At 42.3% G+C, this 274,516-nt stretch overlaps 5 pseudogenes; 2 read left to right on the forward strand and 3 right to left on the reverse strand.

Annotated features, from left to right (window-relative positions):
• The first annotated feature begins 16,285 nt into the window (after nt 1-16,285).
• Nucleotides 16,286-32,464, forward strand: LOC139701354 (ruvB-like 1; annotated as a pseudogene).
• A 5,232-nt stretch (nt 32,465-37,696) lies between these two features.
• LOC139703564 (protein transport protein Sec61 subunit alpha-like) lies at nt 37,697-40,807 on the reverse strand (annotated as a pseudogene).
• An 18,241-nt stretch (nt 40,808-59,048) lies between these two features.
• LOC139703565 (sorting nexin-21 pseudogene) lies at nt 59,049-59,776 on the reverse strand (annotated as a pseudogene).
• An 18,357-nt stretch (nt 59,777-78,133) lies between these two features.
• On the forward strand, nt 78,134-78,638 carry LOC139703517 (succinate dehydrogenase [ubiquinone] cytochrome b small subunit, mitochondrial-like; annotated as a pseudogene).
• Nucleotides 78,639-80,792: 2,154 nt separating this feature from the next.
• Nucleotides 80,793-225,948, reverse strand: LOC139703566 (E3 ubiquitin-protein ligase RNF213-like; annotated as a pseudogene).
• Nucleotides 225,949-274,516: the final 48,568 nt, after the last annotated feature.

Here is a 274,516-nt window from a genome sequence, read left to right on the forward strand (position 1 = left end):
AGAAGAAAAAAAAATGTTAATTGTATGTTATATGATTTACACCTCAATAAAAGAAAACAACATATTTCTAACAAGAACTGAAGATTTTACTTAATGGTCATGTCTTTCAACCTTCTTTTATATAAAACAACCTCTCCTCATGCCCACCACTTTATTTTCTTGACATTGACTTTTCTTAATTAATTTTTAAAAATATAGTGGCCAGGGTTGTGGCTCAATGGTAGAACACTTGCCTAGCATGCCCAAGGCACTGGGTTCAATTCTCGGACACCACATAACAATAAAATAAATAGATAGGTAGATAGATAGATAGATAGATAGATAAATAAATAAATAAATAAATGTATCATTAAATAAATAAATAGATAGATAAATAAATAAATAAGTAAATAAATAAATAACAATGGAATGCAATACAATTCTTGTTACACGTATCCAGCACAATTTTTCATATCACTGGTTGTGTATAAAATATGTTGACACCAATTTATGTCTTTATACATATACTATGGATAATGATATCTATCACATTCCACCATTTCTACTTGTTCCATACCCCACCTCTTTCCCTCCCACTTCTCGTGACATTGACTTTTGATGAGAGACTGGACCAGTTTTTCTTTAAAAATTGTGCTTTGTTTTCTTGTCTTATTTAACTCCCTCCCTCATCCTCTGACCTTGTCATCTAGTTAGGTTAACCATTTTTGATAAGGACATTTTGGGGCCATGTGGGGCACTCCATGCAGCATCTCATTAGGAAGCATCTTATGTGGGCACCCTATGACTTTTGATGCAAAGTTGATCACTAGATAATGACAAGGGAAGCCAGATCACTTCACAGGCAATATAATTGTTTCTCTTTGGCACAGGCCAGCAATTGGGGGTGGAACTCAAAGCATGTGAACACCCAGTTTCCCAGAAGAATTCTAAATCTCTTCAAAAGCCCTACCATGTAAATTAATATATCCAACTGATGAGTAAGGTTTCAGCTCCCTGAAATCTTACTCAATAATTTGCCCAGCAGGTATGGTGGCACACACCTGTAATCCTAGTGGCTCAGAGGCTGAGGCAGGAGGATTGCAAGTTCAAAACCAGCCTCAGCAACAAAGCAAGGCCCTAAGCAACTCAGTGAGACTGTGTCTCTAAACAAATTAAAAAAAAAATGGCTGAGGGTGTGGCTCAGTGTTTCAGGGCCCTGGGTTTTATTCTTGGTACCCCAAAAATAAAACCTAAAATTAAAAAAATAATAATAATTTGCCCAAAGCACAGAGAATTGAGAATTTGAGATTCTCACTTGTATTGTTTTTCTTCTGTTTAATTTTCTTTTCTGTAGGCTCCATATATTTACCTCACGGGGCAGACACAGTGATCCTTTCTGAATGCAGGCAGGCCTGGTGGACCCTGCCCAAAGCATAGTCCTCTGAAGGCTCCAGACACAGCCTGAGACCCTGAGGGGATGACAGTGGCTGGGGAGAATGGACTCCCTCAATGGGAATGATGGGAAAATCCCCCTTTCTCCCCCATCCTTCTCTTCTAGCCTTGTGAATCCAGCAAGAAGAGTTGACCAATTCCCTCTAATATGGGGAATATAAGGAAAAAAGTTCTCATATCTGATGAGAATTAACCTCTGAACTATTTAACCAAACATTGGCTTATCCTTTCTTTGGATAAGGTGTATCTAGCAAAGTTATGAGAAAATTGGGAGGCTATTCTTTTAAATTACATCAAGAGGGGGCTTGTTTCTGCTGCAGAGCTCAGAGGGTTCTGTTTGAGAAAACATTACCATCAGCACACTCAAAGACAGAATTGAGTGCTTTCTTCTGACTGGAAGTTTAGGAATTCACAGGGATAGACAGATATATATATATATATATATATATATATATATATATATATATATATATATATATATGTAGTTGATATATAGGTATATAGATATATGCATATATAGATAGGTAGATAGATATAGATATAGATATAGATAAAGCAAGAGGTATTTTAAAATAAAGTGCATGCATGACAGGCTGTCTGACATGAGCCAGGGCTATAGCAAGGATGATTATGGAAGAAGAAATAGTTTGTGTCACCATCACACAGAAGTTTCTAATGATTCTTCTGCAGGGACATCACCTCTTATTTTTCTAGAGGCCCTGTGTGAAGACTTCCAGAGCTTTTGAGGTCCTCCAAGGACATCCTGCCTGCCCCAGCCCCCACTTTAAGTGTAGAATTTCTTCTTTCTTGGCAGGATGGGCCAGGAAGAATTCTAGAAAGATAGGGCTGGTCAGCCAGCTTCCACTGGCAGATCTGAGTCGTTGCAAGGCCACCAGGCCTTGGACAGAAAAGTTGAGGTCCAGGCTTTGGATGCTGTCAATGGACCCACCTTCTATCCTGTTCCTCTTCTGACCACCAAAAGATAGAAGCAGGTTCTATCTCCCTTTCCATGACACAGGTAGGCCCTCTTCCAGTCCCACCCAGGCTTCATGGGAGGTGTCATGAACACTAGACAGAGTTGGAAGTGTTCCACAAATGCCTTCTGTGACCCCAATATTAACCTCTTCTCTTTGTGCCTCAATTTCCACATGGGTCAATGGAGCTGGATAAGATGATCTTCAAGGCCCTATCAACTCTGCACAAAATAATGTTTGTTCCTAAGATTCCCTGGATTTTATTCTTGACATAGGTTTTTTTCAAGAAGCAACTTTCCCTTCTTCTCCCAGGAAAATCTTAGCCACATGTTTCTGAACTTTTCCACACCACCTTCTCTGGACTCGTCTCACTGAATCTTTGCTTTTTTTCTCAGGTCCCTGGTGGACAGAGCTGGTAAGGTCTTGCCTGCCTGCTCCCCAGGACACACTGATCTTATATTCCCATGGAACTTCTTCCCTAGTGGGAAAAAACAAACAAACAAACAAACAAACAAAAAAACAAAGGTGCCCCCTCTCTTTGAGCATTGGCTCAGTCCTGGGCCCCAGCCTGGGCTCTGTTATTTGGGTTTGTTAATTCATTAAATTTTCAAAGCCTCTCAGAGACACAGAGGAGTCAGTTCAGATGAGGAAACTGAGGCTCAGAAACCATGGCTTGTGCAATCTTCCAGATTAAGAAAAGGTGAAGCTGGGAATCCAACTGCATTTGTTTGGCCCTAAAGCCAGATTTTATCTTTTGCATAATGTAACCACCTGACTTCTTGGAGAAAATTATTTGGTCAAGGACAGGGGTGGCCAAATAGCAGAGAAGGCAGAGCACAGAATGTTGCTCTGAAGACACAAACATGTCTCACGTAAACAGGAAAGGGGAAAAGGAGACACTCAAGTCTCAGAAACTGGCAATAATCCACTTGAAGCCAAGGCTCCTGGCAGGTGACATCACACCCAGAATGCTCCCCACCCAGCTTTGTCAATCTGACTCTTTAGAGAGAACTTTGTACCAAATCCTACAAGAGCCAAAATGGCAGAGTGCACTGTGCCATCATTTCCATCACAGAGGAGCTGTGAGAATTTGAATAAGTTCCTCCCATGCTCAGAAAACTTGATTTATTTTCATGAGTAATGAGTTTGAGACTCTGCACCTATCTCAATAGATTATGGTGAGCAGTAAAACTGAACAGACTTCTCTGACTCAGATGTAAAAACATAGTATCCTCTTTCACTCACAGCACCTTCACATCTCAAGCATCACCTGTAGCAATACCTGGCAGACATTTTTTAATCTCTACCTGTCACCAACTTTGAACAGTCCTTTAAAGCTTCATGGGTATTTCCATACTTTCTAGACTGTAATTCTCCCCACAGACCTCTCAATATGCAGTGATGCTCCTGTTTTTGGCTGTAGTTCACAGATTTGGAAACTAAGAACCCACCATTTATGGTTCCCAGCTTGTTGAAGTGTTGACATGGAGTTGGAGCCCTCTGTCAACATTTATCCATCTTGTTGTCATTTGCAGAGAGCAGGCTAGTAAGGACATCTGTACAGCCATCTGTGGTCCAGATGTGCCCAAGATCCTCCTCGGCCCCATGTCCCTCCACACCGGCCACATGCCTGAGTTCAAAGCCAGCCTTGGGACTGAGAATGGAGGCTAGCCCACAGGTCAACCCTCCTGAGGTCACCCACGTCCTGACGGCTGCTGGTCTTCTTTCCTGTTTTCTTTTCTTTTTTTTTTCTTTTTTATGTGTACTGAGGACTTAACCCAGGGATGCTTCACCCCTAAGCCCCATCCCCAGCCCTATTTTTTTTAATTTTATTTAGAGACAGAGTCTTGCTGTGTTGCTCAGGGCCTCATTAAGTTGATGAGGCTGGCCTCCAACTTTTGAACCTCCTGCCTCAGCCTTCCAAGCTGCTGGGATGACAGAATGCACCACCATACCCAGCTCTGAGGATGCATGGACAACAGTAAATGTATCAACCTCAACTTGAGTAGGAATCACCCCCAGAGCACTAGCCTATATAGGCATCTTCTCCACAGCACACTCCCCATGTCCCCTTCAGTCCCACCAGCTTGGCACAGTCCCTGGGGACACGAAGGCTGGAAAACTGCATGCAGAACTGGATGATTTGGAATTTGTTCTTCATGGTCATAGGATGCTGGCTTATTTCTGTGTCTTCAATACCATTTTGAAATTGAGGTGGTTCAGAGTTCTTTACAAACAGCCAGTAATGAATTCAACTTCATTAAGACCAATTAATTGTGGATTCATTATAAATTTGCCCAGAGGAAGTTATTATACTTTCCCCTTTGATTGGAATTTGGGCTTTAAAGATGCTTTCAGGAGTGAAATGAAAATCTCTTTTCTCAGAGGGGATCTACCTTGCAAGCAATTGCCATTAACCCCTTGTGTTCCTCAGTGGGTCATATACCAACCTCAGAGCAGACTGTCAGGTCTCCAGCTGAGCTCCCTTTTACTGCCAGAACTGAACAGATATGCTAATACCGCACTGAATCAGAGGAGGAGGAAGTCTGATACAGCAGCAGAATCTCATTCCTGCATGGCACAGTGCTGCTCATCTGTCATCCAGGTGGCTCAGGAGGCTGAGGCAGGAGGATGGCAAGCAAGTTGGAGGCCAGCCTTCACACCTTAGTAGGACATTGACTCAAAATAAAAACACCAAAAAGAGGGAGGGATACAGTACAATGGTAGAGCATCCCTGGGTTCCCTTCCTAGGACTGCAATCAATGAGAAAACCTGACACTGAATTTGGTTTACTAACACCAGATTTTTGTGAGAAATTTTGTATCTATGTTTTTGGGGATATTGACCTGGGTTTTTGCTTTTATTTTATTTTATTTCTTCCTTGTTGAATCTTTACCTGATGCTGTTACCTGGATGATGCTGGCTTCATGGGAACATATTAGAAAACATTTCTTCCTATTTATTTATTTATTTGGTAAGAGTTTGAGATGCATTTGGTTTTATTCTTTGTTGGCACCGGGGGTTTGAACCCAGGGGTGCTATCCATGGAGCCCCATCCCCAGCCCTTTTTTATATTTTATTGAGAGACAAGGCCTCACTGATTTGCTTAGGCCCTCACTTTTGCTGAGGCTGGCCTCGAATTTGTAATCCTCTTGCCTCAGCCTCCCCAGCTGCTGGAATGACAGGAGTGCACCACTTTGCTTGACTGGTGTTCATTCTTTAAATATATCATAGAATTCACAATCAAGTCAAGCCATTCAGTCTTGGGATTTGCTTTTCTTTCTTGGAGATCCCTTGCAGCTAGTCATAACTTTTTTTTTTTTTTTTTTTTTTTTTTGGTACTGGGTCTTGAACCCAGGGATGCTTAACTACTGATCCACATCTCCAGCCCTTTTAAAGTTTTATTTTGAGACTAGGTCTCATTAAGTTACTGAGGCTGGCCTCCAACTGGAGATCCTCCTGCCTCAGCCACCTGAGCCCTGTGATTACAAGCATGTACCAATGTGCCCAATTGAGAAAAATAAATAACTTCTATTTTGCTTTATCCACCATTGTTTTGAGTCTCTCTGTTAATGCAGTCATACTAATATTCTAACTAATACAACATTAAATCATCACTTGCACAGCTGTAGTGTTCAGCTGAGGTCAGAGGCTATGATGAAACAAGGGCTCCTGGGGAACCCTGGGTGACTTTCCCCTCCTGAGCAGCAGTACAGAAGGAAAGGCAGGCTTGACCCCAGGCTTGGGGATTCAAAGGTCAGATGGGATAGAGGTCAAGGCAGGTAGGGAGCAGAAGAGTTGGGAACCAAGTGACTGAGGGCCTCAGTCTTGGGCTGGAGAGAAGAGAGGTGGAAGGACTTAAGGTGAAAGTTGGTGGGAGTGAGAAACTGAGAGAAGGCATAGGTGGGTTGTCCAGTGCATGGCTCTGGAAGTTATTTCTCCATAGGATTACTTGTGTATGTTTGGTCTGGCTTTTTAGTACATATTAGTGGATAAAAACATAATTGAAGCCTGGCACAGTGTCATATGCCTATCATCCTGGTGACTTGGAAGGCTGAGGCAGGAGGATCACAAGCTGGAGGCCAGCCTCGGCAACTTATTGAGTCCCTAAGAAACTCAGTGAGACCTTGTCTGTAAATAAAATATAAAAACTGGTGGGAATGGGGCTTAGTGGTAAAGTGTCTCTGGGTTCAATCCATATTATAAAAATAAAAAGCAACAGTGTGTGTACGTGTGCAGGAGGGTGTTTTCTAGAACCTTCTTTGAATTCATAAGAAGTCTTATCTAGAAGCTGGTTTGAAGATTGTGTACCATGTTCCAAAATTAAAATTAAAATGGGAAATATGTGTTCTCCACCTTCATAATGTAAAGCAGTAGAGGGAAAGAGGCAAACATCAACTCAATAATGATGTCAATGATCAGAATAAAATAATTAGATTTAAAAGTCAGACTAGAGAGCACAAAGAAATCACATGGGCATCAGCAACCCCTGCAGCTGGACTGGATCTCAGGCATGTCCTAACCCTCCTGTGAGTGCGCTTATCTGTGGAAGTTCTGTTTTCCTCTGGATGGGTTTTCTTAATCTGCAAAATGGTACAATGCCATTTGCTCTGACAAAGTCTCACTCATTTATTAAGATTCTGAGTAGGTGCCAGGCATGGTGGTGCACACCTATAATACCAGTGGCTTTGGAGGCTCAGGCTGGAGTATTGCATGTTGGAGGCCAGCCTCAGCAACTTAGCAAGGCCCTAAGATACTTAGTGAGACCCTGTCTCTAAATAAAATACAAAAATGGGCTGGGGCTGGGGCTCAGTGATTTAGAGCCCCTGATTTCAATCTGGGGTACCAAACAAACACCCAGAAAAACGCTCCTCGCCGCCAACCACACCCTGGGCTCAGCTCCTCAGTCAGGGAGCAAAACCCTGGGTTTCGTCCTTCTTCGCTCACATCCCCAGAGCAAGCAGGAAGTACTGTTGCCAGAGAAGCCAACCCAGAGACACAGCGGGAAGTGTGTGGTCGGAGCTCTACCAGCAGCTGTGATGAGCGCATGCATAAGCCAATGGAGAGTGGCGGTGTTCCAATATCCTCCAATGGGGCTCCAACGGAGGCGGGCTCTTGTGAGCCGCCCTAGTAATGGCTGCTTGGTAACCCCCGGTGGGCTCAGGGTAGTTCCTCCTGCATGGGTTGGGCTCTGTCTGGCACTTTAAAGATGAGGAGGTGGAGAGCACCACAGATATGCAGCGCATCACCTTTCACAGCCACGGGAAGGGGCTGGGGCTCCACGAGAGCGCCTTGGCAAAGCAGGTGGCCTCGGGGCCCATTGGCCAGGAGAACGTGCAAGAGAGGCGGCGGGCGGGGCCTGGGGGTTGGTGAGAGAGGGGTGGAGAGGGGGGGCAGGAACCTTCCCGGCATTCGTCTGGACTCAGTGTCACTTGGGTGCGCGGAGTTGACCCAGGGAGGCTGCCCGTGGAGCCACAGTGCGGCCTGTGTTGTGTTTATTACAGAAAGGGTCTGGCTGAGCTGCTAAGGCTGGCCTCCACCTTGCAGTCCTCCTGCCTCAGCCTCCAGGTGCCCTAGGATGACAGGCCTGCACACCATGTCCTGAACAAGCATCCTTTTTCCAGTCAGGTCTACTTTCGTTAAGTGGCAACTGTACCAAGTCCCAGCACTTACGATATTATTATTATTATTATTATTATTATTATTATTATTATTATTATTTGCAGAAAAAAAATGGCCCATCCATTGACCACCCAGTTTAGTAATGACAGCAGGGGGTTTGCACTCCACCGCCTGTAAGCTGCTGGACCCTAGAGTCATGGCCCATGGTCTCCCTGAAGGCTGAGCAGCTACAGAAACCTGCAATTTATATGAGCTTGTGACTGTGGCCTCGGAGCCTCCTATTAACAGAAAGGGAAAAGAAAAGCCTCTGGTTTCTTGTCTATGTCTCTTTTTGGGGGGTGGGGAGTGCCAGAGATTGAACTGGAGGAGCCCTCGACCCCTGAGCTCCTCCCCAGCCCTATTTTTGCATTTGATTTAGAGATAGAGTCTCTCTGAGTTGCTCAGGGCCTCACTTTGGCTGAAGCTGGTTTTGAACTGAGATCCTCCTGCCTCACCTCCTGAGACCCTGGGACCACAGGTGTGGGCCACTATGCCCAGCAGATTTTTCTCTCTCACCTCCACTGATGGGGCATCCAGAGCAGTGCATGGAGGGTGTGGCGCTCAGGGTTGGTTGGACGAGTCTGTCAATCGTTTGGACCAGAGACTGCATTTTTGCCCCACTGAAACACAGTAATAGTGACCATTTCTCCCCTCTGTGCTGCAGGCATGTGGCGACATAGTAGAGTTCATTAAAAGCAAGAAGATGGCAAGAAGAGCTGTGCTGTGGGTGGGACCTCTGGGAACTGGAAAGGTCTTTGTGTTCTCATTGATTGCTGCTGCCCAAGAGGAGGATCCTCATGTCAAAGCCAAATGGAATTTACATCTTAATTAGTCTTTGTTTAGCCACATGGGTCTCATGTGTTTTTAAGAAAGGAATCTGATCTCAAACTCCTAGAATGAAAATCATCCTGGCCAGAGAGAGGGAAAAGTCCTTCAAGGGGTCTGGTCGCTGGGATGGTCCTTGAACCCTTTCATGTCTCCTTTGTTTGGGAAATACATCTCTTTTTCTTTTCTTTTTTTTTTTTTTTTCCTTTAACCAGTGATTGAACTTGGGGGCACTTAGCCACTGCCATATCCCTTTTTTTGTATTTTTTTTAGAGCCAGGGTCTCACTAACGTTGCTGAGAGCCTTGCTAAGTTGCTGAGGCTGGCCTCCACTCGTGATCCTCCTGCTTCAGCCTCCTGAGCTGTAGGATTATATGTGTGCACCACCGCGCCCAGCTGAAAATCCATTTCTGTTGGTCCAGGGCCTCATAAAAATTTGTGATGGGCTGTGGCTGTGGCTGTGGCTCAGTGGTAGAATGCTCACCTCACATGTGCGAGACCCTGGGTTAGATCCTCAGCACCACATAAAAATATAAGTGAAATAAAGGTATTGTGTCCAACTACAACTAAAAAATAAATATTAAAATAATTAAAACAAAGATATTATGTCCATGCACAATTAAAAAGAATATTAAAAAATCTTCTGTGGCACATTATTGGAGGGGCAAAAATGAGTCAGCCAGTATTTTTTCAAATATGAACTGTGCCCATCACTATTTTGGCTATGCATGATTGACAAATAACAAAAACACACTTTTGATCTTTAAGGGACTTCTAGTGTTTTCCAGGCAGAGAAACAGGAAGTTTCCTGATGGCACAAAAAGACTCAGTTGAGTGCTGAGCTTCAAACTGCTGACTGATTTTAAATGCTGGAATTTGGCAGAGGGTTTGATAATTCCCCTTCAGAGTCGGGCCTTCCAGGGGACAAAAGAGGACACACAGTGGAGCTTGTTGGGATCTGCAAGGGGATTCACCAGATCCTCAGGCTTCCCAGAACTCCTGGTCTGGGCATGGCTTGTTTTCTGGAAGGGCCTCTTGGCATAGGAGGGTAGGAGCCTGTGCTCTTGTATGTAAAGAAGTGGGCTCTTACCAGGGGTGGTGGCCCCTGTCTGTCATCTCAGTGACTCTGGAGGCTGAGACAGGAGGATCACATGTTGGAGGCCAGCCTCAGCAGTTTCTCCAGGTTCTAAGTGACTTAATGCGACCCTGTTCAGAAATAAACAACATAAAGTTCTGGGCTTCGTCTTGGTGGGTATTGATTGATCAGTTTTGAGGCCTGCTGCAGGCTCCTGACCTTTCAGAAGCAGAAACACAATCAGCTGTGAAATAAAAGCTTGAATTCTAATTTTGATGTTGTACATATGGAATTGCCAGGGTGTGTTGTGTTGGTGACTGATGGTGGATGAAGAAGTCGTGTGTCTGGGGGAAGTTTTTTGAGGCTGGAATGCCATACAGTGTGGACTTACAGAAACAAAGTCTTCCATTTTTTTGGGGGGGGGGGAGTTACCAAGATTGAACCCTGAGAATTTAACCCAGGAGCTCTCGACTCCTGAGCCCCATCCTCAGCCCTTTTTGCATTTTATTTAGAGACAGCATCTCACTTAGTTGCTTAGGGCTTTGCTTTTGCTGAGGCTGGCCTCCAACTTGTGATCCTCCTGCCTCAGCTTCCCAAGCCGCTGAGATGACAGGCCTGCACCACAGCACCAGCATGATAGCTGTTTCTTTCAGTGCTGTTTCAGTGTTATTTGGTACCTTTTGTCTTCCAGTGTTGCTCTTAAGAAGTCTGATTTTTAGGGTTGGAACCTTTCTTTCTGGATGTTTTGGAGGTACATTTGGATAGGGCGCCCTCCCCTGATTTCCCTTTCTTGATGTCCACAGGGCTTTCTGAGTCTCACTGTTTGGTGTTGTTGGTGTGTTGTTCAGTCGCCAGCTCTGAACCCCTGAGCTGTGGGCTGTTCCTGTTCTTTGTGTGCCCTTTCTCAAAGTCCAACTAGGTGAGATTAGCTCTGTAGTGATTTTCAACCTGGGCCAGTTTTGCCCCCCCCCCCCCAGGAGATATTTGCCAGTACCTGGAGAGTCATCTCTTGTGGTTTCAAAATGTGGTGGGGGGCATCTAGTGTTAGAGGCCAATGGAGCTGTCAAGCAACCTGCCCTGCAAGGCTGTCCCCAAAAAACAGAGGAAAGACTGAGAAATCCTTTTTTTTTTTTTTTTTTGGCTATCAGGGATCAAACCCAAGGGCGCTTAACACTGGAGCCCCATCCTCAGCCCTTTTTAATTTTATTTAGAGACAGGGTCTTGTTTAGTTGCTCAGGGCCTTGCTAAGTTGCTGAGGTTGGCCTCCAACTAGCCATTCTCCCACCTCAGCCTCCCAAGCTGCTGGGATGACAGGCGTGCACCCCCACACCCAGCTCTCAGTTTCTTAATCCATAAAATACAAGTTAATGGGCTGGGATTGTGGCTCAGCGGTAGAGCACTCACCTAGCATGGGTGGGACCCGGTTCAGTCCTCAGAACCACATAAAGATAAAGGCATTGTGTTGTGTCCATCTACACCTAAATCAGTTATATCAGTTCAGTCACCTATATCAGTTCAATATTTATTGCTAAGGGGAGGGTTGTTAAACATTATAATGGCTTGATTTTTGAGCATTTTTTAAGATTTAAGTTTTTCCCCTAATTTAGAGCTGGAACAAAATTAAACTTGTTTCAAAAATAAACAACATAAAGGTCTGGGCTGCGTCTTGGTGGGTATTGATTGATCAGCTGGGAGGCCTTATAATATTAAAATATTAAAAGAATTACAAGTTAGACTTTCAAGATGACAGGCTATGGAAAGATCAGTGAGATCTATAGAGCTCCATAGGAAAGGGTATGTATATGTAGCTTTCTTAGATGAGTTTTTTTAATAATATCATAATTTTTTTAGTTGTAGTTGGACACAATACCTTTGTTTTATTTATTTATTATTATGTGGCACTGAGGATGAAACCCAGGATCCCGCACATGCTAGGTGAGTGCTCCAACACTAAGCCCCAGCCCTAGCCCAGCCCCTTCCATGAGCTTTTAATTGGAGAAAGCTGGACAGACATGGAGCCATTAAAATATTGATCCTATTTGAATGGAAGGGTAATGGTCACCCCTTCAGTATTTGGTGGAGGGAGGCAGGGATGCTGTTCAGTAGGATGTGGTCACTGTTTTGACACTGGAAACTGAGAATGGGGAGTTGGAGGCTGTGAAGGAAAAGGAAAGAGACATTCTGGGTAAAAGGTGGACATGAAAACCAGGCACAGTGGCTCACAGCTCTAAACCCAGCACTTGGGAGGCTGAGACAGAAGTATCTCAAGTTAGAGGCCAGCCTCAGCAGCTCAGTGAGACACTGTCTCTAAATAAAAAAAAAATTCTGGGCCTGGGGCTCAGTGGTGAAGCAGCTGCCTGGCACATACAAAGCTCTGGGTTCCATTCCCAGAACCAACAAAATAAAACAGGTGAGCAGAGCCACCTGTTGCCTCCCCTGGGCCTCGTGGTGTTGGAATCGCATCCCTCTGTGTTTTGTTCTAGACATCAGGTGCCTAAGCATTCAGGCAGTGAGGTAAGCAAAGTGACTGGCTCAAGTGCAAGGACGTGGTGCCCTTTCACTAAAAGAGGGCTACTGTTCCCAGACATGGTTTCTCAAAAGAAGCCAAATAGCTGGATTTCTGCACAAAAGTTCCTAAGGTTAAAAAAACTGGCAAGAGCCAGGCACAGTGGCACATGCCTTTAATCCCAGTGGCTGGCTCAGGAGGATGAGACAGGAGGATAGCAAGTTTGAGGCCAGCCTCAGCAAAAGGGAGGCCCTCAGCAACTCAGGGAGACACTGTCTCTGAAGAAAATACCCAATAGGGCTGGGGATGGAGCTCAGGGATTGATTGCCCCTTGGTTCAATCCCCCCACAGAAAAGACAAGTTTAAAGGCACATCTAAGACTACATGGTCCCAACCAAACCATCCTGTGGGCAGCTCATTGACTCCTTGTAATCTAAACAGTGTTTTAGTTCACCAGATGAGGCCATCCAGCATTAGCACTACTGTGTGCTCAAGACCACACTGGAAAACAGGGAGAAGATCAGAACTAGAACCAGCCTCTGCCCCATGAGCTAGCGGATTTTACCCTACAGTGTTCACTGATCGTCCCCCAGGTCGGCTGCTCAGAGGTGTCATCAAAAGGTCATTGAAAAGAAAATCTAAGAGGAGACTTCCCTGGGCCATATTTGAAGCAGCAGCTCCAGCTGGCCTTGTCCCAGCAGCTTGGGAGGCTGGGGCAGGAGGATCACAAGTTGGAGGCCAGCCTCAGCAATTCAGTGGGACCCTGTCTCTAAATAAAATATAAAAAGGGCTGGGGACAGGTTGAGAGCCCCTGGGTTTTATCTCTGGTACCCAAATAATAAATAAATAAAGTACAAAGAAGTCTACTAGATTTGATTTAATGCTAAAGGAAAGAAAATGCAGTGGGAGGGTGCAGAGTTTGGAAGTGGGGAGAAATCATGGGACCCTGTTACACCCCCCACAGACACCTGGTACCCCAGTGGCTGGCACTCTGTCTTCCTGCGGTGCCTCTCTGGGGGACTGGCTCTGCCTCTTGATCTTCCTCAGCAGGCCTTGTAAGCACTATGGGGCTCTCTCTCTCTCTCACTCTCTCTCGGGACCATGGCCACTGAGCCACCCTCAGCCCCTGTGTGACACTAATGCTGAACTGAAGAGTTCTAATTCTGAACTTGTGTCCGGAAGCTAAGCTTTGTGTCATATTGAACTTAGGGTTTTTATTTTTATTTTTTGGTACCAGGGATTGAACCCAGGAACACTTCAGCCTTGAGCCCTGTTCCCAGCCCTTTTTATATTTTATTTAGAGACAGGGTCTCACTGAGTTGCCAAGGCTGGCCTCCAACTTTTGATCCTCCTGCATCAGCCTCCTGAGCTGTTGCGATTATACGTGTGTACAACCACTCCTGGGTTTTATGTTTAAAATTTTTCTCTCTATTGTTTTTTTCTTTATTTCTCCTTTTCTTTTTTTCTTTTCATTTCCTATTTTTCAGCATCTCACTAAGTTTCCCAGGCAGTCCTGGAACTGCTGGGTTCAAACCATCCTCTTGCCTCACTATGCTGAGTAAGTATGGCTACAGATGTGTGCTGTGGTGCCTGGCTTACTTTTCCTTATGTAAACATGTGCCACTGATTTTATTTAACTCATTAATTAAATGTATGAAACATATTCCAACAGCTCAGGAGGGTGAGGCAGGAGGATAGCAAGTTGGAGGCCAGCCTCAGCAACTTAGCCAGACCCTGAGCAACTCAGTGAGTCCTTGTCTCTAAATAAAATATAAAAGGGGCTGGGGATGGGGATCAGGGTTTGAGGCCCCTGAATTCCATTTCTGGTACCAAAAAGAACAAAAAAAAATGTGACCAGTAAGATATTACAACCTTTCAAATACCTGAATATTAATATTTTTTAAGAATGTAAATTAAAAAAAAATACTATTCTTCTGGGCTGGGGCAGGGGCTCAGTGGTAGAGCACCCACCTAGCATATGTGGGGCCCTGGGTTCAATCCTCAGCACCACATAAAAATAAAAATCAAAAATAAAGAAATTGTGTCCATCTACAACTTAAAAAAATAAAAAAAAACAAACATTTTTGTGAGACAAAAACCTGTAAAACTGGCTTTCACACAGTTGCTTGTGTTTCAATGGTCAGTGGGAATTGAAATGCTTTAAAATTTGAAAAAAGTACAGGTCACCAGGCACATTTGATGGGAGTGGCCCCTGGGGTGAGGTGGTGGGGGACACGGAGGGGCTTTTGATGGCAGCAGGTGAGGAGAAACTTCTAGATCCTGCCACAGAATGAAAGGGCAAGCTGTGGCATCCCCTCAGACAGGAGCCTTCTGTTCCTGCACCTTTGACTTCCTGTGAAACTGCAGAGGGAGGGAGAGAGGGTCATCTGTCCCCATCTGTGCCACTCATTTGACATGATAAAGGTCCTTGTCAGAGACTTAGAAACCCAAGCCAGCAGATGAAACCCGTGTCCTTTGTGCTTTCATGGCCAGAGAAAGTGCCCACAGCCCCTCTCCTGGCCACTAGCTGGGCCCATGGTCCTCTGGGCCTTCCCCTGTCTACTTGTCACCACTGAGAAACTTCTAGACAAATATGAGTGACTGAGAGACGGGGATGCCTTTCTTCCTCTCCTGGAGGAATTTCATGTCACTGAGCCCTGACAGTGAGTATGGGCAGGCATTCCATTTGGAGGAATTTCATCTTTGCAGAACAGAAAAGGTTCTATTAAAAAAAATCAAAGTAGGCTTAAAAGCCCAGAATTTTCCAAGCTTGACAGAGTTTTCTGATACCTTCCTGTTGTCTAGAAAATTTCTTTTTTCTTTTTTCTTTTTTGTTCCAGGGATTGAACCCAGGGGCCCTTGACCCCTGGGCCCTCTCCCCAACCCTGTTTTGCATTTTATTTAGAGACAGAGTCTCCCTGAGTTGCTCAGGGCCTCAGTATTGTGGAGGCTGGCCTCTAACTGATTATCCTCCAGCCTCAGCCTCCAGAACTGCTGGGACTTGAGGTGTGCGCAGCTGCTCTGGGCTTTGTTTGGGAAGTTTGTTTTGGGGTTTAGGAGCTGGGAATTTGGTTAATCAAACACAGAATGTGGCTTCTCTTTTGGTGTTTTCCAAAAGCTCCATTTATAGGTTCTCAGGTGGATCCCAGGCAATGGAGACCTGGCCCTTAGCTTCCTGTCTTGAGTGTCCTTGTCCTGGTTGGGTTTCTGGAGAAGAGAAGGCAAGGGACAGCATGATAAAATAACGCCCCCCTTGAATAGTGGGAATTGGCCTGAGTGTCTGATCCTGTGGCCATGTGTCTCTGCCTTTGGAACATTTCCATATCAGCTCACAGGGAGCCCAAAGGCTGCCTGCCAGCAGAAGTCCTCTGTGGCCTCCCTATTTGTCAGGAGAGCAGTGACCTTCATCTCTTCTTCTTCTTCTTTTTTTTTTTTTGAGGAGGAGGGGCACCAGGGATTGAACCCAGGGCACCTAACCATGGAGGGACCTCCCAGCCCTGTTTTGAATTTATTTGGAGTCAGGGTCTCACTGAGTTGATCAGGGCCTCACTGGGTTGCTGAGTCTGGCCTCCAGCTTGCTGTCCTCCTACCTTGGCCTCCCGAGCTGGGATGACAGTTGTGGGCCACCACTCCCTGTTGTGTTGCTCTCCACCTGTGATGGTGTCTCCGGGTTGTACTGTAAGGTGACTTGTCAGTTCTTGTGCTGTGGCAGTTTGAGGTAAGAAGGTTGTTGGTGGAGAGGAGATGGATGTGAAGAGAAGGATGGTACCGCTTCTCACCATGTCCCCATCAGCCATCCAACCCAGGGCTGCGGATGAAGGAGGCCAAGGAGGTCTATGAGGGGGAGGTGACCAAACTGACGCCATGTGAGACCAAGGACCCCTTGGACGGCTACGGCAAGACCATCAGCCATGTGCTCATAGGGCTCAAGACAGCCAAGTGCACCATAAGCTCAAGGGGTGTCCATCCTGAGCCCTGTCCTCAACACTATGGCACCAGGCAGCTGGTGTGACCTCTGTGTCCCTCTTTCCTTGGCCTCTGTACTGTTGATGCCATATGGGACACTCAGAATAAAACCGTGTAGTATAAAGGGACACCTCGTAGAGGGCTTGGACATAGGTCCCTTAATGAGGTAGCTCTTTCTTTTCTCATTGCTCCTGGGAGTTGTGTGGTTAAGTCAAGAAATTGCTTCTGCCATCTCATCCCCCACATAATGACCATTGACCAGCCAGGCACAGTGGAACACACCTGTCATCCCAGGTGCTTAGGAGGCTGAGGCAGGAGGATCACAAGGTGGAGGCCAGCCTCATCAACTTAGCCAAGGCCCTGAGCAGCTCAGGGAGAGCCTGTCTCTAAATAAAATAAAAAATGGGGCTGGGGATGTGGCTCAGGTGTAAGTCACCCCTGGGTTCAATTCCCAATACTGTCCCCTCACCTCCCCAAAAATTCAAAGTGAACATAATTTTATTTTCTTTTTTCTTTGTTTTTCATAATGTTTTTACTCACCCACTGCTGTTATGATTGACTCACACTAGCTCTGTGCCTGTCCCCTGCTGCCTACCCAGGTCCCCTGCTGCAGGCTTGGGGAGGTATTTTACCTGTGGCTCCTCACAGCTGTGTGCCTGTGTGCGCAGGTCCCGTGAATCTCATTTCCCCTGTTTTCCAGATCAAGGCCTCAGGCTCAGAAAGAGGCTCCACAGTCATCCTGTGTCCAGTGCTGGCTGAGGGGCAGGTGACTGCGAGTCCTCTGGTGCTGGGTGACCCCTGTGAATCCTCTGAGCTCTCTGGGACTCAGTGTCTCATCTCTAGGCCACTCTCCATCCACCATAGAATCTCTCCATCTTTCCCCCTTTTATAATTTGATGGTTCTTTGATTCTCTGAGGTGGTTTCTTGGTCACTGCTTTATGGAGTTCCTGAAAATGTCACTTGTTCCAAGGGCCATTTTTCTGTTTCCTAATGGGGTCTTCATCTCAGGAGCTTGGCTCTGCAAACCTCTCTCTCTCTCTCTCTCTCTCTCTCTCTCTCTCTCTCTCTCTCTCTCTTTAATCCCTCATCACATCCTGTCCACCCTGGATTAATGAGGTTCTGAGACGGTGGCCCCTTCTCAGGAATGACACCTTGAGCCAGTTCATCTGGAAAATCTACTGGATAAAAGTGCCTGAGATGAAAAGAGAAAAATTGTCCTCTTCAATGTAGGAGAGAGGACACAGGAACACAGTGGAAATTTGAGCCATCCATCTGTCTGCTTTGTCCAGCTTCTCAAAGAAAAGAGCCTAACAGGGAAGAGGAAAATTGTCTTCAAAAACAAAGATGGTACCCACCTCTGACCCCAGCAGCTCAGGAGGCTGAGGCAGGAGGATTGCGAGTTCAAAGCCAGCCTCAGCCAAAGCAAGGGCCTAAGCAACTCACTGAGACCCTGAATCTAAATAAAATGACAAACAGGGCTGGGGATGGTGCTTGGTGGTGGAGGGCCCCTGAGTTCAATCCCTGATACCCGAAGCCCCCCCAATACCCAAGACCTTCCGGGCAGTTTTTCCCACATGGATGAGATATTGGGACAGAAAGACCCCAGGTGCATTGTGTGGAGTTGTGAAGTGTCTGAGTTTGAAGGAGGCTTATGAATCTTGGCCTGGGGACTCCCCAGCCCTGGTCCTATTTGCACAGTGCCCCAAGGTGGCCAGAGAGGCTGGGCCCTGGTGAGCTCCTGGCAGCTCTGTTGGGGTGCAGTTGTGAACACAATCCACCCATTTTAAGTGTGTGTGGCCCACAGGATTTTGAAGCACGACGACATAGTTTAAACTCTCCATCTTAATTCTAGAACATTGTCATGACCTTTCAAGGGACCTCATTCCCATTGAATGGCCACCTGCAGTCCGTCCCCCTGGCCTTTGGCCACCACATACCGACTTTGTTTGTGGATCGGCCTTTTAGGGGCCCTCTCCTGCTGAGGGAGCCCTGCAGTGGGTGTTAGTCTGTGTCATGTCCCCCGCCACCCCCCTTTGACTCTGGACTCTGTCTGGGACAGAGCTCAGGTGTGATTCCACAGCATGGCCATCTGTAGCAGCTGCTCTGGAAGCTCAGCTTCAGGACCTGTCTGCCAGCTGGGACCTGCAGAGGCTGCTATCCTTGCCCAGTGCACATCCCTGGGGAAGAGCAAGGCCCTGTAGAGCACCATCACCCGAGATGTGTGAGCACAGCCTCGGGGGCCAGAGGGTGCTAGAATTTGCTTTTTTGTGGTCCTAGTGTTCAAACCCAGGGCCCTGGCCATAGTGAACTAGTACCATGTCACTGAGCTGTGCCCCAGCCCCAGGGCCTAGCTGTGTGGTCTAGACTGGCCTCCACCTTGGTGATCCTCCTTCTACAGCCTCCTGACCCAGACAGCTGGGGGGATTCCAACTTATGTTTCCACTTCTGAGCTGGACTCCTCTGAGGGTGCTTCTGGGTGCTGTCACATAGAGGAGGAGACCGAGGCCCAGAGAGTCAGAATCACGGGCCACGTCAAATGCAGCCTCAGGTGGCTAAGCAGGAAGCTCTGGTGTCCCTAACACAAGGACTGGAGCTGTAGTGGTGATCCTGGGGTGTGCCATGGGGCATGGCCATGGACACATGTCCCCTCTAAGGGTAGCCAGGTCCCTGTGAGAATGCTCCTGCCACTTTGCAACCCCTGAAGGCAAGGCAAGGAAGAGTAATGGTGATGTTCTCTTGTCTGCAGGCAGACACGGTCACCCTCAGGTTCACCTCCTGGTGTGCTAAGCCCCCAGTCCAGGTTCTTGTGCCCTGCCACATACCCTCATACCCACCCACTTCTAGTGTCACTGGCTACCTTGAGTGTATGTCTATCTCTCTCTCATGTTTAGTCCTGTGAACCGAACCCGTAGTGCTTAAGCAGGGAGCCAGAAGCCTGCCCTTTTTATTTTGGTTTGTATTGTTTTGAGAGTGAGTCTCCCCTTGCTAAGTTGCTGAGGCTGGCCTCCAAATTGGTGATCCTCCTGTCTCAGCCTCCCAAATTACCAGGATTTTTAAAGACATGTGCCACCATGCACGACTCTGCTTGATTCTTGCAGGTCAGGGGAAACCTTGAGGGGATCCCTCTGAGTTCACGAGCCCCTCATCCTTCCCAGGGGAGCTGTGCTGGGCCTGTCCACCTCAGGCTTCCAAGTTGAGTGACAGGGACCCACAGGAGGCAGGAGCATGAGCCTTGGTAGCAGCCTTAGAAAGTCCTCTCTCCTACAGGGGGACAAGACGTCCTGTCCATGATGGGCCAGATGATGAAGCCAAAGAAGACAGAGATCACAGGGATGATGTGTGGTGAGGCCTGAGCCTGGAGCCAAGTTGAGGCCCTGCCTCTGACGTGCTCCCAGCTCTGAGTGCCACGCACTGCGTGGCTCTGAGTCTTCACTCCCTTTAGAAGCCATGGCCACACTGTGTGCTCTTGCCCCACTGAGGTCAGCATCTGCTTCCTTTGAGGTCCTAGAAAGGTGCTGACTTTGACACCAGGCAGTGGGTCTCCCTTGCTCCTTTGTGGACTTATTTTTTTTTTTTTATTGATGCCAGTGATTGAACTCAGCAGCCCTTGACCACTGAGCCCTGTCCCAGTACTTATATATATATATTTTTTTATTTAGAGACAGGGCCTGGCTGAGTTGCTTAGGCCCTTGCTAGGTTGCTGAGGATGGCCTACAACTCGAGATTCTCCTGCCTCAGCCTCCCCAGCTGCTGGGATGACAGGTGTGTGCCACTGCACCTGGCTCTTCTCCATTTTTATGTCCTTCTCAGGCCCATTACATCTTTACTCCCTGAAAACATAAGTTCAACAAGAATCCACTGTTGCCTTGAGGCCTCGCAGTAGCCAAAGCTCCTCCATGAGTGGCCAAGAGCAGATCCATCTCTGAACTCCATTTTGACAGCCCCTAATCATGGCTCTGGGGGAGGACAGGCCTCAGATCCCAGTTCTTTGGGAAAGACTCCATCCTGATGACAGAGGGCGCTTGTTTGGAAGGTGAAGGCTGGGACCTGAGGCAGGTCTGCCATTCTGCAGGGGCTGGTGGTTTAGGGGCCAAGGCCAGGCCTGCTCTGAGGCTTCTTGCTCATGTTTCCTGGGGAGAGGATGCTAATTGCACTTGATGGAAAATTCATTAACCTGAGCATTGTCACACAGGGCCCCAAAAAGGGCTCCTTGACTGAATGCAGCAGAGGAGAATCTGCATATGAAAATGCAACTCTCTGGGTCTCCCAAGTGGGGATGATGCCTGTTTTCTTTTTCTTTTCTTTTTTTTTTTTTTTTTTTAGATGAGGGTACAGGGATTCAACTCAGGGGCTCTTGACACATGAGCCCCATCCCCAGCCCTATTCTGTATTTTATTCAGAGACAGGGTCTCAACTGAATTGCTCAGGGCCTTACTAAGTTGCTGAGGCTGGCCTCCAATTTGTGATCCTCCTGCCTCAACCTCCCAGGCTGCTGGGGTTATAGGCATGTGCCACCACAGCTGACATGATTCTTGTTTTCAAATGATGACACCAAACCTGGAATGGGTCCAGTATCCAGCCTGGGGTCAGAGAGAACCAGGCTGCAGGGTTGGGTCTGAAGGGGATTGATGTGGGGAGAAGAGAGCAGGTGACATTTCCCGAACTGGCTGGGACCCTGTCCAAGGCAAGATCAACAAGGTGGTGAAAAGTACATCAACCAGGGCATGTCCTAGCTGGTCCCCAGCATGCTATTTGTGGACTAAGTGTACATGCTGGACACCGAGGGCTTCACCTCCCTGCACCTAGCTCTTGAATTTTCCATCGCCCCCATCGTGATTTTTGCCTCCAACCAAGGCCACTGTGTTATCAAGTAGGTGCTGCCAGATGTCCCTGCTCCCCGGGTCTGTCTGCACCCATTATGTAACAAGTCAGGATGGGACGAAGGGAGTGCATTTTGCCCTTGGGAGGAGACAGCAGGGGGACTGAAGGTTGCAGCTGCCCTGTCCCTGATGGGCAGGGTCTCTGCGGGCCTCTGAGGCTGAATATTCCTGTAGGGAGCAAAGGCCTGAGGAGGTGTGGCTGCTCTGGTGACCTGAGTGTCAGCTCCCTCACACTGACTCCCAGAGGCCAGCAGAGGCTGCTTCATCTTTAATGAGGACACCGAATGACATCGCACCTTTTCCCTTGTCATAGGTGGGAACACAGGTTTGTCTCTGAATTTGTTCTTCTTAGCTCCCCATTACAGTAGCCTGCATCCTGCCATATCACCTACATGGGGTTTGATTTTCATTTCTGTGGCTGGTCCTGCTGTGGGGTGTCCCTGGTTGTGTTCCTGTGTGAACATGGGAAAGTGATGTTCATTCATTTCCCTGTCTCTCGCAGTCGTGCCCCTCCCTTCCCTTTGTCTCATCCAATGAAATTCTCTTCTCTTCTCCCCTATTGTGAGTCAGCATCTGCATGTCAGAGAGGACACTCAGCCTTTGGTTTTTGGAATTGGCTTACTTACTCAGCACGATCCTCTCCAGCTCCATCTATTTACCTGCAAATGCCATCATTTCATTCTTCTTTACAGCTGAGTAATATTCCACTGTGTATAGGGACCATAGTTTCTTTATCCATCCATCTGTTGAGGGGCATCTATGCTGGTTCTATAGCTTGGCTACTGTGAGTTGAACTGCTCTAAACAGTGACAGGAATGCAGGTATCTCCAGGAACAAAGCCAGTAAGACAGTAAGACCTTCCTGGAGACACAGTGGGGCCTCTGGCCCCTACCTGGCCTCAGCCTGCATTTGAGTATAGCTGCTCCAGGCCGTGGGGACAGGGGGTCTTGTGCAGAATGGCTTGGACACATCTTTAGCACAGTGGCCCTGTTATCTGAACCATAGCTGGGGGACATTCCCTCTGGGCCCCTGCACTGGAGGCCTCCCTGCCTCCCCTCAGACCCAGTGGCTGCAGTGAGCAGGTCGCGCCATCGGGGTTTTCTGTCTTCCCGGTTCAACAGGAACTGGTCCTGGTCCTGCTCAGCGCAGGTGGCAGGAGGGCCTCTTCCACCCCAGCAGCCAAGGGTCATGGGGACGAGTCCCCAAGAATGTATGCTGGGGTAAGAATTAGAAAAAGACCCTGTGGTCCAAGTGTCTCAGGATTTCTAGTGCCAGAAGTAACCCCCCCCCACCCATTTGCCCAGACTGGTTGCTGAGTGACAGACAGTGGGAAAATCAGTGGATGTTGATGGAGAAGCCCCATCTCAGGAACTAGGGAACCACAGCACCAGGCCACCTGCAGGTCCCTGCCCCTGGCTGCCCCCTTGCCCTTGGGATCTGAGCGAATGACCCAGGCTCATGGGCAGCATTGTGTGGTCCCCCCAAGTCCCCTGAAGTGACTAAGCAAGATCAGTTAAAAGTGCCTCCCACAGCCTTGGGGGCAGCTGGTGTCAGCCTGGCCAGCTGCTGGGGGGGCTCAGGGCACCCGGAGTGACATTGGGGGCCGGGGGCCCTGTATCTACCACCTGATACTGTAGGAGTCTTCTCACTGGGACCCCTTACTGGATCCCATCACTGGGTCCCCATCACTGGGTCCCCTCACTAGGTCTCCTATCTGGTTCCCACCTGGCTGGCCGAGGGCTCCACATGGATACATGGCACCCCTGCTGTGGAGCACTGCTCATAGCCCCCCCCCCCAGGGTCCCTGGCCTGGCCAGCAGGTGTCTTCAGAGGGTGCTGCTCTGTCCACCCTGAGCCCAGAGAAAGCTTCACGGGAAGGTGGCTCTTACCTGAGAACCTGCCTGTGGGGATGGAGGCACGTGGTCTCCAGAAGAGGACTCTGGTGCCTAGTCCTGGGGTCGTGGTTGAGCAGCACTGAGGGACTTGGCTGCTGCCTCTCAAGACCAGGAGCAGGGGCTGTGACCTGGTGTCCAGGGAGCATGCAGCCCAGAGGCAGGCTGGGCTGTGACCAATGCTGGACTGGGCCAGGAGCCAGGGCTCTGGGCCAGATGAGATTGGGGTGGGGTCTGAAGAGTATCTGGGACATGGGCACACTGTGGGTGGCTCCTGACCTGCTGCCCAAAGGCTGCTCCCAAGGGGACCTTCCAGCTCCCTGTCCTGCAAACCCTCATCTGATCCCCCGGAGCTCATGAGGGACAGGGGGAGAAGGGACAGTGATGGCTAAGGGCTTCTTCTCCTGGCTTTCCACGTTGGGGCAGTGGGATATCTTGATGTGCTGAGAGCCCATGGTGCTGTCTTGACTCGGGGACCTGCCCAGGCCAGAGCCAGAAAGTGTCCACCCCAGCAGCACCTGGCTTAAAGGTCCACCCATCACCCAATGCATTTAGAGACAGAGTCTCGCTGAGCTGCTTATTTAGCACCTTGCTTTTGCTGAGGCTGGCCTCCAGCTATGATCCTTCTGCCTCAGCCTCCCAAGCTGCTGAGATGACAGGTGTGGGCCTCTGTAGCATCCAGTCTTTTTAAAAAGTCTTAGGTGGTGAGTCTGGATGGTGGCCTTGTTCTGTGTGGGGTTAAGGAGGGAGCCCAGCGCCTCCCGTGCCAGGCCAGCTCCAGGTCATAGGTGTCAGGCTGCAGGCAGTGGTGTGGCCTGGTCCCAGTGGGAGCCTGTGGCCCGGTCCCAGGTGGGGCTTCGAACAGCCCTCTGGAGATGCAGCTCCTACACCCTGGAAAACTCCAGTAGCATTTAGTGTGTCCACACAATCACAAAACTGCCACCACAGTCAGTTTTAGAACGCTGTCACCCCGTCCCCATCAGCCATCCACAGCCACTCTGCTGCTGCATCTCGTCTATCACCCCAGCCTCAAGCAGCGGAAGGCTGCTTTCTGTCCCTTAGCCTTCTGTGGCTGTGTGGGGGGTGTGACTGACAGGCTTCACCCCTGTCCTCCAGGCCCTTGAATCCTCCATGGCCAAGTTGCACCCACTGGGTGGGCCCTTCACCAGCTCATGGATCTGTGCACTCATCAGCCCGAGCCCATTGGGGGGTTTGGCTGTGGGAGTTACGCTGCCACACATGTGTGGGGATTGCAGTTTCTTTCTTTTGGATCTGTGTGGAGGGGTGGAGCTGCTGTGTCACATGGCACCTCTGACCTTTCAAGGAACTGCCAGTAGGATGGCTTTATTTCCATACTCCTACCAGGAATGTCTGAGGGTCTTGGTTTTTCCACATACCACTTGACATCTGTTACTTTTCACCGTAGATATCCTGGTGGGTGTGCAGTGGCCTCTCATTTGATTTGCATTTGCCAAGGTCCAGCGAGACTGCATTTTTTGGGTTTTACTTGCTATTTGTAAATCTTTGTAGAAATATCTGTATCCTTGGCCCTTTTTTATTATGTTATCTTTTTATTATTGAATTATAAGAGCTCTTTATATATTGTGGATACTAGACCTTTTCCACGTGCTTGATTCATGAATATTTTTTATTCTTTGAGTAGTCTTTTCAGTGTTTGAACAGGGTCATTGACATAAATGAGTTTTGAATTCTAATTTAAAGCTCCAGTTGATTGTGCTGGAGGTGTATGTGGCTCAGCGGTAGAGTGCTTGCCCAGCATGCCCAAGGCCCTGGGTTACACATCCAGCATCACATACACATACAAAAAAACAATGAATTGCAATTTATCTGCTTTTCCTTTTGTGTTTTTGGCCTCATATTTAAGATATCATTGTCCAGCCAGGAGCAGTGGCACGCACCTGTAATTCCAGAGGCTGAGGAGGCTGAGGAGGCTGAGGCAGGAGGATCACGAGTTGGAGGCCAGCCTCAGCAAGGCCCTAAGCACCTCAGCGAGATGCTGTCTCTAAACAAAAATTAAAAAGGACTGTATCTGGGGCTCCATGGTGGAGCCTCCCAGCAACAAACAAAATCAATAAAATAGGGGTTCTCTGGGGCCACCTGAGGGTCAGTTTATTACCTGTCCCTGGATCTGCTTTCCTTGGTCACCACCTAGCTCTTTGTTGCTTTCAGTGTCCCCTTCCCACTTCCCAGTGTCCAGCGTCTTGTCTCAGAAAAGCGTAGGTGACGGGACTCCTCTTGGCCTTCCCAGGGGCACTGAGGACATCCCCTTTCCCCACGGGATCCCCCTGGACCTGCTGGACTGCGGGATGATCCTCTGCACCATGCTCTACTTCCCCACAGGAGATGAAGCAGGTGCAGCCCTGCCGCCATCCCCTCCCGCCTTCACTTCCAGCCCCTGACCACCCTGGGCAGCTCCTGTTACACAGAGGCTCTGTCCCCTCATCTGCAGGGTGAGTTGGTTATGGGGACATTGTCCAGTGTCCCAGAGCCTCCGTTCCCCTGGTTCTTGCCTGTTCACACTTTTAACCCCCTTTGATTAAGTTTGAGGGAGAGAATAAAAAACAGGGACCTGACAACAACCAGGGACTGAACTAGGGCTTTTGACTCAGAACCTGTCCCCAGCCCTGTTCTGCCTTTGATTCAGAGACAGGGTCTCACTGAGTTACTCAGGGCCTCACTTTTGCTGAGGCTGGCTTTGAACTCGTGATCCTCCTGCCCGGGCTTCCCAAGTGCTGGGATGACAAGCCTGTTCTCTGAGCCCAGCTGAAGGGCTTTGCTGGAGCACTTTGCAGCAGTGGTGGCCTGCATAGGGGGTCGCTTCCTGGAGTGCATGCTGGCTTAGTCACATGGACCCCACCCTGCTGTCCTTGCAGGGCCTCTTCTGTGTGCAAGCCCCAGCATGCCTGTCCTCCCTGGATCCCTGGCTCTGTCCCTCGGGACAGCTGGTGGGAGGACTTGGACATGGCTGTCCCAGCACCTTTGCAAAAGCTGCAGGGAGGAATGGGTGTCCCTGATCCCTGTGCCTCCACCCCTGGAGTGTTTTGATGGCTTTAATTGAAGCCAGGGATCTTTCAGACTTTGTTCACGAAGCTGCCAGAGTGAACAATCCCCATAATGGGTGAGGAGCCAGGTCCAGGTGATCTGGGCCACACCACACTCCACCTCATCCCCCTGCCCTTATCACCCAGCACCTATGGGACCAGCGACAGGTGTCACCATGACAGATGACATGGCCCTGCTGATGCTGTGCAGGGTGCCAGATTCTGGGGACACCTTCTGATTTATTGGACTGTCACGTTCACCTCGCAAATAAAAATGTGTCCTCTCAGTCCAGGCTGGAGCCTCAGGGGCTGGGGTGCAGGGACAGAGGGGGACACTAGGTACTCTTTAGTCAGTGAGCAGAACACTGGCTGTGCAGCTGGCCCAGGTCCCCTGGAGGGTGCAGCCAGCCTCCTGCTCCCTAGTCCAGCAGCATGAGATGCTGTACAATGTCATTTTAAAGCACTGTATAAAGGGGACATTTGGGCCCTGTCACTTTTTTCTGTACCAGGGATTGAACCCAGGGTCACTTAACTCCTGAGCCCCCTCCCCAGCTGTTTTTCTATTTCATTTAGAGACAGATTCTCCCTGAGTTACTCAGGGCCTCGCTAAGTTGCAGAGGCTGGCCTCCACCTTGCGATCGTCCTGCCTCAGCCTCCTGAGCTGAGATTACAAGCATGTGCCACTGTGCCTGGGGCCCAGTCACTGTGGATCATGTTTTTTCTTCTCTGAATGATCATTAAGTTTCAAGCCCAGATGGAAGGGATCCACATCAGTGAGGAGGCACTCAACCACCTGGGGGAGATCAGACAAGACCACTCTGAGATGAGGTGGTGGCCTTCTGGGCCCAGGTGGAGGCTACCCAGGGCTCAGGCTGTCTCTGGGCTTCCAGGTGTGACAAGTCCCGGAACACAGTGGCTTAGACTGCTGAGCATCTGAGGTGGATTGTGAAAGTTAGATTGATGATAGAGGTCCCCCTTGTCCTGCAGCTGACACTCCCTCTGCAGAAGGTCACTAACTCTGCCACCATCCTCTGGGACAGCAGATGGACAGAACCAGAGCCTGGGGTCCATGGGGACCTTGCCAGCACAGCCCCTCCCCTGGCCCCTGGCTCCTTTCCAGATGCACGAGGACAGTGGACTCTCCAGACCAGGAAAGTGTCCCCGACAGTCTGGGAGGCCTTGGGACCCATTTCCTCGCCCCCCACATGTCCCTGGGGTCCAGCTAAGCCTACAGCTGAAGCCACCTTGGCTGGGTGGTGGCTTCACTGACTTTTAACCTCTCTGAGCTGGAGATGCATGGGGCCTTAATTTTGTTCATTCACTGTGACATGGGGCTGAGGAGCAAATCCAGGGCCTCACATGTGCTAGGCAGGCGCTCTACCACTGAGCCCGTCCCCAGCCCTCTTTTGCACTTTATTTAGAGATAGGATCTCGACGAGTTGCTCAGGACCTTGCTAAGTTTCTGATGCTGCCCTCCAACTTGCCATCCTCCTGCCTCAGCCTCCGGAGCCCTTGGGAAGCCACTGTGCCTGGCTTGGGGAATTTCTAGACTAGGGTGAAGATGTGAGGATAAGCACTTATGTCACACTGGTGGCCTCCCTGATGGGGCTGTGACTGTGATGTTCCCAGTCATGGAAGCTCAGTCCTTTCCTGGCTCCACAACAACCAGCCAGAGCCTGGAGGGGGCCCAGCTGGCAGAGTCCTTCTGCCTGTGGACCTGGGGGGGACTCCCTCTGGGCCTGGCTAGTCTTGTGGCTAAACTCTCCCCTGCAGGTCCTTGGTGCAGCTGCTGACTCCAGCCAACCTGCTGGCCAAGATCAATGGGAAGGACAGCATTGAGCAAGAGCCCATGGAGAAGACCAGCAAGCTGTTCACGACCCCAAATCCTCGCCCAAGATCCTGGATGACCAGCAGGCCAAGTCCATGAAGGGACCTGGGCAGCACTCCATGGAGACTGCGTCCACACGAAGGCAGCGTGCACCGCCTGGGCCAGGCCTCCCCTCTCCCTTGAGCTCTGCTATGTGGTTAGTTCTGTCTGAAGAGCTTTTTTTGTTTTAAATTATAACTTTTGGGATTGCTTTGATGGAATCCTCCCTCCCCTGAGGTGTTTTTAAATAAAATCTTAAATATTATCTGGATGACACCACCCCTCCTGCTCTATCTCCCTCCTCCTTCTCCCCTCCCACTCCCCCTCCATCTCCCTCCCTCCCTCCCTCTCTGTCCCTCTTTTAAACTTTTTTTTTCAGCAAGGAATAACTGGGATTAAACCCAAAGACATTTTTATTCAGAGACAGGGTCTCACTGAGTTGCTCAGGGCCTTGCTGAGTTGCAGAGGCTAGCCTCCAAACTGCGATCCTCCTGTCTAAGCCTCCCAAGCCACTGGGATGACAGGTGTGTGCCATCATACCCAGCTGGCCATATCTTAATTATCTACTATTATTATATATATTTTTTCCAACATGGCCTGGCTTGAGGCCAAAGTGGGTTCTGGGCAGTGTTTCCAGAAAGGGTGCCTCCATGTCCCCCACTGTGCACTGTTGGGATTTCTCTCAGGTCGGGTCCTGGGACAACCTCAGTTGTCACAGGTAACAGTGGGGGCCAGGGTGAATCCTGAACTTTACCTCCACCTCAGCCCACAATCTCCTCATCCACTCTGTCCCATGTCACCACACCCTGGCTGCTGAGCTCGTGACCATGTGCGGGATGCCTCTGTGTGCTCATGCACACTGTGCTTGGCCTATTGGGAAGGAAGTTTCCAGAATGGCCAGCTGTCAGGGGCTGCCCCCTCACACTCACTCAGTGGCCCTCTAACCCTGAGGTGGTCAGTGATGGGGATAGGCTAAAAGGACCAGGAGCCAACAGAAGGCTCTCAATGGCCCAGCTGGACCAACCTGAGCAACCAGAGAGAGTCGTTCTGGTTTGTCACCCAGTGAGTAGTGACGTGAGTCACACTGAGATCAGAGGAACTTGGCCAACACAGGGGGCTGATCTCAGCCACCTGTGGGTTCCAAGTCAATGAGGTAAATGCTCAGACCATGACACCAAGCCCATGACTCCGCCATCCAGAGGTGGTCAGGAGAGGAGGGACTATGTGGGTCTGAAGTGTCCCCTCAACCCAGCCAGGAGGTGGTGGTCAATGCCAACTGGACACATCCACAGCAAGTGCTTCGGCAGACACAAGGGTATGGTGGACTCCCCAAATCCAGGGTCCCGGTCAGGCCATGAGCTCAGCTGAGGGACATGAGCAGAGCACCTGACCAGTCCTCCCCAAAACTGTTAAAATCACCACGAACAAGGGCCATTGAAGAAAAGGTCACAGCCCAGAGAAGCCTCTAGAGATGGGACAGCAAGGTCCCTGGCTGGGATTTTAGGACAGAAAAAGGGGCGTCAGCTAAAACGGAAGGTGGTGGGTGCAAGTGGTGACTGGGTTCCAACTACAAAGGATGATGGGTGACACACAGGAACACACTGCCACTGTCACACTGCTCTGCAAATATAAAACTGGTCTAAAATTCTAAGTCCCCTCCCTTGTGGCAATGGGCATTGAACCCAGGGCAACACATGGTCGTCAAAAGTTCCAAAAGGCGTGTGCAGTGGGGCCCGCCTGTCATCCCAGCAGCTCCAGAGGCTGAGGCAGGAGGATTGCAATTGGAGGCCAGCCTCAACAATTTAGCCAGGGCCTAAGAAACTCATCCAGACCTTGTCTCTAAATATAATATAAAATAGGACTGGGGATGGGGCTCAGGGTTGAGTGACCCTGGGTTCCATCCCTGATATGCCCCCCAAAAAAATGGAAGCCAACTGGCTGTTAGAGCCCAGAGAGCCCTGGGCCACACCCCTTCCCTTGGTGCGTGGAACTGGCCTCACTTGAGTCCTACGTATTTGGAGGTCGCTGTGCGTCTTCAGATCTGACCTCTAAGAGCAGGTTTTGCCCTGGCCCCTCCTCTGACCCAGGCCCCAACATTTCCCAGGAGCAGATCAGAGGCCGCAGTGACAGCAGGCCTCAGCTGTGGGTTGGGACAGAGGTGCCCTGGTTACCAGAAGGGTGTGTGGTCTTCTCATTCCTGCTCCTCAGGTTCAGGGAGGTGGCCAGCTGGCCCTGGGTGGAGATTGCCCTGGGTGGGCAGGTTGGGTGGCCTGGTTCTCCTCTGACTCCCTGGTTTCTGGGCCTGATGGTCAAATTCATCTCCCAGAGGCAGTTTTTCTCAACCGACCCCTCACCCACGGGGGGAAGTGTCTCCCTCCATTATGAGTGGGACACAGCCTGGGCGGGAGCTGGGGATTTGTCACATCTTATCCTGCTGACACGCCACCTAGCAGCCATGACAGAACCCCCATTTTTTGCGCCATTTCAGCTGGAGCCTGAAAAATTGTTGTGATGTTTAGGTGAAGTGGGGGGCTGGTCTCCTGAAGTGTTTGAATTGGTCCTAGCTGGGCCCAGGCTCTGTGATGCCTTCCAGTGCAGGATTGGGTGGCCCATCAATCCCAGCTTCCTGCTGGCTCCCAGGGGCCCCTGTGGGAGTGAGAACCCAGGAGAGGAAGGGCTTCTTTTTTGGCACCACAGACTGAACCCAGGGTCCCTTACACACTGACCCCTGACCCCAACCCTTTATATATTTTATTTAGAGCCAGGGTCTCAGTGAGTTGCTCAGGACCTCTCTAGGTTGCTGAGGCTGGCTTCCAACTTTCAATCCTCCTCCCTCAGCCTCCCAAAATGCTGGGATGACAGGTATTTGCCACCCAGCCAGACTCCTTTCTGTTCTTGAGCCTCAGTTTCCCCATCTGTAAGATGGGCCTTCGTCTCCTATCACTGGAGGTGTGTGGCCATATCCCATGGACCTGGGGAGGTGATGTGTGATCAGCCACTCAAGCAGCCTGGAATGAGAGGAGCCCCCCATCCGGGTCCCTCCAAGAAGATGACTTGGCAGTCTGTCAGCAAGGAGACCCCCCTGGCCGGTTCCACCCTCCCCTCCCAGACGCGGGGCTTAGAAGAAAAATCTCCATTTGGGGGATAACAAAACAAGGCATGTGGAGGGCCTCAGAGCCAAGAGGATCAGACCAGGCAAAGTCACTGGCTCCACCCAGTGTCCTCACTGGGAGAAAGACCCAGGGCTGCTGCCCGAGGGCTGCACTGAGGGGAGGGAGCAGTGGCCTCCCTTGGTCCCAGGTCTCGGGAAGCAGAGCCAGGGACGGAGAACAGTGGCCACCCCTCTCCCTGCTCACCCAACAGTCAGCACTGTGCCTTGTCCCCTCTCCAGGGGGATTCACCAAACTACCACCTTCCACTTGCAGGACGGCAGGCAGGCAGCCAGGTGCATGGGCCTCTGTTGCTCTCATCACCATGGTTGGTTGTGATCAATAGGTGGCCATAAGATGGACCAATGGTCACAAACCAATTGTCTGCTCAGCCACCTGCTGTCACTGTCACCGTCATACTGCCTGCACCCAGGTCTGCGCGATCAGCCTCATGTGAATAATGGGGACACCCGCTGCAGTGGGGCGGGACGTTGTGGGACACCGTGCCTGCCGAACACAGGAGATGCAGGGCAGATGTGGGCCTGGCTAAGTGCAGGGGGACCTCTAGGCCTCTGCTCCTGCAACAGGCTAACCCAAGGACCAGAGGGACTTCAGCAGGGGTGGGGGCGGGAACGCAGTGACAACCAGGCAGGCTTCCCCACCCCACCCCTGCCTGCAACAGACTCAGCCTCTAGGGCCACCATCAGTGTCCTTTGTGGACCCCTTTCCCATTGTCCCAGCCATTGGAGAACCCTGGGGTCCAACTGCTCTGCTCCCCAGGCTGGAGGCTGAGGCCAGAGGAGGGCAAATTTGAGGCCAGCCTCTGAACTTAGCAAGACCCTGTCTTAAAAGTCAAAAAGGGCTGCGACTTGGAGCAGTGGCCAGCGCCTGGGTTCAATTTGGTCCCAACCCCAGGGGCGAATTTCACACCCACTGCACCTGCCCTCAGCAGCCTAGGGGCAGCTCTGGCCGCCGCCTGCACTCTTCACCTAAACGGGAACTTGTCACAGGATGCGGTGGCGGTGGCAACAAGCTGCCAGTGTCCCGGGGCTCCCACGCATCCCACCCGACTCCGACGCATTCCTCCAGGCAACCCGGGAGATCCCTGAAGTGACCTGTCCCCTGGGCAGCGTCCCTGCAAACCAGCGGCTCCCCGGTCGCCCCAGCCCAGCTTGACCGCTGGGGGCCACAGAGGTCGGGGGCGACCCGCAGCCGCAGGGCAGGCCACCAGCGGGAGACAGCCGCGCCCTCCCTTGAGGAGGCAAGCTGCGAATGCTGACGAAGTGTGGACCTTGGCCGGATCCTCTGGGCCTCAGGAGGCCCTCAGCGAAGATGCGCTGTCGCCTCCTTGGGGTTCCTGGGGGTCTTCTCCCACGCCCAGCCCAAGCCCCTCCCCAGAGGCATAGCCACGCTCCCTAGGCCCCCCACACTCCTGCCCCGCCCATGCCCCACCCACACCTCGCCCCTGGCGCCTAGCCACGCCCTCCATTCCTGTACCGCCCACTCCCCGCCCCTGGGTCGTGGCCACTTCCCCCTACCACTCCTGCGCAGCCCACTCCCCGCTCCTGGGGCATAGCCACACTTGCCCAGCTCCTTTTCCACCTGCTCCGCATCAGGAGAGGAGCAGAGCTTGGGGAGGCCACGTCAGAGGTAGGTGTTGGCTGGTATAGGGGAGGGGGACGTCTTGGAACGGAGCTTGGTGCTGTGGGGTGTGTCTGTCATTCAAGTGCCTGGGGAGGCTGAGGCAGAAGGCTCACCAGGTGGAGACCAGCCTCAGCAACTCAGAGAGGCCCTGTCTCTAAAGGCTGGAACGGTCGGCGGGTAGGCAAGCCTGGGTTCAGTCCCTGGGACCACAACACAGGAAGGCACATAAGGGGTTCTCATTGGAAGTTGCCCGGCTGTGCCCACCCTTGGCCTCTGGTCCCTGACCACAAGCTCCCCAGGCCTCCTCTCTGGAGACCCCCAAACCAGATCAAGGCGTCTGTCTGACATTGACTTTGAGACTTACCAAGTGCAAGGCTGAAGAATTGCAATTGAGCCCAAGACCCGCCATAAGGAGCTCCCTGTCATCCCATCAACCTCTGCGCTGTCCATGCCACTTACAGTGTCCTGCGTTTTGGAATTGCACACGCAGTACCTTGGTCCCTAAAGACTTCAGGATACATGCCATCACCCAGTGTTCAGCATATTCTTTTTAAACTGTAGGGACTGGAGATTAACCAGGGGTGGCCGATCACAGAGCCACATCCCAGCCCTATTTTTTGAGACAGGGTTTTGCTAGGTTGCTGAGGCTGGCCTTGAACTTGTGATCCTCCTTCCTCAGCCTCCCAAGTCACTGGGATTAAAGGTGTGCACCACAGGGGCTGGGGTTATGAAGGCTCTTGTCCAAGTCCTTGTAGGCACAATTCTTCTCAGAATTGAGGGGAGAGGGCATGTGTCAGGGTCTGTACCCCCCCCCCCCCCCCCATTTTCTCCTGACCTGTGGGAGAAATTGGGAAAGCACACCCTGACTAGGATGAGCTAAGAGAGGCAAAGGTCAACTGGCTGCCCACACCCAGCCCTCCCTCGCTGGAGGACAATCAGATGTGCCAGGGAGACCAGTCAAAGCAGGATCTCATTTATTGAGGAAGTACACACAACTAATATACTGCACAGGAGCCAATCAGGACAAAGGTCAGAGGAGTGGAGTGAGTTCATGTGTACACCCATCCCATGGTCTGTAAGAGAAGGCACGAGATGTCCATGAGGGTGAAAGAGTCTTGGACCTTCCTGGAGGTGGTCTGTTTTTTCCGTCACCACACATAGCACTGCCTCCTGGCTGATTGCCAGGTGCCATCCCAGTCACGTGTGCAGCCCCAAGATGGGAAGTGGGCAGCAAGTCATGCCCTATAGGCATGCACATGTTCTGGGCTCATGGAAACTGCTAGACCTTTGCTTATTCTGGTCTATTCGCTTCTCATCCAGGCTTTAATGCTTCTAGAATGGACAGATGGGTGATGTGGCCCCAGTTTTGGGGCAAGGAGTGAGGTGGGTGCTGATGTAGTTAGAGTACCCCTGGGAGCCTCCAAGGAGATGCATTGGTGGGTGTGATGGGTGCTGAAGCTCGGGCCGGTGTTTGATGACCCTCAGACAACAGCACTCGGACAGTGCTACATGCTCAGGCACCGGCTCTCATCAGGAAGCTTTGCGCTTCCCTTAGCCACCCACCCAGAGGCTGGGACTGGAGGCTCATGGGTATTGTGCTCCTGAGGACCAGGCCAGGCCAGAGTACAGGGGGAGTCAGCAGTGGAGGGAGCAGTGGGAAGGAAACCCAGGGGTTAAGAGCCAGGGGTGGCAGCTGACACCACCAGGACCCCTCATTTCCAACCTCAACCAGGTCACTGCACACAGGAGCCTGGGGTAGGCAGAACCTGGAGCTTGGCCTCCCAGCTGCCTCCTGGCCTCCTACTGCTCTGGGCCTTACTTTCATCACCTGTAAAATGGGGATCAGCTTCTTCCTTGGGGGCTCCATGGTTGAGCAGGGACCTCATGGAGGAAGTGGTGAGCAGAGTCTGCCCCAGGGGGGAAGAGCCACCTGGCCACCGAAGTCAGTGGCAGACACTGGGGGGGAGGGGTTGAAGGAGGGCCCTGAGCCCCAGTCCACCCCCCACCCCCACGCACACGCTACCTTACCCTGGGCTCTGAGGCAGATTTGCAATAGCCCCAGGAACAGCCCCAAGTCCCCAGGGCAGAGAGAAAAGGCCCAGCACTTCCTGGGGCAGGAGTTTCCCTACTTGGGGTTTTTGTTTTTCCCTGTATCAGGGACTAAACCCCAGGGCTACTGGACTATGGATGCCCACCCTGGCCCTTTTTATATTTAGACACAAGGTCTCATGCTGGCCTCCAACTCAGGATCCTGTTGCCTCACCATCCCAAGTCATTGGGATGCAGGCATGTGCACAAGGGGACGCTCCCAGCAGGAGGAAGGCCAGGCTGCAGGCAAGCAAGTCTCTGGGGATGAACCTGAGCAGAAATGAGACCGTGAACCAGCAGTTTGTAAAAAGTTGCCTTTATTTATCATTTATCCATTGTATCTGTTATGACATTTTGGCGCACAGTGACAGTTTCCTGGAAGCTGGGTAAGCCCCTGCCCACCCACCCGCTGTGGTCACTGACCATGGGCTGGAAGCCCAGGACACATGGGGCCAGCAGGACGGCAAGTTCCTCTGAAGTCTGGCACTCTCCAGCCACAGCCTGGGAGCCAGGGACTGGGCCTGCCTGCCAGAGGCCATGGAGTCCCCAGCGCTGGTCTGGTAGGCCCTGCCCTCTAACAGGAGCAGGAGAGGGATGGTGGAGGCCCCTGTGGACTGGGAGGTGGCTGGTGGTGGGGCTGCCCTACTGGGGACTGGGTCTAGACAAGGCCACATAGGAAAAGGTGCTGGGCCCTGGGCAGGGCCAGGGCTCCTCTGATTCTTGTCCCAGATCTCTGGGACAGTGTGCCACCTCTACTGAGCCATTATAGGGCCTGTGCAAAATTGGGACACCCTCCCGAGGGAGCCTGCAACTGAGTCTGAGAGGGGCCTCTGAGAATTCAGGAAAGGTCCCCAGCTTTATGGTCTACGTCACTTGTCACCACAGATGTCATTGTATTTCTGTCTCAGACACCAGAGCATCTTCCCAGGGACCCTGAGCCCCTGACCCTGAACTCAGGCCCTGAGCCTGAACCTTCCCTCCCGGCCTCCAAGTGTGGTGGAGGCTGAATGTGGTGGATGCTGAGAGAGCTGGTGGCATCTCACTGTCCCCATATTTGCATTTGGTCCCTAAGTGCAGTCAGAACATTCTAGAAACACAGAGAGAGGCAGAAGATGTCCCTTCCCAGGGGCATGGGGGCAGCTGCGCAGTGAGGACACACCATGGCTGACTGGAGTCTGGACAAGTGGATGTGGCAGGGTGATCCCCTGAGGGTACTGAGCTTGGCCAGGGGAGGGTGGAGGTGGCAACCCCAGGCCTCCCCCAGACAAGGACAAAGCTGCCTGGCCACAAGGTGGCCACAAGGTGGCAGGGATGGCACTCCTGCCTCTGCCCCAGCACCAGGCCCATCTGGACACTTGGTGGGAGAGTAGCCGCCCACAGCCGGGCAGGGAGCCATGTCATCCTGAGCCCAGGTTCCCAACAACCACCAAGGGAACAGTCTGCACCCAGAGAGTGCCACCACTGGTGACAATGAGGACATGCTGGTGACACTGTTCATGTCCCCAGAGGAGGTGCGACCCGACACTCGACCACCCTAAGGCCACACACAGAGATTTTGTGCTTCCAACCAGAGTCAAAAAGCCACCTTTGTGGGGACCAGGGACGCCATGGTGGCTGCACACATCACTGAAGGGGGGGAGGGGAGGCCAAAACCAAAGTCAGACAGAAAATGGGGACAGCACTCCCCTCCCTTTCACAGCTGCAGCTGCCAAAGCCAGAAGGAGGAGAGGAGCCCCGCTGAGGGTGGCCGCCCCATGGTGAGGAGGAGGGGCAGAAGTCAGCCAGACGACGATGTACCCACACACCACAGCACCGCTGCCCCTGGCCACCACTGCCTTCCGAGGAACTGCCCGGCATCCTCCCTGGTCCTTGACAGTCGTGGCTCTTAGAAGAGCAGGGGCCCATGCTGCCCACCTTGCTAGGCTCCTTGACAAAAATCTCAAAGGACTGGGAGATGTTGGTGACTGCCAACAGGATCCCCATCCCCAAGACAATGGCACCCAGGAAGGCAGCCAGGACCAAGAGGCCCCAAGACACAAGCCCCCAGAGGCTGCCGCCATGGGGGCGTACCTGGGGGAGGGCAGTCAGTCAGCCCTGGGCCACCACAGAACCCCCAAGCTGGCCACCAGGCTTGCCCATGACTGAGGCCAGAACCTCAGGAGGCCCCACCACCTCCCTGAAGCATCATGTGCTAACACCCCTGTGCACCCTACTAATACCACAGGACCTAGTCTCTGCTAGGGGAATAGCACTTAAAGGGCTCTTTCTGCAGCTCTATGTATTTACATGGACTTTAAAAATGCCCTAAGGGCCGAGGGTACTCCCTTGTCATTCCAGCAGCTTTGGAGTCTGAGGCAGGAGGATCGCAAGTTGGAGTCCAGCCTCAGCCACTTAGCAAGGCCCTGAGTAGCTCAGTAAGACCCTGTCTCCAGATGAAATCTAACAAGGGCTTGGAGGTGGCTCAGGAGTTAAGTGTCCCTGGACCAACAAGGTGTCATAAGGAGAAGACCAGACAAGGTGTGATTTTCCACTGTGACTTCAGGTTCTCAGACCTGCTGCTGATGGCTGAGCTCTGTCAGTCTGTCCTTAATGCTCTGAACTGTCTCACCAAGGTGGGTGGCCCATCTGCATGTAAAAAACCACCCCTGTGACAAAGCAACAAGCCGAGTAGACAATTTAAGAATGTCTGTTCATACTTATGTCCTTGGCAGAGGAGCTCGAGACCTCAAAACAGGTCTCAGAGAAGAATGTGCAGGAGCCCAGCATGAACATGAGGTACACTACTGCATGGACAGGGTCCTCCAACATGGAGCCAAAGGACTCTGTCGGAAACAGGTGGTAACACAGGCCAACAACTGGGTAGGCATGGGCGGGGCCTCCAGAAGGCATATCCTGGGAAGAAGAAAGAAGGACTGGGATGCTGCACCTACTGAACCTGAGCTTTGAGATGAACCCAGAGCAGATCAAAGACTGTGATTGCAGCCAGGCACAATGACACACACCTGTCTCCCCACAACTCAGGAGGCTGAGGCAGGAGGATGGCAAGTTGGAGGCCAGCCTCGGCAACTTAGAAAGGCCCTAAGCAGCTCAGTGAGACCCCGGCTATAAACTGGGCTGGAACAGGGCTCAGGGATCAAGGGCCCTTGGGTTTAGTCCCTGTTACAAAAAACGTCCTGCACAGAATTTGGGAAAATACACAGAGGAGGAGATCTGTGGGTGAGACACTTGGTCAGGAGCAAGACACACAGATGCTGAGAAGCACCACATGCTCTGTGGCCAGGAGAGCCTCCTTGGGAACATCTGACTGACAGACCAGGTGCCCAATAGGCTGACAAGCAGGTGCCCTCTGAAGCGGGCCATCAGCATCTGGGAGATGATGTAGAGGTGGGGACCAGGGTGGGCTGAAGGACGATCAGGACGTTGGAAGTGAAGAAGAGCTCGATGGAGTAGGTGTGGAACTGGCCCTGGTAGCACCCATTCTTGATGGGCAGGTCTACTGGAAGCCCTGAGGACACAGAAAAGGGCTCTTCACTGCCTCGCTGCCCCCTATGGTCCAGAGACACAAGAGGTGGCACCAGCTCTGGTGACCTGGCTTCTGACAGTGCTGGAAAGCACCTTCCCCCTTCCCTCACTCCCACTGTGCTTAGGGCACACACAGAAAAAAAATAAAATAAAACATAAAAACTGGTTTCAAAATGTACTAAAGTCCACTCTACGGGCATTCATATCTAAACAGAAAAACAAAAAGAAGAAAAAAAACAATTATACTGAAGCCAGAGACAGTGGTCCAGGCCTGTCATCATCAGCAGCTCTGGTGGCTGAGGCAAGAGGTCTGCAAATTGGAGGCCAGCCTCAGCAACTCAGTGAGACTCTGTCTCTAAATAAAATATAAAAAAGGCTGGGGACAGGGCTCAGGGATTAAGTGCCCCAGCGTTCCATCCCTGGTACCAAAAAATAAAGAAAAAGAAATGCAGACTTTCTCACGCTGGACACACCTGGAAATGGATGACCATAGTAAAGATAAAGATGGTGGCGATGAGGTTCATGAGGTCAGGGATATTCAGGCAGTAGAAAGCCTCTTTAAGTGCTCAGACTTATCTGTGTGCATGGCCCAGAGATGGAACAGTGCAACAATGGCGCCCTCCAATTCCATGCCTGTTGGCAGAGGAGGACACAAACATGAAGGGAAGGACAAGGGGCTGGACTCCGCTGGGTCTTAAGCCTCCTCCTGGCCAAAGCAGAGGCAGGAGAACAGAATCAGCCAGGAGATTCAGCCAGGAGACTCACGGAACCCACAGTCAGGGGTCATGTTCCAGATTATTTTGTCACCAGGGATGGAACCTCGGCCACTGAAACCCACCCTCAGCGTATTTGTATTTCATTCATAGACAGAACCTTGCTGAGTTGCTGAGGCCTTGCTGTGGCTGAGGCTGGCCTCCAAGTTGAGATCCTCCTGCCTCAGCCTCAGCAATAGGCAGAAAGAGGCCTGGCCTGAGCAACAGGCAACAGACTGACCATGGACACTGAAGCACAGGGTGCCAAGGTCCAAACACTTCAGAAATGGTGTGAGACTGACTTTAGGACAAAAGCACAGTGGGAAACACTGTCACCATGGCCCCTGCTGCCAGGAGGGTGCTTCCCTAGATGTGACATCTGTGGGAAGAATGGCTAATGGCTGGGGACTTTGACATCCCAGTCTCTCCCTGGGACAGCATTTTCCTGTCACCCCAGAGTTGGGACAGCCAGACTCGCATCACCTTCTGGACAGCCACTCAAATGGGCAATCTATCCTGTAGACCACATGGATGGGATGTCTGTGACAGAAATGCTGTCCTAGCTTTCCCTGGCTCCCTGGCATCCCCCTGGTGATCTTCTGACAGCCCCTCTTCCTGCTGCCTCTGGCTGTGTGGGACAACAGCTGATATCCCTGTGGTCAAGAATCTGGAGACACGAAAGCTTGAGCATTCTGTAAAGGAGGAAGTTCAGCAATCCCAGGGGGAGAGAGTAGGGACTTGTTCTGGCTCCTCTTGCCACCAATGACCTCTCTGAACTCCCCTCACTTGCTCCACTGAGCCACATACTGACCCTTAACCACACCACCTCATCTCTGCCCCAGGGCCTTTGCACCTACCAGGTTCTCTAGATGGACCCGTAACACTCTTCCCCAGTTGCCCCATCTTCCTTCTCTGCTCTACTCTAACCCGGGGCCCTAGGATGACACTGATTCTCACATGTCTCACGTTATATCCCTTTGTATTGTTAGTACCCACAGAAGCGCCTGGTGCTTAACAGCACCTGCCGGACAAGTGTCTGGAATGAAAGGTGGGTTACAGCAATGGCAGGGTGAGGGCCTTAGGAGCTTTCTGAATGTTTAACATGGTCATTTCTTGCAAGTCACTACCCACTGATCTCTGGGAACTGGGTTGTTTCATGCAATAGTGTCACCTGGGGGGAAGAGCCCTGTGACATCTGTACTGTCCACCTCCCTCCCAGCGTGGACTGTTCCCCCACCTAAGGGAAGAAGGACCAACTGCACTGTCCACCCTAGGGGCCCTTCCACACCCCACTTTCCAGGTTGCACGCTGAACCGTGGTGGAACTTCTGGTAACAGGTGGTCCTTCCAGCTGCAAGCTTCCTGTGTCTGCTCCACCCTCTTCTTGCCTATCCTGGGGGGGTGTCCCTGTTGCTCCACCATTTTGGCTCCTTACAGCACCACTCAAAGCCCCCCGGGTAGCCCCTCTGCCCCAGGCAGGTCCCAGAAGTGGCCAAGGGCAGCCACCACCACATCTCGGTTCTCTGTGGCCTTAATCTCTTGCTAAGTTCTAAGGCCCTCACTCTGATGACACACAGGCTGGCTCAGGCTGGAACTGCAGATGGGTCCCTGCAGGGTGCCTGAGGGATCCCATGGGAAAGACTGGACTTTGGGAAGGAAGGTGGGGAAAACTTACAGAAGATTAGGCAAAGTCACACCAGACTCTTCTTAGAATTTCAGAAAATCTAAGATGAATTGAGGATCTGGGGGTGCAAAGCAGCTGGGCCCCAACCGTGGATGTGGGGGTGAAAGTTGGGTAGGAGTCCAGGTGTCTGCCAAGACCTCCTGGCTTTGGGGGGGGCCTGCCTTTGAAAGGAGCGGGAACGGTGGTGGCCACAGGGGGCCAGTCAGCGAAGGCTTGGGCCCTGGCAGCCAGCCAGAGGATCACTTTGCTCTGGAGCAGGATGGTGACTGAGGGGACAGTTTTGAAAGTAATGATTTAATCCAAGTTTTGCAGTTCCTCCATGTGTAATCCACCATTATTATACAGCTTATTATTATTATATAACTTATTCATGTTGTATGGGAAGAGAAGATGCATCTGCAATCTTTTGAGTCTCAGTATTTTAATAGCCCTGAGCCTCTGAGCTGTGCCACTCACTGATACTTCTTAGCTTTACTGTCTTTCTTAGGTGAGACAGTATGGATATGGAGGGCCAGAGTTAGGTAATTTCCTTTTCCCAAGTTGAATAAGTCTTTGGTGAAGTCGTTCACCTTCTAGGATAGTCCTTTTCTGTGTAGAATGTTCTTGACTTATTTCAAAATGTTACTTTTCCCATCCCTCTGTTGAAAACATGATTTTCACTTTTAAGAAAAGGCCTTCAAGAGGTAAATGCCATAAAATCTTAGGGTCCTCCTCTGACTGAGCCCCCAGGAGTTAATAATTCTCAAGTCAGTCAACACTCAGCTTAATAAACAATTTTAAGGGAAGAATGCAAGTAAAATCTGTTAACATAGAACATGTTTAAAGTGGAATATGTTTGAAATAAAAAAACAAGAATAAGAAATGTAAAATTTCATAAAAATGAAATTTTGACATGAGATTACCTCCAGCCTCGGAGCTGACTATGTCCTGTCAACAGGAATCAATCTTTATTCTAGGGACTTATCATCCCAAAGGTAAATCTGGAAAACAATGAAAACTTGTCCAGGGGGGTTTGCTCCTCTGGAAAGCAGCTATCCTCTCAAGGAAATGGCCTATGCACCTGGCAAATGGCTCACTCATCAACAACTTTTTTCAAGACTGGTTTTAAGGGTTTTGATTTACTGTGCATTAAATCAAAACTACTTCAATAGGTTTTTATAGCATAAAATAATTGGTTTCAATGTGAAATTTCCATAAATGCATTCAACAACATGCTTGATGTATCTAGTCCCCGCCTGCTTACCTCCCACTTTTCTCTTTCCTCTTCCCCAATAGTCTCCCTACTGCTTTTGTATTCTTCTTTTCTTCCTCTAGTCTACATGTAGAAAGAAAACATGCAATATTTGTCTTTCTGAGTCTGGCCTATTTTACTTGACATGATAATCTCCAGTTCCATCCATTTTCCTACAAATGACATAATTTTATTCTTAATCATGACTGAGTAAAACTCCATTGTGTATATATACCACATTTTCTTTATCTAGTCATCTGTTTATGGTTCCTAGGCTGACTCCATAACTTCACTGTTTTTAATTGTGCTGAAATAAATATGGGCATGCATGTATATCTCAAGTATGCTAACTTTAATTCTGTGGATAAATTCTGAGTAGTGGTATACCTGGATAATATGGTAGCTCTTAGTTTTCTGAGGACCCTCTATATTGATTTTCATAAAGGTTGTAGTAATTTATATTCCCACTAGCAGTATATAAGAACTCTTTTTCCATACATCCTAATCACACTTACTGTTGTTCTAGATGATTGTGTTCTAGATGATTGCCAATCCTAATTTGAAGTAGATAAAATCTCGATGTAGTTTTGATTTGCATTCTCCTGATGGCTAAAGATGATATATATATATATATATATATATATATATTTTTTTTTTTTTTTTTTTTTTCTTTCTGTAATTATTGGCCATCTGTATTTCTTTCAAGAAGTGTCTGTTCTGTTCATTTGCCATTTCCTGAATGGGTTATTTGGTTGGTTGTGTGGGGGACAGGGATTGAGATTTTTGAGTTCTTTATATAATTTACATGTTAATACTATGTTGGAAGAGTAGCTGGCAAAGATTGTCTCCCATTATATAGAATCTCTTCATTCCATTGTTTCCTTTGTTGTGCATAAGCTTTTAAATTGTGTCATTCCATTTATCAATTTCTTGGTATTTCTTTCCGAGTTTTAGGAGTCTTATTGAAGAAGTCACTGCCTGCACCTAAATATTAGAGTGCTATTCATATGTTTTCTTCCAGTAATTTGCAAAGTTTCTGGTATAATTTTTAGGTCTTTGTTCCATTTTGAGTTGACTTTTGTATAGGGTGAGAGATAGAAATCTAGTTTTATTCTTTTATATATGACTTCATAGTTTCCCCAGCACCTTTTACTAAAGGGCCTATCATTTCTCAAGTGTATGTTTTTTGGCATATTTTTAAAGAATCAGATAACTGTAATTGTGTTTTATATTATATTCCATTGGTTTATGTGTCTGTTTTTATGCTGTACCATGGTTCTGTGGTATAAATTGAAACTGGGTTTTCTGATGCCTCCAGCTTTAGCTATTCTAATGGTTATTTTTTATTTTTATTTATTTTTTTTTTTTGTACCAGGGATTGAACTCAGGGGCACTAGACCACTTAGCCACATCTCCAGCCCTATTTGTATTTTATTTAGAGACAGGGTCTCACTGAGTTTTTCAGTGCCTTGCTTTTGCTCAGGCTTTGAACTCATGATCCTCCTACCTCAGCCTCCAGAGCCGCTGGGATTAAGGCATGCACCACTGTGCCCAGCTCCTATCTAGCTTCTTTGAGTTGTGAAAAGAAGAATTTGTATGCAGGGTTATTTACCACATATTGTTAGGCAGTGCCTCTTCATGTGTTTTGATTTCTAGCATTGATTTATCCACACTTCTGGTAGAAATCATAATTTGTTATCATCCCCACACAGTAAATCATTAGGAGCCAAGTTGTAGAGTTCTGGAAACTGAATGCACTGTCAGTCATGACACATTAAGCCTTTCTTTTTTTGGTTCTTTATAATCTGAAAATTAATTGAACACACAAATTGTCTTCTCTGTACCTGTTACTTGAAGACTATGGTCTGAAAACTTGAGTTGCTGTGTGAACTTTATATTTTCTTTGCCAGCTGCCTCACATTAGATGAGTAGGATGACTTTGCTCCTCAGACCTGTCTGCTATAATCCAGCCTCCAAGTGGAGTCAACCCATGCCTCCAGACATGTGTTGATTACTCTATGAATGTAATCCTAACTTCTAGCTGAGTGCTTACTTCCAGTTACCAATTGGAACATTACAAAGCTGGATTTTTGACTCCAGATTTTCTTCTTCCTAGTCAGAGAATGTCCTTATTCTCCCAGAACTATAGTTATCCACATTAAAGTTGACCAATAACTTCCTTAATCAACTTGAAAGCACTTCTGGTACCAAACAAAGGACTGAAGATTGGAAGATTTTTTTGATAGGTGCATTTAACTCCTTGAATCTTTCATGATATGATGTGCTTCATTGTCTTAAGAAATGACTATTTGCCTTTGAAAATTTGCTTTTTCAAATATATATTTAAAATATACATATAAATATATCTTGAAAATAAAATTGCATATGTACTGAACATGTAGATATTTTTTGTGATATTATTTCCTGAATAGTACAATATAACAACTATTTACATAGCCTTTATATTGTACTAAGTATTATAAGCAATCTAGAAATTATTTAAAGCCTACTGGATGATGTTTAGGTTACATGCAAATACTATGGCATTTTCCATAACAGACTTGAGTAGACTTGGGTTTTAGTATATCTCATATAAATGTACTCATTCAATATTTTATTTTTTCAATCCCCAGCACCACAAAAAATATATTTTGGTTTTCTGTTTGTGTCTATTTAACTTACTATTTTCAATATTCATCCATGTGGTGATGTCAGAATTATCTTCTTTTCTAAGACTGAATAATATTGCATTATATGGACCTACTTCCTCCTTTGTACATGGCATCATTGTTAGTGCCCGCATATGGGAAAACCAACCAGGGAACTCATTGGAATCTCTTTAATAAAGACACTAATCTCATTCATGAGGATAGCATGAATATGTCAAGCTCATCTTGGGAAGGCCCCACCTCATAACTCAAGCACATTTATATACAACTTTATTTCAAAGACCTAGAATGTGCATTGGGGGAAAACACAAACATGCAGCCTATGATAATATTCATCTATTAACTTCAAAGGAGAAAAAAAAAACACATCAACTCTTTTCTCCCAGTTTTTTTTTTTTTGAAGAAAAAAAAAAACTTTAATTGGTAATTAGACCCTATCACATATTTATATGTTTGGTTAGTGTGAATAATGTAGTATCTCCAGGTAGATGGAATCTAAACTCAATTCTCTAGGGATTTTTTTTAAATATCCCTTGTGCCAGATATGGTGGCATATGCCTGTAATCCCAGCAGATCAGGAGGCTGAGGCAGGCGGATCCTGAGTTCTAAGCCAGCCTCAGCAACCGTGGGCAGTGAGCAACTCAGTGAGACCATCTCTAAATAAAATTCAAAATAGGGCTGGGAATGTGGTTCAGTGGTCGAGTGCCCCTGAATTCGATCCCCTGTAGCCCCCTCCACACACACCCTGTCCCAGTGTAAATATATACTGATTTTCCACTATATTTTCTGAACTTGTTTGAGGTCAACAAGAATTTAAGTATATACATTTGCAGATGAGTTTCTTAGCTTTTTGCCATTTGCCCTAACAATTTCAATACCTAAACTCATAAAATTTTAAATTCTCTTTCAGTTTCTTCTCAAACTGGTGCACTGTGTAGATTGGCATTCTGTTTTTATACTAATTGCTCCATTTAGTAAATGAGATCTTCAACCTAAACTTATTGGTGTTATTCTTTTTTAAAGTTTCTATATTGAAAGATGTGCAGTTTAGATTATTCATTTATAAAATTATATTTAGAAACTTTGCCTCTTGATGACTCAATGTTCTTTATACATCAAGATTAGATTTTTAATTTCATTTTTAATAAAAAATACTTTCAAGTATAAACTCCACTCTGTTTTCATTTTTCTACTCCCAAAGGACTAAAAAAAAATTAGAGTCACCTTTTATGTCTTTCATACCATAGAATCTTTCCCCTGGAATCCACTATGGTTGTATCAGTGAATGACAGTCTTTGTGCTATGATTGAAGAAGGTTCTGTCTCCCTCCTTTCCTGGTGAACCTGCCTGAGTGCTCAAGAAATTTCATTGGCTCTCAGAGGTGGACACCATCAAGGACCACACTTAGGGCATGGTAGTGTTTGAATGGAATGTTGGCCTGCTAACTCTGATATCCATTTTAATCCTAAGCATCTGTAATTCTATTCCTGCAGAGCACCAGCAACATGTCTGTGAGTCTGTCTCCACATAGTTAGACAAAATGTTCCTGTAAGCACTTTTCAAAATATCCATGCATTATTGTTTGTATACTTGAAGTTCTGAGACACCAGTGTTAGCTACAGAAGGTCCTCCTAGGCTTGGCAGGCTGGATTTGATACAAAGTTTCAAATACCTTGAATGTGCATTGGGGGTAAACACAAACATGAACCCTATGATAATATTCTTCTTAAATTGAGATTTATGTAATCTTGATGCATCATGTGTTGGTTGTTAAAGCCACAGCTTCCAAGAACTAATTATAGAGAACACAGCTTATCAGAGAGAACCCAAATAGATGCCGAGCTGTGTAGTTTATATCACAAAGATGACATTTATTCTCTCTGAAGTCTATTGGTTCTCTAGGATTTGTTTGAGGGATTATGGGAAAAAATATTTTTCATAGAAATAATTCTATATTAGGATTTAATAGCAAATTGGCTACCAGTATGAAAGTTAAATTAAATACATTCTCACATTTAAATAAGACATGTAGAAATAAGAATTTATAGGAAGAAAATAGCTAATCAAGAAAGGAAATGAGTGGAGCCGTGTTTAACCTGTGAAGAACCTTGAGACAGGGCTTCACAGCAGCTGGCCAACATGATCCTTCTTCCTCTCATGGGCAGGTCCTCAAGCTTCCCAGTGCCCTGGGCTTACCCAGCTGTGTGAAGAGGACTGAAGGCATTGGTCAAGAAATGCCACTTGTTCAGTTTCATTTAGGCAGACTGTATCTACAGTTCTCCTTATTAGTGACAGTTGGTTCTGCATATCAGCTGTTGGTTTCTTCTCTTATTGGAGGATCATGACAATTTCAAGTTCTTTCCCCTATTTGGTGCACATACACAAACTAACAGAATGCTTGGTTTATAGGTTTTATTTTGTTGTTGTTTTTAATTTTGGACCTTTAACATAAATCATTAATTTATGTTTGCTTTAAGATTAGAAATAAAAGATTCAGATCCCAGGACATGCAGCAGGCACCAGAAAAGCATCTGATGAATGAATGAAGATCATTCTACCTCCTGTAGCATTTTTATAATTACCAAATGCAACCTCCCAGCAAGCTACTTGTCAGTGTTTTCCTCATCACTGCTGATTGCCTGATGGTGAGCTTTCCTGATTCCCTGAAGCCCTAAGAAGGAGTGAAGATATATGAAAAGTTAGTCAGAAGTTACATGTTTCAACTAAAATGCTAGTACTTCTAGTGTTAACTCTGGTCTTAGCAAACTATGAAAATTATCTATTCCTGTTTTATCACTATTGTTATTATTTTAATAATTATTTAATTAATTATTTAATTGCAAAAGTTCCTCACCCAAGGAGGGCCGGCCCAGAGCCGACTGGAACGCGGGGATCCGCTGGTGTCCAGGCGAGGAGCGCTGGGTGGCTGGTGAGTGGGTTCGGCTGTAGGTTGTATCTACACTCTGGGTCCAAGATGAAAGGAGAGGAGAGTGCGCGCCAGACTTCTGCACCTAGCAAAATGTGGGTGTGGTTGGGAGCGCCCCTAAGAATGTGGACATGGAGCCTATGGCGGGAGCCTTTCTCTGGATACTCGCTCTTTTGTCCCTGCAGACTTGCAGCACACAGTACAGGATCTTTAAAACCTTATATTGAAAACTTAGAAATTGTGTTGTTACTGTTAATATTTACAAATATAATCGTTGGTTTGTTTCTGAAAATGAGGCATTAAAAATATCTCTAAGCCCCTACTGCTAATAGGATAGTTTTTAAACTTTATTTATTTATTTTAATTAGATATATATGACAGCAGAACGCATTTTGATTCGTTATATGCAATTGCAGTTTTACAATAGTTTTTCCTCTTGTCATATCTAACATGTATAAGTCATACTTTTGACTTCTATGAGCCCAAACTTAAGAGCCTGGTTTGCATATTCTTTGAGAAAGTTACAGTTCTACTAAAACCTAAAATTAGCATAAGAATACTGAGAGATAAGGTGAGTGAACTTCTAGAAATAGTGAGAAGAGCATCCCACTGTGGTCAATTAATACCATTTTATTATAAATGCACTTCATAAGAACTATATGAGAAAAAGAAACAACAGATCTAGCTCTCTACTTCATAGCCTAGATGCATGCAGTTGGTTCTCTGCACAAAGGGGCGGACCAGAAAACAGAGAATTCAGGTACTAATCTGGATCTTTCTGGCATATTCGGAGACGTATCCACCCCTCCCCAGGAAATGGCTTTTGCTTAAAGGAAAAACAGCCTTCCATTAAGATTCATTTATTTTTATGGTATTTACTAGTGCATTATAATTACACATAACAGTGGTATTAATTGTGGCTTATTCATACAAACATAATATAATTCGATCAACCTCATTCCCCAATACCTGCTCTTTCCCTCCTGTTCTTCCTCCCCCTGGCTCCCTTCCTCTCCCCTACTGCTTTCCCTTCCATTTTTTTTTTTTTAAATCAGTGCAGTATAATTATATGTAAAAACTTGCCTTGTATTTTCATATATGGATGTAGCATTATTTCGTTTAAAAGTTCATCTGGTTGAGTTTTGTGATTTGTTCTACTTACAAATTTTGTGGGTTCAGTTCAGCCACATAAATTTCTCAGTTCTGGGTTAAACTGAATCAGCAGACTTTAAGATACTTCCATCTGACAATTATTAACAAAAAATTTTAAAGTTTCATTCAGATCAAAATCTCTGTAACAGGGCTTTCCTTGAGGTTTTTCTTCAGAAAGTCCCCTCTGTCTCTCTTCCTTTCCTGTGTGGACAGGAAGACAAACTAGTAATCCTTTCAAGAAAGTACTGTTAGGCAGGTTAGAAAACTAACCTTGCTGCTGGTTTTCCAGATTTACCTTTGGGGTCAGGAGTCCAGCCCAAACATCATCAGGAAAGTTAATCTGAAGGAATAGTATTATAAATTTATCCTTTCCACCCACATTTATTCATGCCCCATAGATTAATAATTTAGTATTCACTCATTTAAGGCAGTAATGTGTGTGCAGTCACTGCACATGATAATTGGTGATTCCAATACAATATTAACTTAGCATTAAGTGACCACCTCCAGGAATAAATTAAAATAGATCATTTACATAAAACCTAATTCTCAGGTACTGAAATAAAGCACTTGTCATTTTTCTAAGAAATTAAAAAATTGCTTGTAGAAAAGAATTTAAACTACAGTTTAAAAAGTAAGTCACTGTAGGTCACTATTGCTTGGAGAAAATGTGGCTTCAGAGACCTTTGCCATGAGAGGAGCAGAGGGCTTTGATATTGATGTTGTTAGCAGTTTTACTCTTTGTTTTTCATTTGTATTGCTGTCCCTGGAACCCAAGAGGGTGCCCCTCTGACTCTGAGCATTCTTTCTAAGGAGTTACATGTGCAGGTGGTCTATGGGGAGGGGCAGTACACCTGCCTGCAGTGAATGTGTTTCTAAGCTCAGCTCCCTGTGGCTCTCTGGCTGACTCTGTAAATATCAACACTAGCTTTCTTGTATTGCCTTCTTTTTATTTAGATATATTTAAATACTCAAACTAAATGTTAAAAAATAAATTTACATTGTCACAACCATTTTAGATAATGAGGCCAATCCCCACAGAGAAGAGATGGCTATTGGTGGTTCTTCAAATGTCAAGATTATATTTAAATGGCTTATGGCTTTAAAAGTTCACAGAGACAAGAAAAAATACATTTGATAATTTCTTAGGGTTCCCTTTCTGATAGTCTGACTTGTGCAAATAGAAATAATGGTGAGTAAATGTTATTATTCTCATTAGATAAGCTAATTAGATAAGCTAATATTTGTTTCCTGTTTGGTAAGTATTTGTATATGTGTGTGTGTGTATGTACAAGTAAAGCACTTTAAACTTGTATTTGAAATTGGTTATTAGCAAGTCATGGTAGAAAGGTATACTAGTTTCTGTCCCATTATGAAAGATATTTTATTTATTTATTTTACTGAACTGGGGATTGAACCCTAGGGCACTTTATCACTGAGCCAACCCTTCTTAATTTTTGAGACAGAGTCTTCCTAAGTTTTTTAGTGTCTTGCTAATTTGCAGAGGCTGGCTGCAAACTTGCAATCCTCCTGCCTCAGCCTCCTGGGTGTGAGAAAATTTAAAGAAGAGTTTTCAGACAGGGTAGGATTTTAGGTTTCAGTAAGAAGCTATGGACCTCAATGTTACACAACCCTTTTGATAGCTAACCTTTGTTTTCCTAAGAAATGCTTTTAAAACTCTGTGTCTGAGATTTTAGGCATCTTTGCAGTGTTGTTTTGGTTCATGGATGTTCTGATAAGAACAACTTGTAAACTTTGACATTTTAGAACATATTTTTATGCTGTAAGATGTACAGTGGTGAGTAGGAGGCCTAAAATTTGGGGATAGTAGGTGACACATTGACTAGAGTTTTAGGTTTATTTAAGAAATTTTAAGAGAACTAACCCCAAATTATTATTTCCTATCTTCAAATATAAAGTAAAATATGAAAAAAAAATAAGAGAACTAACCCTGAATTATTATTTCCTTTCTTAAAATATAAAGGAAAATAAATCAGCTATAGAACACAATACAGTTAACAGATCTCAGAGTCAAACACCTTTTGGATAAAGTGAAATGATCTTTATTGAACTGTAGTATAAGGCTTGATTTTCTGTATAATAAGGATACACTTATGGTCACAGTAATTTATTATCTTTTTTTTCATGGTGAATTGCAGATTTGTAAATCTGAAAATCCAATCTTTGAGAGATTGATGTCACTATTGATAATTTATTTCATTGATTTTCTTCTAAGTTCCTTGAGTTTTCTTGTGACCATAACCATGGGTGAATCAGGAAGAAGTGAGAAAGCTGTCAGATAGCATGCATCTCAACATGAAACACGCACGCGCACGCGCGCACACACACACACACACACACACACACCAATAACCAGAATCCCATTCTCTAGGGAATAATTTAAACAGACTTCCCCTGCCTCAGAGATACTATAGGAGCCTTCATGGGCATCCTCCTCCACCATGTTCTCAGAGGGAGGATGACTGGATGTGACACCATGGATTATCTGGCTGAACTATACGGATATGAGTAGCCAAAGTAGTGCCCTTCCTCTCACTGCTTTTCTTAAGATCTGCTCCCTTTGAGGTTTTCCTCTGTGATCCCATTTACAATTTTGATGGATCTGGAGTTGTAAGATGGTGACTTCTTCATCTTAAACTTTTCAAAACTTAATGGGTATATAGAGATTAGCAAAAAATATAGATATTAAAAGTAGGGATACGGATAGTGTTTTAGTCCTTCTCTTACTGTGACAGAATACTCAACACAAAGTAATTGATAAAGAATGAAGTCCATTAACTCACAGTTCTAGGGCCTTAAAGTCCAAAATTGGGTGGCCACATCTGGTGAGGGCCTTGTGCTGTATCATAACTTTGCAGAAAAGTAGAAGGACAAGTGTATTCCTGGAGAAGAGACCAAATATGAGGTCAGATTTGCTTCTTAATAATCTCTTGTGGAGAAAACCCACTTCTGAGGAGAAGACAGTCCCCAATCTTAACAACTTAATAGCTTCTTCAAGGCCCTGCTTCCAACACAGTGGCAATCAGATTTCAACATGGATTTTCCAGAGGTTGACTCACTCAAAGTGCAGCACCAAGCAAGTACCTATCAGTTACAAATTGTACACTAACCACAGTAGCAAGCATTTTCCCAGTTATAAGAGATAGAAAACCCAACCAGATGGACTTAAGTAACAAGAGAAATCTTTGACTCAAATTGTTTTACGAATCACAACACTTTATTTCAAATTTGGGTGCAAGTGACGAAATTTTGCCATCATGGCCAACCTCTTTTTTGCTCTGTCTTTGCTACTTTGACTTGACCTCAGGCAAAATACTGTTTGGCATCCCCAAGATCAAGGTCAAACTGCCCAACCACACTGACTGAGAAATGCCTTATTTTAGACTTTGGCCCTTATTGTCATTTGAAACACAATGCACTTATTTGTTTATTCCCTCATACCAAGTCCCAAGAAATCAGACTTAATGTTTGTTTTAGTTGTCCTCAGATAATAGAGGAGGCTCTGGGGGATAGTGAGTTTTCAATATGTATTTGCAAGGTAAAATCCCCAAATATCATTTTCATTGTTTCACACATGTTGCAAAACTGGTCTTACCTAATGATCTTGACAGACCTAACAATCTTTTATATATATATGATGTTCAGTATTTTTTTAGTTGTAGATGGATATTAAACCTTTATTTTATTTATTTTTTATTTATTTTTTTTAATGTGGTGCTGAATATAGAACCCAGTGCTTCACACATGCTTCTACCACTGAGCCACAAACCCAGCCAGGCCTAACAATCTTGACAGGAGGTAATGTCCTTCCAATTGACTAGTGGTAGAACCAGGAACTGATTGTGACCTGGTCCTTGATCAGGTGCTTCATCTACATCACCTTGATAATAAATCACAGTGCACCAACTCATTAAATAGTTTAATATGTTATGAAAAGCATTTATTTTCAGATTATCTGCTTCATGTGAAAGATATTTGGTTATGTGTCTTCTCAGATTCTAAAATTTCTGAAACAGAACAACATGTCTTTGTCTCAGTGGTGGCCCACTAATGGTACTCAGTAAGTAATTACCCAATACCTGAAGAAACTAATATATTCATTCACTCCATAATGACATTTCCATCAATGACAGCTGCATATATGAGAGTATTCCAAAAGATTATGATGGAACTAAAAAATTATTATGGTCTTGCATTTTTATCATGCCTTTTTTATGTTGAAATATACAGGTACAATTGTGCTTCAACTGCCTACAGTATTCAGTACAGTAACATGCTGTACAGCTTTGTGTCCAAGGCTCAGTGGCCTGTACCATATGGCCTATGACTATGGTAGCCTATTATACCATCTAGATTTGTGTAAATACACTTTTAATATTGTTGACACAATGATAAAAAATCACCTAAGGATGCATCTCCTAGAATGTGTGCCCATCATAGAGCAACATATGACTACATATTTATTTATTTATTTTTGTTGAGAGAGAGAGAGAGAGAGAGAATTTTAATATTTATTTTTTAGTTTTTCGGTGGACACAACATCTTTGTTTTGTATGTGGTGCTGAGGATTGAACCCGGGCCGCACGTATGCCAGGCAAGCACGCTACTGCTTGAGCCACCTCCCCAGCCCATGACTATATATTTAAATATGCTATTTTGAAAATGTGTGAGAAATGCAGAATTCCCATGTGAATTTCATAAATATTTTTTAGTTGAAATATTTTGTAGTTGAACTTTCAACTGTTGACCCATTGGTCAGATGGCTGATTTTGAGTAATTCATTTCCTTTTAGTAGTGAAATGTGTTGCATAATTTCTAGTCTAAACCATTCGTAAGAATCATGGCACATGTTACTAAAGGTGAAGGAGCACCTGAGTTGGAGCTGAGAAAGAACAGTGTAAAGAAAACCACCCCAACACCAAAGAGCAGAAAGAGAAGGACTTAGGATCCTATTAGGCAAAACTATTGTATCCAAGGACCTGAGATTCCAAATTGGATCTAAGCCAGGCTAGATTCTACTCAGTTTGGCAAGGGTGCCTAGAAGCAGTGTGTAACCATAGTTTTCCAGAAGCCTGGTTTGCAGTGTCTAATTGGTACTCAAAGCAGCATCTAATACAAGATATACAAGCCTGAGAAAAACCGGGGTGGGGCTGGGGACCAGAATGGAAAATTCAGGGCAGGGGATGTGCAGGTGGATGAGGGTTATTACATTTCAGCATGGTCACTGTATCCATTTCACTCTTTGATACCCAGGAGGCCAAATTTACTTGGGCTATGATTGCCTCTTGGGTTGGAAACCACATTAACCAGTCAGAGCAAAAGAATTTCCCATTATGCTTGTAGACTCCACACTGCTGGTCTGTGCTGGGGGATTGAGTCTGTACCTGGCTGGTCATTTTCAACAAAAACATTACTGACACTATAACATGCTGATGATAATGCTTAGAGAGTATTTCTATTTTGAAATGAAAATGCTTTCTAATTTAATTTTTCAGAATTTTATATATGGGGTATAATGGAGCATATAGAGATGATTTCAGCAGCAATTTAATGATGTGCTAACATGATGAATCACACTTTCTGATAGGAGTGGTGTGGGTATAAACAGATGCCTGGTTCTACAGGTTCACATCAAGGTAACTTACTTTTCCTCTCTGAAAATATAGTGAATACAAGTAACCTACCTAATAAAATTAGTATGAAGGAGATATATACCTCCTTTATATTAATATATATGTATATCGTGCCTGGAACCCAGAAGTAAGTTCTCAATGAATTTAGCTCCTATTGATTTAAAGAATAAAATCAGAAACATAGTCTTGGTCCATGACCTTGTGTAGAGTAATAAACAATATCTTAGGGCAAAGTATTTACACTAGATATTTACATTGCAGAAAATATTTTCACTAGTAATGTGCTATTATGAAATATTACAAAATAGGGATGTAAAAAACATTTGTTCAAGGTCAGAAAGTCTTACTATGGCATATTGCTCTATTTTTATTTTCTAGAATACCATATCTCTGTAAATAATAAAATCCCTCAGATCTTAGCTGTTTGAATCAACTTGTCATAAGCAGCTTAAATCTTTTTTCAAATTCACATATTTTCTATGAGATGAAAGGAACTCTCCAGGACATTGTCCAGGTGTCTGTGTCAGGATAATAAACCCTGGGTACACGTGCTGCTTGTTAGCAGAATGTATTTTTTTAAGTCTTCTACAACATATGATGTCTGGCCACCAACATGGATCCTGCAACATTCCTGATAGGTTAGTGAGTATTAGCCTCTAGGTGAATGTATATCTGTTACAGGAATGCCATCTTCACTTGAATGTACAAGAAGACATTGGTGTGGATCCCTAGAGAGAACAACACTGTCTGACACTGAAGGATGAGGTAGAGTTCCATCTTCTGAATTTGCTCTGGTTTTCTTCAATCATCTTGTCACAGGCTTGTTCAATCTCTCCATATTTCTGGTACTTGCACTGTTGTCTTCATTGTTTCCCTGTCTCCAACTCATCTATTAATCTTTTTGCTGTCCTGTTGCTACAGTAATCTTGCTAAAGTTTACTTACATGATGACCTTATTTTCCTGGGCAGAACTCATATGTTCATTCACATCATATGAAACATGCTCACATTCCTTGAAAGGCCCCTTCTCTTTACCACTGTTCTCAGCCTGGCCTCAACCACAACCACCCAGCCATGGTGGCGTCTCTTCACAAGACTGTACCCACGCGACCCCCAGTAGACTCTTGGAACATCTTGTGTTCCTATGGTTTGGTGTGTGTTCCTTCTGAGTGGGATCTCTATTCCTTTCTCTATGGTTCTGATCAGCTGTTCCACATGTAAGAGCATGTCTCCTCTTATAGCTCATGCACCTCTGACAAGCCCAGTTTCTGCCACCATCCACATTCATTTTATCTCTCCCCACCACCTGGGGTCATGTCATATGACAGTGTAAACTCCTTCATAATTCATGAGCACCTGCACACACAAATGCACACAGGTATGGATAAAAATTCAGATAGTTCTTCCCTTTCTACATACTCTGTGGTACAATTAATTGACCTGTGGGATTACTATTTGGCAAATTAAGTTTCCATTAAAAACATTAGCAAATTAAGTGGCTCTCAATATTACCATTGCAATTCATTTATTTTTTTTTTTTCACGAGTTTGGACAAAAAATGAGTAAGTCAGAGCTGCGGTTGTGGCTTAGTGGTAGAGTGCTTGTACAGCACATGTGAGGCACTGGGTTTGATTGTCAGCACTACATAAAAGTAAATAAGTAAAATAAAAGTATTGTGTCCAACTGCAACTAAAAAAAAAAAAAAAAAAAAAAAAAACTGGAAAAGTCACAAATTATTTGGATGTTTTTCAAATATTTACTCCCAGGCACTTGCCATTTCATTTTTAGCAGTACCTTTGAAAAAATACATTTTGTTGGAGTAAACTGGTTCTTCCAAATCTCTATCAATAAATTTATGATTTGGGCTTATTTTGGCAAGGCAAATAGATAGTTGAGATGCTTACATAGAAAGAGCAAAGAAGCCCGCAATAAAAAATTAAAAAAAAAAAAAAAGAAAGAGCAAAGAAGAAAAATAAGTGTAATATCTACTATTGAGCAACAATATTAGTATATCCAATTAATAATATAAGGTAGACAATTAATAACAAAAATATTAGGTCTTTGTCTTCTTACACTAAAGTGAAAATAACTAGGTTTATCCAAATAATAATTCCCACCTGCATATTGACTTATTAGAATATAGCAAATGTTCTCCAATTTTTAAAAACTTGTTGACTGAGTAAATTAACATGTGGAATATGCAGAAGGCTGAAAATATAATGGTGACAGGAAGAAAAACTACAGCTCCTAAAATACAAATAAGAAAGTGAGTACAAAAGATAGATGTGGTCCAATTCTCCAACCTCAGCCTCCTGAGCTCCTTGGATTACAAGCATGTGTACACCTGTCTAAAGGAAGTGATTGTTTCATGGAAATTTTTTAGGCAGACACTCAAGTTTTTTATTACTATTGAAATAATTTCAGGTAAACATTGCATTAAATAGGGGAGCTATAATGAGAGTCTGATGTCTGGAGGGGTATTACATACCAGGAGCAGAAACATTCTAGGAAAAATCAGAGACAAAGTATCCTGTGGCTGATTGGTGAAATACCCTGAATCCTCCCACTCTGTCTGTTTGCCAGATAGTAGAAGAGTCTGTCCTCAGATTTATGAAAGGACAGACAAGTACCTGGGGTGTAAAGAAGAATCACAGAACTAAGGTTGCTTTTACAACCACCCAGTGTATGAAACTAGAAATAATTTCCCATAAATTAGTTACATTAAAAATTACAGTATCATATGAATCCAAATTCTGAAAATAAAGTAATATTCTTCCTTTTTTTCTTTATGTAATTTTTGTGCATTTCTTGAATACATCAAATAAATTACTATCCATTTTGGTTGAAAAAGAAATGATATTTTATAATGGATTCATTTATAAATATTCTTGCTAGGAATGGTTTGATTGCACTTCCTCTCAGCAGCTGACATAAAACCATATTATAGCCCCCAAATCCAGTTTTTACTTCCACGAAGAGATTGTGACCACAAAGACACAGCACTGAGGAAAATCATATGCTTCATTAGAAACAAGAGCCGTCCCAGATGGAGCTCCTCAGACAGAACATCCATGGACATGCCCACATTTAGCAGGGAACTATTCCTGGTTTTCTCAAAATGGAAGAAAGGAGGCAGGAAGCAACAGACAGAAGTACATCTATAACACAAAACAATGCAAGAAAATTTATATGGGCAGTTTTAGAATGTTCTAGTTGATTATTTGAAACACCAAATACCTATATGTTGGCAATGGCATTTTTTAATTTTTCTATTTTATTATAAAGTAGGGAGTCTCTAGCTTAATAGGAGAGACCTGAGGTGACTCCCAAAAATGCATGTGTGAGGCAATGCAAGGATTTTCACAGGTGAAATGATTACAGTATGAGTATTGTAACCTAATAAGTGGATTAATCCACTGATATGGATTAATTGGGTGGTAAATGCAGGAAGCAGTTAGGGTGTGGCTGAAGGAAGTAAGTTACTGGGGCCATGACTTTGGGGTTTATATTTTATCCCTGGAAAGAGAAATATGCTTTCTCTTCCTCTCCTACCTGCTGTCAAGTCTTGAGCTGCTTTCCTCTGCTATTCCTTCCACCACCATGATGCTCTGCCTAACCTTGGGCCCAGAGCTCTGGAGTTGGCTAATGATGGACTGAACCTCTAAAACTATGAGCCAAAGTAAATATTTACTTCTCTAAGTAGTTGTTGTCAGGTACTTTGGTCACAGTGACCAAAAAAAAAAAGAAAGAAAAACTAAAATAAAATTATTTTTAATTGACAAATAATAATTGTATATATTTACAAGGTACAATATCTATAATGTAGAATGATTAAGTCAACATGATTATAATCATATAATTAACAGTTAATTTAGCATTTACTAGATACACACACATATATATGTATATACATATATACACATACACACACACACACACACACACACAAATATACAAATGCACCTTTGAAATGTGTTTGGGTTTCTACTGTAGCATAATTAACAGAATTCTTTTATTTATTTTATTTTTTTCCTGGAGTGGCTGGTCTTTAATTTCCTTGGGCCAGAACTACAGCCCTTCCTCTGGCTCTCAACTGCAAGACTTCAGTCATGCTGACTTGCTGACTTAGAGGCCCATGGAAAAGGACACATTCATCCTGACCTGTGCCACGGCACCTGGCTGTGAATATGCTAGAGAGGCTGTGTCACACTTCCTCCTTGTACCATTCCTTGGGAACAAACCCCCAGCCAAAGCTTGTCCTCGGCCCAAGTCAACAACAAAATTTCTTCTGTCCACTGCAAATTCTCTGTGGAACTTCTGGGGACTCTCAGTACCCCTGCAGGCTTCTACCTGCTTTCCATGTCTTCCTCTTCAGTCCCCTGCTCCCCAAATCCTGGGGCAGCACTTCTCCCCACAGTGGTTTTAAGACTAGGTGAGGGTTAGCCTAGTACCTTCTTGATGAGCAATACTTTGAGGCTGGGGGTGGCATAGTGGTAAGGCCTGCTTCCTGCAGCACCTGAAGCAGGGACTCTGAGTGGCATTTTTCCAGACTTAGGTGCCAGGGGAGCCAGACATGGGCCTCTAGGAAGCGTGACAGGAAAGAATGGGGGCTCTTTTCTCCCAACAGCTGCAGGGCCTTCTCACAGCAGGCCCAGGCTTCCACAGGGTCCTCCAGCTCCTGGTTGCACACAGCCAGCCCAGCTAGGGTCAGCAGAGGACAGTCTCGGCCCAAGTGGGGCATTCAGCTGGGTCTGAAGCTGTCAGGCATTGGCCCAGAGTGCCAGGGCCTCACGATAGAATCTGGTACAGGTGAGGCTTTGTGCCCGCTACAGCTCTGGCAGCACAGAGAAGTCCTGCAGGTCTGGGGCATGGCATAGCTCAGGCATGGCTTGCAGGTGGCCCCCAAAAAATGTCCAAAGGCTCTGCTAAGGCCGGGAATCATCTCTGTGGTAAAATTCTGGTGCAGGCCCTTACAGGGGAAGGAGCTGGCAGCCATTGGGCCCCAGAACATCTGCTGCAGGTTTCCATGCAGGTGGGGGACTCTGCTCTGTCTTCTCGCGTTGTCTGTCCCAGGAAGACGAGTTGGGTCTTGCCTCCTTGTTGTGCTCAGCGCTGGTGAAGCTGAGGGTGCCGCTGAGACAGTTGGACAGGTCCTGGGCAGTGGCATCCTCCAGCTCGGAAGTCTCTGAGAACTGCTAGGACTCTGAGCCCTCTACCGCCTCACCTTTGCTGGCCAAGGTGTGCCGTAGCTGGTGCAGGAGCTGAGGCCATGGCACCCTGGGGCGAGCGGACAACACTAGGTCCAGGGCGGGGAAGGGAGGAGGACTCCTGCCAACAGAATTTTTGACAGTTACAAACTTTTGATAATTCATGTGAATAAGTTTGTGAACAAAAGCTTTTTTCAATTTCATGCTTGATTGCTTTTTAACAATTCGAATATGGAATTTGAGAATTTTATAGAATCCAGTAACTTTTGCATTTAGACTAACAGATAGTGCCCTTTGAAACTGGTATATCAAATTTATGCAATCAAGATAATTCTCCAGCCAGTGAGTTACAGATTGTTAAAATCTTTAAAACTGAGTATTAAAGGCAAAATCAATACTAATAAAAGTCAACAGCCAATCGTCCCAGTTGTGACTCCCAAGCACTCCTTTGATTGGGATTTGGGGTTTTGCATTGTGACTTCTCACTGTCCCAATCTGTCCGGTAGTAGTGCCAACCTCAACCACAGAGCACACTGTAGACACCAAGACTAACCTTGTGCAAACTGCAATGTCATATGTCACAGGGAGCTGTTCCCCTGCATAGTCCAGAAGTCTATCACTGCAGAGATGTGGGGGTTGACGGCCCAAATCTGTGCATTTCCTTCTTTGGAGTTCATGGTCTGACTTCCTTGAGTACTTTAGTACAAAAATACCCTCCACTGTATCCTAAGTGCTCTGGTTTGGTGGGGCTCAGAGTAAGCTTCAGTTAGGAAGTCAAAATTTCAGTTGAGGAGGTGAGGAATTGTTAGTTTTTAAAATGTTCCAGGTGACTTATATTCATTTCCAAGTTTGAGGAAATTGCTTTACCTTCAGGGTTCCCAGGTTCCTGCTGGGATCCTGGGGTTGGCTAACCAGGTAGTCTCACTATCCTTCAGCCCTTTAGCCAGAAGGTCTCTTGAATTCTGACTCCTATTTGGGCAAGTTTTTCAGTATGTAGAAAATACTTTCCTGGCTGTGTGCATCAGATAAACCATTGTGGTGCCTGTTTCTTTGAATTTTACTGCATGGAATTGTACAATTTTGACAAATCTACAGACATTATTTTCTTCTAATGCAGATATGTCGTCAACTTCTAATTTGTGGATTCCTTCTGAGACATTTCTAAATGTGGTAGCTTGTTGAATTTTACTAGCATGCTTATTTAAGCAGAGATAGGAGTGTCTTCAGAAATGAGTTCTACAAGGGGGAGCCTCCCCTGTTAGTCAGAGATAAACCCTTTTCTCAGTCTGTTTTTCTGCCTCCTCTTATCACTTATCCTCACACACTCACCTGGAAAATTAAGACCCCTTTGTTCTCTTCTTACAATGAATTCAGTTCTTTAAATGCTTTGAATTCATTATATGTCACAGTTGACATAATTTAGATATGGATATTTTAAAATTTGTATAAAAAACTCTCCAACTAAAGTCCTTATCAGTTTAATGCAGAAAGAATTTATTAAATACCTACTGTTTGCCAAGAAATATGATAAAAGCCAAGGAAATAAAGTTACATTCTAGTTCTTTACAAAAAATATGCTGATCCTATAAAATGTACCTGGCAATTCATTTAAGGGATATTGGTTATAATTTTAGAACTATACTGCTCATTTGGAATCTTCCTTCTGGCAGCCTAACCCATGAACCTTGCCTGAATGTTGGCTGGCTGGATTGATCTACTTGCCTGCATAACAAATAGGCCAAAAAAGATGAAAAAAAGAAAACTGAATTTTATGCAGTTTGATCAAACTGGGGAGAATCCAAAACAGTGGAGCCTAGATTCTCCCTCTTAGTGGTAGTAGTTCCACATGATAACACTTTTGCTGAAAAGAAATTTTCAGTGGCCAGATGAGAATAAGAATTTGGATGATTAAAATTTGCCTTTCAAGCAGGCTGAAAACCTTTTCTTCATAAGGTGCTGAACAGGACAGTCAGTGAGAAGACAGCAACAATTCTTCCTCCAGAATTTTGATTCTCTAGAGGTTGTGTGGAATCACATGATTTTGATTATTTTAAAACCAGGAAGCAATATACTTGAGTCTTTCTGTTGTCAGGCAAAATAGGCTCTTAGACATGTAACTGGAAAAAGAAATTAAAACAAACAAACAAAAAAAAAACAACAAAACTTCAGTTGGTTACAATTTTTAGTTCTTCCCCAGTACATTCTTTTAAATAATAGTCTTTTTCCTTTGCTTGTTCTTATCTCTTTTTTTTCCTTTTTTTATTGTGCATGGTACTGGAAATGGAACTCAGGGCCTTGGACATGCTAGGCAAGTGCCCTATCACTGAGCTATATCCACAGTGTTTTTTGTTTTTTTTTTTTTAATACTTATTTATTTTTAATTGTGGTTGGATACAATACCTTTATTTATTTATTTTTATTTGGTGCTGAGGATTGAACCTAGAGCCTTGCATGTGCTAGGCAAGTGCTCTAGCGCTGAGCCACAAGCCCAGCCCCAGTGCATTAATTTTATTTCTAACTGAATTCACAGGATTTGGAATAAAATCTTAAATAAATCTTTAAAAGCAGATTTTGTGTGTGTCCCAGATTTTTCTGGAAGTTTAAACCCAGATATTTCAGAGGAAGTTTTTTTTTTTTTTTTTTTTAATAAACAAGTATGTATTCAGCTAAATGTTTTCAGTCATTTGGACTTCATATACTATTTTTTTTCTCAAAAATATGTAAGGCGGTTCACAAATGCTGTGATCTTAAAAAGGAAACACTACTGTGTGAATCTACTCCATTGAAGGGAACTTGAGACATCATTAATTATAAAATCAATTATTGTTTCAAATTCATACCAAATGCAATTTATTAAGAGTTTCAATTGATGGGCACTAATTTGCTATGTTGCAACCCTTAAATGAAAACTGTTCTTTTAGTGTTACCACATTATTTATAATTAAAAGTGAATTCTTAAGCATTGAGAAATAATTTTACAGGCAACATTAGAATTCAGATAAATGCATGACATATCGGAGTTAAGGCAATGGTCAGAAGCTGGAGGTATAAAGTTATTCTTGAATACAATGTTAAAATAGGAAAGGAGCTCTAGATGTGAAAACAAAAGTGCTTTCATTTAAACTTGGCTTATGGCTGGCATAACTCCCTTACATATATGAAATAAATATACTAGCCTAGAACTAGGAGTAATGTGCCCCTTTGGACCTTGTTATGGCAAGATATAATTCCTATCCATGGTGAATTGAAACATATAAGATCTCAGAAATCACCCTTGCTCTCCTCCTTCATTGTATATTGGACTGGGGTTTGAGAGTCATTGAATTAAACAGTTGAATCTGGCAAAGTGGTTTAAGCTTTAGTCATGCTAAATGGTGAAAAGCCTACCCACATAGGATGGCTGCACTCAGGGACAATGTGGGACTCTTCCACAGCATGTACTTTTTGAGGCAAGTAAGGGCTCAGGTGGACAGGAATGCAGTGGGGCTGGATTCTGCATAACATGAATTCTGTGTGCCAAGCTTATGAATTTGGAATGTGCTATAATAGGGATTCCCACATCCTCTTTACTGTGAATGTTAGAACACTGGAAGTATGCCAGTGCTTTAGTTCCCTTGGTTCAGAGCTGTAGTCCAAAGTAGCAATGACACTGGGAATCTGCTTGATTATGGATGGAAAGCCAGTTACGTGGGGTGAGCACAACCATGGGAAGTGTGATCTTGGGTGTTCACAAGTTCTCAGAGACATCCATATGCCACCAGCCATTAGGAATGACAGATATTGGAATTACAGATTAGTCCCAAAACTCCTTCCTACTGATACAGAAATGATCTTTAAGTATGCAAAATTCCTCCTGAATCCAGATATTCTTCCTGGTCCACACACTGAGAGAGCCACTCTATGAGAGGGCCTTGAGAATAGCCACCTGGTGGCATTCAAACTTTCATTTTGAAAGGAGCAAGAAAAGTCAAAGTTCATGGGGCGGGGAGAGTTTATAAACATTCTCTTTTTCAGTCCAGAGGATACGTTCCATTTTGATGTGTTGAGAAATGAAATACATGCATATTCTGAACAACTTTTAAATCTAGTTCAGAAAATAATGCATGCAGAAAAGATATTATTTATATGCAATTTTGTATGCACAGAATTTTAAAGTACTGATGAAAGTAAGAACAAATATATTACTGAGGGGCTGTAGTCAACCAAGGAATTCTGTCCAGAATTGTTTTTCATTTGAGGGGATAGGCAGATTAAGTAATTCTAAAAGGGGTCAAGGGCCTGAAAAACTCTCTTACTGTCTTACTTAGATCAGGAGGAACAAGCCAATTATATTTCCTCAGCTGCAGGAAGTTCCAAATTTCTAAGATTTAACCTGGGAAAAATAAATATATATAGGTAGGTAGGCAGATCGGTAGATAGGTAGATAAAAACTTTTTTCTAAAAATCAGAAGCTTAATATTGTAAAACTGTTTTTTGTCAGAATAAGCAACAGGATATTGATGAAAATGGCTTTACAATATATGCAAATACTGAGACAAAGGATTAAGGGTTTCATAAAAATGAATTTCATGCATAAAAATGCCTGCAAGAATATTCCTAACAGTCTGATCTGAAATCAGTTTAAATGATGAAAAATCATTATGCTTTTATTTCCTCTATAAATCACATTTCAGCTAATCGAGTTTTTCCTTCAGAAAACATGTTAATGTTTCAAAAACCTAACCTTGAGTACATTTTCACCTGTGCACACAAAAGCTGAGATTTATTTTTTCATAGAATCACTTTATAAGTGGTTATTATGCTGAGAAATGAAAATGACTTTAGCCTAACTGTGCTTCTGATATTCAAATATTCTTATACGCTTATTTGCACGAATCTTGGTTTTTTTCTTCCCTAAGTGATAAATGGATGGAATTTACAATTATTGTTCTCTCACTTGTTAAAAACAAATACCTGTAAATAATTCATGTAGTTTGGAAGCATTTAGGGTTCATAAAGATTTTTTTTATAGAAGTATTGTTTATCTGGGGCTGGATTTGTGGCTCAGTGATAGAGCACTCGCTTAGCACAGGCAAGGCCCTGGGTTCAATTCTCAGGATAAATAAATAAATAAATAAATAAATAAATAATAAAAAGTATAAAAAAGAAGTATAGTTTGTCAAATTATTGAAGATAATTATTTAAAGAATACTGAATATTTTACAATGATGCCACAGGGAAAATATTACACCTGGTCCTACTGATTTTGCTTCAGCAATCTTAATATACAACAGTAATATTTCACATTGGGGACAGCAGTGATTGGAGATCTCCAAGGGCATCTGACTCTTCATCTCATAAGGGCTAGTAGTGTGGGAACAGCACTGTCCCCACAGAGATGCTCCTGTCCCAGGGCCTTACAGTGGATAGGCACCTTGTTTTGAATCCAAGCATTTTCAGCTGAGGGAGTCAAATCAAAATAGCAGATTCTAATGGCTCAAAATTAGGGTTTAGATAAAATGGTCATTTTGAAAATGTATCAATTATTTGAGTTGTCTGTATAAGCTTCTACTTCAAAGGTTTCCAGGTCCTGCATAAATCACATAGGCTAACAGCCCTAAAATCACACAAGCTGACAGTCCCATAGTCCCATCCTGGTAAGGATCTTTGCTTTTGTTGGCTTTTGTCTTTGCTTTTTCCCAGGTACCTATAAAAGAAGCAAAAGCCAGAAGACAGGCAGAGGTACTGGCATCAGGGAGCTAGGCCTTGGAAGGCCATGGAGGCTCCATCAGGTTGTCTTCCCACCAGCATGATCTCTGGGGAGCCTCCTGTTAAGCTCTGATATCTGGGAGACCCCACTGTGGAATCCCACACCTCTATCAAATTCCCAAAACCTAATCAAGGCCAATCTCTCCTGAGCTAAAAGACAGAGAAGGGTTCAGGGGCAGGTGGACAGTTGATTAATGACATCTAGAGAACAGGCCTTGAAAAGCAGGAGTGCTCAGTGTATGCCACAGTGAATACAGGATGACAGGCTCTCCAGGAAAACAGAGGTACTCTCTAATGCCAACTGATGTCCATGTCATGTTGGGGGCATACTGAATTCCTTGCCCACAACCCTAGCTGCTCCACATGGCATATGCCTTCTTGAACTAGGCTGGCCCTGGTTGGGAGGACCAGTGTTGGGGCCAGACTCAGTCAGCTCACCTCTCCAGAGCCCAAACAATCAGCAAAGCAACACTTCAGTGGAACCTTCTGTAGAAATTCTAGAAGTAAAACCCATAGCAAGCAGCATCAGCTGAGCAAGCACTTACATTATGTGTGTGTGTGTGTGTGTGTGCATGCATGTAAGTTCACTGTGTTTTAAGTGTGTCCCCCAGAAGTTCAAGCACTAAAAATTTCATCCCCAAAGTCATATACTGATGGCATTTGGAAGCAGAGCCTTTGGTAGGATTAGATGTGGTCTTGCGGGTGTGGTCCCCAGGAGAGTGTTGGTGGTTTTCCAAGAAGAAGAAAAAAGACCTGAGCTGGCACTCTTGCTCTGTCCCAGCAGGTGATGTGTGTGCTGTTATGATGCAACACGAAGGCTCTCATCAGATGCTGGCACCACGTTCTTGGACTTTCCAATCCCCAGAAACATGAGCCAAATGATCCTTTATCCTCTCTTATAGGTGGGGAACAGATACAGGGGATGGAACCAAGGGCCTTACACATTCCAGGTATCAGCTCTCCCACTGAGCCAAAGTATTGATATAGCATCAGAAAAGGGCTACCAAAGCTGCCATAACAAGTACCATGGACCAGTAACCTACTGCCTCTCAGTTCTGGAGACTGCAAGTCTCAGATCAAGGAATTAACAGGGTTGCCTCCTTGAGAGGGCACTTAGAGAGACAGTGTCAGGCCACACTCTTGTTGACTTAGACAGCCCTGTCCCCTTGTGTCATCTTCAGTACCTTCTACCATATCACCTCCCTCCTCATGAGTGTGTCTGTGTCCACTTCTCCTTTTACAAGACACAGTTCTATTGGATCAGGGTCCACCCTAATGACCTCATCTTAATTTATTACATTTGTAAAAACTCTTTATCCAAATAAGATCACAATCTAAAGTACTGGGAGTTGGCACTTCAACATATCTCCCCACCCCCACCTAAGGAGGACCTCATTTCAACACATAACACTCTAATATTCTCTTTATGAAAAAGTCAAAATGTGACTCCATCTTAATATCCATAAAAACTGGATACTGCATTTCAAAAGACATCTTTAATCCTGTTTCCACATCCACATTCTTTTAGATTTTCTGTATTTTGCTTTAGTGTCAGAATATCAACATGATTCAGATTTTTGTGACTACTTATACAAGGTAAAAGTATTTCAAATTGGTGTAGTAAACTCTGAGGTCCTGGAACTATACAAAGATGACTACTTCAGTCTACATCAAAACAAGCTATATCCAGAGATGCCCATGGACTCAGTATTGTTCTGGCTAAAAATGAACTTGAATGGAGGTTTTCCAGATATCTTTAAGTATGTCTAAAATGGAGTGTGCACCAATTATTTTGCAAAACCCAGATTCCCTTATGGGGAGTCTGAAAACCTACAGTGCTTAGAGCCATAGCCAAGTCCGAATGATGCATGGCATTTTTTGCCAGAACAGAGTGGTTAAGAGGTGATGCCAGCAAGCCATTGAGATGATAATGGTTATTTTAAGCTGTGTATGTTAGACTCCTGCTGTCCACCTTGGCCTGCTACTTTGGAATTCTCGTGCTAATTTGGAGTTCTTGCAGGGATGCCTGCAGAGTTCCCCTTGGTTGGGGAAGTGCCGAAGGAGGGATTTCGGGGTGGTGGTTCCTAAAGGAGCCGTGTGGGGGCATACGGGAGAGTTCCTGGGGAGCATGTGTGGAGTGTGCTGGTGGATTTCAGAAATAAAGTTTGTTCCTACTTCTGTGGCTCTTGATTTGTGCCCAGCCAGACTGCGGCATTTGGCGGCCCATGCAGGGAACACCTAAAGTTCAGAGGTAAGTGAAATTGCTCACCTCTAAGGGAAGGAGAGAGATTGGGTGACCATTTAAAGAAAAAAAAAATGTGTTCTTGTTTTGATTTGTTTTGTTTTTGTTTTTTTTCAAGCTGCCTCTCCCTAGAACTTTCTCAGGCAAACTAGGAAAAATGGTTGGCTCAAGGTTTGAGGTTGTTCACCCCTGAGGAAGCGATAGAAATAGACCACAAATGTACATGTCAAGAAAATAGGAAAATTGATACAATGATTTTTTTGTTCCATTTTTGTTTCATTCTGTTTTGGTTTTGTTTTATGTTATAGTAGATCAGAAATTAGCAAACATCAAACTGAAAAAGTGTTAAGTAAATTGATAGAGGTCAAGAACATGGAGAAATACATTTTAGATCAAGTAAAAGAGAAGGTCTCTTGAGCTAGTCAGACAGAGGAAGAAAATTTAAAGGAAAAGGGGCTATTAGGTAAAAAGCTACAACAGGAGGCTGCTACTAACACCATTCTATCACCAGAGGGTGTAAATCAACCAACAGCTCCACCTATGGAGAGAGCTGAGTGGCCCTCAACCCCTGTAGTTGCTAGATGGGATCCTGAGACAGGACCTCAAAGATTAGCATGCCCTGTACTTGAGCAGGCAGGAAGTCAGCAAATTCACCATGCTTTATATTTCAAAACAGTGAAGCAGTTAAAGGAGGCTGTAACAACCTCTTGTCCCCAAGCACCCTTCACTGTAAGCATGGTCAAATCCAATACTAACTTGGACATGATGCCAGCAGATTGGGCTAGTATGTGTAAAGCTGTGCTAAATGGAGGGCAATATTTGTTACGGAAGGTTGCCAATGAGGAATTTTGCACGGAGATGGCTAGGCAATATGCAGCAGCCAGTTATCCTAAGAGAAATCTAGATATGTTGTTAGGAAAAGGACCTTATGAGGATCAGAAGCAACAAATTAGATATGATCCTGCTATATATTCACAAATTGCTGCAGGAGCAGTTAGGGCATGGAAGACTTTACAAGAACATGGAGATTTACAAGGTCAATTATCTAAGATAATACAGGGAGCTAATGAACCTTATGCTGAATTTGTAGATAGGCTTATTCAAAGAGCTACCAGAGTTTTGGGGGATACAGAGCAAGCAATAGCATTAATTATACAGCTAGCCTATGACCAAGCAAACAAAGGGTGCAGGGAGGTCATTAGACCATGGAAACATGAAGATTTAGACACATATATTAAATTATATAGAGATATTAATGACAAAGGGCAAGTCTTGGCAACTGCAGTACAACAGGCTTTAGATGCCAGGCCAAAAACATGCTACAATTGTGAAAAAACAGAACATTTTAAAAGGAATTGCCCATAGGAGGAGGGTTTAACAAAGCTAGGTATCAAAGAAATAGAATACCAGGTATTTGCCCACAATGCCATAGAGGGAGACATTGGGCTAATGAATGCAGTTCTCAAACCACCATAGAGGGTACTCTGTTATCAAAAAATGGACAAGGACCAGGTGTTTACCCATGGTATGGTGGAGAAAGGCATCGGGTTCCATTGCCAAAAAATGGACAGTGGGGCCCAATTCTCCGTGGCCCATGACCACAAATATATGGGGCACTGGAGGAACCCAGCAACACCATCAGGGTAGTGCCCAGGACACATTATCCATCAGATCTCTCATCAGACAAACCAGAGGGAGCACAGGGTTGGACATCTGCACCTCCACCAGAGCAGTACTAACTCCAGAGAAGAGAGTTCAAATCATTCCCACAGGCGTAAATGGATCTCTTCCCCAAGGAAGTAGGCTTATTATTGGGATGCAGTTCTTCCACTCTAAAAGGACTTATGATAAGTCCTGGGGTAATTGATCCTGATTATGAAGATGAAATAAAAATTATTGCTAGTACTCCAAGAGGTATATCAGTAATTTCTCCAGGAGATAGAATAGCACAGTTATTAATAATACCCAGCCTACATGATAAATTTCCCATTCGTACTGTAGAAAGAGGTTCCAGGGGATTAGGCTCCACAGGTGTAGATTGGGCTATGCTGTCTTTAAATTTAGATTCTCACCCAATGCTGAAATTAAATATTCAAGGACATGAATTTAATGGGCTACTGGATACAGGTGCAGAACTTAGCATCATATCTCGTCAAGAATGGCCAAAACATTGGACATTGCAACAGTCTACTCAAATGTTTCGAGGCCTAGGAGTGGCAACTAATTCCCATAGAAGTGCAATGGTATTAGACTGGAAGGATCCTGAAGGATGGGAAGGAACTATACAGCCATATATATTGGATCATCTAACTATAAATTTATGGGGACTAGATGTCCTAGATCAATTAGGTTTTACAATAACAAATAACATCAATCCAAATGTGCCCACTATTAGGGCTACACAAAGTTTTAGGACAGAAAAAAGATTAGGAGAACAAGAACAATGTATAGCAGCACCAATACAAATAGAACAAGAAATAAATAGACATGGATTGGGTTTTCAGGAGGAGTTATTGACACAATAAAAATTTCTTGGAAATCAAAAGACTAGTATGGGTTCCTCAGTGGCCCCTGACTAAAGAAAAGATACAAGCAGCAATGACATGGTTAAACAACAAGTAGCAGAGGGACATATACAACCTTCTGTATCTCCCCATAATACTTCCATTTTTGTCATCAAAAAGAAATCTGGTAAATGGAGATTATTGCAAGATTTAAGAGCCATTAATAAAGAGAGGTTTATTATGGGACCTGCTCAATTGGGGATTCACCAATTGTCTGCTGTGCTAAAAACCTGGTATGTTTTAGCTATAGATATTAAAGATTGTTTTTTTTTTTTTTTTTTTTTTTCCAATTCCAATTCATCCTGAGGATAGTCCACGTTTTGCATTTACTATCCCTGCACTAAATCATCAAGGTCCTGATCAGAGATATGAATGGAACTTACTCCCTCAAGGGATGGATAAGAGCCCAACTATGTGTCAAATTTATGTTAACAAAGCAATCCAGCCACTTAGAAATCAAAATCCTGAACTACAAATATTTCACTATATGGATGATGTATAATTAGCACAGAAAGATAAAAACACATTACTAGAATGCTATGCCACACTTACAAATTTATTAAAAAAATTATAATCTAGAGATAGCAATAAATAAATTACAATTAAAATTTCCAATTAATTATTTAGGAGTTTTATTATCCTCAACCATGGTCCGTCCACCAAAAATTCAAATACGAGTAAGCAACTCAAATCACTTAACGACTTTCAAAAGTTATTGGGAGACATAAATTCGATAAGGCCTTATCTAGGTATACCAACAGGAGATTTGGGACCTTTATTTAATATGCTAAAAGGTCCATCAGATCCAAATTCACCCCGCATGTTAACGCCTGAAACAAGAAAGACATTAAAAATTATTGAAACATATATGAAAAATATGCATTTGGATAGAATTGATTTAAGTTTGCCTTTATTATTTATTCTAATACCAACAAAAAATATTCCTACAGGAGTATTTTGGCAAGAAGATCCATTATTGTGGATACATTTATCTTATTCTCCTAACACTGTTCTTACTAGGTATCCTGAGGCTGTAGGACAATTGATACTCAAAGGAATAAAAGCAGGAAAGGGAGTGTTTGAAAATTTTCCAATAAAATTATTATTCCATATACTATGGATCAAATTGATGAGTTAGCTAATGAGTTAAATACTTGGGCAATAATCATGTGTAAATCTAATGTTTCATTTGATAATCACTTACCATCTAATCCCTTTCTGTCTTTTTGGTTATTGCATCCTGTAGTTTTTCCAAAAATGACAAGAAAAACACCTATCATGAATGCTCCAAATATATTCACTGATGTGTCAAATAATGGTACAGCAGCAGTAGTTACCCCTAAGCAAACTTTTACATTTTTAGTACCCAAACAATCAGCTCAAAAGGTAGAGCTTAATGCAGTATTACAAGCTTTTGTGATGTATAAATATTCTGTATTTAATTTATTTTCTGATTGTCAGTATATAGTTAATGCTATAGTATCCCTTGAAGATGCTGTTAGGATTTCTCCTTCCTCTACTGTTTTCTCTTTGTTTTCCACTATACAAAGTCTAATATGGGACAGAAAATATCCATTCTTTATAGGACATATCAGAGCACATACAGGATTGTCTGGAGCCCTTAGTTTGGGCAATGATTTAGCAGATAAAACTACACATGACATACATATTTTCTCTACAATAGAAGAAGCTACAAATTTTTATAAAAGTTTCCATGTCAATGCTAATACTATACAAAAGCATTTTAAAATAACTAAGGAACAAGCTAGACAAATAACAAAACGATGTAAAGATTGTGTGACTTTTACCACAAGTTAATCTTGGAGTCAATCCTAGAGGACTTGTTCCTAACCATATTTGGTAGATGGACGTCACACATTTGCCAGAATTTAGAAAATTCAAATATTTGCATTTTACAGTTGATACTTCTTCTGGATTTTTGATGGGCTCCCTTCATGCCAGAGAAAAAACTAAAGATATTACAGATCATTGCTTACAAAATTTTGCCACTGTGGGCATTCCAAAACAGTTTAAAACAGATAATGCCCCTAGCTATACCTCTACTTCTTTTAAACAATTTTGTTCATCATTTGGCATTACTCACATAACAGGACAAGGCATAGTTGAAAGAGCTCATCAAACTATTAAAATGTACTTATTAAAGCAAAAAGAGAGAATTGGAAAATGGTATATATCCCCCATAGATAAACTTAAAATAACCTTTTTACTCTAAACTTTTTAAATTTGGATTCATCAGGGCTTAGTACTGTGGAAAGGCATATGTGTCCAAAAAATGTACATAAGCCTAAGGTACTTTGGAAGGATATTCTAACAGGACAATGAAAAATATTGACCCAGTGATTGTCTGGAGTCAGAGTTCTGTTTGTGTGTTTCCACAGGGAGAATAGCAGCCGATTTGGATACCAGAGAGACTAACCAAAGTGATTTCTACAGACCAAAAAGAAGATGATTTGACTCAAATCCATAACAGCTGATATCCAGAGCTCCAGCTTGGCTTTTCTTACATCTGTGACAGTGATTCTCCCACACCTGGAGGCTAATGAATAATGAACACTATTAAAGCCTATTTCAAATGTAAAAAACCTTGAGGCTTGCTTGTGGGAATACCTTCAGAACCATATGCAAGTTACAGAAGAAAGGATGGGATATCCAAATAAGATTCAAACCCAGGTGGTAACCAGGATGCTTTTTTCTATATCTATTTTATTATTGCCTTTTCCCACATCATAAAGTACTATTTTATTTTTTTGAGCTCATACAGACCTAGGGTAATGTTTTTCTCATCAGTTCTATCTTTTGACTCTTAAGTTTTTAAACATTGCAATGGAGATTTCACCTGTGTAAATCTACAAGGCCTTTACTATTGTTTATATGTTGTATTTATGCACACTTGTGTTTTGTGTTGTATGTCTGTATGTGCGTATGTCCATATATCATATATGAGGAGTGCTCATGAAAAAATGGATCCAAATTTTTTTTTATTCACATGATTTAAATATTTTAATTTAAATTTGGTAAACAGCTGTTGATGATTGCTTTAATATGTGAACAAAAAGGAGGTTAACAGATCTATTTTTGTTTTTACTTTCATCTTTCCTTTTCATTATATTTAATAATTCTGTTCAGGATAATATAAATTGTTCAGAAAATTGTTTTCTTAGTACCTGAAGGAATGTTACATAAATTTTTTTAGCCATCATTGCCAAAATTCCTATCTTCATCCCAGTGCTGGTTAAGACAAAGATAAAACCAAACTACAGCTTCTTCAATAGCTATCACAGTAAACTGTATAAACTGATATATCAATGAATAATAACTCAACAAGTAATGCTCAGTCAAGGAGTCGATTTACTTTGGGAGGAAATGGACATATTGATGGATTCCTCTGCTTTGAACTGCTTGCAGAATTTGCCTGTATTATGTATCACTTGTATGCATTCTGAACTATCTGTTGGTGCCGTGAATTGTGGTAGTGCTGGTTTATCTTTGCAGATGGTGTCATTGGTGGTACAATTTTTCCAAAAAGAGCTGTCATTTGGCTTGGTGTCATGGCATTTTGCATCCTCCTTCCTTCTGCTAGTGATGGTCTAAAATTTGGGGGCCAAAAGAGGTGAGGCAAAGAACCTCACCCCTCCCCACTGGCACCAAGGCCAAACTTGAGGGCCAACAGAGATGAGGCAAAGAACTTCACACCCCCCCCCACTGGCACTAAGGCCAAATTTGGGGGCCAACAGCATGAGGCAAATAACCTCAACCCCCACTGGTGCAAAGGCCAAATTTGGGGGCCAACAGAGGTGAGGCAAAGAACCTCACCCCCCCCACACACACTGGTGCAATGGCCTATCCACAAGTATGGCTGTATGCTGGACCGGTAGTCAGTGACGGGTAAGATCCAATTTCAGTGATACCAACCTAAGACAGGAAGATGACACCTTGAGGTCAGCTCATCCGATGACAGGTAAGAACCATATGTAGTATTGGAAAGCCTAATAGGCACAGTCCCTAAGCCACATGCTTGGTGTTTAATTAAACAGAAGGGGGGAGATGCTGAGAGCCATAGCCCTGTCCGAATGATTCATGGCATTTTTGCCAGAACAGAGTGGTTGAGAGGTGATGCCAGCAAGCCATTGAGATGATAATGGTTATGTTAAGCTGTGTATATTAGACCCCTGCTGTCTCCCTTGGCCTGCTACTTTGGAGTTCTCACCACTTTGGAGTTCTTGCAGGGATTCCTGGAGAGTTCCCATTGGTTGGGGAAGTGCTGGAGGAGGGATTTCCAGTTGATGGTTCCTGGAGGAGCTGTGTGGGGGCATTCAGGAGAGTTCCCGGGGACCATGTGTGGAATGTGCTGGTGGAGTTCAGAAATAAAATTTGTTCCTGCTTCAGTGGCTCTTGATTTGTGCCCAGCCAGACTGCAGCACTACAGAACTAGCCAAGCTAAATTTCTTTTAATTCCAATCTTCCATTTTCCTGATTATTCATAAGAGGTCCCAAAGATCTAAATGTGCCCCTAATGAGTTTATAAACTGCCAGCATGTACTAAACAAACTGATCCCATCTTTTTCTCACCTTCCCCTCAGGTCAAAACCACACAAAGACATTTTATGAAGCAAGGCAGAAGACAATGAGGGAAAGGCACTTACCATGTCAGCAACTCGCTACTCATTTAGTCATCCCCCAGTATCCACAGGGGATTGGTTCCAGGACCCCTGAGATACCCAAAACCATGGATGTTCAAGTCCCTTACAAAAAATGGTGAAACTATATGTAACCTACATACATACTTCTGTACAAGTTAAATCATCTCCAGATTGCTTATGTATCATCTTATTCATATGGATTCCACATACTATTCAATGTATGGCAAATTCAACTTTTGTTTTTTAGAACTTCCTGGAAGTTTTACTTTGTTTTATTTATTTATTTTTTTAAATATGCAGTTGGTTGAATCTGCAGATGTGAAGGGCCCACTGAATTTTAACTTATAGAGATAAATGCTTTTCCTAGGAGCTTAAAAGAAGGATACAATATGGTGATCACTAGGCATAGGAGGTACAAATGGTACAAAAAAATGCTAAACTTTCTGTTCTCCTATGAATGTGGCCTCCTCATTAAAATAAATAAGTAAATAGATAACTGGAGCTAAGAGTCATCTCCCCAGGTGACCCCTCCCCATCACTGAAGTGCCCCTCCTAAGAGTACTGGGGATTAAGCCCCAGGTCACATGCACTGAGCTACATCCTCAGCAGCCCCCTCCCTCGTTTTTGTTTAAATTTTGTGACAGGATCATGCTGACCTCAAACTAACAATCTCCTGCCTTAGCCTCCAGGGTAGCTGGCATTACAAGCATTTTAACATATTATTCTTGAGGTGGCTATCAATGGAGAAATGGTGGAGAAAAGTGAGAGTTATTAGATCATTATATGCAGTGTACATCTGTCCTTCTATAAATTTGATCTTCCATCCAGAAAAGTACCTCTTTGAAATATCCCTCATTAGCACACACTGGTTTCAGTATTCATGTTAACCACTACATATTAACCCACAGTTGAGAAGGCACATGTTTTATTTAGCTCCCACTACGACTGGGAGATGTTTCCAAGGTTGCACCATTACAGTGGCATGCACAAGGAACAGCTCACATACTGTTTAACAGACCAGAGATGTGTGTGATTTTAAATGCTAATAAGCATTGTCAAATTGCCCTAAAAGGGGAAATTTACACACCACAATGCCACACTCCCCACTCTGAGGTTTATACACTCTTACTCACTTTTAACATCAGCCAATTAGAGGAGTCAGAAGAGCATAGGGTTATTGTTTTCCAACCAATGCTATCTTGATAATATAACCAAAATTTTCCTATAAGTCAGTGGCCTTTTGTATGTGTTATTCTGCAATCTACCTTACTACTATACCTCTGTCCCATTTCTTCCCCATTCTTGTGGTGCTGGAGATATTACCCAGGGCCTGGCACCTGCTAAGCAAGCACTACCACTGAGCTACACCCCCAGTCCTTCTTAAGGAGTTATTTGCATGTCATGGATGTTCATCTCTTCATGTGCTCTTATTGTTGTAAACACTTTCTACACCCACAGCCTGAATTTAAAGTGAAATATCAAAACTTTCAAACCCAAAAGCACAAAACTAAGTATTTTGTTGTTGTTTGTAAAAGTGGGGGAGGTATACCCCCCAAAGCTAAAATGCCTTCCTCTCTTCTTTCTCATTTCCCCACCCTAATGTCCAGTTTATTCTAATAAACCAAGGGTTCTAAGAATGGTGGAAAATGGCCCATTCCATGGTATGATTCAGTATGCTTCTCCTGGATGTAGTACCAGGAGCACACACCAAAAAATGGTTCTGGGGAGCAAGAAAACTGGGAAGCCTACAGTAACCAAGGCTGAGCAGAATTTGTTCCCTCTGGGGATGCAGCCACAAGGTGCTATGAGTTTAACTTTCCTATATCTATGTGCAATATGACCCCAAGGGGAGTCAGAAACACTCCAAGCCTCCAAGAAAGGAGCCCCAATTTGTGTGGCCAGGATGCAGGGTGTCCACACAAATGCAGAAAAAAACAAACAAACAAACAAACAAACAAAAAAAAAAAAAAAAAAAAAAAAACACAGTACTTCCAGGAATTCAGAGCACAAGGGAATACTAGGGTGTGGCTAAAGAACAGTTTGAATCAGGGGCAGGGAGAAGAGGCAAACACTTAGAAAACCAAGGTAAATAGGATACCCTATGAGTGAAGGGCCCTTTCCAGATGGCTGGAAAACTGAGGAAGACCTGATATCACATAAAAAGAAAGACTGGTACTTGATGTTGTTGTCTGTAACAACAGTACTGTGATTATGTGTGTGTGGGGGGGAGTTCTTTCCAAACTTAATTCATACACACTTAAAGGGGGGAAAAGTTGGCTGTCTAGGACCCATGAAGCAGGCCAGGGGAGATGAAAATAAATAACTGTATATGGTCACTATTGAAACCAGGTGAAAAATATATGGGTGTTCTGGTTTAGTCTATTGTTGCTGCTATGAGAAAATATCACAGACTGGGCAATTTCTAAACAACAGTATATTTCTTAGAGTTCTGGGGCATGGAAATTCCATGGTCAAGGTGCTAGTAGGTTTGGTATCTGGTAAGAGCTGTTCTCTGCTTCTGAAATAGCATCTTGTGGCTGCATCCCCAGAGGGGACAAATTCTGTGTCCTCACGAAGGAAGGCAGAGGGCAAAAAGGCCTAAGATGCTCCCTTTAACCTCATTCCTAAGAACAAAAATCCCATTCAAAAGTTGGAGTCCTTAGGACTTTCCAAAAGGTACCATCTACTGACATTAGGACACTGGGTAGCAGGTTTCAACATATGATTTTTGGTGGGACACAAACATTCAGATCACAACAGGGTCACTGTAATACTCTAATTTTAAATATATAGGAGTTTCTGAAATAAAAATTTAAAGGGGAAAAAGTTAAAGTTCTGGCAATCCAGACAATATACTAAGACTGAGATTTTCAGACCCTTAAATGAAATATTATCTGGCCTCAAAGACACCTGGATACCGCCCCTCCCTGAATTCTTGTGAGATCACTTCTGATAAAAATCTAACAATCTGCATCTTCTAAAAGAATGTGCCATGATTTATTTCATTGCACTTGTTATAGCTGTACATTTGTATCACTTACCAGTTTTTCTAAAAAAAAAATTTAAGGGGTTGATGGATGACCTTGAACCCTCAAAAGGGAGATGGCAGTTCTCTTGAGGCTGGGTGTCCTCTGTGGTGCTCAGGGAGGCTGAGCTCTATTCCTCTGAACCCCATTGGTCAGACCTGCTCAGGTCTCAGCATTTCTCCAGGACCGACCTACCCCAGGATGGACTAGAACATAGTACATTCACCTGTCACCAAACCGACATTCTGGTTCCAAGGCTGCATCTCTTCACTGGACTAGTGAGAGGGTTGTTAGTGTTTTGTTCCTGGGCCTGCTTCCAACTGCATATTTGAATCCTTGCTCTGCAATGGACTACTCTTTGGCTTCAGTCCTCATTCTTCATAGTAACTGGGACCTTGGAAATGTTGTCCCTGATTATGTTCATTTGGATGCATCGCAGAAAGCTGCCAAGGCAGGCAGGCCTTTTGTCACTCTCAGCTTTAACATTTGCTGGGCTGATATTATTTCAACTATCATGATGTGGGCATCTGCAAAGCTGTTGCCATGCTGTGGAAATTTTGACCTTTTTGACTTGAGAATTGATTGTATGCCTCTACCTCTGCTCTGTCATTCAACTCACAATAAGGAGGAAATAACTTAAAGTTCATTGGTGGGCAAATCTTCTTCTAATCACGTGGTTATTTTAGAATTTAATTATTGAGGAAGAGGTTTGAGAGGAAATGTATTCAAGAAATTATGAGACCTAGTTCTGCATTCTAGTGAGTTAATGGGGTTGTCTTCAAGTTTATGAGACTCACAGTATGATTAAACTTTACATATGAGTTTTTGCTTTTGTCAGTATCTTAAAGAGAATTTAGCTTTATTAGTATCAGTATATGATCATTTCTGCATTTGTCTTGGAAATAATAGAAAAAGAGAAAGACTGTTAATTCATGACTTTGCAAAAAATTAGATAGTATTTACTTTTGCAAATTTCCCTGTCTGTTCAGTTGATACCAGCTACTGATTGTTTTATGTCCTAGGGAAACTTTTAAATTAGGAGATGCTAAAATCTCAAATTGCAGATTTCTATATCCTAGGAAGGAAAGATTGGAGAGCTTCTAAATTTAAAGATGCTCAAGTTAGAGAAGTCTTCCTAGTAGACATACCAGAATATTACAAATTCCAAACAGATATAATTCTCCAATGTGTTTTACTTATCCTAAAATACTCTGTTCACAAATATCAAACTAAAAATAATGATAAATTATTTTCCCACTGTGGGAATTGGTAAAAAGAAAATGAATTGCATGAAAAGAAAATTAAAAAAATATAGTTTTATATAATAAAAATGTATTCTACTCTTTTACAAAGCAGTTTTAAAACATTTTTTAACCTTTATTTTATTTATTTTTTATGTGGTGCTGAGGGTCAAGCCCAGTGAATTGTAATGCATTCCACTTTAATATATAAATAAATAAAGAAATACAGAGGGGAAAAAAAGATGTTTACTTATTTCATAGTACACTCCAGATGGTTTATGCTTTAATGAACAGCATTTAAATGTAATTCTCCTTCCAGATCAAGTAATTCAAGAATGTTGATGTAATCAGTATCTGCTTAAACCCAAACACTGGCCCCACCAAGAAAGGACCCTCAACATGCTGCCTCTGGTCCATTGGGCCAGCCAGAGCGGCAGAGCGGGCTTTTAGCATCAGGACATGGGAAGAGCTAAGCGCCCCTTGCCTGTAACTGTCCCCCAATTCTCACCTGTCTGCAGGAATACAGAAACCGCTTTAAGCGTGTAGAGCATCTCGCACTTTTTTTTTTTTTTTCCTTTAAGGTTTTAAAGCGAACCTTCTTGGCCTCCAGTCCTTCAGCGCACCGCTCATTGTCCCCCAAACCTGCAGGTTGCCCGGAATCTGGCCAAGGGCACTCAGACCATAGGTACCCTTGCCTGCACCGCGAGGACTAAACCGCTTTTTAGTGGCACCCCAGGCAGGTCTCCAGCGCTGCCTTCTGGATCCACAGTCTAGTCTACACAAGGCCCCTAGGTGGCAGGGTTTCCCCAAGAGAAAATGACACTCTGGGGCCGGAGCCCCGTTGCTCCAAGTGGTCACCTCCTCCGGGACTTGGGGTTGGGGATGTCGCTGGAGCCCCCAATCCTAAGCACAAGAAACACCACTTCAACTATACCAGACGGTAAGGGAGAAGAAGACTTAAAAGGGAAGCCACACACTTCAATCAAGAGGCTAGAGAAAGCCTGAATTCTGGATTCAAGAGCTTCTGGCTCCCACAGCTCCCCTGTGGCGAAAGTGTGTTCCCTGGACTTCCTTCAACCAGAGCGCTCAGCAGGGCACCAGCCCACTCTGGCGTTAGGGGACTCAGGAACACGGGGTTCCTGTGCCTTGCATGGGTAACTTCGGGGAGGAAGGACCCAGACGGGTTCTGAGATCCACCTGGCACTTCCCAAGACGCAGGTCTGGGGCTCCGGCAAGCACTAGTGCTCTGTCCCACATTCGCTGGCTCACCACTCCCAGCCCCGCTAAGCCCCGCCCCCAGCTTCTGAAAATACTCAGCCGTTCCTAGAGGCTAGAACCAGCCCCAGGCATCCTCGGTAGGGGCCACAGCGCAGGGTCCACGCTGGCCCCCTGCTTGGCACAGATAGCCCTGGCTCCAGAGGACTGGAGCTAACCAGGAAGTGAGGGCCAAAGCCGCAGAGGAAGGTGTGAGCCGCGAGCCTACCGCCTGAGCCATCAGCGAATGGGCGAGGTCTTACCTGAGGTGCCTGGTACCAAGAGCAGGACAGCGGCAGCTGCCCAGATGGCGCAGTGACTCGTGTGGCAATGACAAGCCCTAGGCCATGCTGCCGGCGGTAAAAGCCCAGTAGCCCTCTGCCTGCCGCGCTCGGTCTTCAGGCTTCGGGCCTGGCGCCACCACACCTTTTTGCAGCGCGCCTGTTCCTCTTTCTCCCCGCATTTCACTATCAGGTCCTCAGGTCCTGGTCGTCCTCCTCTCTCGGCTTGGGTGAAGCTCAGCTGCCGCTGTTGCTGGGCTGGCTGCTGAGGCTCCGAAGCGCAGGCTAGGGTGTTCCGCCGAGCTCAGGGGGACAGACTCAGGAGGCAAAGTCTCTTGCTTGCCCACCCCAAGGGTAGAACGAGGCCTGCGCCGGGTGTCCACTGCCTGCCAAGGGCAGCTGACCGGGCGGGCAGGAAGCCGAGGACAGCTGCTGTATCCCGGCAGTTGGCTTCCGCCCCCGCCCTCGGTTTTGCACCTCAGAATGCGTGGACACAAAGGTGATGCCTTGGGGGCGTCCAATCGGACTTCGCGGTAGCTCCCTACACTGCAAAGATCCCAGAGCAGTTGCCACCAACCTTCAGTGGTTAGAAAACCCGGTGAAACTTCAGCCAGCTTCCCTCTTCTGGGGCAAATCATGGAGCCAGGGTGCCAGAAACTCAAGACCTGAGAGGGCATCGGTTGCCACAGGCCCTTAGAAACAACCAAGTCCCTCGAAATGCTCAGAAACAGCTGGGAATGGAGCTGGGTGGATAGAGCTCTGGAGGACAATGCTCTCTGAAGCCACCAAGGCTTTTGGTTTATTGTTAAAAGCAAAAGGTGTCATTTTACCCACTAAACGCAGAAGACTGTTGGGCTCTATGTAGAACTGCAAAATTAATTTGCTTCACTTGTAAAAGACATTTTGAACGCAATTCCAATAGCATATTTTCTTGTTTATACTTCATTTTGGAAGGCCTGATTCTCTTGTTTGTAACTCAGGATTTGTTGTTGTTGTTTGTTTTTTTGTTTTTCTCTCTTGAAGAATAGATTTGGATTGTCCTGCCATTCTGTTGTTTGTTTTCTGACATTTCTTTTAACTGATTACCAAGCAGTTTAGTGTTTTTGCTGGATCACTATTCCCTGTTAATTCGTGTGAATTAGAGAGATACCTGCCCCCCCACCCCCACCCCAGGTCCCAGGTGCCAGGCCAGAGGAGGCTGGTGAGTTTGCCTGCCTGCAGTTGCTCCCCACAGATTCAGACATGGCAGAAAATAAAAGTTCTTTAACTATGGCCAGCTGACAAAATGGCTAGACCAGCCCAGGCCTCACCCTGTTCAAAATAGTCCTCAAGCTGTCTCTACCAAATTTATCTGAAGGAACATCTCACATAGTTCTTATTACTGTTAGAGATTAGGAGGACTGATTGCAGTTGGCCAGATCTCCACTGGAAATCCACCGGGATAATGGGAGAAGATGCCAGCTCTTGGCTGGGTGGTAAAATCATTATCAAACTTTCTGGACCCCAAACTCCTTCTTCTGCCCACACTGGTGCCTCTGAACTGGGGGCTGCTCTCCAGGGTGTTGTTTGAGGTCTGCCAGGTTTTTATCTTTGGGGTTTTCCACATTGTATCTTTCCTGGGGGCTCTTACAGATGCTTTTAAAGTAAGTAGAGTTTTAAGAGTTGGTCTTGAAACATTGAGTTATAACCCCCCCCCCCCCTTCCATATTGGATGGAGTGAAAACTAGATAGAGGCTGCAAAGAAAGGTCCTCTAAGCCCTGCTCTAAAAAAAAAAAAAAAAAAAAAAAAAAAAAAAAAAGTCACTCAGCAAGACTGGCATTTCTCTGGGACTATGTACCTTGGAGAAGGAGATGCTTGCACCTTTAGGCATTTCCCATGGTTTTCCTATCAATAACTACATCCTGCTTTCCCTACCTCTCACTCTCTTCTTCTTCCTCTACCTGTTGGATCAGAACTAAAAAATGAATACAATAAATAAACTTGAAGAGATCAAAGCACAAGTAAAAAAAATGGCTTAGATCCAATGCCAAATTGAAGCTACATATTCCTTTTCACCTATATTAGTTATCAGTTTCTTCTTACCAAAATGTTCCAAAATATAGCAGCTTCAAACTGTAAATATTCATCATGTCACATAATTTTAGTGGGTCAAGAATTCAGGAGAGGCTTAGATAGGTTGTATGTTTTGGAGTCCCCCAGGAAGTTGCAGTCAGATGTCAACAAAGGTTGGAGTCACCTGATGCTTTATGGGTTGGAGGATTCTCACAAAGTCATCTAGATTACTCATGTTGGGCAGGTGAGTGCTGAATGTTAGGTATTTAGTCCAATGAACCTCTCTATGGGGACTCTTGAGCATGGTCACTTCATGGCAGCTTGCTTACCTCAAAGGAGAGACACACAAAAGGTACAGTGTCTTTAAGAACCTAGCCTTAGAACATAACATCATTTCTACAATGCTCTATTTTCATGTGACTGGGTCCTCTTCAACATAGAAGAGATCTAGACAGGAATATGTACACCAGGAGTTAGAAATCATTGGAATCCCACATCATCTTTCTGGGAGGCAACCACATGGATCCTTATGATAGGCAGCAAGCAAGAGGGAGAGAAAAGGTGCATACTTTGTACTAGAAAAAGTAAAAAAAGAGTTATTTTATAACTTCTGGATACCAGCTCATTTCAGACCCATCTCTTACTTACCTTTTCATTTTAAAAGTAATATAACTTTCAAAAGTAGCAGTTTCTCATTCTGGTGAAGTCCAGTTTGTCCATTTTTTCTTTCATGGGCAGTGCATTTAGAGTCTCAATACATGTTAAAAAGATCAAAAAGGAAAAAAAAAATCAGTACGATTCCAGAGGATTTGGGCATACCAAAATACAGTGCACTGATATGGAAAGTAAATGACTTTAGTGTGGGTTTTTTCTTTTTAAATTTTTTAGTTGTAGTTGTAAACAATACCTTTATTTATTATTATAATTTTTAAATGTGGTGCTGAGGCTCAAACAAGAGCCCTGCACTTACTAGGCAAGCATGCTACTGCTAAGCCCCAGCCCTAGTGTGGTTCTTTTGGGGAAATGAATGTAAACTAGTGTACTGGGATTTTTACTCATTCATTAGTTTTCAGTCAAGAAAATCCTCTTATGCTCTCCTGGAAGTAAACTCTACAAAGAAGATAAACAGTCAAACTTACCAGAATACAAGCCTCCATTTCCTCACTCTATGCTTCTTGTCAGTCTGACCCCCTGAACTTACTTAAACAGCTTGGCATAGTCAATCGAGATCCAAGATTACTAAACCCAAGGACTATTTTTGTTTTCTCCTTCAGCCTTCTGCAGCACTCTATTCTGGACTATTCCCTCCTCAGGTTTTATGATGTCAAGTACTGTTGGTGTACCCCAACAGTATTTGAGATATGCAGCAGCATGTTTGTACATACAATGAAGAGAGGAAGGAAGCAAGGCTGCTGCTTCTCTCTCTAATGTGCAAGACTATAAAATAACACTGGCATTTTCCATATTTCCTGCTTACAGGACTACATGAACCTACTCATAAACTCATCCTGAAATTACATATTAACCCCAAAGCACAGTGTTTTTGTAAAGTATATTTTATCTCAACGATATATTTCTACACACAACTATTTAAACTTTCCTGTCTCCAAAAAAACCCAGATTCAGAAACAATAAGTCAAGGATTCCAGTTTTCACCAATAGCTATAAAAGTTAGAAATTCACAAAGCTTGAGTGTAGTAATCATTATAATGATGAAACCATCTGAACGTCTAATCTTTTTGTCACAATATGGGGGCTGCAGGAGTAAACTGACAAAAAATAGTTTTTCCCTTTGCAGTTCATCATTTGAATGAAGATGATGCCCCCCTGGCAGGTGATGATTTTGGGAAAGCCCAAGCTCTAATATTAATCTAATATTAATCTCCTTAGTCACTGAGGAAAGTAAACCTCTCATTGTTTATTTTCCTCCCTTGACACCAAATATGTGCTGTATTAGCCAACACCAAATATCTGACTGAAAATCAACTAGATAGCCCACAACTTAATTCCATTCTGACACTAATCACCCAGAGTTAGCCTCAAACTTCACAGATTTAAGGGATCAGAACCCCAAGACTGTACTGACTTTAGTACACCAACTTTATGTACTGATTCCTGGGTTCTTAACTGGGATTTCTGTCTGACTTGCTACAAATGCAAGGGTTTCCACAAACCCCTCCTCTAAAACAACTTGCAGAACTCTGGAGAACATTTTCACTTACTATTACAGGTTAATCATAAAGTGTGCAACTCAGGGATCAGCCAATGGGAGAGATATATAGAGTGAGGTATGGGGTTGAGGGGAATGAAGATTTCATGTACTCTCCAGGCACATCCATCCCCCAGAATCTGGACATGTTCACCAATTGGAATCTCTCTGAACTCTGTCATCTAAGGATCACATGGAATTTTCATTAAGAGGTCCTGAGTGATTGCATCTTTCCCATTGATGATGTCAGGAAGTAAGGATAGGACTGAAAGCTCCAACTCTAATCAAAGCTTGGTCTTTCTGGTGACCAGCCCCTATCCTGAAGCTATCTAGGGGCTACAGCTACCAACTACCTCATGAGCAAAAATTCAGATAAAGTCTAACAATTTGCTATAAATGACAACTGATACGCATCACAGGATATTCTGTTTTAGGAGCTCTGTGCCAAGATCTGGTGACAAAGACCAAATATGTATTTCCTATTATACACACAAATGGTCAGAATGTTTTCCTGATGGGTCAATTAAAAATATTAATTCACATTTTTTGGGGAAAAATCAATAAAACCAGGAGGTATTTTTAACACCATTTGTTACTACTTCATGATTGTTGTGTTAAAATACTAATGTCACTAAGTTTTTTGTTCAATGATGCTTCATGCCTATATTATTTTTCAAAATCCCTTTTTAAGATAATTTATTTCACAGTCTTAAATGCAATATAGCCTGGTATGGTTCCAGCCCCAGGATCAGTGCTTTAAGTTCCCTAAAGATACGATCTACAATGCATAACACACCCACTGTTTTGAAATTTATCACAAGGGGACACTCACAAATATGAACAGATGGTGTACGCAAACTACCTATTGACTCATTTTTTTTTTTTAATTTTTTTAGTTGTTGATGGACCTTTAAGTTATTTATTTGTATATGGTGCTGAGGATTGAATGCAAATGCTAGGCAAGTCCTCTATCACTGAGCCACAACCCCAGTCCCCCATCCCATTTTCTCATTCTTTACAATCATGATCCAACTTATGTAAATAGATGAGCACATGACACATCACAACACCTACATTTTATAAAATACTGGAATATGCAGGCCTTTTCTATTAAAAGAATAAAGTAAATATACTTATTGATAAACAAGCTTTAAGAAACATTTGGTGAAGCACAGAAAAAAGTGTACTACTGTTGGGAGCTGCCACATAGGAAATGAGCACCCCTTAGGCCTCTTCTGGGGTGTCCAAATTTGGCTCTCTTTGGGATGGAGGGACTATTGTACCCTTAGGATGTGTAGGGAGAGGAAGTCTGCCATGAACCCTGATTTATTGTTGCATTTTTTGTTGGATTTCCCAGAAACACAAGACTCTGGCTGCAGCTTACCCAGGCCAGGTATATTTGAAACAATAGTCCTGAGAAGTGAGGTGCTGTTGCCTCTCAGATGAAGGGCAGGCCTGCTGCTGCTGTCCTTCCTGTGGCTCAGCATTCCTCTGCTGTGCAGCACCCTGCTGTGTGCACCAGCACACATGCTGCACTCTGGGTCATTACTTAGGGAGGTCCAGGGAACCCACGTGATCTTCACTGAGCCTAGTCTCCTCTGTTGTGGGATGGTTTCTAAAATCCTGCCACTGTCTAGAGAGTTTCCTGGATTGGCACAACTACAGCTTTCTGCCTAAGCTCTCCTTTACACATCTAAAGCACTTGCAGTTATTTTCTTTTCTCTAGGTCTTCCACGTTGATCTCTTCCTTCAAATTACACCTTTGATATAAATTTTGTCATATATAACATGTATATGATAATGGATAGAAGACATTATTTCTACTCTTTTTGCAAAATTTAATAAATTAAAATTAAATTAAGCTGATACATTTAAAAAACTCATTGCCTTCTGAAATTATTTGCTAAGTGATGATTAATCTTGAGTTTCCTTCATATCAATGCAATCTAAATCATTTATCTCTACTGCAAATATATTCCTAATACAAGCTCTTTGATAAAAAATAAAAATAAATACCATCGCATTTTTTTTAAATCTACCACTGAGTCCCATCTCAGCACTATTTTGTATTTTATTTAGAGACAGGGTCTCCCAGAGTTGCTTAGCACCTCACTTTTGCTGAGACTGGCTTTGAATTCAGGATCCTCCTGCCTCAGCCTCCTGATCTGCTGGAATTACAGGTGTGTGCCACTGTACCCAGCTACCATTTTTTAAATTAAATTATTACATTATCATTATAAATAATATTGGGGTTCATTTTGACATAATTATACAAGCATGAGTATAATTTTCTCAAATTCAGGCCCCAGTACTTATCCTTTTCCTCCCCTCCTCACTTGTGTTTCTTTTTCTCTGCTGGTTTTCTTCTACTTATTTATATTTTTGTTAAAAATAGTCTTAACAGATATAAATATAATATATTTCTGCTTGAAAGATAAAAGGACAAGTCCTCTAGGAAAGTGTCTAGCTATTATGTCTGAAATGGTGTCTTTGTAAATAACTATAAGGACAGCTCCAGGACAGCAGCATGCAGCTCACCTTCTGTTCATATCCTAGGTACTCTCTGCTCCCTGATTTATAATTGGCAAGACTTCCTTTCACTTTGTCCTTAAGAAAGAACACAGGTATTCCCTCTCTAAGAATTGAGGGAGAGCACAGTTTTGAAAAAAATATTAAAAGATTAGGGCACTTTTCTAAAAGTAGCTGCAAACAAAGAAGAAGGGAAGGCTGAAGAAATTCCAGACTTGTCCTCAAAATATGTCTGTAACACACTGAGAAATTCTCAAAATAAATCACATTTCCTGTGCATCAGGCAAATGCAAGTTTTTTGGGTTTGAGCTCCTGTCTTCTATTTTATATTTGTTTGTTTTTTTAAAAGTTTGAATTTTAAGAATTCTATACAATTCTGTATTGCAAAAAAGGTTGAGAGCTATCAAAAAAGATTCTAAGAAGTGAATGCATGTGCCGGAGTTATGGCTTAGCAGTAGTATGTTCACCTAGCATGAGTGAGGCCCTGGGTTTGATCCTTAGCACAACATAAAATTAAATTAAAAAAATAAAGGTATTGTGTACAAGTAAAAAAAATAAATACTTTATAAAAATAAGTGAATACAGAATTGCTATGGTACTATTTTTTAATCTGTACATCCCTAAGTACTGAAGGAAAGGGTTAATTAATTATATCTCCTTGAAGTAGATCAATAAGTGTATACAATCAATTAGGTTCCAGCAATATCCAGGATTTATTGATACACCTGTCTGTCAGTCAGAGCAATGAGTCTGAAAGCTGAAAAGAGTTTAAGGAAAGAGTTCTGTCTCAGTTTCCTAGGGGTCCTGTACCAAAGTACCAGAAACTGGTTGGTGTGAAATGACAAAAAATTATTATCTCATGGTTCTGGAGGTTATATGTCCAAAGGCAATGTGAAAGCAGGGATGTGTTCCTCTGGAGGTTCTAGGGGAATATCTGTTCTCAGTTTCTGATGCTGTCAGCAATTATTGGTGTTCCTTGGTTTGCAGATGCATCACTCCAATCTGTCATCACGTGGCACTCTATTTCTGTTACATCATTGTTTTAGTCAACTGTGCTTCACTGTGACCAAACTACCTGAAAAAAACAACAACAACAAAAAAAAAAACAACAACAATAAAAAAAAAAAAAAACTTAAAGAAGGAACAGTTCATTTTGGCTCACGGATTTATAAGCTCAGTTCATCGTCAGATAACTCCATAGCTCTGGACTGGAGGTGAGTTGAAAAACATGGTACAAAGGTGTGGCAGAGGAAGTCAACTCAGGACATGGAAATAAGGAAGAAGAGGGAGAAATCTAGTCACCAGGGGGGGAAAAATATGAACTCCAAAGGCACATCCCCCAGTGACCTACTTCTTCCAGCCACATCCTGCTGTGCCTACAGTTATCAGTCATTTAATCCATACCAATGGATCAAACCACTGATTAAGTTAAAGCTCTCACAATCTAATCATTTTACATCTGAATATTCTTGTATTGTCTCACAAATGAGCTTTATATTTCATGTATAAATCATAACATTTAGCCCAAACCCCTAAAAACTCATGTCTAATTCACAGTGCAAAATAGACTTAGTTTATTTTCAAGAGTCCCCATAGTCTTAACAATTTTAGCATTATCCAAAAGTCTAAGTCCAAACTCTCATCTGAGATTAAAAGCAAACTCATGAATGTTTTTCCCTGTGAAGATCAAAAGTAAGTCACATATATCCTGTTTGCATAGAGTAAACATTTTCTTTCCATAAGAGAGTAATAGGGACATAGATAGAATGGATGGAACCAAAGCAAGAACAAAATCCACCTGAGCAAACAAGGTCTGAAGCTCCATGTCCAATATCTGGAGCACATGGCACCACAATTGTTTACAAAGGGCTTATATAACTTCACCTCTGGACTTGCTGTTTGTAGCCCACATCACCTTGTTCTTTACTTCTGTATGATCTGTTCCTACACTTTTCCTCAGCAGATGCTCCATGTAACCAACACCCATTAGGGTCTCCAGTGCAGCTTTGGCTTCCTTCTCACATATTCCTATATAATCCTCTCAGGGTGAGCGCACTAATTCCAAACCTACTTCACTTTGCCTGGTCTCCAAGGTATTCCTTAGAAATTCCAGTGGAAGCCTCCATGACCCCTTAACTCCATCATCCTAAATTCCTTCCAAAAAAAAGCACCATATTCTTGAAGCCAAGATCTGCCATCATCTTGAGCAGTACCCAAGCCTCTTACACAATTGGCTACAGCAGCCTCTGAGTGCCTAGGCAATTGAGCATGTTGAAACAACTTCTTAGACCCCCCACTCTGTGCAAGCAGGATCCCCATGTGGCTTCTTCATGGAATTTTTGTTTTACACCCTTGAATCTGAAATGAGTTTGGTCTTTTCAATTTCCAAGATGCCCTCAGTCTATCTTATTGTTTTTTTTTTCTATTCCAATTACTTAGCATCTCTTTAGTGACTATAAACTCCTTAACAGTCACAACTACCTTAGTACCAGTTTTATTCACACCTTTCTGGCCAAAGTCTAATATTTTCAAATCTGTGTGCTTTGCTTTCTGTTTCTGATTATCACAATAAAATTAGCTAAACTCCACCAGCAATATCCATGCCACCAACTGAATGCTGTACTGCCTTGAGATTTACTCCACCAGATTTTTTTAATCATATTTAAGTTAAGTATCACAGAAAGTCTCAAGGCATGGGCAAAATATAGCCAACTTATTTGCCAAACTATAACACTAATGGCCCCTAGTCAAATTTCCAACAAAATCCTCCTCTATCAAAACTTCATGAGCCCAGTCTTTACTTATCACAGTTCTATCAGCATTCTGGTGTTTTAAACTCCCAGAAGAATCTCCAATTAAACTTGGTTTACAAAATTCTAAAGCTTTTCCAGCTTGTGTCTCTAAACTTTTCATAATACTCCCCCAGAAAACCAGCTTTGTAAACCACAGGTTCACAACAATGCCCCACTCTCATTACTAATTTCTCTTTTAGTCAGCTTTGTTTCATTCTGATCAAAAGATCTGACAAGAACTACTTAGAGGAGGAAAAGCTAATTTTGACTCATGGATTCAGAGATTCAGTCCATCATTGGACAACTCCATAGCTCTGGGCAACAGTGAGTTCTTGCTCTCATGATATTGGATTAGTCAGTGAGGCAGAGGTGAGGCCAGAGGTGACGCAGAACATTATGGTGGACAGGCATGGGAGAGGAAATCAACTCATATCATGATGACAGGGAAAGGGAGGGATAGAGGGGGGTGGGTATTTCTATTTTTTCCCAAGGGACAAAATATAAATCCCAAAGGCACACCCCCAGTGTTTCCTTCAGCCATGTACTACCTGTCTACAGCTACCATTTAGTTAATTTCTATCAGTGGATTAATTAACTGATTGAGTTAAGGCTTTCATAATCTAATTATTTCCCCTCTGAACTTTCTTTATTGTCTCACACATGAGCTTTCGGGGGAAACCTCATACATAAAACATAAGAATTCTTTTCTGTCAATTTTTGTTTCTCCTCTTCTTATAAGTGTCCTTGTTATACTGTATTAGAGCTCCCCAAAGCCACCTCATCTTGATTATATCTGCAAAGACAATTTTTTCTTTCAAATAAAGTGGCATTTAAAGATTCCTGGAGTTGCTAGGGTTTGAACATATTTTGTCCTCACCAAAACTCTTGTTGAGACTTAATCCTCATTGTGGTGGCTTAAGGCCTAAAAGGTGATTAAATCCTTACAAGTAATTAATGCTTGTTTTGCAACAGTAAGTTCTTGCTCTCATGAGATTGGATTAATCAGTGAGAGAGGGTTTATTCTAAAGTAAGTTTATGCCAAGTATTTTACCTCTCTGTATGTACCCACTCATCCCTCTCCTAAGTGATGCGATCCTGCATGTTTTAATGTAGCATAAATTTATTTTGTACTTTCTAACCTTCAGAATTATGAGTCATAATTAATCTCTTTTCTCTATGTATTATGTGGTATTTGACATTTTGTCATAGCAATAAAATGAATAGATTAAGATAAATTCTTAACAACATGACAATATTTCAGCATGAGAGTGGTCACTGTAATCATCAATATTATGTGTTAAGTTGACTAGGCTAAGGAATGCCCACATAGTTGTCAAAATATCATTTAAGTATGTCTTGGAGGTTGTTTTTGAAAGAGATTAGCACTTGAATTGGTAGACTGAATAAAGAGGATTGCCCTCAAACTTATCCAATCCATTTAGGGCCTGACCAGGATAAAAAGTTGTAGGAACAGCAAGTTTCCTTCCTGTTTGAGCTGAGATACTGGTATCCTCCTGCCCTTGGACATTGAAGCCTGGTTTTGAGGTTTTTCAGATTCAGGCTTGGATTTAAACCTTTGGCTTCCTGCTTCTTAGACCTTCAGGCTTAGATCTTGCACACAGCAGAGTGTGAGACCTCTTGGCTTCCTAATGATGTATGCCATTTACTAGAATAAGCCTCCATATATCTTCATCTGTCTTATCTGTTTTATGTATCTGTCATCTGTCTGCTTCTCCTGTTGATTCTTTTTCTGTTGAGTCTTGGCAAATGTAGCCAGGAAAGACGCAGGTGGCATAAGTGATAGTTTTTTAGACAAGAGGTATTTTCTCATTTTGTTTGATTGTTTTTTGTTTTTTAGAAAGGAGGAAGAACTAAGATCTGGGGGTTAATAAGAAATTTATTACAAAATGCTTTTGGATTCTTCATCAAATAAAATGTGTGTGCATGAGAGAACAGCACCTCTGAGGGCTATGTGGCATTAGATCCAGAAAGGAAGCCCAAGTTTGTGTCAAGATGAAGAACAGTGGCATTTAGTATTCTGTGTACCAGGCTTTGTTTTAATCATTTCAATAGTGCCCAAGCATTAGGACAGTACCCAGAGGAGTCCTGGGGCATTGCTCATGTGAGGATGCTGAATGATGTCATTTTGCTTTGCTCCTGTTCATAGATGCCTGTCACCTTTTTTCAAGTGTTCACATAGAAGCAAAGATCCCAAACTGTGTGGTGCCTGTATGGATTATGTCTTCCTACTAAGGGTAAGACAGAGAACAAGCATGGTTCCCCAAGTTCATAAGGCAGCATTGAGGAGGCATTCAGTATTGGGCAAAATGCTTTCTTTGTGATGCAGGCCAAGAATCAACCAGGCAAAGGGAGAAAGAATGAATTGAGGATACAGGTGAGAAGTTGGAGGGCTATAACCCACATGCAGAAGAGGAGGGAGTCCACCTGATTGCTGCAGCCTTATTTCACTTGCCCTCCCAGCTGGTGGTCAAAGAATATGCCTAGATTTATTCTTATCTATTTATAATTCATTATATAATTCTCAAATTCCATTCCAAATTTATTTTCTCATGTAAGCTTAATTTGCAGTTGAGCTTGCTTTGTTTTTGCTTTCTGCTTTGTTGTTTTTTCTCCTGATTTTAGCTGTATTATTCCAAGTTATTCCTTTACTCAGGTACCATTTTCCTTATTAACACCATTTTATTCTGCATACCAGAGGCTGACTTTGTAGTCTTCATATCTGTTTCATCTATTTGGCAGCCCCATTTTGTTCCCAAGGAATCCAGTCTAAAGGGCATTAACCTGGGAAATTCTCCTCTCAGTGTTCTATTAACTGGCTGATTTCAGTTACAGGTTCTTTCAATCAAAACCAAATGACTGTAGCTGGTTGTTGTAAGCATCCAAATCATAAGCTAGGAGGTTCTGGATCCTTACATTTCCTCTCAGTGGAATCCTGAGTGTGAAGCTTTCTGGGTTTTGTTTGTTTGTTTGTTTTGTTGTTGCTTTGTTTTTTGGTACCAGGGTAATTTTACCACTGAGTTACATCCTTATCTTTTTTTAATATATTTTATTTTGAGACAGGGCCTTACTAAGGCTGGCTTTGAACTTGTGATCCTCCAACCTCAGTTTCCTGAGCCACTGAGATTACAGGGGTGCTTGTAATGTACCCAGTGCTTTCTGTCTTTTAGTATTCATTAGTTTAAGATGGAAACGTATTAGTAATGGCAATATGTAGATGAAATAGTGGAACTCTTACTGTGTGAAGTTTTGGTTGGTAGAGAAACTCTTTGTACACATTGCCTGGTGGGTAAGTAGGATGAGGACCTGTGTCCCACCACTGGGTGGCTCTATGTGAAGTGCAATGGAAAGTATCTTAATTTCCTGCAAATGGGGATGAGGACAGATTGCAAAGGCCCAGAGTGCACAGGAAGTCTATACTTGTGTGACCAGGTGGATGGGGTCCTATCACCACAGGAAGTTTATATGCCAAAATCTCTAAACTTCTTTCTGTATCACTAATCATTGTGGGCTTCATTGGCAATCTTCACATTAATTAAGATATTCTTTTGTTTGTTTAATTTTTTATGGTGGTCAAATATAGATAATTGACCATTTAAAACCAATTTTAAGTGAATAGTTCATTGGTATTAAATACATTCTCATTGCTGTGTCACCATCATCATTATCTATCTTTAGAACTATTTGTTTTCCCAAAGGGAAAACTCATGGCCTTTCAACACTGACCTTTCTTTTCTGAGCTCCTGTGAGTACCATCATTCTTTCTGTCTGCATGAATTTGGCTACTCTTGATATTGCATAGAAGTAGCATCATATGGTATATGTCATGTCATGATTGGCTTATTTCACTCAGCATAATATCTCTCATTTTTAGAGAGACAGAGAGAGAAAATATATTTTATATATTCACTTTATTTTAATTGAATAAAATTAAATATTTTATTTTTTGTCAGCTCTTGGTTTAATTTGTTCTTTTTCTAGGCACTTTTGGCATACAATTTTGGCATAATATTTTCTTATTTTCATCAATCTTGTTATATTTCTTTTGCAATTTCTTTTTTTTTCTCGTAGGTTGTTTATTTCAAGGTATGTTGTTTGATTTCCACATATTTGTACATTTTTAGTTTTCTTTCAATCACTAATTTGTTTTCTTTCCATTGTGATAAAAAGATACTTTGTATGATATAGATACTTTGAATTTTTCAAAATTTATTAATTATTGTCTTATGATTTATGGTGCTAGAAAATGCTGCATGTGCATTTGAGAAAAATGTATATGCTTATTTTTAGGCCAAGTGTTTTCTATATCTTGTTAGGTCTAATTGGTTGATGATATTGGCTAAGTCTTTTAATTCATTTTGATCTTATTATATTCTGTCCACTATTGAAAGTGTGCTACTGAAGTCTTCGACCATTATTTTGGATATGTCTAATTTAAGTTCAATTTTTGTTCTGTTCATATTTTCAATTTCTGTTCAGTGTCAATGTTTTCTATTTAATTTGAATGGGTTTGATGTTTGCTACATATATATTTATTATGATTTTTTACATCATTTTGGTCAATGGATCATGTCATTATGTTATTTGCTTCTTGAAACAATTTTTGGCCTTGTCTGTTTTTGTCTGCTATTACTAATAACCATGCCTGGTTCTCCTCCAAATTTCATAAATTATCTCTTTCTATCCTTTCACATTCAACCTGTACTTTTATACTTGAGTCTTAAGCAAGTTCCTTGTAGGGCATTTAGTTCATTCGTTTTTTTTTTTAAACATTACAATAACATGTATCTTTGGATAGGATAATTTAACCCTATATTTTATTTAAAGTAGTGAATTCTACTGATAGCCTTACAATTGGAATTTTTTTTTGTGTGTGTGGGGGTACCAGGGATTGAACTCATGGACACTCAACCACTGAGGCACATCCTGAATCCTATTTTATATTTTATTTAGAGATGGGGTCTCATTGAATTGCTCAATGCCTCAGTTGCCACTTGGTAATTTGGTTTCTTCATTTTACATTTGTTTTGTTTAGTGGCTTTCTTTGTGTTTAATTGAGTTTTTGTTGTACAGAGTTTTTTAGACCCTTCTATTTTATTTTATGTGTAAATTTTATAATTTTTTATAATTATCATAGATTTTACATGTAAAATTCAAAAGGTAAAACAATCTGCTTTAAATTTATATCAGCTTAATATCATCACATATAAAACTCTTTAGTACTGTCTCCTTCATTTTTTATTATTGGTATTACAAATTACATCTTTATGTATCTTTACCAATCAACATAGATCTATAACTATTTTATGGCTTTGGCTTTCAGATCTTATAAAAAATAAACTGTAGCTATAAACCAAAATTCCAGTAATAACTGTCTTAAATTTATCCATGTCCAATTTATCTATAGCCTAAGTGTGCCAGGGTACTGAGGTGGGTTACAGACAGAACAAAGAAAGTGACTGAATACTGTATGGGAAACATGTGGTTTGCTGGAGAAAGCTTGTGAGAGATCAGTGACTGCTCCAAGAAGAGTTCAGTGCTGACAGGCTGACAGCACTTCTGCCCCTCACAGTACTTTGCTAGCTAATGGCTCTTCTCTCTCAGTGTTTTGTTCACTGGTGGCTGGCTGGACAAGTAATATATATCCTTTCCACAAAGCTCTCTGTTCCATGTCTGGCCCCACTTAGAAAAGTTTGTTTTGTTTTGTTTTGTTGTTGCTTTATGTTAAGCTGCAGAAGCAGTGATGTCATCAGCATTAGCAGGCTTAGCCTGATTACATCCTGAGGAGCAACTGGCCTGACGTATATGCAATAAAGTAGTTTTCTACAGATAGCACTGGTGTGCTGCAGTTTCCAATGTGCAAAAGAGAAAGCCAGTGTCCTTTGAGATAGTATGCATCCAGACTTTCCAGTTCAGTCTTACTTTCATTATTCCCTTAACTTGGTGAGGTATTTTGGGAACAGAGAGGGGATATTAAGGGACATAATGTATCATTGAACCTTTTTGCTTTGGGGACAATGCACCATGTACTTACATTTACTGGAGAACTTGATACTCTTATATGACTTTGAATTACTTTTTAGTATCCTTTTTTCACCTTGAAGAACTCTGCTTAGCATTTTTTGTAGGCAGATATAATTAAAATGGACTGTTTCAGCTGCTGTTTATGTGAGAATGATTCAGGAGAATTGCAAGTTCAAGTCTATCCTGGCCAACTTAGTGATGACATCTGACTCAAAATAAATTCCAAAAGGACTGAGCATGTTAGAATACTGGCCTAGCATGAATAACAACCTGTGTCCCATCTTTAGTACAGCAAAAAAGAAAATAAAACAACTTTTTTCTAGTAAGTCCAAAACCTATGATTTCAGGAGCTTTATTTTGTTCTTTTGAGTAGACCAAGTTTTATTGTTTCTTTATTTGTTGAAAATTGAGCATTAAAGAAAACAGCCACCACACTAGTTCTGTTCATGAGGAGCCCTCATTAATCAGCTTTCTTGAAGGCTAGTGCCTTCTGAGAATTCTTATGCAATAGCTTCCCTACCTGTTTGTCTCTCTTGCTCCTTAGCAAGCCTGTGTGTGCTTCCACCCTGTTTGAATTTCCCTGTGAGTCTACTCCATCTTTTTCTAAGGAATCTTAGCTATTCTATAATATTACTCAGTCAGTGGTCTCCTGCCTTAGGCATCTGTAGTTTCTATAAGAATGTTTTTCATGAATTGTACATAGTGCTTCCAATGGTTTCTCCTATTCTGAGCCATTTCTGGCTCTTTTAACTCTTAAGTTTGGTGCTTCAGGGACCAATTGCTCATGCAGAGTTGCAAATCATTCTCATTTGTCTCTCGGTTGTGGAAGTAAATGAGGAGCCAGCTGCTATACCCCCTAAACTGCAAAAAAGGGCAGGGGCAAGTAAAAATATATATTAAAAAATTCTTACCATTTTTAAAATTTCCATTGCTCTCCTATAAAGTTATTTTAGTGTTTCTAGTTGTTCAATATTTCTGTGAGAGATAAGGGCCTGGAGTTTACTTTTCCACCTTCTCATTGCCATTATTCTTCTTTATTTTTGAAATCATAGTTTTAGTAGCAAATCTGTTGCAAAAAGTGCACTGTGTATATTTTAGTAATCTATATTTTTATTTGCCTTTTTTCATGTTTTTCAACTGGAAACAAAAATATAGATTCCAGTCACTGCTGAATGAAAAGCATCTTTTCTTTGCCCAACTATCATGTACAAATGTCGCGACCCCTCGCCGGAAAGGGAACACACGACACAGGATTCTTCTTTCAGCAGTTTATTCAGGCCTTGATTCAAGTATCATCTTCTAGCGACCCCCCCGCCAAGCGCCCAAGCATAGCCTAATAAAGCCTCCCGCATACCAATCTTAAGCCGCCATGTGGATCTTTCTCATAGGGTGATAAGGGATTACGTGCCAACTCTCCATAAAAGGAGTTGTTTATCACAGGCCACAGTGGAAGCCGGCGCCATCTTCTAATGGCGGCCACGATCTATAATAATGGCTTACCACATACAAAGAAGGCTTTTGGGGCTGCATGTGGTTAATATCACTTTTACAGAGAACTAGTAGGCTGTGCTTAACTGAACATGCTTCCTCCAGGCAGCTCTGCTCCTCATTGAGAGACCACTCAATTACTCCATATTCTTCTGGAGACAGAACATGATGCCATTAAGACTTCAAGGGCACTGAAGATGCTCAGTTACCCAGCCCTGAAACCCTTCTCTTTCCCATCTGTGGTCATTTTCATGTCTTAAAATTACATTTTGTGTCTGACATTCCCTGAGGGGTTTATGGTTGTGAACTTCACTCAGGGCTAAGTGAGGCCACTTCAAGGACTAACTAAATAATCTGTATTTTTTTTTTAATTTTCCTTTTATTATTTATTTATTTTTAATTCCAGTATTGATGGTGGAAGTAACTGAGGGTCCAGCTGTAGTACTAGGACTCTAGTGCTTCACCACTGAGCTACATACCCAGCCCTTTTTTATTTTAAGAGAGTCTTGTTAAATTGCCCAGACTGACTGTAAACTTGTAATCCTTCTGCCACAGCTACATGATCACTTCTGCTGGGTAATGTTGTCAAACCTCAGTGCCACTAACAAGCTTCAGGTTGAGGCTTCTGGCAACTGTAGTTAGGATTGAGGGACCCTGTTTGTGGTGGCTTCTCAGGTCCTGGTCCACATGTCTTCCCAGCAGTGACATGGAGTGGGAAAGGCAGGATCTCCTGAGCAGGAGAGCCCAGCTCACCCCTCTTATAGGTTATGGAAGGACCAGGGTCTCAAGGACCAAGACAGGCTCTGCAGGGCCCAGGTGATGAGCCCAGTTTACACAGGAGGCAGAAAGCAGGCTGGTCTGCATCCTCCCTCAGGAGGAATAGTGGTTAACATCACTTCAATATAATTTTTAGCTATTTAGGAAATAAGATAACACAAAAACACAAAAATGCAGTTGTGCTCCAGGAACTAACCCAACTTGGAACTGCAGAAGCTTCACAGAATTCTATTCCAAATGAAAGGGTCTCTGTTGCTACCCATTCTTGATTGTTCATTATCTCATCTTCTGATAGTATATTTTAAAACAGTGTCCTATTTTTTTATAAACCACCCCCTCACTCTGCCTTACTCCCTGCAAGCCCTTCCTTCAGTCTCAACCTCTGCAGGACTCCTCCATGAGGACCAATTCTACTTTTGTCCATAAAGCCTGAAAGACTCCCATAGCTCTGCCTTGCTGTGGGATATGGACTCTCTTTCTTTTTTTGGTATTCAAGAGTTGTCATAGTGTGACCCTAATCCACCTCCCTGGACTCAACTTTCTCTTCTCTCACTTTCCTAAATGACAGTGAAAATCCATGTTTAATTCACAAAAAGACTGAAAAGTGGAGATTAGGTAAGCATATGATTAAATTTGTAGCTCCTAAGAGTATTGTGGATAACTTATATCCTTTTTGAGCAGGTTTGCATTTAAGCTGCACTGATAGTTTCTACATTGCAGGACAATCACACCCTGCAAAAGATGTTTCTGGCAGCGAAGGACCATGTATATTATCATGGTTCTAAAGATTATAAGGGAGCTGAAAAATTTCTATTCACCTAACAATGTGGTAGCTGGAGTACTGCAATGCATTATTCACATGCCAGTGGTTTTGCTGGTGTAAACAAAGCTACTGCTCTGACAGTCTATAAAATGTGGCACATACAAGTATACAGAAAGCATAATGATAAACAATAATAATCACTGTGTTACTGGAATATAGAATTACTATACTATACTTTTTATTATTATTTTAGTGTGTGCTCCTTTTGCTTGTATTTCAAAAAGTTTACTGGATGCCCTTTAAGTCGGCAGCAGCCTCATAGAGCTCCTGCTCACCATATCTCTTAATTGCATCAAGTGGTCACATCAAACAGTTGTCTTATATCATCCATTTGTATAAATGCATTCTGTGATATCTGCACAATTATGGAATACTCTGTGACACATTTCTCAGAACATGTCGCCATCATGTGCTGATGCAGGGCTGTGTTATGATATACCATAGTATTGTAGTTAATCTAATTTAGTAAATTGAGACTTAAAAATCATAAACAAGTGTGTGTTGAGCAAAGATAAACCTAATCTCTTCATAGTAATAGAAAAGTGATAGTAGGAAGTCTTATTGTCTTTTTAATAAAACATACCAAAATTATATAAATGAAATTACATTTGTTTAGGAAAAGAAAGTCTTTTAGTAAATTGTAAACATCAAAGGACATAAGGGAGGCATGTACACAGTTTCAGTTTCATATTCACTTGTGTATGACTGAATATCTTCAACACCTCTTTTAAAACATGTTATTAAAATTATTATTTTGTATTTAAAAAAAGGTAGCAGAAAGATTTGTTCTGCTTAAATTACTTGATGTGTCAATTCCTCATTTAGTACTTTTTTTTTTACACAGTAAGATTTTAGTATCCATAAACTGTAGCTGATGATCATGAGCATCAAGGCAAATGTGGGATTGTAAGTAAAGGTGGCAGAAAGAACCTGAGCCATGGGTAGCCAGTGCCCAGGAGACTGGCTTTCTGATTGATACCTTACTTGATATCTGGGAATCAAAAAAAATCTTCTAGAAAGACTATCTAAGAAAACATCTAGCCTTCCCAAACTGCATTTATTTGGTACTAATATACTCATTTCCTGCCAATATTAGCTTTTTATTTTTATTTTTTTAGTCTCCACCTTATTTTTCTTGCAGAGACCAAGAGGTATTAAACCTTACTTCCATATTATTCAGCACAGTTCCAAAACATACCTACCTTACTTTCTTGTAAATTAGGGAGGTCAACTATTTTCTGTTAGCTGATGGTGAACCCAGCACTCTACTGAGGTCCCTAGGTGTCCACCACCAGCATGTGGAAATTCAGGCCCTGAATACCCAGCTTCTGGTGTTTTAAAAACTCATGTGTATTTATTACTGTTACAGAAGATGACACTTCTCTTTATGTGTTGTTTCTTCTTTCACAATGTTCTTCATTTGCCTAATTCCATAAGTCCTGGTCCATGGTAGTCATGTGTAAAACACTATCTCATCTTCCCTAGGAGTGGTTGCAGGAGATGGGTGTCAAAGAAATCACAGTTATCTCTATTTCACCCAGGAAGGAGATTAAGAGATTAACACTCAGAGTCACAACAGGTCGGAAACACTTAGATCTTCTGGTTTCAAATATATATATATATATATATATATATATATATATATATATATATATATATATATATAGAGAGAGAGAGAGAGAGAGAGAGAGAGAGAGAGAGAGAGAGATAGGTAGAATATATATATATTTTCCCCCTACAAAAAAATCCATCACTGTTTCCCTAAGTTTATACAGACTTCAAATATAGCAGAAAGCTCTGAGGAACTTAATATTTGAGCATCTATTGCTGCCTCCTCAGAATCAGGGCACTTCCCAGGGCTGGGAATTTGGGGGCAGCAGAGCAATCTCACCAACCTCAGTTCTTCTACTCTTCTGTCATGATCACAGGACCCTGAGGGTTTTTTTTTTTTTTTTTGTATCCAGGTTTCTCCAATGTGTCCATCTTATAAACCAGAAATCTGTATACAGACCCCTCAGGGCTTGTGACCCAAGGCACGTGGGGCCTGAGGAAAGTTCAATGACATGAGAGGCAGAGCAACTAAAGACAGAGGATACTAATTGGCTGAAGTAAACCTCTGAGCAGTGGACAGTGAAAATGCCAACATTGCACTGGAACATCTACCACTCTTATGCCAGGTTCAGAAGATATCACACTCAAAATTATAAACTAGAAAGCTTCTTCAAGGCAAGAGAAAAAGAGAGTATTTCTTCCATTGTTTCTATAATACTTGAAGGATTCAAAATACCAAATAATCATGAAAATAGGGAAATCAGTAAAATAGAGCAAGGGGATCAAGGGGAGGGAAGAGGAGATGAAAGGGGATATGCTGAGAAATGAAACTGATCAAATTATGTGCATGAATGAATATGTGGACAACGAAGCCTATCATATTATGTAATTTAATATACCAATAAAAATTAAAATAAGTAAATGAAAATAAAAGATAGCAGTCAAAGTTTTTCCTTAAAGTCACCTCTTACAAGCCACTATAGAAATGCTTAAGAAAATTAGCTCAGGACAGAAATACAATGGAGGTTGCTCACATTCAGGAATTTATCTGATTTCTAACAAGCCCGACATGTGAAGTGTGAAGCAGCTTTTATGTTAGAAAGTATAATTATAAATTGTTAAAATAACCACTTGATCACATGTCAGTAAATTTTTTATGGATTTAGCTGAATGCTTGCTTAAGAATTTTCTCTGAAATGTAATAAGAAATGAGACAGTTGTACAATAAATGTGAAAAATGGTAAGACCATAACACAATCTTAGAAAAACTTGGTGTAGAAGAACATACCCCAACCCAGCCTTTCTGCATGGTTTACATTCTGTCCACAGAACTAGCCTGAGGCAAAATAGGACAAGGGTCATAAGAAGACCTTTGTCATCTCATTTCCTCAGAGATGAGTGCTTTTTTCTGATGCATCAAATCAATTGGTCTCAGGTAGGAGTAAAGGATGCTGAAATGTTAGCTCCTCTAGGAAAGCAGCCCCACCTGCTCTGCTTGCCCTGGCTCTGCAGCCCAGTCAGCACCTGTCCAGGCTGGTCACTATGTTAATATCTGTGGGAGGGCACATGGATGTGAGACCCTAATATGTGAGATGCCCCACCCATTTCAGCTAAAGACTTCTAAAGATTCAATAGCTATTAAGACTTGGGTAAATAAAATTTTAACATCAGACACTATAGGTAAGATTGAAAGGGACATTTAGAGACATAATGGCCATTTACCTGTGCCACCGTCTGGCTGGGCACAATTCATGAGCCACTTGTCAAGCAGGAATGAACTTTATTTTTAGAATGCATGCTGAACCGCGCAAGCTATCCAGGAATTCCCTCAGAGCCCAACTGCCACCACCAGCTCTTCCGGGGAGCCTCTCAACAGGCACTCTTCCTGACCTTGAGGCTGATTGGCTGGGTCATGTGGGTGGAGTCAAAAGAGTCCCCCAATGAGAAGCTCAGTGGTCTGAAAGGGCAGAAAAATAGCCCAATGAGTGTCACCAGAGAGGAGCCAATCAGCTGGAAGTTTGCTGGTGCTGCTTCAGCTGTGGCTCTCAACATCTTCCCCTCTCTATTTATTTAAACAACAAGCATGTGGCTTAGGGACTGTGCCTGTCTTAGGTTGTCCAATACTACATATGGTCCTTACCAGTCATCAGATGAGCTGACCTTAAGGAGTCCATCTCATGTGTTAAGTTGGTACCATTGCAATAGGATCTTACCTGTCATTGACTACTCGTCCAGCATACAGCCACACTTGAAGATAGGCCTTTGTACCAGTGTGTATGGGGGGATTCTTTGCCTTACCTCTCCTGGCCCTCAAATTTTAGCTGAAAGACCATCACAAGCAGAAGGGAGGAGGAAACAGCAAACCAATTGATGGCTCCTTTTAGAAAAATTGTACCACTGATGACACCAGCAGCAAAAATACCCCAGCACTACCACAAGTCACTGAACCAACAGATAGTTCACAATGCATACAAGTGATACATAGTTCAGGCAAGTTCTGCAAGCAGTTCAGTGATAGATATTGCAGAAACTGTAGTTTGGTTTTATCTTTGTCTTCACTGGCACTGGGTTGAAGATAGGAATTCTGACAATATGGCTAAAGAAAACATTATGTAACATTCCAGCAGGCACTAAAAGAAAACAATTTTCTGAAAAATTTACATTATCCTGAAGAGAATTATTAAATATAATGGAAAGGAAAGGTGAAAGTAAAAAAAAAAAAACAAAAAACAAAAAACAAACAAACAAACAAAAAAAACAGATCTTTTAAAATCCTTTTTTTGTTCACATATTAAAAGAATCCTCAATCTGTTTACCCAATTTAAATTAAACCATTTAAATCACGTGAATAAGAAAAAAAATTGGATCCATTTTTTCATGAGTGCTGGTCATTTACGATATTTGTACATAAGCACATACAAACATATAACACAAAACACAAGTGTGAACACATAACATAATACATACAACACATAACATAATAGTAAAGGCTTTGTAACATTTTACAGGTGAAATCTCCATTGCAATGTTTAAAACTCCATAGTCAAAACATAGAACTGATAAGCAAAACATTAACCTAGGTCTGTATGAGCTCAAAAAACAAAATAGAACTTTGTGATCTGGTAAAGGGCAATAATAAAATAAATATTAAAAAAAAAATCCTGGTTTCATTAGCCTCCAAGTGTGGGAGAACCACTGTCAAAGATGTAAGGATGGCCAAATTGGAGTTTTGGATATCAGCTGTTATGGATTTGAGCCAAAGAATATTCTTTTTGGTCTGTAGAAATCGCTTTAGTTAGTCTCTCTGGAATCCAAATCGGCTGCTGTTCTCCCTGTGGAAACACACAAACAGACCCCTGACTCCAGACAATCACTGGGTCATGACCATTCCATTGCCCTGTTAGAATATCCTTCCAAGTACCTTGGGCTTATGTACATTTTTTTGGACACATGTCTTTCCTCAGCAATAAGCCCTGATGAATCCAAATTTAAAAAGTTTAGAGTAAAAAGGGTTATTTTAAGTTTATTTTTTGGGGATATATACCTCTTTCCAATTCCCTCTTTTTGCTTTAATAAGTACATTTTAATAGTTTGATGAGCTCTTTCAACTATGCCTTGTCTCTGTGGATGTATGGGATTCCTGTTATATGAGTAATGGCAAATGATGAGCAAAATTGTTTAAAAGAGGTAGAAGTATAGCGAGGGGGATTATCTGTTTTTAACTGTTTTGGAATGCCCACAGTGGCAAAATTTTATAAGCAATGAGCTATAATATGTTTAGTTTTTTTCTCTGGCATGAAGTGAGCCCATCAAAAATCTGGAAGAAGTATCAACTGCAACATGCAAATATTTTAATTTTCCAAATTCTGGCAAGTATGTTACATCCATCTGCCAAATATGGTTAGGTATCAGTCCTCTAGATTGACTCCAAGATTAATTTGTGGTAAAAACGTCACACAATTTTGACATTGTTTTATTATTTGTCTACCTTTTTCCTTAGATATTTTTAAGTGCTTTTGTAAAGTATTAGCATTGACATGGAACCTTTTATAAAAAAAAATTGTAGCTTCTTCTATTGTAGAGAAAATCTATATGTTATGTGTAGTTTTATCTGCTAAATCATTGCCCAAACTAAGGGCTCCAGACAACCCTATATGTGCTCTGATATGTCCTATAAATAATGGATATTTTCTGTCCCATATTAGACTTTGTATAGTGGAAAGCAAAGAGAAAACAGTAGAGGAAGGGGAAATCCTACCAGCATCTTTAAGGGATACTATAGCATTAACTATATACTGACTATCAGAAAATAAATTAAATATAGAATTTTTAAACATCACAAAAGCTTGTAATACTGCATTAAGCTCTACCTTTTGAGCTGATTGTTTGGGTATTAAAAATGCAAAGGTTTGTTCAGGGGTAACTACTGCTGCTGTACCATTATTTGACATATTAATGAATATATTTGGAGCATTCATGATAGGTGTTTTTCTTGTCATTTTTGGAAAAAGTACAGGATGCAAAGACCAAAAAGACAACAAATGCTTAAATGGTAGTTATCAAATGAAACATTAGATTTACACATGGTTATTGCCCAAGAATTTAACTCATTAGCTAACTCATCAATTTGATCCATAGTATATGGAGTAACAATTTTATTGGGAGAAATTCCAAACATTCCCTTTGCTGCTTTTATTCCTCTGAGTATCAATTGTCCTACAGCCTAAGGATACCTAGTAAGAATACTGTTAGGAGAATAAGATAAATGTATCCATAATAATGGACCTTCTTTCCAAAATACTCCTGTAGGAATATTTTTTGTTGGTATTACAATAAATAATAAAGGCAAACTTATATCAATTCTATCCGAATGCATATTTTCCATATATGTGTCAATAATTTTTAATGTATTTTTTGCTTCAGGCATTAACATGCAGGGTGAATTTGGATCTGATGGACCTTTTAGGATATCAAATAAAGGTCCCAATTGTCCTGTTTGTTGCCGCAGTCTGGCTGGGCACAATCAGGAGCCACTTGTCAAAAGAAACTAACTTTATTTTTAGAACCACACACCAAACAAACCAGCCTCTCGGGAAAAATCCTCAGAGCCTCAACTGCCACCACCGGCTTTTTACAAGCCTCCCTCTCCCCCCACAAGCTTCTCCCCACCTCCCACAATCCTCCTGCTCTTGAGGCCGATTGGCTGGGTCACGTGGGCAGAGCCAAAAAGTCCCCCAATGAGCAGCTCCGTGGTCTGAAAGGGCAGGGAAACAGTCCAATGAGCATCACCGCAGAGGAGCCAATCAGCTAGATGTTGCTGGGGCCGAGGAGCCAATCAGCTAGATGTTGCTGGGGCCGCTGTGAGCCAATCATCAGCCGGCAGCTGGATTGCTGGCAGCTGGAAGTTTGCTGGGGCCCCTTTGGCTGTGGCTCTCAACAGTTTGTATACATAGATAAGGCCTTATTCAATTTATGTCTCCTAATAACATTTGAAAATCGTTAAGTGATTTGAGTTGATCTACTTGTATTTGAAATTTTGGTGGACAGACCATGGTTGAGGATAATAGAACTCCTAAATAATTAATAATTAATTGGAAATTTTAATTGTACTTTATCTATTACTCTCTCTAGATTATAATTTTTAATAAGTTTGTAAATGTGGCATAACATTCTAGCAATGTGTTTTTATCTTTGCGTGCTAATAATACATCATCCATATAGTGAAATATTTGTAGTCCAGATTTTGATTTAAATGTGGCTGGATTGCTTTGTTAACATAAATTTGACACATAGTTGGGCTGTTATCCATCCCTTGAGGGAGTACTTTCCATTCATATCTCTGATCAGGACCTTCATGATTCAGTGCAGGGATAGTAAATGCAAAATATGGACTATCCTCAGGATGAATTGGAATTGAAAAAAAAAAAAAACAATCTTTAATATCTATAGCTAAAACATACCAGGTTTTTGGCAAAGCAGACAATTGGGGAAATCCCCAATTGAGCAGGTCCCATAATAACCATCTCATTATTAATGGCTCTTAAATCTTGCAATAATCTCCATTTACCAGATTTCTTTATGATGACAAAAATGGGAGTATTATGAGGAGATATGGAACATTGTATAGGTTCCTCCACTAATTGTTGTTTGACCAGGTCATGGGCTACTTGTATCTTTTCTTAAGTCAGAGGCCACTGAGGAACCCATACTGGTCTTTCTGATTCCAAAGTAATTTTTATTATCTCAGTGACCCCTCCTGAAAACCCAATCCATGTCTATCTATTTCTTTATCTATTTGTATTTGTTGCACTATACTTTGTCCTTTTTCTTCCAATCCTTTTTCTTTCCTAAAACCTTGTCTAGCCATAACAGCAGGTGCTTTTGAATTGATGTTATTTGTTAATGTTAGTCCTAATTGTACTAGGACATCTTGTCCTCATAAATTTATAGGAAGATGATCCAATACTTATGGCTGTATAGTTCCCTTACATCCTTCAGGATCCTTCCAATCTAATACCATCATACTTCTATGGGGATTAATTGCCACTCCTAGGCCTAGAAGCATTTGAGTGACTTGTTGTAATGGCCAATGTTTTGGCCATTCTTGACAAGAGGCTAATGTCTTCACCTGTATTCAGTAGTCCATCAAATTCATGTCCTTGAATATTTAATTTTAACATTGGGTGAGAATATAAATTTAAAGAGAGCATAGCCCAGTCTATACTTGTGGAGCCTAATCCCCTGGAACCTCTTTCTACAGTATGACTGGAAAATCTATCACATAGGCTGAGTATTATTAATAACTGTGCTATTGTATCTCCTGATGAAATTACTGATATACCCTTTTGAGAACTGGCTATAATTTTTATTTCACCTTCATAATCAGGATTAATTACCCCAGGACTTATCATAAGTCCTTTTACGTCCCAATAATAAGCCTACTTTTCCTTTGGGAAGAGGCCCTTTTACCCTTGTGGGAATGATTTGGACTCCCAACTCTGAAGGTAGTACTGCTCTAGTGGAGGCACAGATGTCCAATCCTGCACTTCCTCTGGTTTGTCTAGTGAGGGATCTAATGGATAATGTGTCCTGGGCACTACCTAGATGGTGTTACTGGGTTCCTCCTGTGCCCTGTATATTTGTGGTCATAGGCCCCGGAGCATTGGCCCCCCTATCCATTTTTTGGCAATGGTGCCAAATGCCTTTCTCCACCATACCATGGGTAAACACCTGGTCCTTGTCCATTTTTTGATAACAGAGTACCCTCTATGATGGTTTGAGAATGTCATTCATTAGCCCAATATCTTTCTCTATGACATCATGGGCAAATACCCAGTATTCTACCCCTTTGATACCTAGTTTTGTTAAACCCTCCTCCTATGGGGGAATTCCTTTTAAAATGTCATGTTTGTTCATAATTGTAGCATGTTTTTGGCCTGGCATCTAAAGCCTGTTTTACTGCAGCTGCCAAGACTTGCCCTTGTTCATTAATGTGTCTACATAATTTAATATATGTGTTTAAATCTCCATGTTTCCAAGTTCTAATGTCCTCCTTGCACCATCTGTTTGCTTTTTCATAAGCTAGCTATTTAATTAATGGCATTGCTTGTTCTATATCCTCAAAAACTCTTGTGGTTGTTTGAATAAGCCTATCTACAAATTCAGCATAAGGTTCATTAGCTCCTTGTATTATCTTAGATAATTGACCTTGTAAATCTCCATGTCCTTGTAAAGTCTTCCATTCCCTAACTGCATCTACAGCAATTTGTGAGTTATGGCAGGATCATATGCAATTTGTTGCTGCTGACCCTAATAAGGTCCCTTTCCTAACAACATATCTAGATTTCTCTGAGGTTAACCAGCATTTCACCTAGCTGTCTCCGTGCAAAATTCCTCATTGGCAACCTTCTATACATGTATTGTCTTTCATTTAGCACAGCTTTACACATACTAGTCCAATCTGCTGCTGTCATGTTCAAATTGGTAATGGATTTGACCATGCTTAGAGTGAATTGTCCTTGAGGACTGTGGGTTGTTACAGCTTCTTTTAGTGGCTTCACTGTTTTGAAATCTAAATCATAGTGAATTTGCTGCTTTCCTGCCTGCTCAAATACAGGTCATGCTAATCTTTGAGGTGCTGTCTCAGGATCCCATCTATCAACTACGGGGGTTGGGGGCCTCCCGGCATATGGAGGTGGAGCTGTTGGTTGAACACTTATGCCCTCTGGTGATAGAAAGTTGTTAGTAGCAGCCTCCTTTTGTAACTTCTCCCCTGATGTCATTTTCTGCTTCAAACTTTCTTGTCCTTTCTGACTATCTTGAGAGGCCTCCTCTTTTACTTGATCTATAATGTCTTCTCCTTGACTAAGTAAACTAGATTGTACCCACATCCATAATAGCAATGTGCCAACTGGCAGAGTTCCTGGGCTTTCCTTTTCTATCCTTTTTAAATCTTCAAAGTATGCCCTAATTGTTCTTGATATTACTGGGTGCCTCCTTCCTCTAACAATTTACTTAACATTTTTTCAGTTTGTTTTTTACTAATTTTTAATTCCATATTTTTGTGACGAAGATACCACTCACTAAGATAATGTAAAACAAAACCCAGACAAAATGAAACAAAAATGGAACAAAAATTTATTATATCAGCCTTTCTATCCTCCTGAAATGTCCATCCGTCCTTTCTCCCTATCTGTTCCTCAGATGCAAATAGTTTTTCCTCAGATGTGAGCAGTTTTTCTTCCTTCTCACCCATCTCCAGGGACAGGCAACTTAAAACAAAAGCAAAACAAAACAAAAAAAAAGAATCTTAAAATAGCTACTCAACCTGTTGTCCTGCCCTCAGGGGCGGGCAGTTTACCTTATTACTTACATTCAATAATTCCCTGTATAGGCAACCAAAATGCTGCGGTCTGCCTGGGCACAGTTCATGAGCCACTTGTCATGAAGGAATGAACTTTATTTTTAGAATGCATGCCGCACCATGTGAACTCTCCAGGAATTCCTTCAGAGCCCAACTGCCACCACCAGCTTTTCCGGTGAGCCTCTCAACCGGCACTCTTCCTGCCCTTGAGGCCGATTGGCTGCATCATGTGGGTGCGAGCCAAAAGAGTCCCCCAATGAGCAGCTCTGTGTTCTGGAAGGGTGGGAAACAGCCCAATGAGCATCACCACAGAGGAGCCAATCAGCTGTAAATTTGCTGGGGCCATGGTGAGCCAATCAGCTGAAAGTTTGCTGGGGCCACATCGGCTGTGTCTCTCAACATGTCTGTGTGCTATAAATCATAATTGTGATTTGCTCAGGAATTATAAAGTGGATTTTGTTAAGCTATATAATCTTCCTTCCTTTTTTTCTTTCTTCTTTCCTCCCTGCCTTCTTCCCTCTTTTTCTTCTTTTTTCCTTTCTTTCTGTTTCTTGAAGTGACATAATGGCTTTTTTGAAATAAATTTTATTTTATTTTTATTGACGTGATAATTGTACATACTTGTGAGATAGAGTGTGATATTTTCACACATATACACTGTAAAGATAAAAACAAGGTAATTGATGGGTGCGGTAGCACACAGCTGCAATCCCAGTGGCTTGGAATGATGAGGCAGAAAGACAGCAAATTCAATGCCAGCCTCAGCAACATAGTGAGGCCCTAAGCAACTTAGCAAGACTTGGTGACATCCACCCTCTTCTTTTGTAATCCTGTCTCAAAGTAAAATAAATAAGTAAATAAGTAAATAAATAAATAAATAAATAAAATTGATTTAAAGGGCTGGGGATGTGGCTCCGTCGTTAAGTGCCCCTGGTTTAAATTCCCTGTACCAATACATAAGTAAATACATAGAGAGATAAATAAATAAATTAAACCAAGGATATTGACATATTCATCATTTCCAACATTTATCATTTCTTTGTTGTAAAACATTCAAAATCCTCTCTTCTAGCTATCTTGAAATCTACATTATTTTTCACCATAGTCACTGTATCCTTCAATAGAACACCAGAGCTTATTTTTTCCATCTAAATTTAACTACATTTGACTTTGTATCCATTGAACAACCTTTCTCACATTCAGCCCTACACTCCCTTGCTCTGGTAATCATTATTCTCCTCTCATTTTCTAAGAGATCAACTTTTTAAAATTTCACCTATGAGTGAGATTATGTTTGTCTCTTGTGCCTTTTTTATTTGTATTAAGGACCTCAGACTCTTATTTTGTAATCATTTGTTTATCTTTTAAGCCTATAGTCAACCAGATGACAACTCAAATTTAAAATTATAAGAAAAAAATCTCTATTTTATCACTAAAACTATAATATTAGCTTTAGATACAGAATTAGAAAAACAGTAATTTCATCTTGACATATTTTTTAATGTTTGGCTAAATATTTTTCAATGAACACCTTTTTTTGAATGCAGAGTTGGGACCAACACCCTGAAATGACTATTTTTTTTAAATAAATGCTAACAAACTTGGTGATTGTCAGTACATTCCCCTTAAAAGCACAGTATAAGATAAATGTAAGAATTAGTCCTACCATACATTGCCTCCACTAATCTACCAAAGTTTCACAGTTAGTAAAAATATCAATGCATTCATTTATTTGTATACTTTATAGTAAGCACAATAGGTCATTCTGAGGATCAGTGAAATAGCCAAACGAACAACATGTTGAGAAAGACATAGAAGTGCCTTAGTTATCTGGAGGTACAAGCATTCCAAGAACCTTCCTCTGCCCTGTGATTGTTACTCACAGTGTGAAAATGCAGGGAAAGAATCCTCTTAGGATAGGGTAGTGATTTTAATACAGCATCACCACAATCATATTTCAGGTTGCAATAGACAAGGCTCATGAGACAGAGAACAGTAACATCTAGGCCTGCTTACAAGAAATCCAGTACTTTTTTTGTCTGTTAAAAAAATGAGATGTGAAAAGTTTGTTTTAGCTAGATAATATGTTAATAACTACCAGTGCTTTGGAACCAAAAGCTGTCTCTTTTTAATACATATACTTTATATGCTATTAAAAAAAAAAAAAAAAAAAAAAAAAAAAAACTCAGGATAAATGAGGAAAGGTTGCCAACTGCTAGCATTTAGGATACCTTTTGATTGTCTCTTGTAGATATAGATATTTTCATAACAGCAAACAATAACAGTAACAAAAACATCTTATAAATATTACTTGGCAGACATTAAGTGCCTAACTTTGTGTCTGAAATATTTTGTATATATATTCAATAAATAAATAATTAAAATATAACCTGCATTTCAAATTGGCACATTAAAGATAAGTTCAAATGCATGTAAGACACACCAACCAGAAAAGAAACTATTGCTACTTGAGTGAATCATTGCTTTTGATAATAATAAACTTGGCTTCGATTTTCCTTCAAATGCATATTTATATTGTCATTTGATGGTTTATAATAAAGAATACTATACTTGGGGGAAAAAAGGAAAGAAAGCCCCATCTGTGTATAAGGTGAAAGGAAGGCTGGTGATACAGAGCTAGCTGTGTATGGTTCTCACTGAAGTAGAAGTTATACTAGGCTTTTTGAATTCAGAGTCTTTGCCTCTGAAATTTTCACTTAAAATAGGTCTTGTTTCAGGAGTTTTCAAGACCACCTCTGGGGTCAGTGATTCACCAAGAGACTCACAGAACTCAGTACATGAGTTTTATAACTGTAGGATACACAGCCTGATCAAGGGCAAGATGTGGAGGAAACTAGATGCTAGCTTCCCAGATTCCTATCCCAGTGGAGCTGCTCAGATCCTGCAACCTGTGTGGACAAACACAAAATGTTGACAATCAAGGTATTATCCCAAGCCTGGGAGACCACAGCTTTATGAAGGGGCCAACATGTAATATCCTCTGTGTAGCAAATATCAAACTTCACATCCCTAGAAGGTGTTCATCAAAATACAAATTGTTTTAAAAGCTTAGGCAAAAGAGTGCTGGGCAATGGCAATGAGCCCAGCTCAGTCATTCATGCATCTCATGGGGAACCAATAGATACTTTGTCTTCAGTGTCTTGGAGCAGTGTCGTTGAATGCCTCTCATTTGTCAGAATCAAACTAGTCATGGATGGATTTTAAATCTCCTGGGAAATAAGGCACACATAATTGATGGTGATGAGTTCATGTCTTGCATGGCACCAACAGCACATTTTGCTTTGTGAGGTTCTGAGGATATGAGTATAATGAATTAGGGCTCTGAGAAGGACCTTACTTATCAAAGGAACTCTCCAAATCTACCCCAGATTGAACCAGATGGTAAGTGAAATAAATTTCCTACCTTTTGGAGCATTTTAATGCTGAACTAAATGCAAAATCATATTATTTACAGTAAATGACATTTCACAATGAGAAAGTTTCCTAAATTTTGCCCAAATATTCTATTTTATATGTTAACTATATTCAATATATAGAGGAAGCTAATGGGAAAATGCTATTATCTGAATTTTTAAAATGTCCTCAAAACTGTATGGACCTATATAGTTCAATGCTTTATTTAGTTCCATCAAGTTGCCCATAAGATGGACATACTAAACACTTATTTAAGGCATTATATTTTATAATGCTAAATACTATGTATTTTATTCTTTTGCATAATTTGTCAAATATGGGGACCTAATTCATTTTTCAGAAAATAGATTTATGGCCATACATTAAGCTACATGCACTTTTATTTGCAATTTTCTAGTATTGTTTTTAATATGCATATATTATTTTAAACATATGGTCTTAAAGCCACTGAAAATATTTTTTTTTTTTTTGCTTTTCTTAATTTACAACCTCTTTGCAAGCAGATATAAGATTTCCAAATGTCTTATTAAATGTGTTCCTTCTGATTGGGAATAAGGCAGTACTGGTAACCTGAGCTCTTCACTTTCTGCTGAGTAAGAAAAAACAGTCTTCTTTCTTGATTTGCTGTTTTTAGCAGGAGGTAAAACTAAGCAGTAAAAACCTCCAACTTAAAATTGCATTGTAGAAGTGCTTTATTTCAGCAATATTCTAATGATGCAGTTCTTTAGACAAAATAGATGATAAGAACAGGTTAATCCCAGAGCATTTAGTACCATGTTTTCCATATCCCCATTGGCTCTGGGCTTTTATTATTCCAGAGTCAGGGAATGTGGATTCCTGTGTTTCTGTTGCTATACTTGAAGATTAGTGAAAGGGACTAGGGGATGAACTATTTTCTAAAAATAAGCAATTAAGAGTAGCATGTGTATGGCTGTTTTAATGGTGCTGATGAAATTTAAACCATCCTGGAAATAAGGGACCTTGGCCCGTGGTTACTAATTCAAGGACTAGGGAGAGGGGGTCACATCTGCTTAAACACTAGCACCTTTTACATATTAACAAGGTGAACAAGGCATTTCTCATTGATGAGGAAAAAGCATTTCACAGATATTTCCCAGTGCTTTCCAGGAAGACAAACTCAGACACCTTGGTGCTCTACAGACTCCAGCCTCCCTTGGAAGCCAGGTTCCTGCATTTCCTGCCTTTAGCTGGGAACCCCAAAGGCATAATTGGGATGTAGATTAAAGCATATGGATGTGCATAGAGTAAGTGTCTTTCTCCCTGCCTCAATCTCAGAGTGACATATTTTAAGAGCCACACTGAAAGTGGATGCAACATTTATCCTTCACATTTCTGTTGGAGTATTTTTTTTTAACAGAAAGCCTTCGTAATGTACTTTGTGATACAGTTAACTTCAAAGGAGTACTTGAATGGAGCTTTATTTACCTTTAGATTTTTAGAGGTTAGTCAACTAACTGCTTCAGAGTCAGCAGTTAAAAAACTAATGATGTGGGGCTGGGATTGTGGCTCAGCGTTAGAGTGCTCACTTAGCATGGGCCGGACCTGGGTTCGATCCTCAGCACCACATAAAAATAAAGGCATTTTGTTGTGTCCATCTACACCAACACACACACACACACACACACACACACAAAAATGATTTTCAGGTCAACAACAGTAATATACTGGGATTGATGGTGCTGTTTCTGATGCTGACATGGCCTTCGGTGTGAAACACACTACACTGTGACTGCTGGGTGCAGATGTCCTGTTTTCCCATACCCTATGATAACTTGGTTCTCCTCCACTTTTCTCTGCTTCCCTGTGGAACATTCTATTGTACAAAGCCCTGTAACTTATTAATTTACTCTTAACTTGGAAATGTCATTTGGATATTATATTTTCCCTCTTTTCTCACCTGATGATAAAAGTAGTGACATTTGCAGCCAAGGTGAGCATAAAGTCCAGACTAAAGCATTCAGGAAAATATAGGTGCAAGTCAATTATGTAGTTGCCATTTTGGTGTTTCTTAAGTTAACACAAAAGAAAAAAATTATTAATAAAATACTTGTCTAGAAAACTGGGGACTAGTCCATTGGTTTGCTATTCAATCATGTCATTCTTCTACCCCTATGCCCAAGCTATTACATATTGATCTAGTGTTTAAGAACAGTTCTGCATTTTCCTCAAATTAGATTCTCATTACTACTGTACTATTCATGTAATCATTTCTTTATTCCCTCATTTATCATATAAAAATTTGTTTGACACTGACTGCTTTAGGAAACTATGTCTGGTATAGGGTGTGAGGGATGATTTTAAAATTCTTTATTTGATTTATTAAAGTTTTATGAGAAGTTCTAAAATTATACAAAACAAGCAAAGGACATGAATAGTGAGAGAAGAGCTAGGGAGAGTATTAGTCAAATTTTCATTACTGACAAAAGATCTGAAATAATCAGCCTGTAAAGAAGAAAAGCTTATTTTAGCCCACATGTTCAAAAGTTACACTCCATGGTCACTTGACCCTATTGCTTTGGGATTGTGGCAGAACACTGCATAATGGCAGGGAGTGGTGGCACAAAGCTATTTACCTCATAGTGGCTGGGAAGCAAAGAGAAAAAGGAAATTCCTGGGGTTGCAATATCTCCTTCAAGCCAACATCCCAAATAGTCTAACTTCTTCTCACTAAACTGTATCTCTCAAAGGTTCAATGACTTCCTAACAGTGCCAGCTGAGGACAAAGCCTCTTAACATGTAGGCCTTGGGACAACATTCCAGATGCAAACTATAGCCAGTGCTCATGGCAACACAAAATATGAGAGCAGAAATTGAGAGGTTCCTTAGTGTGGGGATAGAGGGTATGGCATTGTGGGACACAGTGAGTTGTTCCCTTTTTGGGAACCTCACACACAATGAGTGGTTTCAGAACATGAGGCTTACCCAAAGGGCTCCATCCCAGGGTAAATCCCTGTGTTAGCTTGGCTGCATTTCCTCTTCCTGGTGACCTCTCATACATATCCCTGTTTTCATTTGGTTTTATAACTCTGCCACTGCTTTCCATATTTTCAGGAAGCATTTAACAGATGTTACTATCAAGATCTTTTCCTTCTTGACATTATTATTTTATTCCTTCCTTCCTTGTGTCTCTTGGACTTACCACGGTGTTCCCTGCTGAAGTGTCTGAGATACCTGATATTTAGAGTTTATCTTGCTCCCATTAAATTAGCCTCTTCTTTTTCCCATTAGTTTGGAAATGGATTCAGGTTCACTGGTTTCAAAGTAGAATATGGTCTTTGATGGAGACTTTCCATTAGCTTGATGATCTTCAAGAGGATATATTATTCTAGCTCCTTGGGTTAAATATTAGTTCCAGAAAGACTAAGTTGTGAGCCTTATCCCTGGAAGGACTGCAGCTGACATGATATCTATGTGCACCCTTAAGTTCAGCATGCAGGAGCTGTTGGCCACAACATAATATAAAATATTATTATTTTGTAACAAATAAATAACTGCATTTATTTATTATAAATAAATGCAATTATAACAATCAGCACTATTTGTAAAACAGTCACAGTGAATCCTTTAATAGTAGTGGTTCTGCCTTGTCTTGTTTTTATTAGTAGTAAAAATAATGATTCAAACACAGAATTTTGTATTTTTATTTTGACAGTAATTTAATACAATGTGGTTTATAACCAAAAGTGATAGTTATTTTCTTCTCAATTTGTATTTCCACTGCTGTTTGTATTGCAAATAATATCCAAATTACTTTTTTTTGGCAGATAAAGACTCTCAGATGCAAATTCCCTTTTCAGTTATATTTCTTTAAATTCCACTACCAATGCTATTCATTATTCCTTTTAACATTGTATATTTTCAGGGTCTCCTGGCTTGACATGTGCTTCTCCTACCTCTAAGGCCCTTCTACCAGTTCAAAACCAGGATAAAGCCGTGAGCATGGAAGTGCTGCTTAATTTCACTCTGGCAGCCTCTCAGGAAGCTCTATGTGTCTAATTTCAGCACTCCCTGCAGACTTGTCCCCAGCCTTGTATTTCATTCTAAAATCTTCTTGATTTCATTTGTCATCCACTTTCGTAAGGTTTTAATAGCATTAATGTATTGTCTGAGAACTTCAAATTCACATTCTCTGTGGTGCTGGTCTTTGAAGACCCGCCCTTTCAAGCCTGCCCATCATTCCTTTAGCTAGTTTGATCATCTTTTTCATCTCTTCTGCCCCTTCTTTTCTGACTTCTCCTTTGACATTCAGGGTTCTTGTGCAGTGTCATTCTCTATTAATCCTACAGCAACACATTCTTTTCCCATCAGTTGTATTGAACTGGCTCCATTATTTTACTGTAGCTTTATGTTTATTAATGTGCTCATTCTTTGAATAAGACCAGGAAGGAAGGAATCAGCATTGAGTGAATTGCTGGGAATGTGGGATTTGTAGATGCAGAGGTGGTGAGTACCCAGTTGTTTGTGATTCCATCATTCTTATAATTGGCACATCCTTTGTGTTTCAAGCCAGGTGTTAAGAACAAAATGAATGCCTATAATCCCAGTGGCTCAGGAGTAAGGCAGGAGGGTTATGAATTTACAGCTGCCTCAGGAACTTGGCACAGCCCTCTCTGAAAACAAAATATAAAGAGGGCTGGGGATGTGGCTCACTTGTTAAATACACCTAGGTAAATCCCTAGTACAAAAGAAAAAAAGAAGAAGAGAAAAGAATAAAATAAATGAGTGAATTGTGTAATTGACTGCTTTTAAATTTTAAGTTATTGACTGTTACAGGGAAAAAATGGGTATTATATAATAGTGTCCTTATATGATAATATTTGTAAGCCAGTTGCTGTTATTCCATAAAAATAAGGAATGTGTATTTAAAAAGTTTGGTTTTCAGGTTGGGTTCTTTGTCTCATTCTTTGTGTTAAAGTATTGCTGCAACTTGAGCATAGTTAAGTTATGTATGGAACAAGGTGAACAATATCCTAGCTGGACTGGGGGTACCTCAGCAGCAGAGAATATGTTTCACCAATTTGAAGGGTTGCATTCAATACCCAGCAACTACAGAAAAGGGGAAATAAACAACAGCAATAATAAGATGTACAATTTGTAACATTCAAATAAATACCAGGTGTCAATTTTGAAATCTACAATACTAATAATCACAAAATGAGAAGTGATGGTGTCATAAATTAAAATATCAACAACAACAACAAAAAAACAAACAAACAGTGAATTAGATTTAACATTGAAGTAAACACTAATGTCAGGTGCAACACCCACAGTACTAATAACTGCAAAAACATGAATGGTGGTAGCAAAAATTACATTAATCTAAACAGTTTTAAAATATGATAAAAATAAAGTTCATTGAGAAGGAAGAAAATAGGAAAGGAAGGCAAAAGAAAGGTTAGAATATTCCAAAAGTGAAACAGATAAAGTAGAAAAAAGGGTAAAAAGTGAAGGCCATAATGAAGTATTTGTGGTGGTGGTGGCAGGGAAACAAAAGTTTTAAACTGAAACAAAATACACTAACAGATTGATAGAGAACAAGAGAATTTAATTATTAGAGGGAGAAGCTAAGAAAAATAACCAAATAAAACCAAAATAAAACAAACAAAACCCCCCAGAAAAACCCAGTAACCTAAAAAAACAAAACAACAACAAAAAATAGTAAAAGGACAACAAAAAGAGAAAAATGATAAGAAAGGCAAAAATCTCTTTACATATGCATAGTATGAATCAATCAACATATACAACAAAAACAAAAAAAAATAATAAAAAATGAAAGAACTGTTTCTATTGACATGGCTAAAACTGTGGACCAGGACTGATGTCTACTACTTATGCCTCACTGTGCTTCTTTCCATTTTTGTCTTGAGCTCTGTATGCTTTAGAGAGAGCAAGGGCTGGGGGTGATTCAACCCTTACTCTTGTGTTGCTCAAGAGACTGCTAGCTTGAGTAACATAGGTTCCAATCTGGTTTAAATGGCTCTTAGCTTCTCTATTCACCTGGAGTGGAAAGGATTGTCTGCTAGTGTTTGATTGGCATGGACAAGTGCCTTTTTTTATTAACATCTCCTATTGTGATGTTGGTTAAATGGAAAGCATTTGAAAGTTCTCAGACCATCAATGCAGATATATACATATGACATTCACTACTCTGCACTATTTAGCTCTTTTCTGAATGTCACCCCTCAGCAGCATCTTGTGTTCATGCCATTTTGCATCAACCTGGCTCCCTGGATCTCTGGCAATTGTTCACCTTCATCCAATGGGAGACACATCTGGGTAGAGGAGGGCTGGAGGGGAAAGAGGCCAGGGTGCTCATTCCCTGACCTCTGTGGTCTTCCTTGGAGACAGCCCAGCAGAGACTGAGTTCTGAGCCCATGGCTGAAGTGGCAGCAGTTTTTCCATGACAGCCTGAGGCCAAGGTCCAGGAACATGTCTCTTTCTGTCATTTACACTTGGACATGTGGCCTCCTTCAGGTGTTCCTGGTCATCAATGTACTCTTCATCTTTATCCACACCTCTGTGAGATGTCCCTGCTCCCAAAGCCCTTCATCAACCCCTCTGTGAGTGGCATCCCTTCCCAAGGCAAAGGGATTCTGACTTAAAATTTGAATACAGACTTCTTTCTTTTTATATGAACCTCATCAGGACAACAAAGAGTCTCTGAGAAAGCACTCACCATTCATGGGCCAGTTATGGAAATGGCCCATGAAAGACTATTTCCATTCACAAAATTGTTCTTCATGGGTCATTCTACATTTTTTAGAATGTTCAAGTTACATGGAGATATAAATGTTTTCTATAGTTTAGTTAGAGAATCAGCATTTATTGATCACCCTGGAAGACAAAATACTGAGCCCTACTATAAGAATGTAAGGAATATATTATATGAGCTTAGCCTCAAGGATGCCTTATTTATACTGGGGCCAGACATTTATTCATACATAAACATCACCTGCATCACAGGGCAATGGAGTGTCTGATTCCACCTATACTAATAGGCTGGCATTCCATGGCTTAAACCAGTGTGGTTGTATGGATCATTAGAGTATTGAATTACTTTGATACTGATTGGTGAAGAGTCCTGAATGGCCCCCTGCTGCCAGCCTTTCCTTTGACATTATCTACACCTCCCTGTTCTGTTGGGAGCTGAAGTTCTTTGGGTCAACTGGAGCCCTACCAACATGGGGCCCATTCTTATAGCAGTCTGTGCTATTTTTGTGGTTAAGTTTTTTGTTTTTGTTTTTAGTTTTTTAGTTTGTTTGTTTGTTTGTTTTGTTTGGTACCAGGGATTGAACTCTGGGGGACTTAACCCCTGCACCCCAGCCCCAGCCCCATTTTTTTTTTTTTGTGTGTGTGTGTGTGTGTGTGTGTGTGTGTGTTTTATTTAGATATAAGGCCTCACTGACTTTCTTAGCACTTTGCTTTTGCTGAGTCTGACTTTGAACTTAGGATCCTCCTGCCTCACCCTCTTGAGTGGCTGGGGTTACAGGCATGAGCCACCATGCCTAGCTCTGGTTAAGATTTTGAATATCATCCAGTGCATCCAGCTCTGATTTAGGTTTTTGACATTTTGGAGTTCATCATAGAGTTTTTGCATAAATTTGAATTTTGGAAAATTGTGCATTCATTATCTTGTCTATTACATTTTGGCATCCCTTACGTTTTCCATTCCATTTTCATTTTCTTCAATCTGGAACTGCCCCACCCCATCTGTACCCATTCTGTCATTCAGTTTTCAAATTGTTAGAGCTGTTATGTCATCAAAAACATTAAAATAATGAGAATGATGTCAAGTGCTGCTGGACTGTGATGGACTCATGTGAGGGCCCCATATTACAGGGACATAAGGCCAAGTGTTGCCATGGGAGAAGGCAGAGTCCACCTTCTCTTCCTCTCTGTAGAAAGGGGTGTGTAATAGCTTGGGCTGCCATAAAAACATGCCATGACAGAGTTGATTAAACAATAGAAATTATTGACTCAAATTTCTGGTGATTATAAGGCTGAGATCCAGATGTTGTTAGGGTGTTTTCTTCTCAGAATTCTCTCATGGAGTTTTATATGCCATCTTCTCTCTATGTCCTCACCTGGTTTCCTTATCATGTGTCTTTGTCCTAATCTCCTCTTTTTCATATGTACATATATTAATATATTTATTTATTATTATCTCATACTAGCTGTATATATTAATGTGTTTCATTGTGTCATTTTCATACATTCACGTATCATGCATTGATCTTCTTTCTACCCTTGCTCATTCTCCCCTTTCCCTGCTACCAGCTTCATGGTCCCAAATGATCCTTCTTTCTAAATATCTTTTTTGGTTTTTGATTTCCACATATGAGAGAAAACATGCAATAGTTGACTTACTGTATCTGAATTATTTCATTGAACAAGATCCACTTCTATCTGTTTTCCTACAAATGATAGAATTTCATTTTTCTTTGACTGAATAATACTTTATCATGTATACTTACTATATTTGCTTTATTCATGCATCTGTTGATGGGCACCTTGGCTGAGTCCATGTCTTACCCATTGTGAATAGCGTCACTATAAATATGATTATTCAGATGTCTTTTTATCATTTGCTGATTTCATTTCCTTTGAATAAATACCCAGCAGTGCTATAGATGGGTCATATGGTAGTTTTATTTTAATTTTCTAAAGAACATCCATACTGTTTTCTATAGATGTTGTAATAATTTACATTCTTATCAACATTGTATATGGTTCTGTTTACTCCACATCCTTACCTTCTAGCGTTTTTTTCAATCTCTTTCTTCATTACAGTTTTTTTTTTTTTTAATAATAACTATTCCAACTGGAATAACCATCTTACACAACTGGTTTGGTAGGTTTGATTTGCATTTCTATAATGGCTAAAGATGTTTAGCTTTTCACATATATTTATTGACAATTTGCATTTCTTCTTTTAAGAAGTGTAGCAAAGATTGCCTCTCATCCTCTCCATTGTCTTTCACTGTGCTGATTATAGTCTTAGCTGTGCAGAAGTTTTTTTGTTTTTTGTTTTTTAATTCTATGCAATATTGTTTGTTCATTCTTATTCTGATTTCCTGTGCTTTTAGAGTCATAACTTGGAAATCTTTGCTTTTGCCATGATCTTGAAGTGTTTCTTCCATGTTCTTTCTAATAGTTTTGAAGGAATCATCTTACATTAAGGTCTTTAATCCTGAGTTGATTTTTTTTTACAGGGTGAGAGAGGGAGATCTTATTTCAATGTTCTACATGTGAAAAGCCAGTTTTCCCAGCATAATTTGTTGAAGAAGTCTCTTCTTTCTTGAATGTTTTGGCACATTTGTTGATAATCTGTTGCAATGTGTATTTATTTCTTAGTTCTCTGTCCTGTTCCTTTACTCTACCTGCCTCTATTTTTATGCCAATACTATTCTGTTTTGTTACTATGGCTCTTAGGTATAATTTGAATTCAGGTATTGTGGTGCATCTAATATTGCTCTTTTTGCCCAAAATTGCTATAGCTATTCTGGGTCTTTATTGCTTAAATACGAATTTTAGATTTTTTTTTGTTTCTATTTCTATGAAGAATGTCATTGGTATTTTGCTGGGGATTGCAGTGAATTGTAGATTGCTTTGGGTAGTATGGACATTTTAACAATACTCATTCTCCCAATAATGAATATAATAGGTGTTTTCAACTTCTAGTGTGTTCTTCAGTCTCTTTCTTCAGTATTTTTTAAATTTGCATTGTAGAAACTTTTCTTTTTTTAAAGAGAGAGAGAGAGAGAGAGAGAGAGAGAGAGAGAGAGAGAGAGAGAGAGAGAATGTTTTAATATTTATTTTTTTAGTTTTCGGCAGACACAAAATCTTTATTTGTATGTGGTTGTAAGGGTCGAACCCATCGCCTTGTGCATGCCAGGTGAGTGTGCTACTGCTTGAGCCACATCCCCAGCCCCAGAAACTATTCACATTCTTAGATTTATTCCTCAGTATTTCTTCTGCTTTTTCTTTTCCTTCTCCTTCTCCTTCTCTTCCTCTTCCCTTTTTTCCTCCTCCTTAATGTTTTTGAATGAGATTGTTTTCCTGATTTCTTTCTCAGACAATCCATTATTGGTACATACAAAAATGACTGATTTTTAAATGCATATAAATATTGAATCTTACTTCATTGAATTTATCAGTTTTACTTTTGATGGTTTCCCCCCATGTTTCTAGGTATTCAATCATATCATTCACAAACAGTGCTAATTTGATTTGCTACTTTCTCTTATTCCTGATCTTATAGGAAGCACTTTAGGCTTTTCTCAGTTTAGCATAATATACATCCTTCACTGTATTGAGACATGATCCCAGTAAGTTTAATTTATTCAGGGTTTTCATCATAAAGAGATGCTAAATTTTATCAGAGGATTTTTTGCATCAATTGAGATAATTATGTGATTTTTATCCTTGTTTATTACATTTATTGATTTGTGTTTGTTGAACCATTTCTGCATCATCGGAATGAAACAAACTTGGTCATGGCATACTATCTTTTTAATGCACTATTAAATTATATCTGAAAGTACTTTATCCAAGATTTTTGTATCTACATTTTTCAGAGATATTGGTCTGTAGCTGTATTGTTCTCTTGTGTCATTTACAGGTTTTGTTAGTAAGATAAAACTGGCTTCAAAGAATGAGTTTGAAAGCTTTCTTTCCCTGTTTTATGAATTAGTTTGTGTAGCATTGGTGTTAGTTCTTTTAAAATTTGGTAAAATTTAGCAATGATTGCATCTGGTTCTGTGATCATTTTTTTTCTTCTTCTTTTTTTAAACAAAATATTTTATTACTGCTTCAATCTTAATACCTGTCATTAATTTATTTCGGTGTTTTATATTCTCTTGGTTTCATTTTGGCACGTCATATGTATCCAGAAATTTTTCCATTTCTTCTAGATTTTCTGATTTATTTCGAATAGTCCCTCCCCCCCACCCCACCCCACCCCACCCCACACCCCCCCAAAAAAAACCTTTCATACTGATCTTTTGAATTTCACTCTACCTGTTGTTAAGATTAGTTTTTTTTTTTGGGGGGGGGGTGGGGTCCAATTTTGTTTATTTTGGCCATCTTTCTTTTTGTCAGTTTAGCTAAGGGTTTGTCAATATTATCATTTCAGCAAACCAACTGTTTCATTGATGCTTTTTATTATTCTTTAGTCTCTAATTCATTTATTACTTTTCTGATCTTTACAGATTTTTTTTCTTCCATGGATTTCGGATTTGGTTTGTTCTTGTTTTTAAAATATTTTGTAATATTATGATGAATGATGATGTTATTTTTTTATTTTTTTATATAGGCATTAATTCCTATAAACATGCCTGTTAATACTATTTTTTCCTGTTCTGGTAGTTGTGGTTCCATATCTTTAGATACAAGGGATTTAAAAATTTCCCTTCTGATTTCTTCTATGACCTACTTTCACTTAGTAGTGAGTTGCTCAATATCCATGTTTTTGTGTAATTTTTACAGTTATTTCTAGTTCCGTTTCATTGTGATCAGATAAAATTAAAAAAAAAATCATTCAAAAAAATTTGGTACAATTTGCTCCATGGCCTAATATATGGTCTATTTGGGAAAACATTTGTGTGTGTGTGTGTGTGTGTGTGTATGCTGAAGAAAATAATATATATTTTGCAATTGTTGCATGGAGGATTTCTATAGTACAATGTAAATCTGATGTTTCTTAAAAATTTCTGGATGATGTATTTATTGTGGCCTATGTTTCTATTTCTCTCTAATTATGTTGTTTTTAAAAATTGGTTGTTCCAAGACATTGCTTATGTATTTATAAAAATTATGCCTTTTTTATGAATTGTTCCTTTGATCAATAAATAGTGATCTTGATTCTCTTCTAATTTTGTTTTGAAGTCTCTTTTGTCAATGATAAATGTAGCTACTCCCTTTTTTCTTCTGGGTTTTCTTTGTTAGGAACATCGTTTCCATTCTTTTACTCTTGGTGTGTGTATATCTTTGTACATGAGGTAAGTTTCTTATACACAGAATATTATTAGATCTTATTTTTAATTTTTTTATTATTTTTTATTCTTTTTTAAATTTTTTATTGTTGGTTGTTCAAAACATTACATAGTTCTTGATATATCATATTTCACACTTTGATTCAAGTGGGTTATGAGCTCCCATTTTTACCCCATATACAGATTGCAGAATCACATCAGTTACACATCCATTGATTTACATATTGCCAAACTAGTGTCTGTTGTGTTCTGCTGCCTTTCCTATCCTCTGCTATCCCCCCTCCCCTCCCCTCCCCTCCCCTCTTCTCTCTCTACCCCCTCTACTGTCATACATTTCTCCCCCTTGTATTATTTTTTCCCTTTCCCCTCACTTCCTCTTGTATGTACTTTTGTATAACCATGAGGGTATCCTTCCATTCCCATGCAATTTCCCTTCTCTCTCCCTTTCCCTCCCACCTCTCATCCCTGTTTAATGTTAATCTTCTTCTCATGCTCTTCATCCCTACTCTGTTCTTAGTTACTCTCCTTATATCAAATAAGACATTTGGCATTTGTTTTTTAGGGATTGGCTAGCTTCACTTAGCATAATCTGCTCTAATGCCATCCATTTCCCTGCAAATTCTATGATTTTGTCATTTTTTAATGCAGAGTAATACTCCATTGTGTATAAATGCCACATTTTTTATCCATTCTTCTATTGAAGGGCATCTAGGTTGGTTCCACAGTCTTGCTATTGTGAATTATGCTGCTATGAACATCGATGTAGCAGTGTCCCTGTAGCATGCTCTTTTTAGGTTTTTAGGGAATAGACCGAGAAGGGGAATAGCTGGGTCAAATGGTGGCTCCATTCCCAGCTTTCCAAGAAATCTCCGTACTGCTTTCCAAATTGGCTGTACCAATTTGCAGTCCCACCAGCAATGTACAAGTGTACCCTTTTCCCCACATCCTCACCAGCACTTGTTGTTGTTAGACTTCATAATGGCTGCCAATCTAACTGGAGTGTGATGGTATCTTAGGGTGGTTTTGATTTGCATTTCTCTGACTGCTAGAGATGGTGAGCATTTTTTCATGTACTTGTTGATTGATTGTATGTCCTCCTCTGAGAAGTGTCAGTTCAGGTCCTTGGCCCATTTGTTGATTGGGTTGTTTGTTCTCTTATTGTCTAATTTTTTGAGTTCTTTGTATACTCTGGATATTAGGGCTCTATCTGAAGTGTGAGGAATAAAGATTTGTTCCCAGGATGTAGGCTCTCTATTTACCTCTCTTATTGTTTCTTTCGCTGAGAAAAAAACTTTTTAGTTTGAGTAAGTCCCATTTGTTGATTCTAGTTATTAACTTTTGTGCTATGGGTGTCCTATTGAGGAATTTGGAGCCCGACCCCACAGTATGTAGATCGTAGCCAACTTTTTCTTCTATCAGAAGGCATGTCTCTGATTTGATATCAAGCTCCTTGATCCATTTTGAATTAACTTTTGTGCATGGCGAGAGAAAGGGATTCAGTTTCATTTTGTTGCATATGGATTTCCAGTTTTCCCAGCACCATTTGTTGAAGATGCTATCCTTCCTCCATTGCATGCTTTTAGCCCCTTTATCAAATATAAGATAGTTGTAGTTTTGTGGATTGGTTTCTGTGTCCTCTATTCTGTACCATTGGTCCACCCGTCTGTTTTGGTACCAGTACCATGCTGTTTTTGTTACTATTGCTCTGTAGTATAGTTTGAAGTCTGGTATCGCTATACCGCCTGATTCACACTTCCTGCTTAGCATTGTTTTTGCTATTCTGGGTCGTTTATTTTTCCATATGAATTTCATGATTGCTTTCTCTATTTCTATAAGAAATGCCGTTGGGATTTTGATTGGCATTGCATTAAACCTATAGAGAACTTTTGGTAATATCGCCATTTTGATGATGTTAGTTCTGCCTATCCATGAATAGGGTATATTTTTCCATCTTCTAAGATCTTCTTCTATTTCTCTCTTTAGGGTTCTGTAGTTTTCATTGTATAAGTCTTTCACCTCTTTTGTTAGGTTGATTCCCAAGTATTTTATTTTTTTGAAGATATTGTGAATGGAGTGGTTGTCCTCATTTCCATTTCAGAGGATTTGTCGCTGATATACAGGAATGCCTTTGATTTATGCGTATTGATTTTATAGCCTTCCACTTTGCTGAATTCATTTATTAGCTCTAATAGTTTCTTTGTAGACCCTTTTGGGTCTGCTAGGAATAGAATCATGTCATCTGCAAATAGTGATAGTTTAAGTTCTTCTTTTCCTATTTTTATGCCTTTAATTTCTTTTTTCTGTCTAATTGCTCTGGCCAGTGTTTCGAGAACTATGTTGAACAGAAGTGGTGAGATAGGGCATCCCTGTCTTGTTCCAGATTTTAGAGGGAATGCCTTCAATTTTTCTCCACTCAGAATGATGCTAGCCTGAGGCTTAGCATAGATTGCTTTTACAATATTGAGGTATGTTCCTGTTATCCCTAGTTTTTCTAGCGTTTTGAACATAAAGGGATGCTGTACTTTGTCGAATGCTTTTTCCGCATCTATCGAGATGATCATATGGTTCTTATTTTTAAGTCTATTGATGTGGTGAATAACATTTATTGATTTCTGTATATTGAACCAGCCTTGCATCCCAGGGATGAATCCTACTTGATCATGGTGCACAATTTTTTTGATATGTTTTTGTATCCAATTTGCCAGAATTTTATTGAGGATTTTTGCATCTAGGTTCATTAGAGATATTGGTCTGTAATTTTCTTTCTTTGAAGTGTCTTTGTCTGGTTTAGGAATCAGGGTGATGTTGGCCTCGTAGAATGAATTTGGAAGTTCTCCCTCTTTTTCTATTTCCTGAAGTAGCTTGAAAAGTATTGGTATTAGTTCCTCTTTAAAGGTTTTGTAAAACTCTGCTGTATACCCATCCGGTCCTGTGTTTTTCTTAGTTGGTAGTCTTTTGATGGTTTCTTCTATTTCCTCAATTGATATTGGTCTGTTTAGGTTGTCTATATCCTCCTGACTCAATCTGGGCAGATCATATGACTTAAGAAATTTATCTATGCCTTCACTATCTTCTAATTTATTGGAGTATAAGGATTCAAAATAGTTTTTGATTATCTTCTGTATTTCTGAAGTGTCTATTGTGATAATGTCTTTTTCATCCCGTATGCTAGTAATTTGAGTTCTCTCTCTTCTTCTCTTCGCTAGCATGGCTAAGGGTCTGTCGATTTTGTTTATTTTTTCAAACAACCAACTTTTAGTTCTGTCAATATTTTCAATTGTTTCTTTTGTTTCAATTTCATTAATTTCAGCTCTGATTTTAATTATTCCTTGCCTTCTACTTCTTTGGCTGTTGTTTTGCTCTTCTTTTTCTAGGATTTTGAGATGAAGTATGAGATCACTTATTTGTTGTTTTTTTTTTTTTCTTTTTTAAAGGAATGAACTCCAAGCAATGAATTTTCCTCCTAGAACTGCTTTCAATGTGTCCCATAGATTCTGATATGTTGTGTCTGTGTTTTCATTTATGTTTAAGAATTTTTTAATTTCCTCCTTGATGTCTTCTATAAACCATTCAGTAACCTATTGTTCATTCTCCAAGTGATGTATGCTTTTTCCTTCCTTCCTTCTTTTATCGTTGATTTTCAGTTTCATCCCATTATGATCAGATAAGATGCATGGTATTATCTCTACTCCTTTATATTGTCTAAGAGTTGCCCTGTGACATAATATATGATCTATTTTTGAGAAGGATCCATGTGCTGCTGAGAAAAAAGTGTAACTTCTTGATGTTGGGTGGTATATTCTATGTATGTCAATTAAGTCTAGGTTATTAATTGTGTTATTGAGTTCTATAGTTTCCTTATTCAACTTTTGTTTGGAAGATCTGTCTAGTGGCGAGAGAGGTGTGTTGAAGTCTCCCATGATTATTGCATGGGGGTCTATTAGACTCTTGAACTTGAGAAGAGTTTGTTTGATGAATATAGCTGCACCATTGTTAGGGGCATATATATTTATGATTGTTATGTCTTGTTGGTGTATGGTTCCCTTAAGCAGTATGTAGTGTCCCTCTTTATCCCTTTTGATTAACTTTGGCTTGAAATCTATTTTATTTGATATGAGTATGGACACTCCTGCTTGTTTCCGAAGTCCATATGAGTGATATGATTTTTCCCAACATTCCACCTTCAGCCTCTGTATGTCTTTTCCTATCAAATGCGTCTCCTGTAGGCAGCATATCCTTGGCTCTTGTTTTGTGATCCATTCTACTAGCCTGTGTCTCTTAATTGGTGACTTTAAGCCATTAACATTTAGGGTTATTATTGAGATATGGGTTGTTCTTCCAGCCATATTTGTTTATTTCTGTTACTAAACATGGTTTGTTTTCCTCTTTGATTATTTTCCCCCCATTTACTGTCCTACCTCCCACTGTTAGTTTTCATTGTTATTTTCCATTTCCTCTTCCTGTAGTGTTTTGCCAAGGATGTTTTGAAGAGATGATTTTCTAGCTGCAAATTCTTTTAACTTTTGTTTATCATGGAAGGCTTTAATTTCATCTTCCATCCTGAAGCCAAATTTTGCTGGATACACAATTCTTGGTTGGAAACCATTTTCTTTCAGTGTTTGAAATATGTTATTCCAGGATCTTGTAGCTTTCAGAGTCTGTGTTGAAAGATCAGCTGTTATCCTGATTGGTTTACCCCTCAATGTAATCTGCTTCCTTTCTCTTGTAGCTTTTAAAATTCTCTCCTTATTCTGTAAGTTGGGCATCTTCATTATAATGTGTCTAGGTGTGGATCTCTTATGATTTTGCACATTTGGCATCCTGTAGGCTTCTAGGATTTGGGATTCTGTCTCGTTCTTCAAGTCTGGGAAGTTTTCTCCTATTATTTCATTAAATAGATTGCTCATTCCTTTGGTTTGGACCTCTATACCTTACTGTATCCCAATGACTCTTAAGTTTGGTCTCTTTATGTTATACCATATTTCTTGGATGTTCTGCTCATGGTTTCTTAACAGTCTTGCTGAGCTGTCTATGTTCTTTTCAAGTTGAAATACTTTGTCTTCATTGTCTGATGTTCTATCTTCTAAGTGTTCTACTCTGCTGGTAGTATTCTCCATTGAGTTTTTAAGTTGGTTTATTTCTTCCTGCATTTCTAGGATTTCTGTTTGTTTGTTTTTTATAACCTCTATCTCCCTGTATAGTTGATCCTTTGCTTCCTGGATTTGTTTGTGTAATTCATTGTCGATGTGATCTTTCATTGTCTGAATTTGCTGTCTAATGTCTTCCTTGATACTCCAGATCATCTGAAGCATGTATATCCTGAATTCTTTATCTGACATTCCATCTGCTGCAGCTGTTACCTCTTCTAAAGTTGAGTTGACCTGTATTGCTTGTGGTCCTTTCTTTCCTTGTCTTTTCATACTGTTTGTGTTTCTTTCTGCTTGGTGAAACTATTGTGTTTTTGAAAAAATTCCCCCCCTATATATTTATATTGCTCTTGTATAGTTGAAACGTCTCCCTTGCAGGGTCGGGCGGTGGTCTGCCTACCTTGCAGGCGTGGGCGGCGGCTCTGCTCTGCCCCTCCTCCAATTGGTGTGAGGTGTCTACCATGCCGGCGGGTCGCTGGGCTTATTCCGGGCGTGGGAGGCCTCTCTGCTCTTCCCCTACTCCAATTGGGGTGACATGTGTATCATGCCGGCAGGCCACCGGGCCTGATCCGCCAGTCGATCGCAGGTCTGCCTACCGTGCAGGCACGGGCAGCAGCTCTACTCTGCCCCCCCTCCAATTGGTGTGACTTGTCTACCACACCCGCGGACCTCTGGGCCTGTTCCTGGTGCAGGCAAAGGCTCTGCTCTGCTCCTACTCCTAATGGGGTGACGTGTCTGTCGCACCGGCAGGCCACTGGGCCTGTCCCGCTGGTCAGTCACAGGTCTGCCCACCTTTCCGGCACGGGTGGCGGCTCTGCTCTGCCCCTACTCCAATTGGGGTGTCGTGACTACCACGCCGATAGGTCGCTGGGCCTGTTCCTTGTGCGGGTGGCGGCTCTGCTCTGCCCCTACTCCAATTGGGGTGACGTGTGTACCACGCTGGCAGGCTGCTGGGCCTGATCCGCCCATCTGTCGCAGGTCTGCCTACCTTGCAGGCGCGGGTGGCGGCTCTGCCCTGCCCCTCCTACCACGCCCGCGGACCGCTGGGCCTGATCTGCAGGTTGGTCGCAGGTATGCCCACCTTGCGGGCGTGGGTGGCGGCTCTGCTCCACCCCCTCTCCAATTGGGGTCACGCGACCACCACGCCGGCGAGCCGCTGGGCCTGCTCCGGGTGCAGGCGGCAGCCCCGCTCCTCCCCTCTGGCTGGAAGACAAAGCGAGAGAGACTCATGTGTCTGTGACTCACCCTACCTACCAGGAGACCAACTGTTTCTGTCGCCGCTGGTATTGATGAAGTTCTCTCCTCCACTGCTTTCTGATGACATCAGATCTCTGCCATGTTGGTATCCTATGCAAATGGCAGCATTTCATTCCCTTTACCAGGTGACCAAAGCAACGGGTGAGTCCTGATCGGCCCTCACAGGCCCCATCTCAGTCCTGTTGCCACTGCCCACAAAGGCTCCATTGGTATTTACCTCCACAGTACTCAGCAGGACCTGGACCGAGAAGCAGTTTGTGCGGGCTCCTTAGCCCTGGGCCAGAGCAGTTCCGGGAGCCGGAACTCGGCCGCTCCATGCTCGGTGTATGCTCTGATAAGAGCAGGCTCCAAGAAGCAGTTTTTCGCGGGTTATTTAGCACTGAGCCTGAGTAATTTGTCTGCAAGCCGCAGGCGAATGGCAGCCTGAAATTACCTGTTCTATGGCTGAATGAGCTGCGATCAGTCAAAAACAGGGATGGTGACCTCAGCTCTCCAAGATGGTGGCCGCTGGCCTCCTCTGTGGTCTGACCGGTGTGGAGAACTGAATTGGACCACTTCCTTCCCCCATCTCAAACCCGGTATTCAGCACTTAGTACGGTAATTGCACAGCTGGCAGAAGCCCATGGAAAGTGCAGCTCTGTATCCCTGTGTCGCTATCTCCTCGTTTCCCAGGGCGCGCTGCAGATTCTAGCCGTGGGGCTATTTGCTGAATAAGCAGTGTGACCCTCCGTGCAGACAAATCTCTCATGTTTGAGTCCCCGTAGCAGATCCTCGTGTGATGGAAATCCTTCCTCCAGGTTCCGGAGCACCCCACTATTGCTGGAAATTCCTAACAAGATAGCCTTTAGCCGTCCTGACTTGTCATTCTCCCACACAGTGACACGGCACACGGGGGCAATGCACTCCCCTTGCCACCATCTTCCCCTTTAGATCTTATTTTTTAATACATTTGGCCAATCTGTATCTTTTATATGGAAAATTAAAAACATTTACATTCAGGATGATTATGAAAAAGTATATATTTTTTTTCCTGTCACTTTGTTCTTTTTTCTTCTGGTGGTTTTTAATATTCTTTGTTTTTTCCTCCTAGAAGTTTGATTGTCTGTTATATTGATAATATAAGTTACTTTACTATTTATCATTTGCATGTCAACTCTTCTTGTTGGATTTAATTTTTTTACATTTACTGATGATTTTATCTTCCTCTTCTGAGTATATTATTCCCTTTTGTATTATCTTAGTTTTTCAGTACTTTGACAAAATATCTGGGAAAATCTCTTATTTTGCTTCTTAGTTACAGAGGTATTATTCTGTGGTTGGCCAGCTCCCTTCCTTTGTGCCTAAGGTAGAGGCAGAACATCATAGCAGAAATGCTTGGCAGAAGAAATCTGCTCACCTCTTGATAGCCGGGAAACAGAGAGAGTGATAGTAAGGGGCTTGTGACAAGATATAATCCTCAAGGTCCCACCCCCAAAGACCCACTCCCTTTAACTAGATCCCTCTTCTTACAGTTTCTACCACCTCCCAGTAATTCATTCATATTATTAATCCATTAATGGATTAATCCACTTAGGAAGTCAAAGTCCTCTTGATTCAATTATTTTCTAATGGTGGTACCTCTAAATACTTCTACATTGGAGATCAAGACATCAGAGTATGCACTTTTTAGGAGACATTCTGGATCCAAACCATAATGAGTGTCTTCAATGATGCTGGTCTTGTGGTCATGCTTTTATTTATTCTTAATCCAAGGTCCTTATCTTTTCTTTTTGTCTTGAAGACTAACACTACTAGTCATATCAGTCTTTTTTAACATTACACCCCTAACCCAGACTACGATTTTCTTTGCAAAGATCACCAGTCAGAATGGATTATACTAAATCATCAAAAGGACTTTATTACCTTAATTACTTATTTAACAGACCTATTGGAAAATCAAGTCACATTCTGCAGTATTGGTGTTTGAGACCACATAAGAATTTGGGGGTACATAACTCAAGTATAATAGGCAGGAATGGAGAGTTTGGTTGTCTGTGGTGAGCATCAGGGACCTCAGCATCAACACAGTGTTTGTAGCAGGGATACTCATAGGAGCTGTGGATGAAGGTGGGGTGGCATGGCTGGAGAGGCTCTGCCTTTGTTTCCCCAGCAAGGGACAATATGTGACTTCATGCATGAGTCAGTAAACAGCCAAAGGACAACCAAGGCCTCCGAGACTTGTCAAGTGGTTGGTTGATTGTCAAAAATGAATGACATTATTAGTAGTCAGACATAATTTGGATTTAAATCCAAAGTGGATGTTCAGAATAGTATTAATTTTGAGTCCATGTGACATAACCTAGAAGACAAAACTAGTGTGATGTCACTCATTGGAAGTAAAATACTGACTGAATTCATCCTTGAGTCTAATCTGATGTTTACAGTGATATTTTTTTAAAATTTATTTTTATGTGGTGCTGAGGATCAATCCAATTGCCTCACATGTGTGAGGCAAGCACTCTACCACTGAGCTATTGCACCAGCCACAGCCCTTTTAACCTTCTTTATCTGCAGTCCTCATAAATGGATTCAACTAACCTCAAATCAAAAATATTGACAAAGAAAAATGTGTCTGTATTGAACACATACAGACTTTTTTCTCCTTGCTATTTTTTCTGTAAACAATACTAATAACAATTTACTTGTGCTCCAAGCCCATGAGAGACATGAAGGGGCAGGGCACAAGGCCTCCCAGAACACACTGGGAACCCTCCTTCTGTGCACTGTTTCTGCAGTCTGGCTGGGCACAAATCACAAGCCACTCAAGCAGGAACAAACTTTATTTCTGAACTCCCATGAATGCCACATATGCAGCCTTCTCCTGGGACACACCACACACTAACCGGAAATCCCTCCTCTGGCACTTCCCCAACCAACGGGAACTCCCCAGGAATCCCCATGAGAACTCCAAAGTAGCAGGTAGAGGTGGACAGCAGGGGTCTAATATACAATTGAGCTTAACATAACCATCATCATCTCAATAGCTTGCTGGTGTCATCTGTTCTGTTCTGGCAAAAATGCCATGCCTCATCCCAACTCAGCTGTGGCCCTCAACATCTCCCCCTTTCTGTTTAATTAAACAACAAGCAATGTGGCTTAGGGACTGTGCCTTTTAGGTTGTCCAGTACTACATGTGGTCCTTACCCATCATTGGATGAGTTGACCTCAAGGCGTCAGCCTCCTGTCGTAGGCTGGTACCATTGCAATTGGATCTTACCTGTCACTGACTACTGGTAAAGCATTCAGCTATACTTGTGGATAGGTCTTTACACCAGTGGGGGGGTGAGGTTCTTTGCCTCACCTCTGTTGGCCCCCAAATTTGGCCTTGGTGCCAGTGGGGGATGAGGTTCTTTTCCTCACCTCTCTTGGCCCCCAAATTTTAGCAGAATGACCATCAAAGCAGAAGTGAGGAGGATACAGAAATGCCATGACACCAAGCCAACTGATGGCTCCTTTAGAAAAATTGTACCACCGGTGACACCATCAGCAAAGATACTCCATCATTACCACAATTTGCTGCACCAACAGATAGTTCAGAATGCATACAAGTGATCCATAGTCCAGGCAAGTTCTCCAAGCAGTTCAAAGCAGAGGAATTTATTAATATGTTCATTTTCTCCCAAAGAAAATCAACTCCTTGATTGAGCATCACTTGTTGAGTTACAATATTTATTGATGCATCAGTTTATACAGTTTGTTGTGATAGATATCGCAGAAGCTATAGTTTGGTTTTATCTTTGTCTTCAGCAGCACTGGGATGAAGATAGGAATTCTGGCAATGATGGCTAAAAAATAATTATGTAACACTCCAGCAGGAACTAAAAGAAAGCAATTTTCTAAACAATTTACTATCCTGAATAGAATTAGATATAATGAAAAGGAAAGGTGAAAGTAAACAAACAGATCTGTTAACCTCCTTACTTCTTAACATAGTAAAACAATCCTCAACAGCTGTTTACCAAATTTAAATTAAAACATTTAAATCACGTGAATAATAAAAATATTGGATCCATTTTTTCATGAGTGCTCCTGATATATGATATATGGACATATGCACATACAGACATACAACACAAAACACAAGTGTGCACACATAACATACAACACATAAGACAATAGTAATGGCCTTGTAGCTTTACACAGGTGAAATCTCCATTGCAATCTTTAAAAACTCCACAGTCAAAAAATAAAACTGATCTGAAAGACATTAACTTAACCTAGGTCTGTATGAGCTCAAAAACTAAAATAGAATTTAATAATGTGAGAAAGGGCAATAATAAAATAGATATTGAAAAAGACATCCTGGTTAGCACCTGGGTTTGACTCTTTTTTGGATATCCCATCATTTTTCCTGTAACATGCATAATGGGTTTGACGGTATTCCCACAAGCAAGCCTCAAGGTTTTTTACATTTGAAATAGGCTTTAATGGTGTTCTTTATTCACTAGCCTCCAGGTGTGGGAGAACCACTGTTGCAGATGTAAGAATAGCCAAGCTGGAGCTCTGGATATCAGCTGTTATGGATTTGAGTCAAATCATCTTCTTTTTGGTCTCTAGAAATCGTTTTGGTTAGTCTCTCTGGAATCCAAATCGGCTGCTCTTCTCCCTGTGGAAACACACAAACAGAACCCCGATTGCAGACAATCACTGGGTCAGGACCTTTCCATTGTCCTGTTGAAATATCCTTCCAAAGTACCTTAGGCTTATGTACATTTTTTGGACACATATCCATTTCCACAACACTAAGCCCTGATGAATCCAAACTTACAAAGTTTAGAGTCAAAAGGGTTATTTTAAGTTTATCTTTGGGGGATATATACCCCTTTCCAATTCACTGTTTTTTTCTTTAATAAGTATATTAATAGTTTGATGAGCTTTGTCAACTATGCCTTGTCCCTGTGGATTTTATGGGATTCCTGTTATATGAGTAATGCCAAAGGTTGAGCATAATTTTTTAAAAGAGGTAGAAGTATAACCAGGACCATTATCTGTTTTGGAACGCCCACAATGGCAAAATTTTGTAAGCAAAGAGCTATAATATCTTTAGTTTTTTCTCTGGCATGAAAGGAGCCCATCAAAAATCCAGAAGATGTATCAACAGTAACATGCAAGTATTTTAATTTTCCAAATTCTGGCAAGTGTGTGACGTCCATCTACCAAATATGGTTAGGTATCAGTCCTCTAGGATTGACTCCAAGATTAATTTGTGGTAAAAATGTCACACAATTTTGACATTGTTTTATTATTTGTCCAGCTTGTTCCTTAGTTATTTTAAAATGCTTTTGTAATATATTAGCATTGACATAGAATCTTTTATGAAAATTTATAGCTTCTTCTATTGTAGAGAAAATATGTATGTCATGTGTAGTTTTATCTGCTAAATCATTGCCCAAACTAAGGGCTCCAGACAACCCTGTATGTGCTCTGATATGTCCTATAAAGAATGGATCTGTCCCAGGTTACACTTTGTATAGTGGAAACAAAGAGAAAACAATAGAGGAAGGAGAAATCCTACCAGCATCTACAAGGGATACTATAGCATTAACTATATACTGACTATCAGAAAATAAATTAAATACAGAATATTTATACATCACAAAAGCTTGTAATACTGCATTAAGCTCTACCTTTTGAGCTGATTGTTCGGGTACTAAAAATGTAAAAGTTTGCTTAGGGGTAACTACTGCTGCTGTACCATTATTTGACACATCAGTGAACATATTTGGAGCATTCATGGTAGGTTTTTTTTTTTTTTTTTCATTTTTGGAGAAACTACAGGATGCGAAGACCAAAAAGACAACAAAGGATTAGATGGTAAATGATTATCAAATGAAACATTAGATTTACACATGATTATTGTCCAGGTATTTAACTCATTAGCTAACTCATCAATTTGATCCATAGTATATGGAATAATTATTTTATTGTAAGAAATTCCAGACACTCCCTTTGCTCCTTTTATTCCTTTGAGTATTAATTGTCCTACAGCCTCAGGATAACTAGTAAGAACAGTGTTAGGAGAATAAGATAAATGTATCCACAATAATGGACCTCCTTGCCAAAATACTCCTATAGGAATATTTTTTGTTGGTATTACAATAAATAATAAAGGCAAACTTAAATCAATTCTATCTAAATGCATATTCTCCATATATGTTTCAATAATTTTTAATGCCTTTTTTGCTTCAGGTGTTAACATGCAGGGTGAATTTGGATCTGATGGGCATTTTAGGATATCAAATAAAAGTCCCAACTCTCCTTTTGGTATGCCTAGATAAGGCCTTATCCAATTTATGTCTCTTAATATTTTTTGAAAGTTGTTAAGTGATTTGAGTTGAACTATTCATATTTGAATTTTTGGTGGATGGACCATGGTTGAAAATAATAGAACTTCTAAAAAATTAATTGGAAAATTTAATTGTCCTTTATCTATTGCTATCTCTAGATTATATTTTTTTAATAAATTTGTAAGTGTGGCATAACATTCTAACAATGTGTTTTTATCTTTGCATGCTAATAATACATCATCCATATAGTGAAATATTTGTAGTGCAGGATTTTGATTTCTAAGTGACTGGATTTCTTTGTTAACATAAATTTGACACATAGTTGGGCTGTTATCCATCCCTTGAGGGAGTACTTTCCATTCATATCACTGATCAGGACCTTCATGATTCAGTGCAGGGATAGTAAATGAAAATATGGACTATCCTCAGGATGAATTGGAATTGAAAAAAAAAATCTTTAATATGTATAGCTAAACATACCAGGTTTTTGGCAAAGAAGACAATTGGGGAATCCCCAATTGAGCAGGTCCCATAATAACCATCTCATTATTAATGGCTCTCAAATCTTGCAATAATCTCCATTTACCAGATTTCTTTATGATGACAAAATTGGGAGTATTATGAGGAAATATGGAACGTTGTATATGTCCCTCCACTAATTGTTTTTTGAGCAGGTCATGGGCTATGTATATCTTTTCTTTAGTCAGGTGCCACTGAGGAACCCATACTGATCTTTCTGATTTCCAAGTAATTTTTATTGTCTCAGTGACCCCTCCTGAAAACCCAATCCATGTCTACCTATATCTTGATCTATTTGTATTGGCACTGCTATACCTTGGTCTTGTTCTCCTAATCTTTTCTCTTTCCTAAAACATTGTCTAGCCCTAATAGTGGGCACATTTGGATTGATGTTATTTGTTAATGTCAATCCTAATTGATCTAGGACATCTCGTCCTCATAAATTTATAAGAAGATGATCCAATACATATAGCTGTATAGTTCCCTTACATCCTTCAGGATCCTTCCAATCTAATACAATTGCAATTCTATGGGGATTAGTCACCACTCCTAGGCCTCAAAATGTTTGAGTGGCTCGTGGTAACAGCAAATATATTGGCCATTCTTGACGAGATATTATACTAAGTTCTGCACCTGTATCTAGTAGCACATTAAATTCATGTCCTTGAATGTTTAGTTTTAACATTGGGTGAGAATCTAAATTTAAAGACAGCATAGCCCAGTCTAAACCTGTGGAGCCTTATCCCCTGTTACCTCTTTCTATACTACTAATGGAAAATTTATCATGCAGGCTGGGTATTATTAATAACTCTGCTATTCTATCTCCTGGTGAAATTACTGACATACCTCTTGGAGAACTAGCTATAATTTTTATTTTACCTTTATAATTGGGATAAATTACCCCAGGACTTATCATAAATCCTTTTAGTGTAGAAGAATTGCATCCCAATAATAAGCCTACTGTTAGTTGGGGAAGAGGTCATTTTACTCCAGTGGGAATGATTTGAACTCCTATCTCTGTAGTACTATTCTGGCGGAGGCACAGATATCCAACCCTGCACTCTCTCTGGTTTGTCTGATGAGTGATCTAATGGATAATGTGTCCTGGGCACTACCCTGATGGTTTTGCTGTGTTCCTCCATTGTCTCATATATTTCTGGTTGTGGGCCCCGGAGCATTGTGCCATCCTGTCCTTTTTTTGGAAATGGAGCCTGATGCTTTTCTCCACAATATTGTGGGTAAACACCTGGTCTTTGTCCATTTTTTGATAAGGAGTACCCTCTATGGTTGTTTGAGAACAGCATTCAGTAGCCCAATGTCTCTTTTTATGGCATTGGGGGCAAATACCCAGTATTCTACTCCTTTGATATCTGTCTTTGTTAAACCCTCCTCCTATGGGGCAACTCCTTTTAAAATGTCCTCTTTGTTCACAATTGTAGCATGTTTTTGGCCTGGCATCTAAAGCCTGTTGTACTGCAACTACCAGGACTTGCCCTTGTTCATTAATGTCTCTACATACTTTAATATATGTGTTTTAATCTCCATGTTTCCATGGTCTAATGGCCTCCTTGCACCATCTGTTTGCTTGCTCAAAGATTAGCTGTTTATTTAATGGCATCAGTTGTTCTGTATCCCCAAAAACTCTGGTAGTTGTTTGAATAAGCCTAACTACAAATTCAGTGTAAGGTTCATTAGCTTCTTGTATTACCTTAGATAATTGACCTTGTAAACCTCCATGTCACTGTAAAGTCTTCCATGCCCTAACTGCATCTGCAGCAATTTGTGAGTATATAGCAGGATCATATGCAAATTTGTTGCAGCTGACCCTAATAAGGTCCTTTTCCTAACAACATATCTAGATTTCTCTGAGGATAATCAGCTGCTGCATTTCACCTAACCATCTCCATGCAAAATTCTTCATTGGCAACCTTCCATAATGGGTATTTTCCTCCCTTTAGCACAGCTTTACACATACTAGCCCAACCTGCTGGCATCATGTTCAAGTTGGTAATGGATTCGACCAAGCTTATAGTGAAGTGTGCTTGAGGACCATAAGTTCTTACGGCCTCTTTTAACTGCTTCACTGTTTTGAAATCTAAAACATAGTGAATTCCCTTCCCTCCTACCTGTTCAAATACAGGGCATGCTAATCTTTGAGGTCCTGTCTCAGGATCCCATCTATCAACTACAGGGATTGTTGGGCCCCATAGGCGGAGCTGTTGGTTTGACACTTATGCCCTTGGTGATAAAAAGGTGTTAGTAGCAGCCTCCTGTTGTAACTTTTCCCCTGATGGCTTTTTCTGCTCCAAACTTTCTTCCCCTTTCTGACTATCTCAAGAGGCCTCCTCTTTTTCCTGATCTAATATGTCTTCTACCATAATCTGAACTGAAATCTTTGGACAAGGCAAACAAAATCATATCATCATCCACAATGGCAATGTTCCAACTGGCAGAATTCCTGGGTTTTTCTTTCCCCTGTCCTTTAAGTCCTCACCATGATGGTCCCATTGTGATATATTCAACAACTCCTCCTTAAAAAGCCATGGGCTACATTTTTGTATTGTATCAACATATTCCCTGACTGTTTTTGGTTTTACTGGGGTGCCTCCTTCCTCTAACAATTTACTTAACATTCTTTTGGTTTGTTCTTTGCTTATTTCTGACCCCATATTTCTGCTACAAGGATAACACAACTCAAAGATATAACTCAAAACAAAACTGAAGCAAAATGAAACAAAAATGGAACAAAAAATCATTGTATTAATTTTCCTATTTTTTTGAAATGTATATTCATGGTCTATCTCTATCTCTTCCTCAGGACCAAACAACTTAAACCTTGAGCCAACCATTTTTTCCCAGTTTGCCTGAGAAAGTTTTAGGGATAGGCAGCTTGAAACAAAAACAAAAGACATCAAAACAAGAACACATTGTTTTTTGAAATGATCACCCATTCTCTCGCCTTTCCTCAGGGGTGAGCAATTTCACTTACCTCCGAGCTTCAGGCGTTTCCTGCATGGGCCACCAAATGCTCCAGTCTGGCTGGGCACAAATCACGAGCCACTCAAACAGGAACAAACTTTATTTCCAAACTCTGTGAAAGCCACACACGCGGCCTTCTCCCGGGACACACCACACACCAACCAGAAATCCCTCCTCCAGAAATCCCTCCTCCAGTACTTTCCCAACCAATGGGAACTCCCCTGGAATTCCTGCGAGAACTCCAAAGTAGCACAAGAACTACAAATTAGCAGGCCGAGGTGGACAGCAGGGGTCTAATATACAATTGAATACACAGCTTAACATAACCATCATCATCTTAATGGCTTGCTGGCATCACTTCTCATCCATTCCATTCTGGCAAAAATGCCATGCATCATCCCGACTTGGCTGTGGCCCTCAACATACTGTGACTATGACACTTTGGCTGTAGAACATCCTGATTTGGGGTTACTTGAGGCAGTGATTGAGACTAAATTCTGACCTGTGGAGGTGCCCTCTTTCTCAGGTGGGGTGCTCAAGGTGCACTGGAAAATACCTGGGAGAGGGGGCCTGTCAGTGATTCACTGATAGTGATCCAGGGGCTGAGGTGACAATGATGGCCCACTGGTATCACTAACCAGACACAATTTTCATCATTTTTCATGAATTAAGTAAATTACCATGTCCTTAGAATTTAGATGTGGAAATAAAAGGCTTGCCCTGAATCACACAATGGGTGTCAGGGAGGTGCTCAAACCTGCCAGGATGGCCTCTTCTCCAGAATCACTATGGATTTATGGACACTTTGGGAGTGTGGCCAGGACTCCTGATCTTACAAATATGCTCAGGGGGCCCTTGGCAGGGTCTACCATTTCCTCCTTATTATAAATGCAAAAAACACTTATGCCCCTCTGCTCACCCAAGGAGCAGCCTCTGGGTCAGGTAGTTGTTATTTGTTCTCCACCTTCCATGAGATAACACAGAATTCCCTGTGGGAAGGACAAGCCTCCTGGTTATGGAGGCTCATACACTCTAAAGTTGAGAGATGCCTGATTTTCTAATTAGCAAAGCATAAGAAATCTCTAGTTGTCCTTGTGAACAAAGTATTAATGAACAAAGAGAAGTAGACATTTCCAGAGCACTTTTGATCATTTTAACATCTTAACATGAAAAGCCCCTCATGCAAAGGGGGACTCTGAGAGGACTTACTCTTGTCCTTGGGTAATGTTGAGTGTGTCATACACACCCAGGGAGGTACCAGTACTGCAGGTATCCTGAGTGCATCTGATGGCAGAGGACAGAAGGAAGAAACTGATGTTTAACTGGTCTGTGGGATTGAACTATCCTTTCTTGTAAAGGAAAAATAAATATTTTTCAATAAACCTGAAATCTATGGCATCACTAAAAGAGGAGGGAGAGTGCAGGGCAGATAATTTTTTTAGCAAGAAAATATGCCTTACACCTGCATAATTTGGATTATGAATATTTTTAGTTAGAGAACTTAAGCACATAATGCATTATTGGAAGAAAATTCTAAGAAAATCATCTTCATTACATATAAAAGTGTAGTAATGAGTTACTAATATTGTTTCAGTGAATATTTTGTTGAAATATTTAATAAAATGAAATCAAGAGTTGAATCCCATTGGCATTATTAAGTAAACATTAATAAAGTGGGATGGGATATATTTACAACGATTGCATTTTCCCATTATAATTTTATTCATATTTTAGTAAGATTAACAAAATAAAGACATCAGAACGTTCACCTTGCTCACACTCATGGTCACTACCACAACTCAGTCAGTCATGGAAATTTAATATTATTTTGATTAATGACCATAACAACTTTATTTAGGTTACAGTGGGCCACGAGATAGTGATGGGCTTGGAGAAAGCAGTGGGACAGGAAATGGCAGTGGGACAGGAGATGGCATTGGTACAGGAGAAGGCAATCAATCTTAATAATATTTAGTTTTTATGTCCATATTATTATAAAATAACTTCCCATTCATTTAGATCTTTTTTGATTTATTCCATCACAATTTTAAAGTTTTCCTCATACAGATCCCTACTCTTCCACCAGTGGGTGCCTGTCCCTACTGCCCCACACTTCCTGCAGGAAGGGGTTCCTTTGGCATGCCTTTCCCTGCACACACTTAGCTCACTGGAAGCCATCTGCCCCAAGTCAAATGGGGAAATGCTGCACTTGCAATTGCCAGCTTCTTTGAATCCCCCAGAAGTGTCATATGTCAGTGTCATGAAAAGACATGAGGCTGGTGGTGTTGGCAAGTGGCAGCTACCAGTCACTTTCTGAGTAGACCAGGGTGGGGGCATCTACTGCACCAGAGGGCATGCTGGGGCTCTACCATGAGCAAAGCCATAAGTAGGGCATGTGAGGGTATATTCACTGGTCCTCATCTGGGGGATACATCCTAGGCACCCAGAGTATATGGGAGTTACTGGCCCAAGAAGCCAGGGCTGGGCCTGGCATTTGGCCTCTGCCGACCAAGTGCCAGCTGACCAGCCCACATTACTTCCTCCAGGATGCTACCCAGGAATGAACCCTGATTCTTGGTTCTGACCTGAGAATGTTCCATTGGGCTTCACCAGGGTGGGACCCAAGCCACACCTGTGGGAGCTGTAGAGGGAACCAAGTTCAGTAAGTGCCTGCTGGGGGACACTGTTCATGTTCACAGCACTCCTGGGAACTCAGTTTAGCATCCCCATCCTAAGAGGAGAAAATAAGGCTCTTAAAGGTTTTCAAAGACTGCTTCAATCTTTTAGCTCTCCAGCAGTAGGGGACAAATCTTGCTCTTGTCTGCCAGTATGTGACATCTGGTTCAGGCCCAGTGCAGCCTGTCTCTGAGCCATGCCAGGGCTGCTCTTCACCTCGTGGCCTACCCACTCCTATGCCACCCTTGTCCCTGGGCCCATCCCCTCTTTCCCTCCTGCTCTGTTACGTACTCCTGCCCTGCCATCCTCCTTGCCCTGAAGATGCTGTCTCTCTTGATTCCCACACAGCTGCCTGCAAAGCTGTCTTTTTCCTAGTGCTGCCCTGTCCCCTGTCATTCCCCTCTCTTGAACACCACTCATTTTGGCAGGTGACTGGGGAATGAATCAAGGGACTGAGGCAGCAGAAGCCAGAGTGTGTGCCCAGATATTATGGCAGTGGTAGAGGGAGGAGTGAGTCCCAGCCCCACTGGACCCAGCAGGTCCTTCCCTCTTCCCCTTCCCTGCTAGAGGCTGAATCCAGATCCAATTGATTCTTCAGGTTGATTGGCTCTTTCTCCCTTCCAGCAGGAAGGATACTGCATGATATTTACCCATATACTTAATTGATACCCAAGTAATTTGTCATGGAGATCTCATTATATGACAAGTGGATCCCCTAAGCCATTTATGTCTGTGCCTCAGAAACAAGATCAGCAAGTTAATAATGGGCTCTTAGTCACACTGTTCCCTGCTGGCATTGAAAGAGAATTTCTGGGAGATGTGACAGGGCACTATTGAGGAGAGATGGTATCTTCCTAAGGCCTTGGGGTGAATGAAACTTTATGAGTCCCTGGAGCTTCTATACTTCTACAGAAGGCCCCAGCCTCAGTTTTCCCACCTGGTGTTTTCCCTCTGATAACAGTGCCTTGACTTTCCACTGAGAAACCCCATTTCTATATGTTGGTGGAGGCTGACTTTGCACGTGGATCTAGCCACCCTGAGCCACAGACATGCTCAGAGAAAGACCTGTGAAAGGCTGGGCCAGAGAAGGTGCACTGCCTGGGGTTTCACCTGGAGCCACTTAGCAAGAACACCTCATGCATGGGGTCACTAGATACAGAAGTGAGGAAATTTGGGGCTGCTTCTGAGCCCCCACATGGCAGGGCTCATATAGAGCCAGGAGGCAGCCAGGCCATACAGTGTTGGCTTACCTTGGACCCAGTTTTGCTTCAGGTGGTTTCTTTGACACATGACCTGTAAGTTCTGATTACACACAAGGCAACATTGCTAGTACACCTGCATGCTCTTGTCCCAGGATTTGTCCACTTGAGAGACTGTGAGGAGTCCCCAGGGAAGATTACAGCCTAGTCAAAGTTCAGGCCTAGAGCAGGGTATGCTTGAGGATGGTTACACTCCTCCCTCAGGGGTCTGCTAACCATGCTGGGGCCATGGGCAGGAGAAACTAACAGAAGGTGATAAGTAGTGAAGCTGGAGGAGGGTCCCCAGCACCTCGAAGCCCAGGCAGACATCCCAGTCTAGTGGTGCCATTGTTTGGACCTTGAGTGTCCCTGAGAGGCCCATGTGTTAGGCTTGGTCCCCAGCCCATGGCCCTATCCAGAGGTGATGGAACCTGTAGAAGGTGGGTCTAGTGGGCCATCCTAGGTTGCTAGGGATGTGCTCTCCTGGCATCTTTCTGTTTTCTTTTTGGCTGCCATGAAGGAAGCAGCTTCATTCCTGTCATGATGTGCTGCACTGCCACAGGTCCAAAAGTAATGGGAACAGGTGACCATGGACTGAAACCTCTGGAAACATGAATGTTCCCTCTTTTTAAAGTGATTTTCTTAAGTATTTTATCACAATAACAGAAAGCTGCCTAACACAGTGGGCTCAATCCACATAAAACTGTGGGCCCAGAGGAGAATCCAGCAGGCCCTCAAAGCAGATGGGCTTCAACATGATGACATCCATCAGGGCAGTTCATATCTAGACTGTTGACAGACATCTGAAGTCTTATGCAAGTTAACAACAACAACAACAACAACAACAAAAGCTTCAGTCTTAGGTTTCCAGCTAGAAGATCAGGACTGGGGTTCTGGCTCTGAGGCAGGGGCAGATTGGGCTGGTATTTTTGCCTCTCAGTATTAAACCAGGGAATTGTCCAAAACATAGGGCTCTGTGGGATGTGGGAAGGAGGGGATGCCAACCAGAAGCAGACGGAAGAACTTCCCAGGCTGGAGTGAAGGGAAGTCCCTGATGGTAAATTGTGTGCAGGTGTGAAGATGACCATGACAGATGCATACCTGAGGAAGAATGGCTCCATGTTGCTTATCTTTTGCTGTGTAACAAGTTATCCCAGAACATATATTTACTATCACACAGTTTCTGGGGGACAGGCATCTGGAAGCAGAATGGTGGAGGACTCTGACTGTAGGTATCATGAATTTGCTTGAAGCCAAGAGGACAGCCAGGGCACCATCCTCCCACGTCTGGGGGCTTGCACTCCGAGCCAAGTGGACCCATTCACAGAGTGGATTATGATGGGGCAGGGTACCTCCCTCAAAGCAAATGCCAAAAGGAGAAAGCAGAGAGGAAGAGAAAGAGGGGGATAGACAGAGAGAAATGGAGAGGTAGAGAAAGACAGGAAGGAGGAAAGAGAAAGAGGGAGAGAAAAACAGGAAGAAAAAGAAATGGAGAGTGAAAGAGCAAAGCAGAGAGGAAGAGAAAAGGTGGGGAGAGAGGGAGAGAGAAAGGGGGATAAAGAGAAACAGGGAGAGAGTGGAAGGGAGAGCAGGGGGAGGGGAGACGACATCCAAGACAAGAGCCACAGTGTTTTCTCTAACCTAAAGAGGAGCCAGGGAGAGAGCTATGCCTTCTTCCATCCTCTGTTTGTCATACATACCCACCCTGTGCAATGCAGCACTACAAGAACACCAGTTCCAGGAGGGCAGATCACTGGGCCATCTTGGAGGTCATCTGCCACAGGCTCTAGAAAAAATTAAGCACATAGATGGACTGATGTTTTCAGTACAAAAAAGAGATTCATATTCCATTTCATTCCATGGTAGGGTTTGGGGATAAGTAATGGGCACATAGAAAATACCCTTCCCCCAAATGAGGCAATTATTAAATCCAGGAAAAACTAGAGTTTGTACAGAGATATAATTACAACACATTATTCAGTGGTAACCAGTGTATGCAAAGAATCATCTTGTACTCACTGAACCCTTAATAATGGGAATGGGAGGAAACAGGATGAGTGTGCTGTGTGTGTACACATGTGTGCATGTATGCATCTGGGATCCGTGAGAGAACTTTGCCTCCCCACAGTGGGATGTCAATGGATAATTTATAAGTCTGAAAAGGAAAGGAAAAAGCAGCCATAACATTGCTATTCAGAGGTAAATACAGAAAGAACTGGAGTAAATATCAGGAGGATGGGGAAAGCAGGAGACCATGCAAGAGGTGCTGGGTTCCATCCCAAGCCCCACAGAACTATCTGATCATCCAGACTGTGCACATTTATGGCTCTGTTTAAAGAAACACACACACACACACACACACACACACACACACACACAATTTAAATCACCAAAATCAAAACCCAAAGCACCCAAGCTGTCTCTTCCTGGGTCTGGGACCCCAAATGTCCTCCTCCTCCTCCTCCTCCTCCTCCTCCTCCTCCTCCTCCTCCTCCTCCTCCTCCTCCTCCATAGGTGTGCTAGGTCTTTCCACTCTTTTCTGGATCTCATCTTGCACATCTGGCCTGCTACCACCTCCGGTTGCCCTCTGCAGGGCCTCACAACCTTCCTGCACTGGCCTCTGGTGTCAGAGGCTGAGGGTCTTGGTTGCCTGGCTGGGGTGGGGCAGAGCAGGCTGTGCTCCTTGCCCACCACTTGCCTGCTACTCACTGGCATGACAGTGCAGCCACCTCTGCTGTCATTAGTAATTGGCAAAACTGTATAAGTGGCTTGGCCAGGGGAGTGCAAGGGGGGCCACTGGGCAGCTTGGGTTGCTGATGGGGCAGGAGGGACAGGCCCATGAGCTCCCACCCCACACAGGCCCCTAGTGGTACCCCAAGTTCCTCACCTCTCTGAGGGACCAGAGACTGGGCTGCCTTGGGCAATAGAGGGATGTTTGAAGCTGGGGAACTGTGCCTGAAGGGAAGGGTGCAGACACTCCCTCTTTTCCCCCAAATACACAGCTTATTCTGGAGACACTGGAGTAGCTCTGCTGGAAAAAAGGCCTTGGGCCTTATATATCTGGAGTTCCCACCAAGCCAGGAGTACATCTCACTCTCCTCTCCTTTTGGGACCTCTCCTATGTTTCCTGCCAGTTATGAGCCACAATACTGCGGCAGGATGAGCCTGGACCTCTGAAAGCAGCCACCTGTGGGCAGCTTAAGTCTCTCCTGGTGCTCACCTCTCCTGCCCTGGTACACATGACTTGGGGTGTCCCAGGGTCCTGCAAATGTTCTTGAGAGCAGGTGTCAGACTAGAGGAGACAGAACTTGGGAATGTGCTGGCTGATTCTGAGCCAGACGCTGGACACACCCTACCTACCCAACAGCTTGGGAATGCCCTCCCACCTCCCACAGAAAGTCCTACTCAGGCCCAGACTTCAGATATCAGGTATGGGTGACACAAATGCCAAGAACTTCAGTGGTGACATCCTGATATGAGGACAAGTGTCCTAGAATCCTCCCCAAATGAGTAACTCTGTCCGGCTTTACTGGAGACATTAAACTCTCTTTTGAGGCCTCCCAGCAGAGCTAGTCTGTCCTTCCAACTAGTGTTGTCTGTGCCTCCTGCCATCTCTAGAAAATTCAGCAATGTTACCTTCTACCAGAGTGAAAGAGGGCTTGTGGATTGCAGGTGAATATTGGGACAGACCCAGGAGTGACTCAGTACCAAGTGTGACTCTCGCCTCAAGAAGCCTCCCCGATCCTGGTTCAGATGGGTTTAGCTTACCTCTGGGGCCTCATGACTCATGGGCAGGAGCAGTTAATACCCAGATGGCTCCTGCTTCAGTTAGTGGGGAAGTAGGTGAATGGGTGGTGGGTTTCTGGCAGGCAGCAGCCCAGTGTGGCAGGAGCACTTGCACCTGGAACTGTCATTGCAGCAGCATCTATGACCAGCGGCCAACGAGAGCAGCAGGAGGGAGACCCAACACCAAGACCATCTCTCACACTATCTAGGGTTTTCCTGAGGAGCTGTGTGGTGCGCTGTGTGTGTTCTAAAAATAAAGTTCGTTTCTTTTGACAAGTGGCTCCTGAATTGTTCCCAGCCAGACTGCGGCATTCTCCAACTCCAGGCACATACGTGATCTTGCCTATTTTTGGTGGTCAGAGTACTTTTTATGTGGCTGACTCCTCACCTGCAAGAATGGGGAGCCACTCTCTGGTAAGTTGAGAAGAGTACAGAGGCCTTCCCAGCAGGTCTGGGATAGCACAACCCAGAGTTCTCTCAGGCTGAGGGCCTCAGAAAATTTCCTGTATTTTTTTCTCATTATGCCATTGGGAAAAAACGGAAGAGGAAAGGCCTCCTAGGCCTGAAGACACACTCAGATTTGACCACCCATGTGCTTAAAACTCCAGCAATACCCTGGATGGGGAGAGAGCAAGGCTTTTGCTGGTGGATGCTCACAAGCCAACTCATCCACCCACATCTGCCCCAGAAGCCTGGTCCTGGTGGTATGTAGGCTGCTGCTGCCACCTGGAGGGCATTCTGCATGCCAGCAACCAGGCCAAGGCAGGACAGAGGCCCACTCTTTTAACAGTGTGTGTAGCCAGTCTCCTAGATGGCTTCAAGTAAACTTTATCACAAGTTACCAGCATACAGGAAGCAGTAGACTGGAGGGAGGCTTCTTGGCCATCTCTCCCAATCCTCAGCAGTCTCCAGGGCTGGGCTGTGGAAGGCAGGGTCTCAGGTGCAGACCATGCCCCCATCTCCTCCCAAAGGCCCAAGGGCCTAGTAGCACACAGGGATCTGCTTCCTGAAGAAGACAGATCTGAAAGCCCTGCACTCTGGCTGCTGAGTCCCTACAGAGAGGTCTGCAATCTGAAAACTTTAGACACAAACTGGCTCCTGGTTGCTTTACACCCCCCTCCTGCTCTGGTTTAGCTGCCTGAGCATATCAAACTTCTCCCTGCCCTGAGGCTTTTGCAAATACTGTTCCTGAACCAGGTTTTCTCTCTTCTTGAGGATGGCTTCTCTTGGATTTTCATCTTATATCTTCTGTGGAACACATACTAGTATGTGACTGGTGTCCTCTCATCATGATTGTGAAGGTGAGCCATGAGCATCATGTACTCAGGTGCAGGATGAGTTCCTTCTCAGCTGAACCAAGTGGCTCATCAGACTGCTGATTCCCTGATCCTTGAGCACCAATTTAGGTGCTGGGTATGTGGCATAGCCACACCCTGCAGTTCCTGATGCCAGCATAAGTTTTCCTCAGCACTCACTCCCAGTGTTCCTGTAAGGGCCTCTGGCTGAGGGCTGCTCCTTCTGGGCTCCTGACTGGGGACTTGTGGAGTACTTTACCATTAGAGCTGACATCAAATTATCCTCCAGACAACCTGGTATCCAGGTGCAGGAGGTTTGAGTGAGGGAGAAGCTGAGTGTTGGGCTCAGTGGCTTCTGAACAATAGACAGGAAATCTCAGGTAGAATTTCTGGAACCTCTGCATCCTCCTGTTTACCCTCCTGCCTCCAGGGCCCACTATGTCCACACCAGATTTCCCAGCAAGGGGCTCATGGACTTGCCCTCATCCCAGGGCCATATTTTCCTCAAACCACTGCTGTGTGACCTCAGCAGTCCTGAAAAGTGGTGATAATTAGAGGAGCATGTGCTGAACCCCACCTGGCTTAAGAGTTCTTGGATCCAGAACCTGTAGCAGCATTGGATCAGACACATGGCTGCCTCCAGTCTCATCTTGTGGTCCATGGAGATGTAGAGAGGCTTCTTTCTGTGGCTATGGCTCTTTAGGGCCTACAGCATGGAAAGGAGGTGAGATGCAGGAACACATGCTTCTAGGTCCCAGCCAGCCACAGGGAATAGAGGCTTTGCTGAGATCCTTGGTGGTAGCAGGGAGTTCTTGGACTCCTAGTCCTCAGGCTCCTATCTGATGCCTGTCTTCAGGCAGGGTGGGTGAGTGCTGGCATCTTTCTAGTCACCTTTCTAGTGCATGCTGCAGGGCCACAAGAGAGAGATGCAGGGGTGAGAAAGAGTGTGGATGCAGTCACAGGCAGGAGCAGCGGTCCAGAGCCCAGGCACCTGGGATGGCATGGGGTGACTGAAGGAATAACCTACAGCAACGTATTCCAGTGTGGCAGCAGCACAGAGATAGAGATGGAAGAGAGAAGAGACAATCACAGCATGGGAAGGAGTCCAGTGGCCACACAGTTTGCAAGCCACAGGATAGGATGCACCACCCAGGGCCACATGGAGGGAAGCACCCAGAGAATACCAGGTGTGCTTTACTCCATCCCAGGATCCAGGGATACAGAGGTGTCCAGGAGGTAGATTACACATCCTTACCATCCCCAGGACTATTCCAGTCACCTACTGGCTGAGCCCAGGCTGTCCACACTTCCCTGCCTTCTCCTTGTGCAGGGTACTGTTCTCCAACCCATATACCTGCAAGATATTTTTGGCTACTCCATCGCAGGGCAGCTTTGTGAGGACACTAAAGTAGTGGGCTACTCCAAAGCTTGGCAGTGGGCAGAGGTGGGTGAACTAGGGAAGTGGGGTGGGTAGCATTAAGCCATGTAGCCAGGAGGTGGGCACAGGATGAGGGATGAACAGAATCTCACCATTTGCAGAGCAGCAGAGCACTCAGAGCCCAGATTCCAAGACCCTCTCTGCCCAGACTTTATGGGTGAGGTTTAGGCAGGCCCAGTAGCCTAATTAGCATGGTCATAACACTTCACCCTGTTCTTTTTTTTAATTTTCTGGCAACTTCCTTCTTCCCCTCCACTTTGCTGCTGCCCTCGAGCCTCTGCATATGTTCCCATGGACTGGGTGCCCATGCCTAGGAACAGCCTGCCTAGCATTCAGGTCAGCATAAATTTACCCTTTGGCTTTGGGTCCATGGGGTCAAAAGGCAGTGGCCAGGATGACCATCAACATCAGCCCCCTCCTGGGTCAAGGTCTCTGTATCTGCAGAAAATGGCTCTCCTGTCTGATTATGGACAGAGGACAAACTGGGATGTGGGGTAAGGGTGGCTTGCACTTCTCTGGCCAAGCCACCATCAGGGATGGTGGTAAGGGTGGAGATCTCTGTGATCAGGCCCTGTGACTTTTCACAGTGGCCAGGTTGGCACTGGACTGTGGTCCTGGAGATGGGCCAGTGTAGTTGCTGTGGGAAAGAGAAAGGAAAGTAGTGAAGATGGCATGAAGGGGGGCCGTCGCTCTTCTCTGGGTGGGGGATCTGTCCTGTGGTCTCACTGCTGATGGTGAAAACAAGTTCAGAAAGGAGCCATTAAAGCCCAGCTGGCAGCAGATGCTCTTGCAGTAGGGTCAGACATGCCCTGTTCTGGGTGCCCACTCTGACCTTCTCTTTTGGGTGCAAGATTACCTTAGAGATAAAACATCTCATTTTTATCCATAAACAGGACCTACAAAGCCACAGAGAATCACAGTTAGTTAAGCTGACCCTCATTCCTCAGGTTGGGCTGTTCATGGGGCAGCACAAAGGGAAACTGCCTCAGGAGTCTAGCTTTTTAGAAAATCCTCTTCTTTTCTGGCTATGGGTAGTAGTGGCTTGCAGAGGGCCTTCCCTCCCCCAGGCAGAAACAGAGGGTCCACTTTCCTGTTCCTGGGATGGAGTACCTTTGTGGGGCATGAGGTCTGGATCCTTCTCCTGTAGCAACTATACCAAATCCACCAGAAAGGGCAACTCTTGGAAGGCCATAATGCCTGTCACATAGGGGGCCATCTGGCTACCCATTCAGCTCTCTTCATACACCACCTGCCACCAGGCATGCAGGTCAGCAGAAGCCTGAGGCCACCTGCTTCCTGCCTCCATTTTCTCTGCACTATTGCTCAGTTCATGGCCAACAACAAACTTCTCTCTCTGCCCCACCCATGGCTCCCTTCTCTGCCTCACCCATGGGTGGGTGCAAGATAACCTTCCCTGCAAATGGTGGTAGGGATTGAGTGCAATGTCATTTTGTAACAGGGGTTCACTTGATGCTTTGACTATATCCCTTGGTTCTTTTAAACTTTTATATTTTTTTTTTCTTTTCCCTAAACTTCTTTTCCTCAACATTTATTCTCCTTGATCTCTCCTCCCTAATCTAATTTTTCTCTGAATCACCTCTTTAAAAACCCACTGTTCCCCATGATGGGCAGAATCACTGGCTCTGGGATAGGATTCTCCTGTGTTTCTCATTTGCAAGCAAATCAATAAAACATTTTCCTTTTCCTCAAGACCTTATCTTTATTATTGGATTGACATTGAGGATGAGGACTGAGCTTCCAGTTACAATTTCAAATACCTGGGACCTGGTGTATATGAGGATGCCCAACCACCCTTCCCTGGAGCTCTTCTAATGGTGGTGGCTAGCCTCACCCCTGCTTTTCCCTTGCCCTTATGGGCCTCCTTGTAAGTCAACCCTGACTCCTCCACCACCTGCATGGGCTGCTGAAGGCTCAAAGGCAAGGCCCAGGAAGGCACAAGCATGAAGGCAGCATCCTGTGGACTCCATGAGGGATGGGGAAAGCCAGGTGTCCTGGAGGCTGTAACAATTAGGTGTCAATACTGGCTTTATTAAAAGACCTCTAATTATATGGAAAGGTGGGTGTGCTGTAAGAGAGAGGATATCAGAGAAAATAGGGGTTTCCAGGAACAGGAGAACTTGGAGACCCTGAGGAGGAGGGTAGTGCACACTGGTGTGGAGCTGTGGGGACAGCAGATGAACTGACTGAAGGCCCTTGACATGCTACCAGGAGTTGTGAAGGACAGAGGGCCCAGATGGCCCAGGCTTTCTGGAATGGCTGGCAAATACCAAGAGAGCTTGTAAAGTTCAGCTCCCTTTCTTAGGGCTTCTCTGGAAAAGAGACTGTTTTCAAATCCAAAAGACCCTACCCCAAAGAGGAAGAGGGTGGCTGGCTATAACCAATAGAGCATATAGGTCAATCTCTGCCTAGAGCACATGAGGATGGGGCTTTTAACTCTCTTTTCATTAGTCTTACTGGCCTGAGCTACTTTGCAACCTGATCTGTTTCATTCCCTACCGGGGGCCACAGTAACATCTGTAATAGGCTCCTCTTATGTCCTGGGCATGGGAAATGAGAAGGAGGCTTTCCTTTCTTGCTCACTGGTGTTTGGAGCTTGCATGGAGAGAGTCTAATTAATAGATATCATCATCCTATGGGGGCACAGGATGCCCCTTGTGTCCCTGTGGAAAGTCATCTGTAGGCTTCAGCAATCCAGCCTGCTTGGGTTCACTAAGAATTAGTTTCACTTGTCTACCATTAGAGTAGACCCTCCTCACTTTGGGTTATTTGCAGGTAATTTTTTTAACATGTTACTGATAAAATGTCCAAGAGATAAATTCCAACCCTCTAGGCTAACACAGAAGAGTCAGTTCTCTTACTTGTGTTCAGTTGCTAATCCAGTCTCAAAAGAGAAGTAGAAATTGTGATTTAGGAGTGATCACCAAGAGATCCAGAGGATTCAATACCAAAAATGGGGGTGGAGGTAGAGGGTTGTAGAGAATGTATGTGTAGTAGGACCCTTGGACTTCCAGACTCCAGAACTGAGAGCATTAAATCTCTGTTGTTTACAAGGCATCTGATTTGAGGCATAGCAGGCCAAATGGACTAATACAAGTGTGCAGAGGGCCACTCCTGGGCTTGTGGGGTGAGATGGCTTACTAGTAAAAGCAAGTCTAAACTGCATCCTAAGAGAAAAGTGGGAGCTGGCCAGGCATAGCATGGTATATGAGGGAGTCAAAGCTGAACTGAGTGGGCTGTGGATGTGGGGAGTAGAATATGGAAAAGATGGCAGTGGTGGGAGTGCAGCCTATAGGGTCATACTAAGCAGAGAACAGATCACAAAGGGCCTTCAAGCTACCCTCAATAAGTGTGAACTTGAATTGTCTTTAGGGCGGCACAAAAAGGTTACTGAAGTCCTATTAAGAGGACTTATGGTGACATGATCTCATTTTTTAAGGCAATCACTCTCCTAGCCTTGGGCATCAAGAAGAAGACTTGGGGTGGAGAGCCCATTCGGCTTAGTAACCTACAAAAGCACAGATTGAGACACAAACAGGAAAGGGGCGGAAGAGAGGCAGACAAGAGGGCAGATTCCAGCAAGATTTAGGAAGCTGAAAATATGGAGCTGACATTAGATAAGATGTGAGGGGAAGGGGAGAATGCAGGAAGTGACAAGAGAGTTCCAGCTTGGGCAGGTCTGGATGTGTGCCACTGAAGCTGACAACCAGATTTGGAGGTAAACATCAGACTTGGCTCTTAGCAGTCATAGAATTCCTTAGTTTACTTATTTTAATTTTCCCCCTTCAAACACTTTTCACCTGTTAATGAAATTCTAAGAAAGATAGCTGGGGGTGTGGTTTACTAGTAGAGTGCTTACTTGGCACTCTGCCAGGTACTGGGTTCCAACCGAGCACCACAAAGAGAAAAGGAAAAAAACAAAAAAGGAAATTCTACAACTTTGCTCCGGTCTTCAGTCTTCAGCCCCTGCCCGTCCCTCGGGTTACTTGCGCTCTGGGAGCCATCAAGGAAGCACAGATGTTGACACTGTCCCCTTTCACAAAGGACACCTCAATGTTCCCGACCCTCTGCAGATCTGAGAAGATGGGGTTCTGGTGCGACACCTGAGTGTCACGGTCCACCAGGAAGGCCTTCAGCCGGGCTTGCTCCCTGGGAGAACAGAGGCATCAGCCCCGTCCAGAACCTGCGGGGACTCCGCCTCCAACTGCGCCCTCCCTCGCCAGAACCAGACCTGCGCTCTGTGGTCCCCCTGCTGCGGACTGGGCAGGACCGCTGCCAGTCTTGGAAGGGGTGGTAGCCCCGCCCCTTCCCCCTGGGCTGCAGCCTAAGTTGGCTTGGGTCGCGCTCCTAAGCCTTGCAGCAAGGCATTGCTGTATCTCCTTTCCCAGCACAGAGTCTTGCAGGCTGCAGGGCCTCACCCAGCGAGGGAGAATGTGTGTGGAGTAGGAGTCTTGCACATCCAGATCAGTGTTGCCTCTTACCCCATGCTCCTCAAAGTAATGGACATTACTTCGTGCTCTCTGTGCCTGCTAGATGCTGGGGTTGCAGCTTCCTAGTGCTGCTTCACCTGGGGCAGAGATGGGTGAATAGATAGTGTAGCTGCAATTGTGCTGGGTGAAAATAATACCTCTGGGAGCTGGCTTTCATCTGGTGGTTGGGAAGGGCCTCCCACGGAGGTGATATTTAGAGGCGACCTGCAGGGTGAATTTGAGAGCATGTCAGGCAGAGGGAACAGCGGGTGCAATGGTTCTGAGATAGGAAAGAGGCGGATGTATTTGAGTCACTGAAAGGCAGCCAGTGAGGCTGAAGTATAACAATTTAACCCATAGCAATTTAACTTATATTCTGAGAAATAAGAAAAGTATATTTATAAGTCATGTAGTCTGAATATAGATTTCAAGAGGATGAAACAGAACACTGCTTTAGATTGGACTAATTAGTTTTGAGTTTGGGAAAGACTTCCTATAGCACCAACAACCAACAATCCCTAGAAAGCAGGGCAAGTTCTCAGCTTAGGGAAAAGGCATGTCCCATTTCTTGAGCACCTACCCCATGCCAGGCACTGGGCTGATGTTTATCTACTCTAATTTCTCACCACATAACTGGGAGGCATTTAGCACGTGAGAAAATGGAGACTAAAAAGGATCAAGTGTCTTTCCAAGGTCACTGAGCAGGCAAACAGGAGAGTCAAGACCTATCTATGCTTAGGTCCATCTGGGCTGTGGTGTGTCCCCTGGTTGTGTTAGAGTTAGGGTTCTGAGGAAGTAGCTGTCCTCTGGGCTGAGGTTGCATTGTGTCTTGGGGTACAGGTAGTGATTGGGAAGGAATCACTTGGGAATCAATTGAGAAGGAAAGACTTTGGTGGGTCCATGTGAAGGGAAAGGCAGCCCATGGCAGATTGTGGAGCCCCCAAGAAAAAGTAGCCTCAAGAGTGGAGAGGGCTGCTGCATGTGCAGGGCCCTCAGTTGGTTCTCTGAAATGCTCCATCAGCTGAGAAGCAAACAGGCTCAGTGTCCCTAACAGGGAAGGTCTAAGTTTTGCTAGCATTTTCTCTTAGGAAAAATCATTTAGGCTTGTTTTTCTAACTGGACCTGTGATTCTGAAAGCTTGAGCATATGCTTAGTGAACTTAAAGGGGTCAGAACATTGCAGAATATGATGTGAGTGCCAATTGCTGCTTGAACCACTGGTACTCAATTCCAGGCCTCAGGGCTTCTGTCCCATCAAGCACTCTGCAGGCACTTTGACATGGCAGCCTCACCTGTTGCTTCTGGCATCATATCAGAGATACTTTATATTTGCACACTGGTGCTCCTGGGCATGCCAGAACTTGGGTAAGTTTGGCTGGTCCTTTTGACTGATATTTTGCTTGCAGTGATTATCAGTGGAAGTTTGTTTTTAAGTTGGAACTGCCTTAACATTTAGGAACAGCTGAAAGATCTCATGACTGTCTCAACATGTGGAAAAATCTTGTAAGCATTTAGGATGGAAAGGACTTGAGGGCAATGACTTGAAGTTCTATTTCTTTCACTGCCATTATTTTCTGTCACCAGGAAGTCTTCTGCAACCTACAGCTTCACTCTCTGAGTTAGTTAGTTTTCATTCTTACTCCTTGGTAGCTGAAGCTGTGCTGTTTCAGTGGTGTCCCTTTAAGCAGAAGACACCACCTCCGTAGCTGTGGACTGTGGACAAGCTGTTCTGCTGTTGTTCTGTCCAGTGAAAGTTTAACATCTCATATTCTTGAGTGTGCTCTTCACTCCTGAACTGTTCACTTCACGAATATTTCTGCAAGGACATTTCTACAAAAACCCATAACAATTCCCAAAGCCTAGCTGAAGTCTACATGCCTTTCACAGTAGTATGGCCCCCCAAAGAGAGGGATCCTTTAGCAGCAGAACTCAAGCTTATCTAAACAGCATTTCAAGTGTAATGAAATTTACCTGTGCTAGCCTAGTGTATTTTAGTATAAATCATGCTAGATACAACATTAAGGTTTTGAAAGCAAAGCATACAAAATAAAAATTCTGAATTAAAAACAACTCATATCAGTGAGGAAAAAAATGCCCAGGCCAAAGGGAGCAAAAATGTCTTCACATCAAATGTCTTCACCTGATTCCACCTATGAAGGTATGGCAGTGAGGAACAGATTGGGTCTGAGTGCCACTGCTGGTCCTGAGTAGCTTCACCCCCATTCTCAGGCATGTAAGGGCAAGGTACTCAGCTCTGCATAGTCTGGAAAGTTCACCACAACTCACTAAATGCAAGCACATGTTCTGTGAAAGAAGCTACCACCTGAGGTCTGTCACTGCACTTCTTTCCTCAGACACTGTGAGAACCATTCATGGAAATGGAGTGCAGTGTTCCTTTTGCACCTGCCTTTGCAGGTGTGCACATGGCCTGTGCCAGGCTACTTTTTTTTTTTTTTTTTGCAATGCTGTGGAATGAACCTTGTGAGGCAAGCACTATACTACTGAGCTGTGCCTTTTGCCACAGTTGTGTGGCAAAATTACACAGGCCTGATTGGTTCCCTAACTTATCTGGAATGTACATGACAGACAGGACCTCCAATGTATGGATGGCTATTGTCCTGATCTCACTGCAAATGGGGCCTGAGCTCTGGGGAACAGAAATTTATCCAGAGGTTTGGGACATCAAAGTGGGGTTCAAAAAGAGACAAAACTTACAATGAAAAATGCAGAACAAGACTGAAGAAAGTTATTTTTTTTTTCCTTTTTCAGAAATAGCACTGGTTTTAGCTTCACTCTGAGGCTCAGGACCAGGAATGCACATATCCAGGAAGCTAAGATCACAGCAAAACTGCATGTTTATGTAGTGCAATGCTTGACAACCAATAACTCCCCATGGCTTTGCCAAGAACCTGCCTCTGATCCATGCTAACACTGACAAACTTTCATTTAGAATCTCAAGATATGAGAAATGGAAAGTGCTTTGGCTGTCAGTCCACTTCATTTTATTCATGGGGACACAAGAACCCTGAGTCCCATGCTCTTCATAGAGTTGTTGGCTCTGACACTTTGGAATCTGGCAGTGACTTACCATGGGGCCTGGGTTCACTTTTGTTCTTGTGGCCTTAAGGAATGTGCAGACAACCTGGCTTTATTCATGTAGTGAGAAGAAAAAAAGAATGTGGTGCTTTTTTCACATGTTGGAACTCAAGAAATATGAGCACAGTACTCAGAATTTAAGGTACTGGGAGAGAGAAGAAAACCAGATTCTCTTCTGTGTGTGAACAATAGAATAGGGACAAAAAAAAAAAAAAAAAAAAAAAAAAAAAAAGAAAAGAAAAACATCCCTGCATTCTGCCTCTGTGTGGCAGTGTGAGGAAGCATGAGGAAGAGGCTACAGGCCCAACACAGGTCACTGCTGAGTGTGACCCCTATTACAACTTTTTAATTTCTGTTGTTCCTAGAATGCATAGGATAGTGGTTGAGTTCCAGTTTTATGTTACTGCTATTCTCACCACTTAATATTCATAATATAACATGAAAGTTCAGAAATCTGCATGTGTTCCAGAAAAAGCTTGGCTCTCAAGAAAGCTGTCAGGTGGCACGTTGAATTCTGGTCTTGAATTCAGTGCTGTGCCAACACTTTTGTTCCAAATTCCCCAGAGGCACAGTGGAGGGGAGTGGAGCTGTGTCTGCAGCACATCAAGAAGCAGAATGGAGAATTCTATTTTGCTTGGCCATTTTGTTTCCCTTTAGTTGTCACTTTCCACACAAAGACACTGCTGGATAGCAGTATCTCTTCTGGAAACTGGGATTCCACTTCTGGAATAACTTTGCTCTCTTTAGTTTCCATGTAACTCACCAGAATGTCCCTCAGGCTGCAAAATCAGGTAAAAGAGAGAGTGTTTAGAGCATCAAGAGCCTATTTTCTTTCACTATTTCCAGGCATTAACAGGACAGAGGTGCTAACTAAGACTGGAATTACTGAAGATCAGCTTAAAATCAGCCAGCTGACATGTTTCTGAGCTGGACCTGGAGTCCAAGGCTCATGGCTTTTGGAGGATGGAGCTTCCTCGATGATGCTCAGATAGGCCATTTCAGGCACTCCACTGATGGGCCTGTCCAGCTGCATCAGAAACAAAGCTTTGCCATTCAGAAAAGGCAAATGTTCCCTCTTATGGTTTATCTTACCAAAGGTTGCAAATTCTCCAGGAAGGGGAACTTTACTGTACACAGGTGTGTGCCATATGGCCTGAGGGTAGAAACAGCCAATGTAGCTTAACTGTCCATCCAGAAAACCAATCAAGTAAAATGACTGCCTCATACCACACATAAAAGTGAACTAACAAAAATGTGCAAGATAGAACTATAAAAGCAGCAGGAGAAAACATAGGGATGTTTTAACACCCTGGGATATGATAAGAAAGGCCTTTAGTGTATGTCCCCATTGTGGCTTTTGTTTTTTGGGGGGGTACTGGGGATTAAACCCAGGGGTGCTTAGCCACTGTGCCACATCCCTACCCCCCACCACTTAAAAATATATATTTTTGTTGTATATGGATGCAATACCTTTATTCTGTTCATTTATATGTGGTGCTAAGGATCAACCCCAATGCCCCACATGTGTTAGTCAAGGGCTCCACCACTGAGCTACAACCCCAGCCCCCATCTCCACCCCCTTTTAATATTTTATTTTGAGATAGGGCCTTTCTGAGTTGCTTAGGACCTTGCTAAGTTGCTGAGGATGGTTTTGAACTCACAGTGCTCCTGAATAAGCCTTTTACAAATCATTAAAAAAGAGATAAGGGCTGGGGTTGTGGCTCAGTGGTATAGTGCTTGCCTTGCATGCCTGAGGCCCTGTGTTCGATCCTTAGCACCACATAAGAATAAATAAATAAAGATATTGTGCCCATGTATAACTAAGAAATATTTTTAAAAAGAGAGAGGTAAACCGGTTGGGGATGGTAGCATATGCCTGCAATTCCAGCAGTTCAGGAAGCTGAGGCAGGAGGATTACACAGTTGAGGCAAGCCTCAGAAATAGTGTGGTCCTGTCTCAAATGAAAAACGTAAAAACAGCTGGGTATGCAGCTCAATAGTTAAGTGCCCATGGGTTCAATATCTGGTACTAAAAGTTAAGAAAAAAAAGATCAACTGCCGTGCCCAATAACCAAAAGCTACCAAGATGATACCAAGAGGATGATAAACAAATGGTTATAAATTTAAAAATGTGCCCAGCCACATAAGTAGGTAGGGAAACACAGGTGGAAACAAGATACCACTTTTTTGCCACTAGATTGACAAAAATTTAAAATTCAGATAATTTTGGATATTTTAGATTTCACATATTGGTGTAGCTTTTTCTACCTAATCTAAAATGCATACCTCTTTGGCACAGTTAGGTCTACTTGTTATAATGAGAATATATGATTTCATATTTATCTTTTAAAAGTCCTCAAAAGATTAAAACCAAAGAAATAAGTTCTCAGTTGCTCTGGTGATGGATAATAGTAGTACGATGAAACTACCTTCATGTCAAGGGAGATGCCAAACATTTTAGGTGTACACACAGTACCTCCATTCAGGGTTGAAGCTGTCCTGGGTCTGGGTGATTCTTACTTTCAACACCATCATTTCATGGAGCTTCATGGGGAAAGCATCCAAGTTTGTGTAATACAGGGAGGTGCTGAGGAGCTTATCAATTTCTGGGCTGATGTCTGCTTTGTACCTACAACTGATTTCCTGAAATGGATCATAAAATAGATAAACAAGTGTAATGTCAAACCCTGGGACCAGGATGCAGCTCCCTCAGTCTGAGCAGAGGCAGGGCTGACTCACTTTCTTCAGTTCTCAGTCGCAGTAGCTCATCTGAATTACAAGCAGAGAGGAACTGCCAGAGGGCATTATCGTGTTTTAACTGACATCTGCTTAAGGCCTAGAAGAGGAAGAGAGTCCCAAGTGAGAGGAGAAGGCTCACACCCTCCCTTGGTGCACACCAAGTATTCTGAGTGGTACCCCAGGACACTTCTCCCTAATTTTCTCCAATTCCTGTCATAAGGCCATCTCTGTTCCATTTACGAGTCTACCTGCCTCATCTTGCAAACATCTGAGAGTCTCCCCCTCCTTCAGCAGCTTGTATCTGTGAGTATCACACAGTGAGCAGGTGGTCAGTGTACTCAGTCACCTGTGCATCCTGTTCCATTAGATGGTCAGCACTGAGCATCCCTTTCCTGTCCCCATTGTGTACTGCTGTTCTGTGGACTGGTTTGGGGTGAGGTTCCTGAGGTTTCCACAGGGAATCTGGTTTTCCACAGATGCCTGCACCATGCTCCTGCATGGTGTCATTCTGGCAGGAAACTAAGATGAGGTGATCCTGGTTCTCCTTGAAAAGCTCACAAGACCCACCTTTAAAACTGGAGTTGTTTGGACGCCCATTGGCAAGATGTCTTGGGCAAGCACATTCAGATGCATATTTGGATCCCCACCAGCTGTGCCTAGAAAGCCCACAGTGACCTGTGTGACAGACAGGGCTTCACAGGCATCACTATATGTCTGAAGCTCTCCACTGATGGCACCTATGGACAAGTTGTGGAGGGTGCTCTGAAACCAAAAACAAGAGAGAGGCTTGGGTCAGCTATCGCTTTTCTTACTTGATAAGAGCCTGTGAGCTGCTAGCACAGGCAGGGCCAACTATCCAGCACCTATGGTAAGAACTGATGCTTGTGCTTGAGCTTATGCAGAGTGTGGCAGCATTTCAGATTTTGTACAGAAATGGGCCCAAGCTAACTGAATCCTCCACATAACCAATGTGTATGTAGAGAGGCACAAGAGACTCTTCAACTGTTGGCAGCAGAATCTAAGGAGCAGAAGTGAGTTCTTGACCTGTAGTACCTGAAGCAGTTGCTGATCTGCTGTTGGATCTTGGTATCTGGTCATGATACCATCATTAAGGAAAAAAACAAACAAACAAGGAGTTGGTCTGTTCTCATCAAGAAAGTTTGGTGATCTGCCATCCCACTTGCCTCTCTGAGCTTTGGGCTTCCTAAGCTCCTTAGGGAACCAGAAAGCCTGGTGCTCACAGCAGACAACAGAATGAGACTGGACTGTCCTTATGTATGTGGATGGAACCATCCTGCAAATGAGGGTTTATCATGATCCCATGTGCCATTTGTTCTTGATATCCATAAAAAGATGTTCAAAGTTTCTGTCACGTCTGCATATCAGCATGGGTATTCCCAAAGGTGAGAAAGAAAAAAAAAGTTATTTGAAATTAAAACCATAGTGGAGGCTTCCATCTGATGACAGATATATGTATTTATATTCTTCAGCAGTGACTCAGTGGAAGTACTAAGCCAGACAGTTTATTCCTGGCCAACACATGTAGCTTTGTTGTCTCCTGATGTCTCTGTTCCACCCCCACATTTTGAACACAGTAATACAAGAAATTCAGCCTGGCTACAGTGGCCTTGTAGAATAGTGTATCTGAGGACCACAAGAGCAGAAGAGCACTGAAGAAGCAGGAATGGAATATGCATATTTGTGATCTATCCAGCAACACTGAGCAGAGACTGTGCACAAGGTTGCCACTGTCAGGATGAATTAAAAATGGCCTTGGACTCAAACAACTGACAGGCTGATTGTGAGCAATGAGGGGAAAATACATCTTAGTATAACACCTAATTGGACCTGAAATGATGAGTGAAGGTAATGAACAGTGTAGAAGTGCTACTGTACTCAGGGAGTCAGAAGGCAGGTCACAGGTTTTGATGCAGTAAGGAAGGAAAGGGATGGAGACAGCTGGGAGGTCGGGCTGGGGCCAGGTGACAGGGCCTCTGTGCCAGACAGTGAAGTGTGGTAGAGGCCATATAACACTGTCCACATGCTGTGGACTGACTTCTCCTTTCCAGGGGTGCCTGCACAGATGCTCCCTACAGGGTGGCATTCTAGCAGGAAACTAAGATGAAGTGGTGCTGCTGGCACTGGGCAGCAGAACTAACAGCTGCATGTTCTGAACTAAAGGCATGGCCATGGCAGTTAGAAGATTAGGGTATGGGGAAGTCTTCATGGTGGTTCCTGGGTATGAACTTCATATGCAACTGAAGGGATAGCATATGTGATGGGTTTTCTTGTTTGTGCCATTAAATGTAGTGGAAACTCAGTTCACTAGGACTTGATGCTGCTCTGGGCAACAGGTGCAGATGTTGATGGTGATGTGGAAGAGAACTGGGGACACCTCCCAGCCCAGAGAAGGTGAAGGGACTATAGACCACCAGTAGGGAGGAGATATCAGACAAGACCCTGGTGTCACTTCTGTTCTCCCTGAAATTCATAAGGGCTGCTCATAACTGATATAAGCAAATTTTTAGCTGAGGGCCCATCCTACCTTGAGGGTCAGCCAGGGCTTGCCCTGGAGGAAGCAGTTGCTGATCTGCTGCTGGAGCTTTTCCAGGTCAAATTTCTCTAAGGTCTCCCCACCTTGCTCCACTTGATACTGGCAGTTGGAGAGCATAAGTGGAGTCAGGTCCTGCTCCACTTTGTAACTGGCAACATGCAAGTCAGTGACCTCTGAGACATCCATGGAATAGCTGAGGGACACAAGATACAGTTGTTGGTGTCCAGGGCATGTATGTGGGACTTAGGGCTTTGAGGCATATGCCCTGCTTCTGCCTTCATAGTGTGAGTAAGTGAAAACCATTTGTAAACATGAGGCTTTCTTGAGGAAGGGTGAGAGAGGGTTTGGGGGACAGGAGCTGTTGCTGGCTGGAGTCTGCAGCCCAGCTTGGTAAAAGGGATGGTAGGTTTATGCAGTACCTATTGTTTTCCTTGGAGAACTTCTCCATCGTGTGAATGATTTCATTGTGTATATTAATCAAATAGCTGACTAATGCAGTTGAGCAGAGACCCAGGCCCTGACACTGGCAGGATGACCTCAAAATCTGTGTCCAGATCCAAGTCAGAGTTGCAGTAGCCTTTAGGTAACTTGATTTCACCTTTAGAAGACAGGGTCATTCCTAAGCAGAGGGATGTTGCACCAGGCATGTGGGTCATAGCCTGGAGGCAGGGAAGGAGGAGGGCAGCCAAGTGCAGCCATCTTCGGAGAGCTGGGCCCTGGTTATTAAGTTTCCAGTGCTCTTAACTCCTTTCTGATTCCATATTTATAGATTAAAGATGACTGATGGTTACTTTTGTGGTTGGTTCATGCAGCACCTCCATCAACAGGTTGCACTGTCACACACACACAGCAGGGTGCTGGCAGAGCCATGTGGAGGAGAATACTTACTATTGGTCTCCAGTGATCACCTCAGCACATTCCATGTGGACAGGAAGATGGTGATCCTTTTGGGAATAGCTGCCTTAGCTCATCTATTGAACAAAACACTTGGTAAGATCCCCATGAAAACATTGTCCACCACTACCCTGACCAGTGTCAAACCACAAGGTGTACTCCCAAGAACCTGACCCTGCACCTTCCCACACTCAGAAGCATGCCTGAGTTTCAAGTATGAGGCTGTATGAGAAGCTGGAGATTAGGCGGGCTTTCCAGCCACAGCAGTGACTAATGGCTCATCTCTGGGATTTGGTATTCTTTGCCTCATTCTCTACCTTAGGACCTGAGCCCCACCCTCATTACCCAGCCTGAATGATCCTTTTGAACCACCAAACATGGATGGTTTTCATCTTTTATTGGAGCAGACAGCGATCATACCTGAACTGTGACTGCTAATAAAATTCCTGATGGAACAGTATTCATCTTCAGGAATATTCTGGAATCATTTCACTAGATCCCCTTGCAGGGCCAAAATCTAAGGCAGGATTTCACCAGTCTCAGTTCTGCCTGCTGGAGAAGAAAAGACAGTTGAGTAACATTTCCTCTATTTAACTGAGAAACAATATGGGTTGTATAGACTTGGAGCAGGCTGGGGACTTTCTGAGTAGTTTAATTTGGTCAGTGGGTTGTTTTACATGATTATACCCTGAAGCTTGCAAATGGGAAAGGGGTAGTCTCACCATTTCCTCAAGTGGAGCCATCTCCATATATCTTCAATATGTTAGACATGCCCTACACATGAGGGATTTGGATGAGGAGAACCAAGTCCCTTCCCTCTTCCAGTGAAAAGCTGCCTCAAGGACTGAGCTAGGCCTCGTCTCTCAGTTTACACAAGAATCAACTATAGATGACCAAAGACCCAGATGTAAGACTTGACTTCTGAAGCTATCAGCAGAAAAATACGGAAAACACTCCAAGATATTGGCATAGGCAATGGTTTTCTGGATAGGACCCCAAACCACAGGAAGTAAGAGCAAAATAACAAATGGGATTACATCAAACTAAAAAGTTTCTGCACAGCAAAGAAAACAATCAACAGAGTAAAGGGACAACCTACACAATGGGAGAAATAGCTGCCAACTCTTCACCTGACAACAGGTAAATATCCAGAATATATAACTAAAAAAATTTAACAACAAAAATATCAAAATATTCAATTTAAAAATGAGCAAGTGATCTGAATAGACACTTTTCAAAAAAAGAAATATAAGTGGTTAGCAAATATATGAAAAAAATGCTCAATGTCAATAGCCATCAAGGAAATGCAAATCAAAACTACAATGAGATTTCATGCCCCCACAGTTAGAATTGCTCTTAATAATAATAATAATAATAATAATAATAATAATAATAATAATATAGGTGTGTAATCCCAGCCACTCAAGAGATTTAGGCAGGAGGATCACAAGTTCAAGGCCAGCCTCAGCAAGTTGTAGGCTAGTCTAGGCAACTTAGTGAGACCTGGTGTTTAAAAAAAGGCAGGGGATGGGTGCTATAGCTCAGTAGTATAGTATTGCTTGCTTAGCAAGCCCAAGAAGGGTTTAATTGCCACTAGTCCTCTGCAACCAAAAGATGAACCCAAACATAAAATAATAAAGATGAAGAGAAAAAGAAAATATAATATATTGCTGATAGAAATGTAAATTAATACTTCACAATGGAGAATAGTATGAAGGTTTCTCAAACTAAGAAAATCTACCATGTGATCTAACTACCCCACTCCAAAGTAAATCAGCATATCAAAGAGGTACTGCAGGCCCATGTTTATGTGGCACCATTCACAATAAACAGGGAATCAGCCTAGAAGCTCATCAGCAGAAGAATGAGTAAAGAAGATGTGGTTTACATACAAAATAGAATATGATTCAACTATAAAAAAATGAGCTCCTGAAATTTTCAGCAAAACAGATAAAACTAGAGGATTTTATGTTAAGTAAAACAAGCCAGATCAGTGCAAGCCAGATCCATGAATACATGGAAATTTCACACCGATTCCCATTATGTGTACAACTAATGAATTAATAAAAATAAATAATTTGGGAAAAAATTTTTTTAAAAAATTGACTCTTGGGCCCGCTGTTTGGTACGAGGCTGCTTAAAGGAAAGACCAAGGCCTAATGCAGTGGTAGCTGGTGTGATTTGGGGTTTTGTTCCGAAAGGCCAGGATACAGAATCCTCAGTCAAATGAAACCATGTATTGATAAGAGATCATAACACTAACATGAAGTTCTTTCTAGTTTCTAAATTATTTTGCTCCCTGCCAGCTGTCATACTGGTCCATGAGAGAGGTGGTGAGAACCTCTACTGTGGCCCAGGAGAGCTCAAGTGGATAAAAGCTGGAGATGGTTTCTGGGCCTGGCAGGTGTGACTCCACATCCTGCTATCCCATCATGAAGCACACTGCCTCCAGCCTGCAGGGCACAGGGAGGGCTCTGGTTTGGTTTTGGTGTGCATTCTTGATTGTTCAGCAGGCACTTGCTGGTGACTACCTGCTCAGCTTCTGAGGATGAAGATAAGGCATCACAGCTGAGTGACCAGTGTGATCTGTCCTTGCCTTCAAGTTCCTTATAGATCACAGCTAACCTCACTCATGTGCTTGTTACAATGCCTAGGACTTCAGCAGATGTGTCTTAAGACCTCTGTGCTGTCCCTAAGACACATACTACAGGCCTTGCATTCAGAATCACAGTGCTGATGGGGCTAGTTAGGGTTCTGCCTCTAAGAATGATGATTTTGAACCCAAACACAGAGTCTCTCAGTCCTCCTCAGGGGAAGTCTACTAGGAAAAGGGGACAGCCCATGAAGCAGACACACCATCTGCAAGAATTCCCAGAGCATGGGCACTATCTAATTGCTTTTCTTCTGCTCCACAATGTGCTGGAGGTACTCAACTGTGATCTTCTTCCTGTAGCTTCAAATCTTTGAGCAATGAACCATACTTTTCTGGGGCAGTTGGGTCAAGAAGCTTGCTGGGTCATCATATAAGATTTTCACCACAGGTTGGAACTGATGTGCTCATCCTGGCTGATGAGCATGCTCACAGTCAGCATGATCATATTTAGATGCTGGATAAAGAAACAATAATGCATTTTGCAAGTGAGATACTGCCACAACCAACTGGGCAGCACATGGCCCCATGGTGGCTCCTTAGGAATCTGCCTGCACACACTGGATGCTTGCTTTCACTATTTATCACTGTGATTAGAGAGTTCCTTGTTGATTGTTTTTTTTTTTTTTTTAATTTATTTTTTGCCTCCCAAAACAGAGCAAGACTCAGGGGCATTTAGTTCACTGTCCTTTCGCTTCCTAACTTCCCTGTCATGCTGTGGATAGTCAGCTCTGTGATGTTCTCAGCAGAGAAGTAATGAATCAAGAGAGATTGCCAATGTATTTCTGGAGGGTTTTTGCCTCTTACTTTCACATCCCACTGTAAAAAGCAGTGGAGAGCAAGCTGGCACCTTCCCTGTGAGAATTCCTGATGATCTTTATCTAACTTATAACCAGTGCAAGAGGGACACCTGAGAATAGGAGAAGGAGGGGTTTCCCCAGATGGAGCCTCTGACATCCCTCCTGAGGACAGTGGGCCAACAGTGCTCAGAGATGAATGGGACCCTCTCCTGGACAGAGGGCTAAGGAGCAACCACCACTCACCACTTACCTCCAGTTCAGGTAGAAGAAGAGCTTTGACATGTTTTCCCCAATTGTTTCTCTGTCCTATGGTTGACAATCTTGCATTGTAATTTAAATGCCCTACAAAGAAATTCAAAATGTGTCTGTTACCCAAGAAAAAAACAAACAGCAGTCTCTATACAGTAAACACTGAATAATGTTAATAGAGATAGTCCTTCTTTGGGGGTGATAAGTTCCTAAGTTAACCAGATACTGACAACACCAGCCTTCTGACTTTGTGAAGATACTGTAGTAACTGACAACCCTCCAGACCACAACTGTTCTTGAAGGTATTCTTAAACAAATGGCTAAAGATAGGACACAAACTAAAAAGCCTAGGGGCACAGAGATGCTGACAGCTACCAAGAGTTACCTCACTGCTGCCCCCAAACCTGTAGGCAGAAGTTGGCCTGGGGAGCTGGCAACAGTTTAGGGTTCCTGGGTCCAGATGCTGTTGAAACCACACCAGAACAAGAGGTGTTCAGCAAAATCAGTGTTAAGATTGGAAATACATGCTAATGCTGTTTTCTGATGAAGACACACCTGAAGAGAAACAGATTCTCTGGTGGTGGTAACTGACAATTTATTGCTACTGCTAATATCTGTATGCTTTTAAATAACATTGTTCTACCATGGTTGTTTTAATAGATTTTTGCAGGTAAGCAAAAAGAAACTGAAATTCCTCCTAATGCCACTCAGATAACCACTTACAGAGTCCCCTCACAGACCTTTGCTTTTGGCATGAATTTAAATATTTAGAGTAGAAGAGTTAGCTAGGCAGACAGTGTTTTGTAGCCTCCTTTGTTTATGTAAAAAATTGTGGACATACACACATCAGGTTAGGGTACAAGTGTGACATCTCTGGAAAGCAGAAGTAGGACACATGTCACCTCCTGGGGAGCCATGTGCTCCTAGGGCACAAGGTTAATGCTGGATGCACAAGCACCAGGTATCAGTGCTGCAGGCCTCAGCCAGGCAGGTGGTGTGTGGAGGAGCACAGCATCCCCTTGAGCCCCTATAAGGAGAGTAGAGTGCTCACTCCCACTCATCTCATGCCATTCACCAGGAGCTAAGGGAGCCTGGTCTCTTGGCAGTCATGCCCAGCCCTCATCTCTTGCTTACTCTGGCAGGGAGTGGGCGCTGCTATTTGAGAAGGCAGCACAGCATAAGGTGGACCACATGGGTGGTCTCATTGGCACTCTTTCCCAGTGTCTTTGTTAACTGCTCCAAGTCTCTCCAGATGTGCTGCTGCAGGAATCCTTTTGGGTGGCCCACTGGAGACTTGATGATATTTATAAAACAGCCTGTGGGGGAAAGAAAACAAGATGTGCAGTGGGGTCTGTGTGTAGAGGATACAGTGAGAGGCTATGGGAGTGGAGCAGCAGCATGGGGGAGAGGGTGATTTCTAGGTGAGGTCTGGGTGCTCTCAGCATAATGCAGGCAGCAGAAGAAGGGAGGCAGGTGAGTGGAGCCAGAGACTGCTGGCTCTGATGTCATCTGGGTGCAGCAGGGAATGCTGCCCTGCACCTCCTGAAGTCACCACAAGGGCACAGGTAATAGGGTCCCACTGCCGCCCCATGCCCAGGTGTGGGCAAGGACAGAGTTGTATACTCATAGTAGACTTTATGATCTGATTGTTACACCTTGTATACATGTGTTAAGATGTCATACTGTAATAAATGTGTAATTGCTGTTTTAATATCAGGTAAAACAGATTTTAAAAATTTTAAAAACAAAGTGGATTTTTCATAATCTGAGGAGTAGTTCCCCCATTTCATCATATGTCCAAAGGGGGAAAAGTAGGATCTATAACTTTTGTATTACCCTGTGGATGAGGTAAAATCCTGAGGTGGCTGGGACGTTGTAGACAAAAGGAATGATTGTAAACACAGCAGGTTCTTCCTATTGTAACATAAGAGAGTCTAGCAGTATCATCTTATACCTCGGGATTTTGGGTGGCTCCCAAAAGCATAGGCAAATAAGTGAGTAGCCGGATGAGAATGAAGATGACTAGGGTCAGCTCTGGGTCAGATACCACTACAACATCTCATGTGGGTGGCCCAGCACATGGCAAGTCTTGGTTCTGTCTGTGCTGGCTCTGGAAAAGTTGAGAGAATGCAGGGTGAAGACTGGATATGTCTGTTTCTCCTCAGCTCCAGGGGCCTCACATCATAATGATTAGGTTCCCAGTTTTTTTTTTTTTTTTTTTTTTTTTTTTTTTTTTTGCATGTTTTTGGCATGAGGGACTTAATCCAGGAGCTCAACCACTGAGCCACATTCCCAGTCCCCTCTTTATATATATATATATATATTTTTTTTTAGACACTCTAAGTTGCTGAATCTGGCTTTGAACTTGTGATCCCCTTGCCTCAGCCTCTTAAGCCAGTGGGATTAGAGGTATGCACTACCACACCCAGCTAGGTTTCTAGTTTTAAAGAAAACACAAAAAGTACTGGTTATTCCAAGCCTAGATCACATGTTCCCAAGTCCTCCTCTTCAGACCCACCCTGCTGGCTGGCCAAACCCTGCAACATTCCCAGGGTTAAGTGGCTGCAGTGGGCCAAGGACACCTATACACTCCAAGTAGACTTTATTATCTGAATGTTACAGCTCACTAATATGGCCATTAGTTCAGGGTATCAGGGTGGAGGCCAACACTTCCCTCAGGACAATGAGTTTGGAGCATTTTTGCATCCACATAAGGGTTGTCCACATTATTCTCAATTTTGCCAAATCAAAAACTGAGATATACAATCTGGCAAAAATTTTTGAGATTCAAGGACATTGATGGTTTGTGGAAATAACAGCCTAGACTATTTTAAGATTTGTAACAGAAGACCCAGATATATGGTGACAGTAGAAGATCCTACCTGTCACATTAAGGGAGCACTGGAAGCCACACTCATCTCAGCATCAAGAATGGGACTATGAGATCAGATTTTTATTTCTGTTTATTTTTTTTTTCAGTTCTGGGAATTGAGCTGGGGCCTCACATGTGCTAAGGAAGTGCCCTACTTCTGAAATAAGCCCCCAAGAATTTTCTATTTTTACTTTGAGACAGGGTCTCACAAAGTTTCCCAGTCTGGCTTCAAACTTTCCATCATCCTGCCTCCCAAGTAACTGGGATCATAGGCATATACTATGCCTAACTAGAGGTCAGATTCTTAACTGGTTTTTGAATCTGGTTCAGTAGACCTTCTGTATCTGAAGTTCTGTACCTGTGGATTCAACCAAGTGTGGATCAAAACTATTCAGAAATAATTGCATTTATACTGAATAGCAGCATTTTTCCTTGTTGCTATTTCCTAAAAAAATATGATAAGTGAGTATTATATAGCATACACTTTGTACGAGATATGTATATATATATATATATGTGTGTGTGTGTGTGTGTGCGCGCGCGCGCGCAGGAGGATGTGTGCAATGGTACACACCTGTAATCCCAGTGCCTTGGGAGACTGAGGCAGGCAAGAGGATCACAATTTCAAATCCAGCCTCAGCAACTTAGTAAGACCCTAAGCAACTTAGCGAGACCCTGTCTCTAAATAAAATACAGAAATTGTCTGGGAATGTTGCTCAGTGGTTAAAACCCCAAAGGTCAATCTCCATTACATATATAAATAAACAAACAAACAAACAAATAAATAGATAGATAAATAAATAAATAAATAAATCTATCTCCACAGGAGGATATTTGTAGATCACAAACAAGCATTGTGCCACAACATATAAAGGAACTGAAGGTGAAGTCACATCAGGGCTCCATCCCTGTCTTCTGTTCACTTTATGGAGCAATTCACTTTAGTCCAGCAGCATATTGCTCAGCAAATGCAGGTGTTATGAGCAGTATAGGAAATGCCCTGGTGTTCCAGATAAGCTGCATCTGATCATCCCTCAGGGCTCATCACCCATGACTCTTTCCTGTCGTCTCCAGTCCTCTGGTATCCAGCCCACATTCCTCTCTGGCTAGTGATCCAGCTGAGGGTCTCTGTGGCTGAGAGCCCTACTGCAGGGCCAGAGAGTGAGGTGGAGCTCCCAGCCACCAGCACCATGGCATCCCAGGAAACTTGGGGAGTGCCTGCAGACATTCTCAGACATCACACTGGGCTAGGGGATGCTGCTACTGGCACCCAGTGAGCTGATGCCAGGCATGCTGCTAAATATCCTACAATGCACAGAAAGACCTGCAATAAAGAATCATTTCTAAAGTGCCATTTAGATACTCAGTTGGAACATGCTGAGCAGCCCTCAGAATGTACTTCTGTCTCTCAGATGAATGAGACATTTTCTCCAGGACTTCCTGATGGGAACGCACATTTTGAGCTCCCCAAACACCAAGAGTCACCTCTCTTACAGAATATGAATGAATATTGGGACAAAATATTCAAAGAACAACAGGGCACATGTTAGTTAATGAGTTTCCACCAAATGACCTATGTGGGAAGGGAAGTTGCTATCCTCCTCTCTGGTCCTGACCAACAGAACACACAGCTCACATCCTCAACACCTCACCAGAAGCCTCGAGCCATGTCATCAGCTAAATTACTTGACATATTCCTGGAGCTAACTGAACACATGCCACCAATGAAAAGTGTCTGAATTTGGCTTTACACAGCAGACAGAGATTAGATTCCAGACACACACCAGGGATAACTTGGTAGCAGGAGGGATAGTGTTTTATATTTATCTATTGTCTTGGATTTTTACTTTTTTTCTATTTTGGCAAGAGCACATTTTAAAAAAACTTCAAAAACTAGTTTTAGAACATTATTTACTCAAGGCAACAGCACAACTCACATAAAGTCATGGGTTATATGGCTTTCCTATCTAGACTATAGGAAGCTCTCTCAGGGTCCAAAAATCCCTGGATTGTGACTGGCCTTTCAATGAGCCTCAGCATGGTCCCCAGTGGCATATTCTGCAGAGCAATAGCACAGCCCAAAGGATCTTGTACCATGACTACACAGGGAAATGATTTTGTAATTTAGCCAGCAAGTATGTGGCCTATGAGCCATCTGGCTCTACCAACTGCCAAAGGCAGGGAGAGGCAAATGTCACCAATTGGCTCGCGAATGTGTGTGTGACATATAAGGGCAAAGCAATGTCTTTAAAACTTCTTTCTTTTTCCACATGGAAAAGAAACATCTGTTAATTTTACTGAATGAAGCTGCATTCTGTCAGTTTTCAGAAACTCTGCCACTGCCTAAACCATATGGTTCAGATGGGTGGCAGAAGAAAGCAACAAAGAGGCACCCAGCTTACTCCTAGTCAGTTGATGAAGAGCATGTAGAGTTTGGTCTTATCTTTAATAATGAACGCCTTCTTCTCTAACAGGGACAAGTAGGCCTGGATGTAATCTTTTACTGCATGGAAGCTGTGGAAAGAGAAATATTATTTCTGGTAATGTCAGGATGGCAGAATCACCCTACACAAAAGAACATCTATTAATCAACCATCTGCCCATATATTTCTCTGTGTTTATAAAGGTATAATACAAACATATGTAGGTATATAGATTTAACACTTTTCATTAAAAATATGTTTGCACAGTCTTGGAGGAATGTGAAATTCCATATTGCAGACCAGCTATTCTCAAACATATTGATCTCAGGCCCTATTACAGACTTGAAACTTATTGAGAACTGCAAAGACTTTTTGTTTATGTTGGTCAAATATACACAAGCCAGAAAACAAAGACAAATGCTGAACAATTCCACTTATGTGAGGTGCCTGTGGCAGTCAGAGTGATAGATAGAAGTAGAGTGGGGGTCTCCAGAATGGCTGGGGAGTCTGTGTTAGGTGGGGAAGGTGAGTACACTCTGAAGCAGGATCTGGTGGTGGGTGGCACTACACTCAGTGTTTGATGCTGACAACTACACATTTAAAAGTGGTTATACAGTGCATTTTGTATTATGTATATTTTAGCACACTATTAAAAATGCAGCAGTGGCCCAGTGGTGGGGTACTGTTTGGAGAAATTAGGGTTAAGACAGAAGGGAAAGCCAGTTCCCTGTGACCTGTGGAAAAACATGCATGACAGATATGAACCATGAGAATTGGCCTCCTAGCATACTTCTCTGTAGATTCCCTACCTGCTTATCACTTCTGGTTGTCATGTCTAATCCTCCTGTCAGACCTGACAAGAAGACTTGAATACCCACATGATCTGACTATGTTCATCTTTTACCAATATCCAGGGAGTGTAGGCTAACTGTAGAAGGCAGCTCTGAAGTGGTAGCCTGCACTTAAGTTCCCAACCACAGGAAGATAGCAGCAAGATCAATGTAGGACAGCAAACCTTCCCAGGCATCATATAGCTAATGAATGGCCCTGGGGCATCCCTGGAGCTCAAAGGGGAGCACAGAATAGAGACCAGTGTACAGCACAGGCTTCAAGCCTGGGAAATAACTGGTAGCATCTGTGGCTGTGGTTACTTGCATAGAGATCTTATTAAAAGGAAATGAACCAGAATCCTGAGAAGTTTTTGAGGTCATTACATTGGGGAAAAAGTCTCCCACCACCTACAAATATGCCCATGCCAGCTTGCAGGGCCAGAAAACCCATCTCTCAGCTAGCAAGCTACTTGACCACTGGAGACCACACTGGACCTGGCTGAGTGGCCAGTGTATCCCCAGAGATCTGAGGGTCCTGGATGGGACAGGAAAGACTTGGAGAGAGCTGTGTCAAGGCCATGTGGGAAAGTGGTTCAGGATACCTGTGACCACAGGGACAGACACATACTCCTTTCCACCATTTTTCTCTACTTTTCCTTAAAGAACCTCTGTAACAGAAGTTCACTCCATGCTTTGAACATAGCTTTGCTGCTCTAAAGCAGATCTGTTTTCCTCTCCTCCCTGATCTCCCTAATCTCTCCTTCCTAAGCTCTGGGAAAATAGGTTTGCCCTGAATTGCCTCTTTAAAAAACCCTCTGTTCCTTGATAGGTGAATCACAGCCTCTGGGACAGAATCCCTTGTGTTTCTCCTTTGCTAGCAAAGCAAAAAACTTCTTTTTCATTTTTTAAAACAGCAACAACAAAACCCCTCTAAGTTCCATGGCACATATGCACACTCTGTGAAAGTTTTTCCACTGTGTTTAAACTAGATGAGGCCAAGGGACTTAGTTTAGTTCAATGAAATATGAGCTGGAGTGTGTGTGTGTGTGTGTGTGTGTGTGTGTGTGTGTGTTGGTGCTATGTTCTTTTTTTTTTTTTTTTTTTTTTTTTTTGTACTGGGAACAGAACTCAGGGGCACTCAACCACTAAACCTCATCCCCAGCCCTATTTTGTATTTTATTTAGAGACAGGGTCTCACTTAGTTGCTCAGTGCTTTGCTGTTGCTGAGGCTGATTTTACATTTGCAATCCTTCTGCTTCAGCCTCTCAAGCTACTGGGATTACAGGCATGTGCCACCAGCCTGGGATGTGTTCTTAAATATATTGTGTTCAGGGGCTGAGGTGAGGCTCAAAGGCAGAGTGCTAGCCTAGCATGCATGAGGCCCTGGCGTCTATCTCTGGCACTGCCACCCCCTTCTTTTGCTCCCTAGGCTGTGACAGCAGGGATAGACTTTGAAGACAAGTAGCTGGAAGGTGGTTGTTGAAGAGGACGGAAGGTCAAGTGAGAAGCAGTGTGGGTACCAGGCACCTGGGAGCTGTGAGCAAGCCCTGGCCTGTATAGACCATCCTGCATAAGGCCTCTGATATTCTAGTAAAAATCTGGATACACTGGCATCTGGTATCTATGCAAATCTTTGCTTGGTGTGCTTGAATGCATTTCAAAAGCTGCACATCTTTCTACAGTGGCCTTTCTCAGATACCCTGACAGTGGGCACTTTGAAGGCCAATGGCCTTCTACCCATGGGATGTGCTTATGTGATAGTCACCCTAGCCCAAGATCACAGGGTGAAATAGGTGGAAATGGTGTTGTGCTGAGTGGCTATTTATGCTGGACAGCCTGGCCACAGAGATGGTGGATTTCTCTGAGGGGATTAGTAGCATTGTCATCAGCTTTATCTAGTGTTGAGGGCAGAGGCTCAGTTGTTTTCTTTTCCTGTAGTCCCACTACAGCATGTATTTTGAAGTTCCCAGCTTTAATGGCACTCTCCTGCATCACTACCATCCTGCCTAGGATGGAGGTGACTTTGCCTCTGAGGGCTAGGCTGCTGGCCTGTTCTAGGTCATCCTGGATGTGGGTGGAGCCCACTTCTCCAGCCCTTGAAAAGCATCCATAAGCAAGTTCCCTGCAGAAGTCCTGTTGTGTACAGTCATTACTATCCCTAAGTGACATGCCCTGACTTAGTAATCAGGGAGTGCCAACTCTAAAACAACTGAGCTTATCCATGCTATGGCTGTCCAATAAGCCACATTCCCTTGTGTGACTCTGTGAAAGCCCAGCACTGACCTGCAGGTGAGGGTGGAGTGGACTCCTGAACTCTGCACCCCAGTGCTTACCATGTCTAGTGAGAAGACGTACTTGGTCACCAGCTGGCACAGCTCAAGAATCTGGCTCTTGGTCCCCAAGAACACATGCTCCCAAAAGAGTGCAATGGAGAAACCCCAATTCCACTGGCTTCTGTCAAAAGAGGGTGTCAGGAACTTAGCTTTGACAGAGGAGTCTGAGACAGGAGGAGGGGATGAAGAGGGCATGTGCAAGGCAGCATGGGAAGGTGAGGTGACAGAAGGAGTTATCCACAAGCTCTGCCCTCAGCACTCCCCCAGCTCTCCATGCAGGTAGGGCTCAGTGTCTCACTTTGCTACCTCAGCATGCACTGCCGCTGTGCCCACTCTGCCACTGTGCCCACTCTCACAATCTTGCACACAGCGAGTCCCTCTTGACTCTCATAGCCAAGCATAGGTTGGGACACTCCCCAACCCTGAAAGTCTGCTTTCTCTGACCACCCCCATTCTTTCTAGTGGCTCCCTACCACCATAGTGATTCTCAAGGTGCTGCCTGCCTTTCGATGGCCCTGGGGCACCACCCTGCATGTGGTCTTCCACTTTCTCCCGCATCTAATGAGATGCCTGGCACTTCATCAAGTGCAGAGTGAGTGCACAAACAGCCCCTCCCATGTCAGGAGCACCTGTTTGTCCTGCTGCCAGGTGTGCCATGACCCATAGTCCACTGATGAGCACAAGCCGAGCATGCAAGGGAGAGCCAGGCTCTGGGTCTCACATGACCTCTGCAGTGACAGCTCTGACTGTGCTCCTGCTATCTTGCAAGTACCCATCTGAGCATACAAGCTCCAGCGGTATTGACTGCTTCTTAACCAGCTGCAGCCAGGACTGGTGACTTGGCTTCAGGGTGTCTCTTGTTAGCATTTCAGCACAGGTCATTGCAGTGAACACATCTAATGTCTGTAAAGAGGAGGGTGATCACATGACCCCATAGGTTCTCTGCCCTTCCACCCACCCTCTTCATTGGCTATGGCTCCCTTAGGCCAGAGGTCCTGACAGAGGCATTGTGTCCTTGTATTCCAGGCTTGTAACCTGCTCCTTGGGGTCTTGAGATACAGGAAGCGCTAGCCAGCTGTTCCCAATACTTCTGGGCTATGCTGGCTCCCATCCCACTGAAGGGTCTTTCCTCTGATGGCAGGTCAGGGCCTGGGCCTCCTGAGGGGCTGTACCATCTCACTGCCAGCCATGTCGTGCTTCTGTACAGCTTCAATGAGGATCTGCAGAAACTGCAGGTGGATGGTCAAGATTCTGGAGAAGTTGTACAGCTGGTCCTGAAATGCTGATAGGCCATGTGCACTCATTCCCTTGAGCAAGCAGAGCCCATCCTCAGGCTTCCCTGATGTGGTGAGCCGTTCCTATAGACCGTGGCCGCCATTAGAAGATGGTGCCGGCTTCCACTGTGGCCTGTGATAAACAACTCCTTTTATGGAGAATTGGCGCGCAATCCCTTACCACCCTATGAGAAAGATCCACGTGGCAGCTTGGGATTGGTATGCGGGAGGCTTTATTAGGCTGTGCTTGGGCGCTCGGCGGGGAGTCGCTAGAAGATGATACTTGAATCAAGGCCTGAATAAACTGCTGAAAGAAGAATCCTGTGTCGTGTTTTCCCTTGCTGGCGAGGGGTCGCGACACCCTGAGGCTGCTCAGAGGTCAGACATAGGACCTCAGGGCCATCTGCAGAAATGGGGGTTTTCAAGCATTTTCAGTATGTATTTTTGAATCATAAAGAGATTTTTTTCCTGTGGGAATTCAGAACTATTCAAAAACCACACACAAAAAAATACAAATTAGACTTCATATCTCCCAACTGCTTTTCAGTAGAGCCTCTAGATATTTTCCTAGCCATGCCTTTCCTCAGAATCATCCTCAAATGAGGATCACTGTGTTCCTGATTTTTTTTCACTCAAGATTAGATTATGAATATTCTTTTATCACTCATTATCTATAAAAATATTGTTTTCAATAGTTGCAAACAACCATTTTAAAATTGTCATACTTTGTCCCTTCTTCATTTATTTGGACACTTAAATTGTTTCTAATTCTTTGCGATCAGAAACAAAGCTGGGAAACCTTGCTCTGAACATCTGCTCAGAACTCACAGTATAGTCAGCAGCTATGGGGGGCAGGCTTTTCAACCACCTTGCCATGTGACCACTGCTCAACACTTGCTCAGGAGGCCTATAGGCCTACCCTTCTTTTTGAAAACGTGGTTTTGCCAGATGAGCAGATAAAAGTGGCATCCGAAGACTATTTACATTCTCATGACTTACTGAAGGGCTGAGCATATAAGCAAAGTTTTCTAGATGCCCACACAATTATGCCCTGTGTAGCTGGCTTATAATTTTTACCCACTTTCAAACTCAGGGTAATTTCTGCTCTTTTCCTAAAAACACTTCTATAACCTTCCATTATGCTGGCTAGAATATGTTCTCACACATTTGTCACCTTCTTTTTCTGTGCTGTGTTTGACTACTAAGCATCTGAGTTTCCATCTTGGGCTGGGCTGCAGCTCTATTGACAATACTAGCCTAGGGTGCCTGAGACTCTTGGCTTTTTTCCCAGCTCCAGAAACAAAAAAATATCAACCTTGCCACTGAATTTCACTTATTATTCTTACCTTAAGAGGTCAGTTACATATTTACCTTAATGTTGTCAAGAGAAACTCAACAATTTAGAGGTTGCTACAAGGAGCATGGAGAACATTTCAAGATAGTAGAAATGTCCGATTCAAGGAGGCCTTGGGAAGTAAAGTGTATTGGACCTGTGTTCTTAGCAGCTTGGAGGATGTTCTCAGCCTAGCATTTTGTAGGCTCCTTCTATTCCCCCCAGCAGCACCAGCTCTTGGAACCTGAGTTCCCATGTTTATCCCCAGTCCATACTGTGCAATTTCACATTTGACCTTGAGTGGATACCTAATTTCAGCTCCTCCCAGGTGGACACTTTCATGGTCAAGAGCAGGAATTCCCTCAAGTAGCACTGAACAAGCTCATGCTGCTGATCTCCAGGGAGCTGGGCAAGAAAAATGCCCAGGGGAGTTTGCTGGAAGATTAGCACTAACGTCTCTGACCATTCTGTGAGGTGAAAGCCAGAGTGGCTTGAGACCTGTGAAGCCACAGCTGAGAGAAACTCACTTCTTTGGAAGGAGCCACAGGCTAGTGCAGCACCCTAGGGTGACTTGGGGACAAAATGCCATTGGCTACCTTATGGGAATAGAGAATGGTGGATGTATATACTAGGGGACACAGAAAGGAAGACAGGATCAACATTCAATTTAGGTCACAAAAGCCACACTCACTCAAAAGGAAAAAACTTCTAAGGTGGCCTGAATTTTGTGCTATACTTGTGCTATAATATATATATATATATATATATATATATATATATATATATATATATCTCCCTGGGTTCCCAGGGAATCAGGACTGAGTGGGCTGCTCTTTAGGGCTGGGGTCAGAGACTATGCCAACCAGAGAGATTTACCTACCAGCAGATGGGGAGTTGGCTCCTAGCTGCATAATTTGCTGGACAAGCAGGGCCAGGCAGGGCATAGTCCCAGGTAAAGAAACATCCTCTCAGCAGGAGACAGACTGCTTCACTTTGGTTTTGGACAAGTGGCAGAATGTAGACCCAGGAAAGGAAGTTTACTTTGAACATACTGGTTCTCTAAGTAAATGTTGATAAGATGATTTCACATGTATGTGAAAGATGACTTAAAGGGGATGTTTCATGGGTGTGAGCCTCAGGATGTGTATGGTCAACTTGCAGCAGAGAGCAATCTCTGTCCCTGCTGGAATATGATCCAGTTCACCAGCCTGCTGGCCAGTGTGACACCAGAAATCACCTCATAAACTCCCTTCATGGTGTAACTTAAAGGCTTCTGACCTACTGGAGATTATCACTCCTTCAGCAGAAATTTCAAAATGAAGGCAGGACATGATTTGAGCTTATTCACAGCAAAGTGTGAAAACTACAAGCCCAGAAATTACCAGGTGCTAACTGCTGTCTGCCCACTGATGGACAGGCAGTATCTTTGTGGGTAAAGGCTGCTTCACCAGGCTGCATTGGACCCATCTTGAACAGGGCTCATGTTTTTTTATTTGTGATGTACTGGGCCTGGACCAAGAGCTCTTCCACATAGTCCCTGATTCTTCAGCTGAAGGGGACACTGTTTCAAGCACCCTTGGGAAGGCTCATATGGTTCTGCACCACGATGGAGGTCATCTCACTCTTGGATCTGCAGTGCGGTGAGGTGAACTGAGAATCAATTCCTGATATGATGCTCTGAAAACCAGAGGACATGTGCTCAGAAGGCGCTGTGGGCCAGGAGTGGCTCTGCAGTAGGGTGCTTGCCTGACATGTGTGAGGCCCTGGGTTCCATCACCTGCACCACATCAGTGTTTATACAAATATACTTCACAATAGCCAAACTATGAAAGCAACTTATACACCCTTCAATAGATGAATGGATAAAGGAACTGTGGTACATATACACAATGGAATATTACTAAGCATTAAAAGAGAGTAAAATTATGGCATTTGTAGATGGATAGTGTTGGAGAATATTATGCTAAATGAAGTAAGCTCATCCAAAACAAACAAACAAACAAACAAAAGGCTGAAAGTTCTCTCTGATAAGTGGATACTAATCCATAATGTAGGGGCATAGGATGAGTAGAGGAACTTTGGATTGGGCAAAGGAGAAGGAGGAGAGGGCAGGGGGCTTGGGAGTAGGAAAGATGGTGGAATGAGATGTACTTCATTACCCTAGATAAATGTATGATTGCATGAATGGTGTGATCCTACTTTGTGTACAACCAGAGAAGTGGAAAAATTGTGATCCATTGTGTACAATGAATAGAAGAGCATTCTGTTGTCATGTATAACTGATTAGAACAAAGAAAAAAAAATAGGACAAAGACAATGTACTGAGGCTGCACAGTCAGCTGCTATCTGCCTTCCTGGCTAGGTCTCCTGTGTATAAGAACTGGAGGGCCCAAAGTCTTACACAGAACCAAGTCTCCAGTGCCTGTACCTGACCCTTATTGGCCTATGTTCCAGAATTGAAATCCCTGCAATCTGCACAGGAAGCCTGGGAGGCCCCTACAGAACTGGGATCAGCATCAGGGAATATGAGAATGCTTAAGGATATGTTCTCTCCAAAGGGCATTGTTCCCACTGCACATGGAGTCCAACATGGATTTCTGAACTATACCAGGTGCCCTGAGAGAAGGAAATAAGGAGAAAGGAGACAGAACAAAGACCTGTCAGGATGCCACATCCTCTAGGTTATAGAAGGAGGTGGCACAAACATTCCTTGGAAAGCAGAGTCTATGTTCTCAAGCACAGGAGATCTACTAAGGGTGCCATGTGGATTTTTTATTTACCTTATGTTATTCATCACAAGTGGAATGTTCAGCAAATTGGTATCACTGAAAATAAATATCGATAGGTCCTGGGCCCAGGCTGGTGAGTGTGGTCTGATCAGAAGCTCAAAGTTGCCATCTCTATTGATGAGAAAGATCATGCTGGCCAGCAGAAGGGTGACAGCACCTTGGACCTGCTTCTAAATGGTGTGCCTGAAGCAGAGATGGGACAAAGAACAGGAGAAAGAAGACAGTGGCTCAGCACCATAGCCACTGCCCTAAGATCTTGACACCTCCTTCCTCTGTGTCAAGGAGCCTTCTAGTCTATAAGCCAGGGCCATAAATTGAAGTTTCCATCACTTTTAAGTACAAGAGACTCACAAATGCACTTGTCTTAAGACCAGTTAGCAGGACTTGATGGAACTTAATTCTACATCTAGTAACAGTAACTAGTACCTTGAAAAGGTGAAGACATATTCACTGTTTTATATATAAATGTTTTTTCAGAACAAGCCATCTAACTTCGATGAACAAATCAAATAATGACCAAGTTTACTAAAATAAATAGATATTGCAAGAAAAAATCAGCTGTAGATACAATATAATAAAGATGAAGAGACCAAAGTAAATCAGATCTAGATAAAGTTAAATAAGAAATCATGTTTATTTATGGGGCTGTGGTTTTAGCTCAGTGGTAGAGTGCTTGCCTAGCATTTGCAAGGCACTGGATTCCATCCTTAGCACCACATAAACATAAATAAGTAAAATAAAGGTATAAAAATATTGTGTCTGCTAAAAAAATCACATGTTTATTTGCAGTTCAGATTTTGAGAACTTTAGAATGACAGTGGTTAATTGGTTGAATTACCTACATCTCACTTTCATGTTAACATGATATATGTTTATATAATAACAACATTCTACAATTTCTTGTAGCAAAGAACAAGAATTACTAAGTAATTTTTTTTTGGTTTTATTGATTTTTTTTTTTCAAATACACGACTCAAGCCGTAGCGCCCTCGCCTGGCATGCGTGCAGCCCAGGTTCAATCCTCAGCCCTCAGCACCACATACAAACAAAGATGTTGTGTCTGCCGAAAACTAAAAAATAAATATTGAAAAATTCTCTCTCTCTCTCTCTCTCTCTCTCTCTCTCTTTCTCTCTCTTTAAAAAATACATGATGGTGGAATGCATTACAATTCTTTTTAAACATATAGAGTACAAATTTTCATATCATTGCACAAAGATGCAGTGAGCTCAGAAACACTGTCTTCCACCTCCTGACACCCCTCCATGGAGTCAGTAATCTGCCCAGCCATACTGCCTGCTAACCATTTGCAGTTTGTACCATGTCAGCAGCTTCTTGACAGGTCTATCCTGTCAATGTCAATTTCTTGATTCACTATCTTTCTATTGCCCATGCAGTGGGGAATGTCCACATACACTGTCCTCCATTGCTCCTCTCTGTGCAAGCAAGACCAAGCTCAAGGATGCTGACAAGGCCCTACATGACATGTCTCTCCATGTATGCCATTCCCACAACCCAGCACTCACAGCCTGAACTTCACACTCCGTCAGTGGTCCCCTTCTGGTCTCCTGCACAGATGCAGATTCAGACTCAACACCTGTGCTCCATGGAGCCCTCTGCTCTGATGACTACCCAGCTAGCCCTAACAGGTAGCCCAAGGGGCCTCTCAAGGAGAACTGCCTGTTGGATATAGAAAATGAAAAATCTCAAAATAGTGTGGCCTGGGAAAAGGGAATAAAAAAGAAAGCCATACAATGAGAGCATTGATATGTTCCCAATACATTTTTTTCCAGTGACAAGACAAGCCCTGGGGAGAAAATATTCATCCAAGCCTAGACTGGTAGTCTCTGGGAAGAAGCCAAAGTACTGGCCCTTCCCAAAATAAGTCTTTCCTCAGTGATAGTACAATGAGACCACAGAGGGAAAGAGATAAATATTCACCACTGACATCCAACCCTCCATCTATTCTACTGACTGCAAACCCTGGACCCTCCATTAGGCACATTCTGGCAATAATTAGGTTACCTCTCATTATACTCTATATAAGCACAAGCTTCCTCTTTGGCTGATGGCTCATTTTCCACCAGGAGAGTGGATCCATCAGAGGCATCACTCGGTTCCTGCATGAAATTTTATTCCAGAATAAAGAGGTAATCTCATCTGCAAAGTTTGAAACCAGCCAGGTTCTTTTGTGCTAACACCACCTATGATCAGTGCCCCTACCTGGCTATACAGCTTTTGCCTATGACACTAAGGGCACCTGCTTGGGAGGCATACTCATCCATTACTCTTACATCATCAAAGGATGAGAAGCAGGCCAATTCACTTACACCTGGGGCCATCTAGCAATCTGGGGAAGTGAACATTGTGCTCAGCACTGCTCTCAGAATAGAGCTCTGTTCACAACCAGGCAATAGAAGCCTAACTTAACTTATCTTCCTTGTGCCTAACATGGAGGGGACACACCCATTTCCCAGACTGCACACTGGCTTGAACAGAGTCAAGAACTCCTGGCCCAAGAAATCAGGGCTCTTGGGTGAAAGAGGAGAGAGAAAGGCTGTGGAAGCAGTCACCTATGTGAAGATGGCATGGTGCTCTGAGTCCATGTTGCAAAGTTGGGCCTGGAGGAAGTCTACAAAGGAGTGATGCTGATGCTTGACCAGTATTCCTGCAACAGCACCTGCGTGGAAAACAAGCCCAGCATGGAGGTGCTCAGCCACACCACAGCATCTGGTGTGGCACAGTCAAGCAGGATCCGTTTGGTTCCCTCAGACACTCTGTGGTACAGCTCCTCTGTCGGTGCACAGGGCCCTGCCTCTCCACAGCTGGCAGCACCATCGAGGCACAGGTGTCAGAGTGGTAGCCAATGAAGACATCAGCAGGGCTGTACTTGTGCCCAGAAAGGAACTGATGGGCCTTCACATCAGCGAACTCCTCTGCCCACTGCATGAGCTCCTGCATGATGCTCTTCTGCCACCCCTGCAGCACCAAGCTGATGTCCAGGTAGTACTTCCCCAGCCAGTTAATGAGGAGCATGGGGAACTGCTCATACACCACACTTTTCTCCTTGATGACAATTAGGCACAAATTAGGGTGGACACGACACTTGACATGATGGGTGCCGAGCCCGAGTTCCACGTACTTCTGGCCCTCGAGGTATATGTAGTACTGGTTGAGAGCATTGTACAGGCTCTCTTAGAGGTGCTGCAGGTTCAACAGCACCACCATTTTGCCAGTCTCCATGTAGGTTTTCACCTGTTTGATGTTTCTGCAGATCTGGGTGTACTCCTATCCCCAGGGAAAAGTGGAATCAAAGATGATCTTGGGCTGCTGGTCCTCACTGAAGAATGACTTCTGCAGGATTTACAAGGCCATGTAGTTTTTGGTCAGTATGAAAAAGTAGCAGGATTCAGCTTCTTCCAGCTCCCCTAGTGATACACTCTTCATACCCCTGTAATTGTTTTCCTTGATGAGTTCCAGGGTGCTTGACTTCTCCTATGCATCTGGCCTCAGGTAACCTGGCCATCAAGATGTCCAAAGTGGGGATGTCATCTTTGCCACTGAAATTCTGAAGGACTGCCCATGCAATATTCTGCAATGATGATGTATTTTTAGATGCTCTGGTGATGCTGAAGACCATCTTGATGAAGCTATAATAGTCACAAAGCCCAAAGACTTCCTTGTTCTGTCTGTGACACACAATTTCATAGGCTTTGCCAATGGGAGAAATGTACCCTTTGACAATGTCCTGCACCAGGCTCTCTGAAGAGCAGATCCCTCTAGCACTCTCTAGAAGCTCCTTCTCACTGGGGCTGCTGTGAGACACAAAGATGCCTCTGTTAATCTTGGCAGGGTCAAGAGCCCAGTTGGAAATACCTATGAATCTGACTTTTTTTTTTTTGGGGGGGGGGCAGGATCATCTCAATGCACCCGTATTACAGCAGAGGGTTCAGATCATTCAGAGGCAGTTTATGAGAATCTTCTGCCAAACCAATCCCATCCAATACCACCACAGACACATACTGCTGTAGATCCTTCTCCTGCTGGAAATGAGTGAACTTCTTGAATGTGTTTATGATGTTCTGTGGGGTGCAGTGGAATGACACCAGGTGGACCTGCTTCAGGCTGCAGAAGAGAGTGAAGTGTGCAGTTTTGCCTTGCACGGTGTCTGTCATGATGGTCTTGGAAGAGATTTGGAGCTTCCAGGTTTTCCTACCAGGAAAAGTGATATCTTCAGCTCAATGCAGATGATCATCATGAAGACATTCTCCTTAAGAGCCAAGATACTGGCTACGGTTTTCCTCAGAGGCACCCCACTTAGGAAAAGATCATGTGCATGCATGATCTTGACCAGGATGACCCTGCTATTGTCATATGGTTCTGGAAAATACCTGCAAATGGCTCTGCAGTAGGAGTCCTTCTCTTTTAGGGAGGCATGGTAACAGACTCCCACTGCCAGCACCAGGGACCAGAGAAGAAGTTCTCTCCTGAAGTTATATTTGCTGACAGTGTTGTCACAGAGCAAGTGGTTCAGCTTCACAAAGAGCATCTCACTGCAGTCATGAAACCATGTGAACACCTTCACATAGCACTCCACATCCTGGAGGCTGACAAAACTGCACTCACTTGCAGTGTTCCTCATGAACCTCTGAGAGGCAGAGAGCACTTTCGTGATCACATGAGTCTCATCCTTGCTAGTCCTGACATGGCCCACCAATATCTACACTATCTGCTGGATATAGAGCTTTACAGCAGTGTCATCCAGCTGCCTGAAGTCCCATACCAGAGGAATCAAGCTCGGGCCCAGGGCGTGGACATGATACCCCAGCTGCCTGAGAGGAATGGAGCCCAGCTTGTCTGCTGTCTCCTCTGCACTGACCCTGTAGCCCAAACCAGCTGACTCCAAATGATAGATGGTCTACTGGAAGTGCTTCCTGTTAGGGTTTCAGGCAGCATTGATGTGCAAGCCTGAGTTCTCTAGGGGCTGGCCATACATGTTCTGTTATTCACACAAGACTTATTTAATACAGCTTATGACTTATGTTGTGTTGGCTCATCAAAGAACAAGATGGTGTCCAATTGGTGTAGGTCCTTATTGGATAAGGTAGTTTTCTCAGCCTCTAAGACTTTGTAGTGAATCATGGCTGCAGTCGTTCCTCCATGGACCATGGCCAGTTTCATGGTCTCAGCCTGGGCACCAGCATGCCACAGATCACTACAGAATTTAATGAGACTGGTTTTCCCACAACCAGTTTCTCCCATGATGCTAACTGGGATACCACATCGGAACTGCATCTCAATGGCCAGAATCTTGAGCATGTTGTCTGTAGCTCATGTGTTTCATCAGGGTCAAGAGTCTAAGAAATTCCTAGTGGTCAGCAAAGTCTCCAGAGTTTCTCATGTCTGGACAGGTTATCAATGTCAACATTGAAGGGTGTCCCCTGAAGTAACAGCCCTATGTACAGTTAGTTCTTCTATCATGACATCTTTCTTGATTATCTACCTAGTAAGATGGTTGATGACATCAACACTATCATTCTCATTGGGCTGGAGATGGAAGCCTATGGGTGTCATTGTCTATGTGTCACTGAAGAACACATGTGGGTGAGGCTTTAACTCCCACCTGCTCTGGAGAATGAAAGGGGTGAGCTCTTCTTCATTGACACCATCCATGGTGACTGTGTGCTTCCCTGGGCTTTGATGAGAGGATGAGTGTTGGTGTGGCAAAGTCTCTTGCCATGAAAATCATGAAGATGACTATGAAGTTTTAAAGCCCCATAGTGTGTCTCCAGTACATCCTGGATTGCAGAATGGAGAGGCTTCATAGTCCTTGAGCCCACAGTTGAGGAACTGCGCAAAAATCTGGAGCTCTGATCAGGAGGGGTGGATGATCCCACAATATATGAGGAGCTGCTAAATGCTCTCCATGGGTTGCCTTCATCAGAGCCTTCTTGGTATTGAAATGTGTCCAGGTATTGTTTTTGATGGAATTGCTTTAAATATTGGTAAGGTCTTTGGAAAGTGGCATTGCAGAACTCTCTCTCATCCATTCAAATCTCTATGAAGTTTCTCTCAGGGCTCAGCTCCATGGCTATCACTTCCTTGGGAGGTTTGCAAGTGACGTTGGGGAAGATATTAAGAAAACTAAACTGGGGGGGGGGGGGTGGGCATGTGAATTCTGTAAAGGACAGACATAAATAGAAGTTAGAATTTGATTTCCTGGAAGATGCCTGTGTGTGTTAACACCCCCACACAGTCTACTGTGGATAGGCTTTTATGAAAACAATCACTTGAATGCATGTGGCTCTTTGCAGTCTCTTATTCATAGAGGCTGGTATCTGCATGTTAGGTGCTACAGAAGCTCAACTACAGCAGCCACATTGTAACCCAGGAAGCCATTTCCAATCCTGTGGCTCCATCTCTCTGCCAAGCATGAACACGCATGCAACAATAGAACTACCACCAACTAATGCGTTTTCATGTGTGAAGTTTCCCTGCCATCTTCACTGGCAATGAGGGAGACTGGCCATCAACACAAGACTCTCCCACACTCAGTATGGCTGAGACTCAATCCAGACACACAGAACTGATCTGTTGGATCAGACAAATCCAAGATGCTACCAATCAACATGAGAGCATTCTAATTCCAGACATCATTAACATCTAAGTCCAAGCATGCATTTCTCCTTACAGTGCAGTCACTGCTTCTCTAAAGCAAAAGTGGGAAACAACTAAGATGTGTTACCCCATGACACGGGCCACAGAATCCAAAGGGTGCCATGACCACCTGCAAATGCCCTGTGTACATACCAGCTTTGAAGACCTCTTTGGCAGTACTTAATTTCCTTCTGGAATTTCAATTATACATAAGTGGCATGGGTTCTGAAGCCATATTTACCCACTTATATCCATTAGGTATTGTAAAATGAGGAATTTGAAAAGAAAGATCAAAGTTCCAGTCTGTACCTACAGACAGAGAAGCATGGGTTTGAAAATACACAATTACCAACCATTATTCCTAACCCCAGGACCCTCCTTCTTCTTCTACCAGGTCCCAGCCCAGACCCTGTCTTGAGAGAAGAAGGGTCCTGGGGGTTGGGAGGACCCTGTCTTTTCCTTGAGAGAAGAGTACTGACCACAGGTAGGCAGAGAAGGGAGAAGTAGGTGGGGCCCTGGAACTTATGCTTTCTGATGTGGCCATTAAGTTGCTATATGGGAACTTACCGAAGCAGTCACATCAAAGTGGAATATCATGGGTATGTTCTAATACTGAGCATTCTAGAAAAACAGGAGGGAGCCCAGAATTCAGCCCTCATCCACCTGAGCTTTAATCAACTGAACAATCTTTACAGGCACTTTTTCACTGTTTAACTTCTTTTTCAGTTTTTTTATGCAATCTCTTCATGTAGAGAGATTTCCCTGTAATGTTAAAATGAGGACATTAGATCCCAAGCCTATGGACCAAGAGGAACAGAGTTCAGAAAGATTAGAAGTTACTTTTTAGCTAAGAGTAGTGGCCCATGCCTGTAATCCCAGCAGCTTGGATGGCTGAGGCAGGAGGATCACAAGTTCAAGGACAGCCTCAGCAACTTAGTGAGGCCCTAAACAACTTAGTAAAAACATGTCTCAAAACAAAACAAAACAAAAAAATTAAAAAAGATGGGGATGTGGCTCAGTGATAAGGAACCCCTGGGATAAATCCCCAGTTTAAAAAAAAAAACCCAGTTAATTCTCTGTGTAAAAGTCAAAATTGATGCAATGAAACATCAGATTAGAGAACAACTCCATCATGAAGCCACAGTCCTCACGCACTCAGCTTCCTGGCATTCCTGAGAGCAGTGGAAATATAATAAAGTAAAAGCAGAGGTGTGTCCCTTGGGGGGAGGGGAGGGCAGATTTTGTTCTGACAGGGCAGAGTGCTGCTCACAGGATGAAGTGAATAGAATGGAAATCACCACCTCTTTCCAAGGACACATGACAGTGACTGAAGGGAGGGTGAAAAGGCACTTTTCTCCTGGAGTCAGGGCAGCTGCACCTCCTCTGCTCATACCAACATGACCCAGAAGAGGTAAAGGGAGTTTACACAAGAAAAAGGTGACCTGCCAAGAAGTCCGTGCAGGGGGAGGAGTAGGGCTCCCAGCAACTGCAACCTGGGTGGAAAGGGGGCCCCTTCTAGGGGAAGCACTGACAGCAGGGAGTCAGAACCTCCTGAGACTTACTTTCCCACCTGCAGAGGGTGTCATCTGAGGTGCCCATTGCTTCAGAGGCAGGGGTCACTGGGAAGACTCAGAGATTACCTGCCCACCCCAGTGCTCTCATTAACATGTCCTGTTCTCTCCAATGCCACAATTCCCACACACATCCAGTCTCTGAACATAGCTGCCACTTACAGATTCTGTGCTGGGACCTGGTAGTGATGTGCCAGGTAGGCCTGGATGGCATTGAGGGGTGCCTGGAGGATGAGGTGGACTTTGTGCTGGCTGAAGGCTGAGGACAGGTAGCAGCACTCCCATGCTGCATCAAAGACTTGTACTAGCTGGTGATCCTCCCAAGGATACTGTGTGCAGTGTGGAAAAGGGCCTTTTCCTGGAAGGCCACCTCATAGCTAAGCTGATCCATGAACAGCAGGCTGTAGACTTTGTGCCCCTTGGAAACTGGAGTTGGCAGCAGTGCAAGAGCAGGGCCACCTCCTCAAATGTGGTCCCTGAGGTGCAGAGTAGCACCTCATCAAAAGGGGGCAAGGGCTGTGCAGGGGCCTGTATGTAGATGAGGGTAGCCAACAGCACCTCAGAGTGGCCACATATGACCAGATTACATTGGCCAGCTTGAGGCCCTCAGGGAGAGGCTGCTCCACCAGAGGCCTCCCAATCCTGGCCAGGTGAGCCAGACAATGGCCCAAGGCCTCCAGGCCCAGGCAGCCAGGCAGAAAGAGACTAATCTTCTCCAGGGCCTGTTCCAAGCCCTCAGCTTGGTCACCAGGCTGATCTCAGCAGATTACAATAGTGGTAATTTTTCTATCACTGTCTTCACGTGGTGTCTGGTGGCCTCATTGAACCCCTTGGTGGCCCTTAAGGTGTCACTGGGGTGCAGTGGTCTTTGATGAAGACATCATCATGAGGGCAGCTTTGCTGGGACACTGCTTCCTGAGTTTGGTGCTCAGGTGGACCAGCTTCTTGGCCGTGTAGAAGTTGAGGTAGAAGTGCTACCTGCACTTCCTGCTCACCAACTCCTTCTAGTCATCCAAGAAGTGCTCCATCTGCCTTAGAGGGCTTCCAGGAGCTGAGTGACATCCCACTCTCTATCAGCTGGTTTATCAACTCAAAGTGGAAGTCCATGTTGATGGAGATGCCATTCCTGAGGCAGCAGTAGACCTTGGCAGTCCAGGTCCAGAATAGCATATTTCTCTCAGAGTGTAGGTTCAGGAAGGCTTGCACAAGCCACTGCACATGGCATAAAAACTGGAGGAAACAGGGGCATGGGGCAGATATCACAGTGAGTTACTGAAGAAGGATGTGCCAATCTAGGTGGTAACTTTCAGATTAGAACACAGGTTCTAATTCAAGGGGCTGGGGTTTATTCTTCCCACTGGGTCACTAAGAAACATGATCAGCCTAAGGAGTGGGCTCTCATCTTTGGGAAGTGATCAGTGGCAGATAGGAATGTTGACTGTGGGCTGGGCTGTGCTCAGCGGTAGAGCACTTGCCTCGTATGTGCCAGGCTCTGGCTCTATGCCCAGCAGTGGGGGAAAAAATGTCAATTGTAAAATGCAAATAAATTGTAAGGAAGGAACATATAACACAAGAGAGAGACTACTAGACTACTACATAAACCAACAACCTATTTCAACAATTATTTCAGGATTTTTTTTTTTTTTTTTGGTATTTGGCATTGAGCCCAGTCACTCTACATTGAGCTATGTCCCCAATCCTTTTATTTTGAGACAGGTTCTCACTAAGTTGCTGAGGCTGGCCTCTAACTTGCCATCTTCCTGCCTCTCTCCTGAGTAGCTAGTGTTAGAGGCATGTGCACCACACCTGGCTTGGTTACTTTAGTTTTGATGAAGAGTGCCCATTAGAATCTTAAGGTGTTTGATTTTGCCAATTTACAGAGTAAATAAAGACATTGGTTCTTCTTCCTAAGAACTATCTACTTGGTCACCTCCTGCTAAATGCAGCTGATTAACCACCAGTGGTGACAGATTCTTCTGATGCTCTTAAGAAGGAGCTTATGCCTCCAGGGCCTGTCCCACCTCAGATGTAGCTCTAGGCAAGGTGCACCCTGCATACCCACCAGCTCCACTCTCTGGAGCCACTCTGTCTACCAGAGGCCAACCCCTGCTTCTTCCCCTTTGCAGGCAGAAGGGCAGTGAGCATGCCCAGCCTGACACAACAGGAGCACCTTCTCACCTCATAAAACCTTCCCACTCCCATACTCTTGTGGTCTTTCTTGCCAGAAATCAGCATCAGCTTGTTTAAAAGATTCTTCAGATCTTCCAAAGTGTAGAAGCAATCTGGTTCCACTGTGACCCCCAGGGAGGATCAGGCACAGGATGGCATGTGGGGAAATCTGGGAGGCACAACATGCTTAGAGGCCATTTTCTGATGGCTGAAACCATGACTCTGCAGCAAGCCAGTGCACACCACCAACACCACACCTGGAATCTGGATGCCCTGACCTCACAGATGCCTCTGCTGTTCAATGCTGTGGCCAGGGACAGGGACGAGAACTTGATGGACCCATGGCTTTTCTTCACTGTCTTTAGCCACTCCAAGTTCCTGGCAGAATCTCTATGTTGGGACAAAAGCAGAGAATATGGGCCTGGGTTTGTATGACTGTCTTCCTCAATTGCTGGGCAAACTCCATCCACCCTCCTCCAGGGCCCCAGGTGTAGCTGCTCACCCAGTTTCTGCAGCTATCTCAGGTGCCTCTACCTTGTTCCTCAGGACCTTGGCCACTCAGTGTGGCTATGCTGGTATCCCATTCTTACTTAACACTTAGAGTGCATGTGACCTGCACTTATGGATGATTGGATGCACGGCAAAAGGCTGCACTCCCAGATGGGATGCCTCCATCCTGCTGAGTTCCCAGAACACAGGCCTTCTGAGAAGAAATGCTTGACTGAACAAGAGCCCTAAGTTCTTAATGTCTTGCCATGTTCTCTGAGCATGACCAGAAGAACTTAGGAAAAAGTGGAACAGAATGTGAGCTTCCAGCAGAAAAACTGCAAACTGCAAACACTTTCCATTTCCCCACCATCCAACCACATGCAGGACCAACCATCCTAAGGTCAGTGCAGGACATCTCTAGACATCTCTGCTCATTGGGCAAGTTATGTGGTGTAAGTTAACTCAGACCCTGGTATAGGCAGTTTACTTGAATGTTTATTTTTCTGTTAAAAAAATAATCAATATCAATTGTGAAAAGTATTCAAAAATAACAAGATGAAAGGACAATTACTACTGTTCAGAGAAAATCACTGCACAGCCTTTCACACACTTCCTACCATGCTCTTTCCACCCTTGTCCTGTAGAGTAGAGACTGCACTTTACATGCAGTTGTGTAGCTCCCTTCTGAACCAAGACAAAGAAAGCAATTTCATACATTTAAAAAAGCTGATTTTAAGCATCAGTTTAAATGGCTGCCTACATGCCTCTATGCCTGTGTGTCCTCAAAGCACAGTCACTTCCCAGGGCTGCAAGACCTTGGAACCAGGAAAAAAAATCTCACCAGCATACTGGGCAGATAAGGGTCATTTTGCAGAGCCTTCCAGAGTTCTGTCAGCAGTTCCATGGACTTGATGAAGCCTGCCTTCTTGTCTGCCTTAAACAGCAGAGACATGTTGCCCTGCACAGCATCATGGAAGCAGGCCACCCAGTCCACATCAATGCTGTTCTCTCTGGCTGAAATGAAGGTCAGATCCACAAATACCTGGAGTTTGGTGATGCCTGGGGCAGAGAGGGGGTAAACACAGGACCACTCCACAATGCTGGACAACTCACACCTGGTCACAGCCCCTAGTGAGACCATCAATAAACACTAAGTAAACATCTAGGGCCTGCTCCACTTCCTGCTTTAAGTTAGGACTTCAGCAAACCTTTTCTTTTGCAGGATGACACCACTGACCAACATCTTTTACCAAACAATGTTCCAGGCACTGTACTAGGGTTGCATGGACCTTATTTCCTTTAATCCACAAATATCATCGCTTAAACCAAAACAGGCTTACTTGGTTAATAATATTTTGAAAATTATTTAAAAAAAACTCAGGTAATTTTCCTAGGGTTAATTATTAATCGAATAATGTACATCAAAAGAGACTCAGGAGTACAAGGTGGAAGAAGCACAACTTTGGGTGAGAGCTAGAGCCACTGCAGTCTCAGTGCCAGCAGGAGGTGGCCCTCCAGGCCTCTCTAGTGTGTGAGTGCTGCCTGTGCTCCTTTTTGGACTTTCTTTCTTACCTCTCTTCCCTTGCTCTATCTAATCCACACAACCTCTTAGGCTGCCCAGCCCTAGGCTGGGAGAGAAATGTATAACTTTTGCAAGCATACTGCAGCAACACCCCTTTGTGGGCAAGAGCTTAACTAGGCCTCTGGCAGAATGAGCTAGAAATAGCAAAAGGAGTCAGGATGGTTATGAAAACAATGCTGGCATCCATAAATGGAGAAAGCAGCAAAGGAAACAGTTTTAACCAGAACCCTGAAAAGTGGCCCTGATGAAAACTCCACTGCCAGCCTGGAAGCAGACACTAACCTCCAACTAACCCATACACGTGATTGAGGAGGGAACCACACATCAGATAGAGCACTAATCACTAGGAAATATAAAGAACTCAAAAAGCTAGACACACACACACACACAAAAAAAAAAAAAAAAAAAAAAAAAAAGGAATAACCCAATCAATAAATGGGATAAGGACCTGAAGAGATATTTCCCTGAAGATTATATACAATCAACCAACAAATATATGAAAAAAAGTTCATCATCTCTAGCAATTAGAGAAATGAAAATCAAAAAAAACTCTAAGATTCCATCTCACTCCAGTCAGAATGGCAACTATTATGAATACAAACAACAATAAATGTTGGCAAAGATGTGGGGAAAATGTACACTCAGAAACTGCTGGTGGGACTGCAAATTGGAGCAGCCAATATGGAAGGCAGTATGGAGATTTCTTAGAAAATTTGGAATGGTACCTCCATTTGACTCAGCTATCCCTCTCCTTAGTCTATACCCAAAAGTCTTAAAAACACATACTACAGGGATAAAGCCATATCTATGTTTATTGCAGCACAATTCATAATAGCTAAATTGTGGAACCAATCTAGATGCCCTTCAATAGATGAATGGATAAAAACACATGTGGCATATCTACACAGTGCAAAACTACATAGCAATAAAAGAGAATAAAATCATGGCATTTGGGTGAATGGATGGAGTTAGAGAAGATAATGCTAAGTGAAATTAGCCAATCCCCCCCAAAATAATGCTGGATATTTTCTTTGATATAAGAAGGCTGATTCATAGTGGGATAGGTAGAGGGAGCATGGGAGGAATAGAAGTACTCTAGACAGGGAAGAGGGGTGGGAGGGGAAGGAAGTGAGCATTGAGTAATTAATGATGGATGAACGTGATGATAATTATTATCCAAGGTACATGTATGAAAACATGAATTGGTGTGAATATACTATGTATAGAACCAGAGATATGAAAAATTGTGTTCTATATGTATAATAAGAATTGTGATGCATTCTGCTGTCATGTATTTAAAAACAAAAGCAATGAAAAATTGGACATAAAAATCACTGAGGTTATGCTCATAAAGAAAAGAATTAATCCCTCCTCCCCTCTACCCTGCTGTAGGATCATTCATCAGTTTTCATGATAAAGAACAGACTGTAAGTTCTTGTGTGGAGAGGGCAGTTTGAAAATACACATCCATTCCACTCCATCCAAAATTCCACTTAGAAATTGTTCAACTCTAAGTGGATCAAAGACTTAGGCACTAGAACAGAGACCTTGCACCTAATATAAGAAAAAATAGGGCCAAACCTTCACCATGTTGACCTAGGATCTGATTTTTTAATAAGACTCCTAAAGCCCAAGAAATGATATCAAGAATCAATAAGTGGAATGGATTTTAGTTAAAAAGATTATTCTCAGCAAAGTAAACAATTAATAATATGAAGAGATAGCCTATAGCTTGGGAGAAAATTTTTACCACATTCACCTCTGAAAAAGCATTAATCTCTAGGATATATAAAGAACTCAAAAACTTCACACACACACACACACACACACACACACACACACACACACACACACTAACCCAATCAATAAATGGGCTAAGGAAATGAACAGAAACTTCACAGAAGGAGAAATACAATTGATCAAAAATATATGAAAAGGTGTTCAACATCTCTAGCAATTAGAGAAATATAAATCAAAATTACTTTAAGATTTCATCTCACTCCCTAAGAATGGCAATCATCAAGAATACAGGCAACAGTAAATGTTGGAAAGAATGTTGTGAAAAAGGTACACTCACACATTGCTGATGGGACTGCAAATTGTTGTAACCACTATGGAAATCAGTATGGATATTCCTCAGAAAACTGGGAATGGAACTACCATATAACCCAGCTATCCCACTCCTTGGTTTATACCCAAAGGACTTAAAATCAGCATACTATATGATGCAGCCACATCAATGTCTATAGCAACTCAATTCACAATAGCTAGACTATAGAACCAACCTAGGTGTCCCTCAATAGATGAATGGATAAAGAAAATATACTCATAGTATATTACTCAGCTTTAAACAAGAATGAAATTATGACATGGTCAGTAAATGTTTGGAGTTGGGGAATACCTTGCTAAGCTAAAAAAAGCCAATCTCATAAAAACCAAATGCCAAATGTTTTCTTTATTATGTGGCTGATAATTCACAGTAATGTAGGGATTGAGGGGGTTGGGGACATTAGGGAAGAATAGGGTTACCTTAGATTAGGTAGAGAGAAGTGATGGGATTGGAAAGGGAGGGAAGGGATAGTAGAATGAAACAGACATTATTACTGTATGTATATATGTAACTATATGACCAATATGATTCTGCAACATATATATTCAGAAAAATGAAATTATATCCCATATATATATGATATATCAAAGTGTATAAATGCCTTCTAGTATCATGTATAACTAATTAAAACAAATTAAAATAAAAGATCATAACCAGTAGGAATGAGGAGAGTAGAATAGGAACCTGATAGTTATGCTAGCTGGAAAGTGGAAAGATGGCCACACCAGTGGCAAACAACACTTGGGGCCTGAGAACACAGACTCTGAGGCCATAGCAGAGTGAGCTCAGCCAGGCCTAGCACACAAGAGCACTAGCTGCTGGGGTCACCCTAGGCTTGGAGGCAGAAAGGCAATAGGAAGTGGGACCAAAGTCTGTTTAAGAAGCAGTTGGGGAGAGTCCACCTCCACCATGGAGGCAGAAGAGGGCTGCCCTCCACGTGGCAAGGGGCAGGAAGGATCACCTACAGGGCTTTCAGGCCTGGAGGCTACTTCTAGACAGACACCTATCTTGGGCAGCTACAGAGGACAGGGAATATTCAATCTAAAGACCAAGAGGACACAGCCACCAGGACAGGAAAGCAGGAGTAAAAGTGGGGGCCCACCCTCCTCTTTCCCCTCTTGACTCCAGAAACCTGGCAGCAGGCAGAGGCTGCAAATGTGACCAACCCATAAGAGAAGCCCTTAAGGACCAGGTCAATTCAAGGGCAGCCACAGAGCCCCATGGACCTTGTCCCAGAAGCACTCAGTCTGTCAATTCACTTGTGGGGACTATCTTCATAGACACAGATAAACAAAAATCTCCAACCAGAATAGGAAAAGCTTTAAAATGGGAAACAGATACAAAAACCCCAACAGGGCTGGTGTCTCAGTGGCAGAGTGCTTACCTGGCAAAGGCAAAAGCCAAGGCTTGGGCTGGGATTGTAGCTCACTGGTAGAGTGCTTGCCTAGCACATGTGAGACACTGGATTTGATCCTCAGCCCCATGTAAAAATAAACAAAATAAATATATTGTGTCCATGTATAACTAAAAACATATTTAAAGGAAAAAAAAAGAAAAGGAAAGGAAAGCATAGGTTGCATCCACAACATACAAAAAAGAAAAGAAAGAAAGAAAGAAAAAAAAAAACAAGACAACAGGATGAAATGGGAAACTATGCAAGGAAAAGAAACAAGAAAACCTTTAAAAATACCAATAATCTCTGAAATAAAACATACTGTAATCACAAGCCATGAGAACAGCATAGTATATAAACAAATCTTCAAGGAAAATGGGAGTGCCTTTAAATTTAATATATGTGAGAGCTGAAATGAAAACTTCAATGCCAAGTCTGCAGGAGGAGGTTGAGGAGAAGGCTCAGGAAGTGAAGCCCTAACAGGAGAGATGTTACAGGAATCAGGAAACCATGCCAGGAGGCCCAGAATCTGCTGATGTGAATCCTGTAGGAGGGAAACACAATGAACCAATTCAGAAGAACACCCAAGAGCTCTAAGACTAGATCTTCAGCTGAGAAAGATCTGCCAGTGCCCAGTCCTGGAGGCAGAAAAGAGATCAACAGCCCTGCACAGTTTTATGACAACTTCAGGACACCAGGGCCAGACAGCTCTCAAGAGCATCCACAAAAAGACAATAAGCCCCATACAGAGGAGCTTGTAAAGTAGTGAAGCTGCATCTGATCCTAATGCAGCACTCAGGCAGTGCATTGAAGTGGGTACTACAGCAGGGGCACAGTTCTGTATCTGGCATTCTGTGCCCCTGTCCCAGCAAGTAGCAGATGCTATCCTCTGTCAACGAGGAGTCAAGCACAGGCCAGAATGCAGAACTTGCCCTACCAGACCAGAGGCCAAAGCAATGCTCCCAAGGTAAGGGGAGGTTGAGGACCATTTCCCCTCCAGGGAAGATGAGCCCCCTGTCCTGGGAGACCCTTCAAACACATCCACTCAGACAGTTGAAAAGGGAAATAACAAGACAAGAAATGCAATTCCACCAGCTAAAGAAACTGTGTGCCAGGACCATGGAATAGCCATGGTCCACCACATGGCTCACCTATGAATCCTGTGTTCATCCAATGGTGAAGGCTGACCCTGAAGAATGTGCCAGTAACTCAGGACACCACTGGAAGTGACAGGGCAGCAAGCAGCTTAGCGTGCTGGGCACAGACTGGAGTGAAATCTACATCTCCCCCCATGGAAATCCAGCAAAGGACCCTGACACTAGGAAATCAGGGACATTGACATGCGTGGAGTCACACCAACAAGAACATACGAGGTGAAGCTGCTTCCTCAAGAAAAGCATTGAAAACCTGGCTAATAATGTTTCTTAAAAGCTTCTTTCTACAAAATAAGGCCCCACTATTTGCAGCCCACTTTCATTCCCACAAAAACTCTCAAAGGTGACCAGTGCGACTGCTAGAGCAGTGCCTTGGATGAGGTGCTTTACCTTCCCACACAGCCTTAGGAGGCTATCCACCTGTCTCTTCTCTCTTAAGAAATATGAGTTCACCCATCCTCCAGTCCAGTGTCTCTTCCATGTCACATTTTTTTCTCTTGGAGTGAAAAACTTTTTCTCTCTGGAAAATGATGACAAAGTCAGCCAAAGGAAAACAAATATTGTGGTACCCCTTTCTCTCCCTGAGAGTGCCCCACAGTCACCACCAAAAGGACAAGGAGACCGCCACTCAGTGGCCTGGATGAGGAATGCCAGCACTTATGTGAACATGGCCATCTTATCAGCCTGGCCTCAGCTCACCTAACTGCCTCAGGTCCAGAAACTGACTTTCATGCTTCAGGATCAGCTCCAACCTTCCAACCAATATGGACTCCAGAACATCAATAGCAACCTTCCTAAAGACAGAGCACAGCATCCATCACCTTTTTGGCATCCTCTGTGATCTTGGGTGACAGCTTCTCACCCGTCCCTGATCAGATGAGGAGTACACTGTGCCCATGGGCCTTCTAACTCCTTGCTGCAAGAATCTCACACCCAGTCCCATGCCCATACAGGATCAGACCTCTGGTGTTTCCAGATATCTGACATCTCACTCAGCTGTGACTGTACCTGTGAGGTTAAAGTTTTATAATAGTGCATCTCCTGACTGGGAGGAGGAGACTCCTAATTGTCAAAGTCAGCCAAGAGAACAACAGTGCTCAAGATTAAAGACCTGAACCCATGCTCCACTGACCATATTTCTTAGACTACACATGATCTCTTCTGAAATTCACCTGTCTTGAGAATCCCTGCAGTAGTACAAAATAAACTGCAACAGGACAAGCTCATACATCAGAGACCATTCCAAGAGTGCAGCAAACATCTGCACAGCACCCAGGAAGGAGACAGATCTATGCTGCAGCTTCACATTCTACCTATCTTGTCTGTGCATCAAAACCTGGAATGTGAGGTTTTGAATCAACTTAGAGGGCAACATTTTAAAATGTGCTTAGTTTAACTGCCAGACTAATTATCTCACAGTAATATGAGGCTCGTATATTATAATGAGAAGACCAAGTTTACTATTAAAAGCAAAGATTACAGGGCCTAGGGTGCAGCTTGGTGGTAGGGTGCTAGGCTAGCAGGCATGAGACCCTGAGACCCTGATTCAGTCACCAGAATCACACACACACACACACACACACACACACACACTGCCGCAGTCTGGCTGGGCACAATCAGGAGCCACTTGTCAAAAGAAACTAACTTTATTTTTAGAACCACATACACCAAACAAAACCGCCTCTCAGGAAAAACCCTCAGAGCCTCAACTGCCACCACCGGCTTTCCACAAGCCTCTCTCTCCCACACAAGCTTCTCCCCACCTCCCACAATCCTCCTGCTCTTGAGGCCGATTGGCTGGGTCACGTGGGCGGAGCCAAAAAAGTCCCCCAATGAGCAGCTCCGTGGTCTGAAAGGGCAGGGAAACAGCCCAATGAGCATCACCACAGAGGAGCCAATCAGCTAGATGTTGCTGGGGCTGCTGTGAGCCAATCATCAGCTGGCAGATGGAAGTTTGCTGGCAGCTGGAAGTTTGCTGGGGCCCCTTCGGCTGTGGCTCTCAACATCTCCCCCTCTCTGTTTAAACAACAAGCATGTGGCTTAGGGACCGTGCCTGCCTTAGGTTGTCCAATAGTACATATGGTCCTTAGGTTGGTACCATTGCAATTGGATCTTACCCGTCACTGACTACCGGTCCAGTATACAGCCACACCTGTGGAGAGGTCTTTGTACCACCGGGGGCTGAGGTTCTTTGCCTCACCTCTGTTGGCCCCCAAATTTTAGCTGGACGATCATGACAAGCAGAAGGGAGGAAGATATACCAAGCCAATTGACGGCTCCTTTTGGAAAAATTGTACCACCAATGACATCATCAGCAAAAATACCCCAACACTACCACAAGTCACTGCACCAGCAGATAGTTCACAATGCATACAGGTGAGCTCACAATGTGTCCAGGCAAGTTCTGCAAGCAGTTCAGTGATGGCTATTGTAGAAGCTGTAGATTGGTTTTATCTTTGACTTCACCAGCACTGGGATGAAGATAGGAATTCTGGCAATAATGGCTAAAGAAAAAATTATGTAACATTACAGAAGGCACTAAAAGAAAACAATTTTCTTAACAATTTACATTGTCTTTAAGAGAATTATTAAATATAATGAAAAGGAAAGGTGAAAGTAAACAAACAGATCTGTTAACCTTCTTTTTTGTTTACATATTAAAACAATCCTCAACAGTTGTTTACCCAATTTAAATTAAACCATATAAATCCCATGAAAAAAAAAAAATTTGGATCCATTTTATCATGAATGCTCATCATATATGATATATGGACATACATACATTCAAACATATAACACAAAACACAAGTGTGCACACATAATATAATACATACAACACATAACATTATATTATGTGGGGAGAAGCTTGTGTGGGAGAGAGAGGCTTGTGGAAAGCCGGTGGTGGCAGTTGAGGCTCTGAGGGTTTTTCCTGAGAGGCTGTTTTGTTTGGCGTGTGTGGTTCTAAAAATAAAGTTAGTTTCTTTTGACAAGTGGCTCCTGATTGTGCCCAGCCAGACTGCGGCATTTCGCCTAGCCATCTCCTTGCAAAATTCCTCACTGGCAACCTTCCATAACAGGTATTGTCCTCCATTTAGCACAGCTTTACACATATTAGCCCAATCTGCTGGTGTCATGTTCAAGTTGTTAATGGATTCGACCATGCTTACAGTGAAGGGTGCTTGAGGACCATAGGTTGTTACAGCCTCTTTTAGCTGCTTCACTGTTTTGAAATTTAAAACTTGGTAAAATCGCTGCCCTCCTGCCTCAAATACAGGGCATGTTAATATTTGAGATCTTGTCTCAGGATCCCAACTATCAACTGCGGGGGTTGGGGACCTCCCAGCATATGGAGGTGGCCTTGTTAGTTGGACACTTACGTCCTCTGGTGATAGAAAGGTGTTAGTAGCAGTCTCCTGTAGAGGTGGTGCTGTTGGTTGGACACTTACACCCTCTGGTGATAGAAAGGTGTTAGTAGCAGTCTCCTGTTGTAACTTTCCCCCTGATGGCTTTTTCTGTTTTACACTTTCTTTCTCTGTCTGACTAACTTGAGAGACCTTCTCTTTTACTTGAATCATTATGTCTTCTTCTTCCTCTACCATTGTCTGAACTGAAGGCTTTGGATGAAGCAAACAAGATACGAACGTCCACAATGGCAATGTGCCAACTGGCAGAGTCCCTGGGCTTTTCTTTTCTATTCTTTTTAAATCTTCACCATGATGGTTCCATTGTGATATATTTAACAACTCCTCCTTAAAAAGCCATGGGCTACATTTTTGTATTGTATCAACGTATGCCCTGATTGTTCTTGATTTTACTGAGATGCCTCCTTCCTCTAACAATTTACTTAACACTGTTTCAGTTTGTTTTTTACTAATTTCTGATCCCGTATTTCTAGTATAATACAACCCAACAAGATGATGCCAAACAAAACCGAGACAGAATGAAATAAAAAGGGAACAACAAAAAGTCATTATAGCCTTTCTATCCTCCTGACATGTGCATCCGTCCTTTCTCCCTATCTGTTCCTCAGACGTAAATAGTTTTTCCTCAGATGTGAGCGGTTTTTCTTCCGTCTCACTCATCTCCAGGGACAGGCAACTTAAAACAAAAGTGAAGCAAAACAAAAGAGGAATCTTAAAATGGCTACCCATCCTCTCGCCCTGCCCTCAGGGGCAAACAGTTTCAGTTACCCTCAGTCGCTCCCCGTGCGAGCCACCAAATGCCGCAGTCTGGCTGGGCACAATCAGGAGCCACTTGTCAAAAGAGACTAACTTTATTTTTAGAACCACACACGCCAAACAAAACAGCCTCTCAGCAAAAACCCTCAGAGCCTCAACTGCCACCACCGGCTTTCCACAAGCCTCTCTCTCCCACACAAGCTTCTCCCCACCTCCCACAATCCTCCTGCTCTTGAGGCCGATTGGCTGGGTCACGTAGGCAGAGCCAAAAAAGTCCCCCAATGAGCAGCTCCGTGGTCTGAAAGGGCAGGGAAACAGCCCAATGAGCATCACCACAGAGGAGCCAATCAGCTAGATGTTGCTGGGGCTGCTGTGAGCCAATCATCAGCCGGCAGATGGAAGTTTGCTGGCAGCTGGAAGTTTTCTGGGGCCCCTTTGGCTGTGGCTCTCAACAACACACAGATTTTCATTCATAATTACAGAAACATGAAGGCAGCTGAGATGATCTTTAGTGGGAGAATAAAAGAAGTTTTACTCAGTGATAAAAAGAACAGAGTGAGGGGAGGGGGACTGGTGGTGGGGAGATTGGTGTCAGGGGTTATGGCTCCCTGGTAGAGTGCTTGCCTAGAATGTGTGAGGCATTGGTTCAATACTCAGCACCTCAGAAAAATACAATAAAGTTATTGTGTCCACATACAACTTAAAAATAGATGTTAAAAAAAGGGAATGGAGTCATGAAGCCAGGAAAAGATAAGGAGTAGCCTTAAATGCATACTGCTGAGTATATGGAGTGTGGACTTTAAAAGTATACTCTTCCCCAGCAAGCTGCTATGGCCACTGCAGACAGCAGCCACCTTCAGACCACAAGCTACTCTTGCCTCTCTCCTGGTGTAGAAAGGTGCAGTTGGTTTGGCTGAGACAATCATCAGCCCTGGGTTTTTAATGCCAAAACCAGTGCTTTCCCACAACAGGAACTGAATCTGAATCTAGCAATTTATACATAAACCTGCACCACCAATTCCAGGGAAATGAATAACACTTGGGAAAGAGATGGCTGAAGACTCACTTCATGTTTTGTTAGTTATCAGTATTGGTCTTACAATGTGACAGATGGACTTCACAGGGGAGTAAGCTGGGTTTGGATTTGAGTTCTAAACACTTGTTATCTTTGCGATAGTAAGTCTCAACACCCTGGGTAAGCAACTTGCCCTGGCACTTCCAGTCCTTCATGTGGAAATAAAAGGACTTGGAGAATTTCAGAGGGGCTGTTTCAAGTGGGTCTCCCCAGGAAGATATGTCCAGCAGTCATTCAGCAGATGGTGGCTCTGCTGTTAAATGCTCTTTATTACATGTGATGCTTAGCACCTGCCTGAGTACCTCTGCCCATGCTGCTTTTACCAAACCTGAGCACATGAAGGCTGAAGATCTGGTCAATCAACTTGCCCTGTTCTGATGCCTGAGAAAGGATAGCAACACCAACTAGCCCTACACTAATTGTACAACTTGAAGAGCTGCTTCACATCTGGCCCCAGTAGCAGGTGTTCATGAATCTCATCCATGCTTGCCATGGCCTCTCTGCTGTTCCTGGGCCAGGAGTTTGGGATCACAGCAGACACAAGTCTGCCAAATTTCTGAAAATCAGGACAAGAGACTCCCTCCAGAACACTAATAGGAGACTAAAAGAAAATGAATTAAAAAGAATGAATTTAAAATATTTTGTTGGTTTTTTTTTTGTGTGTGTGTGTTTGTGGTGCTGGGGATGGAACCCAGGGCCTTGTGCATGTAAGGAAAGTACTCTACAACTGAGCTATATTCCCAGCCCAGGATGTTGTAAATATGCTTATTTAATTTATTTATTTTTATGTGGTACTGAGACTTGAACCCAGCGCCTTGCATGTGCTCTACTGCTGAGCCACAACCCCAGCCCCCCCGGGATTTGTTTTTTATTGACACAATTTAGTACCCAATAGCATTTTATTTTTTATATTTTTTTTTTAAATTTTTATTGTTGGTTGTTCAAAACATTACATAGTTCTTGATATATCATATTTCACACTTTGATTCAAATGGTTTATGAATTCCCATTTTTACCCCATATACAGATTGCAGAATCACATCAGTTACACATCCATTGATTTACATATTGCCAAACTAGTGTCTGTTGTGTTCTGCTGCCTTTCCAATCCTCTACTATCGCCCCTCACCTCCCCTCCCCTCCCCTCTTCTCTCTCTACCCCCTCTACTGTCATTCATTTCTCCCCCTTGTATTATTTTTCCCTTTCCCCTCACTTCCTCTTGTATGTACTTTTGTATAACCCTGAGGGTCTCCTTCCATTTCCATGCAATTTCCCTTCTCTCTCCCTTTCCGTCCCACCTCTCATCCCTGTTTAATGTTAATCTTCTTCTCATGCTCTTCGTCCCTACTCTGTTCTTAGTTACTCTCCTTATATCAAAGAAGACATTTGGCAATTGTTTTTTAGGGATTGGCTAGCTTCACGTAGCATAATAAGCTCTAATGCCATCCATTTCCCTGCAAATTCTATGATTTTGTCATTTTTTAATGCAGAGTAATACTCCATTGTGTATAAATGCCACATTTTTTTTTTTTTTATCCATTCGTCTATTGAAGGGCATCTAGGTTGGTTCCACAGTCTTGCTATTGTGAATTGTGCTGCTATGAACATCAATGTAGCAGTGTCCCTGTAGCATGCTCTTTTTAGGTCTTTAGGGAATAGACCAAGAAGGGGAATAGCTGGGTCAAATGGTGGCTCCATTCCCAGCTTTCCAAGAAATCTCCATACTGCTTTCCAAATTGGCTGCACCAATTTGCAGTCCCACCAGAAATGTACAAGTGTACACTTTTCCCCACATCCTCGCCAGCACTTGTTGTTGTTAGACTTCATAATGGCTGCCAATCTTACTGGAGTGAGATGGTATCTTAGGGTGGTTTTGATTTGCATTTCTCTGACTGCTAGAGATGGTGAGCATTTTTTCATGTACTTGTTGATTGATTGTATGTCCTCCTCTGAGAAGTGTATGTTCAGGTCCTTGGCCCATTTGTTGATTGGGTTGTTTGTTCTCTTATTGTCTAATTTTTTGAGTTCTTTGTATACTCTGGATATTAGGGCTCTATCTGAAGTGTGAGGAGTAAAGATTTGTTCCCAGGATGTAGGCTCTCTATTTACCTCTCTTATTGTTTCTTTCGCTGAGAAAAAACTTTTTAGTTTGAGTAAGTCCCATTTGTTGATTCTAGTTATTAACTTTTGTGCTATGGGTGTCCTATTGAGGAATTTGGAGCCCGACCCCACAGAATGTAGATCGTAGCCAACTTTTTCTTCTATCAGACGGCGTATCTCTGATTTGATATCAAGCTCCTTGATCCATTTTGAATTAACTTTTGTGCATGGCGAGAGAAAGGGATTCAGTTTCATTTGGTTGCATATGGATTTCCAGTTTTCCCAGCACCATTTGTTGAAGATGCTATCCTTCCTCCATTGCATGCTTTTAGACCCTTTATCAAATATAAGATAGTTGTAGTTTTGTGGATTGGTTTCTGTGTCCTCTATTCTGTACCATTGGTCCACCCGCCTGTTTTGGTACCAGTACCATGCTGTTTTTGTTACTATTGCTCTGTAGTATAGTTTGAAGTCTGGTATCGCTATACCGCCTGATTCACACTTCCTGCTTAGCATTGTTTTTGCTATTCTGGGTCGTTTATTTTTCCATATGAATTTCATGATTGCTTTCTCTATTTCTATGAGAAATGCCGTTGGGATTTTGATTGGCATTGCATTAAACCTATAGAGAACTTTTGGTAATATCGCCATTTTCATGATGTTAGTTCTGCCTATCCATGAATAGGGTATATTTTTCCATCTTCTAAGATCTTCTTCTATTTCTCTCTTTAGGGTTCTGTAGTTTTCATTGTATAAGTCTTTCACCTCTTTTGTTAGGTTGATTCCCAAGTATTTTATTTTGTTTGAAGATATTGTGAATGGAGTGGTTGTCCTCATTTCCATTTCAGAGGATTTGTCGCTGATATATTGGAATGCCTTTGATTTATGCACGTTGATTTTATATCCTGCCACTTTGCTGAATTCATTTTATTAGCTCTAATAGTTTCTTTGTAGACCCTTTTGGGTCTGCTAGGAATAGAATCATGTCATCTGCAAATAGTGATAGTTTAAGTTCTTCTTTTCCTATTTTTATGCCTTTAATTTCTTTTTTCTGTCTAATTGGTCTGGCCAGTGTTTCGAGAACTATGTTGAACAGAAGTGGTGAGAGAGGGCATCCCTGTCTTGTTCCAGATTTTAGAGGGAATGCCTTCAATTTTTCTCTACTCAGAATGATGCTAGCCTGAGGCTTAGCATAGATTGCTTTTACAATATTGAGGTATGTTCCTGTTATCCCTAGTTTTTCTAGAGTTTTGAACATAAAGGGATGCTGTACTTTGTTGAATGCTTCTTCCGCATCTATCAAGATGATCATATGGTTCTTATTTTTAAGTCTATTGATGTGGTGAATAACATTTATTGATTTCCGTATATTGAACCAGCCTTACATCCCAGGGATGAATCCTACTTGATCATGGTGCACAATTTTTGATATGTTTTTGTATCCGATTCGCCAGAATTTTATTGAGGAATTTTGCATCTAGATTCATTAGAGATATTGGTCTGTAGTTTTCTTTCTTTGAAGTGTCTTTGTCTGGCTTAGGAATCAGGGTGATGTTGGCCTCGTAGAATGAATTTGGAAGTTCTTCCTCTTTTTCTATTTCCTGAAATAGCTTGAAAAGTATTGGTATTAGTTCCTCTTTAAAGGTTTTGTAAAACTCTGCTGTATATCCATCTGGTCCTGGGCTTTTCTTAGTTGGTAGTCTTTTGATGATTTCTTCTATTTCCTCAATTGATATTGGTCTGTTTAGGTTGTCTATATCCTCCTGACTCAATCTGGGCAGATCATATGACTTAAGAAATTTATCGATGCCTTCACTACCTTCTATTTTATTGGAGTATATGTATTCAAAATAATTTCTAATTATCTTCTGTATTTCTGAAGTGTCTGTTGTGATATTGCCTTTTTTATCCCATATGCTAGTAATTTGAGTTCTCTCTCTTCTTCTCTTCGTTAGCATGGCTAAGGGTCTGTCAATTTTATTTATTTTTTCAAGGAACCAACTTTTGGTTTTGTAAATTTTTTCAATTGTTTCTTTTGTTTTGATTTCATTAATTTCAGCTCTGATTTTAATTATTTCTTGCCTTCTACTTCTTTTGCTGTTGTTTTGCTCTTCTTTTTCTAGGATTTTGAGATGAAGTATGAGATCATTAATTTTTTTTTTCTTTTTTTAAGGAATGAACTCCAAGCAATGAATTTTCCTCTTCGAACTGCTTTCAATGTGTCCCATAAATTCTGATATGTTGTGTCTGTGTTTTCATTTATCTCTAAGAATTTTTTTAATTTCCTCCTTGATGTCTTCTATAACACATTGATCATTCAGTAATGTATTGTTCATTCTCCAAGTGATGCATGATTTTCCTTCCTTCTTTTATCATTGATTTTTAGTTTCATTCCATTATGATCAGATAAGATGCATGGTATTATCTCTACTCCTTTATATTGTCTAAGAGTTGCCCTGTGACATAATATATGATCTATTTTTGAGAAGTATCCATATGCTGCTGAGAAAAAAGTGTAACTTCTTGATGTTTGGTGGTATATTCTATATATGACAATTAAGTCTAGGTTATTAATTGTGTTATTGAGTTCTATAGTTTCCTTATTCAACTTTTGTTTGGAAGATCTGTCCAGTGGTGAGAGAGGTGTGTTGACGTCTCCCATGATTATTGTATGGTGGTCTATTGTACTCTTGAACTTGAGAAGAGTTTGTTTGATGAACATAGCTGCACCATTGTTTGGGGCATATATATTTATGATTGTTATGTCTTGTTGGTATATGGTTCCCTTGAGCAGTATGTAGTGTCCCTCTTTATCCCTTTTGATTAACTTTGGCTTGAAATCTATTTTATTTGATATGAGTATGGACACTCCTGCTTGTTTCCGAAGCCCATTTGAGTGATATGATTTTTCTCAACCTTTCACCTTCAGTCTATGTATGTCTTTTCCTATAAAATGCATCTCCTGTAGGCAGCATATTGTTGGGTCTTGTTTTGTAATGCATTCTACAAGTCTGTGTCTCTTAATTGGTGAGTTTAAATAATTAACATTTAGGGTTATTATTGAGATATGGGTTGTTCTTCCAGCCATATTTGTTTATTTATATTACTAAACATGGTTTGTTTTCCTCTTTGATTATTTCCCCCCATTTACTGTCCTACCTCCCACTGTTAGTTTTCATTGTTATTTTCCTTTTCCTGTTCCTGTAATGTTTTGCCGAGAATGTTTTGAAGAGATGGTTTTCTAGCTGCAAATTCTTTTAACTTTTGTTTATCGTGGAAGGTTTTAATTTCATCTTCATCCTGAAGCTTAATTTCGCTGGATACACAATTCTTGGTTGGAACCCATTTTCTTTCAGTGTTTGAAATATGTTATTCCAGGATCTTGTAGCTTTCAGAGTCTGTGTTGAAAGATCAGCTGTTATCCTGATTGGTTTACCCCTCAATGTAATCTGCTTCCTTTCTCTTGTAGCTTTTAAAATTCTCTCCTTATTCTGTAAGTTGGGCATCTTCATAATAATGTGTCTAGGTGTGGATCTCTTATGATTTTGCACATTTGGCATCCTGTAGGCTTCTAGGATTTGGGATTCTGTCTCGTTCTTCAAGTCTGGGAAGTTTTCTCCTATTATTTCATTAAATAGATTGCTCATTCCTTTGGTTTGGACCTCTATACCTTACTGTATCCCAATGACTCTTAAGTTTGGTCTCTTTATGTTATACCATATTTCTTGGATGTTCTGCTCATGGTTTCTTAACAGTCTTGCTGAGCTGTCTATGTTCTTTTCAAGTTGAAATACTTTGTCTTCATTGTCTGATGTTCTATCTTCTAAGTGTTCTACTCTGCTGGTAGTATTCTCCATTGAGTTTTTAAGTTGGTTTATTTCTTCCTGCATTTCTAGGATTTCTGTTTGTTTGTTTTTTATAACCTCTATCTCCCTGTATAGTTGATCCTTTGCTTCCTGGATTTGTTTGTGTAATTCATTGTCGATGTGATCTTTCATTGTCTGAATTTGCTGTCTAATGTCTTCCTTGATACTCCAGATCATCTGAAGCATGTATATCCTGAATTCTTTATCTGACATTCCATCTGCTGCAGCTGTTACCTCTTCTAAAGTTGAGTTGACCTGCATTGCTTGTGGTCATTTCTTTCCTTGTCTTTTCATACTGTTTGTGTTTCTTTCTGCTTGGTGAAACTATTGTGTTTTTGATAAAATTTCCCCCCCTATATATTTATATTGCTCTTGTATAGTTGAAATGTCTCCCTTGCAGGGGCCGGCGGTGGCTGTGCTCCTCCTCCAATTGGGGTGATCTGTCTACCCCGCTGAGGGGCCGCTGGGCCTGTTCTGCCGGTCGGTCACAGGTCTGCCTACTTTGCAGGTGCAGGTGGCGGCTCTGCTCTGCCCCTCCTCCAATTGGTGTGACGTGTCTACCATGCCCGCGGACCCCTGAGCCTGTTCTGCCGGTTGGTCGCAGGTCTGCCTACCTTGCGGGCACGGGCGGTGGCTCTGCTCTGCCCATACTCCAATTGGGGTGATGTGACTACTGCGCCGGCGGGCCGCTGGGCCTGTTCCGGGCATGGGTGAAGGCTCTGCTCTGCCCCTACTCCAATTGGGGTGATGTGTGTACCACGCCAGCAGGCCGCTGGGCCTGATCCACCTGTCGGTCGCAGGTCTGCCTACCTTGCAGGCGCGGGCAGTGGCTCTTCTCTGCCCCTCCTACCATACCCGTGGACCACTGGGCCTGTTTTGCCGGTTGGTCACAGGTCTGCCTACCTTGCGGGCGTGGGTGGCGCCTCTGCTCTGCCCCTATTCCAATTGGGGTGATGTGACTACTGTGCCGGCAGGCCGCTGGGCCTGTTCTGGGCACGGGTGGCGGCTCTGCTTTGCCCCTCTGGATTGATGACAAAGTGAGAGAGACTTGGGTGTTTGTGACTCACTTTCTTTACCAGGAGACCAACAGTTTCTGTCGCCGCTGGTATCGATGAAGTTCTCTCGTCCACCGCTTTCTGATGACATCAGATCTCTGCCATGTTGGTATCCTATGCGAATGGCAGCATTTTGTTCCCTTTGCTGGGTGACCAAAGCAACGGCTGAGTCCTGACCGGCCATCACAAGCCCCGTCTCAATCCTGTTGCCACTGCCTATGAAGGCTCGGTTGGTATTTACCTCCAGAGTATTCAGCAGGGCCCGGACTGAGAAGCAGTTTCTGAGGGTTCTTTAGCCCTGGGCCAGAGCAGTTCCGGGAGCCAGAATTTGGCTGCTCCGGGCTTGGTGTATGTTTTGATAGGAGCAGGCTCCAAGAAGCAGTTTCTGCAGGTTCTTTATTACTGAGCCTGAGTAATTTGTCTGTGAGACGCAGGCAAATAGCAGCCTGAAATTACCTGATCTATGGCTGAATGAGCTGCAATCAGTCGAAAACAGGGATGGTGACCCCCAATAGCATTTTAGAAATCTACTTAAAGTAGTTTTATAGTGCCAAAAAAACAGAGGATAGGGATATCCTCCTGATAAAGTTAGAGGAGGCCTGGGTTTTATTCCCAGTGCTGCAAAAAGAAAAGAAAGGGGAAAGCATAAAATACTTAATATTTCCTATATCATCTTCATTTCCATGTGGCCTGGCCCCTTAGGTGAGATGCCAGCGATTGAAGGTGCACACACACAAAGGAACACACCATGACAACCCCAAGATCACTGCCATGTTCCACATTTCTCTTTGTCTTGCTTGTAATGAAAAATACCAAAAAGAAGATGAGAAAAACTTTACTACATTGTGTAATTTATGTCCTGGGCTGTGATTCTCTTAAAGACTGCTCTCAAAACCACAGACAATCCAATCCTCCTTCTGATGCTTCACTAAGAAATGAAACATTTTTCTTCTTTGCTTTCACAATTTTGCAAAACATTTTCAGTAATCAGTAAAAAACAAAGGGTTAACTAACAAGTGATACTTTTTTGACATTAAAGGACAAAAAAAAAAAAAAAGTAACTAGCCACACATTTAAAGTTATAGACTGAACCAGGGTTGTGGCTCAGTGGTAGGGTGCTTGCCTAGCATGCATGAAGCACTGGGTTTGATGCCCAGCACCATGTTAATACAAAACAAAATAAAAACAAGCAAACAAACAAACAAAAATAAAATAAAAAAAAAATGTATTGTGTCCACTTACAACTAAAAAAAGAATTAAAAAAAGTTACAGACCATATGAAGCTGATTTATCCTAGGGATAAAAGGACATTTTAACATCAAAAATCAGTTAATAAGCTGAGTGTGGTGGCACTTGCCCATAATTCCAGCAAATTGTGAGGCTGTGGCAGGAGGATCTCCTGTTGGAAGCCTGATTCAGCAATTTAATGAGCTCTGTTTCAAAATGAAAAAAAAAAAAAAAAATTGGCTGGGATGTGGCTCAGCAACAAAGTGCACCTGTGTTCAATCCCCAGTAAGACATACATACACACAAACACACACACACACACACACACACACACACACACACACACATATATTAATACATCATACCCCCCCCCAAAAAAAAAAAAAAAAAAAAAAAAAAAAAAACAAGTAACACAACAATTTTAATGGACACAGAACAAGTATCATACAAAACTCCAAGAACAAGACAAGGATGGCCTATTTCACCACGCTCATAGTCCCAGAATTGCTATCCACGGTAATTAGGTGGGGAAAAAACAAAACAAACAAACAAAAAAGGTGTTGGGGCTGGAAAGGAAGTAGAATCTTCATAGGCAGATAACACAGTCATCTACATCAAAATTTAAAGAAGACACACTCTCCCACATACACCCTACTAGAGCCAAGAAAAGAGTCTGCAAATCTGCAGGACACAGAGACAGGTACAGCCTTGTTTCTGTATGCAAGTGATGAACAATTCGAAAATAGAACTGAGAAAATAATTGTTTACAATAGCAAAGGAGTAAATTTCACAAAAGAAATGCAAAGGTCACCATTTGAAAACTGAAAACCCTCATTGAAAGAAATTAAATACCAAAATAAATGGGAAGACATTCCAGGTTCAGAGACCATGACATGTGACATTGTTAAGAGGTCAACACTCCCCAAACTGGCCTACAGATTCAAATTCATCCCTGTTAGAATCCTAGCTGTTTTCCTTGTAGAAATTGACAAACTGATTCTAAAATTTATATGGTATCCCAAGAGATCCAGAATAGTAAACAATGTCAAAAGAGGATAACATATCAGGAAAACTCATGCTTCTTGATTTTATGACCTACTGCAAAGAAATGGCAGTGGAGACATGGATAGATGTGACACCTCACAATAGAAAAATCCTCTTAGCCACTGTTAACAGACTTTTTAACAAGAGTGCCAACATCACTAAAGGGGTAAAATACTGTGCCTTCCTATAATGGTCTGGAACAGCTGGATCTCAATATGCGGGAGAATGTTCTTGGACCCTTACCTCATACCACATAGAAAAAGGAACTGTTGTTAAGAGCTAACACTCTAGAGCTTTCAGAGGAGGTTGCCCTGTGAGCAAGCATTTATTAGTGTAGGGCCCTTGGTTAACACCCTGTGCCCAAAACAAAACAAAACAAAAACATTTTAGAGAAAGACACAGGTAAATCGTCATGATCTAGGATTCAGCACAAGATTCTTTGATGTCAAAATTACTACCAAAAAAAAAAATAGACACATTGAATTTTACCAAAAGTAAAAACCTTCCCAGGAGTGGTAGGGCACACCTGTAATCTCAGCTGCTCAGGAAGCTGAGGCAGGATTATTGCAAGTTTCAGGTCAACCTTGGAAAATTTGTGAGACTGTGCCTCAAAATAGGAAACAAAAAGGGCTAGAGATGTAGCTCAGTGATAGATCACCTCTGGTTTCAATCCTACCACCACAAAAAAACAGGGGGAAAAAGAAATTAACAACCTCTGTACTTCTAAAGAAACCACAAAGTGAAAACAATCCAGAGAATGGGAGAAAATACTGGGAGATCACATATCTGACAGTAGATTTTTACCTGATTATCCAAAGAAATCTCATAACCAACAACAAAGGAAAGACATACAGCCCAATGAACAAAATGGTCCAAATATTTAAACAGATATTTCTATAAAGACATAGAAAATAGGAAGAGCCAATAAATGTAGGAAAACGTGCCCAAGGTCATAGCCATCAGTGACACCTGAGAAACCATAGTGGCACCCCCTTTCTCACTGGAAAATCTGAACTGGGCTTCTCAAGAAATATTCATCAAAAAGGAAAAAAAAAAATGATTCTAAGACTATAAGTAAACAAGTTTCTGCAAAAGAGTTCAATGTAGATTCTCATTTTGCCCTATTTTACTTGGCTACTAGCCTGGAAGAAATAAGCATTCCAGGAGCTGGACACCCCCATACTATTTTTTCAGAAATATTTATGCAGTGTAGAAGTTTCTAGAAATATGTAAACAAAGCCTCTGGTCTTGAGCTGGAGTTTCACAAAGATGTCTACATTTCTAAGATAAGAAAAGTTACCAATTGAGCTCCATGGTAACAGCTGGCAGGGGGAGGAAAGAAAAAGGAGAAAAAGCTCTCTCCTACTCAGGTGCTGTCCTTCAAGAGTTAACTTGCCCAGAACAGTGAAAGAAAAAGCTGCTTTTATGTGAACTTCTGTAGACTGTGAACTTCTGAGCCCTTCCACTTACATGCTGGGTATAAAATTCTGAAGCTACCTAAACTCGGGGTTCACGGGATTGATTTATTAAAGCAAAAGCTGTGCCCTCTGTACTTGGCTGCAGCCAAATAAAACTATTTCCTGCTAACTTTGGTGCCTTGCTTCAAATGTCCCTACAACGAAACCACTCTACACCTCCTAGACTGCACTGTCACAGGCCAGAGAGTGGCAATAATCACAATGGCCATTGGAGACGCAGTATGCCAGATCATCTGCACCAAAGCTCATGATTGTGGCTGTGGTTTTTCATAGGGTACATGGCTACCTCTGTAGCAGGAAGCCAAGTTGCATTTCAAGTACTGGGTAGAAAGCACTAGATTACAGCATGGGGCCCAAGCCAGGGAGAGGGTGCCAAGCACCCAATCCTGATCAGCACAGGCCTTGTACAGGCAGGCACTTAGGGCCTGGAGCTGGTTAAATCAGCAAGAACCTGAGAGCCCAAACATATTTCTAAATAAAATTTGGTCACTGACAGGCACAGCTCACGGCTTCAATGACACATTTCTCAAAACTCTTGGCCACACTGTCCTTGAGGTCATTGCTGCAGAACACAGAAATATGGGAGAGAGCCATCTCCTGCAAACATGGAAGCAGGTAGGGGTGTGAGTGCCTGAGTGTTCGGACTCCCCTCCTCCCTGCCCCACACTAAGCATGTCCTCTATGCCCCTCACCAGAGGAGCAAAGATGAAACCAAGTTAGTGTCTTCCCACGCTGCAAAAAAAGCAGCCAGAACAGCAGCTTGCAAAAACATGCAACTTTGAAAAATCAGCCATTTTACTTTCATTTTGTCTTCCTAAAAAGATCAATTTAATGAGGTCTATATAAAACACTCATATAGAAACCAATTTTTCAGGGTCACAGGCCTTCATTCAAAATGAATCACATTTTTTGTGTTTTCTCCATGTCATCGTATTTAATAAGGCTCCTGTCACCAACAGCTTCCTTGGAGTACCTGTACATGGAGGGCTTGATGACACATGTATAGGGCCCCAGTGGCAGCAAAATCCCATTTCCTGACTCTTAGGAATGTCACACTAGAACTCTGAAATATTTCTGTGGTCAAACTACAAAGGCCTAATCAGAAATGGAAATGCAAATCTGGGGTGGATCCCAGGGCCTGCACACACAGTGCACTAGGGGGTGTGGGGGGTAGGTGAGTAGGGATGGGAGTTGGGGTAGGTGGGGGGTGGGGATGGGGGTGGAGGGATGAGGGGATTTTAGTGAGCGGGTAGGGATGGGGGTGGGAGGATAGGGCACTCCATACATGGCAGTTACCTGTGCTCGGAAATGATTGCAGTGCTGTTTTCATGTTTAATTCAGATTTATTTTAAGTTTTATACTTACTTTGGATTTAAAAAATATTTTTGTGTGGTATGGGGGAAGCAACCCAGGGCCTCATCCATGCTAGGCAGGCCTCTGCCACTGAGCAAAAGCCCAGCACCCTACAATTTTTCTTGTCTAATTGTGCTTTCCATTTCTTCTCTGAAGAATCTTTCCTCACTCCAAGATGACGTCATTTATAAGCATGCTGCTAAACATTCAGGCATGCTAAGAATTTTACAGAGGGCTTGGGATGCAGCTCAAGTGGTAGTGTGCTCACGGGCATGCACAGGGCACTGGGTTCAATCCTCAGTACCACATAAAAAAAAAATAAAGATGTTTTGGCTACCGAAAACTAAAAAATAAACATTAAAAATTTTCTCTCTTAAAAAAAAAAAAAAGAATTTTCCAGAGAACCTTCTGCTCAGATGTGGTTAGGAACCTGTGCCCTTGGACTGCAGCACCTTCAGGGCACTGAGAGTGGTCCAGCTCAGAATGCAGCCATCTTGCTGCATGTGCCCACAGGCACACCTGAGAAGGTATGTGTCCTGCTTTGCTGGGCACTGAAGCCCCTGGGTGCTACCTGGGTCTGGCGGCACTGCAGCTTTCTCCCCTGTACCATATTCATTCTCCTGCCACTTGTTCCATCAGTCACTGAAAAGGAGGCCCAGAGCTCCACAGGGATATGGATCTGCCCACTCTTCCTCTTGGGCTCTTGGTTTGGACTTGGATTTGATTCTCCACCCTGTAGTTTAGTCCTACTTTGTACCTTTTTTCTCTATTTTTCTGTGACTCCTGCTCTGACTTTTTTCTTTTTTGTGATCTGGGGATGGAACCCAGGTCTTTGGCCAAGCTAGATAAGTGCTCTGTCACTAAGCCTAGCTCCAGTCCTGCTCTGTTCTGGCCTTTGCATATTGCTTAGTATTCCAGTTTATCGTTTATTTAGCTTGAAGTTTTGCATCTCTGAGCCCCCTTTCTCCTGCTGAAGCACAGTTCTCAGTGGGGGCAGGGGTGATCCAGCCCTCCTCCCACCCAGGGGGCCAGGCAATACCTGAAGACACATTTGTTTTTGAGAAGGGAAAGAAAAAGACCAGCAGTACCTTCCAGGTGGGAGCCAGGCACACTGCTCGACATCCTATGGTGTACAAGATGGCCTCCACCACACAGAATGGCCTGGTCCTCAAAGTACAACAGTGCTAAAGTCAGGAAATCATGCCAGAATTACATTAGACAGTGATTTTTAAAAGTGAATTATTATTATGATGATTTTTTTGGTCATGAGGAGTGAACCTCTCTGTACACTCAACCACTGAATCACATCCATGGCCCTTTCTTAAATCTTATTTTTTGAAAGGATTTCATTTAAGGTGCTCAAGCTGCCCTTGAACTTGTGAACCTCTTTATTTGGCCTCCCAAGTCTCTGGGATTTCAGCAGTGTGGCACCACACCTGGCTTAAAAGATTTTGTTTGTTTATTTTAATGGTAGTAAACTCAATTTACCATTTTAACAATTTTCCAGAATACACAATGTGTCAATGGTATCACATTGTCACACAACCAAACTTCAGAAAGCTTTTCATCTTGCAAAACTGAAACTCTGTCTTCATTAAACACTAACTCCCCTTCCCTAGTCCCTAGAAAGCCACAATATTTTGTCTCTGAATGTGAGGATGCTAGGGACCTCATGGGTGGAATCACATGACAATTGTCCTTTTGAAGTATGCTTTGTTCATTAGCTCAATGTCTTCAGCATGGGTCCACACTGCAGCATGTGACTGAGCCTGCTTCCATGGCAAGGCTGAGCAACCTGTATAAGTGCCACCTCTCCTTCCTTGATTCTCCCTTCCACAGGCCTCTAGATTCACTGAGTCTTTTCTCTAGCTGCCTTCAAGACTGTCTTTCTTTGGTGCTCAGCAGCTGTGACTGTGCTGGATGGGAGGATCAAACACAATCCTTCATCTTTCCTCTGGCCTCTTTCTCCTCTTTACTCACCTAGTTTTCACCCACAGACCTCAGAAGATCTGTTCTGCTCTTTTCCCCTCTGCTCCTTTTCTATGTGAGCATGACATTTCTACTGCACAGTCCTCTTGTTCTTGGCTGCTTTATTCTGCTGCCTCCAAGTAGTTGCTAAGCCATCAAGAAGATGCTCCATCTCCACTCCAGGTATTGTATTCCCACTCACCTATTTTCTTTTCTTTTGAGAGAGAGAGAGAGAGAGAGAGAGAGAGAGAGAGAGAGAGAGAGAATTTTTTAATATTTATTTTTTAGTTTTCGGTGGACACAACATTTTTATGTGGTGCCCCACACATGCCAGGTGAGCACATTACTGCTTGAGTAACATCCCCAGCCCCAACAGCTATTTTCTTAATACACATAGTTTCCACTGATCGTCTGAAATTCCCCACCTGTTTGTAACATTGTCCACTTTTTCTGAAGGCCCATTACAATATTCCTCACAGTTGTTCTTTTTTTTTTTTTTAAATATTTTATATTTTAGTTGTAGTTGGACACAATACCTTTATTTTATATATTTATTCATATGTGGTGCTGAGGATCAAACCCAGGGCCTTCCACATGCTAGGTGAGCTCTCTAAGGCTGAGCGACACCCCCAGCCCCTCACAGTTGTACTTAACACCTTCTCTGAAACTTTCCACCTGGGCCATCTATGCATTTCACCCCATATTTCCTCCCTGGCCATGCAGCAGCCTCTTCTCAGGTCAGGGGTTATGATGGAGAGGAGCCAGGACTTTGTTGTAGCTTTAGTGAGACTCAGTTCATGGAAACATTTCACCCTTTGATGGCATGGCCATGGTATCCCTGGCAGAAGCCAGAATCTGAGGCATCCCAGCAACTGGCTTCTATCTCCTGCTTCATCCTTCAGCAATCTCTGTGTATCGATGTCTCAGGAATAGTAACTTTGCCAGTTCTTAATCCCTCTCCCCACTGGATATCTACTATCTTGTATACACTGCAGGTCCCAGTAAGCCCACAGTCATTGTGACTGTACTCTTGCTTACCCAAGACTCCAGGGAGGCCTGAGCCTCCCACTCACAGAACAGTGTTCCACCCTTGCAATCTGAGAACAGAGAGAGTGGAAGTCCTTTGTTTCTTCTGGTCACTTCTCTGACCTGAGCCTTATGGCCAACAAAAGAAGAAGCTTGCTCTGAGCCCTACCAAAAATGTACTCCCCACTCCAGCTGAAAGACAAAGTCAGAGGCCATGAACTAAGGTTTGCCATACTTGGGGCTATGTCCTGGGACACACAGAGGTGCTAAGTGTCTGTTACATAAATGAGTAAATACATTAATACAGTCACATGAGAAAGGCTGCCCAATGCAGTCACCATGCCTATGATTCCAGTTGCTCCAGATACAGGAGATCACTACTTCAGATCATGCCAGGCAACTTAGCAAGACCCATCTCAAAAATTAAAAATTTTAAAAAGGACTGGGGATGTAGCTCAGTGCAAAGTGCTAAAAAATAATCATCATTATAAGATGCACTTATGTAAGTGCAGCTTTACAACTTAATCATTTAGCCTTTTTTTTTTTTTTTTTTTCCTGAAACTGAGAGAAGGAAATTCCCTTGAGGGCAGCCCAGATGTCCTCATACTGGCTCACAGAGTCCTTTCTGAGAGAGGCTAGTTGCATACAGTAGTGCAGGACAAGGAGGTTGCCCAGCCAGTTGATGATCCTTACAGCTATGCACTTTTGGCACAGGTTGACCAAATACTCCTGCCATCTAGAAGGGAACAAAGACCTAATATGAGCTGTGAATGGCTACTTCCAATATGCCCTGTGGTCTGATGTCCCAAGAAGGATGGGATGGCTACTTGTATCCAGCAGCAGAATAAACATGCTGCATGCCTATAACAAGTCCCAGACCAGGAGACACAGGGTGGAAAGGGGGACAAATTTCCTGGCCCCCATCCCAGTGCACCAAGACATCACAAATCCTAAAAGACTCCCACTGGGGTCATATCTACCCTCACCACACAGCTGAGGAATTCAGGTCCTCGGTTTCCAGCCAAGGAATTCACATAAGGCCTAGGATCTGAACCAGACAGTCTGTGAATGGTGATGGTAGACATAAACACAAAGCAAACTGTTTTTTTTTTTTTTTTTTTTTTTAACTGAGATTGAACCCAGGGACACTCTACCACTAAGCTACATCCCTAACTTTTTTTATTTTTTTGAGACATGGCCTCCATAAGTTGCTGAGATTGTCCTTGAATTTGTGATCCTCCTGCCTCAAACTCCTGAGTCACTGGGATTATAAGTGTGTATCACTGTGCCCAGCTACAAAGCCACTTTTTAAAAGAACAAACACATGATGTTTGTCCCACAGGCACAGAAATTGATACTTCTTCCTTCTCTTATACCCCCAAACACATAATTGTAGATTTCTTTACCATTGTTCCTTTTTCACAGAGGGTGAAGCAAATGCCTGTTTCCTTAAAACTTGGGAAACCCACAAGAGCTCAGGAAAGGCTTCCTGCTATTACCCAAGCTCAAACCAAACAGAAGCAGAAGAGACCCTAATTCTCTGAGCACAGCAGCTCAGAAGAGGTCTCCTCTACCACATAAAAGGCCATGGCTGACACAAAATGGACAATGTCCTTTTAGAGCTACTGGCACAGGTGGGACAGCAGGGACAGTATCCCTGTGGGTTCTGCAGCTGTCCTAGGTGACAGAGAAAGAACTGCCAGAGGACCTGAAGTGGTGCAGAGGGTTATTTCCAAGGACTCAGCAGGTCAAATGTGGAAGCCACCAGCAAAAAAATGAAAAGGACAAACAGCAGAGGCCGACAGGGAGTCTCCTGATACACTGTCCTGCTTCTGGTCACCACCTGGAAGCCTCCAGGAAGGCCTCCAGCAGCTCCCTGTTCCCTGCTTTTTCCCAGAGTCTGCCCAATACCCAGTTCCAATCTGCCCACAGGCCCTGCCCTTCCTCTGGCTTCATCCACTCTTCTTTCCATTTCCTCTCTCACATAAGTTAAACCACAGCAAGGGTAGCACACAGCAGAGGACCCATGCAGACCAGGCAGTCTGCTCTGTACAGCAGCACCCAGGCCAGGACACAGGTGCCACAAGAGAGGCCCTTTACCACCAGAGTGCAGAAGGGAGGACTTGACACATGGGCAGCAGTTCATATGCTCACCTGCCTTCTGTGGATGCTTGATGTACTCATACACCACAGTGCAGTTGGAGCCATGGCCATGCTGAAGAACATACTTTTAAGGGATGACTCTACCCAGGCTCTGCCTGGGAATGACAACACTGTCCTTGATGAGGGACCCATTCTTATATAAGTCCCTGCAAATCAACATACATGACCAGTTATTAAGAAGTCTTATCTCAGAAGATTTATGTCTCAAACACATCAAGACACAGAGCCAAAGCTATAATGGACACTGACAAAGATGGCATGTTTAGAATAGGGCTTCATTTCCAGTTAGGACAGAAAAAAAGAGCCATGGAAAAATGAGACTAAGAAATGAATGCTGGGAGTATCAAATACATGCTAATACAGGAAGCAGGGTCATCATGGGGACTCACTGATCACCCCTAACACATGCTTGGGGGGACCAGAACCCCAGGACTCACTCAATATAGTACATCTCACAAGCTTCACTCCATCCAGGCTTTATGAGCTCTTCTCCTTCCCTGATGAACACAGTGTGAATCTTGGGGTCAAAGGTGACATGCTTGAAGATGATGGCATGGAAGTGCATAATGACACCATCCTTCAGGTTCAGCCAGCTGGAAGAGGGAAGGGAGTACTATGGCAGCTGACCACTCCTGGCATGGCCCACCTCTTCCATTCTCTACTGGTCATTTTCACATCTGGCTAGTGCCCACCATGAGTGGCCAAGAAGAAGAGAAGAGCATGTGGGACCCTGGTCTGGCCAGCCTGCCTCCCTGAGAAACCTCCTCTGCTGAACACATCACAGTGGCTCTCAACAGGTGCCGCTGGCATCACTGTACCTTGGGCCTGGGCAGGTCTGCCTGGTACCTCACGGGAAAAGTCTACATGCTGGCCTTCTTTTTTTTGTGTGTGTGTGTGTGTGTGCCTTTTCCTTTGTCACAGCAGCTGCATACTTTTTGTCACTCCCTTTTGGCTTCATCAGGTCTTTGGGTTCTGAGCTGATTTTATGTATTTTTTTCCAGAAGCAGCCAACCTGTCCTTGTTCTGAAATAAGTAACCAAGCCCCAACCCAAAAGGCTGCCCCTCAGCCAGGCATCTCATAGCAGCCTGGGTGGACTGTCCAGTCCTTCCAGGCCAATCCGATGGCCTCTGAGGACCCTCTCCAACCTTGCCTGGCCTTTCCTCCCTCATTCCCTCCTAGGGACATTAGTTCCTTTTGCTGAGAACAGGCCAGCACAAGTCACTCCAGGGTCTTGGCATGCCCATCCTTGTGTCTGAACATGTTCCTAGGGACCCACAGCTCACCCTTCACTTCTTCTAGCCTCTGTTCCCACAGCAGAAAATTTGTACTTGGTAGCATTCCTTGGAGGCAAGGATACTTGCCAGCGGCTTATTTGCTGACTGAACCTTATCTTTCATTTCTATCCCAGCCCTGTTAAATGGATTATATGGCTCACCTATAACATCAAGTCCCTGAAGGAAATAAAGACCTCAGACTCCCTGAACCACAGAGACAAATGAAAGGGCTGCTCTGCCCCAAAGGGCCTAAGATCAGCATCAGCCTTCAACTCAGAGTGGGGTCAACAGTCCCTTTCTGCTACCTGCAGGTAGCAAGTCTCAGTTGCCCTCCCAGATGGAAAAACCAATGTCTCACCCACAGAGCACACCAAAGGTGCTAGAGCCAGTCATGTGGCCCTCAATACCACTCCCTGATATTGACCCCAGAGGTTGGGACCTCCACATGCTGCCTGGCCCTCTGTGCTTCTTTCTGAGGCTTAGAGTCCCCTTTGAACTCAAGCAGCTTGTCTCCCTAGGCAGCATCTTCAGCCTTATCCTGGGCTTTGCAGGTAGATATTGGCAGGCTAGACACTTTCTGGGAGAGGTCTCTATCCCCAGAGGGTGTGGAGATCCTTTCCTTCCATGTGGTTCTGGAGCACTGGGTTACCTTGAGCCTCCTCTCCTGTGGCTGCACCCATACCCTGGACAGCTGGACCAGTCTGCTGGGCTTGGCTTTGGTCCAGGCCTGTGTCTTCGGAACAAGGATATGGAGGCAAATTTGGACTCTGGGGAATGGAAGGCAATGGGACCAAGAAACCTGGCTCTAAGGAAGCAGAAGTGTCCTGATTTTTCCTTCTTTTCTTCCTTTTGAATTAAAAAGAACAAAGATATCAATCTTACTTTTTAGTATTACTACAGCCTGCCCCACATTTCCCTCCCATTCCACAACCCTTCAATTTCTTAAGTACAGCAAGCTTAGCTCTGCTCAACCACTTATATCTGTCTCCCCTGCAACTTCTTTATCATGGACAAAACTGAATTAAGAAACCAAGTATGGAGAGTGGGTTAGCCAAGGAGCAGAGGCCAGGCAGAGAGCCTCCTGTAGAGTGGTTGTAGATGTCACTGTGAAATCACTCTTGGACACTACAGCATTCATGGGCTGCCCATGTGACACTCTTCATCATATGTGTCACAAGCAGAAAAATCAGAATAAGGGAGAGGAGGAGACTGAAGAGTGCAGAGGATCAGAGAGTCTTCTCCTGTGCCCTAGAAGTCTTGGGCAGCTCCCAGGCAAGATTCCAGCCTTGGGAAGAGGAACACTGCCTGTGAGGAGCAGGCCACTGGAAAACTAGTCCCAAGGGCTGTGATGGTCTAGAGAAGGTGTCAATGGGCCACCAAAGGCAAGTGGTTTGTACATCCTGAGTCCTGGCTCTATGTGGTGAGGCCCTTCCACCCAGACAGCTGGGGATCAACCCATACCTGCCCCTGCATCCCCAAACCTGGGGCTAAGCCATCAGGAGAAGGAAAGAACTTGGGTACATCTGTGTCTGGGGTGTGCAGCCTCCTTCTGGGTTAGTCTGCAGCTTCTCCAAGAATTCTAGCTGATCTTGCAGAACTACCCAGATGCCTGCAATAGCCCCCATGGCACCCAGAGGGCTCCGAGCCTGATTGGGAATCAGTGCCCACTGTGTGAAGTAGAAAGGCTTTAAGAGATTTTCTCTTTTTATGGTGCTGAGAATGGGACCCAGGGCCTCACACAAGGAAGGAGATTTAAAGACAGAAACTTCTACATCTCCCAAGGGCCCTTTTGCAGTTTAGGTGGGCCCCAGGGTCCTCATTTCCACAAACTCCATGAAGGCCAGTGCCACCAGCCCAGGCCCAGTCATAAGCACAAGATATTGTAGCAATTGGTGGTCCCCTCCATGACACCTCAGGGTCACCTGGAAGCCTGAGACTGACAGGACAGGCTGGGGTCTCCTAAACTTAATGGCCTCCATCAGCATCCTGATGGTTCCAAGAAGTTGCTGAAACTACCACATCAGACCAGCACAGGCTCCAGAAGGGACACACTCCCTCAGCCCTTCCCAGAGTCCCTGAAATTTCAGCCCTTAACTCAAGTGGTGCTGCCTCCATACTGAGCCACTAAGTGACATGGGCCTCTTTGAGACCCATGGACCATGAGAGTATGAGGGCAAAACAAGGCCCTGTCCCATGACACTGGAAGCATGATGAGGCAGGCTAAGACACATCATGAGACATGTCAAGGACAAATCCAGCAAGGAGGGTACAGTGGGAGGTCAGAGGCCACCCTGATTCAGAGGCTTCCTAGAGACAGCCTGGGGTTGAGTCCGAAAGATGCAGAATCTCTAACCCAGCCAGCTCTTCTTCCCCAAGACTCCCAGGTCTTTGTGCACAAAAATCAGCCCTTCTTCCCAAAGCCTCCTGCTCACCTAGAATGAAAGCTAATATCCAGCAGAGGAAAAACTCATGAAGTTTAGGCCTGCTCACTGCCCTCACCCAGTGCAAGCAACACATCTGGATGTGAGTGGGGCCTGGACACAGGCATTGATGCTGGCAGCATCTGGGGGCAGCACTGAGTGCAGAACAACTGAACCAGGGCACCTCTGAGTGGGACACAGTAGGACACAGGCACATGGGAGCCAGGATCCTGGGTGGATAAGGACAGGTGGGCTTGGAAAAGGCACTCCACCTGCTCAGCAAACAACAAGCATATGGCTAGGGACTGTGCCTGTCTTAGGTTGTCCAATACTACATATGGTCCTTACCTGTCACCAGATGAGCTGACCTCAAGGCGTCAGCCTCCTATCTTAGGGTGGTACCATTGCAATTGGATTTTACCCGTCATTGACTACCAGTCCAGCATACAGCCACACCTGTGGATAGGCCTTTGTACCAGCAGGGGGTGGGGGAGATTCTTTGCCTCACCTCTGTTGGCCCCCAAATTTTAGCTGAATGACCATCCCAAGCAGAAGGGAGGAGGATACACCAAGCCAACTGATGAATCATTTTGGAAAAAATTGTACCACCAATGACACCATCAGCAAAAATATGCAAACACTACCACAAGTCACTGCACCAACAGATAGTTCATAATGCATACAAGTGACACATAGTCCAGGTGAATTCTGCAAGCAGTTCAGTGATATCTATTGCAGACGCTGTAGATTGCTTTTATCTTTGTCTTCTCTGGGATAAAGATAGGAATTCTGGCAATAATGGCTAAAAATATTACATAACATTCCAGTAGGCACTAAAAGAAAACAATTTTCTGAACAATTTACATTATTTACATTATCCTGAACAGAATTATTAAATATAATGAAAAAAAGGTGAAAGTAAACAAACAGATCTGCTAACCTCTTTTTGTTCATATATTAAAACAATCCTCAAGAGCTGTTTACCCATTTCAAATTAAAACATTTAAATCACGTGAATAAGAAAAAAAAATATTTGGATCGATTTTTTCATGAGCACTCATTATATATGATATATGGAGAAACGTACATACAAACATACAACACAAAACACAAGTGTGCACACATAATATAATACATACAACACATAACATAATAGTAAAGGCCTTATAACTTTTACAGAGGAAATCTCCACTGCAATGTTTAAAAACTCCATAGTCAAAAAAAAAAGAACTGATCAGCAAAACATTAACCTAGGTCTGTATGATCTCAAAAAACAAAATGGAATTTCATGATGTGGGAAAGGGCAATAATAAAATAGATATTAAAAAAGCATCCTGGTTCTGTTGCAGATGTAAGTATAGCCAAGCTGGAGTTCAGGATATCAGCTGTTATGTATTTGAGCCAAATCATCTTCTTTTCAGTCTGTAGAAATCACTTTAGTTAATCTCTTTGGAATCCAAATCAGCTGCTGTTCTCCCTGTGGAAACACACAAACAGACCCCCGACTCCAGACAATTACTGGGTTAGGACCTTTCCATTGTCCTGTTAGAATATCCTTCCAAAGTACCTTGGGCTTATGTACATTTTTTGGACACATATGCCTTTCAGCAGCACTAAGCCCTGATGAATCCAAATTTAAAAAGTTTAGAGTAAAAAGGGTTATTTTAAGTTTATCTTTGGGAAATTTACACCCCTTCCCAATTCCCTCTTTTTGCTTTAATAAGTACATATTAATAGTTTGATGAGCTCTTTCAACTATGTCTTGTTCATGTGGATTGCATGGGATTCCTATTATATGAATTATGCCAAATAATGAGCAAAATTTTTTAAAAAGGTAGAAGTATAACCAGGGGCATTATCTGTTTTTAACTGTTTTGGAACACCCATAGTGGCAAAATTTTATAAGCAATGAGCTATAATATCTTTAGTTTTTTCTCCAGCATGAAGGGAGCCCATCAAAAATCCAGAAGAAGTATCAACTGTAACATGCAAATATTTTAATTTTCCAAATTCTGACAAGTGTGTGACATTAATCTGCTAAATATGGTTAGATATCAGTCCTTTAGGATTGACTCCAAGATTAATTTGTGGTAAAAAGGTCACACAATTTTGACATTGTTTTATTATTTGTCTAGATTGTTCCTTAGTTATTTTAAAATGCTTTTGTAAAGTATTAGCATTGACATGGAACTTTTTATAAAAATTTGTAGCTTCTTCTAGTGTACAGAAAATATGCATGTCATGTGTAGTTTTATCTGCTAAATCATTGCCCAAACTAAGGGCTCCAGGCAATGCTGTATGTGCCCTGATATGTCCTATAAAGAATGGATCTTTTCTGTCCCAGATTAGACTTTGTATAGTGGAAAGCAAAGAGTAAACAGTAGAGGACGAGGAAATCCTACCAGCATCTTCAAGGGATACTATAGCATTAACTATATACTGACTATCAGAAAATAAATTAAATACAGAATCTTTAAACGTCACAAAAGCTTGTAATACTGCATTAAGCTCTAACTTTTGAGCTGATTGTTTGGGTACTAAAAATGAATAATTTTATCAGGTGTAACTATTGCTGCTGTACCATTATTTGACCCATAGTGAATATATTTGGAGCATTCATGACAATTTTTCTTGTCATTTTTAGAAAAAATTACAGGATGCGATGGCAAAAAAGACAATAAAGGATTAGATAGTGATTATCAAATGAAACATTAGATTTGCACATGATTATTGCCCAAGAATTTAATTCATTAGCTAACTCATCAATTTGATCCATAGTATATGGCATAATAATTTTATTGGGAGAAATTCCAAACATTCCCTTTGCTACTTTCATTCCATTGAGTATTAATTGTCCTACAGCCTCAGGATACCCAGTAAGAATAGTGTTAGGAGAATAAGATAAATGTATCCATAATACCTTCTTGCCAAAATACTCCTGTAGGAATATTTTTGTTGGCAGTACAATAAATATTAAAGGCAAACTTATATCAATTCTATCCAAATGCATATTTTCCATATATGTTTCAATGATTTTTAATGCCTTTTTTGCTTCAGACGTTAACATGCAGGGTGACTTTGGAACTGATGGACCTTTTAGGATATCAAACAAAGGTCCCAACTCTCCTGTTGGTATGCCTAGATAAGGCCTTATCCGATTTAAGTCTCCTAATAACTTTGAAAGTCATTAAGTTATTGGAGTTGGTCTACTCGTATTTGAATTTTTGGTGGATGGGCCATGGTTGAGGATAATAGAAATCCTAAATAATTAATTGGAAAATTTAATTGTACTTTATCTATTACTATCTCTAGATTATAATTTTTTAATAAGTTTGTAAGTGTGGCATAACATTCTAGCAATGTGCTTTTATCTTTGTGTGCTAATAATACATCATCCATATAGTGAAATATTTGTAGTTCAGGATTTTGATTTGCAAGTGGCAGGATTACTTTGTTAACATAAATTTGACACATAGTTGGGCTGTTATCCATCCCTTGAGGGAGTACTTTCCATTCATATCTCTGATCAGGACGTTCATGATTCAGTGCATGGATAGTAAATGCAAAACCTGGACTATACTCAGGATGAATTGGAATTGAAAAAAAAAAAAATCTTTAATATCTATAGCTAAAACATACCAGGTTTTTGGAAAAGCAGACAATTGAGGAATCCCCAATTGAGCAGGTCCCATAATAACCATCTCATTATTATTGGCTCTTAAATCTTGCAATAATCTCCGTTTACCAGATTTCTTTTGATGACAAAAATGGGAGTATTATGGGGAGATAAAGAAGGTTGTGTGTGTATATATATATATATATATATATATATATATATATATATATATATATATATATACACACACACACAAACATATAATAACCATAATAACCATCTCATTATTATTGGCTCTTAAATCTTGCAATAATCTCCGTTTACCAGATTTCTTTTGATGACAAAAATGGGAGTATTATGGGGAGATAAAGAAGGTTGTATATATATATACACACACACACATATAATAACCATAATAACCATCTCATTATTATTGGCTCTTAAATCTTGCAATAATCTCCGTTTACCAGATTTCTTTTGATGACAAAAATGGGAGTATTATGGGGAGATAAAGAAGGTTGTGTGTGTGTGTGTGTGTGTGTGTGTGTGTGTGTGTGTGTGTGTGTGTGTATATATATATATATATATATATATATATATATATATATATATATATATATATATATATATTTTTTTTTTTTTTTTTTTTTTTTTTTTTGCTAATTGTTGTTTAACCAGGTATGGGCTGCTTGTATCTTTTCTTTAGTCAGAAGCCACTGAGGAACCCATAGTGGTCTTTCTGATTTCCAAGTAATTTTTATTGTCTCAGTGACCCCTCCTAAAAATCCAATCCATGTCTGTCTGTTCCTTGATCTATTTGTATTGGTGCTGCTATACCTTGTTCTTGTTCTCCTAATCTTTTCCCTTTCCTAAAACCTTGTCTAGCCATAATAGTGGACACATTTGAATTGATGTTATTTGTTAATATTAGTCCTAATTGATCTAGGACATCTCATCCCCATTAATTTATGGGAAGATGATCCAATACATATGACTGTATAGTTCCTTCACGTTCTTCAGGATCCTTCCAATCTAATACCATTGCACTTCTATGGGGATTTGTCGTGACTCCAAGGCCTTAAAGCATTTGAGTGGCTTGTTTAATGGCCAAAGTTTTGGCCATTCTTGATGAGAGATGATGCTAAGTTCTGCACCTGTATCCAGTAGCCCATTAAATTCATGCCCTTGAATATTTAGTTTTAGCATATGGCGAGAATCTAAATTTAAAGAAAGCATAGCCCAATCTACAGCTGCGGAGCCTAATCCCCTAGAACCTCTTCCTACAGTACGACTGGAAAATATATCATGTAGGCTGGGTATTATTAGTAACTGTGCTATTCTCTCTTCTGGTGAAATTACTAATATACCCCTTGGAGATCTGGCTATAATTTTTATTTCACCTTCATAATCAGAATCAATTACCCCAGGACTTATCATAAGTCCTTTTAGAGTAGAAGAACTGTGTCCCAATAATAACCCTACTGTTTCTTTGGGAAGAGGTCCTTTTACCCCTGTAGGAATGATTTGAACTCCCATCTCTGGAGTTAGTACTGTTCTGGCGGATGTGCAGATGCCCAATCCTGCACTTCCTCTGGTTTTTCTAGGGAGGGATTTAATGGACAATGTGTCCTGGGCACTACCCTGATGGGGTTGCTTTGTTCCTCAAGTTCTCCATATATTTGTGTTCTTGGGCACTGGAGCACTGGGCCCCCCCTGTCCATTTTTTGTCAATGGAGCCTGATGTCTTTTTCCAGGATATTGTGGATAGACACCTGGTCCTTGTTAATTTTTTGATAATGGAGTACCCTTTTTGGTGGTTTGAGAATGGCATTCATTAGCCCAATGTCTCCCTTTACGGCATCGTAGGCATATACCCAGTATTCTACTCCTTTGATACCTAGTTTTGTTAAACCCTCCTCCTATGAGGCAATTCCTTTTAAACTGTCCTGTTTATTCACAATTGTAGCATGTTTTTGGCTTGGCATCTAAAACCTGTTCTACTGCAGCTGCCACGACTTCCCCTTGATCATTAATGTCTCTACATAATTTAATATATGTGTTTAAATCTTCATGTTTCCATGGTCTAATGCCTTCTCTGCACCAACAATTCGCTTGCTCATAAGCCAGTTGTTTTATTAATGGCATTGCTTGTTCTGTATTCCCAAAAACTCTGGTAGCTGTTTGAATAGCCTAACTACAAATTCAGCATAAGGTTCATTAGCTCTTGTATTACCTTAGATAATTGACCTTGTAAACCTCCATGTCCTTGTAAAGTCTTCATTGCCCTAACCATATCTACAACAATTTGTATGTATACGCCAGGATCATATGCAATTTGTTGCTGCTGATCCTCATAAGGTCCCTTTCCTAACAACATATCTAGATTTCTCTGAGGATAACCAGCTGCTGCATTTTGCCTAGCCGACTCCTTGCACAATTCCTCATTGGCAACCTTCCATAACAGGTATTGTCCTCCATTTAGCACAGCTTTACACATATTAGCCCAATCTGCTGGCGTCATGTTCAAGTTGGTAATGGATTTGACCATGCTTACCATGAAGGGTGCTTGAGGAGCATAGGTTGTTACAGCCTCTTTTAGCTGCTTCACTTTTTAAAATTTAAAGCATGGTGAATTCACTGCCCTCCCGCCTGCTCAAATACAGAGCATGTTAATATTTGCGATCCTTTCTTAGTATCCCAACTATCAACTGCGGGGTTTTGGGGCCTCCCAGCATATGGAGGTAGTGCTGTTGGGTGGACACTTACACCCTCTGGTGATGGAAAGGTGTTAGTAGCAGTCTCCTGTAGAGGTGGTGCTGTTGGTTGGACACTTACACCCTCTGGTGATAGAAAGGTGTAAGTAGCAGTCTTCTGTTGTAACTTTTCCCCTGATGGCTTTTTCTGCTCTAAACTTTCTTCCTCTGTCTGACTAGCTTGAGAGACCTTCTCTTTTAATTGAATCTTTTCCTCTGTCTGACTAACTTGAGAGACCTTCTCTTTTACTTGAATCAATATGTCTTCTCCTTCCTCTACCATTGTCTGAACTGAAGGCTTTGAACGAAGCAAACAAGATAGGAATGTCCACAATGGCAATGTGCCAACTGGCAGAGTCCCTGGGCTTTTCTTTTCTATTCTTTTTAAATTTTCACAATGATGGTTCCATTGTGATATATTTAACAACTCCTCCTTAAAAAGCCATGGGCTACATTTTTGTATTGTATCAATGTATGCCCTGACTGCTCTTGATTTTACTGGGATGCCTCCTTCCTCTAACAATTTACTTAACACTCTTTCAGTTTGTTTTTTACTAATTTCTGATCCCGTATTTCTACTATAATACAACCCAACAAGATGACGCCAAACAAAACTGAGACAGAATGAAATAAAAAGGGAACAACAAAAAGTCATTATAGCCTTTCTATCCTCCTGACATGTGCATCCATCCTTTCTCCCTATCTGTTCCTCAGACGTAAATAGTTTTTCCTCAGATGTGAGCGGTTTTTCTTCTGTCTCACTCATCTCCAGGGACAGGCAACTTAAAACAAAAGTGAAATAAAACAAAAGAAGAATCTTAAAATGGCTACCTATCCTCTCGCCCTGCCCTCATGGGCGAGCAGTTTACCTTATCACTTACCCTCAGTTGTTCCCCGTTCGGCCCACCAAATGCCACAGTCTGGCTGGGCACAATTCAGGAGCCACTTATTAAAAGAAACGAACTTTATTTTTAGAACACACACACACCACACCACACAGCTCCTCAGGAAAAACCCTCAGAGCCCAACTGCCAGCACCGGATTCCCACAAGCCTCTCAACCTCCCGCTCCTCCTGCTCTTGAGGCCGAGTGGCTGGGTCACATGGGCGGAGCCAAAAATGTCCCCCAATGAGCAGCTCCATGGTCTCAAAGGGCGGGGAAACAGCCCAATGAGCATCACTGCAGAGGAGTGAATCAGCTGGCAGCTGGAAGTTTGCTGGCAGCTGGAAGTTTACTGGGGCCTCTTTAGCTGTGGCTCTCAACAATCCAGAACACATAAGAACTATTACAACTGAACAAGAAAAGGACAGCTCAATTTTAAAATTGGCAAAGAATCTGAATGGACACTTGTTTAACAAAGATAAACAATGGCTAAAAAGTACATAAAGATATTCAATATCATTAGTTGTCAGGGAAATTCAAATCAAAACCACAATGCAATTCCACTTCATACCCATTAGAATGACTACTATAGAAAAATACCATGGCACGACGTTTGTAAAGATATGGAGAAATGGAATCTTCAAACATTGCTGATGGGAATGTAAAAATGGTAGTCACTTTATAAAACAGTCTGGCAGAGCTACTTATGGCCCATAAATTTCATTCCTAAGTATCTACACAAAAGAAAACATAAGTCAACTCAAAAACACAAATATTAATAGCAGCATGATCATAAGAACAACAAAGTGAAAGTCACCCAAATACACATCAACTGATAAATGGATAAACAAACTGCAATGTATCCATATAACAGAACACTATTTAACAATATAAAGAGAATTAAGTTCTGGTATGTGCTACCTCAAAAACAGGCTAAGAAGCCAGACACAAAGGGCCATATATTGAATGATTACATTTATATATCATGTCCAGAACAAATAAACCCACAAAAAGAGAAAGAAGATTCATATCTATATGGAGCAAGTGTGAGTAGAGAGTGACTGCTAAAGGGCATGGGTCTTCTTTGGATATGACAAAAGTGTTTCAGTATAGACTGCAGGATAGGCACACAACTGTGTGAATATACTAAAACTCAGTGAATTGCACTTTTAAAGAGTGACCTTGATGGTAATGTGAATTATATATCAATAAACCTGTTACTTTTTGAAAATGGCTGCACAGTCTTATAATAACACCTGTGCACAAGGGTCTGGTTTAATCACACTGCCTGTGACAGGATAAGGGGTCATAAAAACACACAATCTGTTCAAATGTGGAAATAATATATGCTCCTACCAATAAATCCCTATTGCAATCAACCATAAAACCAGATCCAAAGTAAAAAGAGAAGAGAAAAAAAAGAGCATGCAATTCACAATTACCTGGCAGGTTACAGAATGAAACTAACAAAGACTGTCTACCCAACATTCCAATCAAATGATCACTTACTCTGCCAGTCTAAACTAACCTTTATGCCTAATATAGGAAGAAACTCTTTCAAATGAAGAAACTCCAACCCATGTGATATGTAATAAAGTCTCTTTTTTTGGTGGGGGCAGGATTGTAGATGGACATTATTTCTTTCTTTCTTTCTTTCTTTCTTTCTTTCTTTCTTTCTTTCTTTCTTTCTTTCTTTCTTTCTTTCTTTCTTTCTTTCTTTTTCTTTCATGTTGATGATCAAGCCCAGTGCCTCACACATGCCAGGCAGGTGCGCTACCATTGAGCTATAATCTCAGACCTGTAATAAAGTCTTAATATCTATTTAAATGTAGTATAAAACTTTTAACAAATAAAGGTAAAAGGAAAAATAAAGCATAAAGCCTTCATTTTAATTACAATTTCTATTTAATCCTTCACTTTCCAGGAATATTTTAATGGGTTTTAGGGCACACAATTAAAAAAATTAACTCACCGGTAAAATGAAAGGCAGTGTGTAAACAAATTTCTGTATTGTCACAGAAAAGAGATTCAAAAACCTACAATTTCAATATTTTAGAAAATAAATAAGATTACATCATTAACCATAATAGGATGCCAGAAGTAAAAATCCAGGAAAACCTCATTAATTTGGCCCAATAATGAGGACTCAGAAATTTCAAGTTTGCCTTGATTTAATTTCAGACTATATATTAAGAAATAATTGCTAAGGGCTGGGGTTGTGGTTCAGCAGGACAGTGCTTGCCTGGCACATGTGGAGCTCTGGGTTCAATCCTCAGCACCACATACAAATCAATAAAAGAAAGGTATTGTGTCCAACTCCAATTAAAAAGTAAATATTTAAAAAGAGACAATTGCTAGGCAAATTAAAGTGCAAATAAATATTGCTAAAGGATTATTTAATCGATTTTAAAAGGTTCACATGCAAATGACTTCTGCAAAAATACTAATTAAAACTAGTTACATGCAGTCTTTAGAATCCTGTATTCCAATAGAAATAAAGTATATAAAATAGAGACAAAAATACTGCTTAAATCTATTAGATTATTAAGTTCCATCTCTCTGTTTACTTTGGCTGTGAATAACTGGTTTAGGAGTCAGAAAATCTTCACAGGCAGGTCCCAGACAAAAACTTATTCATTCTACTCAACGTCTGGCAATCTAATTCTCTGTTTTTATTTTAAAAAATGTGAACCATGCAATCTTTATTTGGGAGGGGCATTTACTTTATCCTTATTTTCAAACAACATATTATGAAAAATATTGCCATGTCTATACTGGGAAACATAAGCAGATCTTACACAAGATCTAGTAGCATACCTAGTTCAGATACTTACTCTGTCCCTAATGGAAAAAAAATGATTTAAAATACAGTACTTATGTGATTGTTAAAATTAAATATGTATTCCAAATACAAATTTGAAACAAAGTACCATCGAATGTTATGGCAGAAAGTGCAATACAGTTATTCACATCTAAATTTAAATGAAACAATGTTAGTCTTCTCTACATTAAAATGTACACTATTCTCTTTTGCATCTTTATCCTAATAATGACAATACACATCAACCACTGGGAGGTTGAGGCTGAGGCAGAAGCATCCTAAGTTCAAGGCCAGCCTTAGAAATTTAGTGAGGTTCTAAGCAACTTAGCAAGACCCTGTCTCAAAATTTAATAAATAAATAAATAAATAAATAAACAAAAGGGCTGGTGATATATTTCTTTGGTAAAGTGCCCCTAGATTCAATCCTCAGTACCAAAAAAATTAACAAATAAGTAAATAATGCTTTGGGTGTCTGTGGATGCCCACCAGGTAGGTAGGCACTCAGTGCTGAATGAAAACTGGTGAATAAATCACCAGTTAGACCATATGGTCCCAGTCTTGCGGTATTCAGTAAACAATGTTAATTGAAGTGTAAAGAAAAGCATACTCAGGAAAAGAATCTAGATGTACTTTATATACAGAAGAGAGTTTAATTTTTTTAAGCCAAAGAATAAACAGTAGGTCAATGACAAAGTTGTGAATCTGCTTCATGTGAGGCCATCCTTATATATAACTCTTATTTGATTGAAATAAAATCAAAAGCAAACATAACATGAAAAATTATATTTACATCAGGAAGTGATAAAATCTTTTGGATAGAAGAGATACACATAGGTTTACACATGAATGCACAATCACATATTTTACATAACTCAAAAACACTATATTATCACCCAATTATGAAATCATATTCTGTATGCTATTCAGTCATTGGTGTCCATGTTTGAAAATTGTTAAGAAATTTATTTTGAAAGTTACTTTAGGTTTTCCTTCAGGTGAATAAAACACAAAAGTACTGCTCTTTGCACAGGAAAACATTCTATATTCAAAACAATTATAGCTGGTTGATCAAGTTTTCAATTTTTTTAATATTTATTTTTTAGGTGTTGTGTGTGTGTGTGTGTGTGTGTGTGTGTGGACACAATATCTTTATTTTATTTTTATGTGGTGCTGAGGATTGAACCCAGTGCCTCATACATTCTAGGCTAGTGCACTACCACTTGAGCCACATCCCCAACCCTCAAGTTTTCAAATTTTAATAATGAGTTAAAATCAAGGCAAAAGACCTACAAACAACTCAATATATTTAAATATTTTCATCACATTTAATACCTATGAATATCTGACATGTAAGAATCACAAGTATTTTCTTAAGGAAGAGAATGCTTTATGTTAATAATAATATTGAATGAAGAAAATCTTTGAATAACCAAGGTTTCCTTCAATAGTTGGGTGCAGTGGAACACACCTATAATACAAGCCACTCAGGAGACTGAGGCAGGAGGATCACAAGTTCAAGGATAGCCTCAGCAACTTAGTGAGGCCCTGTCTCAAAATTAAAAATAAAAATAAAAGGTGATAGGGATCTAAGTTACTGTTGAAGTGCTCCTGGGTTCAATCCCCAGTACCAATAAAAAGCATGCTGTCTCAAAAATGTACTTTTTTTGTCCTATTGGATTAGCAAAGATTAAAAAGATTAACAAAACTTGGTGTGATCAAGGGTTTTGAAAATAGGATTCTCATGGACATTGAGGGGGATAGTTTTTACAGATAACAGTTTAGCCATATTTATCAATATTTAAAATGTATATAATCTTTGACCTGGCAGTTATACATCTAAGAAGATAAATGAGTAAGTATACTATCATGAAAATACCATTATTCACAAGAAGGAAAAACAAATAACAATCTAAATCATTATGAAATGAGTAGCTAGATAAAGTATGATGCCTCTAAATAATGGAAAACTAGGCAGCCAGGGCTGGGGTTGAAGCCCAGTCCTAGAGCACTTGCCTGGCACATGTGAAGAACAGGGTTTGATTCTCAGCACTGCATATATAAATATAGATGTATTGACAATTAAAAAAAATAATTAAAAAAACAAAATTAGGCTGCCAGTATAATGATTACCCATGATTATGCACATCAGTTTCAACTCACAAATATATATATATATATATATATATATATATATATATATATATATATAGAGAGAGAGAGAGAGAGAGAGAGAGAGAGAGCACATTAAAAGTGACCACATAGCTTCATATATATAGAGAGAATGCTATTTATTTAAAGTCTTATATATGCTTTCATATCCACCAATAAATTTCCAAAAATGAGTTAATGGTGGCCATTTCTTTGTGCAGGAGTTGAGGGCTTACTATGTTGTTTTATATGGATAAAAATTTTTCTAATTATTGTAATAAAAAATCACAACAAACTTTTAAGATAAATATGTGCATCCATATCACCAAAATTACTTCAAATCTTTTCAACTTCCTATTTAAGAGGAAAGAATTCATTGAATGTTGCAAGTAGATGTAATACAGGATCTCCTTCTCAGACCACACTTTAAAATGACATGATAATAGAAATTAAAATATTAGGGTCAAAGAGATACGGAAAGAAAAATGTCATTATTCAAACAGCCCACATTATTGGCATCCACCTTACCACCCACAGGTTCTATGAACTCAAATACTCCTAAAACAATATCCCTTTTACAACTTAAATAAGCAGACTTTAAAATAATAATAATTAGAAAATTTTTAAAATGTAAAATCATAAAACACTTACCACAGTAAAAATATTTAATTATTTTCCTGTCTTACAATCTTTCATAGCATCTTTATTAAGAACCTGAAAAAAAGAAAAAAAAAAGTTTGGAGAAGTTAAATGGATTCTAAATGTATACGTTTAATCTGATGTTTATTTCTTTTAGATTTCTGTTTTTTTTTTTTTTTTTTTTTGAACTAGAACAAAACAGTTCAAAAGTACTCATGGAAAAATAAGCAAGCAAGAATTCCCAGGAATATGAAAAGCAACAAGAGGAAACTAGTTTTAAAAGATATTAAAACTTTTATAAAACCAATAATGTGATACTGGTATATGAAGAAAAAGACTAATAGAATACAAATCTCAGAGACAACCCAATACATCCAAAAGTTAACAATACCATAAGAGTATTCAAAGAAGGGCTCTAAAATCAACAGGTGAAAATAACAGGCACCCAGAAAAAAAAAAAAGTTGAACCTATGCATCATTCTGAACACCAGAATAAATCCTAGTTTGAACATTAAAATGTAAAAGTGATACCATAAAAGTACTAAAAGAAACTATGGGCAATTTTTAAAAATCTTGGAGGTCTTTCAGTGACTTAAGCTGCAGATACCTGGGCTGGGGCTATAGCTCAATTGTAGAGTGCTTGCCTAGCACTTGTGAGGCATTGGGGTTGATCCTCAGCACCACATAGAAATAAAGAAAGATTTTAAAAAACATCAAGATACCATGATGAGTAATATAAACTGTAAAATTTAAATAAAAATGTAAGACTTCTGTATATCAAAATATGTAAAGGTAAATAAAAATAAGTGAAAAATCTGGGGAAAACTATAATTTATATCACACAGGGCTAATCTCTCCAATTTATAAATTTCTAGAAATTGGTAAGGGGAAAAAAGCAATCCAAAACAAAAATGTGAAAAAAAACAAAAAAACAAAAAAAAACAAAAAAAACACATGAACAGAGAGTTCACAAAAAAAAAAAAAAAAATACAACTAGTTTTTAAGCATAAGATGCTCAGCCTCATTAATAATGATAGCAATGCACATTAAACTACTCTATATTGATGATTCTCATCTATCAAACTGTTAATAAATTCAAGGGTTGTACACAGTACATTGGAAAGGCCCAAGAAAAATAGGAACTCTCTCATATACTGTGATCTACCTTCTTGTATCTGTGGTATTCAGACTAGATTCAACAATCATAGGTGAAAATATTTTAAAAAAATTGTCATGCTGAACACATACCAACTTTTCTGTTGTCATTAGTCCCTAAACAATACAGTGTAACAACTATTTACATGGCATTTATATTGTATTAGGTCTTCTAAGGAATCTAAAGATGATTTAAAAGTATGTGGAGAAAGTGCATAGGTTATATGCAAATACTATGCTTTTTATATAAGAGACTTAAGCAACCTTGAATTTCAGTACTCACAAAGGGGTCCGCAAACCAATCCTCCATGGATAACAAGGAGCAACTGTACTTGTAGGAGTTTAAAATGGTGCAACACCTATGGAAGGAAGCATTTAACTAAATTATAAATGCACTACCCACTGGCACAGTAATCCCACTTCTAATAATGTATCCCACAGTTGTACCTGCACATGTATAAAATAATTTGTATGCAAGCAGTTTCACCACAGTATGGTCTGTGATAAACCTAGAAACCACCCAAACACCCACCAGGGGGTGGCTGGTAGAGTAAACAAAGCACTTAATAGACACTGTTTAAACACAGCTGTCTTTTAAAAAAGTATTTTCTATAAATAAATATTATATTCTTTCTAAATAAATACTAATAGGAAAAGATCTCAAGAACATATAAAGAAAAAGCCATGGGACAGAATTACTTACATAGTATACTACATTATATAAAATAATATATTACACTGGCATTTCTCCTACTATAAAAGGAAACAATTGACATCTACAGGAAATAAATTAAAGGTGGTAATCTATGAAAGAGGGGTCAAGGGGGGGCCAAAGCAGTTGGAAATTAGATTTTCCCAAGCATGCCTTTGTCATTTTAACTTTTGAACCATAAGATCATGTTATCTACATTAAAAGAATTTTTAAACATTAAAAAGAATACTTACAGAAAGAAGAGAAAGAGACACCTAGAGATAAGACTTAAAACCAAGCTTTAAAGAGATTTTTTGCTCTGAAATTAGATGCTGAAAAGAAAACTTAGTGTGGTCATTGCAAAAAATAAATATGCTTTTTCCCCCTTCAGTCAAGTTAAAGGATATGATAATCTGTTTTTAAAAAGCTACTTGAAGGAGTAAGAAATTAGGAAAGAGGAGAAAAATGTACAATGAGGACACTCTAGTATAATGGTTCTCCAAGTATGGTCCCTGTACCAGCAGCATCAGCATCATGTGATAACTCGTGAAAATTAAAATTCTCAGGCTCCCAACCAGACTCCTGGATCAGAAACTTTGTACTAGTCCAGCAATCCTGGTAATACCTTCAGGTCTGAGAGTCACATATATTGTCTGGTGCCACCCACAGGTTCATGTACACCACCAGTCTGCATTTCAAACAAGCTCCAGGACCTAGGACCAGATTGGATAAGCAAAGCTGAAGTTCTCCTTGGGGAAAAGGGTATGTAACCTTCATATGGTTGAGTTTCCCATGAAACCTGTCCTCAGTATGATATGGAAAAAGTCCTTTTTCATCCCGTATGCTAGTAATTTGAGTTCTCTCTCTTCTTCTCTTCGCTAGAATGGCTAAGGGTCTGTCGATTTTGTTTATTTTTTCAAAGAACCAACTTTTAGTTTTGTCAATTTTTTCAATTGTTTCTTTTGTTTCAATTTCATTAATTTCAGCTCTGATTTTAAATATTTCTTGCCTTCTACTTCTTTTGCTGTTGTTTTGCTCTTCTTTTTCTAGGATTTTGAGGTGAAGTATGAGAATATTTATTTGTTGGTTTTTTCTTTTTTTAAGGAATGAACTCCAAGCAATGAATTTTCCTCTTAGAACTGCTTTCAATGTGTACCATAGATTCCGATATACAGAAGAAAATCAAAAATTATTTTGAATCTTTATACTCCAATAAATTAGAAGATAGTGAAGGCATCAATAAATTTCTTAAGTCATATGATCTGCCCAGATTGAGTCAGGAGGATATAGACAACCTAAACAGACCAATATCAATTGAGGAAATAGAAGAAACCATCAAAAGACTACTAACTAAGAAAAGCCCAGGACCGGATGGGTATACAGCAGAGTTTTACAAAACCTTTAAAGAGGAACTAATACCAATACTTTTCAAGCTACTTCAGGAAATAGAAAAAGAGGGAGAACTTCCAAATTCATTCTACGAGGCCAACATCACCCTGATACCTAAACCAGACAAAGACACTTCAAAGAAACAAAACTACAGACCAATATCTCTAATGAACCTAGATGCAAAAACCCTCAATAAAATTCTGGCAAATTGGATACAAAAACATATCAAAAAAATTGTGCACCATGATCAAGTAGGATTCATCCCTGGGATGCAATGCTGGTTCAATATACGGAAATCAATAAATGTTATTCACCACATCAATAGAATTAAAAATAAGAACCATATGATCATCTCGATAGATGCGGAAAAAGCATTTGACAAAGTACAGCATCCCATTATGTTCAAAACTCTAGAAAAACTAGGGATAACAGGAACATACCTCAATATTGTAAAAGCAATCTATGCTAAGCCTCAGGCTAGCATCATTCTGAGTGGAGAAAAATTGAAGGCATTCCCTCTAAAATCTGGAACAAGACAGGGATGCCCTCTCTCACCACTTCTGTTCAACATAGTTCTCGAAACACTGGCCAGAGCAATTAGACAGAAAAAAGAAATTAAAGGCATAAAAATAGGAAAAGAAGAACTTAAACTATCACTATTTGCAGATGACATGATTCTATTCCTAGCAGACCCAAAAGGGTCTACAAAGAAACTATTAGAGCTAATAAATGAATTCAGCAAAGTGGCAGGATATAAAATCAACATGCATAAATCAAAGGCATTCCAATATATCAGCGACAAATCCTCTGAAATGGAAATGAGGACAACCACTCCATTCACAATATCTTCAAACAAAATAAAATACTTGGGAATCAACCTAACAAAAGAGGTGAAAGACTTATACAATGAAAACTACAGAACCCTAAAGAGAGAAATAGAAGAAGATCTTAGAAGATGGAAAAATATACCCTATTCATGGATAGGCAGAACTAACATCATCAAAATGGCGATATTACCAAAAGTTCTCTATAGGTTTAATGCAATGCCAATCAAAATCCCAACGGCATTTCTCATAGAAATAGAGAAAGCAATCATGAAATTCATATGGAAAAATAAACGACCCAGAATAGCAAAAACAATGCTAAGCAGGAAGTGTGAATCAGGCGGTATAGCGATACCAGACTTCAAACTATACTACAGAGCAATAGTAACAAAAACAGCATGGTGCTCACGGTACCAAAACAGGCGGGTGGACCAATGGTACAAAATAGAGGACACAGAAACCAATCCACAAAACTACAACTATCTTATATTTGATAAAGGGTCTAAAAGCATGCAATGGAGGAAGGATAGCATCTTCAACAAATGGTGCTGGGAAAACTGGAAATCCATATGCAACCAAATGAAACTGAATCCCTTTCTCTCGCCATGCACAAAAGTTAATTCAAAATGGATCAAGGAGCTTGATATCAAATCAGAGACATGCCTTCTGATAGAAGAAAAAGTTGGCTACGATCTACATACTGTGGGGTCGGGCTCCAAATTCCTCAATAGGACACCCATAGCACAAAAGTTAATAACTAGAATCAACAAATGGGACTTACTCAAACTAAAAAGTTTTTTCTCAGCAAAAGAAACAATAAGAGAGGTAAATAGAGAGCCTACATCCTGGGAACAAATCTTTACTCCTCACACTTCAGATAGAGCCCTAATATCCAGAGTATACAAAGAACTCAAAAAATTAGACAATAAGAGAACAAACAACCCAATCAACAAATGGGGCAAGACCTGAACATACACTTCTCAGAGGAGGACATACAATCAATCACAAGTACATGAAAAAATGCTCACCATCTCTAGCAGTCAGAGAAATGCAAATCAAAACCACCCTAAGATACCATCACACTCCAGTTAGATTGGCATCCATTATGAAGTCAAACAACAACAAGTGCTGGCGAGGATGTGGGGAAAAGGGTACACTTGTACATTGCTGGTGGGACTGCAAATTGGTGCAGCCAATTTGGAAAGCAGTATGGAGATTTCTTGGAAAGCTGGGAATGGAGCCACCATTTGACCCAGCTATTCCCCTTCTTGGTCTATTCCCTAAAGACCTAAAAAGAGCATGCTACAGGGACACTGCTATATTGATGTTCATAGCAGCACAATTCACAATAGCAAGACTGTGGAACCAACCTAGATGCCCTTCAATAGATTAATGGATAAAAAAATGTGGCATTTATACACAATGGAGTATTACTCTGCATTAAAAAATGACAAAATCATAGAATTTACAGCAAAATGGATGGCATTAGAGCAGATTATGCTAAGTGAAGCTAGCCAATCCCTAAAAAACAAATGCCAAATGTCTTCTTTGATATAAGGAGAGTAACTAAGAACAGAGTAGGGTTGAAGAGCATGAGAAGAAGATTAACATTAAACAGGGATGAGAGGTGGGAGGGAATGGGAGAGAGAAGGGAAATTGCATGGAAATGGAAGGAGACCCTCAGAGTTATACAAAAGTACATACAAGAGGAAGTGAGGGGAAAGGGAAAAATAATACAAGGGGGACAAATGAATGTCAGTAGAGGGGGCAGAGAGAGAAGAGGGGAGGGGAGGGGAGAGGAGGGGGGATAGTAGAGGATAGGAAAGGCAGCAGAACACAACAGACACTAGTATGGCAATATGTAAATCAATGGATGTGTAACTGATGTGATTCTGCAATCTGTATATGGGGTAAAAATGGGAGCTCATAACCCACTTGAATCAAAGTGTGAAATATGATGTATCAAGAACTATGTAATGTTTTGAACAGCCAACAATAAAAAAAATTAAAAAAAAAAATAAAGAAAATGTCCTTATACAGGCTTCCTAGCCAAGAGATATCATGGAGCTAGTTTCCCACATCAACTGTGTACACAGAAAATAAATGTTTTCAAATACATTCTTATAAAACAATAACAACTATGAATCATCAAAATTCAACTTAAGGATGTCTCACTTGAAAAAAATTGTAAGTGAAAAAATTATAAGTGGACCTACAAACTTTCAGAAATAGGACAAAAAACAAAATACTCCATATTTCATAATTTCTGCTTGTGTTGTCTGAACAAGTTAACCTCAAATGCATTAAATGCCCACCATGTGCTCTCCATGGAAAAGCACCAAGAAGTTAGTTTCCCTCAAACCCTTTTCAAAAAATTGTCCTCATGTTGATGAACACTGGTCTTCCATTTGTTTTACATGAAGAGAAAGATCTCTATAGGAATCTTCTGAATAAAGAATTCTAGTTTGGCAGAGTGCAGCACACGTGCACAGATGGCGGGCAGCTTTGGAGTAGCAGCGGCAGCACGGGGCTTGGGAACTGAGCCCTCCTCCAGTCCTCCCCAGCCCCCAGCTGCCCCACCCCCCCAACCCGACCCCCCCCTCATTGTGCATGCCCATCTGTCCCCAGCCCTGTGGTCCAGCCCCAGGCCCTGCTACCACTGCTCCCTGCTGGAGTTGCCCTGCACCCTGCGCCCCCTGTGGCCCCTCATCTTCCTCTTCCCTGTGTGGCCTCCGGCTTTCTAGCCACCTGCCACCAACCTGCTGGCCACCATGTGGGTGGAACTGGAGGAGGCCCTGTTGCCCACAGGTGCCAAGGGCGGCATTGGGGGGAGGGGGCGCACGTGGGTGGCAGTGGGGGGGGCGCGGTGACAAGGCCCATGGTGACCCCTAGCTTAAGAGCAGCCACAAGAAGAACCAGCCAGGCAAGTACAGCCAGCTGGTGGCAGAGACTTCCGCATGCTGGGCGAGCAGTAGCTCCTCACTGGCATGCATCTAAGCGGAGGTGCCCCTGATTTCAATCCCTGGTGCTCACCCCCCACCCAAAAAAAAAAAAAAAAAAAAAAAAAGAGAAGGATATAGAAATGTGTATCTTATTTTAGAAAGTCACTTTTGAATAGTTTTTAGTGCTAAAAATTAACCAATGTGCTGACATTTTTGTATATTTTCTATTTCATTATCTCTGAGATGCCATCACCTTTAAGACACTTAGAACATTCTTATTCTATGTACCACTCAGAAGAAAAATTGCCATGTGGTTACAACATGCCAATTTTAAGATTCCATCCATTTCAGATGTGCATCTTAAAAATCAATGAAATGCCTTAATTATAAACCACAGAATTATATGGTAAATTATTTGTTTTTCTTCCAGTTAACTCTTATGTCTCTCAAATGTAAAACTCCATAAAGGCATGCATGTTTTATCCATTTGACAAAATATTCTCCATTCTTTGAAACTGGAACATTTTCAATATCTTTGTAACTCTTTATGTATTTAATTTACTTAGGAACATGTGAATATGAAAAAAAAAATAATGATTTTTAACAGTGTTTTTTTAACAGTACTGATGTCTTTTACTCTGGGACATTTTACTTGCTCAAAATAATAAAAATTAATTATTTTCAATTTGGCTGACTTTTCAGGTCAAGGGATTCAATATATTTCTAGACAATTGAAAATATATTCTCTTTCGAGAAGTCTTTATTTACATGTTTGTTTCCACAGCACCTTTCAATAGTAATAAGCAACAAACACCTTACACAATTTTTAAAAAGTCAAAATAAACATCCTCTTTAGAGTTAAACAAGTTGAAGAAAATTTGTTACACTGTAGCTAGCTTGAGCTAAGCTCTATTTTAATTTTTCTCTATCATAACTAGCACTGTTTCAAATGAAAAGATAATTTGTAATGAGGACTGGTATATGTACATCTATCTACATTTTCCCAGTTTGCTAATATTTACACCAGTAAGCAGAAAGGGTTATTTTACAAGTGATTACAGCTGGGCATGGTGCGGCTTGCTTGTTAATCCCCACAATTTGGGAGGCTGAAGCAGGAGGATTCCAAGTTTGAGACTACTTCGACAGCTTCAGAAGATCCTCTTTCAAGAAGGGGAGAAAGGGTTGGAACTCAGTGGTAGAGCGCCTCTGGGTTCAATCCCTAGTAAGTAACCCACCCCTCAAAGTGATGACATGAATGAATATTCTACTCAACTCAGACCTGCTATCATACACACTGCTGTCACTTCCCAACTCTGTTCTCACATCAAACTGCTAAAATATTACTAGTGTTTAGATATCAACATTTCTAATATGAATTCCCATTAAACACAGACAAATACAACCTTGCCTTCCAAGATTCTAGAATAATTGACAAAGATGTCACTAACCAAAATCATGTCCTTTTTTATATGTCAGACACTTCAGAAAAAATAATTTTCCCAGAAAGAAGTTGTTTGTCACTCTTTTCATGGATGGAATCTTTAAAATTAAGTAGATAATGGATATGTTTTAATAGTATTCTCAAAGAGGCAGAACAGTCCTTAAGGAAAATTTTTAGTTATCAAAGAGATTGGGGGACAATCAATATAGTGTTTGGGGGCATTTAGTGTTTGGGGGCAGGATCTAGTCTTCACACAATGCTTGAGTGGGATGGATCTGTATCATCAATATTCATCCTGGTCACAAGAATTTTGATATTAAAATGGTTTAATCAAGCCCACTTAAATGAGCATTACTTTAAGACACAATATTTAAAAGTTTTAAAAGGAAAACCTACCCCCCACCACTTGCCTCTAATTATGTAACACAAAGTAGTAAGGGGTGTTTCAGGAGAATAAGAAAACTGAAAATTAGTGCTAATTTCTCCACACTATACATTAACTCAAGATAAATTTAAATTATAATAATGAGTATACACAGACTAGCATATATGCTAACAGTATGAGATGGCACATAAATTTTACCCTAATGAATCTAAAAAATTCAATCTTATTAATATTTTACTTGTTATTAATAGCAACTGAAGGAGTTCATTATTATTCCTTCAAGTAGCATTACCTCAAAGCACAAGACACAAAGAATGTGCTCCAACATTGTGGGGAAAAAAAGGGATCCATGCAAGTACCATAGTATGACTTGTGGTAAGACTGAGGCAGCCTGTAATTGACCTTGGCATGTCATCCCTACTTCAATCTAGCCTCTCCTTTTTATTAGCATAAATAATTTTATCCCAACACTAAGTGTGTTCTCCCTAGTTTCCATCTTCATCTCCCTATTTGATTTTCTTGTTTGAACTATATCCTAATATTTTTTTCTTCAACCAACTCAAACTTCTTTAATAGTAACAGATTCAAGCACTCCAATGCATGTGTCTTCCTCCACAGCTGAAAGTTCTGGTTATAAGTGAGACAGCAATGCATGTCATATATTGTCTCCCTTTATTTCTCTTTTACATGTAAGTGAAAGTATTGCACCCACTTTCACGTATGTGTGTAGGCAGGTTCTGTTATTTAAGAACCTCATTGCTCAGTATCCAAGTGGGCTTGACAAAAGTTCAACACCAAGGAGAGGAGATTGGTTCTGTGGTTGATAACCAACTGTTCCAGACTGGAATCACCTGCTTCAACAGGAATCAAACTTGCCTTAGCCTGAGCAAGACTTCAGCTCCAGTATTCCACTTTTGTTGGGCTAGTGACCCCACCCCTGGAGTACAAAGGTCACTCTAATCCCACCTCTGTTCTCTCACACAGGGCCAAATGATAGTTTAGAGGTGGAAGACCTTCTGGGAATCAGACAAAAGGCATGGAAAAAGCCTGTACCAAGGAAATCACATACTATGCTGCATCTGATTTCAGAGGAGTCCCATACACACCCTTGGCAGCCCCACCAGGACTGAGGGGACCAGCTTTGAGCACCACTGGGAGAAGGACCAGAGGAAAGGAAGGGGTGCAGGGCCGTGGGTGTTGGAAACCCATCCCACCATATCCCAGCAGCGTGACTTTGGGCAGGGCGCTGTACCTCTCTGTGTAGCCCAAGAATTAGAGCACACAAGTTAAGTGACTGGCACAAAGCAAAGTGGTGCTGCCATGGCTAGAAACACCAACCCCACTGCCTTCAGAAACCGAGGTGGCCCTGGAGTTGCACAGAAGTGTGAGGACTGACTGGCCACGGGGACTGGTCTGACAGCCCGCAGCCCTGGCCACCCTGCCCGGGGCGGGTCCCAGAACAGTGTGGACCTGGGGGCACTGCTATAGCTGAGGGCACCCTGGGCTGCCTCTGAAGACACAGGCAAGCCAGCCGCCCCACTCCCTTAGCCTGTGCCTCAGTCTGTGCCACTCTCACCCTCCTTAGCCCCCAAGGGCTGCCTCTGCCTATGCTGCCACCCTCCGTTCACCTCTTGGCCACCGCAGCCACCCCTACCACTGCAGTGAGATCTCAGGAGACTTTGCTTCTTCCCACACTCCCTGTCCTCACTGCTGCCCACAGACCCGGTCTGGAACCAGCTTGGGGTGCTCCCCTTTACACTGCCCACCACGCCTAGAGGTCAGGACTAGCCATTGGAGACTTTCTATTTGTATCCATGCTCTGGAATCCCCTCCATCCACCCCTGTGACCACAAAGGATTAAAACCCAGGTGCTAGGTGTGCCTGCATTGGTCTCACCTGGTGAGCTGGGAGTTTGTGTGCTTGCAGCCAGATGGGGCCCTGGATCAGGTGGGCACAAAGTAGTAATCTTAGCAGTGAGAACTTTAATGACTCCCCTTGGGTCTTCACAACTGCCCTAAGAAGAAGGTATTACCCTCCTCCTTATTCCACAGAGGAAAAATTGGCATGGCAAGATTAAGCAATGGGCTCCAAGTCACACAGCTAGGAAGTGGCTAGAGCCCACTTTGAAATCTGGGGTCCTCTGGTGCCCAAACCAGCACCCTCCATGACAACCCCCAGGTTCTTTCCCTGCTTGCACCAAAGGTGCTGCCTCTTGGTCCCAGAGACATGTAAAAAGAGACATGCTTAGGAGGTCATTTGCTATAATACTCCTTGTCTCAATAAAATTGTTATAAATAAAATGTGTCAGCTTTATTACACAAAATTCCTAAAGTCTCCAATATACATGACGTCTGGGAGAAGACACATGGAACTTTTTCCAGGGGGAAATCTTAATAATTGTTTACAAAAAGAGGAGCTAACATTTTTTGAAGGCTTATATTCTTCCAGTCCTAGAGATGAAGAAACTAGCATAAGTATTCATAACATAAGTGTTAATCAGAATCTGTACCTAAGTTTGATCCTGTTCCACAGGATAGCATAGATTACTTCTTCTGGATCAGCTTCTGTAAAACCATGAGCCTCAAAGGGTCAGTTTACCCCGTTGTAGGGGTCTTCCTGGGCTAAGGCAGCTTACCTGATAGTTGACTTACAGTAACAGATGTGTCATTCCATGGTCAGTGGTCCCTGTGACTTTAAGCCTGTGGTGAAACAGCTTCACAGAAAAAAGCCCAGGGCAGACAGACCTGTTCATTTCACGGCTGGGAACAGAGGGAGAGAGGAAGAGAGGCCCATGTCTCACAATGTCTTTTGGAGGTGCAGCCCCAGTGACCTAAACACTCTACTAGGCACCGCCCCCTCAAGATCCCAGCCCCTTCCAATAGTGCTCAGCTGAGGGTCATCTTTATTCAATTCCTGGGCCTTTGGGGAAATCTCCAGGTCTATTGCAGGGGAAGAACAGGGAGGAAGACAGACATGGAGTCAAGCTGCTCTGACAAAGCTGGGAAAATAATATCAAATGGACAAAGCAAGAAAGACTGTGGGGAAGGGTGGAGAAGGGTGTGTTCCATGGTTACTTAAAGACTAAAAATTTTCTTTGCTATAGAAAAATTTAAACACATAAAAAAAAATGGTCAAATGAAACCCAAGTAACCATATACCCCTCAACAATGTCAACCCATGGCCAATTTTATTTTCTATGGATCCCCACCAGCTCTGATTATTTCATTTTTAAGTATTTCATTAAGTATTTCCAAAGGGAAAAAAAGCCATTTTTTTCTCTCATTGTATAAAACCACACCACTATGATTGCATCTAAAGACAACTTCCTAACATGTGGTAATATTTCAGGTTTGGAGCTTTGAGGAAAGGCCCCCAGAGAGATGCACATTTTAATAAAATCTGGGTGAAAAAACAAGGCAGCCATGGGGATAAACAGGATAACACAAAATTTATTTATTTTTGTTTGTGATATTTATTTGTTTGTTTATTTGGTGCTGGGGATTGAACCCAGGGCTCTTAACCACTGAGCCACATCTCCAGCATTTTTCATTTTTTGAGATAGGGCCTCACTCAGTTACTGAGGCTGGCCTTGAACTTGTGATCCTCTTGCCTAAGACTCCCAAGCTGCTAGAATTACAAGCATGCACCACTGTGCCTGGTGTTCATGATTTTTGAATCAATAAAAATATTTATGAGCTATAGGAAAAAAGTGGATTCCTCAAAATCAATTCTGATTTTTTTTCTGTAAAATAGTTCACTTATATAAAACTTTACCTAAGGAACAAACAAACAAATCTATGCTTTTGATGTACTGTGTGCCAAATTTTATTCTCCTTGTTCTTTAGATGACAGATGGTTGTAGCTAAAACTGCAAAGGAGTTTACATGCCTCAGATTTATAACATGAATACAGAATCCACTGGAGACTTAACCAAAGCAGGACAGGTTTGAGTCGCAATGAATCTTCTGTGCAGGATAGCAATATGTCCCCCAAAAGCCTGTTCCAAAGCTTCTGATTAAATCCTGAAGCCTGGTTCTTTCGTGATTTCCTTTTTAAAAATCCACTTAACCAAACTGTTCTTGAATCAATGGATCAAAATTCTCCTAAAAGCCATTGCATGACCTCATTCACTCTGAGAAGCATCTCTGAGCATCTTGTTCTTTCTCTGGCTGCAGATCAGCCAAGCACAGGAGCAGCATGAATCATACTCTGCTGGTATTTCTATCCATTGGCTGCAGTATGACACATGGCCAAGCCCTCCTCTGTCCATGCAAAATTTAAATCCCTTGAATCAGACTCAGTGCCACCTTTGTCCTTAAACCTCAAAGGCCCCAGTCCACATCTGTCTGCTAGAAATTATAAAGGCACATATGAGGGCATAGAAAGAATAAACTTTGTTGAAATAACATCCAGGGTGGTTGTGAAATAAATTCAGAAAAAATGAAGACATTCCCTGTTAAGCAGGACTCTGTCCTCAAGTCACCTTCTGGGCAAGATGTGGGCAGACAAAAGTTGGAGTTCTTACTGTTCCATTATAAGCTCAGGATTTAGATTTTCAATGACTATTTGTGCTGAAAAAATAATGTGACTTTCCAGTGTTTTGTATCCTGTGAGTGGCTCATGCAGGCTTTCAGAAATGGGAAGAAAGTGGGTCTATTTTCCAATCCACCCACATACACACTCCACTGCCTTGGCTAATTGCTCTGGAAACCCTCCTGCTCATTCCACATCTGCAATGTGGGACTTATGCAGGTTTGGATCTTAGGGTAGTTTTGAAGATCAAAGAACAGGCTGTGGGGATGAATGGGAGACACCTCATAACTGGAAGCCTTGTAAAACTAAGGTATGCCCAGGAACCATGGGGCTGCACTTTGGTGATAGATATTAGTATGCAGTGTGTGGCCCGATTGGCTTCTGGGGGAATTTAGCAGGGAACCTACTCTGCATTTAGCATGCATGTTCTGGTGCCAATGAACTCATAGATAAAGAAAGGGTCAAGGAAAATGATTAGGCCATGGTACACACCCAGACCACATGTCCTTAGCAAGGTTAACTTCTTTACACTGACTCCTTATTAGTAAATTTGAAGAATATGACCCATGTCATGGAACTTTCAGGAAGACTGAGAGGTATGGGTGGACAAAGCATCGAGCCCTGTGTCTGGCACACAGTAAGCCCTGTAAATTTTATCTGTGTTTTAGAAGACAATTTATTTTTTTTCCTCCATAGACAGTAATATCCTGATATTTTCTCTTTCTGCTTTTAGAAGAGTGGACTCACTCTGACCATCCATAACCCAGCTGTAACTGGAGCCACAGAGGTTCCTGAAAAAGAGTGACTGCAAGATGAACCTGGGAAATAAAGACAAGGAGGGGAGGCCATGGATAGGAGGCTCAGGAAAGGCAGTATTTTAATCACTCCCAAAGGCATGCATGTAAAGGGCCACTAAGAAATCACAGTGATGGAGTGCCTGCTGAGGAAAGGCCAGAAGGACCAGGACCAAAAACACAGGACTTGTTGTTATATATCCATTTCCCACTCTGCTCAGTGTTTTACCCTTGGCCAAGGAGGGCAGCATGACCAAGTAATTGCAGTCTTTTCCACTGAGTGAGCACTGTAAGGGTCACTGCCTTTGACTGACACTTGGCACAATCCATGTGATCTCTCTAGAGGAGATAGGTTCCAGAAGGGAAGACCATAGATTTTCCAGGAGTGGGAGCTAAAAAAGAGAAAGAGAAGGAATGAAGTGAGAAATATCAAGATAAAAAGACCAGATACTCTCAATTCCCTGTTCAGAAAAGAAATCTGGCCTCTGACCTGAGCACACAGGATAGAATGGAGCAATATCAGGTGAAGATTAGACAAATTTAGGCCAGTCTCTGAAAAATCACGTTAACTGTGTTAGCCAATAATCCATTCCTATAACAAAATACCTGAGATAATCAACTTACAAAGAGGAAAGATTTAGTTTAGCATAGAGTTTTGGAGGTTTTAGTCAGCTGTTGGTTGGACCTCTTGCTTTTAGCTCCCTAGCAGGGGGCATCACATAATGGCAGGAAAATGGCAGAGAAGATTCTTTCACCTCCTGGTTAATAACAAGGGAGAAAGACAGCAGGGCCCCACAGTCTTCTTTGGGGGTATACCCCATTGACCTAAAGCCTCTCATCAGGCACCAGCTTTCACAGACTCTACCCCCACCCCTCCAAGATCCCCCTACACTAGGATGAAGCTGTCAACACATGGGCCTTGGAGATACACTCAAGATCCAAACACAGCAATTGCAAATATTTCTTGAACCCTTCTGTGGCAGGCACACTGTGAGCTACATCCATGACCTTTTTCATTTAATCCTGACTGTACTACTGTGGTGTTAGCCACAGCAAAACCCCAGCCTGTGAACAGGAGAAAGAGCCAAAGGCAGCCATGTTCCTCAGTCATGGAGGTGATTCAGGTAGGATGGCCAAGCCCAGCACTGCCCACACAGAGCCTTCTGAACACATGAAAGACACAATTAGCACATAAGCACCCCATGAATCAAAAATGCAATGGACTTTGCACTGAAACCCAGAGCTTAATATTCACTTATTTTCAAACACAGAGTTTTATGGCCATCAAAATTGAGGAGGAGTGGAACCACTTCTTTTGGCACATGAACCAAGCACCAAGAGCTCTAGGATATCCTATTCTGAAAAAGAAAGTGAACCCCCTTGTGTCCAACAGAGACCCAATTGCAGGCACCACAATGAACACTTATTTATTTGATGACAACATCCACTTTCCCATTGCCTGCTGCTGGTTGACATGTGGTAAGAACAACAGTAGATGCCTGTGTTTATGTGAGTTTGGGCATTTGCTGCATGCGGGTGGGCATGTGTGCATGTAAACCTTTTGGTGGCTTTTCCAAACACAGCTAGAAACTGCACCAAATAACATCTCCAAGGAAGCATCTGAGCAAGGGCTTAGAAGGATCTGGTTATTGTGTCACATTCCTTTGATTCATTCTTTTCTTTTTGATTTCAAGTGTCAGTCTAATTAACCAACTAGTACAGCTCCAGAGAGCAGGTGATGTATTCTTCAAAAAAAAAAAAAAAACAAATCAGAGGATTTTGTAATCAGATGTGATTTCTTAATAGATGGAGGTGTAAGATGTCCAAAAGAAACACAGTGTGGGATATTCATACCCCTGCCCCTGTTAAATGAGATTGTTTACTGATAGATGGCAGTTTTCAAAAGCAACCCATTTCCATGCAATGGCACACATGTAAATGTTTGTTTATTATAAAATGTGTGTCTTTTGGGATTTTTTTTTTGCTTTGAGATTATTATCAACATCAACTATAATCAGTCACTTGTAGAAAAAGGTGGGAGGACCTAATTTATCTCTGATGACGCACAGTTGAGAAAATCCGTTCTGTTTAGAATTCAATGAAACTTCTTTATCAGTTTTCTGTGAGGCCAGAAAGGACTCCTGGGATAGAATTTAGAGGAAGACAGTATTTTTTTCCCTTAGCCCCCTTTTCTAAATACTTTAACTTTTAGAAATAACACTGGCTAGCCAATAGAAACACTTCTTTGATAAAGATTTAAGATTTAAGATAAAAAACAGCTGGGCAGATTTCTACATACACACACACACAAACACACACACACATACTCACACACAGAAACCACTTTTAACAACACAGAGAGTGTCATTTAAACCCAAACAGATGTGGTTTAATCTTGCTTTTTATCCTCTGGTAGATTTTCTTCAAAATGGCCACATATGCATAGACATGATGACTTTCAGATGTTGGGACCTAAATTATCTCTGTTAGAACAGCACCTAGGTCCATAGATCATGTACACCTTGGGCACCAAGCCTTGGATCAGAGACAGCAGGGTACCAGGTAGAATATATGCAGGACTTTTGTTTTGGTGCAGTAATCCAGTAAGAATCTAAAAAGGGAGTAAATAAGCAAGGGTGCCTACATCATGTCATTTTGAAAACAAGGAAGTCACACTTGTCCCCTCTGGTGTCAGTAAATCATGGCAGAGTCTCTGCTCCTCAAACTTGGAAATGCTCCTAAGACAAATTGTATCATGATGCTCTTATAGAACCATGCATAGGGGATTCCTATAGCTGTCTGTGTCCCTTCTCTTTATCATCAAGATTTCCCAATATTATGGCTGGAGAAGTAACCCCTGGAGCCAAATTCATTCAAAACACAAAATGTCATTGTTAGTCATCCTGTAGAGGGACCTGCTGAAACACACTGACTTTACTTTCAACCTCAAGGTGGTGAGAACAGCCACCTCAGGCCTTAGGAGTCAAAGACTCAGACAGATACAAACCTTGTAAGGTTCCCTTGTCCTTCTCCCTGCTTCCCTACTTGAATGACTCTCATGGTGAACCAGGAAAGCTGTAAGTGAAATGTGGTGGTCTTGTCTCCAAAGGTATCCTCAAGAAAGAGAACTCAGGGGGAAGAGGATGCTGGGTAACTAATACCTAGCACCATCAAAGGACCTGGGGGAAATCCATGGTCAGCCCTTTTCCAACTGTCTCTCACTTCTCCATGTCTCCTTCTTAGTCAGTGTCATTTCCTACATGGTCATAACCATTGAGAAGACTGAAGAAGCCAAATCCAGAGGAGAAGGAAAGAAAGTGCTAATGTTTGTTGTGTGGGATTGTGTGTGTGTTTACAAAGACATGCATATGTGTGTGGGTGGCATGTGGCAGTTGCGAATGAGGTGAATGAGGTAGATGGTGGTGGCCTTGGTGGATTTGTGATTAAGGACTGGGAAAGTGGTCAAATGGCCCCAGTCTAAACACAAAAGTGGAATCCAATTCATCAGTGGTCAGACACTTTCTAGAACTCTGCTGGCTCTCAAGCAACACACCATTGCTCTGTATTATGTCCTGCCCTGTGAGAAGCCTCCTCTGGGTAACTGTGTCATATGAGGCCATTGCTAGCCACAATCTAATCTACTGCAGTCATCTACCATCTACCATGTGAATGCTTATTATTTAAAAAAATGCACTTGTGTTTACATGGCTGGAGTCTCAGAGTCCTCCTCCTAACCCACTTGTGCTATCTGTCAGGATGTGTTTCCTGGTCTCTGAGGAAGCTGCCCCTTGTCAACCCCACTCTAAAAGAAAATAGGAGACTCCCACGGCCTGTGTTGTCCTGATTCCCATGACAGGGGTTTCCAGTGTGATGTTGCCTACCAAGCATGATGGCGGCTGCCAGAGGATGGGAAATGGGGACACTGGTTCCTTGATAGAGCAGTGGGGCAGTTCCTGCAGGCCATGAGGAAATCTAGCCACTCCTGGGGAAGCACTGGGGTGGAGACTGAGGCAGGGACAGAGTGGAGGACAGCACTGCCTTCCTCAGAGGATGCTTGGGTCCTGCACTCAGAGCATGGGGACTGAAGGACACAGTGCTTTTCTCTGGCTTTAGGAGCAGGAAAAGAAGACAGGGGAATGGCAGTGTGACTTCCGAGACTTGGAAGGCAGCTGAGTAAGGGTCAGAAAAGTCACGGACCAGAGGGCTACACTGCTGGGGTTTAGTTCTGGATCTTTAACTGTGTGCTAGAGACAGACCACCTTTGCTTTCCTTGCAGACCTGGTGCAAAACAGAAAGGTTGGATAGGAAGGCATAAAAGATTCTTCCAGCTGGGGAACAATCTGAGCAGGACAGTGTCCTGTCACTGCTATGACTCCACAAACATAAGCAATTTAACCATACATGGCAGAAAACAGAAAGGGTAGGGAAGGAGGAGAGGGACACACCAGGCAGAATGAGCACAAGTGAAGCCACATGGTCACTGGGCCTGACATCCATGAGAGCACATCAACCAAGGTGCCTTAGAAGACACAGACTGCGCATCTAACACGATGGGTCCCAGACCACATTTTGCCCAACTGAGAACCATTCTGATACTTAAACAGACCACAATAATCATGATAATGGCTTCAACTATTGTCACCACTTTTGGTTCATCTGTGTCCCTAACACAGGCCCACTAATCCATCTGTTACTCAACAGAAGAACAACCAGTCTCTTAATATGGAGGAACACTTGGGCTGGTATTAAAGAAAACTAGCAAGTGAGTCTTCACAGTAAGTTTTTCTTAAAGACTTTTCAAGCATGACTGATTTGGTTTTCTGTGGCTGTGACTGAATACCACAGATTGAGACTTTATAGAGAACAGTAGTTTATTTACCTCAGAGTTCCAGGGGACAGAAATTCCAAGGTGTGTAATCTGGTGCATCTCTGGCTGCAACACAACATGGCAGATGGCTTCCCAGGCAAGACAGGTGCTAGAGAGAGCTCACTCCAAGGCTAACCTATTAAAACATTAATTCAGGAATGGTTTCATCCACTCATACAGGAATGGATTAATCCATGCATGAGGGCTTTGTATCTCAAAAGCCATGCCTCTGAACACTGTGAAAATGGTCACCAAGTTCCCTATACATTAAACTTGGGGAACACATTGGAACCACAGCAATTTGTAATTCAAACTGTGTTTGCTGATCTTAGAAATACTGAGACTATACCCATGGAAAATGCCTTGTGTTGTGTGTGCATCTCTGCTGTAACCTGGGAGGCATCCTACAGAGGTAAGATTTGAGTGGAGTCACCAGTTCAATCTTTCCCTGGGAGTCTCATGACAGCAATACAAATAGCTAAATTGTCTGGAGCTCATTTATTTTTATTGCCCACTACTGCATGCTAGAAACTCTCCTGGGCTCCAGGTAGACAGCAACAAGTAAAATCAATCCAAGTCTCTGCTGCCATGGGGTTTCATCCTAGTAAAGGAGAGAGATGATAGATGCATGTCATGATGTCAGGTGTTCATGAGGCCTGTGGGTAGAAACTGAGCATGCCAGGGAAGTGAGAATGACAGAAGGAAAGTTGGGCATTATAGGGCATTCAGAGAGACCTCTGGTGAGGGCAAAGAGCAAAAGACTGAGTTCCAGGTCCAGGCAGGGAGAGCAGCAGATGGCACCTTCTATGGAGGAATACCCAGCAGCTCCAGTGTCTCTTATTTAATAAGAGGTGATGATCCAACTACATCCCAACATGGTATCTCTTCCCAGACCAAAGAGATGTGGGTGAGGAACAGCTGGGACCACTTAGGGCAAGCAGCTCTGCTTGCAACCCCACACATTAGGCCAGTCTCTTAATGCCAGTAACCAGCCTGGAGACTGCTCAGGGTGGCTGAGCTCTTCTGCTACTTGGGGCCAATGGAGTAAGAGCCAGATAAACTGACAAGACAGAGAGGACCTGCACAATTTTCTGGTGTTTTTTTTTTTTTTTTCCTTTGCTACACCAGAGCCTCACGACAAACAAAGAGATACTGGAGTGTGATTTTCAAACAGTGAAATTTTCAGTGAATTAATGCCCAGACCAGGGACTCTGCAAAAAGACATAGGGACTTTTGCCATAGATGACAGGGAGCTCAGTGACTGGAACTCCAGGCTGCTCTCCAGGGCACCAGAACCTGTGCTGTCCCACAAGGACTTTGTAAATGAGATTTCTGGGATTGGCACCACGTTTCACCAAGAGTGAAAGTGAAGGCTCTCCCTCTGAAGAGTAAACAGAGACATTTGAGGGCAGGGACTTAGCTCAGGTAGGACACTGGTCCAGTATTCCCAAGGCCCTGGATTCTGTCCCTAGCACCACTAACAAATTGATTAAAAAAAATAATAATAATAAAATAAAACTTAAAAATTGTCTTTAAATATAAAGTTTCTGATAAAGTTTGCAATGGCATTAAAGCCTCCAGGGGCAGCTTTAAATCTAGATGGTGGGCACAGAATTCTTCAGGATGAGGATGCCTCTTTTCCAGGCACTCTAGGCAACTCTGATCCAAGGTTTGGAGGGGCCAAGGGGACAAGATCACCAGGCAGCCACACCCTTTTCTCTCTCCCCCCTGCTCTGATGGATATGATGATGGGTGTTTTGGTTTTGATGTGAGGTGTCTCCCGAAAGCTCCAGGGTTAATACAGGTGAAAAAGGTAAATCAGTCAGCCAATTTCACAGTGGGCCCTGCCAGCCAGGCCAGCCCCTGCCTATGTGCCCAAGGTGCTGCCAATCCATGGCAGGGTAGCCTATTAGAAAACAGTCTCTGCTCTTATTGTCCATTATATTCTATCCTCCCCCTACAATTTATGTAAACACTGCAGTTCCTGAATATTTGTTTTGGGCAAGCAGGAGGGAAAAGAGGGTGGAGACCTAGGAAGTGCTACCTATGGCAAGAAAGAAGGAGGAGTTTGTGATCCAGAATTTTAGCTGCAGTGGGAGAAACGTCTGAATACACTTCCAGGGGAAAAGGAGTTATGGTGTGTGTGTGTGTGTTTTAAGTCATTGTGGGAGTGGAGCATCATAGTTTGTTCTTTCATTATTGATTTATATGTTTTGAAATACCTTTAAGTCTAGCATGTTCCTCAATCTCCACAAACCCTCTGTCCTGGAAAGAGACTTCATACATATTGTTATGTTTCAGATGTGAGTTGTCCAACTAAAGATCATGTTTTGAGACAATACAAAATGGTTTAGAGGGGATAGGATTGGATTATTAAAGTCTTAACACAATCAGTGAATTAATGCCCAGACAGGATTAACGGAGCTGTAACTGAAGGTGGGTATGGAGTGGCTAGAGGTGGTGGGTCATTAGTGGTGTATCTTTGGTATATATATAGATTCTATCTAGGAGTGGAATCTCTCTCTGTTTCTGATCCTCCTATGAGCTGCTTCCCTTAGTCACTCTTCCTCAACCATGTTCTGCTTTACCTTGAGCCCAAAGAATGGAATTGGTCATTTATGAATTGAGACCTCTGAAACTGTGAGTCCCCAAATAAACCTCTACTCCTCTAAAATTGTTCTTTCTGGTTTTTCAGTTACAGCAGTAAAAAAGATGATTAAAGCAAATAAATCTAAATATGCAAAAAAAAAAATAATAATTAGTTCTAGCAAGGGGAAGATGAGACTTAAACCTACCCAGAGGACAAGGCCTGCAGGTAGTACAGCTTAATTCTACAGAGACACCATGATGTCACAGTTGCTGTGGCCTGAGAAACTACTTCACTAGTCCCCCCCACCATAAATGAAAGGCACACTTTTCCCCTAAGATCTCAAAGAGCTGGTTCAGCTTACTCCACTGCTCTGCTTTGAAAGATGGAAGCAATTTCCATTCTTCAGGGGGAGCTTTGCATAAATGAGGTCCAACCTAAGGTTACCAAATATATCAGCTGCATCATTATGCAATATTTATTCATAAGGAAGATGCATTTTAAAAAGGGGAGGCTTAAAATATTGTTTTAAAAGTCAACCCTTGAGGTCAAATAGCTCTTAGAAACATTACTTATTCTTAACTATTAAGAATAGTTAAGGAGAGAAATGAAATAGCTAATGCAAATTGTCTCTCCTGTTCTCTCTCATTCATGTATAGATATAGTTTTATTTATATAAATATATTCAGATACATATATAAAATCAATCAATCAATCTATCTATCTATCTATCTATCTATCTGGCATACTATCAAGGAAGGCTAGAAAGCCCTTCTCTCTCCCAGAAAATACAAAACAGGGAGGACTGTAATGTGGAAACCCAGCTGCTTTCTGAGACTTTGATTCTCCTGCCAAGTTCCTTCTCTACCTCTTTCCAGGAATCTCATATTTTCATCAGTTTTTTCTCCTTCTTTTTTTCCATATATCTCTTCTTCTTTGCTTCCTAAGGACTGGCAATGTAGAATTCACTTTAGCTAGCACTTCTTAGTTATTGAATTACTGTTGTCATTATCTATCTGTCAGAGCATCTCTTTTTGAAAATGTCATAATTTTCTCTTTTGTCTACTTTTCCTAATCCTACTGCTTAACCTTCCCACCATTTGATTCCAATTAGTGTATTAGATGCATCCCCTGGCAATCTACCTTTACATGTTTACTTAAATAATTACACATGTTTTAAAAATAAACAGTGATTTGGGGGCATTTAATTTTCCATAGTTGGTGCTGTGTTTTGGGATCTCCTGTTCTTTTCCTCATTTTTGCCCAATGTGTTTCTGCAATCTATTTATGTGTCTTTATGCAAATTTAACTCATTGTGCTTGACTACTCATAGTGTATGACATGGGCTTTAATATGCTTGTTACATTTTATGCTTCATTCTTCCACTCATAGGTAGGTACTCTACAATGTTTAGCTGTACTGCAATAAACATCCTCTCACCTGGTTCTGTTTTGTTGTGCACCTGTTTTGAGTTCCACTATGGAATGACTGACAGGCCTTGCTGAAAGTAGGTTCTATAAATTCTTAGTTTTATTAACGTCCGCTGAATTGTTCTTTGGAATGGCTCTACAAGTGTAGATGCACCCAAGCTATTTTCATTTCTACCCTTTTCTTGTAGCATGCAAAATTATACAATATTTAAAGTTTTTCCCACATAATGTATGCAAAATGGATTGACTGAATTCAAATTGTAAATTGGAAACATTAGGTAGTAAATCCTTTTTGTAAGAATTATTTTCTGAGTTTGTGTTTCTGCTGTAAGATGTCCAGGCCAGTAAGTGGCATTCCTGTGCTCAGACTGCAACCCTCCCTATATCCACCCCTGTAACCATGACATCACTTCAAAATTGCTTCCACAAAAAGTAATGTGATTTCCTCTGATTGAAAGCTTCCTTTGATGGTAAGCTCAGCAGAAGTGACACAGTGTTAGTTCTAAGGTGAGGTTTTAGAGCAACAAGAGTTTCTGTCCCCCTTTTTTGCACTTCTGCCATTAGCAGGAGAAAAAACATGCCCTAGATAGAATATTGGGCTTTCTATTGCACTGATTTACCTTAACAAACCAAAAACCTCACCCACAAACCTTAAAGCAATACCAATTTACTCTTTACTGTTCTGCAGCTCCAAAATGGGTCATACTGGGCTAAAATCAGGGTGTCAGCAGGACTGTGATTCTTCTGGAGGCTCTAGGAGCATCAGTTTCTTTGTCTTCTGGGTCCCTTTTCTATCTTAAAAACCCACCACATCAAGTTAAATTTGCCTCATGCTGCTGTTTCTTCTATTTTTCCTTCTGTTGTCTCCCTGTTTTGCCTTCCATCTTCTACATTTAAGAACTTTCAAGATTATAATAAGGTCAGAATTTAAATAATCTTGTCTCAAAATTATTTAATTTTCCACCTTCATTTAATTGACAGCCTAATTCTCTTACGCTGTGTAACCTAACTTTTATGGGTTCTGAGAAATAGGATATGTACACTTCTGGGGGACCATTAATACCTACCACACATAACTCTTAAAAATGAGAGCATTGTTATTCTGTGGCACACGCCTGTAATCCAAGCAGCTTGGGAGGTGAGGCAGGAGGATTGCAAGTTCAAAGCCTATCTCAGCAAAAGCAAGATGCTAAGCAACTCACTGAGACTCTGTCTCTAAATATAAATGTATACAAAATGGGGCTGAGGATATGGCTTAGTGGCTGAGTGGCCCCAAGTTGAATCACTGGTACCTAAGGTGGGGGAAAAAAAACGAAAGCATTGTGGAGAAGTTTTCAATCTAAACCCTGACCTGGAGCCTTGTGCAGCAGAGATCAACATTTTAGCCCCAAGTGACCTGCAATAACATGACAAAACATAATATCTATTATCATATCACTGAAATATTGGAGTCCTTTGCTCTTGTGGCAATATGTGACTAAATCATCTACAGACAAACTCAGCATAAAATTTTAACCTGGTTTTGTAGAAGCCAAAAATTTTCTGATAATTTCTCATTATCTTTTCTGGGCTAAGAATGCACATTATTTTATCCTTTTCCATAGGATCTTAATTTATGAAATAATACCAGATTACTGTCAGTTCTTATCACTGCCATCTTTCTTTTTTTCTAGAGAAAGTATTGTGTACTGATTGAATTCTGATTCGACAATGAGTAGCACTCCAATAAAATTTTGAAGACAGAAAAGAATGAATAATGATTAATCTTTGAAGGTGGCTCCAAATATGGAAGTGAGCAAAGGAGAGATACTTTCATCATCCATCCAGTCATGAGATCCATTCTGTTCAGTATCTCAGGCTTCCCAACCTGTCCTTCCCTCAAACTCTTCCAATGGTTTTAAAGTTACTTTCCTGGTATAAAGCTATGGAATGCATGGAATGAAGTTTCTTCCTGACAAACTAGACAGAAAAAATGTCCACAGATATGAATTGAGGACATACTACCTTCCAATCAGTATGCATGGTGCTTTATGATTTATTTTCATCTCTACCCCTTTCAAATTGTGATTTCTATGTGGACCCACACATTTGACCACATTCTCTTCATTTCAAGAGACTAAGACAATATTTTTATGTTAATCTTATTATATCTAGTATTATGTTGACTTCAGTAATCTTTCAGTACATATGATTATTTATTACTTACATACCATCTATATGTTAAATGATTTATTAGAAGGGACCTTATGATAATACCTTCCAAATACTACTTAATATAGTCTTTCAGGCAAATGCAAAAACATTGCAATAACCCAGGTTCCAAATCCCATGAAAGAATAACCACTTTCTTAGTTCATGTGATAGTCATCTATGGGTTACAAGTAAATGATTTATAGAAATTTTAAAAAGCTTTATGAAATAAATTATGTAAAAATGTGGATGTGTAAATGATGTGATTCTGCAATCTGTATTTGGGGTAAAAATGGGAGTTCATAACCAACTTGAATCTAATGTATGAAATATGATATGTCAAGAGCTTTGTAATGTTTTGAACAACCAATAAAAAAAGTGAAAAAAAAAAACCAAATTAAAAAAATAAGTTAATATTGAATTCATTGAAGTTGATTTTGCTATATTTAAAAATAAAACAAATTGTAATATTTGTATTCAATTCTTGTGCATCATTATGACAATTCAAGTTTTGTTTCTTCACATTCATTGGCATTTATATTTATTGACGTTTGGCATTTGTTACTATGTTAACATTTGATTGTCATCTCTCATAAAGCAAGTGTATATGATGTACATGTTTGGCCAGCTCAATGATATATCTATTTCTATCATGTCCTCCATCATGTTTTACAAATAAAAATGCTATGATTTGGATTATGATTTTAAATGGTGATTCAAATGATGATCCCAACATACAAAACAATCAAATCCTTCTTTCACCAAACTCCAGTGAGCTTTTGGAAGGTTCCTGCCTTTTCAGATGATTATTGCATTTGTCTAAAATATATCTTTCTTTCTTCCCTTCCTTCCTTCCTTCTTTCCTTTATGACTTTTTTAATGTATTCAAATTTTTATTGGTGTATTAATATTATATATGAGAGTTGGATTCACTGTTACATTTTTATTTCTCTTTCCATTCACATGAACCACTTACTAGGCATAGCCTTTAGACTTTGGAATATCCTTGTCTGTAATTACCACCTGTTCCAATAAAAAGATTTTCATTTTCAAAGTTATTAATTATAGCAGACATATGTGGCAAGTGCATTTTTACTAGGGCTCCTACTTGTACTCCAATTTCATGTTCCTGTATTGGTGATTTTGTATGTGTGCCTTTCCCACCAACTTGCTTAATATTTTAGGTTCATAGTTTTCTAGGAATCTGGAATTTGATCTATTGCATTAACTTGCTTTCTAGTGACTGGCTGCTCTTTTATTTCATGACTTTTTGATTTGTCCCATGGCTTGTGTTGCCCTTGAGCTTCAATGTTCACATTCCTCACTGCCTTGCTTTGAGCACATGGCACTCTGCAGCCCAATTCTGTATGTTTTGGACTTATTCAAATTTATTTCTTTAATCTTCCTACCTTAAAGAGAGTGAATATAATAAAATGATTTCACACAAATAAACTTTAAAGTGACAAAAACCTTCAAATTTTAGCAGTTCATCATGTTCAAAGCACAAATTGAAGTTCTGAGTTTAATATGTAAAAACCTTGCACAATTAAAATATTTTCATGCTTCTGAATATTTTATGGTTTTGGTCCTAATTGGAAATGGATTCTATCTTTATTGGAAGAGGTGTATAAAATCAAATAACTGAATAAATTATGCTCTGGATATACAGCAGCCTTTTTCTAAATGTAATTCATGTTGTATTCACTGATACTAGGTGAATAAAACCAAGATTGTGTTTGCAAAATTTAAGAAATACTGAAGTTTATCAAAGTTAGACATTTTTTTTAATTTAGGTTTTCTCTGAAACACAGGGCTGTATAATATCCAGGGCCAGGAGCTAAAAGTGCTGACCTACATGATGCTAGACCTTAGAGAAGTTGGCAGCACCAAAGGAGCCCCATGCAACTGCTCTCTCATAGCTTCTGTGGTGGCTGTGTGCCACTCTGGCCCTGTGGCTCTGCACACTGGAAATGGACAATGGAAGGTGGATATGCAGCAAGCTTCCTCACTGTGTAAGTAGGAAGTGTGGGTAAGCCAAGTCTAGAAGGACCCAGTGGAAGCACTGAGGAAGAGGACAGCATGAATGCTAGTTCTGCCTCATTCTGACCAGATGGGACACATGTGGAAAATATGGTGGATGTGTGTGCTCTTGGGATTAGAGTGTGACAGACCTAAAAGTAACAATGCACAGCAAGGAGCCTGAGGAGACTAGTGCCAGCTCTTGGTTTCTATAAGCTTTCCCACTTCAAAGGAATGTGGCTTTTTAAATAAAGGAGTTCATCAGGAGATACCCTAATGGTTTTGGAGTGTCAGTGTACCTCAGTGTACATCAATGCTTAAAGAGAAAAGCAAATAGTAAGGAACCTTGCTTCCTGAAACACAGGAGACACCTGGACATGCTCCAAATGTCCGAAGTTGGAAAAATTAAGCAATTGAATAACAAATAGCCAAGTGTCTAAACAAACAGTCTTACATTCATTTTGGTGTAAACATATGTCTGAATGGATAGGCTAATGTGGAGTAAAGCCCCAACTCCCATGCCAGTGAATTCTCACATTGATGCTTTGCTTTCAAGGAAGGAAGTAGAACCCTTCACTCTTCCTGCCTGAGATACCAGTACTCAATGGAGAATAGACGAGTCACTTTCCTTGAAGGTGTGTGACAGATACCTCAGTCAGGTGATCAGGGCCAACATCAGAAGGGATTTCCCCTTAATTTTCTGTGTCCAGATCAGATGTGAACAGAATTGCACTTTGTATCTGGGTATTCCTTCTCCAGATCCATAATCCCAGTCTACTTCTGAGAAAAGCCAAAGCAGCAGCCATTGAGGATCTTTCTCCCAGACACCTGATCTCGATCCACCTGGAGAAACTGTGAAGTGGGGATCCTTGTTTATAAATGTGATAGTGGTTTTGTTGACTGTAAGAGGCCCACTATGCCAATATGAGAAAAAAAAAAAATAGGAAGAGAGAGAAGAAGGGAGAAAAGCTGAGTGGGGAGCCTGGGCATGGGGGAGTCCTCCCAGCCCTTCTGTGAGCCTGTCACTGTATAGAAAAAGAGCTGAGGCTAATTCAAAGCTTTTCACTGTTCTACAAACACCTAATAGAGACACAAGGGAAAAAGTCAGAAATACTAGCTTTCCACTGCCATTACCATCAGCAGGCTGATGCTTATTTTGCCTTCATTGGTCTCACACACATTCACATAATGTGTGTGAAGGGTGACACTTGTGTGGACTGCCTTGGTTGTATAGAGGCCCTGCTCCTCCCAAGTCTTGCACTTGTGAAGTTAAATCACACTGACCACACTGCTCAGCTCATTTTATACTGCCTCCAGTGACCACATCCCACTTGTCTCCAGGTCTCTGCCTCTGTGTTTGTCTGTGAGTGACATCTCAGACAACATTCTAATCCTGCAGTAACATTGAGGACTGTGAATTATTAGTGATTTAAAAAATCTGTGAGGTGACAGTTCAAATTAATCTTTCTTACTGGGTATTAACTTTTGCTATAACTAAATTTTCAATGACTACTTCTCTCTTTTCTAAAGATCAATCCATAAACATTTTTCAATCTATTTTTAATAACTGATCTTGTCAAATTTCCAGTTCTTCTTGGATCATTTTTATAGTGATAATTTTACCAGATAATTGCTTCAATTTTCCTATTTCCCTCCTAGAGTTATGCTCAATATTTGATTCTAATTATATTAACTCTTATATGTTTGATTGTGTATCTATGCTCTTAGGTTTGCCAATTTGTGGGCTGGAGGTGGAGCACTTGCCCAGCATGCCCAAGGAACTGGCTATGCCCCCAACAGTGCTTCAGACTGTCACACAGAGAAGATCGACACTCTGTGTCTGACTGAGACTCATGTGCATCTTAATTGTGTTGTCAAAGAATCATTTTAATAAATCTTATTATTTCTTTATTATATTCATTTTAGGGACATATATGTGTATGCATAAACACACAATTATATTATATATAAATTCTTATATATTTTATGTATAACATTTATATATATATATATATATATATATATATATATATATATATATATATAATTTTTTTTTTCAAAGTGCTGAGGAATAAACCTAGAAGTGTTCTACCACTGAGCTACATCTCCAATCCTTTTCATTTTTTCATTGAGACAGGTTTTACTGAGTTACTGGGGCTGGCCTTGAACTTGTGATTCTCCTGCCTCAGCTTTCTGTGGCACTGGGATAATACGCATGTGCTACAAGATCTGGCTTCCAGTTTTTAATCATTTTTGGCCTTATTTCATGGTCTTTTGTTGTTGTTTTGTCTTTAGTTTTCTAGTTCCTCAAAACTAATATACAGGCCCTTAATTTTGTTTCTTTTCTCTTGAAGCCAAACCTCAGACCTTTTGTGGTACCCTGGGTGTTCACATACAAGCTTCTACTAATTGCTTGGAAGGTGATCTGTAGCTTCAGGAGTCTTAAATGCTTATGTTTTGTGAATCTGGAAAGAAAGTGTACTTAGGAATCTGATGCATGTAAAAACATTGATTCACCAAGTGTAAGCTAACAAAGTAGAATTTGAGGAAGGTAGAAAAAAAAAAAACATTTACTCACATTTTTTTTAAACCAGAAACTACAACCAAATAAGCTGTTAGAGTTGAGAAATGTCTAGAGTGATCCCCATGATTTTTGATTTTGCCAAGTGCCTCAGTTGGCTTCTGTGGGGTTCCTGGTGCCCCTCTTGGCTCCCTGTGCCAGAACCCTTCCTGCTTCCCCTCTGCATCCCAGACCTTGCTGGAACCTGAGAAAACTTCATAGCCATTATGTTCCCAAGTTTTTTTTTTTTTTATTTTTATAACTATGATTATTATTAGTTTATATCACCTATAAATTCTTTAACATTGAAAAACTGGTAGGGTTAAGTCAAATTATCTGTTTGTTAACAACATAATCTTTTATGTAGAAAGCCCCATAGTTTCTATGAAAAAAAATGGTTAGAATAAACAAATACAGCAAGTTACAAGATAAAATTCATCAACAAAATTATTTTTTAATGATACAAGTGTACAATCCAAAAAGAAAATTAAGAAAAAATTTATTCATAATGCCATAAAATAATAAAATTCCTAGACATAAACTTAAAGATTTGAAAAATTGGTACACAAATGTCATAAAATTTCATTGAAATAAATTAGAGACACAGATAAATGGAGGACATAGTGCACTGAGAAACTTTCTACAAATGTTGGTGCCACCAAAGCAATTCAAACATTTTATGAAATTCTGATTAAATCCAATTTGTAAGCCAGGCATGGTGGCACATGCCTATAATCCTTGTAGCTTTGGAATCTTAGGCATGAGGATCATGACTTAAAAGCCAGTCTCAGAAACTTAGTGAGGCCCTTAAGCAACTCAGGAAGATGCTGTGTCTAAAAAAATTATTTTAAAAGTCTGTGAATATGGCTTAGAGGTAAAGCACGCCTGGGTTTAATTCCCAGTACCAAAACAAATACCATTAACATTTTCTAATGTGAAAATAGATCCATTCAAAACATTATATGAAAACTGAAGGGACCTTGAATAACTAAAACAACCTTAAGGAGAGCCAGGTTAGGGGGAACCCCCTGATTTCAGGGTTTCCTATGAGCCTCAGGGAGCAGGAGGGCTGTGAGGCTGACAGGAAGGCAACAGGCACATGGGGTGAATGGATAGATCAACTCTTGTGTGTACAGCCACTGACTTCTGAAAAGGACACAGGATATGTCATGGAGAAAGGTCAGTCTTCAGCAAATGATCTTGGGAAACCTGATATCCACAGCCAAGGAGTAAAGCCAGGCCCTTCCTCACACATGCACAGAAGTTAGCTCACAATAATCCAAGATTCAGGCTCATGACTAAATTATACCCTTCTCAGGAGAAAGCAGGTAAGTATTTATGAGGCTATATTTTTGATGACTTCTCAGATATGACATAAAGAGCATATGGGAAAATCCAAAGGAACTCCAAGAAAATCACCACATCCTGCATGAGCACCCCAGGACTTGATCCAAAAAAAACACACCAAGCAGGAAGCCCACAGGGAGAGGGCCCTTGCAAATAGCTCAGCTGTCAATAAGTTAATATGCAGAATGTATGAAGACTGCCATAAATCAGCCACAGAAAAAAAAATAATAATAAATAAAACTAAAAATACCCCATTTAAAAACTGAGCAAAGGACTTGAATAGCCATCCTCCCATGGAAGACACACAAGAAATCAAAAGGTAGAGTAGGAGGCCCTCAGGAGTCAGACCAAACCACAGAGAAGCATAACCTCTCAGTTATAGGAAGACAACAAGAAACAATGTGAATAGTGATGCATTAGGATGATTAGGGAGCCTGGGCCCTGTGCCCTCTTGGTGGGCATGCCCAAATATACAGCCACAGTGAAATGCAGCATGGAGTTTCATCCAGAAATTAAGAGTAGGATCACCATGTTGTGAAGTCACACTGATCCTAGTACCCAGCTAAAGGACTGTTTTTGAAGAGACACTTGTGCACCTGTGTTTGCAGCAGTGTATTTTCCACAGGCATGTTGTGGAAGGAGCCAGGTGTCTCTGGATGGAGAATTGAAAAGGTAAATTGTGCTGTCAGTATGATGGAACATTATTTGGCTTTAGAAATTGAAAAAAAAAAACACAACAACAACAACAAAAAAAAAACTACTTCCACAGTTTCCAGCAATGGAGGAGCCTTGAGCACATTGGCTGAATGAAATAAGCCAGTCCCTAAAAGGCAAACACTGTAAGGTTTTACTTATGTGAAGTTTTAAGAGAAGTTAAACCCTTGAAAGTGAGACTTGAGCTGTTTGTCAGGAACAGATGGAAGAGGAAGCAGATGATGTTGGAGAAGGGAGCTACTTCCAAGGTCATTACTTAATATAAATGTGATGTCAGGAAAATGTCAGGACTTCATTGAGAGTCAGACTATGCAACAATGATTCAGGGGTGCTCTGTTTGTCAAAAGAACATTTGGAACATGATGATACTTGCTGAAATGGACTGCATTAAGCTGGCACAGTCCTGCAGTCTGCAGTCTGGGGGTCCATCCTTAGAGTGACACTGGTGATAGAGATAGTATCAATTCCATAAACAGTGAGACTGCCACTGTCCCCAAAGTTGATTCCAGGATCCAGCCAGCTCCAGAATTAGCAGAGTCAAGGGAGTCCCAGGGGAGTGCTCATGGAGAAGAGAGGATTGCCTCAGAGAGCTTGGCCATGTGTTTTAAGGGTTAGATGGGACCGCAGAAGACTGCAGATCTGCTCACTTAATGCCATCCAGACAGTGGCACCATGGTCCACATCCAGCCCTTCACTCAGCTCAAAGCACAGGAGGCTGAGCCGACACAAGCTCGGGAGGGTCTGCACCTCACTGGTAATACTGACAACTTCCTATTACTTTATTCGCATTTATTTGGTGGTATGTTTTATGGTCTTTATTTTTTTACTTTATCTTATCACTTTTAAAAATATCTTTTCTGATAGCCACATGGCATTTCAAATGTTTAAACCCAATCTTAATAATCTACTTTTTATAACAAATTTACATTATTTTATTTGATCCACTTTATTTTATCCTTACTAATCCTTTCTATGTATTTTCCATTTTTCTCACTTTTGTTAAAATAACTCTTTATTCCCATTGTCCCACTGTTAACATTTTCTTGGCTAAATTTCACCCTTGGAGCCTCTGTGCCCCATGGTCTTGGCATGGTCCTGATCCTCTGCTCTGTTCATTAACACCTGATATTACTGCCTCCATGGCCAGAGAAGAGACATGTCATGTCATGCCTCTCAGGGAGCCTATCCCTGGGTAAGGGCAACTTGTCACTCCAGAAGCTGTGCTGTGCTCCCAGTTTAGGGTGGACACCGTGCCTCACTGTGTGGTTTTTGCACAAACACCATTGTGTTCATTATTTAAATTAAAGGAAATGGGGTTCCAGGTTGTTAAGCTATATGCTCAAGTTTAAGTCTTTGGAGGTTTTTTTTTTTTTTTTTTTTTAAATCAGACCCAAGCCAAGAAATCCCCCAATGCAAGCTCTCCACTTAGGTGTCTGCCTCTTCCATTAGAGAGTATTTCTCCATGAGCCACACTTCTCTTTCTTCCTGCTGTCTGTGATTCTCACTGCCCAGCCACACAGCTGAAGGCTGAACATGGCCAGGCCTACACTAATTGACATTCTGGCCCTCTGGTTTTATATACACTGACACTGTCTCTAAATTACTTTGACCTACAGGTTGGACAGGAAGCCCTGTGATGGAGTCCTTTCAAAGTCTTCTGGATCCTCTGCCTGGGCACATGCTGAGCCTCTGTAGATGCCAGCCAGGTGGAGACCCTGGCCCAGCTTCTCTGTGGCCCTGGGCACACAGCACACAGACCTTTCTAGGGTTTCCAGCAATATACCACCCTCTCCCCAGTGCCTTCTCTGAAGAGTGCTCATTTTTGGAAGAGAAATGCACAAGCAAACAAGATGGTGCTTTGGATGAGATATTTGCAACATTCTGGTGCAAACTGATTCCAAATGCTGGCAGAAGGTGTATTAAAATTTCAGTGCAACCCTAAGCTAGTAAAGAATAAATAGACAGCATCATATATGCCCAAATGTCCATGTCTAGGCCTTGCTGTTAGCAACACCTGGGGCTTTCTATGGAGACTGGGATGGACTCCTCTGGCACCCACCAACTTTCACACTGGAGCATCATATGTTGACCACATGGGAAAGATGAACTGTTCTGAGAGCACTGTGGCTCAGGTTGGCAGACTGTGACACTCTACAGTAGACCCAGTTGGGGTCCACACAAACAATGAATTTTCTTGTCTAAGTCAATCCTGTGTAGTATGGAGAGTAAGGTTCTATTCATAGTCTGTCTGAAATCCAAATAAATGTTCTGTATTTTATCTGATAATCCTACCTGACCTATAGAACATGATGATAAAGAAAAGTGTCTTTTTCTCATTTATGTGAGAAGAACCAAAATATGCCTCTGAAATTTCCCCATATCTACCTGTCAAGCAGGAGTGTTCCAATACCTAAGCAGAAACTTGCCTTAAAGGAGGCCCTGTAGAGCATCTGGAGAACAAAGAAAAGATCTTTTATGAGGGAAAGAACATTCACGTTAGGCCTCAAATAATTTCTGCAGAAAATGTCTAAGAAACATAAGCTCAGTGTCTGCAATAATCAAAAATCTAGCAGGGAAAGGAGCAGTAAAAAGCACAGAATCATACTACAAATTCTGCAAATTTGGGTATACTTGCAGAGAGTATTTTAAAATACATACCTAATTCCTACATTTTGCAAATTACTAGACCAAGAACAAAGTTGGAGGACTGACACTACGTGACTCTGATAATTACTGTGATCTTTACAGCATTGCACTTGACATAGAAGATGACTCAGATAACAGAAGAGACCCACACAGGTATGATCACAAAGGAGTAGAGGCAACACACTGGAGCAGAGATGAGCTTCCAAACATGGTGCTGTATGAACTGTGCATCCCCAAAGAAATACAGAGATACAAATCTGAAACTCTCCACCAAACTCAACTCAGCATGGGATAATAAATATGTAGGATCATAGGCCTAAATGGAAAATACAAAACTACAAGACTAGAAGATAACATAGGTTCTTTCCCTCATAAAAAAATCATGGCTTGGTTCTCCATT

This window comes from Marmota flaviventris, chromosome Y, assembly GCF_047511675.1.
Source record: "Marmota flaviventris isolate mMarFla1 chromosome Y, mMarFla1.hap1, whole genome shotgun sequence".
Classification (NCBI taxonomy): Eukaryota; Metazoa; Chordata; class Mammalia; order Rodentia; family Sciuridae; genus Marmota; species Marmota flaviventris.